At 41.8% G+C, this 288,358-nt stretch overlaps 2 protein-coding genes and 1 long non-coding RNA gene across 7 annotated transcripts in view; all 3 read left to right on the top strand.

The window, feature by feature from the left end:
* Positions 1-5,937, top strand: part of LOC109026562 (uncharacterized) — a 20,285-nt gene extending 14,348 nt beyond the window's left edge. The window contains exons 2-3 of the long non-coding RNA XR_002005573.3: positions 5,332-5,385; positions 5,722-5,937. This is a non-coding gene — a long non-coding RNA (uncharacterized lncRNA). The remainder of the gene's footprint in view (positions 1-5,331; positions 5,386-5,721) is intronic.
* An 85,338-nt stretch (positions 5,938-91,275) lies between these two features.
* On the top strand, positions 91,276-231,315 carry FAT1 (FAT atypical cadherin 1). Of its 5 annotated transcripts, none has more exons than XM_055385839.2 (29): positions 91,276-92,064; positions 108,660-111,942; positions 155,964-156,278; positions 180,057-180,118; positions 182,923-183,252; positions 183,602-183,812; positions 186,039-186,178; positions 191,272-191,547; positions 191,670-191,880; positions 197,196-201,263; positions 201,774-201,970; positions 204,714-204,867; positions 205,706-205,939; positions 207,295-207,684; positions 209,144-209,358; positions 209,838-209,975; positions 212,884-213,027; positions 214,519-214,716; positions 215,116-215,917; positions 216,063-216,194; positions 217,669-217,826; positions 218,732-219,194; positions 220,967-221,120; positions 221,300-221,410; positions 221,923-222,554; positions 223,269-223,406; positions 226,343-226,389; positions 228,712-228,747; positions 229,894-231,315. In XM_055385839.2, exons 2-29 carry the CDS (start codon positions 108,678-108,680, stop codon positions 229,969-229,971), a joined length of 13,299 nt encoding a protein of 4,432 aa, XP_055241814.2. In that variant the 5' UTR covers positions 91,276-92,064; positions 108,660-108,677; the 3' UTR covers positions 229,972-231,315. The 5 variants fall into 5 exon arrangements, with proteins under 5 accessions (XP_055241814.2, XP_030865941.3, XP_030865942.3 ...); XM_031010081.3 differs by having other exon boundaries at positions 226,343-226,402; XM_055385838.2 differs by lacking the exon at positions 91,276-92,064 and adding an exon at positions 94,618-94,786 and having other exon boundaries at positions 226,343-226,402.
* A 32,318-nt stretch (positions 231,316-263,633) lies between these two features.
* MTNR1A (melatonin receptor 1A) lies at positions 263,634-285,547 on the top strand. Its single transcript, XM_004040725.4, has 2 exons — positions 263,634-264,025; positions 283,880-285,547. Exons 1-2 carry the CDS (start codon positions 263,836-263,838, stop codon positions 284,746-284,748), a joined length of 1,059 nt encoding a protein of 352 aa, XP_004040773.1. The 5' UTR covers positions 263,634-263,835; the 3' UTR covers positions 284,749-285,547.
* The last annotated feature ends 2,811 nt before the right edge of the window (positions 285,548-288,358 follow it).

The raw sequence follows: 288,358 nt of genomic DNA, 5'->3' as shown, positions 1-288,358 counted from the left end.
ATGTATAAAGAATTCTCAAAAAACAGTAAGAAAGCAAACAGTAACAAACTGGCCAAAAAGTTTCAACAGACATTTCACCAAAGAAGATGCACAAATGACAAATAAGCACATGAATAAAAACTTAACATTTTTAGGCCGGGCGCGGTGGCTCACGCCTGTAATCCCAGCACTTAGGGAGGCCGAGGCGGGCGGATCACGAGGTCAGGAGATCGAGACCATCCTGGCTAACACGGTGAAACCCCGTCTCTACTAAAAATACAAAAAATTAGCCGGGCGTGGTGGCGGGCGCCTGTAGTCCCAGAGACTCGGAAGGCTGAGGCAGGAGAATGGCGTGAACCCAGGAGGCAGAGCTTGCAGTGAACCGAGATTGTGCCACTGCACTCCAGCCTGGGCGACAGAGCGAGATTCTGTCTCAAAAAAAAAAAAAACAAAAACACAAAACTTAACATTATTAGTAATTAGCAAAGTACAATTAAACACAGTGAGGCACTGCTATACACTCACTTAAACTGATAAAATTTAAAACACTGACCATACTAAATGATGGTGAATATGCAGAAAAATTAAAACTCATACATGACTGCTGGAAATGCAAAACGGTACAACTCCTTTGGAAAACATTTTTACAGTTTCTTAAAAAGTTAAACATATGTATGCTATATGATCCAGCCACTCCTCTCCTAGATATTTACCCAAGAGAAAAAAAGCGTATGTTCTTACAGAGACTTGTACATGTTCATGGCACCTTTATTTTTATTTATTTTTATTTTTTTATTTTTTAAGAGTCAAGGTTTTGCTCTGTTGCCCAGGCTGGAGTGCAGTGGTGCAATCAAAGTTCACTACAGCTTGACCTCTTAGGCTTCAGCAATCCTTCGGCCTCAGCCCCCCAGATAGCTAGGACTACAGGCACACACCACCACGCTCAGCTAATGTTTAATACCTCAAAAAGTGGAATCAATGGATTAAGTGGATCAATGGATTAAAAGTCGTGGGGGGAGGAGAGTGACTAAAAAGAGACAAAACTTTTTACATGGGTAATGGATATGGTCAAGAGTGTTTTGAGTCTATATATATATATATAGATATATATACACATGTGCATGTGTATATCATAATGTATCAAATAGTACATTTTAAATATGTACAATTTAGTATAATATGTGTACTTATAGAAGGTATACCTCAATAAAGCTGCTCTAAAAAATAATATATGAAAATCTACATCACAAAAATGAATTTCACTTGGAGCTGAGCCAATTGTAATATAAATTAATTTCTTTTTTTTTTTGAGATAGAGTCTCACTCTGTCACCCAGGCTGGAGTGTAGTGGCCTGATCTCAGCTCACTGCAACTTCCACCTCCTGGGTTCAAGTGATTATCCTGCTTCAACCTTCCAAGTAGCTGGGATTACAGGTGTGCACCACCACACCTGGCTAATTTTTGTTTTTAGTAGGGACAGGGTTTAACCATGTTAGCCAGGTTGGTCTCAAACTCCTTACCTCAAGTGATCTGCCCACTTCGGCCTCCCAAAGTGCTGGGATTACAGGCATGAGACACTGTGCCTGGCCAAACTAATATTTATTGAGCTTGTTGTTTTCCAGGCAGTTTTACATACCTTATCACAATTAATCATCATAAAACATCACATGAGATAGATACTACTGTCTTCATCTGATAGAGAAGAAAACAAGGTTCAGAGTGTTTTAGTAACTTCCTTAGTGTCACACAGCTGTGTAGTAGCAGTTTGATTTTGAACACAAAAGTCAATGCATACTCTCTCAATACACTTTGCCTCACCAACAACCTCTCTTTAATAAAAACTTTTTTTTTTTTCTGTAGAGATGGGAGTCTCGCTGTGTTACCCAAGCTGATGTTGAACTCCTGGCCTCAAGCGATCCACCCACTTCAGCCTCCCAAAGTACTGGTATTAGAGGCATGAGCCACTGTGCCTGGCCAAAAACTATTAATAAATATATTAACTTACTACACATCCTAAAATGTGTAAGACTCTCAACTGATAGAAGACAAGCTTAAATTCCAACACTTATAATTCAAACCTACCTCTTAGAAATATTTATTATGATATAAAGGTCTACATGTAGCAAAATGTTAGAAATTTGCTAATAATTACAGCTATTTAGAAAGAGCTTTCTTATGAGGCAATAAGTTTGTTTCCTTCCCCTATAAGATAGTAAGTATTAAAACACAACTGGATATCCATATGCAAAAGAATGAATTTGGACTCTCACCTCATGTCATATATAAAAATTACCTCAAAATGTACAAAACTGAAATGTTAGAGCTAAAACTATAAAACACTTACCCTGAGGGTAAATCTTCATGACCTTAGGTTTAGTAATGGATTCTTAGATATGACACCGACTTCAGCCTACTTTATAGAAATATTTATCACAATTTAAAGTTCCTACTTGTAGGCTGGCACAGTGGCTCACACCTGTAATCCCCTATTTGGGAGGCCAAGGCAGGCGGATCACTTGAGGTCAGGAGTTCGAGACCAGCCTGGCCAGCACAGCGAAACCTCGTTTCTACAACAATACAAACATGGTGAGGGCGAGACCCCCATCTCTACAAAAAATAAATACAAAAATTAGCCAGGCATGGTGGCACACACCTATAGTCCCAGCTACTCAGGAGGCTGAGGCAGGAGAATCGCTGACCCCAGGAGACAGAAGTTGCAGTGAGCTGAGATCACGCCACTGCACTCCAGCCTGAAAATAATAATAATAATAATAAAGTTCCTACTTGTAGCAAGATATTAGAATGAAATTTGCCAATATTTACATCTATTTAGAAACAGAATGGCTGTCTCATGAGGCTATACATGAGTATAAGATATGTTTCCCATAGGAACTGGTAAACAAATCAGAATTTTACACTATATTCCATAATGTTTGGTTTGCTGGAGGCTTCGATCTAGAGGATTGATACCACCTCTTTCCACTCCTCCTTTCTCCCTTCCAATCTGCCACATCAGTTGTAGGAAAACAAACTACTGAAATTTTCAGCCAAGTGAGTAGTTGCTTCCAAATTGTCATAAGTTTGCAAACCACCCTATGTGTTGGCACACTATTTTAAAGAAATGAAAGTTTCTAAGAATTTAATTAGCCTTGCCATATTGTCTAGCCTTATGGATCTCCAAACATGTCATTAGCTGAGGAGTCTACAAAGGAACAAAAAGTGTTTTGTTTCTCTGTTTCACAAAGAAAAAAGAAAACAGAACATGAAAACAAAAGCTTTAGTTTCCACTCTCTACAGTTTCTTATTTAAGTATATACAAAATCAAAGACAGTTTCTTTTGAATTCAATTCTATTATTAGAATCTCTGTCCAGGTATCAACAATATTTTACACACATTATCACAACCAACTGGAATCCAAGGGTTCTGAGGTCTGGCAGAACCTGGACAGAGGTCTGAACCCTAGATAACATGCTATAAGGATGTCTCAGCAACTCACAGGTTAAATAAATAAAAAATGTCTAACAGGATCATCAACTTCTTTAACTTTTGGTTTATTCTAAAGTGTTGTCTTTTAATCCTGACAATGTCACTGGACATAGCTATTAGTGGCTTAATCGTGTTGAGGTCTACTGCTATAACCTCAATGTCACTTAAAATACCACATTAATCATAATAAATACTAGACGCATTTATGTTCAACAAACATGTGAGTGCACAAACAAGTTAGTATGTTTCATGGTACACACAGAAACAGAGCTAGAGTTACATAGGTATAGTTCTGGAAATACAGATGGATTCCGATATAAATATGAATACAGCTACCAGTACAAATGCTAATTTTACAGACTCTACAGATAAAGGTCAGGATTTACATATGTTTCTGAACTTGGAAGAAAATGTAAAGATCTCAAAGTTAACTTTTCACCAAATGTAAGAATTCCCTTTCTTTTCAGTATTCCTAACTTTGGCTTGAACCCTTCCAATGTCAGAGCTTGTGTTTTTTTTTGTTTTGTTTTGTTGGTTTTGTTTTGTTTTTGTTTTTGAGACAGTATCTCACTCTGTTGCCCAGGCTGGAGTGCAGTGGGTGATCTCAGCTCACTGAAACCTCCACCTCCTGAGCTCAAGTGATCCTCCCACCTCAGCCTCCCTAGTAGCTCAAAGCACAGGTGTGCATCACCATGCCGGACTAATTTTTGTATTTTTTGTAGAGATGGGGTCTCACCATGTTGGCCAGGCTGGTCTTGAGCTCCTTGGCTCAAGCTGTCCTCCTGAGTCAACCTCCTACAGTGCTGGGACTGGAGGCGTAAGCCACTGCACCCAGTGAGAGTTTGTACTATTTCAAAACCACTTGTTCCTTTTTAGGACAATCAAAATTTATAGAAAGTTAATCATTATAGTTAGGTTGAAATGTGCTTCACATTTTTACCCACTGGCCTTAGATCAATCAACTGAAGCTAAAATGTCTGTTCTTTTATGGGTGAAGGAAGGAAGAGGCAGTCTAGTGGAAAGAAAAGTATAAAAAAAGAGCATGCCGTGCTGTAAACTAACCATGGGTAAATTAACTATTAATAGGTGGTGAACTAATTTGAGAAGGTGCTTCCAGAGGATAATGACAAGAAGGGCATGTTTCATTAAGCTGGACATGCCACTTTCTGGGCTCAGGATCTCATGTATAAAATAAAATGACAAACCGGGCGTGGTGGCATGAACTGGGGTTCTAGCTCCTCAAGAGAAGACAGGTGGGAGGATAGCTTGAGGCCAGGAGGACAAGGTTACAGTGAGCTATGAGTGTACCATTACAATCCAGCCTGGGTGACAAAGTGAGACCCTCAATCTCAAAAACATAAAAAATAAAATGATTTAACTTGTCAAGGGCCATAAGCTCAAATGCTTTCAAGAGGCAGAGAGGAAAATCAATGAACAAAAGATAAGAGGAAGTACTGGGGACTGTCAAACTGAGGAGCTCCTGCACCCCTAAAGACATTCCCAGTCAGCTTAAAACTCATCCCACTGAGAACCCAAACACACACAGCCACACCATCTGGCTCTCAGGTTGCCACTTTTCTCCCTTGGATTAGACAAGTTTTCAACCTGTCAGGCTTCTTCTACCTGTGACATCTACAAGTTTATGGCTAACTGACCCCTTACCATGTTGGTCTTCTCTGAGCATCCCGCTGTTTGCAGTTTACCTGCACTTTGGCTTCCATTCTGAAATGTGATGAAATGTGTGCGTTATCCCTCATTTTGCCTTCATGCACTTCACCCTCCTAGCTCTCTTCTTATGGTGTGCTGTTCCCATCCTGTAGCAATTTCATTCTCATGATATAAAAAACAGAACCTGTTTTTTACAGGAATATCTGCTTGTTCTGACAAGGATTCTCAAGAGGACTCCACTTAATTCAAAGGTACAGGCTAAAATGATGATATTCCAGGCATGCTTCATGAAAGTAAAGCAGGGTGAATATTTGGGGGCAGAGATATGGCTTTCAGTGTCCTGTAGGCCCCATCATGCATGTGGCATTCCAGGTTTTTATGTTGTTGTTTTACTGGTATCACTGATATGGATAGAGACAGGGAAATACTGGGTAGAAGAGGGCAGTTCTCTGACAAAGGCCCCACCCTCAAGCCTGGAGACCCACAGCCCTAAATGGAGATAGGCATTCCTGTTTTTGTGCCCAAAAAGTTGTCTGTTGGCCCACCACGCCCCGCTATCCTGTACCCATATAAATCCCAAACCCCAGGCTTCAGAAGCAAAGGAGGAGAAGAGGAGGCAAGCAGATGAACAGTGCAGCAGAGAAAAAGAGAAGAGAAGGAATGTCTGAACGACAAGAGGAATTCAGCTGGGGGGCAGTCAGAGAGGAATTCAGCTGCTGGACAGCCAAACTCCAGGGGAAGATCACCTTCCCACTCCATCCCCCTTTCAGCTCCCCATCCATCCCACTGAGAGCCACCTCCACCACTCAATAAAACCCCTACATTCATCCTTCAAGTTCATGTGTGGTCTGATTCTTCTGGGATGCTGGACAAGAGCTTGGGATATAGAAAGCCATCACACAGGCCCTCTGCCTTTGCAGAAGGGCAGTGGGGGCACTGAGCTGGTTAACACTTAAGCCATCTGCGGAAGACAGAGCTAAAAGAGCATTGTAACACTGGGGTCTGGGGTCACAAGCACACAGCCCTAGAGACTACCATGGGGCTGCAGCCCGAAGTGCTCACCCTGGCTCCTGTACCTGGCCGTCTGTGTGCTCCCTCTCCCACAAGGGGTTTGAGCTCATGGTGGTCGAATAGAGAGCAGCACCCCTGTCATCCACCCTGTGCGGGTGGGGGGAGGGCAGGGAACTTTCCTGTTTCATCACACTCAAAAACAAGATGTATAAAATTATCATTGGTCTCAAGTCTGTGATTGATATGTATATATCTGCCCATGTGTTTTTGACTATGTCTATATTTATTTGTTAAAAGTAGATGTGGTACACAACAAATGTATAGAATCTTTATTTGTTAATTAAGAAGCTGAAAAAAATTGCAGTGTGGTATGCAGCAAATAACCAACTGGACATTAGAAAATTAGATGACACAAGGTCTTCCTCTACCTCTTGGCAGATTGACCTTTCATACAAGATTTAATTACTTGGACCCTAGTTTCCTAATTTATAAACAAGAAGGATTGATACACATCTTGCTTAGTTCATAGAATTGCTGTGAGAATACAAATTGAGATGTCATATTTACTTTCTAAAATATAAAGGATTATATAATGCAACATATCAATAACACTTAATTTACTTGGTCTTCACTTCTGAGAGGATGTGGTAGGTTATGAGAGGCCAATGCTTCTGCTGCAAAAGCAGAAAAAAAAATTTTTAAATAATATTTTTATAAAGATGTCAGAGAGCTATGGAAACAACAAAGAGTAAACCAACTAAAATTCCTGAGATGAAGAACTGTTTTGAGGAGATCTGCTGATAGTCATTTTTGTTCCCTAAGGGTATTTGCTGATTCTAGTCTCAGGCTTAGTATAGGGTATGGCCCAATCAGAGATCATTATCTTGGAAAAGAAAAGCCACCAAAGCATTTAGCAGTTGTATAGAGCCAGAGGACAAATCGGAAAACTGGAAGGGAGGAGCCAGAAACACACTACTGTTTTACCTCCTGGGACGTTTGTTGAATGTTGAGGTTGCGCAGGAGGCTGTAAAGCTAAGCCTATTGTCCTCAGAGGCAGAATGGATCTCCTGCAGTTTCATAGTGTTTAAGAAACACTCATGCCAGGGGAGAGAACTGCCTCAAGGGCATGATTAGTCTCTCTTGAGATTTTTGCCATTTCTTGAAGTTTCATGGGAAAGGTGGCCTGAGAGCTGGGCTGGGAACTTTCAAAGTACAGATCTGGATCTCTTGCAGTCTTTTTGGACTAAAAAGAAGAACAACTAACAAATTCCACTCAAAATACCATGAGGACCATATTTGAAGAAGAGCAGCAAGTAAGATATAGACTGAATTCTACTAACACTGCAACCCAGTCCCAACCCAATTCAATCTGTGATTGAATTGAATTTATAATCCTCTTACTCTATTTCTATCTGCCTGCACAAGGGCAGAAGATAAAGTCATCTGGAACTTCTGTAATTATTTTCTTCACGATATGGAGCATAAAATCAAAAATTACTAGGCATATGAGAACCAAGAAAATATGACCGATAATCAAGAAGAAAAAATAAGACAATTGATGCAGCCCCACAGATTATTTCAATATTGGAGTTGGCAAATACTTTTATAATAACTATGATATATATATTTTTAAAGGTAGAGATGTACACAACAGAAGTGCATAGATATATTCACCAAAAAACATGTACACTAATATCTATAGTAGCACTACTCATAATCATTAAAACTAAAAACTACCCAAGAAATAGAAGAATGAATAGAAAAATTGTGATATAGTCACACAATAAAATACATACAGCAATGAAACTTAACAATAGAAAACTACTCATAGTAACACAGATGGATCTAATAAACGTAATGTCAAGAGAAAGAATCCAGACACAAAATAATACATTTTCTGTAAATCAATTCATATAAGGTAACAAAGTCAAAATTAATCTATAATTTAGAAATAAAGATAGTGGCTACTACAGGGATGAGGAGAAAAGAAATACGAGCAGAGATCCTCAGATGCTGGTAATATATTATGTTTCTTGATGTAGGGACTGGATACTACAGAGAAAATTGTAAAATTCATCAAGCTGTATACATTTAGAATATGTGCACTTTTAAAATGAAATTCAATAGTTTTTAAAAATAAATAAATAAATATATGTGTTAAATCCTACAAAAATTCCCAAACTAAATATAGTCGTATGGCACATAAGGACTTTCAGCCAAGATGGACCACATATATGATGATGGTCTCATAAGATTATAACAGAGCTGAAAACTTCCTATTGCCTAGTGAGGTGAGGCAAAGCATTATTCATGTATTTGTGGTGATGTTGGTGTCAACAAACCTACTGTGTTCCCAGTTGTATAAAATTCTAGCCCATACAATTATTATATAGTACATAACACTAGATAGTAATAATAAATGACTATGTCACTGGCTTATGGGTTTACCAAAAAAACTTAACTGTGAAACAACCTCAGGCAGGCCCTTCAGGAGGTATCCAAGAAGGCACTGTTGTCATGGGAGCTGATAGCTCCATGCGTGTTATCGCCCCTGAAGCCCTCCCAGTGGGACAAGATCTGGAGGTGGAAGGCAGTGATATTCATGATCCTGACCCCATGCAGGCCTAGGCTAATGTGTGTGTTTGTGTCTTAGTTTTTAAACAAATAATTTAAAAAGTAAAAATAAAAATAGAAAATTTTAAACAGTCAAAAGCTTATCAAATAAGGATATAAAGAAAAAATACTTTCGTACAGCTGTACAGTGTATTTGTGTTTTAAGCTAAGTGTTCTTAAAAGTGTTTTAAGTGTTATCAAAAGGTTTCTTAAAAATAAAAGTGTATAAAGTTTAACAAGCTGCAGTAAGCTAAGGTTAATTTATTATTGAAGAAAGAAACTGTTTTATAATTTAGTGCAGCCTAAGTGTACAGCGTTCATAAAGTCCACAGTGGTGCGTAGTCATGTCTGAGGCCTTCACCTCCATACACCACCTACGCACTGACTCACCCAGAGCCACTTCCAGTCCTGCAAGCTCCACTCGTGGTAAGCTCCCCATACAGATGTACAACTTTTTCTTTTATAATGTATTTTTACGGTATCTTTTCTACATTTGTTTAGATATACAAATACAAACTGTTGTATTACAATTGCCTAGAGTGTAGAGTCACCTGCTGTGCAGGTGTATAGTCTAGGAGCAACAGGCTGTACCACATGGCCCAGGTGTGGAGGAGGCTGTGCCGTCTAGGTCTGTATAAGTGCACTCCATGCTGTTCACACAACGGCAAAATTGCTTGATGCTGCATTTCTCAGAACATATCTCTGCTGTTAGGTGATGCCTGACTGTATATGTAAGTATGTAGACACAGCCTAATTACCCAGAGAATTGACTTATTACCTAAGTATTCTGTGGAAAAATTTCATCTGGAACAACTTTCCAAAGGCAACATCAGAGGTTTTAATCTACCAAAGCCAGCCATTTTTTCAAACCACAATGTCCCGCCTCCCTTCTAGTTCTTCATTATTTGATAAAAATCTCCCATGATTCTTCCTTTTCCAAAAATGTTTTCTCGTGCCAAGGCATTCCTTGTTGTGCAGTAAGACACTCCTTTAAAACTGTTAAAATTTTACAGGAAATTCTAGCTCATGGCCACATTTGTTTCAGAATGTCTAGAAGGTAAACGGCAACACAGAGATGAATTTTTCTCCAAAGTACTTGAACTTCATCATTTTGCCTGGCACTGTAATCCTCAACTAATAGCCTCTAACTGAAAATCATCCATTCGTAACACCGTGAAAGGATTCTGTTACCCCAGTTGCAGCTGGCTTGATCTGGATCTGCAAGAACTTGTTGACACTATGTCAGAAATTCCTCCTATCAGGGATATCTAACTCTTTAGGGGGGCAGCACTTACACGTATTCACTTATTTCAGGTGAACAATATAGTTAAACCTGAAATGCTCACACACTTCAGCAATTTTCAAAGATTATTTATATATACATATGTGTGTGTATGTATACACATATATTTAGACAGTCATGTACATATTCTACTAAAACATTCATTCCAAAAAAACATGAGTGGTAGCTTTCCCGTAAATACTACCACGTGCTTGTTTTTTCATAAAACACTCAATGCATTTGAAAAAGCTGCACTGTATCTTTAATTAAAAATATTAACAGACATGCTTCCACAAAAAAAGATACATGAGAATATTCTCAGACTTAATGTGTATATGAGCTGTTTTTCATTACACTGCTTTAAAAGTCATATTTCTTAGGTCGGTAATATTTTAAGGTAAAACAACATGTAAGTAAATGTAAGGGTGACTAGCTGCAGCACGTATTGTAGAATCTGTATTCTATTAGCAGGGTCATTGCCAGGTTCCTTTGTGATTAAAACTACTGGCCCATCTCTTTTTGTTCCAAAGCTGAGGAAGATAATTTACTAGGTCATAAATGTAAAGGTCATCAGATCTAAGACCGTACAAATGAGCAAAGGCAGCCAGAAATTCCCTCAAAACAAGCATGGCTGTGATGAGATCACAAGCACACAAGCAAGAGAAAGTGCTGGGGCCATGTTACATATTTACAGTTTCATCATTAAATGAAAATGCTGTTTTACATCCAAATGCAGTTTTGTGCTGAAGTAGTGTAAAGAACATCTCTGTGAATACGTAAACATAATTAACAAACACACCGTTGTCCATCACTCAGTAACCTGTGTCGCTTGTTTTTTCCATAACAAAAACTGTAGCTTAGGAACTGAAAGTCCAAATCATAGTTCTTTGCTGTAGCTGCTATAGGGATAAGTCTGTGGCAAAATACATTCCTTAATCTGTCTCCCATTAGCAGGCTTATTAGCAGATTTTACAAACTGCAGTTATAAGCTTGTTCTCCAATTCCTTTTCTTCCTTCTGTATATGAAAGTATCATTTATCAATGTCGTCCATCTTCAAGTTTTCAAACATCAAGCTTAAAAGTCAAGCCTCATTTGAAAGAAAAGATACACATTGTAAAATCTTTCCTTATGTTTCAAAAGTATAATTTTCTTTGGAGCCAGAACAAAATGCCTATGGACTGTAGAGGCATTTTCAACACTTGATACTTCATAGAAATGGGGAAAATGCAAACTGCAAGAGTTAGGTAATTTGTTGAATGTTTGCAAACTGTCTTTGCAACATTAGAAAAACAATGTGGACAACCTTCCAGAAAATGTCCTTTGGAAACAAGTGTAAGCTTAAAAAACATATTTTTGCTACCTGGCAAAGAAAACAATAGCTTTGCCCTAATAAGTGCAGTTCCATATAAATCTCTCAGTTTCAATTAGTCACAACTGATCACAACTTACAATGTATTATCCTAGTACATCCACTACTGAGTCTGGATTATATTTCCCTACAAACTTAAAAATACAATAAAAAGTGGCCTTGATTTAGATTCTGCCTGATTCATGGAATGACAAAAACTAACCTTGAAAAATTTAACACAAATTTTAGATACGTAATTTTTTAAATATGAGGCTGAAACAAATAGTATTTTTCCCTTTTGGAACACATTCATTTGGGTTTAAATTTTTTTTTTTTTTTTTAAGACAGAGTTTTACTCTTTCCCCCAGGCTGGAGTGCAGTGGTGGGATCTCGGCTGACTGCAACCTCTGCCTCCCGGGTTCAAGCGATTCTCCTGCCTCAGCCTCCTGAGTAGCTGGGTTTACAGGCACACGCCACCACACCTGGCTAATTTTTATATTTTTAGTAGGGACAGGGTTTCACCATGTTGGCTAGGCTGGTCTCAAACTCCTGACCTCAGGTGATCCATCTGCCTCGGCCTCCCAAAGTGCTGGGATCAGGCCAGCCTAAATGTTATATCTTAAAATGTATTTTTAAATCCTTGAGATTGTGGAATTATCTTTGTAAGACATAATTATTTTATACAACTGAATAACCAGTGTTATAAGAAAAGTTCATTGTAAACAAGTGTAAGATATATTGACATTTATTTTTAATTTCAGACAATGGAACAATTTATACAACATCTTCAAAGTGAGTTGTCAACTTCAAATGAATTGTGAGATTTTGCTGTTGTTGTTGTTTGAAGCGACAAGAATACAAAGTTCATGTTTAATGTCACAGTTAATGATTGATTTCTAGCCTTGACAAATAAATTCTTTTCTTCTTACTCTCTTTTCTCTGGTGTCTCTTCAACTTTGAAGTGGCTCCTTTATAAAACCAAGTGAAAATGTACGAGGCTCCCTGCAAGCACTAAGCCTCTTCTGGAAGATTTCTTTTGTTTTACATAGGACAATCCATTCTTATCCCTCATTAATTCTAATAAACTAAGGCAGGTGATTGGCCTTCTCAACGGTCTTGCTTTAAAAATATAACAAAACCTGTGTCCACACATACCAAATCAAGTGGAGAATTAAGCTACCTTCAGTTAAACTTAACTAATAGGGGCTGCCAACCTCAATTATTTAGAGAAAAAAAATACTTTCTCCAATAGACGATAAGATTTGTCTTAAATTACCCGGATTGGGGGTCAGCAAACTGTGACTCATAGGCTGCAACTGGCCCACTGTCTGTTTTAATAAAGTTTTATTGGAACACATCCTTGCTCATTCATTTGCATATTGTCTAAGGCTGCCGTCCTGATACAATAGCACAGTTGAGTAGCTTTGACAGACCAAATTGCCTGCAAAGCTTCAAATGTTTACTTTCTAGACTTTTACAGAAAGTTTGCCAATTCCTGATTCTGATAAATGTCTCATTTCTTCACTTCATATTTTGCATCCACAAAAGTAGCCAAAAGCATGGAAAAAAACCCATTGGGCAGCTTAAACTAAACATGTGTTTTGTTGAATTTCTGTGAGTCTTTATTTTAAAGAAGATGTGGATTATATTTTAATATAAGTCCTGATCAAAATGTTTTACCTCCACATCTTCTTTATATCAAAATAAGTCCTGATCAAAATGATTAATGAAGGTATATCTACCTATTTGACTCTGGTTTTGCTACAGCCTCAAAGGGCACATGAAAACACTCTCCCTGAAAACGGTATCTTGCTCTGTTAGAAGTATTTGTTGCTTTGATATGTGTGTTTTTTCTTTAATTGCTGCAGGGATTTGAACTGCAGGTGAATCAAAATTTAAAATTCTGAGCATTTTGCAAACTTGTCATTATGCATGCTACAGGCAAGTTAGTGGATTTAGTTATGCCAATGATTGCGAAGATACATTATTGCTGCATTATAATGCATAAACAGGTTTTATGTTCTTCTGCATATTAGAAACTCAAATTTATGGAGTCACAGAGCTGTTATCATCATCCAGTTTTTAAATAAGGTAGCAATTGGTGATTTATATTACACATAAAGAAGTTTCCTTGTCAAAGTGCTTGCAGATTCTTGGCATATTATCTGGATAAATGATATGAGCCTTTGATGTGGTCATTAGGAATTATTTGCATTCACGGTTTTTTAAAAAGTGTTTTTGTTGTTTTAAATCTCAGGTAACACCTATTCCTTCTGAACAAATTTTGGTTGTTGAGATTATCCACTTGAATAGTTTTTACATCAAAACCTTTAAAAATCGTAATATGTACAAGAAGATCTAAGGATTGTGCAGCAACTGCATTAACTCTACAGCAAGACAGCACACCAGAGGTTGTGTTTAATTAGGTTTCCTAATTAAAGAACACAATTCACCTAGGAAGAAATCTTGCCAAAAAAAAATGAACTTGGATTTGATCTTATCCCTATATACAATTTTCAGAAAATACAGACGGCAAAGGAACAAGGTAAATGGCTTGATGGGACTGCAACTCCCTGTCTCCAGATTGATGGAAACTTTACAGGGTAACCATCCAGTTTCCTAACCAAGTAAATTTCAAGGGGAAAAGGGAAGTAAAGTAGAATCTATAGATTAATAAAGACGAAGAAAGCAGGCACTTACAGTGTGTATACCTTATTTGGGTCTAGACTCAAACAAACAAAAATATATTCATGACGTTTAAGAGAATTAGAAATGTGAGGCTTGGCTAGATATACAATGAAAAAATTATTGTTAATCTTTAAATGCCATAAAAGTATTGTTGTTAGCATAAAGATATTGTTGTGGTTGTGTTGAGTTTTTTTTTAAGAATTTTCATCTTTAGGGACACAGCTAAAATTTTGAGGATGAAATGATAATGGATGCTTAGGATTTACTTCAAAATAATAATAATATAAATACTAAAATAAAAAATAATAAGGGAAGGAGTAAGGGAGGGTAAAATGAAACTAGATTGTAATGAAATAATAAATGTTGACACTGGAGGATGGGCACATTAAGGTTTATTATGCTGTATCCACTTTTGTATATATCTTAAATTTCCATAATAAAGAGTTAATATATATATAAGGGATATAATATAAAATAAGATGTTTATTATTATTTTTGCCAATTATTGGTAATAAAAGTAATAGCTATAAGTAATTTATTTAAATATAGAATTCCAGTATTAGCTTAAAGAAAAAAATTCACTGTCTGATTAGCAGTAATCAATAGATTTTTTTTTAGAAATCTAAGCAGTTTCATTTAATAAAGTTTGAGAAGTGTAGGATCGATGGTTATTTGTTCACTTCCAGTATGACTTTGTATTTTGTCTTTAAAACTTAAAATCCTTTACACAATCCTACATAAATTTTATTCAAATAACACTTTCTCTGGGTCTTCTGTGTGAAGGGCAGGTTCGCTTGAGTTCCAGTGGACCAAGCTCCACGTCTTTCTTCTCCATTTCTTCCCCGGGAAGGGGAGAGTGTCTCTGCCCAGGGTTTATGCAGAAACCACCACAGAGAACACACACAACTCTGTGCTCCACTTCATACACTTGCATTCTATTTTCAAATCTAATAAACTATTATCCCCACTCGTCTTGTAGGCTGCTTGTTAAAACTTACCTACTATGCAAGCTCACCCTGCCTCCCCTGAGAAGGGTTTCTGTGAATGTTCTTTCTTATAGTCACAAGGTGAAATGAATCTGTCATGAACAAACACACACACCAACAACAAAAATGTTGACATTGATAATTCAGCTCGTGTCCAATAAAGTCAATGAAAGAGAAAGATATTTTCATTATTTCAGAAAAAAAATGTATTATGACAGATTTGACATATGCAAAACAGTAAGGAAGGCTTTTTACCATGCTCCAAAACTTAATTAACAAGGATATAGTTATCATGCCTTCTTTTTCCCATTTTTTTCCCTCTTGTGAACATAACTTTTGGACCTCTCTATTAATCCTCTTGGCCGTAATTTTCATGGTTTAAGGTCTAAATGTTTTTCTAGAAAGCATCCATCCAAGTTAATACAAATGTAAAGCTACAGTCTTCTGTGTCAGGACAACAAGCAGGTGAGTGACCATCTGCTTCCTTTGGTCACCTCCAACATCCACGGGGGCCCAGATCTCCCTTAGCTCTAGCCTGAACTTTTGAAGCGTCTGCCCAAGTAGGTCTTCCCACCTCTGGAATCTCTCAGCCCTAAACCATCATCCATGGCGCTGCTGGAGGGGTGATGCTCTTCCTGTTCAAAACCTGTCATTGGCTTCCATCACTCTGTTGGGACAACTGAGTTCCTCTTCAAAGACTCAACGTCCTGGTCATAAGTTGTAAACAATCCTACCCCCTCTTCTGTTAAGCCTAACCGTTTCTTCTTTGTCTTCCCCCCCCCCCCGCCACCCCCCTTTAAAACCCAAGTTTTAAAACCTGTTGGGAAAATTTAAACTTAAGTCAATTGGGATCAGCTTAGATTGTGCTGTCCAACCCCAGCCAATAGGGGAAGGACACAGAAACAGGAACTGTGTTAGGGTTAAAAACCCCTTCCTTCCTTTGTTCGGTGTGCTCTTGGAATTGTAACAGGTGCAGGCAACACCCTTCTGCAGAAGTAAAGGTGCCTTGCTGAGGAGGAATTTTCTGTCAAAGTGAGGATTTCTTTTGGCTACACCGAGCACTTGTTTCCAACAAATTACAATTGTACCTCTGCCCGTAGTCATTCAGTCTCTGCCCTCACCAACTTCCCTCTGGACCCTCCTGGCTGCTTCTAGCCTCTCTCCCACCACCCCCGCTCCCAGCATGCCTTGCTGGTTCTTACCTCTGCAGAGAGGCTTTGCCTTATAAACACGTGCTAATGCCTTAATACCTAGCTCAGAAACTACATCCTCTTGTCTAGAAAATCTTTACTGTGATCCACACACTATCATATCCTATGCTGCTGATGTATCACGTTATATGGCAAATCATTGGTTAGATGTCAGCCTACTATTTCAGGAGCTCCTTAATTCCACAGCGGTATTTACCTTGATACCTGTAGCCCCAGTCTAGTGTGGGGTACACAGCAAACCTTCAACAAGTGTTTATTGAATGAATAACTGAATAATTCAACGTTATAGTTTAGTAAATCCCTGGCAAATACCTTCTGTAATGGTCTGATCAATGATTTAATAAAACTATTTGGCATTCTGTGTAAGATACTATGTCAGGCACTGTGGTAGGATACAAAACTGAACAAGGTGTGGCAAAATACTTGTGCTTTGGGAGAGAAGATAACTAATATGCACAGGTCACTGCACTCAAAGTATAAAGGATAAAGCCCTATAGGTCCCATAAAAAATGGAAGCAGGCCAGGCACAGTGGCTTACCCCTGTAATCCCAGCACTTTGGGAGGCCGAGGCGGGAGGATCACAAGGTCAGGAGATCAAGACCATCCTGGCTAACACAGTGAAACCCCATTTCTACTAAAAATAGAAAAAAAAATAGCTGGGCATGGTGGTGGGCGCCTGTAGTCCCAGCTACTCAGGAGGCAGAGGCAGGAGAATCGCTTGAATCCTGGAGGTGGAGGTTGCAGTGAGCCAAGATCGCGCCACTGCACTCAAGCCTGGCCGACAGAGTGAGACTCCGTCTCAAAAAAAAAAAAAAAAAAGAAAAAAGTAAGCAAATTTTTCTGCAAATTAGCAGAGGAATAGAGAAGGTTTCAGGAAGGAGGTGTGAAACTTTTTAGTGAGATGCAAAATACTTCATCCAACAAGTTGTCCAAAAGCTGTTAAATGATGTTCATATTTTTGAATGAACACTCCTTTTTCTATCCTTTTTCACTCCTTTTTACTATCCTTTTATCTAATGTTCAAAAACGCCTTTCTTATAGCTGAGAACATGAAACTGAAGAAATGCTAAAGATATGATAGTCCAACAACCTTATTTATTTAATTTATTTTTCGAAACAGGGTCTTGCTCTGTCGCTCAGGCTGGGGTGCAGTGGTGTGATCTTGGCTCACTGCAACCTCCGCCTCCTGGGTTCAAGTGATTCTACTGCCTCAGCCACCCGAGTAGCTGGAATTATAGATGCCTGCCACCAAGCCTGGCTAATTTTTGTATTTTTAATAGAGATGGGGTTTTGTCATGTTGTCCAGGCTGGTCTCAAACTCCTGACCTCAGGTAATCCGCCCACCTCGGCCTCCCAAAGTGCTGGGATTACAGGTGTGAGCCACTGCACCCAGTCTCAACTGCCTTATTTTATGAAGAAAGAGCAGAATTAGAGCTCAGATCTTCTTTCTCTAATTCTATAACTCCAGAATGATATTCTACCTCTGATTTTAAGAATTAACTCAATATGTTGCTTTTTGATTTGTGGTAACTCCAGACACTGACCCTAAAGACACTTCTGTCCTAAACTGTGGATAGAAAAGAAAATTGAAAGAGAAAATTTTCCTTGAATCCAGGACTACATCGTATTATTATAAGTTTACTTCAAAATGTACTATTCATACAGCTGCCTTTTAAATGTTAATTACCGAAAAAAAATTAAGGTGAATATCAAACTAATATTATTTAACTCTGACAATAAAGTAACTTCAAAATTGTTTGAAATATGGATAACATATCATGTTTTATTTGTTTCTCTATGGACTTTTAAACATGGCAAATTATATGTATAGAAAATACAGAAATGACAGAAAATAATGTATCATTTTAAATAATACAACTCTGTATAGGGTTTTCATTGGTAAATGAGATTGATAGAAACAGAATTCATTCAGTCATTCAAAGATATTATTTTGTGCCTTCTATGTATAAGGCACAGTGATGTATAAACAAAATAATCTGTTAGTGCTTTTAGTATCTATGTGAAAATTGAGATTAGATAACTCCCTTCTGCCTGTTATAGTTAGGAATAACATTTTATACTTGGAAATAACATTGTTTACTCAGACTTCATAAATTCATTCTAATTTGTACATACCAAAAAGAGTCCTCTTCCAACACTAGCATTTGGCAAAATTATGCATGTTATTGTTTCATTGTGCATTGCACTGAACAGCGAGGTGGAGAAAAGATCTAACACCGTCACCATGGAGTGTCTGAGATGGAAAATCCCCACCTCTTTCTGCAGATAGTTACATTTACCAAGTAATCTTCTACTGAAAACCAAAGAGAAAAAAAATCCCTAATTCAACATAACCACAAGTCGGAAGTAAACTTTGTGGTGAAATTCTTCAACTTGGTTTTATTCAGATAATCACTTAAAAATTGAAAGAAGGTGTTCAAAACTTATTTTAAGTTTTGAGTCATATTCAGGCTCAAGCAAAAGCATCTGTAAAGCACACATTGACATGAGAACCACAAGATAAAACAAATCTGATAGCCTCTTTCCTCAGAGTTTGACCCAAGGGGTGACTATCTGCAGAGTAAATGTGAAAGTACTAAAGCCGTGATGTGTTACCATGTGGAGGGGTAAATGCTGGATACAAGATAACAGTGAAGTGAAAACTTGAGAGGTGGTGACTTGCACCAATCTGCTGTGAAAAATCATCCGTCACATCCTTGAAAATATTTCTAGTGTCTGTTGCCAAGTATGTCCTCTCCCAAGGAAATCTGGAAGTAAATATGACAACAGTTACAGGTTTTGTCTATAGCTATGGTTGCCAGACTTTGAATTTCATAGATCAATAAGAATTTAAATATAAATTTGGGGATTAATGTACAGTTGCCAACCTTTAAAGCTTGTGGTCAGGTAAGAACATTTTGAAAAGAAAAAAATCATTTTAGCAATGATTTTTTTTTTAGAAAAGGATGTTCTAGCCATAAAATAGTGAAAACAGTACAATACCAGAATAAAGAACAATCTTTCAACTTGAAAAAAACTTAAATTCCACAGTATTATCCTAACTTTCCTTATTTCAAGACAGACTGAAGTCTTCAACTCATTAAGTGGTTAGGAGCTACTGAAGGAAGGGAGAGAAGAGAAAAAGATTCAAGGAAAACTTCGTTGAGCAAAAACTGAGCAAAGACTATGTTACTCTGGAACAAACATTTCCTGAAATTAGGAATTGGTTTACTTACAGTGGCTCCTCATTGGTACAAGAATAGCTATAGGGAAACCAACTCACTGGGTCTAATGAGATCCTCACTCCTACCTTAAAGTTCTAAACTCCTGAGGGTATGATAGTGTTTATTTTAACATGTTGTTCAGTTTCTCGGCAGATAATAAAACCGGAACTAAGATATGTGGGGCTTACTAATGCTGTAGCTTTCTTTATAGAGTTCCCAAGAAAGACTTTCAAAATGTCCTTTCTAAGATATATTCAAGAAGAAAACTGCTGCTGCTGCATAATACTTGATTCCAGACCACCCATAATCTTGCTCTCAGGTGAACCCAAGTCTGCCCAGTTGGCATTCTAGCAGCACCTATCATGCCAGGTCCTAGGACGCGCCAGGTCCTAGGCACTGGCAATATCAAGTTGACCTGCAAGTGACTAAAAGCAGATATGCGCAATGAAGTAATAGAGGCTGACAGTGATTTATTTAAAGCCTGATTATGAATATTCCTTAAGAATACTGCATAATAGTTTAGAAATATATTTTTGGAATTGAAATCCAAAATCACCTTAATCTCCAAGCCATATTAGGTAACTATAACAACAGCAACAATTGTTACCCTATATAGAAAGCAACATGCTGGCCGGGCGTGGTGGCTCACGCCTGTAATCCCAGCATTTTGGGAGGCTGAGGTGGGTGGATCCCTTGAGGCCAGAAGTTCAAGACCAGCCTGGCCAACATGCTGAAACCTCCTCTCTACTAAAAATACAAATACTAGCCAAAGGTAGTGGCAGGTGCCTGTAGTCCCAGCTGCTCAAGAGGCTGAGGAACGAGAATCACTTGAACCCGGGAGGTGGAGGTTGCAGTGAGCTGAGATCGCGCCACTGCACTCCAGCCTGGGTGACACAGTGAGTCCCTGTCTCTCAAAAAAAAAAAAAAAAAAGAAAGAAAGAAAAGAAAGGAAAAAAGAGAAATCAGCCAAAAGAAAAAAAAATAAGTTGAAAAACATTTTGAATATATAAATAAGACACCTCTTGCGCTAATCTAGATTTTGAAAGCTTTTCTCTCTCATGAGACCAGTATTTGGCAATGCACAGGATTAGGAGAGAACTTATGTAGTACAATCTGTATGGAGCCTTTCAAGATACCAAGTTGAGGACAATGAAGACACCTTGAACAGCCACAAATGATGCGGCCACAGTAACACTAAAAACAAGAGAAAATCATACGCTGTATTGTTAGTAAGTTGTAGACACATAACTTAGTAAATAAAGCTTACATTTTGGACAGCAACCATAGTATAAATGTTAAGAGATCTTCCCTCACATCAGTGCACTTTGGAGTTAACAATACTGGCTATGACATTCCATATATAGTATGAACGTCTCAAGAACACAACGACAGCAATGGTACCATTTAACTTAGCACTCTTTTTGTCCTTCACACATCCTCTGTTAAGAAGTAAATTATTGTGCTAAAGAAAAGAGTTCGTGATATTAAATTAACAGATATAAGCTAAGCACTTCAGCTGGAAACGCCACCTTTGGAGTTATATCTTTTATAAATTCGTATTGGAAGTTCTGAAAACATCAGTTTTAACCTTGTACAGGAACCCACAACACAAGAATCATGAAGTGTGTGGAGACAGAAAGGAGCCATAAGCCAAAGAAGGGAAAATATGTGGAATTGCGAGGGTGAAAACCATAAATCTTAGCTACATTAGTTCAATTTCCATAGTAAATCAACTTTTGATTTTTTTATACTCTATATACTTTTCTACCATTATTAAAACAATAAATAACATCCAAGAAAAGAAGTAAAACTTATTCCTTAAAAAATCCAATTTTATTAAAAGAAAATAAAATCTTATTTTGGAATACAGCAATTATTTGGCTTATGTGAACATACAGTGTTGGATGCGTAATGCTAATAATTCACCTAACCCCTAAAGGAGAAGTTAGTTGTTTTATAAGAGTAGTTCATGTCCCATTGATCTTCCCTTATTTTTTCAGAGACACATCATCATGCAAATCTGGACTCACATTTTTGAACCTAAGCTTCTTCACCCAGATAATTATGACAACAGTCCTCACCTCCAAGGATTGATCTGTGAGTTAAATGAAATAATGTACATGAATGCTTATCGCCTTCAGCATTTAAAAATATTAATAGTAGTAGCAGCAGTAGCAAGAGTTCTAATGTGAAAGTACATGAATGAGAAAGAGGGGAGCACCTGAATTAAATTCTTCATGACATTAGGCATGATAATCCGATTCATCAATCTCACAAATAGTATGCTGCTGCCCATGGGGTCAAATAGTCCGTGCAGACAGACATTCTGGAATCTTTCTTCATTAGGAATGTCTTTGCTAATAGGATAGAAATAATTGAAGTCTGTTGACCAAAGGCTCTTGTCCTGGTTCTTCCTGGCTCTGCCATTATTTCTCTTTTTTTTTTTTTTTTTTGAGACACAGTCTTCCTCTGTTGCCCAGGCTGGAGTGCAGTGGTATGATCTCGGCTCACTGCAACCTCCGCCTCCTGGGTTCAAGTGATTCTCCTACCTCAGCCTCCCAAGCAGCTGGGACTACAGGCACATGCCACCACACCCAGCTAATTTTTGTATTTTAGTAGAGAGGGGGTTTCACCATATTGGCCAGGCTGGTCTCGAACTCCTAACCTTGTGATCCATCTGCCTTGGCCTCCAAAAGTGCTGGGATTGCAGGCATGAGCCACTGCACCTGGCCGCCATTATTTCTTTAATTTTCATTTTTCTAGTCTTCCAACGTTGCCCAATCTCTCTTTTCGTTGATAATTGCTACTGTTTTTTTAATGTATTACCACCCTCACAGCAGTTAGAGTCTCACAAACTCAAAAGTAATTTTCCTTTCTCCCTGTCATGAAATGATCAATTCACAAGTTGATCTTATAGCTTAATTTTCTAGAGGGAAATATTTTCCTCTCCATTTCAAGTTATGGAGTCCAGGACACACTACCCTGAAACATGGCAGCTTTAGCATTTGAGGAAACAGCAGAAACAAGAAGGTCTCTCTGACCTTCTCCCACTCTCCTCCCCTGATGCAGGCCATAAATGAATTCTCATGAGAGACATACTCTCCTATACACAGAGGAAAGTGATGTTCCTATCTCTGAGGACAGAGAAGGATCTGAACAAACAGGCCTTGCTAAGTTTTCCCAGTTTGCTGCCATTAGAGCACACCTCTTATGCAATCAAACTTCTGCATGAAGCCCACTGTTCATCAAACCTCAACATAAAAACATACATTTTCCTGTTTCTTTGGGTCTTCATTCTGAAATCTTCTGTGTCACATAAAACTTATATTGAATAAATGTGTATGCTTTTCTCTTGCTAATCTGCCTTTTATTATAGGTGCCTCAGCCCTGAACCTAATGATGGGTGAGAAAAGATATTCCTGCTTCTACCCTACACAACTCTAAGGGGACAGCACACTGAAACCCTCCCAAACTGTCAAGAATATCTGAAAAAGTCAATCATTTTTGCTTTGCACATATTTGATATTAGCATAGCATGAACCCCAAGTTGAGCCTGCATTAAGTTAAGCTTAGGATTCGACATGGGCCCATACCTAAGACCTAGGGAAAGGAACTGCAACGGAACAACGTCCGAAACCCAAGGCTGCTTATTACAATCTCGTTCAGAACAAAAGTGCAACCAGGCCGAGCGCGGTGGCTCACGCCTGTAATCCCACCACTTTGGGAGGCTGAGGCTGGTGGATCACGACGTCAGGAGTTCAAGACCAGCCTGGCCAACATGGTGAAACCCTGTCTCTACTAAAAATACAAAAAGTAGCCGAGTGTGGTGGCGCATGCCTGTAATCCCAGCTACTCAGGAGGCTGAGGCAGGAGAATCGCTTGAACCCAGGACGCGGAGGTTGCAGTGAGCCGAGATCATGCCACTGCACTCCAGCCTGAGTGACAGAGCAAGACTCTGTCTCAAAAAAACAAAATAAAATAAAAAAATAAAAGCGCGACCAGACAGCACTGCTTTCTCATTTCTGCAAGAGTGTAGTTCAAGTCAAGGTCCGAATTGTGATGCCCTAGACTGCCGAAGATTGTTGGACCAACAACTGCCGGGAAGCCCAGGGGAGGCCTGGTAGGCAGGCAGAGGCCCATGAGGAAAAGCTCTCAGCCAGTGCCACTCAGCAGAGCCCTCTGCATGGAATTAATCACAACAAAGAGAAAGAAGGACCCAGAAGAAAAATCCAAACACCTCATGGAGTCTCCCTGAAGAGCAGCCCCCAAAGGAAAATCCAAACACCTCATGGAGTCTCCCCAAAGAGCATCCCCCAAAGGAATCGAAAAGAATTGGAGCTGGTTGGGATTTCCATAGCGTGTGCCAGGGAGACGGTAAATCATTACTTTGATTCTGCTATAGTAGCTTTGTTTTTACCTCCAGGCAGCTGTGAAAGAGGTAAATATGGAATACATTAACATATTATTTCAGAAAATTGTAGCCATTTGGCTCAGCTTGCTTTTTTTTTTTCTTTGAGACAAAGTCTCACTCTGTCACCCAGGCTACAGTGCGGAGGTGCCATCATAATTCACTGCAGCTTCAAACTCCCAGCCTCAAGGAACCCTCAAGTCTTAGCTTCCAGAGTAGCTGGGACTACAGGCACATGCCACTACTGCTGGCTAATTTTTAAATTTTTTGTACAGACAGGGTCCTGCTATGTTGCCTAGGCTGGTCTTGAACTCCTGGCCTCAAGCAATCCTCCTGCCTTGGCTTCTCAGTGTTGGGATTACAGGCATGAGCCACAGTGACCAGCCAGGCTCAGCTCTTTAAAACCATTTCCTCATCCTTCATAATAAGCCATAGTTTGGACATAGGGACTTCTCTGGTTATGCCAAAGAATATTTCACAATCCAACCAAAAAACCAAGTTAAAGGATTAGAACACAGTTCTCTATTCTTTCAAATTACCATTTTTGTGTACATTATCAAACCAGCCAGTTGTCAAGAACTTGGACACTAAAATAAAATGCATCTGTTCAAACATCAGCGAAAGCTCTTATAGCTGTACAACCCTGAAAAAATTCTTTAATTTCTGGCGTCTCACTGTCCTCATTTGTAAAGTGAAGCTAATAATTTTAGCTACCTTATGGTTGTGTTGTAAGGATGAAAAGGGTTAATGCATTTAAAGCACTTAGACCAATGCCAGGCACCTACTTAAGCTTAGCTCGGTAAAAGTTAGCTAATAATGAAATACACATTCATTCTGTGGTAAGAGACCAGCAGGATTTGCTTTCTGGTCATAACCCTGCTGACCAAAACAGGATCTGGTCCAGAGAGGAGAAACTGAAGAAATCAGCAGAAACCAACAGATGGCAGAGAGGCTGATCCCTGGCTGCCCTCATTGCTTAGTTGCATAAGACATTTCCACCAGCGCCATCACAGTTTACAAATGCCATGGCAACAAACCAGAAGTTACCATCCCTTCCAGGGCCACCACCAAGAAGTTACCATCCCTTTCCTGGAACATCCTAAATAACCCACTCCTCAATTTGCATTAACCTGCCCCTGAGTTTGCACAGAATTGAAGTGTGTAAAAGTGAGTGTAAATATAGCTGCCAACAGCCCATATGTTGCCGACTCTGGGCCCACTGCCTATGAGTTAGCCCTGCTCCACTAGGAGCAGTACCAGTCAATAAAAGATTGCTAACACTGCTGGCATGTCCTTGAATTCTTTCCTGAGCAAAGCCAAGAACCCTCCTGAGCTAAGCCCCTATTTTGGGGCATCAATTCCACGAGTACTTGTGGAGTGCATGTATATGATGAACACTTTTGCACACTGGAGATATGGGAGCGAACAAACTATACAAGATGATCTTCCTCAAGGAGCTTATATTCTAAATATTCTTTAAGTGGATCAATTGCTCAATACCCCAGTGTACCATAGTTAAATACTTCCATACAATCAGGTATTCAGAGTTCATAGCTTCCCATTGTTACAAATAGCATTAGTAACAATCAAAATGTTTGCCTAGATTTTGAATTTTTTTAGAATGGACATTCAGAAATTGAACTATTGGGTCAAAAGTTTCCGACATTATTTTAAGGAATATATACCTGGTCTTTAAAATAATTCAGTTAGCATCTATCTGTAAAATATAAACATGTAAATGTATATCAAAATGTAGTGAAATAAAGTTTACTGAAAATATTGTTAGTTCATTTTGGAAATTAGATAAAATTATGATTCCTGACACTCTAATTTCTGACCATGTAGAGAATAAATTTAGTCTTTGGTAAAGTATACCTAAGACCTAAGCTAAGCTAATATAGTTCGTTACACTGTCCTCAACCTCAAAGAATAGCTTTGCGCAGCAAAATCTTCTCTGGAGGGTAGATTTTATGTAAAAGTGATGTACTGTGATTGGAGGAAATTGTGTGAATTTCCAATATTCAGATATACGTAAAAGCTTCAAGAAATAATATGTTTCTTGGACACAGTGAGGGGAACAACACACACTGGGGCCAGTTGGAGAGTGGGGAACTAGGGGAGAGAGAACATTAGGACAAATAGCTAACGCATGAGGGGCTTAAAACCTAGATGACGGGTTGTAGGTGCAGCAAACCACCATGGCACACGTATACCTATGTAACAAATCTACACGCTCTGCACTTCTAAAGTAAAATTTAAAAAAAGAAGAAATAATGTGTTTCAAAGCATGAATGACCCATATTAAAAAAAATTTCAGTGTCCTACTTAACCACAGACAACTTAGATTGTGGAATACCACACATTCACAGGTCAGAAAAAAAGAAATTGAACCATGTAGAAATTGAATCACGCCTGTAATTCTAGCACTTTGGGAGGCCAAGGCAGGGAGATCACAAGGTCAGGAGATCGAGACCATCCTGGCTAACATGGTGAAACCCCGTCTCTACTAAAAATACCAAAAAAAAAAAAAAAGAAAAAAGAAAAAAAGAAAAAATTAGCTTGGGGTGGTGGCGGGTGCCTATAGTCTCAGCTACTTGGGTGGCTGAGGCAGGAGAATGGTGTGAACCCGGGAGGCGGAGCTTGCAGCAAGCCGAGATGGCGCCACTACACTCCAGCCTGGGGGACAGAGCAAGACTCCGTCTCAAAAAAGAAAAATAAAAAAAAGAAAAGAAAAGTAACATCCAAAGTTGGTTAAGGTGTGGGGAAACAGGAATTCTCATATGCTTCTGGTGAGTGTACCAATTAGCACAACCTTTCAAAAGGCAGCTACTGATTAGCAACAAGGGTTTGGCATCAGGAAGGCCTGAGTCCCACTTCTGGTTTTCTTACTTACTGGTTATATGACCTTCGTCAATATTTTAAGTCCTTTAAGCCCCTTTATCTTTATTATTATGATTATTTATTAATTTTTGTAGAGACCAGGTCTCGCTGCCCAGGTTAGTCTCAAACTCCTGGGCTCAAGCAGCCCTCCTGCCTTGGCCTCCAAAAGTCCTGGGATTCCAGGCATGAGCCACCATGCCCAACGAAGCCTTATTTTCTAATCATCTTTATAATGGGTATGATGATAACACTCAACTGAAATGCTGTCATCAAGACGGACACAGAGCTCAGTGCACTGTAAGCATTCCTAAGTTTGCTTTTATTATGATCATGATTAAATATTCTGGTTTGCCAATACAAACAAAAGCCTTTAAATTAAACATTAGCTTTTGCCCCAGAAATTCCACTTTTAGGAATTCAGCCTGAAGAAATAATTAAGGACACCCACAATGATTTAACTGCCAGAACATTGTGGAATTCCAGAATCATAATTCTGAACATTGGCTGTGTGTGTTCAGTCCTGGAGCTGGAGCCAGAAGGTACGATGAGACACTGTAGTGACTAGGTCTTACCTGCTGTTCACAGCCTTTCTCTGATTCTAAGTAGAATGAAGAACATTAAATTTCGATTATGAGATTTTTATTTTTTTGATGACTTCATGATTTTGATTATGAGAATGATACTATCTGGAATAGCAGACTTGAAATTTAGGAGAAAAACATTTAAAAATAATCTTCTATTTGAAAGTTTTATTGACGCTTTAAGTTTGGGTTTTTTCCTCATCTCCAGTGAAGAAATGCTTTTAACTGACAATAATTAATAACAAGATTAGCCCTAGAAGAGTGTATACTTTGTATAATTTCCTAAACCCCATGTTAAAAATCCACTGGTTTGTTTGTTAAACATGCAGATCCATGTTTTCATCCCAGGCCAGCTAAATCAGAATCCTGGACAGGGGCTTGGAAATCTGTCCTGTTTCAAAGCACCCAGAGCTTAACCTCCAGGCTATAGTTTCAGTTCCAGTCCCTGGGAGATGAGGAGCACCAGTCCATCAAGGAGAGCAGTCCAGATCTTCTCAGGGGGTTGGAAGGTTCAAGGCTGTGGACAGTCATGGCATTATTTGAAAAGAGAAATATAGAAATGAATTATTTATAAAGGAAAATAGAAATAGATTTTTTATTGCACTGTTCTTGCTTTCAAGGATCTATTAGATGACTTGAAATAGTGTCACTTACGCCTGCATCTGTTTCTGCACATGGATGTTTACAGGATTCTAGCAGTGGGTCTTTCTTAAACAGTTTCATCGACAAAGAATGTTCATATAAGCATTTCATTCTTTGAGGGGCACTTTCTTGTAAACTCTTATATCCCTTACAAAAATCCAGCAGCTGTCCAGCCTAGCTCTGGCAAAGGGTTTCATTTTTCTCTCTCCACTCTCTTCACTGGCGTAAGCCTTAAATTTATTGTCACAGATGAATGTAATTGAAACATTGGCTTTCAAAAGGCAAATACGGTCCACTCCATGGCAACCATTCTGTAGAGCTGAGGAATCTCTTCCGCATTCTTTCTACATTGTGAATTGTTTCTCTTTTAGGTTGTTTAAGATTACAAAAAAACAAAGAGTTTAATAATTCGTTTTAGCTTTTACATCACTTTCTCAAGCAAGTCAACTTCAAAAAAAAGTCAGAGTAGCCTGTTAGTAACCCAAACTGTCTGATCATAGACCTGTTAACAGAAGGTGGACCTTAGAGACCTGTAAAAAGAAGGCGGACCTTTGCTTTGGGGCCTTCCATAGACAATGCCTGGAAAATCAGGTGTTTAAAGATGACAGTTCAAGAAAGCTCCCGATGGAAGGCAGAGAAAGAGGTAGTAGTTCCAGCAAATATGAAATTTCTTAATTGAACAAAGGTGTAATATGTGCATGGAGGCAACTCATACATGTTAGATATATGTGTTTTTATTTGTCTATACAGTATGATATGAAAACATATTAATCTATATAATTATTCTGCATATATGTTAAAAAGAGTTTACATTAATGACAAAACAATTTTACTTTCAACGAAGTTTTGCTTTTCTTCTATATTCTAATATCCAAAATCCAAGGCTAATATGTAAAATCTGAAAGCATGCATTTTTTTAATTCATCTTGGTCAACCTGGCACCAACTATCCCAGCCACCCTACCTCATCTCCTGTTTTCCCCAGTCACACCCACCCACCTACACACAAATTGCCCATATGTAAGCAGGTAAAATCTTCTGATGCAATTCTCATTAACTGTAATTCCCTCTCTCCCCTTTCAGCTGTCATATCCAGATCTTAACCTGAGATTCCTCAGCTTTACAAAGGGCATTACGTTTCTGCCCAGTGCCTCCCTCTGTCTCTCACAGTCCAGGCATCCTTGGAGCAGGAGGCCAGCCTCCTAGCCTGGAAGAGTGAGAAGTTCCAGCCAGGGTTCAAAGGAGTAGTAAAACTCCAGGAGAATGTTCTCTGAAGTGTGCATCTGGGGATCTTGGGACAGAGAGATGGCCTGTGGGAGGAAAAGATGAGGAGAGCTAAAGTGGGGAAGCAAGGAGGGGACAGAGCAAAGGGATGGCTGTAAAATGTAGCCACAGCTGGCCATGTGTGCCAAGAGCCTGGCATTAAGCCCCTCAGGCCTGCATGCAGACCACAACCTCTTTAGGCAAATGGGGAGGCTGGGAAGGGACATTTCTTATATGTTCTTACCCAATGCCTTGAGCATTCTTTGAAAGGTAAATTGTTTTCAAAGGCCCCATTGTCCCAATAACCTACTGTTCTCATTTACAAATTTAAAATAAAATAAATATTGGTGTTCCATTATTAAAGAAATTTAAGAAATATTTTTTAACCTGCAAAATTACACTTTGGCATAAGCACATTTTCTATAAAGAGTAAATAACATGGCCAGGTGCAGTGGCTCATGCCTGTAATCCCAGCAATTTGGGAGGCCGAGGCGGGCAGATCACCTGAGGTCGGGAGTTCGAGACCACCCTGGCCAACATGGTGAAACCCCATTTCTACTAAAAATACAAAAGATAGCCATGGGTGGTGGTGGGTGCCTGTAATCCCAGCTACTCGGGAGGCTGAGGCAGGAGAATCACTTGAACCCGGGAGGCGGAGGTTACAGTGAGCCAAGATCGTGTCATTGCTCTCCAGCCTGGGCAACAGAGTGAGACTCCATCTCCAAAAGAAAAAAAAAAGTAAATAACTGTAAATATTGCCTGTCTTAGTTTACTCGAGAGGAATCTCTGTAGCTAACTATTAAATAGGAGCTGCACTAGGGGCAGGGATATCAGGGGAGGTGAAGAAACAGAAAGGACAAGCCAAAGGCGGATGGCACAATTCACTCCAGCAGTTCACAGTCTCAGCAAGGGCCTGCCTGTCTCCTTAGTGATGGAAATGGAAGATAGGCAGAGGCACTTTTGGTATTGAAGATTCTGTATGGCTGGGAACAAAGTGCCTTGACCTGCATTCTGCCTGACATTACCTAGGCGGGGCCAACTCCTCTGCCCTGCTGGGCCAGTACCACCTGCTGTTCCGTGAGATCTGCAACATGCGCACACTCCTTCACATGCAACAAGACACTATTACATGATTCATCTGGAAACTCTATCTCACATCTCTGTCCTCTTTTTGGAGCTGTCTTTTCAACATCTCTCTTCTCCTCCAGCCACCTGAGTATTTTCTCCGTTCAAAATCCAGGAGATCTGTTTTGTGCTTCTCACTCTATCCACTCTCCAGAGACAATCTCATCCATTCCCATAGCTTCACTGATGAACTTTACATCCAAAACATCCTCCCCCAAGTCTTCCTCTTGGAGTTGTCTTGATTTCCAGGCCCTAATGCCCAGCTGTGCACTGGATGACTGCTCTGCGATACCCAGCAGACCCCTCAAACACGATGTCAATAATGGAACTCATCATTGTCCACCCTCGCCAAAGGCTGAGTCCCCCATCTCAGCAAAATGCTATTACCATTGCACTGGGAATTCACCCTGGGCCTTTCATTTCTATTCACCGGACTCATGTTTCTCCTACACACACATCTAAACAATCACTTGGTCCTGTCATTCTGAAGAATTCTACAGTTCCCTATCCCACTGTTTCAAGCCCAGTCCACACTAACATCATCTCTTGCCTCTGTGGAAGCTTCTAACTACTGTTTCTATATTATCTTCTGCCCTTGTTAGCCTCCACCCAAAAGATCCAGAACGTTCTTTCTGAAAAAGGCAAAACTCAGGTCGGGTGCAGTGGCTCATGACTGTAATCCCAGCACTTTGGGAAGCCAAGGCAGGTGGATCAGCTGCGGTCAGGAGTTCGAGACCAGCCTGGCCAACATGATGAAACCCCATCTCTACTAAAAATACAGAAATTAGCCGGACTTGGTGGTGCGTGCCTGCAGTGTCAGCTACTCAGTAGGCTGAGGCAGGAGAATTGCTTGAACCCAGGAGGCGGAGGTTACAGTGAACCGAGATTGCACCACTGTACTCCAGCCTAGGTGACAGAGCAAGACTCTGTCTCAAAAAAAAAAAAAAAAAAAAAAAGCAAAACTCAGCAAGCCAATTCCCCTCTATAGTATGTCAACACTTTCTAGTTATTCACGGGTTCAAATACAAAAGTCTTAATATTGCATGAAAGAAAGGCTTTGCCTAGCTTTAGCTGAACGTTGCTATTCTCTCTACCAGCATCATTTTCATTTTTCTTTATTGTTTTTAAGTACCAAGCTCCAACTCACCTCAGTGTTTACTTCTATTCCAGATTGTTCTCTCAGCTTAAACCTAACTTCACCTCAACCTTTGCTTTGGCCTGGCTATTTTTTCTTAGCATTGGTAATAATATCATTTTTAAGAAGTAAACAAGAAAACAGAGCTGTGGTTTGAATGTCTGTGCCCCTCCACGTTTCATATTTTGGCACCGAATCCTCAATGCAACAGTATGAAGAGGTGGGGCCTTTAGGAGTGATTAGGCCATGAGGTCTCCACTCTCCTGGGTGGGATCAGTGCCTTCAAAAGAGCTGGAGGGAAACAGGTAGCCCTTTCTGCCCTTCCACTTTTTGCCACACGCACAGAGTTTGTCTTCTCCAGAGGACACAGCAGCAAGGCACCATCTTGAAAGCAGAGAAAGCAGCCTTCAGAAGACACCAAATGCTGGCACCTTGAGCCAACACTTCCCTTCCTCAGAACCTGAGAACATCAATTTCTGCTTTTTAAGAATTACCCAGTCTCAGGTGTTTTGTTAGAGCAACCTGAACAGACTAAAACAACAAATAAACAATAAATGACTCAAATAAAAAGTGAGCAAAAGACCTTAATAGACATTTCTCAAAATAAGACATACAAATGGTCAGCAGGTATGTAAAAAGGTGCCCAACATCACAAATCATCAGGGAAATGCAAATCAAAACCACGAGTTATCACCCCATACCTGTCAGAATGCCAGTGATTATTAATAAAAAAGATAAGTGGGCTGAGGCGTGGTGGCTCATGCCTGTAATCCCAGCACTTTTGGGAGGTTGAGGCAGGCAGAGGTCAGGAGTTCGAGACCAGCCTGACCAACATGGTGAAACCTCATCTCTACTAAAACTACAAAATTAGCTGGGCGTGGTGGCAGGTGCCTGTAGTCCCAGCTACTTAGGAAGCTGAGGTAGCAGAATCACTTAAACCTGGGAGGTGGAGGTTGCAGTGAGCCAAGATTGTGCCATTGTACTCCAGCCTGGGCAACAAGAGTGAAACTCTGTCTCAAAAATAAATAAATAGATAATTGTTGGTGAGGATGTAGAGAAAAGAGAATCCTTGTATTCTGTTCGCATGAATATAAATTAGTAAGTCATTATGGAAAACAGTATGGAAGTCGTTAAGAAATTAAAAATAGAGCTACCATATGATCCGGCCATCCCACTTCTGGAGATATGTTCAAAGGAAATGAGATCAGTGTGCTGAAGAGATAGCTGCACTCCCATGCTCATTGCTGAGTTTCTCATAATAGACAAGATACGGAATTCCAAGACACTGAGGAATCAACGTCAGCATCCATCACTGGATGAAAACATTTTTAAAACGCGGTAAAATCAATACATAGAAACAGAGAAGAACGGTGGTTCCCAGGGACTGGGAAGTGGGGGAAATGGGGAGATGTAGATCAAAGAGTGTGAAGCTGCAGTTAAATAGGAAGAACGTCCCTAGAGCTCTCATGAGGACTTCAGTTAATAATGTCGAATTGTATACTAGAAATTTGCAACAACAGTAATTTTAGATATTCTAACCACACACAAAAGGGAAAGGTAACTACGTGAGATGGTGGTTATTTTAATTTACTTGAGTGAAGTAATCACATCACTATGTGTATGTATATCAAAACATATTGTACACCTTAAATATACACAATAAAAAATGTGGTATGTGTACATGCAATGGGATAGTATTCAGCTTTAACAAAAAGAGAAAAGAAATTCTGTTATTTGCAGCAATATGGATGGACCTGGAGGATACCGTGCTAAGTAAAAGGAGCCAGGCATGAAAAGACAAACACCACATGCTCTCCCTTACCTGTGTAATCTTAGAAAAGTTGAACTCATAGAAGCAGAGAGTAGAATGGTGTTTACCAGGAACTGGGGAAGCAGCGTGGGGTGTAGGTGAGGGGGATACGGCGAGATGCTGGTCAACGAGAACAAAGGTTCAGTTAGACAGTAGGAATGAGCTCTGGAGATCTGCACAACACGGTGATCATAGTTAATAATCATGTATTGTATTCCGGCAGCTGCTAAGAGAGTAGATTTAAATGTTCTCACTACACACAAAAAAGATAAGTATATGAAGTGATGGATATGTTAATTAGCTTCATTTAATCATTTCACAGCCTATACATAGATCAAAACATCCCATTGTGCACTGTAAATATATGCAATTTTTATTTGTCAAATATATCTTAATAGAGCTGGAAGAAGGAAGAAAATCTGCCTTCCCCAGTTTTCAGTCGAGTTCCATCGCTTTGGCAGACACGGCTAGTTTCCTATGCCAAATTCACTCTCCCCATCTTTCATAATCACAGAATCTAGATTTTGTTCAGGGTAGCAATGTGCTCACCTTCTGTGTTGGGGTGATTATGTGACCCACTTCTGGCCAATAACAGGTCATTGGAAGTCTTCCAGTGGGGCTTACCAAAAAGATTTTTTTTTTTTTTTTGAGATGGAGTCTCGCTCTGTCGCCCAGGCTGGAGGGCAGTGGCAGCATCTCAGCTCACTGCAACCTCCGCCTCCCCGGTTCAAGTGATTCTCCTGCCTCAGCCTCCCGAGTAGCTGGAACTACATGCACGTGCCACCATGCCAGGCTAATTTTTTGTATTTTTAGTAGAGATGGGGTTTCACCATGTTAGCCAGGATGGTCTTCATCTCCTGACCTCGTGATCCACCCCCTTGGCCTCCCAAAGTGCTGGGATTACAGGCATGAGCCACCGTGCCCAGCCCCAAAAAGATTTTTTAAAGAGAGAGATTGAGTTGGCCTGTGTCTACAGCCCTTCGTCTTTGGCATGTTTTCTCCTCCTCTCCCTTCTGTCTGAGCTCATGAGTGATGTCTGGATGTAAGGGAATACATGACAATTTAGGCCCATGATGACACTCACATTGTGATGGTGGAGGAGGAAGGTAAAAGGAACTCAGGTCCTTGATATATCAGGGGAAACCTCTTACTGTTAAAAGCTTACTGCCTTGTTCATTACCACATGCCTGCTACGGTGCTTGATGCAAAGTAGAAACAATAACTATGGAATGAATGAAGGAATGCAAGGGAAAGGAAGGTATGCAGTCCGTAGTAGCACTGAGTATGAGCTTCCTCTAAGGCCAAGTTTCTTCATTCCTTTTAAAGGTTTAAAGGTTCTGTGGATATATAAATATAAATATTAGGATATGAGTATCTAATATTCTCTCATTGGTCATTCATCTGATTTGAAAGCCTGAAACTTTGGTTAAAAATGCAGGCATTATATGGACAGATAAACATGTTACATTAATATTAATGCTCAAATTAGCCTATCTGGTTACCTATTTATAATTTGCTTACCAGTAACTTGGAGGAATAGGGCCAGGACCCGAGACAAATGTTCATGGGGAAAAGGAAGCAAATTGGAGAGAATGGGAAGGGGATGTCAAAATATAGTCTGGAATATGATGAAGCGTTCCTGTAGCAGTATCTGTGTTGGCAATAAACAGTGATGCTTCCTTAGTTCACACAGGACAGCTCTCTAAGAATCTCTGGGTATAACTGTAATCTCCTTTACATTGGAAACATTTGCAATACCAGTACAGCCACCAGAGGAGTGGTATCGTTTTTACTAACTGAAATACAATTTTATAACTACATTGAGAACTGCTACAGGACAGGGATTCAGGGCTGTGGCTGAAGTATTGGTAGAAATGGAAATGTTCTTTTTGTTGCAATTGTCAGTCTCAGATCCCACTCATGGGAATAACAGCGAACTGTGAACTGATTGCCTGTAGCCACTTCTCATGTTGTTATAGTTAATGCACACAGCAGTAAGTATCCTATCTCAGGCTGCTATAATGAAGTGTTATAGACTGGGTAGCTTGTAAACCACAGAAACTTATATCCCACATTTCGGGAAGCTGGAAGTCAGAGTGTCAGTGTGGTCCGGTTCTGGGGAAAGCCAGCTTCTTCGTCCATAGATGGCTGTCTTCTTGCTGTGTCCTCAGTTGGTGGAAAAGGGACCAGGGCGCTCCCCAGGCTCTCTATTGTAAGGGCACTAATCCATTCATGAGGGCTCCACCCTTGTGACCTAATCACCTCCCAAAGACCCCATCTTCTAATACCATCATATTAGGTATTAGGGTGATTTCAACATATGAATTTGTGGGGGGCATAAACTTTCAATCCATAACAGTAAGTAAAAGGAAAAAATGTAAAAAAGAATAAAATAGTATCTTCTGAGGGATGTTACTTAGTCATAATTGTTACTTTAAGAGAAGAAAGGACCCGAATTCATTATCAAGGAGTTTATCCTTAGTTCCTAAAAAGAGAAACTGGTGAACTCCTTTAAAACATATGCCACTGAAAATGTAGATAAGTAATAGGAAACAGAATACAAAGAGAAAAGAAACAGGTGCTGAGAGTTTTCTAGTCCTTTGATGCTAAGCCTACATTTTTAAACATTAAATGACATTAAAAATAAATAATATTTTGATCCAATGACTATAAAATACCAATATAGTGAAAAGCAGAAGTTGACAGGTGACACACTATCACATTACGTGTCTACAAGAGCCAAAGTAAATAAAATATAGATTAATTGGGATTATGATTTTTTGAAAGTACTTCTGTTTAGCTTTAATAAATAAGTCCTGTATTCACATAATGTTTAAAATATTGTTTCTTTTTTATTTATTTATTTTTTAATGAGAGGAATTTCACTAATGTTCCTCATTTCCTGAATAGCTACAGCAGCTATCTCACCATGTCAAACACTGTGGCCCATGACTCAAAAAAGACTTGGGGAAACATAAACGTCTTGTTAACAATTGAAGCACTGTTAGTAGGGAAAGGGGCAGGCTTAGACAAGACAAGCTAGGTAAGGCATTTATCTTCTCTTTTGGAGGAAAATAAACAATTTGGATTGGTTGGAGAAAAAGATTGAAGATGTATTGAAAGACAAATAAAAAATGTGATAAACACTGGCCCTCTTTACGGAAAGACAAACTTTACATCTTCATAGGAAAAAAATGCAGCTCAAAATCCAGCCCCAGCAAGCCAAGGTAGCTGTCAAAGATTGCAGAGAAGCAAACTCTCAGAAAACACTTTCTTGTGCTTTGTCCCTGATGGTTGAAGGGAGTGAGTAAAAAGCCCTGGAGCCTGGCTAGCAGATGTGTGGCCACACTCTCATCACAAGAAATACAAGAGAAGAAAGAGTCTTTCTGAAAGTTGATGGCAAATGATATTTCTATCTTAGCAGCCTAAATATGCATAGTTTATATGGGCTTCAAAGGGGGATCTCTACAGCTAGAGATAATACTGATTGAGGTATTCACGATACGGCAATGGACAGATTGCCTTCATATGCGCTGTACTGTCTGAGGTCCAGTGTGTAAGATTTATCTAGATGGGCACCATATTTTGAAAAGACTAATTCAGGATATGGGAAGCTTAAGCTTGCCTTCATTTGCACTGCAATGTCCTAGGTCCAATATAAGATTATCTGGATGAGCACAATATTTTGGAAAGAGTAGTTCAGGAAATATCACCACCTAAGAAAGGCATGTATTTTTTAGCAGAAACTGCAGTGAGAGACAGATGATGCATACATTGCAAGCTTCTAATTCTAGCAAAGGAGTACAGGTCCTACCATGGCCACTCTGAGTAGCCACCTCAGACAAGCATGACATGCATAGCCAGCCCCTGGAGGGAGTTTCCCAGATGAAGGAGCTCTGCCTTTGGAAACGTACTGTTTTCTCCAATTCCTTGAACTCTTCCCCAGGTCTATATTGGGCAAAAGGAAGGGGATCCAGGATCTCCATATGGAATGCTAGGCCTCATCTCCACTTGCCTCCCCAGGGATAAACTTTCTCTTCTGTCAGAGGCATGGTACAGAAACTTAAGGAAAATAAGGCAGGGCAGCAGTCCTCGGGGGGAGGGTGGCTGAAGCAGTTTTCACCTCTCTTCATCATCTTCCTCAAGGAGAACCACAAGCAATAAAAAGATTAGGTCATCAGGTATTAGATTGGGCATGAATCTTAAACAATAGTACAAAGTACAGCAGAACCATCATAATTATTAGGCTCCTCCATAAGGCACTTCCTGGTTCCTTGAGCCACAGTTGGCCAATCCCTAGTAATTGCCACCTCAGGACTTTATGTCTACTTTTATTGAAACACTTAATGAGTTGAAGTAAAATCATTTATTACATGTCTGTCTCTTTCCTCCGGTGGCCTGTTAAATGTTGGGTCCTTCATGGCACATCGGATGTCTTCTAGATCATTATTTCATCCTAATCTATCCCCCTTGCCCCCAAACCTACACATGCCTAACATTTGTCTGGCACTTACAAGGCAGTAGTAAAACAGTCATTTGTTGAACAAATAAATTAATGACTTGCAATCTGAGCCAACACATTATTAAAGCAAAGTTTCCTGGCCAGGCGCAGTGGCTCACACCTGTAATCCCTGCACTTTGGGAGGCCAAGGTGGGCAGATCACCTGAGGTTCAAGACCAACCTGGCCAACATGATGAAACCCCATCTCTCCTAAAAACACAAAAATTAGCCAGGCGCAGTGGTGCTTGCCTGTAATCCCAGCTACTTGGAAGGCTGAGGCAGGAGAATCACTTGAACCCAGGAGCAGAGTTTGCAGTGAGCCCAGATTATGCCATTGCACTCCAGCTTGGGCAACAGAGTGAGACCTGTCTCAAAAAAAGAGAAAAGTTTCCATATAGAAGATCAAGAATGACCTAACACATTTTTGTCCCCGAGAATTGTATCAACTTCAAAGTTAGAAAATAAAGGAACTTGTATTAAAAACATATGGAATATTTGTATATATGTGTGCATTTTCTTCCCAATACATTATTTTGAGTCTAAATATTCCAATAGAATTCTTCTAAACAAAATTCCATATTTCTGTTTGTGAAATAATTTTGTATTGAATACTTCATGCATTAGTCCATTTTCACACTGCTACAAAGATACTACCTGAGATTACATAATTTATAAAGAAAAGAGGTTTCATTGACTCACAGTTCCACATGGCTGGGGAGGTCTCAGGAAGCTTACAATTATGGCAGAAGGAGAAGCAGGTACATCTTACATGGTGGCAGACAAGAAACCATGAAAGGAAGGGGGAAGAGCCTCTCATAAAACCATCAGATCTTGTGAGAACTCACTAGCACGAGAACAGCATGTGGGAAACTGCACCCATGAGCCAATCACATTCTTCCCTCAACGCGTGAAGATGACAGGTCCCTCCCTCAACATGTGGGGACTACAATTCGAGATGAGATTTGGGTTAGAACACAAAGCCAAACCATATCATTCTGCCCCTGGCTCCTCCCAAATCTTATATCTTTTCACATTTCAAAACCAATCACGCCTTCCCAACAGTCCCCCAAGTCTTAACCCATTTCAGCATTAACTCAAAAGTCCAAGTCCAAAGTCTGATCTGAGATAGGCAAGTCCCTTCCACCTATGAGCCTGTAGAATCAAAAGCAAGTTACTTACTTCCTAGATATAATAGGGGCACAGGCACTGGGTAAATGCGCCCGTTCCAAATTGGGGAAACTAACCAAAATGAAAGGGCTACTGGTCCCACTCAAGTCTGAAATCCAGTGGGGAAGTCATTAAATCTTCAAGCTCCGAAATGATCTCCTTTGACTCTATGTCTCACATCCAGGTCATGCTGATGCAAGAGGTGGACTCCCACAGTCTTCGGGAGCTCAGACCCTGTGGCTTTGCAGGGTACACGTGGAAGCTGCCAAGGCTTGGGGCTTGCACTTGACCAGCTCAATATACTGCAAAATGCGTATGTAATGGGAAGCCCAAAGAGCGAGCAAATGCCGAATCTCAGATCCAGGATGCAATGAGCGCAGTTAGAGAGCAAACAAAAAACAAGTAAAAATACAACATAAAAGGAAGATCCTCCAACAAGCCCAAACAGGGAAAGAAGGGGGCCCAGGTGGGTTCGCCTCCAGGGAAGTAGGTGCCTGAGTGTTTGTCTGTTACTTGCTTGTAACTTGGGAGAATTGTTTTCAGCGTCCTTCAAAGAAACAGCCACTGCTCACCTCCGCCCTCCCAAAAGTAAGGTAGACTCGCACCGCTGGGGACTCGGGCCTAGAGAAACATGTCAGAAAGGTGGTGTTACTCAGAGGAGAAGGCCGAATCTAAGCTCAGGGGAAGGGGCTGGGGAGGAGACTAGGGGACCCTGGACTCCATGTGCCAGGCCAGGTGGGGGCGATCTGCCTATTCTAGCAGTTTATGGAAAAGTGAACTCACAAACAGGCCACAGACCTCCCTCCTACCAACTCCCTTCTAGGTGGATTTCAGAGTCTGGTGTTCTCATTACTTCCTCTAACCTCCTTTCATTTTAGTTTTAACAACTTTGTCAACACTTTACAAGTCTGTTACAAAGGTTTCCTTTAGAACTGCTGAGGAAGAGAAACAACCGTCTCCCTGCTCCCGACTTGCTGTGGTTTTGGTGCTACTTTGAAAGGCAAAGCAGAGAACGACGGAGGGGAATGATGGAGGGGCTTCCTGATAGCAGCAAGTCACAGCAGAGATTCCAGAAAATTCCAAGCCTGCTATTGAAAAGCAGATGAAAGCTCATGGGTAGAGGTGCCCTGCCCAGGGAGCACATGGGGCTTCTAGAATCAACAGTCCTTGTGCGCAGGAAAGAGAGTCTGCAGATGTCTCCTTCCGCTGGGCAGGCATGTGCCTGTCGGGATGAAAGACGGGGTGGGGCAAGAGGGGAGGGAGAATCCTGCCATTGGAGAGACTTTGATGTCAATCAGCAGTTACTCATCTAGCCTGAGTTACAAATGTTAAATATGGTTCATGTTGCTAGACAAAAAAGTAGCCAAATAAAAATTCAAGTTTCTTGTAATAATATACACTCATTCGGACAAAAATACTTTGTTTTTCATTTGGGGAGATACAGATCTATAAACTATTTTGTTTGAAAAAAACCCTATTAGTAAAACAATTATAGATAAAGCACTCACTCTTTGATAAGATGGTTTCAGCATTTAATTTTGAAGCCCCTCAGCAGAGATCAGAACGCCTTCTTTCTTCTAGCTTGTCTAACTCTTATTCACCCCAAGAGAATGCTAATGACTGTATTTTTATATGTCAATTTGCCTCCTGCTGAAGATTGTCTTCTAATCCTCTTTAAAAATTCTCTTGTTCTAATAAACTTCCAGAGGAATTAATTGTCTGAACAGAGGTGTTCTTGTTTTGATTTATACAAATCACTGTGCAATATCAACAAATGCTTGCCTGATGATTTCACTTGCACAAATTTGCCTGGAAATAATGAATACCATCCACCTAAGCTTCCAAAGGCATTGACATGTTCTGTTGTGGCATTGCCACCTGCATTTAATCTTTGTTCTGTTTTAAAGATGAGGGAAATCATTTCTTTCTATGTATCAAATATTTTATGTACTTTAATATTTGAGAGACAGCACATTTACATCGATTTCTTTTCTTTCATTCTGTACACTAAAGTATGTAGTCATTTTGAATATTAAGAAATATAGGCCAGGTGCAGTGGCTCACGCCTGTAATTCTAGCACTTTGGGAGGCCAAGGTGGGTGGATCACCTGAGGTCAGGGGTACGAGACCAGCCTGGCCAACATGGTGAAACCCCGTCTCCACTAAAAATACAAAAAATTAGCCAGGCATGGTTGTGGATGCCTGTAATCCCAGCTACTCGGGAGGCTGTGACAGGAGAATCGCTTGAACCTGGGAGGTGGAGGTTGCAGTGAGCTGAGATCACGCCACTGCACCCCAGCCTGAGCGACAGAGTGAAACTCAGTCTCAAAATATATATATATATCCACTATTAAAAAGTAACATTCTTATAAAAAGTAAAATTTCTTATAACTCTATTTTATTACATTCATGTGCTTAGTATTACATAGGCAGGTTTTACCTTAACTTTCGGTTATCACGTTGTTTTGTTCGTGGTGGTCAGCAAATACTTATTAAGTAAGTTCTATCTACAAGTTCTTTCTGGTAATCATTATAGCAAATAAGAAAAAAATGAGCACATTATTCTTATTTCTAAGAAGCTTAAAACATATTTAGGAAAAAATATATTTGGGGTGATAATCATAATAGTGAGTATTTGTAAAGTATTTAACAATTCACCAAACTCCACCACATACCTGATCTAATATGATTCTTTGAGATTCTTCTGAACTAGAACAGGTATCACTACCTCCATTTTATAAAGGAGGAAATGAAGACTCAGCAGGTAAAATAACCTGCTCACTTAATGGTAGAGCCCAGATTAGAGCCAGTAATTGCAGTATTAGATTTCAACTACTGTTGTTTCTATTGCACCAAATAACATTTAACTCAGAAAGCATTGAAGGGTGATATGAGAGTGATTCAGACAATTTGCTGTAGTGTTTACCAGGGTGATGTTTCATCTGATGAAAGAGGTAGCATGAAGATGGAGTAAGAATTCGTCCTGTGGAGGCAAGGGCAATAACATTCCAGGAAATAGAATCACATAAAGAAAGGCATGCAGGAGGGAAAGGACAGGACATACTTGAGAAAGACGAGGGGATCAAATTTGGCTGGATTATGCCATATCTTGTGCAAAAGAGGGCTAAAAGGCATTTTGAAATGACAATGCAAAGGGCCTTTGAAATCAGGCAAAAGTGTCTTCACTTTACTAAGTTAATAGGGAGCTTCTGGAGATTATTTGGTTGGGAAAATAATAAACTAAGTTTCAGACAATAGGAAAATTACTATGACAGTGGTTTATGAATGAGTTTGAAGAAAGAATGATGTAGAAATGAGAGGAATATGGCAAAAGCCCAGGAAAAATAAGAATGAAGACCTGCCTGGAAGTGTTAGTGGGAGAAAGGTAAACACAGGAATGGATAGGAGGATTATTTCAAAAGTAGAAGCAAAAAGACAAAAGGACCGCAGACATAGCACATAGTTAACTGTTGAGAAGGAAAATAGGGAGACTTGTTAAAATTTATTCTAAAATTTCAAGCCTGGGTGTGAGGAAAACAATGGTAGCATCAACAGAAATGTGGAAGAGTCTGTTCTACAGATATGTGGAGTAAGAAGTGGTTTGGGTGAGAAGAACGCAATTTCCATTTTGGGGATGGTGAGCTTGAGTTATTGGTAGGGTATTCATATAAATATATAACATAAATACATAATGGATGGAGTTCCACCCCCATGAGAGAATGCATAGTAGCAGACATAAGAGTCAAGGGAGGGAAGAGAAAGAGAGTTAAAAGAAGTTAAAAGACAGAATTTAGGAATTACAGAAATGTGTTGAGCCAGGCAGGAATGAAATGGAGAGATGGTCACTTCACTTGCAGGTGATTAGTCAAAGGAAGGAAGGAATAGTCAAAGAAGTAGAACAAAAGAAGAACCAAGAAGTAGAAGAAAAAGATAAGAGCCATCAGTGCTGCAGAATTCATCCAAAAGAATAACACTCAAAAAGACATGATTGGATTTATGGCTACTAAGTAAGGAAAGAAGTTTCCGTGGCCAGGCGAGGTGGCTCACACCTGTAATCCCAACACTTTGGGAGGCCGAGGCGGGGGGATCACTTGAGGTCGAGAGTTTAGGACCAGCCTGGCCAACATGGTGAAGCCCCGTCTCTATGAAAATACAAAAATTAGCCAGGCAGGATGGCATCTGCCTGTAATCCCAGCTGCTTGGGAGGCTGAGGCAGGAGAATCGCTTGAACCCAGGAGGCAGAGGTTGCAGTGAGCCAAGATAGCATCATTGCACTCCAGCCTGGGTGACAGAGCGAGACTCCTTCTCAAAAAAAAAAAAAAGAAAGAAATTTCTGTATAAGGATGGGGTTGGCAAACTAATTGTGTGAAACTGGAATGGGAGGGGTTGAATACGCTTTAAAACTTTGAGAAAGATAAGATAGGATAAGGAGGAGAAAAATAAGGAAAGTAACAAGATAAGGTGGTAGTTTGAGATGGAGGTACAACTAAATGAAGAGGCTTTAGAATACATGGGAGAGCTAAGTAGAAAAGACAAAGGAAGGGGATATGATACCCGAGACAGAGGAGGGAAAACCAATGGAGCCAGTGGCTGAGGGCATAATGTAAAGATTCTGGGTGAAAAGAATATAGAAAGAATATATTTAAAGAGAAATTTTGATGGGGAGAGAATTTAAGGCTGCTTGTACAGAACGGCCCAATTTTTATTTTTCCGCTTCTCAACACAATCTTACACTGAATAGAGATTGTGGTATGTCACCACGATCCAATTCTATAGGTAGATTTCACCTACTCCACAGAAGCAGAATAGATTGATTAGGTATTATAAATTATCGCTGAGGATCAGAAATAATTTAAAACTCCTACTTGATACAATGTAATTTCTTCAACAACGTATGAGCAAGCCAAACTGTAGCAGAGCACCCACCTAATAAAGAAAAAAGGAGCTTATTTCTCCTTCAAGTTACAGTCTGAAGTGAGCGTGGTTTGTCAGAGGTCAGTTCTACTCTACACTGTTTCGGGGACCCAGGGTGACGACAGCACCTCCATCTTTAACAATGGTTTTCAGGGTTGCTCTGGACATCATTCGTTGTCCAGCAACAAAATATCCTCTTAAGGAAGTTAAGTAGAAACAAACACATCCCCTCCATTTATATTTCTTTGGTGTGTCCAAGGGACAAGCAACAAGCTTCATTGCCAGGAGCTAAGAAAATGTAGCCCCTTGCTGCGCAATCCCTTCCCAACTAAAGTTCTACGTCTAAGGAAGAAGAAGAGAATAGACATTGGTAGTGAACAACACCACCAAAAACATCATTGCCACAGTATCTTCAAAAAGAAACTTAATTGTGGCTCGTGCTCTAGAACATTCAAAATTAAATAACAGAAGTGTTTTCACTTTTGAGGAAATCTCCAAGTTGTAAAGAAACAAGCCTGGAGAAGAGAGTGAAATGACAAGTTTATTTCTTACTGGCTGAACTGTAGATAACATTCCCCACTTTGGAAGGACAGATTAAAGCCCAATAGATCACAGATGCTTATTAATTATTTACATAAGTAACACTTACTATCCCTCGCTTGTGCGATCTGAATCTTCTCCGGGTGCAATTAATTAGAAATGAGATCAAAGCTACACACTCCTTTTGATGTCCCACTTATGTAACTTATTTCTGTCAGAAGAAAATAATCACAACGTCATGTGTCATGTGAATATATGCAAGTTCTGTCAAACATGGTTGTTCTGCGTTTCTCAGCTTTTTCTCACAAAGGACATGCCCTGTGATGTGACATCTTGTCTATTCTCACTGCATCCTTTTATGTATACAGACTTGGTGGTCTCTCTGTGTACGTCTTCTGACTTATTTTTACTTCATTGACGTCAAGTTTCTGGGCTTCGCATTGTTCACTTATTGTTCCTGGACCCTGAGTCATGTCTTAGGTAAACGGCACAGTAAAGATCATGATGGCACTGTTCGCCAATGTGCTTAAACTGTGATCCTAATGATTATTACTTACATTCACTGCCCATAACATGTCTTGGAAAGTTGATAGGAATGAGGTTACACGTTTCAAAAGCCATTTACATAGATTGGAGAACCAGTTATTTCTAATTTAAACAGTTACCAGTTAATAACCTACCAAATGTTCTGAAATGAACCAGTTGCATGTTGTCAACAAAAATGTGCTCTTTTAGTGGATGCGTATAAAATTGGTTTTTGGTCTGGCCCTGCCAGAAAATAGATATATCATTTCAGTCATGTCTGTTATGCTTTCTGGATTCCTGGCACATCCTCACCGGTCAAATGGAAATGGTAACTTCTGAACCCACCTTGTCAAGTCATTAGAAATTTTAAAAATAAAAAATAAAACTACATTAAAAGGCAAAATCAGAAGCATAATTATTTTAATTCCTCAAAATGATTTCAATTTCCTAATAGATCCAAACAGTGGCAAGAATTAACAGAAGAGTTAATAGCAAGAGATCACACCAGTAATCACTAAAAAATTTCTCATGTACTCTAAGGACTAAGAAAATCCTATTAAAGCCATTTTCCCCTTTAAGGCAGAAAAAGACCATCTCAATATTAGTAAGAAAAAAGGTTTAATCGGAAAAAGATAAATTTTCCTAAAACTATTACTAATTTTATTTTGGCCCTTTTTCATTAAAAATCCAATGTGATTTTTATGTCTTCATTAAATCAATTAAGAAAATGGTTTTAAAGTGGGCCTCTAATCTCAGAAGAGAATCTAAGGATAGCATTAGTTGATTGGGTTAGTTAGGTACAGGTTGGGTTGCTGTAAAAAGAAACCTTAAACGCAGTTTTTTAAATAAGACAGAGGTTTATTTCTCACACACATAACAGTCCAGAAGATGGGCATAGTCTACCCTGGCAAGACAGTTGAGCTTGGTAACTCATTCAGAGACTTATGTTTCTTCCATCTCGCTCTACCATTTCTTAGAGCAACAATTCTCAAGTTTTTTGGTCTCAGAATTCACACTTTAAAAAACTACTGAGGACTCCACAGAACTTTTGTTTGTATGTGTTATATCTACCAGTATTCACCTAGTCAAAATGAAAACTAAAGCATTTATTTGACTCTTTAAAATACAACATTATACTCAGTTCCTATTTCTGTCATAACTAATTACCACAACCTTGGGGGCTCAAAGCAACACAACATGATTTGCTTAGAGTTCTGGAGGTCAGGTCTCTAAAGTTGAGGCATCAGCAGGGTTGAATTCCTTCTGGAGGCTGCAGAGGAGAGTCGGTTTCCCTGCCTTTCTCAGCTTCCAGAAGCTTCCTGTATTACTTGGATTATGACCTCTTCAATCTTCAAAGCACATTCTTATCCCTCAGTCTCCAGCTCTTTCTTACTTCCCCCTTTTTTTTTTCTTTTTGCTTCTGACATTCCTGTCTCCTTCTTGTAAGGATCATGCTGATTACATTGTGGCTACTTGGATAAACCAGAATATCTTCTCCCTCAAGATCCTTAACTTTATTACATTTACAAAATCCCTTTTGCCATATGAAATAACATATTTACAGTTTCCAGCAATGAGGAAGAGGGTGTCTTTGGTGGGGAGGGCATTGCTCAGCTTACCACAAACATTAATTAAGCCATTAATGTTAACATGACTAAAACAGATGTTTATGAAAAAAAACTATATTTTCCAAAGCACAGACTATAGTAAGAAGAGTGACATTGTTTTATATTTTGCAAATGTCTTCCATGACTGGATTAATAAAAGACAGCTGAATTCTCATACTTACTTCTGTATTCAGTCCATCCTGATGTGTTATTGTGGTTAATTATATGAAAAAAATCTATCTTCCTACAGTCACATGTCTGTAAAATGGAGAAGCATTTTAGAAGACTTATCAGATAATGTAGATATGCATGGTATTTAATACCACACCAAAACTTAACAAGAGGTAGGTTTTTAAAGGTTGGTTGCAATGTATTATCTGAAACAATATTCATGAACTTCTCATATTCTGTCACAGGAAAATTGGTTTATGGTGCAACTTGAATGTGTCTTTTCCCCATGAATTGCACATACCTTCGGAATTTAGAAAATGTATTACACAATGTTTTAAAAATTCATTAATAGTAACACCAATCGCATCAGAGAAGTCTTTAAATGGAGCATTGGGAAGCTATCAAGCTCATAGCAGCAGATACAGGTTTTCCAGTTCTGATTTCCTTTTGATAGAGCTTGAATTCTATCTCTGGCAACAAACACCATCAGTTATTTTCCTTGAAGCAACAGGCTTCCATCGCTCATTTCCAAGGAAATGTCTGCCAAGTCCCCAAGTCTGAATAACCAGGATTTGTCTATCAGTTGTTTTTGCAAGTAAAATGGTGTCACAAAAAAAAAAAAAAAAAAAAGAATGGTTCAGTTCTCAGCTCGAAGAGTTGCACAAGCACTTCTCTTCCAAACAATCCCTATGCTTCATTCATATGCACGACGGTTTTATGCATACTCCTTATATGTTGACACATACTGCTTAAAGCCAGGTACTCAAAGTTCTGGGTTTCATAATATCAATCATTGTTACAGCTTCATCAAGGATATTTCTAAGTGCAACTGGCACTTTTCTTCTGTGGGTGTACAGCAGTGAAGAATTCAGGGACTACTTGGTGTCACCACCTTGACTCAAGGAATCAGCATTGCCAACATCAGCACAAAGGTCAACCCAGTGAAAAAGGCCGACAACAACTTAGTACAATTATTGAAATGGCTATGACAATTCAGACCCACTGAAACTGCCCCAGGGGTCCCTAGGGATCCAGGGGATGGCAAATTGAGAACTGCTGCCTTAGGGCATTCTCTTTGCCTACCTCATTGAATCAGTGCCACATCCATGATCCAGGTTTCAGGAAGAAAAAAGACCAGAATTGGAGGGCAAGCAATTTCTTTTTTTTTTTTTTAACATCTTTTTTTTTTTTAATTGTACTTTAAGTTTTAGGGTACATGTGCACAACGTGCAGGTTAGTTACATATGTATACATGTGCCATGTTGGTGTGCTGCACCCAGTAACTCATCATTTAACATTAGGTATATCTCCTAATGCTATCCCTGCCCCCTTCCCCCACCCCACAACAGGCCCCGGTGTGTGATGTTCCCCTTCCTGTGTCCATGTGTTCTCATTGTTCAATTCCCACCTATGAGTGAGAACACGCGGTGTTTGGTTTTTTGTCCTTGCAATAGTTTGCTGAGAATAATGGTTTCCATCTTCATCCATGTCCCTACAAAGGACATGAACTCATCATTTTTATGGCTGCATAGTATTCCATGGTGTATATGTGCCACATTTTCTTAATCCAGTCTATCATTGTTGGACATCTGGCTTGGTTCCAAGTCTTTGCTATTGTGAATAGTGCCACAATAAACATACATGTGTATGTGTCTTTATAGCTGCATGATTTATAATCTTTTGGGTATATACCCGGTAATGGGATGGCTGGGTCAAATGGTATTTCTAGTTCTAGATCCCTGAGGAATAGCCACACTGACTTCCACAATGGTTGAACTAGTTTACAGTCCCACCAACAGTGTAAAAGTATTCCTATTTCTCCACATCCTCTCCAGCACCTGCTGTTTCCTGACTTTTTAATGATCACCATTCTAACTGGTGTGAGATGGTATCTCATTGTGGTTTTGATTTGCATTTCTCTGATGACCAGTGATGATGAGCATTTTTTCATGTGTCTTTTGGCTGCATAAATGTCTTCTTTTGAATAGTGTCTGTTCATATCCTTCACCCACTTTTTGATGGGGTTGTTTGTTTGTTTTTTTTTTTTTGTAAATTTGTTTGAGTTCATTGTAGATTCTGGATATTAGCCCTTTGTCAGATGAGTAGATTGCAAAAATTTTCTCCCATTCTGTAGGCTGCCTGTTCACTCTGACGGTAGTTTCTTTTGCTGTGTAGAAGCTCTTTAGTTTAATTAGATCCCATTTGTCAATTTTGGCTTTTGTTGCCATTGCTTTTGGTGTTTTAGACATGAAGTCCTTGTCCATGCCTATGTCCTGACTGGTATTGCCTAGGTTTTCTTCTAGGGTTTTTATGGTTTTAGGTCTAACACGTAAGTCTTTAATCCATCTTGAATTAATTTTTGTATAAAGTGTAAGGAAGGGATCCAGTTTCAGCTTTCTACATATGGCTAGCCAGTTTTCCCAGCACCATTTATTAAATAGGGAATCCTTTCCCCATTGCTTGTTTTTCTCAGGTTTGTCAAAGATCAGATAGTTGTAGATATGTGGCGTTATTTCTGAGGGCTCTGTTCTGTTCCATTGGTCTATATCTCTGTTTTGGTACCAGTATCATGCTGTTTTGGTTACTGTAGCCTTGTAGTATAGTTTGAAGTCAGGTAGCGTGATGCCTCCAGCTTTGTTCTTTTGGCTTAGGATTGACTTGGCGATGCGGGCTCTTTTTTGGTTCCATATGAACTTTAAAGTAGTTTTTTCCAATTCTGTGAAGAAAGTCATTGGTAGCTTGATGGGGATGGCATTGAATCTATAAATTACCTTGGGCAGTATGGCCATTTTCACGATATTGATTCTTCCTACCCATGAGCATGGAATGTTCTTCCATTTGTTTGTATCCTCTTTTATTTCATTGAGCAGTGGTTTGTAGTTCTCCTTGAAGAGGTCCTTCACGTCCCTTGTAAACTGGATTCCTAGGTATTTTATTCTCTTTGAAGCGATTGTGAATGGGAGTTCACTCATGATTTGGCTCTGTGTTTGTCTGTTATTGGTGTATAAGAATGCTTGTGATTTTTGCACATTGATTTTGTATCCTGAGACTTTGCTGAAGTTGCCTATCAGCTTAAGGAGATTTTGGGCTGAGACGATGGGGTTTTCTAGATATACAATCATGTCATCTGCAAACAGGGACAATTTGACTTCCTCTTTTCCTAATTGAATACCCTTTATTTCCTTCTCCTGCCTGAGAGGGCAAGCAATTTCTTTCTGGAGAAGGGATAGAGCAGTTTCGCCCATTACTTCCACTCACATCCCAAGAGTAAGAACATAGTCACGTGATCAAACCTGGCTGGCGGCTGATGGGAAATGTGGCCCCAGTGAGGCCAGGCTGCCCTTTGGCTAAGCTGGATTACTGTAAACAAAGCGGAGAACAAATTTTGAGGGAACAAGAAACGTTCTGCAATATTAATCCCATCCAATAGCATCAGCTAAGTTTCTATATAATCACCTTCTTACGTATTAATTGTAGCACATGTATAGCTTTCGAAGGACCATAAGCTGGCTATGTAATTCATTTTAGGAGTCGAGTTCTGCTGAGAAACAGCCATGAAAATGCTGCAAATACGAGATTGCGAGCAGTAACATTCCTGAAGTGGAGGCCCCCTAACGCGGGGACTAGCTCTGCGCAGTGGATCTATGGGGAGTGGGGAGGAGAAAATGAGGACAGCAGATCATATTTTTCTGTAGGCGGAACCAGACTAAAATAAAAATCTGGATAATTTTAAAGAAAAAACAGGCTGGGTGCAGTGGCTCACACCTGTAATCCCAGCACTTTGGGAGGCCAAGGTGGGAGGATCACTTGAGCTCAGGAATTCGAGACCAGCCTGGGCAACATAATGAGACTGCATCTCTGTAAAAAAAAAAAAAAAAAAAAAAAATATATATATATATATATATATATATTTTAATTAGCCAGGCATAGTAGCGCGTGCCTGCTGTCCCAGCTACTGGGAAGGCTGAGGTGAGAGGATCCCTTGAGCCTGGGAGGTTGAGGCTGCAGTGAGCTGTGATTGCACCACTTGCCCTCCAGCATGGGCGACAGAGAGAGACCCTGTATCAAAAGGGAAAAGAAAATCTCAATATATTTCTATCCTATCGTCTCCCTCATTCCAGACAAGAGCCTTCACAGTAGTAGAAGGAGCATGGGCCTTTACACAAGAGAAAGTCAGAGTTTTTTCTCGGGTGCCACATTTGTAAATGGGAATAAATAAGATCCAACTGATGAATAAGATCTATCGGATCAAGTGAGATGACCTGCGTGGTGCTGTCACCACAGGCTTCTTAGCAAAAACAACAGCAAAACTCATGCGGATTGCCAGGCAAAGTGATTTTTCTGGTCAGGAACTAAAGCTAAAGTGATTGAATTGTCTCTGGTTTTCTAGTTCTAACACTACCATTTAATGATTCAAGTCTATGTACAATAAAAGTTGGCCTCTCAAATATCCCTAAACCATTAGGTGAACAATAGGAGGCTTCTCAAGGTCACAATTTTCTATACCGCAGGGTTGACTACATCCCTGACCTGTGGAATCTTAGGCATTATAGATATGTTTTGTTTTGTTTTGAGACAGAGTTTTGCTCTGTTGCCCAGGCTGGAGTGCAATGGCACAATCTTGGCTCACTGCAACCTCCACCTCCCGGGTTCAAGCAATTCTCCTGCCTCAACATCCTGAGTAGCTGGGATTACAGGTATAAGCCACCACAACGGCTAATTTTTGTATTTTTAGTCGAGACAGGGTTTCACCATGTTGGTCAGGCTGGTCTTGAACTCTTAACCTCAGGTGATCTGTCCGCCTCAGCCTCCCAAAGTGCTGGGATCACAGACGTGAGCCACCGCACTCCGCCGCATTGTAGATATGTTTTAAGAGCCTCTCCCCATCTAGGTAAATAACTCTAAGATCACATCAGCCAACCCACCCCGCCACCTCTCCCCACAGGGTAGCGGGTAAGAATCAAGGCAGTAGCCAGGTGAGAAAGGACCAGATAAGCTGGGATCCTGCTAGCTGCTCCCTAACAGGATCTGATCTCTGGGATTGTAAATGCTAGTGTTCCCAGTCACTGATTTAGCAAGGGTCTTCCTGCTCTTTCACTTCTGCTGCTAGAGAGTTGTCCTGAGGCAGCCTTCCTTAATAGCTCCTCAACCTCCTAGGCAGGCCCTTTGCCTTTGTTCCTGTCAACAGAGGAAGTATCTACCACCTGTTCAATAATTGCCAAATGCTGGGAGCCTTGGGGACAAAGATGAATTTCTTCTAGATTACGTGGTTAGTCTCTGGATTCATCAGCGAGAGCCTGAACACTTTGATTATGTAAGAGCAATGGCTTTTCATGAACGTAGGTGCAGAGGTTGAAGGCCATTTCCCATTAGGCTCCTGGCCGGTCAGGTTACAGTGCAGGGCATACAGAGAGCGCTGGTGAAGGCCTGTCATTCAGCTGCCTGCAGGGAGGACGGGACACCGGCCGCAAGCAAACCCTAGCACATTACAAGGAAGACAAAAGGCTAACCACACCACGGGGCTGCAAAAAGCAAACATGATTAGCCCGGTTCAGCCCTGACAGTCTCCAAGATGAATAAACAGGCTATGGTGTTCCCTCAATCATGTAGTGATTCATACTAATCACTAATACCAGGAAAAATACTGCTTCTGGTATATTACATTTTTTAAAATATCTGCACCAGCTACATAAAAGGTAGCTCAAAATATGTTCTTTTTCTAAAAGGAAAAGAACTGAAATTTACAAGAGAGTAGGAAACGGCCCTCTCTCCTGGCTTACATGGGGTGAGATGCAATGGAACATAAACTACATAAAAACACCAACATTTGCAGCTCCTTTTTGCAGCCCCCTCCTCGATCGATGCCTCAGGCACATCTGTCTGCATGATTGGAGATTTGAGGCGAGCCATGGCCAGATCAGCCACACCCACATTCACCAGCCACACCCACATTCACTGGCCACACCCACATTCACTGGCCGCACCCACATTCACCGGCCACATCCGCTTTCAGAAAGTTGGCAGATGCAATGACTACCACTAGCCACTGCTAAGAACCCCTCAGGAATCCAAATGTGCTGGCAACTGGGCACACTCAGGGTTGCTAAGCCCTAGGCAACAACAGGACATCAAACACGTACAACTTTATCCCCTGAGACTTTTCCCCCTTTCTTAAAAACCTTGTAGCATGCCAACAATAACCAAAGGATAGCTTATGATAGTCCACGCCACTTGCACAATAATAACATCTATTCATTATTCTGTAACTCAGCCATAAACACAAACGGATTGGAAAAGCAAAGTTTATAAGCACAGAAATGGAAAGTTAGAGCACATTAGAAAACATAAATAATTTACAAGTGATTACTGCTTATAATTTTTTTTCTGCTAAGTTTTGAGGGAGAGCCATTTCATAATAATTATGGACCTCTGGGTTGATTTCTCTTTTTCTAATAGCACCCTTTCTTCCTTTACTTGATTAAGAGAATACATCTAGGCTGTTTTAAAATGCTGCAACCAGGCATGGTGGCTCAAACCCATAATCCCAGCACTTTGGGAAACCGAGACAAGAGGATTGCTTGAACTTAGTTCTAGACCAGGCTGGGCAACATAGTGAGACCCTGTATCTACCAAAAAAAAAAAAAAAAAAGTAGCCAGACATGATGGTAGGAGGCTGAGACAGGAGGATCGTTTGAGCCCAGGAGGTCAAGGCTACAATGAGCTATGATCACACCAGTGCTCTCTAGCCTGGGCGACAGAGCAAGACCCTGTCCCAAAACAAAAAACAAAAAAATACTGTGACAAAATGAAAGACCCTCCCTCTCTGCCTGGGCTGAAAGTTTTTCAATATTTTTATTTTTACCATTACTTGTTTTAAAAAGAACACTCATTCAGATAATACCCTAAAGATAAGATTCAAAAACAATTCAGAACCTACCAAACATTGATTTGTAACCATTACCTTTGGATATTTTTCCCCCCTAAACAATTATATTCTCTGGAAATGAGAATCTAACAATTCATTTCCATTCTCCTTCTTGCAGGTGTTCATTTTTCTAATTAGGGATCAAAATGCTAATTTTGTTCAGCCCATCAACATCAAATTATCAGTACTCAGAAGCTTATTGTTTACAAATCACACAGAGAGAGTGGGACCATACCTGAAATGGAAATCACATAGTTTGTTTGTTCATTTATTTATTTATAAATTTATAAATTTATAAATTTATATATTTTATTTATTTATTTGAGACAGAGTCTCGCTCTGTCGCCCAGGCTGGGGTGCAATGGTGCAATCTCAGCTCACTACAAACTCCAGCTCCTGGGTTCAAGCCATTCTCCTGCCTCAGCCTCCCAAGTAGCTGGGATTACAGGTGCCCGACACCACACCCAGCTCATTTTTGTAATTTTAGTAGAGACAGGGTTTCACCATGTTGGCCAGGCTGGTCTCAAACTCCTGACCCCAAGTGATCCGCCGAACTCGGTCTCCCAAAGTGCTAGGATTACAGGCGTAAGCCATCGCGCCTGGCTGAAATCACACAGTTTAAATGAAATTTTAATCAAGATTAGTGATTAAGTCAATATGCAATTATTTTGGATTTCAAAACTTTCTTTTCTTTTGAAACACATTATAATCTGTAACTACCCTATGAAAATTTGTGACATAGTTGAAATAGTTAGACCTCTTGCTTCCTATAAGCAGGCTGGGAGTCAAGTTGCTCCATGCTATTATTTTTTATACTTTATTTTCTGGTCTCCCAGACTCTTTATAGGAGGTTCCACAATGTCCAGGTCCGTAGACCCTTCTACTGCTACACTCCTACTTGAAACATAGTAAGCACCCAATTAGTGCAGGTCATCACTATTATTAAAATAGTTATTAAGATTAGAACACTAACCCTATTTCATTTCTCCACGACCCAATGCTAGCAAGTTTGCTAAAGTCAAAATGTAGGCTAGCCTCTTAGTGGGTGCTACCAAGATTAGCTCTTTGTACCATATCTTATTCTTGTTAAAGTAGACCTTGTAATATTTATAATGCCCTAAACTTAAACAGTGGGAGTTTCATGTTCACCTGCAAGTAGAAGTTTTGCCTTTGCAAACATTGCGGATGTCAGGGAACAATCCAAAAGGGCAGATGCTAATAATCCACTGTGATCTTCGGGTTCTATGTGACATTTGCTAGCCCTCTGATGGCATGTCTCCAAGTGTCGCTCAGTCCATAAGAGACAAAATGTACCTCCCTTTCCTTTCCGTGTTCCACAATATATGACTCCTGCTGTTTTATATTCTCTATCTGATGACAAATATTCCCCCAGGATAATACTTGTCTCTCAGGCAGAATACAGCAAACATTTTTAATCTCTTTCTTTGACATACTCCATACACCTCATGAATAATTAAATAATGATTCACAATTGGCCAGTTTTTCTTCTTCTTCTTTTTTTTTTTTTACTTTGCAGACTTCAAAGGACTTTTGGACAGGTAGAAGGTGAGGCGAGGCTGGTGATAGATATCAACCAAAATTATCACTCAATATATGTTTTTGCTAAGGAGAAATTTGTTATTTAGCAATGATGAGTGAAAGCCAAATCTTCAGCTTCGAAGTTTGAAAGTTTTTAACGAATCCTTGTTCACTTAAATCCATAATTCTGAATTGCACCTGTATCTGCTCAATCGTCTGAGTCAAAGTCTGTGAGCCATCACCTAAATCCATACGCCTCACTAACCAAGGCTGAATTCTCCTACTGAGCAAAGTTGTGCAAGTAGAGACCAGATTAGCCAAGGTCAAAACACATAGCTTTTACAGCAGCAGTACAGTTTTCAAATGCATAAGGAAATTCAGGCAGTTCAGTTTATGATAAAATCTGTAGTTCATGCTCTTCACTAAATACTTTGTTTAATGGGTTAGCTCTTAATAGCAAAAAGCTAAGTGAAAACAATCATTAGAACAAGTCCTCAGCACATCAATTCACTTCTTATTTTAGAAATTAAGGCTGGGCATTATAGCTCATGCCTGTAATCCCAGCACTTTGGGAGGCCTATGCAGATGAATTGCTTGAGCCCAGGAGTTGGCCAGCTTGGGCAACATGGTCAAACTCTATCTCTACAAAAAAACACAAAAATTAGCTGGGCATGGTGGCGTGTGCCTGTAGTTCCAGCTACTTGGGTGGCTGAGGTGGGAGAATCACTTGAGCCCGGGAGGTCAAGGCTGCAGTGAGCCGTGACTGTACCACTGCACTCCAGCCTGGGTGACACAGTGAGAACCCAACTCAAAAAAATAAAAAATTTAAAAAGCAAATGTTAAGTGAAGTGCTAAATTGAATCAATTAAGGTGGATACTAAAACAAAGCATACTTCAGAAATGTGTTGCCAATACTTATTTAGTATTAATTATGACATGTTTGGCCTTCAATGGTTCATGCTCAGTATTTATTTTATGAGACTTTTAGATCTAATTTAATTTTCCTTGTTTTCTTGCTTTAATCCATTATTCTTAATAAAGGAAGTGTTCAGCTCCCATGAATAGGATTTAATCAACTCTCTGGCAAATCCATGCTGGCCTCAGGCCCCTGGGTCAAACTTTGGTAGGGATCCCTATGAGGACTGACATTGGCATTTGGTTGCCTAGAAACTGTTCTTGGACTCAGGCAAAGACACAACACATAATCTGGCACCTTCCTAGGCAAGTTTAAGACTGGCACAGGCTTCAGTGCGTATCTCTTATGAGTAGACTATTAGTACCATCCCTCTGGGATTGTCATGCAGATTAAATGTCATGCGGATTAAACAAATTCATCCATATAAAGTGCTTAGCACAATGCCTGCTATCTGGAAAGCCTTCAACACTGCTAGCTTTTATTTGGTTAGTGTTGTTATTGCCTCAACCTGTGAACGGACAATTAGAGAAACAAATCTCTATCTCTGTCACTTGCTGAATCTGAGGCCCTGCAAGGCATGGGTATACCCAAGGGGAATGCACTTGAATATGACGTAATATTTTACAATCGGTTTCAGGTGGAGATCTCAAAGAAAGCCTTTTCTTATAACACACAATATATGATTAGTATTATACATAGAATGTATGAATAAAGGTAGCACATATGGAGGTCACTGTGCCAAATTCAGAACAAGCTTTTCTTTACAACCAAGAAAATGTACTTCAGTGCTTGCGTTGTTTTAGTTCTGGATGAGTGTGTGGCCAAAGCTGATACAAGTTGTCGAGAAGGGAAGATGGGGAGAAAGAAACCAGATGTATAATGCAGGGAAGAAGGAACTCACATCGTTTGCAGTGGTGCCTTTTGGAATGATGATGAGACAAACCTGGGTATGTCACATTCCAGCAACATGCATTCTGCATTTTCAAAAAAACATCAATCCTAAGTTTTCATTCAATTCCATCGTCTCCTCAGAACAATTCAGTTCATCCAACCATGCATTCCAACATTTAGTAAATCTGTATTTAGTCATTTCATTAGTCAGAAGATCCCATTTTCCCACCCCTCCTCCGCTCCATCCCAGTATAAAATGCTTTCTCATACCAGCTTGCTAGCGCTTCACATGCCAGCAACAAACGGAAAAACCCTCCATTTCACAATTCCAACCTCATGCATGATACTTGAGTACCTCAGATCCCCTTTGACTTTAAAATTCAAATTAGGTTACACACCGCTGGATTCAGCGTGCACCCAGGAGCCAGCATTTAACAGCAGTGGTGAACACAGACACATGGGGGCTGTAGGGTGGTGGAATGGGGGTTGCGTGCCCTGGAGTAGGTAACGGGTAAATAAAATAACAATAATAAAGGGTAGGGACCCAGAGACTAGTTTGTAGCCTTCAAAATTGTTGAAACATCAGACCTGCACAGGAGTGTTTGTTCAATAGGAGTAAGAAGGTGTCTGTAAACAACCATTATTTTTTTATAAGGCTTCGATTTTTATAGAATCTAGAGAGTTTTATTTAGTAGTCTACTCTCTAGGGACAAACTGGATTGAAGAAGCACCAGTGTCATGAACTCCCCATGAGAAGCGTTGTGTCCAGAGAGCAGATCTTGTTGGTATTCAGTCCACAAGAATGGACGGCAACGGATTCTGAGCTCCTTTCCTTAAACTAGGCCCTCTGAGCTAACCCCACAGCCCCGTCGGCGGGTGACTAAGGGAAGGCGAGGAAGTGATTCTCTGTCCTAGCCAAGTATACGTCCAGGCTTGGAGAGGACTGGTAGGGCTTGCTGCAGCTTGTTCTAGAATCAGTAAGAACAAAAGATTTACCGAAATGTCTTTTTTCCCTCCTTCACTGCACTAAATTCCCTATTAACTAAAGCAATCTGCACGCAGCCACCCACAAACACTGGAAGCGTTTGGCAGATAGGCCCGCTTTCGTGTGGAAGCTGTGAAGAGGTTCTTTTTGTCGATATGTTTTGAAGTCCCAATTAATATCAATGCAACGCTCAATAAATATTTCCGTATTCGTCTCAATATCTTTGGACTTTCTTCATAGCTAGTTGTTTTTTTTTTTTTTTTTTTTTTTTACTCCCATAAAAATTTAATATCAGTGTGTTGGGCAAGGAAATGGATCTATGTATAAATAAGTGAAATGCAAACCATAGTTGTTTGTATGTCATTTCCTTCTAAACAGAAAATAAAAATAAATGATAGACATCTAAAACACCCTTACAGTTTAGAAGAGGATCCCCGAAGCTACAGAATCACAGATGACGCGGAGCTGAAGTGAAGGCCTCTCTGGGCGAGTCCCACCAGGGAGGATGAAGAGCAAGCGGCCCGGAAGGGCCCGAGGGCCGAGCGCAGGCTCACGGGACACAGCGCGCACCAATGATGAGCAAACTGAATCAGCGTCAGGAGGCGCCAGTGAAACTCAAATGTTTCAGCTCAACAAGACCTGTGAGGTGGTTCCTATTTCTCCAGTTTTACGTGTGAGTAAACGGGGGCTCAGGAGAAGTGATGTACCTAAAGTCACATGGCTAATAAATACCCTACTGGAGAAAAGATTTGAACTTGAGTCATACCCATTCCCCCTGATATGGTTTGGCTGTGTCCCCATTCAAATGTCAACTTGAATCGTGTCCCCCAGAATTCCCCCATATTGTGGTGAAGGACCCAGGGGGAGGTAGTTGAATCATGGGGGTGGGTCTTTCCCGCGTTATTCTCGCGAGAGTGAATACGTCTCACGAGATCTAATGGGTTTTTCAGGAGTTTCCACGTTTGCTTCCGCCTTATTTTCTTTTGCTGCTGCTGCCTGAGAAACGTCTTTCGCCTCCCACCATGATTCTGAGGCCTCCCCAGCCACGTGGAACTGTAAGTCCAATTAAACTTCTTTTTCTTCCCAGTCTCCGGTATGTCTTTATCAGCAGCTTGAAAACAAGACTAATACACCCCCACACCATGGTACCGAAGACGGGACACAGCTGCTCTACTGATTAAATTCAACTGACTTGAGGTTGCAGCTATTCCATTCATATATTCACCATCCCATTCTTGATGATGTTCCTCAAGCTTACTTAACTTGCACGTGGATGCAGAAGAAAGGTTTCTTTTGAAAGACTGTTGTAAATAAAAGAGTCTGTAGTGCTTATGTTGTTGTTTGTTGACTGACTATAAAATAGATCCTTGCTGATTTGTACATTTGATTTCCCATGGTGCAGTAACAATATGAAAGTAGGATTAAGGCCGGGCACAGTGGCTGACCCCTGTAATCCCAGCACTTTGGGAGGCCGAGGCAGGTGTATCACTTGAGGTCAGGCGTTAGAGACCAGCCTGACCAACATGGTGAAACTCCATCCCTACTAAAAATACAAAAATTAGCCAGGCGTGGTGGCACGTGCCTGTAGTCCCAGCTACTCAGGAGGCTGAGGCAGGAGAATCGCTTGAACCCGGGAGGCAAAAGTTGCAGTGATCCAAGATCATGCCACTGTGCAGCAGCCAGGGTAACAGAGTAAGACTCCGTCTCAAAAAAAAAAAAAAAAAGAAAAAGAAAAAAGTAGGATTATTATGTGTTTTTCCACACTATTGTCTTACTGTCTTTGTTCCCCTTCCTAAGTGTTCTTTTCGAATCGCACCAGGAGAGGGTTAGGATCACGGTAATAAGCCAACCCCTGGAATGTCTCCCATAACACATGAATTAAGTCAGCTGTGGCTTTTTAACACACTTCTCCCAGTGGCTCCAGGTGCAGAGCTGGGCGGGCAGGAAGGGCCCCAAAGGACCATGAGGCAGTGCAACTCCTGACCGTGCACTGAGCTTTAAGAGCCTCAGTGCCTGGATTCGAGAATTCCAACCTCGGCATTGCAGCCCTTTTTTTTTTTTTTTTTTTAAGTAGTATGCCCATCTGTTGGCCTCATGAGCAAGCAGCTGCACGAGGGCCTGAGTATCAACATTCTTAATGTCAGGGGGTTGTGAAATTTTGCATTTGTGACAAAAAGTCTTCAGGGCCGTAATTAACAGGGTAGGGAATTTCAATTCGAATACTGTAACTTCTTTAAAACTATGCCCATCTGCTGGCCTCATGTCCTCAACAGAGCTTGAGTCCTGAAAGCAACAGGAAAGGAAAATTACAAAATGTAATTGTTATTTCAATAAGTTTTGCAGAGAGGAGGGGACATGGTGGTGAAGTGGTGAGGAAAGAGGGATGGGCATGTTCGTAATTTACAAAGGAAGTAAGAGGAGCTGTTATAATTGGATTTCAATTCTGCTTTTCAAAATGTTCTCAGTAGGACCAGGCACAGTGGCTCACAACTGTAATCCCAGGACTTCGGGAGGCCAAGGCTGGAGGATTGCTTGAGGCCAGGAATGCAAGACCAGCCTGGGCAACATAGTCAGACTCTATCTCTACAAAAAAAAAAAAAAAAATTCTCAGTAGAAATTGGGCTGTAGGTTTGGAGAGTCCTGGATTAATGTCTTACAATTAGCAAAACTCATGGTCTTTGTGCTTTCCTTCTCCCCCTTGACCCCACTCCTTTCCAGCCTACCCCAAAATTTGAAAAGCAGCTTTATTTCCTTGTGTAATATAGTAATGTGAGTAAACCTCACACTGATACTTTTTGTGGCCAAAGTGGGAGAAAGTTCCAGTAAAACATTGTAAGTATCCAGTCATGTTACCTGGGTATCCTTCCAGTCATTTTTTCTGTGTCTGTATATACATCTAATTTTACCCCAAAATCGAGATCACATCAGCATCATCTACTGAGCAACTGTGGCTGGGATTAAGGATATAAAGATGGATAGGACATAATCTCTGCCCTGGAGACAAACCACATAACAGTTAAACAGATCATTCACCCCAGGGTGATAATGCTTCCTCAAGGAAGGCCCAGAGTGCCACCAATGAGAGCACTCCTGGACCCAGGATAAACAAGGCAGACAAAGCTTCCCAGAAGAGGTGTCACCTGCATGGAAGGATGAGGAGTTGATTAGATGACACAGGGTGAAGAGGGTGTTCCAGGTCAGAGGAGCAGGTCGATGGTAACAGCATATTAATAGCTGTTCAGAATTGCTGGAGCATGCACTATCCACAATAGCAAAGACTTGGAACCAACCCAAATGCCCATCAATGATAGACTGCACAAAGAAAATGTGCCACATATATACCATGGAATACTATGCAGCCATAAAAAAGATGAGTTCATATCATTTGCAGGGACATGGATGAAGCTGGAAACCATCATCCTCAGCAAACTAACACAGGGACAGAAAACCAAACACCGCATGTTCTCACTTATAAGTGGGAGTTGAACGATGAGAACACATGGACACAGGGAGGGGAAGATCACACACCAGGGCCTGTTGGAGGGTGGAGAGCTAGGGGAGGGAGAGCATTAGGAGAAATACCTAATGTAGATGACAGGTTGATGGGTGCAGCAAACCACCATGGCACATGTATACCTACGTAACAAAGCTGCACATTCTGCACATGTATCCCAGAACTTTAATTAGAAAAAAAAAAAATTGCCGGAGCATGAAATGCCAGTGTGGAGGCTCCTCCACTGAGCAGAGGCCAGGTTGTGGGGGACCTGGAAAGGCGTGCCAAGGAGTGTAGATTTTACCCCTTGGAAAACAGAAGCATTTCAATATGGTGTTGCCATTTTGATAGATGATGGTGGAAGCATGTGAGGTTTGGATTTGAGACAGAACACACTATGGAAGACCAGTCAGGAGCCTAGAATTAGTCCAGGGAACAGAAAGCAAGGAAGAGGGAAAGAAATCCAAACTATTGGTGGTTAAGTTCACTGGACTTTGTGACTATTACCCGCATGTAGGAGTTGCAGGAGAAAGAGTTACCCAGATTACCACCAAGGATGAGGTAATAATTATCTAATTCAGTTAGACAAGACAGGAAGTGAAGCTTGCCCTATGGCAGCGGAGGGAGACCAAAGCTGAGTTTAGTTCTCTGCATGTTGTGTGTAAGGTAAATATATACACAGGGCCAGTAGATCTGCAGCTTAAGTTCAGACGGGGGTTGAGGGATAGAGATACAAGGATAGAATTTATCTGCATACAAGTGAAAACCATGAGAGTAGATGGATTGAACTAAGGAGCATGTACAAAGTGAGACGAGCTGCAAGCAATGAGCTCTAGGCTTCATGCTTCAGAGGCTCCCAGGGTGTCAAGCTTTGTGGTCAATAGGTTGAAGGGTCTCTCACCAAACACCTGTGTAGTCATAAATCGAGATGTACCCACACTCCAAGTACAAGAGATAATTTATGAGTCAACCTTTCCTAAAAGGTTATTCCCAGTATGTTGACTGACTACATGAATCATTCATTTATTTGACAAATCTTTACTAAGCTCTGTAAAGCAGGCAACAGTTCAAGACCCTGTTGGTGATGGTAGGAATGTAACAGCTGTTAGAATATGGAAATATTGCTGCCCCAGAGGGTATATCACAGTGGTTCTCAACTAGGGTGATTTTACTTCCCAGGAGACATTTGAAAATATCTGGTGACATTTTTTGGTTGTCATAACTGAGGGGGAAGTGAAAATGGCAACTAGTGGGTAGAAGCCAGAGAGATTCCTAAACATCCTACATCAGGACAGCAGCCCCCAACAGCAAAGAATTATCGCTCCCCAAAATGTCAGTAGCACCACGTTTAAGAAACGCAGGAATCCAGTCACGATTATGAGGTCCCTGCCAGTGTCCCCACCCGGCTGTGGCCTCTCCCTAGGTTCCGCCCCTCCCACTTTCTCCATACAAGCCACTGACGTGTTCTTGTATGCCCCTGAGTGAGCCTGCACACTTTGTTCAGCTTTATGGCCAGTGTCTGTTCTGCTTGGTTGGTGCCTGAGCCTTATCAGTTGTTAAATGTCTTAAATATTTTATAAATATTTATAAAATATGGTCTCTCTTTTTAATGAGTTCATGAGAATCACCTAAATGATGATTTTGACTGACATTACTTTAAGAAAGATAAAACCTTCTACTAAATAATATGTATGACCAGAAAAATGAAGCTTTGATACACCTAGCTCTTTGTGAGGAGTTGGGAAAATATATATTAGTGGTACATGATACTACAAAAGAAAGAAAATAACATGATTATTGCCAACATAAAGGAAAATCTGGAAAAACTGAGAAATGTAAAAGGCAATGAGCTGGACTCAGCTAGTTTATTCAAAAGTATATTAAGGTTAAAAAATTTAAATAATACTCAAAAAGATATTTGCAATATAGCAGGTGATAATAGGAAAGAAACTTTCCCTAAACAGTTGTTGAGCCAGTAATTTTCCATCCTTACACTTTTATATAAAGTTTATTAAATGTGAGGTACTACTACTATTTGGATACATTGTACAACATTTTAAAAGCTTTAACATAAACACTCTTAAAAATAAAATACCCCAAAGAAATTGCATAGCAAAGGAAGTCTGTTTTGAATATGTTGTTTCTTTCAGAACATCTTCACATATTGACATGGTTAGTTACTAAAGATAAACATAAAATATTTATCAGCCACCTACAGTGTTGCTGTCTATTTGATGCTGCTGAGAACTGGACAACTGAATTATGCTTATTAAAATGCACTGTGAATCAGAAAAACAGTTTGGTAAAGGCTTATTTTCCTGGTCATACAACTTAAAACAGGGTGGCATGTCTTTTAGTTCTCAAAGTTCTCCATCTCATCACAGCATTTAGACCTAAATAGGCAGCATTTTTGTAAAAGTAGTTTTCCCCAAAAATTATCTTTTTAGCCAACAACCTGGACTCCTAAAAAAATGTGTGACAGCTGCCTCCAAAGTATACTTTTATTTCTTTTGTTACTTGTAAAAGCAACTATTCTTTTTAGCCAGAAGATACTATTGCAGAAACAAAAAGGAAAACAAAAACAAAACGAGTTGTTCATCTCCACATAAAATTTAAGTCAATGTTTACATGAAAATGTCTTTCAATAACTTATATAAAAAATCCATTCCAGTTTTTCTGTACAAAAAGAAAAACATACACGAATCCAATGAGATATAATCAAAGTGCTTTTAAAAGTATAAAGTAGGCGGGGCGCGGTGGCTTATGCCTGTAATCTCTGCACTTTGGGAGGCCAAGGCGGGTGGATCACCTGAAGTCAGGAGTTCAAGACCAGCCTGGCCAGCATGATGAAACCCTTTCTCTACTGAAAATACAAAAATTAGCTGGACATGGCGCCTGTAATCCCAGCTACTCGGGGGGCTGAGGCAGGAGAATCTCTTGAACCCAGGAGGTGGAGGTTGCAGTGAGTCGAGATTGCACCATTGTACTCCAGCCTGGGTGAAAAGAGCGAAACTCCGTCTCAAAAAAAAAAAAAAAAAAAAAGTATAAAGTAAAAAACTAGTATCAGTACTTTCTTTGTCACGAGGAAATTGAAAATTTAATCTTAAGAAAGCGCAGGTCTGGTTGGGCACAAGAAAAACCATGAACAACCATGTACTTTTTGCCCTTATAATTAACATCATTTATTGCCACCTGAAATCTCGCTTGCTGAAATGGCCTTAAACTTGTCTATGTTTTTTCAAAAGGAGAATATTTTCATGTTAGCTTTCATTCAATGTTTACTCACCAAGTACCTGTTAAGATTCTGTGTCATGCCCCACATACAGTTTGACATTGTGAACTTTCTCATAAATGCCAAGATACTAATTACAGAATCTACATTGTGTGTGGTCTAATAGGGCCATGGCCTTGGAAATCAGGTAGGGATCAGGCTCTGTCCTGGGGCACACAGATGGGAACTGGCTCTGATCCCATCCAGGTAGCTCTTGAACCACATTAAAGACTCAAATTCATTTGGAACAAAAAAGTCCATAGTGGTATGCTCACTAAATATTTGTTAATCAACTTGATATTTTAGAATGTATATATCTTTCTGTGTTTTATCAGACATCTCAGATTTAAGACATACTATTGATTCATTACTGCCCTTGAAATTTTAGGAGATGGACTTACATGCATACATACACGAATCCAGCTGGAAAGAATCTGTTTTGTAGAAATGTTCTTATCTGTTATAAATGGCTTGTATTGAGATGCAAAATTTTCATAACATTTAGAGAAACCAAACTTTCCTAATGTTTCAGAGTTTTAAAAGACTTCAAAATCTTTGGGCCTCAACTACTAACAAACTCTACAGCACAGTGAAAAGTCCATGGCTGGATATTTCCATGGAGAATCAAAATTGGGCCACACCTAAACTTTCATTTTTCAACATCTATTGAGAATCTCTTTGTCAGATTACCCCTTCTTCCTAATTCTCAGTTTCTGTGTCTGCCAAGTGTGAATAATAAAGTTTCTTATATCATCATGTTGTTGTTAGGTGTAAATGAAACAGTGCATGCAAAGGTGTAAATGAATAGTTCTAGGACACTCCTACTTGGTTGGTCAGGCACATCGAAGCAGCTGCTTCCAGTCCTCTAAGTCACTCCTGGCATGACCCGAGCACCTCATTTCATGCCTGAGTCTGTAGGTGTAAATGAAATACTGCGTGCAAATGAGTAAATACATTTTTATTCGTAGACAAATAGGATATTAGAGCTGGAAGAACCTCAAATATCTAGTCCTTCTTCCGTTTAGAAATGAGAAAATTAACCCCCGGAGAGAGTAACTTGAAGAAAGTCACACAGCTTATCAATGGGAGGTCTAAAATCAAAACCCGGGTCTCAGGATGTCCAGCTTGGTGCTATTTGCAAAGTATTATCCTAGGGTACAAGCTAAACTAACTTTGAAATAATAGTAAACTTTGTGCCGTAAAATACACCACAAAGTTCTACCCCCAAGCTAGCCACTCATCAAAAAGTTTCTCTTATTTTAGGCTATAATACAAGCCCTCGACAGTGACTAATTTGATTTATTTTCTGGATTCGCTACTATAGATACTTTTAAAAATGTTTTTCCACAGGCTTTCTCGTGGAAACAGAGCTAAATATGAACACTCATTAATCTTTTTCCCAAATCTGCAGAGGAATTTTAATAGATCTACAAGCTGTAACATCGAACAGGTTCTCCTGCGTCCTGAATTCCTCTGTACCATCGGCCCATCCCTGAGATTGTGAGCCCTACATAGAAATCTGGGAGTGGAAAAGCAGCTGAGAGTAGAGGGGCTGAGATTCTGGGGGAAGAGGGTTGCTGGGTGCAGAGGGTAGTACCAGCTTCTCTGCACTCAACTCTGCTTTGTTCTGAGGTCCTCTCTACCTGGGTCCCAAGGCTATTTGATTAATCAAAACCCACTGGGGAAGCTTGTTTTGTTGGCTTAAAAAGAATTTGTTCATGTATTTTAATTTTTTAACCTTTGATTATGGACATTTTCAAACATTCACAAAAGTAGACAGTACTACATAATGAATGCCATGTATTCTCACCCAACTTCAACAAACTACCAACATTTGTCCATATTTTCTCATTTATTCCTCCCCACTTTTTTGCCCACTTCTAAATTTTTAAAAGTAAATCCCAGTCATCGTATCATTTTGTCCATAAGTTCATCAGTGTGTATATCTAACAGATATAGACTTAAAAAAGGGCTGGGCGCGGTGGCTCATGCTTGTAACGCCAGCACTTTGGGAGGCCGAGGTGGGCGGATCACCTGAGGTCAGGAGTTCGAGACCAGCCTGGCCAACATGGTAAAACCCCATCTCTACTAAAAATACCAAAATTAGCCAGGTGTGGTGTGGGTGCCTGTAATCCCAGCTACTCGGGAGGCTGAGGTAGGAGAATTGCTTGAACCTGGGAGGCAGAGGTTGCAGTGACCTGAGATCGCACCACTGCACTCCAGCCTGGGCGACAGAGCGAGATTTCATCTCATAAAGAAAATAGATAATCACCATGTCATTATCACACTTGACAAAGTTAGCAATAAATCTTTAATACACGTAACATTTAATTTGTGTTGTTTTTCCAAATTTTCTTTAAAACATATTTAAAAATTGGTTTGAATCAAAATCCAAACAAGATCCTAACATTGTATTCAGTTTGTTTTCTAACTCTCCTTAAATATTTTACTTTCTCCCCTCCCCTTTCACCTACTCCCATTTTTTTCTATGCCCTTTGTTCAAAAATGGGTTATTTTGTCTTTTAGGATTTCCCTTATTCTGAGTTTGGGAGATTGTATCCTTAGTAAGTCAATTAATATGTTCCTCAATCCCTCACATTTTCTATTAACTGGTGGATCAAGATGCTTAGTTAGATTCAGGCTCAGTCTTCAGGCTTTAATACCTCATAGGAGGTAGGACATCCTATGTGCAGCTGTCTATCCCCCTTTTAGGGACAAGATTCATCAGTGGGCTCAGGTGTTGTCAGACTGCCCCACCGTTATAAGGTTTCTCTTCAACCTTTTACCTAATGTTTCAAAGAGGCTCTCATTCCTCCTCCATTTGTAAACTGGGATTCTATTACAAGGAAAGAACTTTGCTCATCCACTATCTGGTTTTCCTGAAAGAAAGTACAGGGAAGGCAAGATAGATGCCTTTTTTTCCCTTTCTAAAGTTTTATCTTCAATTCATTTTTTGGAATATCACTATTGTCTCCTGAATTTTTATTTCACATATTTGATATGTCGTAATCCACTGCATGCATTCTCTTTGCCGCTGAAATTGCCCCATTTTTGACCAACAGGAGTTCTCAAATTGGCTCTTGTGTCCTTTTGACACGACCCAAGTTTGGCAGCCTCCTTTCTTTCTGGCATGATAAGATGACCGAGTATCATGTCCTACACCGTCTGCACTCGGTGTGTGCCTCCTCGGATTGGTTTGGCCGTTGTCTTTTGCTCAGTGCTGTTGAAGACCCACCGGGAAGGCCAGCTGGCACTGACCACAGATACAGGGAGCTTCGGTTAAGAAAGCTCATTAAGTTTCATCACCCTCTTCGTGGTGGAAGCCAGTAGTTCTAGGACACTCCTACTTATCGGTCAGGCACATTGAAGCAGCTGCTTCCAGTCCTCTAATTCACTCCTGGCGTGATCCAAGCACCTCATTTCATGCCTCGGACTGTAGGCCTGTCCTCCCACCTGGAGTTTGTAGGTCATCACTAGAGCACACCTGCTCACCTGGCTGCCTACATGCTGCAGGCTGCAGCCAGGGGGGCTGTAACTTGCACCTGCACACTCGTGTGCTTGGCATACTGAGGCTCTATTAGTCAGGCTGCTCAAAGGGCCCCAGCAAGAGAAGCAGGAAGTGAGGCAAACTTTGACCAGTGGGGGAAGAGAGACAGGAAGGGGCTGGCCGATTATTTACCCTTCCTTCTTGCTAACATTGTTCCAGGACGCAATGATTTCATGTCACCTCTCAGATGATATCCCTGCTGACCTGGCAGCCAGCTGCGTTTTCTAGAAGAATTCCAGCTGGTCAGCGATATACTCTTATATATTTGCTTCCCTTCTTCTTTGCCTCTTTTTTCTTTTATCCTCATTTTTGCTTCCCTGGGGTTACACCACACACACCCACACCCACACACACACACACCCCTCAATAAAAAGTTAGCATGTAAGTTTTAAGGTTTAATGATAAATACATATTAACATTTCAATAAATAGCCACAACACATTTTCAGTTAAGAGCACACAAATACCTTCCTTAAAAACCCGTAAAATCATTATTGTTACAATAATTTCAGTTTGAAAGACATCAGCTGACAAAACAATGCTCTCCTAAGCTTTGCATTTTCATACCCAACACCTTGAACAGAAGTTATGGTGCACACTTTTGACAGAAAGCTTCCAAACCAGGGAATGCAATGCTCTTGGCACAGCTGCAAAGAAATCCTTTACATAATTCACTCTTAAATAAAACTCAGAATCCAGGGCTCAGCAGGGTAACTCTGTAACTGGTTTGCTCTCCTCTTAACAGATTCACCAAAGTTTATAGCGCGTGCACAAATCACTTTATAGATAATGTTATTATTTGATATGGCTTGGTTTGCTTTGTTTTTAGCATTGGTTATTTTTTTATACAATAAATTAATTGGACCGCAGCTGGCAGTGAGTGGCAAATCAAGAAAAGGAGGTTTGATTGTGGAAAGCAGTATGGCGATTTCTCAAAGAGCTAAAAAACAGAACTACTATTAGACCCAGCAATCCCATTACTGGGTATATACCAAAAGGAATATAAATCATTCTCCCGTAAAGATACATGCACGCAAATGTTCATTGCAGCGCTATTCACAATAGCAAAGACATGGAATCAACCTAAATGCTCACCAATAGCAGACTGGATAAAGAAAATGTGGTACACACACACCATCAAATACAACGCAGCCATAGAAAAAGAACGTGATCGTGTCCTTTGTAGCAACATAGATGGAGCTGGAGACCATTGTCCTTAAACTAACACAGGAACAGAAAACCAAATATCGTATGTTCTCACATATAAGTGGGAGCTAAATGATGAGAATATATGGACACATAGAGGGGAACAACACCCACTGGGGCCTTTTAGTGAGTGGAGGGTGGGAGGAGGGAGAGGATCAGGAAAAATAACTAATGGGTACTAGTCTTAATACCTGGATGATGAAATAATCTGTACGACAAACCCCCACGACACAAGTTTAACCACATAACAAACCTGCACGTGTACCCCTCAACCTAAAATAAAAGTTAAGGAAAAAAAAAAGGTTTGGGGGATTTTGGTTCCTTGGAATTGACAGTAACTATAGGAAGCCTTTGTAAAAATAAAGATTCTCTGCTTCATATTTGAGAAATTCAGATTTAGTAAGAGCTGAGATGGGGCCTGGACAATTGTACCTTTCTAAAGCTCTCCAGATTATTCTGTTTTACAGTTGGGTTTTAGAAGCAGTTCTCATACCCTTGTCTTCCTATTGAAGGGGAGGGAAGAAAGTGGATGAAGTTTTGAAATAATCACACCTACCTACCCCAGCTATTCTCTTTTCTTGGCTCCATTTTTTTAAAATGGAAGAAAAATTGGGCTTCATGTGTAAGCTCTCAAGTCTATTCAAGCATTTTTACAGAAATAATCAAATTTTCCATCCAATTAAGTGAATCTGCATTCAAAACAGAAGAAATCATGGGTACTGAATCCTTATTGTCACTACACAACTCAATGTCTGTGTCCGTGCTGGATATATAAGCCTAAGCTGCAGATGGTTTTAAATGCTTATTGCTATTGTTTTGTTTTTTAATCAGTGAGACTCTCAAAATCCCAGCGTCACTCATCTGCCAACACCGAAAACTGCTGGAGCTAGTAAGTTGTCACCAAAACATTACTAAAGGAAGCTACTTTGTTTAAAATATGTTTCGCTGTGCTCCAACTATACAGAACAACTCCAACTATACAGAAAAGTATACGGAATGGTACACAGTATCATCTAGTTTTGTCAAATCATCTAGTTTTGTCAAATCTTGACATCTATTCCTCTTCTTCTAAGAAACAAAACATTATAGATAAGAAGCTTTGTTACCCACTCATCAATCTCATTCTTCTCACTCCCCTTGGAGACATAACCACTTTTCTGAATATAAATATATTAGATCAGGTGTGGTGACTCACACCTATAATCCCAGCACTTTGGGAGGCCGAGGCAGGAGAATCACTTGAGGCCAGGAGTTTGAGACCATTTTGGGCAACATAGCGAGACCTCGTCTCTACAAAAAAGAAATAATAAAATAAAAAATTAGGCACAGTGTCACATGCCTGTAGTCCCAGCTACTTGGGAGGCCGAGGCAGGAGAATCATTTGAGCCCAGGAGTTCGAGGCTGCGATGGTTGCTGCACTGCGCGCCAGCCTGGGCCACAAGTAAGACCATGTCTCAAAAAAAAAAAAATATTATTCTTACATCTTAACAAGTTCACTACATATGTATCCATAAGTAATACAAAACGGTATTCGACATTTTGTAAAATTATGTTTTATTATACTGTATTTAGCCTTCTCCAGAAAGCTTTGGAATAAACATTACGTTTAATACTTACATATTTTGACACATGTGGCCTTTGTTCACTCAATATAACTACCTTTTATTCCAGCATCTGAATATCCCACAATGCATTTAGTCATCTTTTCTAATGGACATTTATGTCATTTTGAAACATCACTGTTTAAGCAGTGTTGCCGTGAACTCATATGCATTAGTCACCTGGTGCCAGAGTAATAAACAACCCTCAAGTCTCAGAGGCTTACAACGCAAAACATTTATTTCTCTCTCAATGAGATCACGGTTTGGAGATAAGTTCAACTCTAAAACTGGGGCATGAGGGACCGGATGCAGTGGCTCACACCTGGAATCTCAGCACTTTGGCAAGCTGAGGCGGGCAGATCACTTGAGGTCAGGAGTTCCAGACCAGCCTGGCCCTCATGGTGAAACCTGGTCTCTACTAAAAATACAAAAAAACTAGCTGGATATGGTGGTGGGTGCCTGTAATCCCAGCTACTCGGGAGGCTGAGGCAGAAGAATTGCTTGAACCTTGGAGGCAGAGGTTGCAGTGAACCAAGATTGTGCCATTACACTCCAGCCTGGGTGACAGAGCATGACTTCATAAAAATAAAATAAATGAAACTGGGGCATGAGGGAACAGAGAAAAGGAAAAGAAAGACAGGAAATTTCCATAGCCTAAGAATTATATAATCCCTTTCCTACTCTTCGAGCTGGACTAGAGTGTTCTTCTGGAGCTCTCTGTCCTTACTCCAGAGCTGGCCAGGGAGAGTGAAAGAAGGAAAAAAAAAAGTAAACTCACTACCAGTTAAATGCTACTTGAATTCTGATCTTCTGTGTTCTGCCTCCTACTATTTACTTTCCAGGATCCTCAAATAGCTGCTGCATGCATTCTGTCTTAGTTTTACGGCTGCTGTTCAGTGGGAGAGACATCGAGTAGAGTGTACGTGCTCCATATTATTTGGAACCAGAATCTGCTTTCTAAATTTTAAAAAGTTATCTTGTGAATTGCATTGTTGCATGGTAGATGCACCTGACAGCAATAACTTAACACACCTGAGAATGACCCTGTATGGCAGACACACCTGAATGTGTGTGTGGCGCTCTGAAGTAAGGAATCCCAAAGTGCTGAACTCGGAAATTCATTCCTTATCTATGAGGAACATCTGAGCCCCAGCGCATCCCATGGAACATGGGCTTTATGAAGGGATTGAGGCCTTTTGGGTTAAATGAGGATTGCCACATGGGGGTTGCAGGGGAAGGGTGCTAAGTGAAGGTGCTGTATAAACTACATGCTTCCTGCACGCATATACACCACACGCTTCCTGCACGCATATAAACCACACGCTTCCTGCGCGCATATAAACCACACGCTTCCTGCGCGCATATAAACCACACGCTTCCTGCGCGCATATAAACCACACGCTTCCTTCAGTGGCAGCAGTTCTCCCATCCGCCTGCCATCACTGCACTGCCCTGTATGTAAGTCCCCTTCAATCAACCCTATATTTCATTTGCTGGCTCTGGGTCTCTTCCTCGGCCTCTCAAACCTGGTGCCATCCTGTTGGAGTTAATAAGGGTCCAGCAAGACAATTATATAAGGAAAATAGTCAATATTCTATTAATAGTTTGATATTTTTTGAGGCTTGTTTTGTAGCCTACTAAACATCAATTATTGTGGGGGTTTATTTGTGCTTGTTTAGAAAACAAATGCTCATTACAATCTCTTCCTCTCATTTGCTTTTATAATAACACCACAGCTCGTTTCACTGGTGTGCTAGAACCAGCAACCACCAGCTCATCGCTGAGACTGTGGAAAACTCTCTTCCCAGCTCCGCATGCAGATGTTACGTTGATAGTCTCAGGTCAGCCGTGGTAGGAATAGCTGCACCACCGTTATGAGAGCTCTCCCTTCCGATTCCCTTCCCCTACCCCCACTCCAGAGCTGGTTGTTAAGCATTTCTCAGCACACCTTACACCTTTTCACTTCCACAAATACATCATCTTCTTCTACCTCAACCAAGTCATAAAAACTTCCCCATAATTATATGTTTAAAATGATAGTTTAGAATACTAGACTTGGTAGGACTCGAATAGTGGTATTTCGAAGCCTGGTCTCTGAACCAGCAGCATCAGCAATCCCCAGGAACTCGTGAGAAGTGCAGATTGTGAGGCCCCAATCAAGTCCTCCTAATTCTGAAAATCTGAGTGTGTGGGAAGAACCAGCAACCTGTGTTTCAACAATCCCTTGGGTGGTTCTGATGTCTGATAAAGTCCAAAAACCACAAGCACAGAAGAATAAAGAATTAACAGTAATAAACATTGTAAGATCAGTAGTAAAGTGAGAACGTATATGTGCTCCTGAATGTCCTGAAGGTGGAAAAGTGAATAGATATTTATTAAACAATGGGATTCTTTTTACACTGCAGAGGGTTACATTATAAATAAAGTATTTGCAATTGCATTAACTATGAAACATGAAGAAACTAAGAGATACTATACTACTTATTGACATCTTAATAAATAATTCTGATTGATGTGATGATAGCTGAGTGTACTACTATTAATTTATAGGAAGATTCTAGTTTGATTTATGTTTTTGTCTTATTACTACTGACCTTTGCGTGATCCCATTTTGTGACAAAGTTCTTTGGATCAGAGTACTACAATATTGGTCTCTAAATGAACACTTCTCCCGAGTTCATTTTCTGGCTGATTTGCATCCAAATGGCCCTATGTGAAACACTGATAACAGGGATAAGAAAGTTGAAAGACCCAAATCTATGGAAGAAAGCTTATTAGAGTTCAGCTTGAAGAGTTGTATTATGCCAGGAGATCAAATTTCCTATATAACAATTATCTAATCTATGCCTTTTAAAGATATAAAGAAGACTTTTAGGTTATTGCTCAAATAGAATTTGAATACGTTTTACAACAGTCAATAGGTAACAAATACATAAAGGAGGGAGAAAGTTGGAACCTATGTTGGAGTAATTGCTGTGTCTCAGACTTTATTAGGTGCTTACATATGTTCAGTCAATACGAGCCTATTAGGTAACTGTTATTATGTACATTTTTAGATAAGAAAACTGGGGCTCGGAACTGTTAAGTAACTTGTCCCAAGTCCCAAGTGGCAGTCTAACCTTGGTGTGTCTGATGGCAAAGCCCACGTTCTTGCCCTATCATTTGTATTCTTCAGCAAAACAATCTTTCCATGAAGTTTCCACGAATAATTCCCAGGTAGATGCATTAAAAAGGGAGTCTTGGCACATGAAAAATGCAATATGAACCTAGCCAAGCAAGAGTCAGATCTGAGCCTAAAATAAAACTGGAAGGTAATTTCATAAAATGCATAAAAACATTCACCATGGATTATTCGGGGTTTTTTTTTAAGTGGGTATTTCAGATTAGCTTTCTATATTTGGCTATGTAATCGTGTCCAAAAATGAATCAGTGCAGCATGCCAAGATAATGATCACAGTGACACAATTAGTTGTGGAGCTGCTGCTTAATGAACGTAGCAAGTATTCATGGCCACTCTCCTGGATCCCGCGCCTGCCTTGTTCCTTTTCCAGAAGCGTCTCGATCACAGTCACCGTGTCCCGTGTGCACAGCCTGGGCGGAGCAGCACATGGGAGGGTGGTGCTCGGTGGTCTAAGCACCGTGATGTTTACACCACTACTCTTGCTTCCTGTTGAATATTCCCATAGCTAATTGTGAAAATACTGAAGTTTGTGAAAATACTGAAGTTTTACAGAATAAACATTTGGAATATATTGCAATAGCAAACACAGATGGCCCGCATAGTGGAATTCAAAAACTTCTCATCCTTTTCAGAAGAACATTAAGCTTCAAAAAAAAAAAGGATCCTGAAGATTTTCAGAAATGGATTCACTTGACTTGGCAGACTAAAGTCTACCAAAAAGTTATCCCTCTTAATACAATCACTATATTTAAAACACACACTAAAATAAAACCACTATTCAAAAATAACTATCCAACAGGAAATATCTGGACATAAAGGGAATCGAGAATGTTCCCACAGCTAAACCTTTTCAAAACACATATACACAATCAAAAGGCATACTGGATACGTTTTTACCTAAATAGGATATCTTGTAATTAGAACATTTCCAGAAAATGGATGCCTCTTAAATATATTTATACAACCTTTATCTCAGTCTCTTAAATGTACAGCATAACCTCAACATTGCCTCTTCACAATAGAAATAAATAGACCAGAGATGACACACATACGTTCAAAAAAGAAAAACAAAAAACCAAAAAATAAACAGAGGTAGTCCAGTTATTTAGGCTTCTGCAGTCAAAGTACTCAACTCATTTCCAGAACGTTTCATTTCACATCCAAGCAATACGATATCAGAGAGCCACTGCCAAATGAAGCACAGGTAAATGCATTTTATGGCTATTTAATCAAAATGTGCTTTACTTCAGAGAGGCATTAAGAGACACGATTAAGGAGGCTTTCCAAAAAAAAAAAAAAAAATCAAGAAATGTTAAGAGTGAAGAAACAGTAACTTTTATTAAACTAAAGATTCAGCAATGAGGTTTTGATGGGCTTATCCACACAGGTGCCCTGCCCATATAGGACACATTAAATACTGACCCCGGGCCGGGTTTGGTGGCTCACAACTGTAATCCCAGCACTTTGGGAGGCCAAGGTGCAAAGGTTACTTGAGTCCAGGAGTTTGAGACCAGCCTGGGCAACATGGCAAAACCCTGCCTCTACAAAAAATACAAAAACTAGCCAGGGGTAGTGATGCATGCCTACAGTACCAGCTACTTGGGATGCTGAAGTGGGAGGATGGCTTGAGCCCAGGAGGCAGAGGTTGCAGTGAGCTGAGATCATGCCACTGCATTCCAGCCTGGATGACAGAGAGAGACCCTGTCTCAAAAATAAATGAATAAATACTGAACCCCAAGAAGGCCTTCCTTCCTGGGAGCTGATTCCAGGGGGTGGTGGCACCAGTCTTGGAATACTACGCTATCAATAATTTAGGGGGTCCTGAGAAAATAATTAAGGGGGTCCTATTTTTTCATGAGATCATTTGTAGCCATTATGTGAAATGCACAGGGCTTTAGGGAACTGTTGCTAGAGCTCTTATAACATCTCCCAAAGGTGGTGATATTATCCGCTTACACTGTAGGTTTATCATCTCTCTGCAAAGCACCGAAAGCTAGTAGGAGTACCAAAACCTCCTAAGACATCCCCTTACATGGAAAATCCTCTTGGAAGATACAAAGCGTGTCGCTCCTGACTATCACAGTTCTAGGTGTTTGGTAATAACTCATCCACAAAACAAACGTAGTGAATGCTTATCCCCTCAATAAGCTACCAAGCGATTTCCTAAACTCAAGGTACTAGACCCTGGGCTACCTTTGCTCTGTTATTGTGACTAGAGTAATTATCACAATCATTTTAGGGATTTTCCCCTCTCATTGCCAAATGTGGGGAGGGTATGGGCTGTAGAATTAGATGATGGGCCAGGCGCGGTGGCTTATGCCTGTAATCCCAGCACTTTTGGAGGCCAAGGCGAGTGGTTTACCTGAGGTCAGGAGTCGAGGGAGGTGGATTACCTGAGGTCAGGAGTTCAAGACCAGCCTGACCAACATGGCAAAACCCTGTCTCTACGAAAAATACAAAAATTAGCCAGGCATGGTGGCGCGTGCCTGTAATCTCAGCTACTCTGGAGGCTGAGGCAGGAGAAGCGCTTGAACCCGGGAGGCGGAGGTTGCAGTGAGCTGACATCGTGCCACTGCACTCCAGCCTGGGCAACAAGAATAAAACTCTGTCTCAAAAAAAAAAAAAAAAAAAAAAAGAAGAAGAATTAGATGATGATCTCATTAACACGACTCTCTTCCACAGGATCCCTCAATTCATTAATCTCCAAAAAAGTAATCTGTTTAGAAGATTGTTGAAACAGCCTTGAGTCACTTAAGATGATGGCATAATGATCCCCTGAGACTCGCCCCATATGAAATCCTTCCACAAGAAGTATGTTTTCCCTAGTCTTTAAGCTTCCCTCCTCACTTCTTCCACGTCTGCAGTATTAAATTCCATAAAGATCAGTCATCCGGCCGGGCGCGGTGGCTCACGCTTGTAATCCCAGCACTTTGGGAGGCCGAGGTGGGTGGATCACGAGGTCAGGAGATCGAGACCATCCTGGCTAACACGGTGAAACCCCGTCTCTACTAAAAAAATACAAAAAAATTAGCTGGGCGTGGTGGCGGGCGCCTGTAGTCCCAGCTACTCGGGAGGCTGAGGCAGGAGAATGGCGTGAACCCGGGAGGCGGAGCTTGCAGTGAGCCGAGATTGCGCCACTGCACTCCTGCCTGGGCCACAGAGCGAGACTTCGCCTCAAAAAAAAAAAAAAAAAAGATCAGTCATCCAACTCAGACGGTGCTACTCCTAGCATAAGATCAGAAAATGGGACAAGCACTCAGGGTTTATGTTGCTGTCTCTGGTGCCATCGCCTCACCCTCGACTCTCAATCTTGAGTGTGAGCTGCTAAACCAAAGGCAGGGATGGCAGGGCCTAATACGTTTCGCTTGCCTCTACCTTCCACCCTTCTGCAGTCTGCTAAGGGGGTCGAGCCGCTCCTATCAATGCACCTCCTGCTCTTCCTTGCTTCAGTGGGAGCCCAGATGGGAGATGCAGGGAGGGAGGCTAGTGAAGACATGGTATTTGTTCCCTGGCAAGCTACGTGGGGCTGGCTGTGTCCTTCAGTGGCACATGGCTGCTTTCTCAAGGTGGCGCAATCTGACTTTTTCTTCCTGGGTTCTAGGAACGCCTCCCTTCCCTTGTCCCTTCAGGCTGTGTTAAATGTTCAGCTGCTACTAGCATCAAGCTGCTGCCTATTCCTCCCCATTCCCCTCTGCTAATGGTTCTCACGCTGTAGCACTTATCATCAGCACCCGAAGGGCTTATTAAAGCAGGTGGCTGGCCCCAACCCCAACCTGTGGGATTCACTAGGTCTTGGGTGGGGCCCAGACATTGGCATTTCTCACAAGTCTGAGGCCACCTTTGAAAACTGCTGCTGCTTTATAGACACCTTTGTTTACAAGGAATATAGGCAGAGAGTGGATGGCAACTGCTGCCAAGAAACCACTCCCACAATTGCCAACAGCTGGTTTGAGAGAGCTAATTAATAGGCCTGCTTGTATCAGTTAGGGTCCCAGCTGGAAACAGACGGTGCGCTTCAAATAGGATAACTCCCTACAGCCAGTCAGTGAATGTGCAAACCTCTCAAGGCCCTGAGGTTTTGTACTAAAGGCCTAAGCACACAGGTAAGAAATTGAACTCTGCCCGTCTTCGCTCACTGAAAATAGCTAACACAGTCAGGTGACCAGGCGACATGGATCTGCAGGCTGGCTAAAAGGCCTGAGCAGGTATTCCAGCTGTACCCTCTGCAACTTCTGTTTTTTTCTCCAAGAGCACTTGATGGCCTTTTCCTCTTCATTGCACTAATTCATCTTTACTCAAAGCATGACTCTTGTGATTTTAAGCATCTAGAAAAGCTTTTTTGTGATGGATAAAACTTTTATCTTACCAGCTGATCTATAGCCCATTTCTCTATTACTCACGATAACAGTTCTTCTCACTTCCACACATGTGCAGAGCATTTTCCATTTCTAGGCTGGAGGTTATACCCATTCTTGCTACTCTGTTTCTTCATATACTTGTCAAAAGAGTGTTAAACTGACACACTGATAGCTTTCAGGTTACAGATGGTCTCGATGTGGCCCTGTCCAATTTTCCAGCATTCTCCTTTTATTTATTTTTATCTTATTTATTTATTTATTTATTTTTTGAAACAGAGTTTCGCTCTGTCCAGCCCAGACTGGAGTGCAGTGGAGCGATCTCAGCTCACCACAGTCTCCACCTTCCGGGTTCAAGTGATTCTCCGGCCTCAGCCTCCCAAGTAGCTGGGATTACAGACGCCCGCCACCATGTCCAGGTAATTTTTTTGTATCTTTAATAGAGACAGGGTTTCACCATGTTGGTCAGGCTGGTCTCGAATGCCTGACCTCAGGTAATCCACCTGCCTTGGCCTTCCAAATTGTTGGGATTACAAGCATGAGCCACCGCGTCCGGCCTTGTTTTGTTTTGATGTTAGATATTTTAATAGTGATAAATATTTTAAATAACATAAAATATTTTTAAGTTATGTACAAAATAAATACCAGCTACTAGAAGAAACCCATTTCCCATCTCAGGACTAGAATATACCCCCTTCCTGCGTATCTCTCCTCATCCTTTTAAAAAATGATTATGGGGCTGGGCGCACACCTGTAATCCCAGCACTTTGGGAGGCCAAGTTGGGGGATCACCTGAGGTCGGGAGTTGGAGACCAGCCTGACTAACAAGGAGAAACCCTGTCTGTAATAAAAATACAAAAAAAAAAAAAAAAGTTAGCTGGGCATGGTGGCGCATGCCTGTAATCCCAGTTACTGGGGAGGCTGAGGCAGGAGAATTGCTTGAATCTGGGAGGCAGAAGTTGCGGTGAGCCAAGATCATGCCATCGCACTCCAGCCTGGGCAACAAGAGTGAAACTCTGTCTCAAAAAAAAAAAAAAAAAAAAAAAAAAAAAAAGCAAATATGCTATCTCTTCTGTATATTTCCCTAAGCAATATATTGTTTAGTTTTGCTGGTTTGGGCACATTTTCTGCAATTTGTATTTTCCACTCCCTCATAGTTCTAAGAATTATTCATATTGTTACATGTAACAACAGCACGTTCATTTTCCCTGTGTCAAGTTCATAATGGGAATATGGTATAAATTATTCATTCATTCTGTTGCTAGATACTTGAGTGTTTTCCAGTTTTGGTTATTATCAACAATGCTGCTGTGAATTTTCTTAAAGATATTTCCTGGTGTACACGTTTTAGAGTTTATCTTGGGTCTCCTAAAACTAGTAGTAGAATTGCTAAATTATAAGATACATGCATCTTTATATTATATTACCATCTTTATAAGGTAATATCAAATTGTTTTCCAAAGTAGTTGCACCAACTTCCAGTCCTACCAGTATTGTATGAGTTCCTGTTGACCCATACCCTCACCACCTGTGATATGACATCTTGATTTTTTTGCCAGTATAGTTTTTGTAAGAGGATATTACATTTCTCTAATAGCTAGTGAAATTAATTATCTCAGCCAGTCATGGTGGCTCACACCTGTAGTCCCAGCACTTTGGGAGGCTGAGGCAGATGGGTTGCTTGAGCTGAGGAGTTTGAAACCAGCCTGGGCAACATAGTAAAAAGCCATCTCTACAAAAAATATTACAAGTAGCCAGGCGTGGTGGCATGCACGTATAGTCCCAGCTACTCAGAGGCTAAGGCGGAAGGATCACTTGACCCTGGGGAGCTGGAGGAGCTGCAAGTGAGTTGTGATTGGGCCGCTGCACTCCAGCCTGGGTGACAGGGCGAGACCCTGTCTTGAAAATCAATGATTTATTCTTACACACTATATTAGTTTCTCAGGGCTGCCATAACAAATGACCACAAGCTGGGTGGCTTAATAATAACAAAAATTTATTCTCTCACAGTTCTGGAGGCTAGAAATCCAAAATCAAGGTGTTGGCAGGGCTGTGCTTCCTCTGAAGGCTCTCAGAAGAATCCTTGCTTGCATCTCCACCTCTTGCTGGCTCCAGACGCTCCTTGGCTTGTGACTGCATACCTCAGTCTCTGCCTCTGCCTGCAGGTGGCCTTCTCCTCCATGTGTCTCTCCCTGGGATGGCTCTTCTAAGGATGCTTGTCATTGGATTTAGGACCCACCCAAATAATCCAGGATGATCTCATTTCAAGATTCTTAATTACATCCGCAGAGACCCTGTTTCCACAAAAGGATTCACAGGTTCTGGGGATTAGGACATGTCCCTATGGTAGTCACCACTCAACCCACTGCATGTACAATCCCTATTCATATTTCCTCTTTCTGAAATATAGGTTCATGATTTTTTTCCATTTTTCTATCTAATCTCTGCCTGTTTTTCTTTTCTTTTTTTTTCTTTTTTTGAGATGAAATCTCTATCGCCCAGGAAGGAGTACAGTGGCACGATCTCAGCTCACTGCAATCTCTGCCTCCCGGGTTCAAGTGATTCTCCTGCCTCAACCTCCCCAGTAGCTGGGATTACAGGCACATGCCACCACGCCCAGCTAATTTTTGCATTTTTAGTAGAGACGGGGTTTCACCATGTCATCCAGGCTAATCTCGAACTCCTGACCTCAGGTGGTCCGCAGTATTCATACAATAATATAGTATTGCTTGAATAATACAGTATTGTATGAATATTCTCCCAGTCTGTACATTTTCACATTTTAATAGAGGTTCTTAATTTTTATGTAATTGAATTTGTCAATCTTTTCTTTCATTTTAAAAACACTTTGTGTTTTACATAGTAAATCCTTCCATAGTCCCAAATACATTATTTTCTTATATTTTCTTCCAAATCATTTGACAATTGGCCTTACAGCTTTACATTTTAATTCATCAAGAAAATGTTTATGTTTATAGTGTGCAGTAAGGATGCAATTTTTCTTTTTTACGTGAGTGGAGATAACCGATGCCCCTCATCCCGCCCTGATGAATGTCTAGAGCAGCTGTGGTTACCTTGTAATAATGTGACTGCAAGCTTGAGAATAAAGGCATGACTTGACATGAGTGAGGGATGGGATGCCGTCAACACTGAAGTGACCATTAGCTTTATTACAGAGCACAACTCAACATATATCATTGTATTCCCAGCACTTTGAGAGGCTGAGGCTGGCAGATCACCTGAGGTCAGGAGTTCAAGACCAACCTGGCCAACATGGTGAAACCCCGTCTCTACTACAAATACAAAAATTAGCTGGGCGTGGTGGTGGGTGCCTGTAATCCCAGCTACTCAGGAGGCTGAGGCAGGAGAATTGCTTGAACCCAGGAAGTGGAGGTTGCAGTGAGCCAACATCACAACACTGCACTCCAGCCTCCTGGGTGACAGAGCGAGACTCTGTCTCAGAAAAAACAACAACAACAAAAGAGAATAAGCAAATCTAGATCAACCTCCCTACTCTGATAACAGCATGAAATATGTGCTATCCTATAAGCTCTAATACAATTTTGCATACACTGAAGTCTATCTCTAGTCAAGTTTAGCTATAACCACCAGTAACTTAGTGCCATTCAAGCTGTATTTTGTGTTGCATATTTGCCAGATGACATCATTGAATAAATAGAGTATGGCCAACAAGCCCTCAGGTTTGAAGTTGTTCTCATCCGCCAGGTGGATGAATCAGCAGTGCCCGGTGTGGTTAAGGAAACTGGGCACAGTTGCATTGCATGCCTCTTCAATTAATCATGCAAATTAGCCAGTTGGGTGAGACAGTCCACTGAATCCATAATTTCATGTCTGATAAATTGAACATGTACATACAAAGAGAAATCTGAGGTCTCAGAAAACCCAGTTTTACAAAACGCATAGTTCTTTTTTAAACCAGGAAGGAAATAATGGTTCAATGGAACTCAATCCATCGCTTCTGGGCCTCATAAATAACACAAGTCTTCCTTTAGAAAAGTCACAGTTGGGGAAGAAGACGTGCCCACAAGCTGTATGCGCTGTATTCTCACTGACTAGATTTTGCAAGTCATTTGTTGGCTTAGAAAGTCTCTAGACCTGCTCTGTCCAAAATGGTAGGCGTTAGCCACATACAACTGTTTAAATTTAAATGAATTAAAATGAAATAAAATTAAAACTTCAGTTCCTCACTTTGCACTTGCCACATGTCAGGTACTCAGTAGTGCCACCAGGGCAGCATAGATAGAACATTCCCATCATCACATAGAGTCTTTGGATAGAACTATTCTATACATTTTCTTCCAGGCTATGCACAGGGTTCTAACATTCGTGGTAGTCCTTAATGGTTTACCAAGTGTCTTCTCATCCTCATAACATTATTGGTAGAAAGCCAATAATATTTTATTAATAGCCAATAATAATTTATTCCAAATTTCTTTATCAATTGCTGAGTAGCAGATTCCCTCAAAACATAGCAATTTAAACAAACATTTGTTAACTCCCATCATTTCTGATGGTCAGGAGTCTGGGCGTGGTCGGCTGGGTGATGTGGCTCAGGGGCCCTCATGAGGGCACAAGTCAGGATGTCTGCTGGGGCTGCAGTCATCTGAAGGTACAGCTAGGGCTGGGGACCCACTTTCTAGCTCACTCATGTGGCTGTTAGAAGAAGCCTTCCATTCCTCATCACGTGGGCTTCTGGCTTTCCCCAGAGTGAATAACAGGAGAGACTATGAGAGCGAGAGCGAGAGCGAGAGAGAGCGAGGAGACCTCGGTGTCTTTTATAATTGCTGAGGGTTGAATGTGTCCCCCAGAGCTCAGGTGTTGAAAACATGATCCCCAAGGTGGCCGTGTTGGGAGGCGGGGCCTAGGGAGAGGTATTTGGGCATGGCGGCATCACCCTCATGAACAGATTAATGCTATTATGGAGGGAGTGGGTTCCTTATAAAAACACAAGTTCAATCTCCTCTTGTTCTTTCTCTTGCCTTCTCTCACCCTCTCACCTTCCACCATGGAATGCTGATAAAGAGAAGGCCCTTGCCAGATGCTGGGCGCTCAGTCTTGGAATTCTCAGCTTCCAAGAGCGTGAGCCAAGCAATTTCTGTTCATTGTAAATTACCCAGTCTGTGCTATTCTATTACAGCAGCACAAAATGGACTAAGACAATAACCTAATCTCAGAAGTGACATCCTGTCCTTTCTGTATTATTCTATTACACAGACCCTGGTGGATAAGAGATGGGGGAGATGACACCAAAGTGTGAGGATCAGGAGTTAGGATCCCTGAGGCTCAGCTTAGCGTCTTCGCTAATCACATTTTAGCTAATCCCCCATTGCCACTTAAGAAGCCAAGTAATTTGTGGAGTTTACACACAGCCCGTAAATGTTAGCCGCAGAACGCTCACCTCAATCCTGACTTTTAACTCCGTTTCTCTACAGCACTCCACCTTTACCCATCTAGACACCACCCCAACCCCCTTAAACAATTTGGCTTCTAAGAAATCGATGACACAGATGAATAATGTTAACCTGCAAATGTTACAGCTAAGGTTCAAAAGGTCTCAGAAGCTTGATTAATAACAAATGTCCCTCTCCTTTCACTGCTTTTTCAGGACAAAATAATCATAAGACAGTAGAAAAAAACAGAAACAGCCTGCTACTGACAAAGATTTTCTCCTGAGCCAAACTTCAGTCGGGCTCTTGCAAGCCCCCCAGGCCGTGACCTTGGTGTCTGTCCTTGTTGGACCTGCACTGACCACTTGCAGCAAGAATCCTGAGTCGTTTTAACCAGAACTCCTCTCACTCCTGATGTATCATTGTAGTTGTTTTCCATCCACAGACCCTCCCCACTTTGCTCCCTGGCTATAAATCCCCAGTTCTCCTACTTGTGTTTGGAGTTGAGCCCAGTCTCTCTCCCCACCGTAAGACCCCACTGCAGTGCCTTACAGCTGTCTCAGTAGCACTGAACACACAGCCTGCCTTTCCAGCTTCACTCTACTCTGGAACAAATGTCTAGCAGAGGGAAAAAAATCAGGGAAAGGTTGTTATTTGTTCTGGGTCTTTCATACACCTAACCACACAGGAGAGGCAATATTTCACAAATTGTTGCATAGAAAAGTATGGGGTGGGGGCAGGGGCAAACGATGTTCCTTCCTAAACATGCAAAACAACCAAACCCACTTAAAGAATCTTATCCTTAACACGGCACAGTCTTTTTTATTTTTTTTTGGTGGGGGGGACGGAGTCTCGCTCTGTCGCCCAGGCTGGAGTGCAGTGGCGCGATCCCGGCTCGCTGCAAGCTCCACCTCCCAGGTTCAAGCGATTCTCCTGCCTCAGCCTCTCGAGTAGCTGGGACTACAGGTGCAAGCCACCACGCCCAGCTAATTTTTTTTTTTTTTTTTGTATTTTTAGTAGAGACGGAGTTTCACCGTGTTAGCTAGGATGGTCTTGGTCTCCTGACCTCGTGATCCACCCACCTCGGCCTCCCAAACTGCTGGGATTACAGGCGTGAGCCACCGCACCCGGCCAATACGGCACAAGTCTTAATTTTTTTTTTTTGAATGATTCTATTTCAAATAAAGGACAAAGTGTGAACAAAGTAGGCCATATCACTAAATATAAGCTGACTTCACTTTTCGGCTCGAAATTTGATATTGACAGTTACAGGTACAAAGAAATTCAAATTCCAAATGTTCATAGATTTGCTGACGGTGTTTCCAGCTGACTATTTATCCTCTGGTAAGTATTGGATATCTGAGTTTGGTTAATATTCACTTCCGGGAGTTCCTTTACACTATTGGAAAATATACTAGAAGGTTTTGGGTACTTGAGGAAAGAGCAGTGGGAGCGGAGAAAAATCTTCTGGTTGAACAAATACAATTTCATGTTCTTATTTTGTCTGCCATTATGATAGAACAATAGTCTGCAAGACTGAATAGTTTTGCATCTGAAAACTCCTTTCTCACTGTTATGGACTGAATCTTTCTTCCATCTCCCCAATTCATGTGTTGAAGCCCTAACCCTCAATGTGACTGTATTTGGAAACAGGGCCTTTAGGAAGGCAATTAAGGTTAACTGAGGCCGTAAGGGTGGGGCCTTAATCCAATAGGACTTGTATCCTTGTAAGAGGAAGACACCAGAGCTTGCTCTCTCTGTAGGCACGGAGCAAGGCCATGTGAGGATACACAGAGAATGTGTCCACCTACAAAGCAGGAAAAGAGGCCACACCAGAAACGACACTGTGGGCACCTTGATCTTGGATTCCTAGCCCTCAGAAACATCAGAAAATACATTTCTATTACTTAAGCCACCCATTCAATGGCATTTTGTTATGGCAGCCCAAGCAGACTGGTATACTCACCATTAAGAGAAAGCTTCAAGAATCCTTCAATCTTATCATTGGAGTTAGGCCCAATTCCTGCTGACCAATGAGCTGAAGTACATCAATTTATTTTTTCTTTAAAATAATTCCTAGGATATTTTAAAAGGGATTGCTTAGCTGAAATAGATGATGTCAACTGCAAGTAATGCTAATCCCAGCACAACTCAGATTAAACAATATGGAAACCTATGCTCTCCCATTAGAAACAAAACAAAACAAACAAACAAAAAAAACACATCTTTAGTTTGCGTGGCCTACAGGGATGGTTCATTCAATGTCATCAAGGCCCTTCATCTGCCTTCCTTGGTTTAGGCCTCATCCTCACTAATCAAGATAACTATTGTAGTCCCAACCATGACGTCCTTATTTTTGTCTGCCATTATGATAGAACAATAGTCTGCAAGACTGAATCATTTTGTATCTAAAAACTTCTTTCTCAGGTAATATCTCTTGTGGTTCTTTCTTAGGAGAGAGGAATTTTTTTTCCAGAAGCCTCCAAGAAACTTCCTTTAATATCTCACTGACTACCATTGATCAACATGCCCATGACAAGAAATAGAGAACTACCCTGATGGGTTTACATAGATGATCTGTTAGAGAATGGATGCTGAGAAAATATCACCATACCTCATTAAAGTTTCTATATAAGATTAGCTTTTGTGACTAAAAAATTCTACCAGGAAAAGGGATGAGATTTAATAGTAAAGAAGTATAGATAGAGGGAATATTCCAAGGGTAAAATTACTTGTTGTCATATGTAAAACAGAAATGGAGAGAAAGGAGAATTGGAGAGAGAAAAAAACAAAACACTAGTGGTTCCAGTCCAGGAAAGAGAAAAGCAAGGTCTAAATTGAAATGCTGATCATGAAATCATGTGACATAGTCCTTGTCAGAATTCATTGAGAATCATTGGTGTGTATTTTTCTGCTGTTCAGCCTAAACAAGTTAAAAGCCAGACTATAATTTTTGAATTGAAAAGCAATGTGTCTAACAGTATGCATATATATACATGAAAATATGTAATCCAAACAAGTAATGGATGTGTTTTATGTATGTATTCCTGAACACAATCACTGATGTTCTCACTCTGATTAAAGGACCTACTTTTACACAATTATTTATCCAAACTCGTAGCTGCTACAAGAGAGCATTTTCCTGCAGCTATTATTTGATAGTTTTTTGCTCCCCTCCTAGGCCAATTCTTAAACCACAACACTGCTGACCTTTAGTGTAAAACTGTCATGGTTCCTGAAGGGTGCAAATGAGGTGCAGGCTATGAGGAGCCAGTGCACTATAGCAGGCAAGAGTGTTTGCTCTGGAGGCAGCCAGCCTTAGGGTTCAGTCTGAAAGGTGACCCAGTGTGTTATTTAATCTACCTCAAACCTCAGTTTTCATCTGTAAAATCGGGGCAGGGCATTAATTGCTAATGCTTCCCAGGATTTTGTAAGAATGACATGAGATAATGCATATAAAGAAGGTGGAACCAAGTCCGGAGCATAACTGGCAGTAAATACATGTTACTGGCCATTGGTTCTACAGAGCTTCATAGCTGAGATGGGAGTGGCAGGGTGAGACACAGTAGGTAAATTTGAGGAGACTGATATTGTAGTTACAGTTATTCTTTTTTTTTTTTTCAGATGGAGTTTCGCTCTGGTCGCCCAGGCTGGAGAGCAATGGTGCCATCTCAGCTCACTGCAACCTCTGCCTCCTGGGTTCAAGTGATTCTCCTGCCTCAGCCTCCTGAGTAGCTGGGATTATAGGCACACACCACCATGCCCAGCTAATTTTTGTGTTTTTAGTAGAGACGGGGTTTTGCCATGTTGGCCAGGCTGGTCTGGAACTCCTGACCTCAGGTGATCCACACGCCTCGGCCTCCCAAAGTGCTGGGATTACAGGTGCGAGCCACTGTGCTTGGCCACAGTTATTCTTGACTGGTATCTCTCACAACCAGTGAGGGAGATTGTGTGTGTGTGTGTGTGTCCATTTTAGAGATCTATCTTTACAGAGGAAAGTGAGATTCCCAAAATTCAGTTATAACCAAATAAATTCAAACTATATATGTCAAAGACAAGATTCAAAACAGGTCAAAACAGGTCTTCTAACCTCAAGTCTAATGCTCTTTCTACTGCATACTTCTATTGAGAAAGTAGCTTCAACAGTAAGTTGCTGGATGACTTGTTGCCTACTGTTCAAAAGGTTAAAATCCTTCAATCACTGAGCTGGGAAAGCATCACAAAAATTATATTTATCTTGCAATATCTGTTCCCAAACCACTTGGGGACGTTTATCTTATATTTGAGGGACAGAATGTCTACGGCCACCCTACTCCACTATGGGTGTGTCTTTAAAATGAAAGTATACCTTGTACCTTTTTTTTTAATGGTTAGCCATTAGTAGGTGATTTGTAATACCTCCAAATACTTTCCCAAGTGACTGGTTATGGCATCAGAAATTTCATGTTTTAAGTATAGCTTTAAGAAAGCCCTTGCTATAAGGCACTGGGAAGGGTGGAAGGATATTATTATAACATACTCATACCCATAGTTAACCAGCACTGATTCCCATCAGATTGACTAGGTGTCTAATGTTCTTTTTTTTTGAGATGGAGTCTCACTCTGTCACCAGGCTGGAGTGCAATGGTGCCATCTCAGCTCACTGCAACCTCTGCCTCCTGGGTTCAAGTGATTCTCCTGCCTCAGCCTCCCGAGTAGCTGGGATTACAGGCACCCGCCACCATGCCCAGCTAATTTTTGTATTTTTATTAGAGACGGGGTTTCACCATATTAGCCAGGCTGGTATCAAACCCTTTCCCTCAGGTGATCCACCCGCCTCAGACTCCCAAAGTGTTGGGATTACAGGCATGAGCCACCGCGCCCGGCCTAGTGTGTAATGTTCTAATGGCTCCCTCTGAGAGTACAAGCTGATTCCGGAGAAGAGCTGTATTTGAATGCAAAGGGTAAAATAATTCCAAGGTGCAGGGGAGGTGGAGAGGGCTGATATTTCCTCTCACCTCCAGGAAGGGGAGGCCACAATGGGCACACAGGCAGATGAGAAAGCAGTGAAAGCAGCAGAGAGGGTGGGATGCCAGGAGTCAGTCAAGCCTACTTACAAGTATTTGGTCCTAGGGCTATTCCAAAAAATGTCTCAGAATTGTTTCCTGCTTTAAATCTATGATTTCCCCTGGTTTTATGAGTCAGCAAAGGTGGAAAACAACTAAAAGGCCATGTTAATATTTCTTACTCACTAAACACACCTACCTCATTAAATCTTGGGTCTTACATATTTTCACCCAGCATATTGTTGGTACTTGATAACTATTTGCTGAATGAATGAACCCTTCCATGATTCTGGGTCCTCCCTTATACTTCAGAGGTGACTCGGTATTGGACACACTGAAATTTTAATGCTTGATGTAGCCTTCCATAAAATAGCAGTGTTTTTAAAGGTCTAAACCAAGGTGTCCAGCGGAACTCTGTCATGATGAAAATGTTCTTTGATCTGCTGCGATCAATACAATCGTCACTAGCCACACATGGTCACTGAAACTCGGAACGCAGCTGCTGAGACTCAGGAAGTGCCTTTTAATTTAGTTTAACTGGAAGTAGCCACAGGGGGCAAGTGGCTGCCCACTACATTAGCACAGCTCTAGAGGTTCTGTTAAAAGTTTTCTGCCCATCTCACTTTGAAAACCAGCTATTTTGACTAATATCATCAATTGTTATTCATAAGTTCCTGTCATTTGTGATTTTTATCTTTTTTAATGTAAGTAATTTGGTTTATTTATGACAACTTTAAAGTGAGTACAGCAAACCAAATGGACTTCAGCGAGAAGCCTCTCGGGGTGAATTTATTGTGAATCATTTTGAGGACTTGCAATATGTGGTCGATTTCTAATTTCAACTATTGACACAAAAGGAGAGAGCCTGTGTAGTTGAAACAGGGAAGCAGGAGAAGTCCGCTGGGCACTGACAGACTGGCCTCTCAAGCCAGCCTCCTCCCTCCTTAGGAATCTGGCACCCTCTAGCTGCCCTCGGGGTCTGCAGGAGCTGTAAAATCCCTTCCTATATCCCTCCGTGTCCTAGCTCCCTGGATCCTCTCCTCCCTTCCAAATCAAAATGTACCTTGAGGGAGAGGCTTAGGCAGGAGGATCTCTTGAGCCGAGGAGACCTGACTTGAGTCTGGAGACCTGCCTGGCAGAATCTCGAATCAGTGGTGAGGATGCTGATTTTATGGATTAAAAACTGAGACACTGCCAAGAAGTGAGGGAAGGGAGCGGGGGAGGGCAGGAAAACTAATATTGTTTAAGTACCTACTATGTGCGTGCTAGACACTTCATATGATGCTCAGTAAAAATGCTTTGCCTGCATGAATAACTGTTATCTCCCTGGCAAGTAGAGTTCAGCATGTTTTTTTTTGAATGGATAAACACATGAATACATTTTTACCACATGAAGCAGATATTAGTCCCATATCACAGATGAGGACACTGACATTTACACAAGTTATGACTTCGAGGCTAAACACACACAACATTCCAATCACCTAATCTTGTTCTCTCCTTACTGTTTAGCTCCCTGCCCAGTTTCCTCTGTGCTCAGAATTTTGCTCTTGACCTTTGTAAAAGAACGACCAGCTAAACTGATCAACATATTTATACCAACGGATGCAAATATGATAGAACCGCCCCCAGCCCCCTTTTGCAAGGATCTTGAATGTTAATGACAATCTTCTGGGGACAATGTCAACTCACAGAAATGGCTCCCTCGGAATTTCACGCTGTTCGGGGAGGTATTTTGGTACTTTAGTGGCATTAAAAATATATTCCACAGCAGATATTTTCCTGGAGGCTGGACACTTACATAAAGACGACGCATTCTTTATAAATTAAACCTCAACAGTGTTTGCATTTATCTAAATGGATATTATTTCGAGGAGGAGACAGTGATTTGTGTATTAGCCCCTATCACTAGGGATGACTTGTAAGACACATGAGGAACTGGCTCCTCCCCATCCCTTTGCCCCCTCCTCTCAGAACCTTATAAGCTTCAGAGTACGGTCAAGACAAGAGGAGCATTGGGAAAGAATTTGAAAATAAAAATACAGCTCCGTGATTTTCAACACAAAGACCACGAAGAGCATAATAAGTCGTGAAAAAAAAATTCACATCCAGAAGTTGGAGGGCCACAAAGTACAAGTCGTCCAGGCCAGTCTGCAGAGACTGTTCATGCTTCCGCCCAGCAAAAATCTGGCAATTCGTCGCGACGAATTTCAGCTGCAGAAGAGGAAGAGCATCACCTGCAGTCCGCGGCGTGGGAAACGCCGCCGGAGGGGCTCCGCGAGCCGGGGAAGTGCGCGCAGCGGGGCTCCAGGCGGCTCAGGCGCTAAGTGCGAGGAACGCCCGCGCTCGCCGGCGCCCGGGAGACGCAGCCGAAGGAGGAAGGCAGGCGTTTCACCCGCGCCACAGCTGCGGCCGGCCAGAGAGACCGCAGAGGCCGGGACCCCCGCAGCCTCCACGGCCGCTGCTGCCACTGTCGGGGTGGCGCGCCCAGCCGGAGAATCCCGTCCGCGCCCGGGGCGGGGGGCGAGGCGGGGCGCTGACGTCACCTCCCCTCCCCCACCGCCTCCAAGCGGGAGGGAGTGGGGAAAGAGGCAGCGAGTCGCCGCAGCCGCCGGCCGCAACTCCTCAACTCGGCGGCTGGCTGCCTGGGCACGTCCTGACAAACTTGGCTGCTCCCGGGCCCTCGTTCCGGCCCCGCGCACTCCCTTTTCGCCTGCGTTTGGTGCTTAAGTTTGCCCTGGTCGGAAGCCTCCGGAGATGCGGCCGCCTGGGTCCCGGCGGCACGGACGTTGGCACTCTGGTTAGGGACATGCTGAAGATCCCGGGGAGGCAAAGTTGGTACTTCAAACCCGGCTCTTAACACATATCTACACCGCGAGGGGATCACGGAGCTGCCGAGGACTTTAGAGCCCTGGGCCGAGGACTCGGCTAGACTGGTGAGTTCTTTGTTCAAATCGTGCATGCCTTTTGGCATTTAAGTTTAAACGTTAATGAAATTACGTGGGGTGTGTGGCTCTAAGCGAGTGCGGGGAAGCGTGTGCGCCCTACGGGTTCTCGGCTCCAGGAGCTGCGCATCCCTCTGGCTTTGTGCGGCTCGGCGATGAAAGATTCGTATGCATAGCTTTGGGAATTCATAGAATACATATAGAGCACTGTTAAAAAGAACTTGAGAGGCGATGCTGTTTGTGCATTATTTTGAATGTAACTTATTATAGCAATGGTGCCTAGGGAGGGCGCATCGGGGCCGCGAGATTTGCAGGGGCGCAGCGCCCTCTAGTCCGGGCACCTGGCGAGGCGCGCTCCTTGCCGGGTTCTCTGCGGAGGCGAACCTGGACCTCCCCGGCGCTCGGCGACGTGGGCGCTTGCTCACCCCAGTCTTCACTGACCACCCACCCGGGCCCATTCTTTATATGAGTTACAAAAGTCAGCTTGGGTGGACTGGATGTAGAGGCCGTGCTGGAGGAAAGCGTTTTGTTTCTGGAACCGTCTCCCCAACCCCCTCCCTAATTTCCACGAGCCTTTGGGGACAGGGTTAGGGAGGGTCGATTATTTAAAGGACAAATGTGGAACTTGAACCACATTTCTCTCTCTCATATAAAATAATTCGATTTGTGGTAGCTAATAGGCATGTCCATTTCGTTCTGTTGGCGCTTAAGGATCAGTAGAATCGTGGCAGAGTCCTAAGTCTGAAATCTCCATCCCTGGCTCTCGGCGGCTCCTCTGGCGACGAAGTGCAACTTCTTCCAGGCAGATAGATTTCTCAGGGAGCCTGGAAAATCGGGATTCCCAAACAGATGTGAAACATCTAGTAAGCCCTAGGAAGCGTTATTACTTATTAATTAATGGTAATCTTCTCCAGGAATTCTCTTGTGCCATTTAAAAAAAATCCCGTGATTTTACGTCAGGGAATGGTATCTTTGTACTTTTTTTACTGTTCTTCTTTTCCCCTTTTAGCACTACTCCCGCTCCCTCGCTCCCAGGAAACGGCTGGAGTTCCGGTGTGTTTGGGTTTTGCTGAGATTTACAATTCGGCAAGCGGCACAAGCCGGTTGGCCTTGGAGATCAGGTCACCCACTTTCGAGGTGTTCCATGTATGAAATTGACCTGTAAGCACTTGGAGCAATTATGGCCGGGGCAAACACGTCTTTGGATGATTGAGTTTGCATTTGCTGGATGTGTGAATCTGTGTGTATTCCAACTGGTGGGCAGGGAATATAGGGCTACGAATCGGCACACTCATCTTGCAGGCATTATTTTTCCTTCCCAGCCACAACCTGCTAGACACCTTTATTATTATTATTTTTTCCGGTCACCTCTAAGATGGCTTATAAGGTGACTGCGTTAACTTTGAACCCAGGAAATTCTCTTTCACACTTGACTGCCCTGCCTTTCCCCTCCCCGCCAAGCTCCCCTCACCAGTCCCAGGGAAATCGGATCTCTTTGTCTTCCCAGTGTTAAAATGCCTGAGTCCCACAAACTTTCCGAGATCAAGTCCGCCCTCTTGTCCGGGCTGCGTCCCAGCGCCTCCGGCCCTCCGGGCTTCGGCCGAGTCCGCCCTGCGCCGAGCCTGCGGCTGGAGCCCTGCCCGCGCCGGGGACGGGCTCCGCGCCCGGGACGCTCAGGCTGGGCGCCCGGCGCGGGGAGTTCTCGGAGCGGGCGTCTCGGCGCTGGGGCTTCCCCTCTGCCTAGGAACTTGCAGTTGTCGGCCTGGGGTCACGCTTTGGGGCCCCTGGGGCCGACTCCGGGGCTAGGAAGCCCGCGGGACGCCGCGACTGCCTTTTGTCCCGCAGGCCTGGGCGTCCGGGGTGTCAGCGGGGGAGGCCAGGCACCCGCGGCGGGGAGGGCCTGGGGTCTAACTCGGCAGAAAAAGGTCGCGGGGGAAGCGTTTCCATTTTCTGGGGACTCAGTGTGGATTGAAGGAGGAAGTAGATTCCGACCTAGCTGCATTCCTTTGGAGACCTGAAGGACGACTTCAGCCCACCAAACCTTCGCGGACCCAGAGCCGCGCCATTCAAATGCAGATTCAGGGACTCCCAGAAGGCTATGGAAAAGCTAAAGGGATGCCTCTGGGAAGCTTTCTCATTAGGCCCCAGCGTTTTTTGTTTGTTTTTTTTTTTTTTAGCTAAGCTAACGTTTCCCTTTCTTGGCAGGGAGCTTTCCCCAATTCCTTGCACAGCGCCTGTGGCTGGCCGTAACTAACCTCGGCACCACAAGCCTCGCCCTGCCCCTCGGAGCCGCGCTAGACCCCGCTGGGCGCCTTCTCGTCTCCCAGCACGGACCTGGCGTTCGCAGGGACTGGGGCTCTTTGGGCCCGGGCGGGACTGCGTTGCCGAACCCGCGGGCCCCGAGCCGGCAGCCGGGGAAAGTCGGCTCGAGTTTCCGCGCCCGAGAAACGAGCGCCGGCGCCGGCGGGCGGGGCCGGGGCGGAGGGATCTCCTGCGCTCGGGGAGCGAGAGGCGCCGGCGCCGGCGCCGGCGCCGAGCTGGGCGGCCGGGCGCGGGGAGAGGGCGCGGGAGCGGGAGCGGGTCGCGCGGCAGGTACCATGCGGACGCGCGAGCCCGGCGAGGCCCCCGGCAGGCCCGGTCCCTGCTCGGGGGCGCGCTGAGACGGCGGGTGAGCTCCACGAGAGCGCCGTCGCCACTTCGGGCCAACTTTGCGGTAAGTTCGCTGGGGCGCGGGCCGGCGGGCGGGGGCGAGAGCGTGCAGCGCGCTGCGGGGCGGACTCTGTGGGTGTCCGCCGGGTCCCCGGCTCGGGCTCCGGCGCTGCCGAAAACGGATGAGCGCGCGACCTCCCGGAGGGTGGAGTGACTCGGTCCTTCCCAATTGGGAAATTCAGCACTGGCTAGGGGGGGTCCCGGCGGCGGAGCGGGAAAAGGAGGCGACCGCGCGGGGCCGATCCGGAGCCATTGCTGGGGTCCGATCCTTTCTGACGCGCCGCCTTCCCTCCGGGAGCTCGCCGGGCTGCACCGGCCTCGCGGTCTCCTGGGGCATCCCGCCGTCTGCGAAAGACCCGCTCGCTGAGCGGTGCACGCGGGAGGCCTGCGCGGGGCTGCCGGGTCCCTGGGTCTCTGGGTGTTTGCGCCCTGCAGGAGCGCTGCCCGGAGGTGCAGATGCAACCGGTGGACTGCGGAGTGAAGGGCTGCGAGGCTGCATTTCGGGGCTGAACATCTGCACAATGTGCGGTTTGTCAGTGTTTTCTGTCTTCTCTGGAGGAGGAACTTCTAAGATCTTTTTAAAAGAAAGAGGTTTTGGTCCTTCATTGCCTTTAAAAAAAAAAAACTCGGTGCTTTCTTTTAGAGAGCCAGCTTTCTGCTGTGTGTTAGATTTTTTTGTTCCCGCTGATGTGAATTGCAAGGCTTTGGAAACAAGGACGCAATTGTGTGAGTTAGGAAAGTAAACTCATAAATATTTTCTATGCAGTTAAGTTTTTTTTTTTTTGTCTGAACTGTGGTTTCATTAAGTGGCTTTTGTTAAGCAATTCCCGGGTGCCTGATAGAGGCGATTTTTTTAAAGTGGATATTAACAGTGATTATTAGTATGAGAAAAGATTGAAAAGAAAATGACCTGCAGCTATTCATTTCCTTTTCAAAAGCAGATTCTTAATGCTTCATATATTCAGATACAGGTTTCGATAGTTTAAGAAGGTATCTGTGTGTGAGAACTAGGTAATGGTGATGTTTTTCACACTATTCTTAATGAGTTTGGTTGTGCTGTCCAACACATCCAGTTGTTACAGGGACGTTTGAAAAGGTGTTTCTCCAGTTAATAGTTAATTGTGATATTTGTCTTTGTCTTTTTGTCTTAGGAAGACAGCTCTGATTCCACAGTTAGAATTATTCCTTTGTATTTAAGATGTAAAAATACTTAAAGTACTATGTAATTTTTTAAAACAACAATTAGTATAAGCCTTGAGTTATGCTAAACATGGCATTTAACAAGCTCAAGGTAAGGTTTGATTTGAATGAAGTTTGCATTTGTATAACCATTTTTTGAAAAATGAACACCTTAAATGAGCCAAATTCTTTGGCACTCTGAAAAGAAGTGTGGTTGTTAGAGGACTTTATAAAATCATTTCGGGCCACCTGTATATTCACTTGTCTCTTTTGAAGTATCCCCGTTGGGTTCTCATCATGTTAGTAGATCATTTAAATCCATGGTCCGGACAGGTGCCAACAGAAAAATGTTTAAAAATTATGGCCGGGCGCAGTGCCTCACGCCTGTAAACCCAACCCTATGGGAGGTCGAGGCGGGCGGATCACCGGAGGTCGGGGGTTCGAGACCAACCTGACCAACATGGAGAAACCCCGTCTCTACTAAAAATACAACATTAGTGGAGTGTGGTGGCACATGCCTGTAATCCCAGCTACTTGGGAGGCTGAGGCAGGAGAATCGCTTCAACCCGGGAGGCGGAGGTTGTGGTAAGCCGAGATCGTGCCATTGCAATTCAGCCTGGGAAAAAAAAAGAAAAGAAAAAGAAAGAAGAGAAGAAAAATCTTTAAAAATTATGCACAAACTAATTCTGTTTTCATTCCCCTGATCATCCTCTACCTTTCCATTGCCTTTAGACTTCGCTTTGAGGTCCCTTTGAAGCAGTCGTTTCTTTGAATGTTAGAGGTGGATAGGATCTTAGAGATTATGTTTTAACACTTTACCCGCTTGCTTTCCACCCAAGTTTGGCTGATTTTACGTAGAATCAATCAGCCAAATCAAATTAGTACATTATTATTGCATTAGATTCTGTCTCAGTGGCATAATTTGTAGCCTAAAGGACCTGATTTAATAGCAGGGAGCCGTAAGGCTGGATGTGCTGTTTAATCTTTATGAGTGGGATTTGCGCTAGATAATTGTTCTTTTGACCAAATTATGTAGAAGTTGAAGCCAGACTCTATCTTTTGGTCTCACTTAATTGTTCAGTTTGCAAGTGCTTATTTATGCTTAGACACTGGAGAAGAGTTTTTGAAATAAGTGATATACATCAATTAAGGTCAGGAAGTTGCCATTTTCTCTTATATCTGAGGGGAACTTTTCATTTCAAAAATATATTCTGATGAGGAATCCGCATATTTCACTCTTTTAAGTTTTTTAAGTCATCTTTTACTGTAAGTCCCAGATTTAAATACATTGCCTGAATTCTTGCTTAATTCCAAGGGTTCATTATGTATGTGAAGATAAGTCTATAAAGTAAAAATAATAAAGTCTTCTATACACTGCTTAGGAAATATTAGTCATGATTTAATCTGTATCCTTCATAGAATATTAAGGTTAGAGCTTTGTGATAATCTGCAACACAGACACTGATCTGGCATTATCTATAGCCAATTTTTCGGCAGTGTAAGGTGGGTGGTGACCTCTTTCTGAGCTATTGGAAATGAGTCCTCTATAGAGTAGCCACCTGCAGTGTTGTTACCAGCCTCGTGGTGGTTGTGCCTGGATTTTCTGTTAATTTGAGAAGGATGGATGTTTTATTTTCCTATGTCATCCGTCTCTATATCCCCTCCTCAACACAGTCCTGCCTCCCATTTCTCTCTCTTAATGCTTTATTCATCTGTCCATTTACCAATCCAACAATAGTGGACCTCCTCTGTGTCAAACATTGGTCCAGACACAACATCTAGTGCTGAACAAATCGTGTTTCCTGCTCTCAAGCAGCTTGTAGTCTGATAAGGGAGAGGACAAGTACACAGTCTCTTATAGACCAGTGTGATAAGAGATCCATTCAGGTCAAGGTGGTCCATAGCAGCACCTCAGTAAGCTGGGGGATCTGGGGCAGGTGGATTTAGGATAATGTGAGTTCTGAGGGAAGTGTGAATCAGAGGGGAACAATTCAAGCAGAGGAAATGATGTGTGCAAAGCAAGTTATAGAAAGCATAGTGTGGCTTGTGGTGTGATGAGTGGAGAGAAATTCTGAAGACCTCACCGTACCATGTTATCTTAGGAAAAGGATTGGCTTCTTTTTTTTTGTCTAGGTAGAACATAGATAATCTTGACTATGACTTAAATAATCTTATTTAAAAAGGGAGGATTGTTTTTATGAGGCAGAGGTTAAGGAGAGAGAAAAATAAAGAAACGTTGAAGAGAAAGGTGAAAACAAATAAGCTGTATGTGAGGAGTGGAGGGCAGGAAACAAAGAAAATAGTAATGTTTGCATTATGTTTCGGAAGGGAAGAGGTCAAGATGTTACATTAGTTTAGAGCCTTCACCACTAGGTGGTGTTATTGGCTCAAGACAGCTTGGTTACTGAACTTGCTGCAAGTCTGGGAAGTTATGCCTTTTTGTTTTGAAATAAGAAGTAGTGTTGGGAAATTAGGAAATTAGTTAGAGGTTAGGTTATCAAAGGTCTTTAATGCAAGGTTAAGAATAATATACTTAGCGGGCTAAGGGGAAATACTGAATATTTTCAAACTAAAGAATAATGTCACAAAGAAGTTTGAGTAGGTTGACTGGGATTGGGTGCAGAAAGCAGGAATACCAAAAGACTGTAGGAATACTCTGCATGAACAAAATACCCATTCTAACTAGGTGGTAGCAGCAGAAATGCAAAGGGAACCATTTTGAGAAATTGAGAAAGAAATGTCAAGTCTGCATAACTTTTGAGATATGAAGGTTTGAGAGCCAGGAGGCTGTGAAGATTTTAGTCCATCCTTCAATTTCTCGAATACATGGAGTCGAAAGGATTAAGCAAGTTCCTTGAATTCACACAGTTGATTAGTGACAAAGCTGGAGCTAGGTTCCACATTTGATGTTCTCCCAACCCCTTCCTTTTTGTTTGATTTGTTAGTTTGCAAACTTGGTTGATTTGGGAAGTGGTGAGATTGGAAAATACACTGGAAGAGCTGTTATTTTGCAATGGCGAAAGGGTGAAAAGTCTATATAGTTGTCCCTTGGTCTCTAAGGGAGATTTGGGATTTTATACCCAAATCTGAGAATGCTGAAGTCCCTGATATAAAATGGGGTACTATTTATATTTTTACTGTTTTATTGTTTATTTTAAAGACGTTCTCAGCCTGAGGTTGGTTGGATCCATGGATGCAGAACTCTTCTGTAGTGAAGGCCAATCGTATAACTTAGGTTTGATGGTATTTCAGGAGGAGTGTTACAAGGTGTTTGAGAGAGGTTAGAGCTGAAATTGCAGATTTGGTTCACTGATCCTTCATGATTTGAGGCAGAGTGGATGAAATCTTTAAGGGTGGTAATAAATGCATGTGGAGGAAGAGTTGGAAGACAAGTTTGTAATGCCAGAGTTTTAGGTGAGTAAGTGTAGAGTATAAAAGAGTATGGAAGAGAATCAGGAGAATGTTGTCATTCATTTTTCATACCTGTGGATTGCCTCTTTGTTTTGGGGGACTCTGTGACCGTATGAAGGATCAGGGGTGTTGGGGAGGGGAGTGAGTGGTGTCAAAGGTGTCATGAAATCAAGCAGGATGAGGACTGAGAAAAGGTCATTGGTTTGACATTAGCTTGTGATGCGGGAACAGCTGTTCTGCCAGGGTGGACCTGCAGGATCTCTGTGGAGCAGCGTTTAGCGGAGAGGGAGTTTTAAGGAAGCCAGGGCGGTGCTGTGAAACTCCTTTTCTTGCGATCTTTGCCAGTATAAAAAAAGAGAAGAATAAGAGTGTTTGTTTGAAAGAAGCGAAGGTTTGAATGAAGTTTATTTATTTTATTGTATTTTATTGTATTTTATTTTTTTGAGACAGAGTCTGGCTCTGTCGCCCAGGGTGGAGTGCAGTGGCGCAATCTCGGCTCACTGCAACCTCCGCCTCCCGGGTTCAAGCGATTCTCCTGCTTCAGCCTCCTGAGTAGCTGGGACTACAGGTGCCCGCCACCACGCCTGGCTAATTTTTGTATTTTTAGTAGAGACGGGGTTTCACCATGTTGGCCAGGATGGCCTCAATCTCTTGACCTCATAATCTGCCCACCTCAGCCTCCCAAAGTACTGGGATTACAGGCGTGAGCCACCGTGCCTGGCCAAGCTTATTTTTTAAGTAGGAGAAGAACCTGTGTGTGTGTATGGATTCTGCACAAGGTGTCAGGAGTGGGAGGAGCTGTAGAAGAGGCAGGATTTTGTGGCATCAGAGTATCTTTATTTGCAGCTAGGGTGGGTGACATCTCTTCTGAGGTGTAAGAAGAGAGAACAGGTGAAGAGAACATTTTAAGAAGAGGAGGGAAGATGGACTTTTCTCCCTGAAGATTCCTGTTTTCTTGCTGTACATGGAACATTCACTTTCCTGGTCCGTCATTTAGTGAAGGGTTGACCGAATCTGATTATACAGGGAGCCCAATTCAACGTATAAAATAAAGTCTTACCAACTTGGGAGTGGAAGAAGTGGCCATTGTTGATTATTGGCTACTCTGCCAAGATGTCATTTAAATTACTTCTGTTTGTGGAGAAAAATACATTAGATGAGGTGATCTCCATTCACAAGAGGTCAACAGTCTATTGAGCTTCTCCTTGGGAAAAGTTTGTCCTGGAATGTGGATGAGGAGAAAGTGGTTGGAGGATAAGGAATATATAGAGAGGGGAAAGAAGAGAATAGCACAGGAATGCCTCACCCTGCCAGAAATAGACACACAGCCGCTGCCTACCTGTCCTGACTTGTCGTTCCCAGGAGCACAGAACAACTAGAACCCGTCATCTTCGTAATGCCAGCAGACATGTTTTATAGGTTCATGTAGATAAGTAGGTTTTATATAGAGGCTGTTTGAAAAATAGGACATCTGTTGATCTTTCTTAAGGGCAGGAACACTTCAGGAATCTATTTTGGATTGATTAAATCATGTACATGAAGTTTTCTGAAAAAGCCAGATTGTAGTTCCACACTGTCATTGTCAGTAAAGACCATTCTCAGGGTTAAATTGGAACCAGTTGTTGATCATGTGAAGGCAATATTTAAAGTATGTCTTGCTAGAGTTACCAGATTATTGCAGCCCCAGTCAAAGATAACAACATATAAATGGAGTTAGCAGAAGTAATTCAATGACATATACCAAGCCTAAGGCTGCTGCTCAATTTCTAGGGTCACAGCTTCCTCCGTTCATGCTGAAAATCATATGAAGATGGGTTGAAAAGAATTAGTGTACACCCAGAAAATAAACAGGATCTACTCATTAGTATTTCAGTGTAAGGATGAAAGCTTTTAAAAGTACCGACATGGCTATGATAATTGAACTAGAAAAATCGAGAGTTTTTTTTCCTGTTGTAAATTTTATCTGGAATGTCTGGAATTTTAGAAATCATTCAACATTCTTTTTAATATACAGTATTTTTAAAAAGCCATTTACGCTGGGTGCTGTGGCTCATGCCTGTAAGCCCAGCACTTTGGGAGGCTGAGGTGGGTGGATGACTTGCAGCCAGGAATTCGAGATTAGCCTGGCCAACATGGCGAAACCCTGTCTCTACTAAAATACAAAAGTTAGCTGGTCATGGTGGTGCATGCCTGTATTTCTAGCTACTCAGGAGGCTGAGGCATGAGAATCGCTTGAACCCAGAAGGCAGAGGTTGCAGTGAGCGACGATTGCACCGCTGTGCTCCAGTCTAGGTGACAGAACAAGACTGTCTCCAAAAAAAAAAAAAAAAAAAAAAACAGACAGACAAAAACTCGTTTACAATTCGTAATCTCTTGACAACTTCATGATCCCGCTTTGAAAATGTGTTTGCTGGCCAGGCACAGTGGCTCACAACTGTAATCCCAGCATTTTGGGAGGTCCAGGCAGGTCGATCAGTTGAGCTCAGGAGTTCGAGACCAGCCTGGGCAACATGGTGAAACCCCATCTCTACAAAAATACAAAAAATTAGCTGGGCATGGTGGTACGCCCAGGTACCCCGGAGGCGGAGGCGGGAGGATCACTTGAGCCTGGAAGGTTGGTGCTGCAGTGAGCTATGATGGTGCCACTGCTCTCCAGCCTGGGAGATAGAGCAAGACCCTGTCTCGGGGGGGGATAAAAGATGCTCTAAAAAAAATTTAGAGATCTCTTAAAAATACTTTAAAAATGTGACACTGAACTGAACTCGAAATTCCAAATTTTAATCATGAGTTAAATTCTACTGATGCTTTCACTATGTTGATAGAAGATGAGAGTGGAGAAGAGCACAGTGAGGGAGAACACAGAGTTCTCAACTTAATAATTTTGTGTTTTTATCATAACATGTGGAATGAAAAGTTTAATAATGTCCTGTTCCATAAAGGCTAGAATGACTATTTGTGCTTGTAAGAACTGTGACCTCTCAGTAATAAATATGCGGCGTTTAACAGAATTGGTGCATTGTGTGATGCTGTGTCTCACCTAATGTCCTGTCTCTGTGGCGTGTGAAACCCTTTCAAGACTTGAGCTTGAGGTCATCTAAATACTTGAATATATGCAGTTAGGTTTTCAGCACAGGGGCTGTGTTCTGTGTTGTGAAGAATGTGCAGTCACAGTAATTGATGGAAGCATTTTACATGAAGGTCTCCCTAATGAAGAAATATGAAGATATTAATATCTGATTTTTACTTGAAAAGTTATTTTTCTGCCGTATTTATAGATTTTCAGAGATCTATGCTAAAGATATTTAAGCTTTGGACTGGGAGCCCTTCTCCTTCAAGGCTGGACTAAGTAAACACTCTTTGTTTTGGCTTCGGAAAATGCATTTTAGAAATCCCAAATTGCAGTGAGTTTAAGTAGTGTGATCACCTTCTAAATATCAAAGTATAGCCCTTGGCTCAGATGGTCTTTGGAGTTTAATTTCCATAAGCAAAGGAGTTTAGGCGATAAGGTCCTTTTTGGATGAAATGGTGTTGGAGTCTCTCCCCCCTTCAGCTTTACTGTTTGTTTTGCATGAGAGCCACAGCCATTGTTTTGATCAGGGTGGTTTTTATAGTGAAACCTGAATTCTTGGTTCTTGGTTACATTACTGCACGGTTAACGATGTCTTCCAAAAAGTGTATTTTTTCATTTAATAATTTATTCTACTCACAGTAGCATTCTGTTAGCCAAGTTTGCAGAGTACATTCAGGTTTTTCAAAGATTTCAGTTAGGAATGTGGTCCACAAGTCTGTCCCAGCTGTATTGTGTCCCGTGAGAACTGGTGAGTAGGATGTGGAAGGTAATTGCATGTTTGGGAATCCAGTTGGGGATGAGTGGGTGGTGGGGGGGGTGCTGTGGTGGGACTGAGCACCTGGGACACCATGGGAAGAGAACAGCCGAAGCAGTCTGACGTGTTGGGCATGGTCTGTGTGTCTTAGGGGATGGAACAGTGCCAGAGCCTTCTGGTGGGGGGATGGAGGGGGAAGCAGCATGGCACATTAGCAAGTATTTTTTTTTGTTTTTGAGACAGAGTCTTGCTCTGTCACCTAGGCTGGAGTGCAGTGGTGCGATCTCAGCTCAGTGCAACCTCCGTCTCCCTTGTTCAAGCGATTCTCCTGCCTCTGCCTCCCAAGTAGCTGGGACTACAGGCGCACACCACCGCACCCAGCTAATTTTTGTATTTTTAGTGGAGACAGGGTTTCACCATGTTGGCCAGGATGGTCTTGATCTCTTGACCTCGTGATCCACCTACCTCGGCCTCCCGAAGTGCTGGGATTACAGGCGTGAGCCACCGCGCCCAGCTGGATTAGTGAGTATTTATATTATATAGAACTCCAAGTTCTAATGTTAGGCTTCAGCTGTACAAAAATCTTTATTTACACACTGTTTCTTATCACACCACTGTGCTGTGGTTCCCTTTCCTCCCTCAGTGGCCGACATCTCCCCTGTCAGGGCCTCCCATTTGGACCCTTCAAATCTTGGGGCTCTGCTCTTGGATTTTTTTTCTTCTGCCTGCTCTCTTCCTTGGTGATCTCATTCAGTTCTGTGGTTTTAAATACCATCTTTCATGTTCAGGCAACTCTCAAATTTCTATCTGCCGGCTGGAGTCTCCCACATATCTGCTGCCCACTCACAATCTTTACTTGGATAGCCTGTAGCTGTTCCCATCTTACCCTGTCCAAAACTGACCTCCCGATCTGCTCCCTGAGGCTGCTTCTCCTCCTGTCTCCCTCTCGGTTCCTGGCCCCCTTGTTCTCTACGCTCAGCAGTCTTTGGCATCTTCTCTGGTACTGCTCTCTCCTCCTTTCCCTCCCTCTCCCCACTCCAGTGCATCAGGCAACCTTGAAATAGATTCACAATCTGCCCCCCACCCCCGTTGTGCCCCAGCCCACACGCGCTCCGCCTGTGTTGTGGCTGCAGCCTCTGACTGCTCTGGTCGCCCTCCAGCTTCTGCCCTGGCTGCCCACACGTTTTTCCATTTTACTGAGACCGTGGCACTCCTCGGTTCAGAATCCGCTGGGGGACTTCTCATTTGATTCATACTAAACTCTAAAGTCCTAAAAATTCTCCTTTATCCACGAGTCCATACGGATCTTGAGAAAAAAAAAAGATTCAGGTTGGATGCAGTGGCTCACACCTGTAATCCTAGCAGTTCGGGAGGCCGAGTTGGGCGGATCGCTTGAGCCTGGGTGTTTGAGACCAGCCTGGGCAACCTGGTGAAACCCCGTCTCTATAAAAAACACAAACATGAGCCAGGCGTGCTGGTGGTTCCTGAGTATGTAAAATTCTGTCAGTCTAAATCTACAGACGCACCTATAGCCCCAGCTACTCAGGAGGCTGAGACTGGGGCCCGGAAAGCTCAAAGCTTCAGTGAGCCGTGATCGCACCACTGCACTCCAGCCTGGGTGAGAGAGCAAGACTCTGTCTAAAAAAGAAAAAAAAATTGAATAAATAAATGGAGGAAGATAGACAAATCAGTTTCTAGAAGAATTATGAATATTTTGGGTAGCGAAACTCTGTCTCTTAAGAATGGGCTACATGCAGTGACTTCCTTACCAAGAATACAGTACGGGGGGGGTGAAAGTAACCTGGCTGTGAAGAAACCTGGCAGACACTACCTCAGTCACGTGGTCAGGGGCAGCGTCAACATCGATACATCGTGTTGATTTTACCCCCTTGCTACGGTGTGGTGGAAACGACACTGTACCTCTGTGGCTTTTCTCCCCAAAACAGAACCCCAGTCTAATCAGGAGAGAAACGTCAGATTCCAGTTGAGGGACATCCTACAAAATACCTGACTAGTACTTCTGGAAACTGTCCAGATCATTAAAAGCAAGGAAAATCTGAGAAACGTACATTCCAGAGGAGCCTTAGGAGACGTGACAGCTAAATGTAAGGTGGTGTCTTGGAAGGGATTCTAGGATGGGGAGAAGGCCTTGGGTAAAATCTGAGCAAATTTGAGTGAAGTATGGACTGTAGTTGATGATGTGTCAGTACTGGTTTGTTAGTTGTATCTAGTATAATGTACTAAAGTGAGATGTTAACAGTAGGGGAAGCTCTCTTTGCAACTTTTCTGTAAATCTAAAAGCATTCTAAAATAAGGTTTATTTTTAAAAAGAACCCCCTTCATGATAGGTTCTCTCCCAGGATGTGCCCCGGCCTTACCGCTGTCCCTCAACCACTGTGCTCCAGCCACGTGGTCTCTTTCTGGCTTCCCTAATCTAGTGCTTCTCTGCGGGGTGTGACTTTCTGCCCTAGAGGGTGTTTGGCAGTGTCTCAAGATAGAGGTATTTTTAGTCATCACAGCTGGGTGATGAGGGGGATGCCACAGGCTTCATACTGGTGGGGACCAGGAATCATATTGAACACTCTACGTTGCCCCAAAGAATCTTAAGAGTTGCCCAGCATGTCACTAGTGTAAGCCCTGACCCTTTGAATTTAGGGTTCCCTCTTTTCCTTCAGGTTCCTGACCCTGGTCTCTCTTTGCCCTGCTTTAGTTTTCGCCTTAGCGCTTAATTATCAGCATCGGATATACTCTGTTTATTTGTCTGTCTGTGTCTGGCCAGGAAATGTATCTTCCATCAGGACTTGTTGGTAATTTGGTTCACTGTTGAATCCCCAGCGTCTAGAACTGCACCTGATACATAGTAGATGCTCATTAAACCTATGTAAAAGGAATTAATTAATGAAAGGGGTGAGTGGATGATAAAGACAACACATACTCATGCTAAAAAAAACCACAGTAGACAAAAATGCCACAGTAATCATTCCCTCAGCTACCTGTTTCTCTACCAGTTCTCCAGAAGTTACCACTGTTAACAGTTGCTTGTCTGCCTAGACTTTTCTGTCCATCTTAAAGTATATCCGTGGGTACATTTTATCTGCCCCCCTTCTCCTCTCTTAAATAAACATAAATAGGATCAGCTTCATTTTTCCAGTTTATATAGCTAGACATATGTCAACATACAGAGTGCTATCTTACCTTTTAATGGCTGCATGATAACTTTATACGTAGAATTAAGCAAAAATACTTCTAGTACTTGCAATAGAATCCTGGTGTAATATTTTTTTGTAAAATGGATGATGGTAAAAATGTCTCCTAAAACATAATGTGACTCCTAAAACAAAAGACACTGCTTGCTAAACATCATCCAAGTGTTTCTGGTTTTGTTTTTTTGTTTTTGAGACAGAGTCTAGCTCTGTTGCCCAGGCTGGAGTGCAGTGGCGCGATCTCGGCTCACTGCAATCTCTGCCTCCCAGGTTCAAGTGATTCTCCTGCCTCAGCCTCTGGAGTAACTGAGATTACAGGCTTGCTCCACCATATCCTGCTAATTTTTGTATTTTTAGTAGAGATGGGGTTTCACCATGTTTTGGCCAGGCTGGTCTCGAACTCCTGAGCTCAAGGGATCCGCCTGCCTTGGCCTCCCAAAGTGCTGGGATTACAGGTGTGAGCCATCGTGACCAGCCTCTTTATATGTATTTTTATTTCTAGTTTGTAAATCCTTTGGGATTGGGATCTTTGTCTTTTATTCCTTAACACCATGCAAGGTTCTGTCTAATAAGGTCCTCCATACCTGTAGGTTGAACTTTTTGTTTTGATAAAATTACAAGATTATTTTATAATATTCAAATTTCCCTGAGTATTAGAACTGTTGACTAAATGGAGATACTTAAAGAGATAGTTTTGGGAGAAAATTGTTTTCTTATTTTGTTTAAGTGATAATTGTTCTTCTGGAAGCCAAAAATCTGTCTAATTTCTGACTTTATCTGGAGAGGAGAAGGCATCATAGCTGAAGAACAAGTTAGGGTGGCCAACTGGAATGTGATTCAATATCAATTAAGCTTGAATTGCTTTAAGCACATCAGGTCTTTTTCTCCCTAAGGCAATGACTTATGGGGCAGAGTTGGCAGTAGCTAAGTTAAGATACTATAAATTAATGTTGTCGCACCAATTTCAACTGGGCTGTCAAACCCACCCTCCAGTTTGCTCTTCATTTACCTCTGGTAGCATTCACATTTTGTGAATATTAATTTGAGAGTCACTTTGCAAGATGACAGTGCTGTCCTTTGTGAAGCTGCGTTGATTTACAAGATGAATTTGTTGGCGAAGGGGAACAGTTGATCTGAAAATAACTGTCCTGCTTCCCTGGCCAGACCTCAGCCCAGTGGACTTCGCCCACCTTCCATTTGTCATTGTTAAAGGCAACGTTTTCTTCATTTCTTCAGTTTCTCTCTTTTCTCCGCCAGTCACCCAGGGACTGTCCTGCAGGGTCTGCCACCATGTATTAATAGACTGATTTGACCCTTGACGTGTGTTAGCTTAGAAGATTTAGCTTTTGTGTGTGTGTGTCATCTTCTCATGGAGGGGCCCAGGGTGACAGGTTGTTCGATGCCCTGAAGATAGGAGACATTCTGTGAACAACTGGTTGTTGACAGCAGTGGTGATAAAACATTGATATAGTTGGTAAAGTTTGCTTCACTGACTTAGAGAGGAAAAATGCTGTTTGACATCAGGCTGCTGAATTCTGGTTTTTCTTTCGTAAATCGCCTTTCTTTGGGGCTTATGTTGCTGATAAGTATTATACTTGATAAAATTATTTTAATACTTTTAAGTAGTTTTATAGAGCGAAATGAGACAATAAACCCTTACATTATGTAGGGAGTGAACTTAACCATTCTTATACAGAAATAATATAAATTCAGGATAAATTTTGAAATGAGATTACAGGCTGTTCTTATGGGGCGCCATGTTAAACCACTGCTGGTTTTTGTTTTTTTCTGAATTAGTTGTCAGAAGCTTTGCATTCTCACAATACTGTAGGGGCATTACGTTTGCCAGCTTTTGATCATTTAATTCGTTGTATGTAAGTAAATGTAAACAATGTTCATTAATTTTTAACAGTTGCTTATATTTGCCTTAACGATTTAAATACAAAAATATAACTTAGTTGTTACAGTTAGTAGCCTTTCATTTGATACTCATGAAGATTTTTGAGTCGTTTAAATATGAGAGAGAGGACCTTGTTGTTCAAAAATGAAAAGGAAGTTTTTGTTAAGCTTAGTAATTCTAGACATGTTACAAGAATGTTGATACTTATATTGGAAAACATGAAAAACATCCAAAACCGTTGCATTTATTTATATTCCATGTGTATGGAAAATATTTTTTTAATGAGAAGTTTAAAACAATATACACACTTTTGCTTGTTTTATTTCCCCAAGGTAACGATTCTGATTTCTTCTGTTTCAGATTCCCGACAGTTAAGCAATGGGGAGACATTTGGCTTTGCTCCTGCTTCTGCTCCTCCTCTTCCAACGTTTTGGAGACAGTGATGGCAGCCAACGACTTGAACAGACTCCTCTGCAGTTTACACACCTCGAGTACAACGTCACCGTGCAGGAGAACTCTGCAGCTAAGACTTACGTAGGGCATCCTGTCAAGATGGGTGTTTACATTACACATCCAGCGTGGGAAGTAAGGTACAAAATTGTTTCCGGAGACAGTGAAAACCTGTTCAAAGCTGAAGAGTACATTCTCGGAGACTTTTGCTTTCTAAGAATAAGGACCAAAGGAGGAAATACAGCTATTCTTAATAGAGAAGTGAAGGATCACTACACATTGATAGTGAAAGCACTTGAAAAAAATACTAATGTGGAGGCGCGAACAAAGGTCAGGGTGCAGGTGCTGGATACAAATGACTTGAGACCGTTATTCTCACCCACCTCATACAGCGTTTCTTTACCTGAAAACACAGCCATAAGGACCAGTATCGCAAGAGTCAGCGCCACAGATGCAGACATAGGAACCAACGGGGAATTTTACTACAGTTTTAAAGATCGAACAGATATGTTTGCTATTCACCCAACCAGCGGTGTGATAGTGTTAACTGGTAGACTTGATTACCTGGAGACCAAGCTCTATGAGATGGAAATCCTCGCTGCGGACCGTGGAATGAAGTTGTATGGGAGCAGTGGCATCAGCAGCATGGCCAAGCTAACGGTGCACATCGAACAGGCCAATGAATGTGCTCCGGTGATAACAGCAGTGACATTGTCACCGTCAGAACTGGACAGGGACCCAGCATATGCAATTGTGACAGTGGATGACTGCGATCAGGGTGCCAATGGTGACATAGCATCTTTAAGCATCGTGGCAGGTGACCTTCTCCAGCAGTTTAGAACAGTGAGGTCCTTTCCAGGGAGTAAGGAGTATAAAGTCAAAGCCATCGGTGGTGTTGATTGGGACAGTCATCCTTTCGGCTACAATCTCACACTACAGGCTAAAGATAAAGGAACTCCGCCCCAGTTCTCTTCTGTTAAAGTCATTCACGTGACTTCTCCACAGTTCAAAGCCGGGCCAGTCAAGTTTGAAAAGGATGTTTACAGAGCAGAAATAAGTGAATTTGCTCCTCCCAACACACCTGTGGTCATGGTAAAGGCCATTCCTGGTTATTCCCATTTGAGGTATGTTTTTAAAAGTACACCCGGAAAAGCTAAATTCAGTTTAAATTACAACACTGGTCTCATCTCTATTTTAGAACCAGTTAAAAGACAGCAGGCAGCCCATTTTGAACTTGAAGTAACAACAAGTGACAGAAAAGCGTCCACCAAGGTCTTGGTGAAAGTCTTAGGTGCAAATAGCAATCCCCCTGAATTTACCCAGACAGCGTACAAAGCTGCTTTTGATGAGAACGTGCCCATTGGTACTACTGTCATGAGCCTGAGTGCCGTAGACCCTGATGAGGGTGAGAATGGGTACGTGACATACAGTATCGCAAATTTAAATCATGTGCCGTTTGCAATTGACCATTTCACTGGTGCCGTGAGTACGTCAGAAAACCTGGACTACGAACTGATGCCTCGGGTTTATACTCTGAGGATTCGTGCATCAGACTGGGGCTTGCCGTACCGTCGGGAAGTCGAAGTCCTTGCTACAATTACTCTCAATAACTTAAATGACAACACACCTTTGTTTGAGAAAATAAATTGTGAAGGGACAATTCCCAGAGATCTAGGCGTGGGAGAGCAAATAACCACTGTTTCTGCTATTGATGCAGATGAACTTCAGCTGGTACAGTATCAGATTGAAGCTGGAAATGAACTGGATTTGTTTAGTTTAAACCCCAACTCTGGGGTATTGTCATTAAAGCAATCGCTAATGGACGGCTTAGGTGCAAAGGTGTCTTTCCACAGTCTGAGAATCACAGCTACAGATGGAGAAAATTTTGCCACACCATTATATATCAACATAACAGTGGCTGCCAGTCGCAAGCTGGTAAACTTGCAGTGTGAAGAGACTGGTGTTGCCAAAATGCTGGCAGAGAAGCTCCTGCAGGCAAATAAATTACACAACCAGGGAGAGGTGGAGGATATTTTCTTTGATTCTCACTCTGTCAATGCTCACATACCACAGTTTAGAAGCACTCTTCTGACTGGTATTCAGGTAAAGGAAAACCAGCCTGTGGGTTCCAGTGTAATTTTCATGAATTCCACTGACCTTGACACTGGCTTCAATGGAAAACTGGTCTATGCTATTTCTGGAGGAAATGAGGATAGTTGCTTCATGATTGATATGGAAACAGGAATGCTGAAAATTTTATCTCCTCTTGACCGTGAAACAACAGACAAATACACCCTGAATATTACCGTCTATGACCTTGGGATACCCCAGAAGGCTGCGTGGCGTCTTCTACATGTCGCGGTTGTCGATGCCAATGATAATCCACCCGAGTTTTTACAGGAGAGCTATTTTGTGGAAGTGAGTGAAGACAAGGAGGTACATAGTGAAATCATCCAGGTTGAAGCCACAGATAAAGACCTAGGGCCCAACGGACACGTGACATACTCAATTCTTACAGACACAGACACATTTTCAATTGACAGCGTGACGGGTGTTGTTAAAATCGCGCGCTCTCTGGATCGAGAGCTGCAGCACGAGCACTACTTAAAGATTGAGGCCAGGGACCAAGCCAGAGAAGAGCCTCAGCTGTCCTCCACTGTCGTTGTGAAAGTATCACTAGAAGATGTTAATGACAACCCACCTACATTTATTCCACCTAATTATCGTGTGAAAGTCCGAGAGGATCTTCCAGAAGGAACCGTCATCATGTGGTTAGAAGCCCATGATCCTGATTTAGGTCAGTCTGGTCAAGTGAGATACAGCCTTCTGGACCACGGAGAAGGAAACTTTGATGTGGATAAACTCAGTGGAGCAGTTAGGATCGTCCAGCAGTTGGACTTTGAGAAGAAGCAAGTGTATAATCTCACTGTGAGGGCCAAAGACAAGGGAAAGCCAGTTTCTCTGTCTTCTACTTGCTATGTTGAAGTTGAGGTGGTTGATGTGAATGAGAACCTGCACCCACCCGTGTTTTCCAGCTTTGTGGAAAAGGGGACAGTGAAAGAAGATGCACCTGTTGGTTCATTGGTAATGACGGTGTCGGCTCATGATGAGGACGCCGGAAGAGATGGGGAGATCCGATACTCCATTAGAGATGGCTCTGGCGTTGGTGTTTTCAAAATAGGTGAAGAGACAGGTAAATATGTTTTTATTGCTCTCGTTTGATGCCCTCTTCCATTTTTTTTTTTTTTGTTTTTAACCATCTGCCCTGTGGCAGCTTCTTCAAAATTCCCTGTTGCTCTTTGGGCTCGGTATAGAAGTGCGTGTGAATATTTTTTTGGCCCGGCTGCTGTATGTAGGTGTGTTTATTCGTAGTAAGCCATGAAGATGGAAACAAAAGGGCCTGAATGATTTAAGTGGCGTAAAGTGAGTAAAAGACCAGGGATACATTGAAATTGTTATCACTGATACTGATCTCCAAATTTGTACTCTATTATCAAAAGCATCATTATGGTTTTGTTCTGACTTTGAGAAGTCTTTCCAACTTTTTTCAGTCTGTGTATTTGCAGGCTCATACTTAGAACAACTACTGCTACCATCTGGCGTGCCATTCAGAGGTTGCACACGGGCAAAGTTACCCAGTGCAGAGATGATGTGCCAAAACTTCTCTAAGGTGCTCTTCACTTAGTACCTCGTCTTGGTTTTGGTCGAGAGGCAGAGGCAGGGTAGTGGCATGCTGAACTGAAAAGACCTGGCTTGGAATCCTGGCTCTTCTAGTTGGTAATTGGTGATCCTGGACAAGCAAATGACTTCTTAGAACTAGCTTTTTCCTCTTCTACATGGGGACACTTAGAAATACCGGAAGGTTTAAGTGAGAGTAAAGTGAAATAACACGGGAAAACTCCTGACGTGTGGTAGATTTATTCATGGTAGCAGTGCTTTGTTGTTAATACCGAAGGTTCTGAAACCGGGACCTCCAAGGCAGCAGTCCAAGCTAGAAAGTACGTGTGTTGCACTTTGTACATACCTCAGTCCTGCTGTGCAGATATTGTAGTTATATGTCAATATGTCCTGGTGGAGTGTGAGCCTTTCAGGGCAGGCTTTTAGCCCCTGCATCTTCTGTCTTTAGCACCTAGCAAAAAGTGCCTGGCACATAGAAGCTGTTCAATCAGTGTTAAAAGACTGCAGGAGTAAATGAGCGAATGTGTTGCCTCTTCATGTCCTGCCCTCTGAGAATGATAGTGGACATAGAAAAGGGGTGATCATAGCACTCATCAGCAATAGGTGGGTCTCAGTTTGTTTACTAATCTCACCCATGTGTACTTTATAAATCTGTGCATTTTAAAAGGGACCTTTTTAAAATTACCTTTAAACTTTATATATTCAGTAATACCACACACACAAAAAACCAAAAGAGTCTTCAGTCAACACCCACCCTGGGATCCATGCCATCTAATAGGTGTGTAGCACATGAAAAATGTAACTGCTGTTTAGAAATACATTATTTTGGGCTGGGTGCGATGGCTCACGCCTGTAATCGCAGCACTTTGGGAGGCGCAGGTGGGAGGATTGCTTGAGGCCAGGAGTTCAAGACCAGCCTGGGTAACAGCAAAACCTCGTTCCTACCAAAAAAAAAAAAAAAAATGCTAGGGTGGTGGTACACCTGTAGTCCCAGCTACTTGGGAGGCTGAGGTGGGAGGATGGCTTGAGTCCAGGAGGTCGAGGCTGGAGTGAGCTGTGATTGTGCTGTTGCACTCCAGCCTGGGCAACAGAGCCAGACTGTCTCAAAAAAAAAAAAGTTATTTTGGAAGTTGTAATATATTTTTTGTGCTTCTGTTAATGCAAGGAATTCTTTCTCTGTCGGTTATGTGCCACTAGCATATGGCCTATGTATTAAGTCTGCAGACTATATATCACTATCTAAAATACCCATAATTAGTTTATTTCAAGAGAAACTAGCATAATCAGCAGCATTTGATAATCCTCTGAAGAGCAGAATGTCTTTTTTATCATTTTATCTGTCCAGTATAAGTTAGAATTTTCAAATACTGTTTCAACATAGAAAAATACCCCAAATTTAACAACTGAAGCTGAGTCAAACTGTTTTTGTAAAATTTTTGAAGAACAGTTATTCCTACTTTTTTTCCTTCTCCAAAGTAGGTTTCAAAAGCCTATAAAGAACTGTTAAAAGTTAAAGTTGAGACAAAATGGAACCAAAACCTTAATTTAAATTCTCTTCGTGACTTTGTATGAACACTGCCTTTTGGGTTTTTTCTTTCAAGTGAAGAAGAGTATTTTTATTGTTGCTTTTTAAGGAATCATTTCGAAACTAGTATTTTTCACCTATACATTTAAGAGATTGGGATATTTTTACTACCAAGAAAAAAAAAAATAAGGAAACAACCAGCCAAACGAGGTGGTGTCCCAAAATAAATTTATGGTATTTTCCAGAAAGGGCAGTGCCAGACTTTTCCAGTAGTAATTTAGTGGGAGGGCGGGGAGGTGTTGGGATTGTGGGCAGTGTGATTGGTAAGTATATAAGAAACTGTGTGTAAATATTGAGATTTAAAGGTGAGAGAGAAGCTGGAAATTTGTAGGTCGTTTATTCTGTGGTCCTTGCTTTACAGAGAAAGTAAGTAGTGTACAGTAGACTTATGTTTATATGCTTTTGGAAATGAATAAAAGTGATAGAATAATATTTACACATTGGACCTCGTATTCATTACAAGATACATTTTTTGGCAGAAGAATTATCAGCCCAAGTTATTTCTTCAGAGATTCCTGGCAGGACAATTGGTATCACAGTGTAGAAACTCCTTTAGGAAAAATCAGTATATTTTTTTGGCTAAAATTAGGCATGCTAATTATTCACTTGGAGTGTGTCTTAACTAATTTCTAGGGCATGAAGGAAGTGTGGAAAGATGTGTGTCAGGTGAAGAGATGGAGGGGCAGTTGAGGAACACCTGTGGGGGCCGCCAGAGACTGCACTACAGCTCCGTGTGCCTTGACGTGCACCCGGCCCAGGCCAGGCTGGTGCTTGCTGGAACTTCACTCCCTGCACATTGCCCATGTCCGCCAGGGTCTTCTTTGCCTAACTCTGGGGCATTTAATATTGCGCTAATTAATATGAGCCTGTGCAGGAGTGCTGTGGCTCTGGGGACCAACAACCTGTCCACGTAACTGTTTGCTTCTTGTCTTTGACTTAAAGCTACTAGTGTTGGTTGAGTATTATAACCAAATTTTTGTCATATTTTACCTATTTCAACCTAGTCAAATATGTGTATCATTTATATACTTTTCGCAGAACAGAGAACCTATCCAGCAAGCTGAATGAAGTTCTATTTTAAGATCTTTCCTTTTCTTCTCTTTAAATCTGCTTAAATTGGAAACATCCTCAAAAAGTAGTTTTCTGTTTTTGTAGAAGTAGAAATTCTATGGACTACCTAAAAATCTGTCACCAAATGGACAGTCCTGTTAGCTCCGTGTTGTTAGCTCCGTGGTTTGTACATGTTCTGCAAATGGCTTTGCAGCGAGAGAAAGCGTAGTGGCAGAGTGGGGATGGCGGGCGCGGACTCTGCAGGTCTCGCGGTATCATCTGCCCTTCCTGGAGGGGCCTCTGGATGTTGGTGAACTGTTCTGACAGATCATGCCACGTGACTGCCCTTCCATGTGAGGTTTGGAAGGGGAGAGGGCCATGTGAAAAATTATTTGGAAAGTCGGTCTCGTTAGAGAGCCAGTTTCCAGAGCTCTAATTAAGATTCTCCTCCTCAGATTGCTGTCTGTAAGGTCTGCAGTGAGGATTATAAAGTAGATTTAACAAAGATGTTTAGTGGAGTAAAGATCTTTGAAGCATGTGTAATCCCACATTCAGGGTTCGGTCTGCCTGCCACACGTCTCAGCATCCAACCCCCTCTTCTACTTCAGATCCATTCTCTGTTGCTTTGTTGTAAGCCTCAACAGGTTTTCCTGTAATTAAAGCAGAATAAAATCTGGAGCATCCCTCTTGTGGGTGTGTGGAATGAATTTGGTGTAGTGTTCTTAGCTGGTGGGTACTTAGCAAGTTAATGATTACTTGAGCACCAATGAAATGCTGCCGCTTTTTGTTCATTTTTAAAACTAAGGGAATGTCTAGAAAAATGCCTGGCCAGAAGATTTTGTAGAAATTGTGAATAGAAGTTGGTGTTGAAGCAGTGTTGGGTTGAGGTCTGTTCCCTGATGTGTGTATTGCGTACAGGATGCCCTGGAATGTGTTTGACCTTCAGTCTAGAGTAGTTTGGTTCTCTTTTTGGCTGTTATGTTAGTATACAAAGCAGCCCAGGACGAGTGTTTCCCCTTCTGACTCTACTTATTTGGGGAGCCCGTGTTTTTCATTAAGATAAGAGCAGATTTCTAAACATATTACTGCTGTGTTACTTTTAGCATCCCAATCCTGGTTTCAGGATTGAAATTTACGTTTTGATGAAAAGACTGGGAATGAATTAATATGGAAGTGCAGCCGTTGTCACAACTTCAGTCAACATTCATGAAATACAGGAAGGGAAATGAGGACATTTTTCTTAAGAGAAAACGGCTGCATTCACACGATGGAGAGTGTTGGAGCACCATCCCTGTGTCACCTGTGTGGAGGTCGGCTCCTGGCCTCATCCCTGTGTCACCTGTGTGGAGGCCGGCTCCTGGCCTCATCCCTGTGTCACCTGTGTGGAGGTCGGCTCCTGGCCTCATCCCTGTGTCACCTGTGTGGAGGCCGGCTCCTGGCCTCATCCTTGTGTCACCTGTGTGGAGGCCGGCTCCTGGCCTCATCCCTGTGTCACCTGTGTGGAGGCCGGCTCCTGGCCTCATCCCTGTGTCACCTGTGTGGAGGTCGGCTCCTGGCCTCATCCCTGTGTCACCTGTGTGGAGGCCGGCTCCTGGCCTCATCCCTGTGTCACCTGTGTGGAGGTCGGCTCCTGGCCTCATCCCTGTGTCACCTGTGTGGAGGTCGGCTCCTGGCCTCATCCCTGTGTCACCTGTGTGGAGGTCGGCTCCTGGCCTCATGTCTGTGTCACCTGTGTGGAGGTCGGCTCCTGGCCTCATGTCTGTGTCACCTGTGTGGAGGTCGGCTCCTGGCCTCATCCCTGTGTCACCTGTGTGGAGGCCGGCTCCTGGCCTCATCCCTGTGTCACCTGTGTGGAGGTCGGCTCCTGGCCTCATGTCTGTGTCACCTGTGTGGAGGTCGGCTCCTGGCCTCATCCCTGTGTCATCTGTGTGGAGGCTGGCTCCTGGCCTCATGTCTGTGTCACCTGTGTGGAGGTCGGCTCCTGGCCACATCCCTGTGTCACCTGTGTGGAGGTCGGCTCCTGGCCTCATCCCTGTGTCACCTGTGTGGAGGTCGGCTCCTGGCCTCATGTCTGTGTCATCTGTGTGGAGGTCGGCTCCTGGCCTCATCCCTGTGTCACCTGTGTGGAGGCTGGCTCCTGGCCTCATCCCTGTGTCACCTGTGTGGAGGTCGGCTCCTGGCCTCATCCCTGTGTCACCTGTGTGGAGGTCGGCTCCTGGCCTCATCCCTGTGTCACCTGTGTGGAGGTCGGCTCCTGGCCTCATGTCTGTGTCATCTGTGTGGAGGTCGGCTCCTGGCCTCATCTCTGTGTCACCTGTGTGGAGGTCGGCTCCTGGCCTCATGTCTGTGTCACCTGTGTGGAGGTCGGCTCCTGGCCTCATCTCTATGTCACCTGTGTGGGGGTCGGCTCCTGGCCTCCCGGCTTAGGTGCACACAAGGTGAGTGCATTTCTACAGTGGGAACGGAAGGGAATTCTGGCCCAGGTTAACCTGATTGTTGACCTCAGTCAGGGAAAATGTTTCTGGAGCTTCTGTCTGGTTCTGCAGAACTCTGAATGTTTCAGCTATTTATTATTCATTCAAGTTAGAAACCCTTTTCCTCATATAAAGTAGGATATTTTACTTACATCCTGGGACCCCTGCTCCTGCTGCACAACCTCCTGTGACAGGAGATGGAATGTGGAGGAGGCTGATGGGCCCCGGATCCTGACTAAAGGGTCTGCAACTGGCTGAGAGTTGGGTGGCTGCTGGAAGCCTGGCCTGCTGTGGTGGGACCTGATGCCCTGTGGGAGCTGGGGCTAGAATTCCTGGCAGCAGGAACTTGATTAGAGACTGGTGGGAGGCCCGGCAGAGAGTTAAAAAATGTGCTGGTGAAAGGGCTTTTGTGTTGCTGGCTCCTCCCTGAAGTGGCAGCAGCTGCTGTCCTCTTGGCTCTTTTTGTTCTCCTCCTAGGAAAGCTTAAGAGAAAAGAAACTCATTTCCCAGCCACAGGGAGACTGGAAGTTGCGTCTTGGCAGAAATGATGTTGCCACAGTGTGTTGTTGCTGGGTTCTGGGATAAAAATCTTTTGTGTGTGTGTGATTCTGAGTCAAGCAGGGCATGGTAATAATTTCTACCAGGGGAAGGGTCCTTCTTTGAATCAGGAAGATGTTAAGGTGAAAATAGGATCTAGTTGAAATCCTAAGGAAGTTCCATTTTCTTACTAAACAAAACAGAGACTCAGCTTTTATTTAGTTATTTGTATGATGTTTACCACGTTGATGCGTTACTGACTGAACAAGTCTAGCCTGGAAAGGCTGTGGACGGGAACTCGGGGGACTGTGATTCAGGGCCGTCCCACGTTGTGGAGCAGCACGCGGTGACGCTTACGGTGCTGTGATGTAATTCTCAGAGTGTGCAGGGGCCGGTACCCGGAGGTGTGGGGTGGAAACAGCTTACGTCACACAGGCCGGCTTCGTCCTCATGCTGTCAGTGGTAATGACACTGGTGGTGAGCGTCAGTCTAGTAATAACCACGACACTGAGTGTCACAGCCGGGTACTGGGCCCGGCATTCTGTGTGTGCCAGTCCATTTAATTCTCACAACCACCGGGTGGACTCTGTTATCCCTACGTTACAGGATGAAACGTCAATGAGAGGTTAAGTAACTTGCCCAAGACTTCTTGGGTGCTAAGTGCCAGAACCGCATTTTACTCCTCTTACTCTTTCAAGAATGATCTAAGGATGCTGTAAGGGAGCCTGTTCAAAAACGACTAGTGAAGTGGGTTTCTGTGCTAAGCTGGGTTAGGCTGGGTTGCAGCCTTGAATCCTAGATTCGATGCTTGGTCCTGAAGGAGTCTTGAATGTAAGAATCTTCCAGTATTTTTACTCTGAATGACATATTGCTATTTAGCACGATTAGGAGGACAGGAGTTTGAATTCCGTCGCGGTGGCATTCAGCAAGTCAAGATCATGCCAGCGAAGGCGTGGGTGAATCCAGGTGAGAGCAGGTAGCTTCCCTTGTCTCATTGGCCATTGAAGAGATGGACAGGTGTCATACTTGTGTTTGCAGTTGTAAAAGTATGATTTCATCGGTAAAAATGCTGCCCATCTGAACTGGACAGGACGTTAATTGTTGGAAGGCTTTTCTTGTGGAAACCATGTCTGAGATGGTGGTTGGGGTCCCAGCTTTCACGCCTGCACGCCGAAGCTAACCTGATTTGTACCTCCCTCTGCATCGAGTTACATGAGGCCATCGTTCCCTTGCCTTGTCCTCCTTGGTGCCTCGGCGTCAGCAGCTGTCCTCCTGGCCATCTAGTACGGGGTGAGAAAGCCAGAGTAAGCTTACTCACCGTCCCCCTCGCCAGGGAACTGTTTTGTGTCTAAGGATGTTTAAGGATTGGGTGTTCGTAATTTGTTGAGTGACCTGTGTGTGTAGAAGTTTAATGTTCACTTAATACCTGGTCTGTTCTTTCCATATTACCTACCGTGTACAACTATGAAAATTGAAAAGATTTTAAGCTTTAGGTGTTAGTTTAAACGTTGGAGATTTTCTTACCATGTAGTTCCCATTGTTTTTACTTTTTGGATTATTTTAGTTTGTAGGGCTGGATTTGTCACGTTTTTATTTATTAGTGTGTGTTTTGTGTAGTGTTATTTTGCAGTTGCCTTTCTGGCATTTTTTTTTTTTTTTCAAACAGCAGACCATGCTGCTTATAAATAGTGCATGCTCCATACAAGACATAGTGCCACAAAGCACAATCTTTTCTGTCTTTGTTACTAGGAATAAATGGACTTGGAAAGATTGCCGTTCAAGGGCACATGCCTGTGCTTGTTGAATTGGCAGTTCTCCAGTTTCACAGCAGTGACAGTAAGTCTAGGAAACTATTCACATATATACTTCAAGGGCCAGTCTTATCAATTAACTTGCCTTGCCAGTTCCAGCAATACCGTATCTCCTTCGAATATCTGATACCACGTTGAACTCGGTCCATTGCTAGGCCTCCGAGTGGCTCAGCCTGTTGAATGGGATTCTTTAGAATGTCTTACTCATTTCATGTTGGGGAGAGTCTACTAATACAGTCTTTTTAGTTTTAAATCAATTGGTTTTTTGTTCTTTTTAATAAAAGTTACTCAGCTATTTGTGTAGTTTCTGAAGACTGCTTTCTGGTTTGTGATAATTTAACCATATTCTTATCACAGGTAAGCTTTTTCTTCTTAATCATCATCAGCATATAATTATAGTTAATGTTCCGTGAGTACTTGCCGTGTACAGGCCCTATTTTATGGTCTTTCCATAGACTGTCTCATTAGATTGTCACAATAATTAGTGAGTAAAATTACGTGGTGTTATACTCTGCTCATGGAGTTCATGTCAGTGCCAAATTATAAAAACACGACAAATGATGGAAATTATGATGCACGTCGACTTTGTGCCATTGAATTTTGAAATATTCTGTTGCATTTTTTAAGTAAAGTAGTGCGTACCAGTTGATGTAGTTTATGGTGTGATGCATTAGAAGGCATTCTGACAATACAGACATGATTCTTGAGCTGAGGTGTTCCATCTATCACAGAATCCTCCTTAACCCGTTTCACTGTCTCCCATCGCACAGGGTCCAGTCTCTCCGGGGCGGAGCCGCATTGCCCTAACAGGCCTCCCTGCTCTCCCATTTAACATCACCCGTGCTTCCCTCATTGGCTCCTGTGCAGCACTGGTGCCTCAGCCCCTGCCCTGTGCAGCCCTCTACCCCTCTGTGCCTCGCCGTTTTCTGTCTCCCTGCCTTTGGGCATACAGTGGTCAGCTCGTATTATCTCATAACTCTGCTTAATAAAGCTTTCTTGACAGCCCTCTTCGTTACATGGAGCTATTTCTTATCTTTTATGTACTTAAAAATATGACTGCAGTATTACTCTAGTGTAATTGTTTATTTACAGGCGCCTTTCCTCTAGATTGTCAGCTCTTTGTGGGCGCACCCTAAGTCTTTGAATGCTTGATGTATATAACAGGCACTCAATGCATAATGGTTAGGCTGGCCTGGTAAGCCATCGTGGGGTCTCCGGGGAAACCTTTCCTTCAAGCCAGGTAGCCTTTGCTTCTCTTCGCTGCGGGGGCACTTCCTGTGTGTTCCTCTGTTGTAGTGTATGACTCAGTGCGCGGCCTGTCTGTGACTTCATCCGTCTCCATGAACTCAAGGACACAGTCCAGCGTAATCATCTTTCTGCCCTCTTCTAAGCACAGTGGCTGATAGAGCAGTAAGTAGCCCTCATTTGTTTTGTGAGCAAATAGATTGTAACATACAGTAATTGTAGTTGTGAAGGTTGAGCGAAGCTTCTTTTCTGCCACCCTGGACACCTATTTGTAGGCTCCAAAACAGTGGTTCTTAATGGCTTTGGCATCACAGAAACTTTGAGAATCTGTGGAAAGCTGTATATTCTTTCTTCAGAGAGACTGATTTGATTCAATACCAAGGGGCTCAGTGAAGTGCCGAACCTGTGTTCATGCACTGTCCGTCTTCTTGGAATCCTGGTTTTGAGATCCTCTGTTCTGGAGGTTCCAGGGTTATCAGTCCTCACAAATTCTCATAAAGGAGGACCAGCGGGTAAGGATAATGGTGATGATGATGATGGCAGTGATGACAGTGACAGTGACAAGCATTTTTATAATGCCTTACAACCTGCAAGTATTTCTACATACATTATATGGTGCTTAATGTAATAGAGAAATAAAACCTGTATAAAAATTATAAATGAGCTAGATAAACCTTCACAATGGACAGGTCACTTTTCTATATATTTGTACATGTGCCTGAAATGATTTAGGAGAAACCGTCATTCAAGGCTGTTTCCAAGTGAAATAAGAACCTGTAGTTCTTTATATACCTGTTTCATCAGATGTTCTGTCTCCCCGTTGAGGCATACAGCACAAATAAAACGGATATAATGAACAGTGTGCATCATCCCTCGTACAACACAAATAAAATAAAATAGATAAAATGAATAGTGTGCCTCATCCCTCGGAGAGCATGGGGATCGGTTTCTGGACCGTCCGCGCACACCCACATCTGTGCGTTCTGACATCCCACGGCCGGCGCTCCACAGACGCTGCGCTTTCGCGTGCTGTGAGTACTGTATTTTTGATTTGCCTTCAGTTGAAAAGAGTTCATGTGTAAATGGGCCTGTGCAGTTCAAACTCTTGTTGTCCAGGGATCATCGGTATCTTGTTTAAGTTAAGCAGCTTTCTAGGCCAGGCTTTGGTCTTTAGTTTTGCCAGCTTACCATGGAAAACCCTTGATGCCACACCGCTAGTATTCCTTTACTTATTAAGGCAATCTGTCAGGAAACTCAGGCCTCTAATGATAAAGTTAGCTCCCTTGGCAGACAGAATTAATTAATTAATTGTTTTCTGAGACAGAGTCTCGCTTTGTTGCCAAGGCCAGAGTCGAGTTGCAGTGGCTCAATCTCTGCCTGCTGCAGTCTCCACCTCCAAGTTGAAGTGATTCTCCTGCCTCAGCCTCCCAAGTAGCTGGGATTACAGGTGTGCACCACCACACCCAGCTAATTTTTCTATTTTTACTAGAGACGAGTTTTTGCCGTGTTGGCCAGGCTGGTCTCGAACTCCTGATCTCAAGTGATCTGCCCACCTTGGCTTCCCAAAGTGTTGGAATTACAGGCGTGAGCCACTGTGCCCAGTCCAGAATTTTTATTTAAATGGACTTGCTGTATGTTCTTTGACCTCTATGGAAAATAGCCCTGCCATAAGTTCTTAGTTAAAAGAGTCTCCAAAATGCATTTGTGGGTCCTGGTTTGCTTTTAGCTTTCTATTAATTTTTTTACTTGCCTCTTTATTCTTAGGGCTGCTTGACATTAGACTGTCTCAGACGTCCGTGTTCCTCTTATCACAGTGCTTGGCACAGGGCTGGTACCGAGTAGCTGCCTGCTCAGGGGGTGTTCGTCTTTTTGTAGATCCTGTGCATGTTTGTCCCATGATCCTCTTCTTTCGATTTGTTGCCCAGCTGAAGGTGTTTACATATTTAAGTGAAAAAAGGCGGGTTTCTCATGTAAATACCAAGTTAGTTTGTTGGTTGAGGCAACAAAATGGAAATCAGTTATTTTTTAAGGATCTAAAAAATTTTAAAAAGAAGTGTTTTTTCTTAATAGTGTGGCAAGCTCATTTACAAGATGGAAACTGATTAGGAAAGTATGAACGTGAGTAATATCCATATGTGGTTTTAATTGGCAGAATGTTGATTTCAGAAAGAAGTCACACGAAGTTTCATATCTACAAAGTATCAAGTTTAGAGTTTAAGGTCAGTGATTTTTAAAATAAGTGTTCTAGGGCCTATGGCCGGGCGCTGTGGCTCCCGCCTGTAATCCCAACACTTTGGGAGGTGAAGGCGGGCGGATCATCTGAGGTCAGGAGTTCAAGATCAGCCTGGCCAACATGGTGAAACCCTGTCTCTACTAAAAATACAAAATTAGCTGGGCCTAGTGGCGCACACATGTAGTCCCAGCTGCTCCAGAGGCTGAGGCAGGAGAATTGCTTGAATCTGGGAGCTGGAGGTTGCAGTGAGTCGAGATTGTGCCACTGCCCTCCAGCCTGGGGGACAAGAGTGAAACTCCGTCTCAAAAATGTGTGTGTGTGTGTGTGTGTGTGTGTGTGTGTGTGTGTGTGTGTGTTTTATATATAATACATATTAAAAATTATTTTAGCATGTTTAAAAAATCTGCTTTTGTCATTTGACTTCCACCAGAATATAAGGCTGAAACTTGACTCTGTCCGTGTCTGTATCACTTACTTAGGAACTGACTGGCATCTAGGCATCCAGCCAATACTGGTTGAATGCGTAAAATTTAAAATTGAAATAGATTGTAACAAAATACTAAAGGGAAACGCTTATCTAAATAACTATTGTTGAGAAAGCCCTTTTAAATTTTCCTTTTTAATATAGTTAAGGCTGCTCTTCCACTTGAGACACCCTGTCTCCCATACCTTCCAAAATTACAAGAATAAGAACAACAAAGCAGTTTAGTAGCAATGCGGGTTCCTCTTTGTTTCTGCTTTGCTTACCTAGGAGCAGCCTCCTTTGTGAGATTGAGTATCTAGATTCTGAGGCTGGCCTTCCAGGTGAATATACCTGAGTTACGTGTTGTGTCCTTGGGCTGTAGAGTAGTGCTATTGCCTGTATCATCCTCTGGATTGAAAAGTATTTCTTTTGTTTTAAGTATAAAAGATGAGTATACATTGCCATTGCATATTATTCAGCAAAAACTTGAACTCTAAAAAACATTCAGATTAGTAGGATCTATTTTTGTTTGTATCATTATTGATGAATTTCTTAAAACTTAAGAAAATAGTTACTTCTAGAGATTCACAGATTATTTTTGAAACTGTTGGTTTTCTGGATTAAATTGACCTCACCCAACTATCCTTTGAAAAAGCTGTTTTGTATTTTTGTTTTGTTTTGTTTTTGTTTTGAGATGGAGTCTCGCTCTGTTGCCCAGGCTGGAGTGCAGTGGCACGATCTTGGCTCCCTGCAACCTCTGCCTCCTGGGTTCAAGTGATTCTTCTGCTTCAACCTCCTAAGTAGCTGGGATTACTGGCACCCGCCGTCATGCCTGGCTAATTTTTGTATTTTTTGTAGAGACAGGGTTTCACCATGTTGGCTAGCTGATCATGAACTCCTGACCTCAGGTGATCCGCCTTCCTCAGCCTCCCAAAATGCTGGGATTACTGGTGTGAACCACTGTACCCGGCCTGTTTTGTATTTTAAGTGTCTTGGTTACTTCTGTGGAGAGGTGCAATTTACTTAAAACCAAACCCTTTCTTTTAAAGCCTGGTTGAATAATGGGGGGAAATTTAGTGACCAGACTCTTTTAAGAAAAATAATATGTATGTAAACTAAAAGTAGTTTTCTTATTTTAGTAACTATATCTAAGTAAAAGTTTTTTAAAACTCATTTGTTCTTTGTCAACTCTTCTTGCTACTTAGGAACTCTGATTCTAAACCTTCCACTCATATAAATAGAAAATTATCAGTAGCTAGTTCAGTTAACTTCATTATTCTATTTAAAAGTAACTCTTTAGGATGATTAAAGGAAGGAAAGGAAACCGTTGTGGAAGTTGTTCACTGTGTATTTGAGTAGAAATCTGCTCATAGCAAGTTGCATTTGAGAGAGGTTGAGCGTTATGAGAAATGGGGAGATGGTGGTTAGGTTAGATGAGAGGCAGGTTGAATTTGGGAGAGGTTGAGTGTTGTGAGGAATGGGGAGATGGTGGTTGGGTTAGATGAGAGGCAGGCTGAATTTGAGAGAGGTTGAGTGTTGTGAGGAATGGGGAGATGGTGGTTGGGTTAGATGAGAGGCAGGCTGAATTTGAGAGAGGTTGAGTGTTGTGAGGAATGGGGAGATGGTGGTTAGGTTAGATGAGAGGCAGGCTGAATTTGGGAGAGGTTGAGTGTTGTGAGGAATGGGGAGATGGTGGTTGGGTTAGATGAGAGGCAGGCTGAATTTGAGAGAGGTTGAGTTTTATGAGAAATTGGAAGATGGCGGTGGGGTTGGATGAGAGGCAGGCTGAATTTGGGAGAGGTTGAGTTTTATGAGAAATTGGAAGATGGCGGTGGGGTTGGATGAGAGGCAGGCTGAATTTGGGAGAGGTTGAGTTTTATGAGAAATTGGAAGATGGCGGTGGGGTTGGATGAGAGGCAGGTTGAGTTTGGGAGAGGTTGAGTGTTGTGAGAAATTGGAAGATGGCAGTTGGGTTAGATGAGAGGCAGGTCAAGTTTGTGAGATGTTGAGTTTTGTTAGAAATAGGAAGATGGTGGTTGGATTAGTAGATGAGAGGCAGGTTGAGTTTGGGAGAGGTTGAGTGTTATAAAGAGTGGGGAAGATGGTGGTTGGGTTAGATGAGAGGCAGGTTGAGTCTGGGAGAGGTTGAATCTTGTGAGGAATGTGGAGATGGCTGTTAGGTTAGATGAAATAGATGAGAAACTCAAGTGGAATAAGTGTAGGCAAATCCAGAGCTGAACTGAAGCGTTTTATTGTCTTTGGGCCAATATTAAGTATTGTGAAGGAAATTACAGAGAATGGCATTTAGCCTTTTGTTGGGAAACAAACCATCCCAAAACCTCATAGCTGAGAACAGCCTCCACTCATTTGGGTCACTGTTCTGTGGGTGGGCGATTTGGGCTGGGCTCAGCTGGGTGTTTCCTTGGCTGTTTTCCACGGGCTGACTCATGTTTGATCAGTTGCTGTTGAGCTCGAGGGCCCTGCTCCTGGGAGGTGGCTGGGTGTTCGCTGCAGGCAGCAGCTCCTAGGCCCCATGTCTGTGATCATCCCTCAGCCTGTCCTGGACCTGTTTACATGGTGGTCTCGGGGTTCCGGGTGCTCGAGGAAAGCAGCAAATCCGCTGGGCCAAGGCTCAGAACTCCTCCACTGTCATCTCCCACGTGCTGTGACACAGTTCGTTCATCCAGCCACAGGTAGGGAGGTAGGCTAACCTTGCTGAGAGGAGCTGCCGAGTACTGTGTTCATGTTCCTTCTTCCAGAGGCACTTTTACCCAGTTGCGTTTCCCTTTGAGGGAATCCCTTCTGAATGTTAAATGTGCATTACTATATAAAGGCTTGTGAAAGTTGTGAAAATATCAATATGGTCTTAAAACTTTTCTGTCTTACATAACGATACTTTAAGTTTGTCATACTGTTCAAACATGTAATGGCATTACAGTATATCTTCAAGTTATTTTTAGCACATTTCCATTTAAACTAGAACCTAAGCAGAGATACCAGGGGGATGCTTGAAGTCTGAAGATACCAAAGCAATGCTCCTCCATCGTCTTCCTACTTCATTTTCTATCACAAAGATCTCTGAAGTTTCTGACCCCAAAGGAATTGGAGAATTCCAGTTATCATGTTTCTAAAGTGAAAGGCGGAGAGATGGAGTGTCTGGTAAAGGGCAGCAAGGGGTTCTTCACGATAGACTTTGGCCTGCAGATGTTCGTTTTTCTCATTAGCACCACTTCCTGCTAATTAATTTGTCACAAACTATCTCATTGATTTATTGCTGTCCCGTAGAGAATGGAATACTTGGGGAAATGGAATTGGAAGTCCATGGAAGACTGGGGGGCGTGGAAATAGACACTGAAATGAGGAGAGAATATAGGAGTGTTGATTTGGTATCTTTAGGTTTCATGAAGCCCTCTGACATCTCTGCTTAAGTTTCAGCTTAAATGGAAAAGTTTTAAAAATAACCTAAGTTGTATTTTAATACCACTTAGTATTTTGCTAATTTTATCTTATATTAGAGTTGTTAACGGGACATACGTGCAACAGTTAATAGGAAAGTGCTCTGTGGTAAGTTGAAATAGAAATCTTAGGATTTGAAATAGAAACGTGTAACTGTATTGACTCACTAAGCATTTTGACATTATTTGTTTGGAAATTTTGGGAGTGGATGTCTTTGAACACATTGACATATACATGGGGGGGGAAGAAAAGCAAACTTGTGGCCTTCTTTAACAGAGATTTTTAGAGAAGTAATAAGTCCCAGATGCCATTCTTCTCCTCAAAGAGATTAGAAAAAGAACCATCTAAAAATAATCATTATTATAGGTAAAAAAAAAACAGTAGCCACAGTAAAGAATACATGTTTATTGTTTATTGCTTGTAGAAAGGTTCAGTGATCATTAAATGTCAAAACGAATCGTCTTGTTTCTGTTTTTTTTAATATTTTATTTTGTTTTTATTTAGAAATGGGATCTCACTTTCTCAGGCTGGAGTATGGTGGCACAATCAGGGCTTACTGCAGCCTTGAACTCCGGGGCTCAAGCAATCCTCCCACCACAGCCTCCTGAGTAGCTGGGAGTACAGGCACATGCCACCATGCCCGGCTAATTTTTTTTACTTTTTTTTGCAGAGGTGGGGTCTTGCTATGTTGCCCAGGCTGGTCTCGAACTCCTCGGCTCAAGTGATCCATCCTACTACCTTGGCCTCCCAAAGTGCTGACATTACAGATGTGAGCCAACATGCCTGTCACTCCTGGCTCAGTGGCCTTGTTTCTAACAAAAATTTTCTCATGAAATGAGATGAAGATTCTGTAACAAGTTAGTTGACAAAGTTTGTTAGAAACCTAATGTAGAGATGGTGACTTAAAATGTGATATTCTCATAAACAGTAAGTCTTGGATATAGTATATAGAAGATCATGTTAGCTAAGAGAATAAAAGTCTTAAATTGTTTCTTTTGGTGTTAGAGATGAATCTGCACTAGAGGCACCTAATCAGCATGGTGTACTCTGTATGAGCTAAAACAAAACACAACAGTGATTCATGTCCCAGAGTAGACCATGAAACTACTTATTAGAAGTATTCCAAAGTTTAGTGTTTTTAGATACAGGTGCTCATATATGAAAGGTGAACTGATTTTTACAATTTATATTAACAAAATTGTGCAAATTCTGCCACTTTTTACCGTTACTCGTTATTTTTTAAATCAAATGAATTAGTGTAACAGGTCAAAAGCAGCACTGCCCAATAGTACTGTCTTTATATGTAACTTTATACATTTTAGTAGCCACAATAAAAAAGAACATAACAGATGAAAGTTTAATAATGTATTTTATTTAGTCCAACATATCAAAAAGCACAGTTACAGCATGTGATTAGCATAAGTATTCATGAGACCTTTAACATTCATTTTTCCTATGAAGTCTTTACATCGGTGTATATTCCACCCTTACAGCAAATTTCAGTTTCGACTAGCCCCATTTCAAATGCAAGTTTAGAGACTTATGTAGAGTTCAACTGCCTTAAAGATATTTGTGACTTTAAATTTGGATAGTGGGCTACTAGATTTTTTTTTTTTTGAGGCAGAGTCTCATTCTGTTGCCCAGGCTGGAGTGCAGTAGCGTGATCTCCGCTCACTGCAACTCCTGGGTTCAAGTGATTCTCCTACCTCAGTCTCCCAAGTAGCTGGGATTACAGGTGTGAGCCACCACACCTAGCTAAATTTTTGTGTTTTTATTAGAGACAGAGTTTTACCATGTTGGTTAGGCTGGTCACCAACTCTGGACCTCAGATGATCCGCCTGCCTCGGCCTCCAGGTGCTGGGATTACAGACGTGAGCCACCGTGCAGGCTATTAGATTTTCTTCTGTGAATGACGTACACGAAATAAGTGAACTAGAGCTACTTCTGTGATCATTCACTTTGATTAGTTATAATTTTTTTGCAAATCACCTATGCTGGAATCTTTTGGGGTTGGTGGGAATGATTTTGTTTCCGATTGTTTTTACTTCCTCAACTGTCCTAAGATTACCAGCATTCTAATGAATAGTAAACTTGAGATAACAGCTTCATGCCTGACAAGTATAATTTATCTCTGTAGTCTCAAGTGTTTGCTCTTCTTTTAAAATGTTTCTTTTTAGAGAAATACAGCTTTGAATTCTACTACACTTTTCTGTAACGCAATGCAGTAACATGTTTTTTGTTTATTTATAGCTATCCTATAGAGATAGGGAAAATGTAATTGAATAGTAACTGAGGAAGGGGCTACTAAAACCTGAGAAAAAATGATAGGAAAGTTACTCTTTCCCTTCATTTGGGTGATGGGAAAAAGTAGGTATGAGATCTTCTAATGGGCTTGTGAGTGCGGTAGTCTTTTTAAAGAGTCACATGGTGTGTTAATTTTCCTGTGGATATTAAGAGATCACAACCAACAAAGCAAGGCTCGATCGCCCAGGTGAGGTGGTGTGTGGAGTCGAATCGTGTGGCGGGTGTGCATGCCCTTGTGGGAAAGGAGGTGGAAGAGTTAAGTAGTTCTGCCTGTTGAATTAGCCTGGTGTGGGTGGGTGCCAGATACCCTGGGCTAAGGGCATTCGGTGAGGACGTTAAAAGCCTATTACGCTGGTGTTGCTGAAAATTTATTTGTTGAAGAGGCTGGTGGCCTAGATCCTGGCATGGCTTTAAAAATATTACAGTGAAGCAATTCTCGTGATGTGAAGCGAGTGTGTGAGCTCATTTTGCAGTCTTTTGACTTGGACTCTCTCTCGCTTTGGTTAATGAGTGTGGAAAAACAGCCCAGAAGTTAATTTAAAATCAGACTTTGTTTTCAATTAAAAATTGTCCATGATGGGTCATTGGATGTGAATGCAAAAAGAAAAAAAGGGTCCAGTGATAGCTTTTGTAAAATTCCGAGTAAATCATATGTCTTTTTGAGGATAAATATTTGTTATTGAAGTTCCCTCGTTTAAACAGCTTTTGGGGGGGCATAATTTGGATGTGTAGCATAATTCTAATTTGATTTGATGTACAAGATACAAATCTTCTTTATGTGAAAGTATATGACATCTCAAGGTGATATTTTTACAGAGTGATTTTCCAAAAGATTTATTTAGACCGGGTCCATCATTTCCAAGTGAAGTGAAATCTTTATTCATTAACTGTAAAGTTCCTGTGGGCTTCCACAATTGCTAACATGTGTAATTAATTCAAAACCCATGCTTTTCACACTTCTTTCTGAAAAGTAGTTGCTTTCTGTAAACTTGACCTTTCTGTTGTTTCAATGGCCTGTTTATTCTTTTCAGAGTTAAAAAGGTCATTTTCAGGTTTATGGAATTTTCCATGTAAATTTTGGGATCTGCATGCTGGGGTGATTTTCTGCTTTATATTTATTGCGATACTTTTTGTGTCCTTGGGTTTAAACGAATACAGGTTATGAAAACCTACCCTGCCACATTGTGGCTGCTGCCTTTGTATCTCACAGATACACCTGTTTCATTTGGGCTTCATCAGTTTCACGTCAAGAGTTGTGACTGAAGCTTAAGTAAATATGTTTATTTTGTGCCGGCTGCTGGCCGGAAAGTCTACTGTAGCAGCTGAAGGGTGTGTGTTTTTTTTTGGGTGGGGGTACTCTTGCTGGGTGAACCATCATTGTGACAGGTAAATGGAATTCGTCAATAAAGCTTGAATTCCGTCCCCCTTCATTTCTTCCGAGCTGTTGAATGTAGGGATTGTCTTGCTTGGAACCCTATTGATTAGGTCACAGCCTGGTCTGCAGAAAACAGAGCTGCCCAGGGGCCATCTCACTGCAGGGGATTTGCCAAAGCCCCTGTGAAAGGACCACGTGGGGTCCGCGATTACCTTATGAACAGGAGTCAGTTCAGGGAGCAGATACATATTAAGGACCTATTAACTTCTACAGGCTTCTCTTTGACTTGAGAAGCACTGGAGAGTGAAGATTCCTTCACACATAATGAAAGGAAGTTATTGCCAAAGCCACTGAGGGTGCATCTTGCCATATCTCTGTGGGTGCCTCTGTTGAGTTGCAAATTTATTTCCTGCTGGGGCATCTGCTTAGCTTTAGAAGTCCCATTTAAGGTCATGAAAAGGGAATTTGGAGATGATTACATAGTGTTGGCTTTTTTTTTTTTTTTTAAGCTTTGAGACTCCATAGCATTTGGACAGAATTAGCGAACTCCCCTCATTAAAAAAATGATCTTTATTTCCAATAAAAAGGCAGTATATAGTCATTGTAGAAGCCTGGGAAAATGTAGACTACTGGAAAATAGAAAACATGACTAAAATTTTACTACCTAGAACACTGGTGAACTTTTCCCCTAACTCATGTGTACCTGCACAAACATACCTTTCCACTGCCAGGTGCGGGATTTGTAAAAATGGTGAACATAAAACATATACTGAGCGTGTCGTTTTGTTGACTGCCTTTTGCTTTATCCAGAACATTTTCTGGTTGGTAGGTATTCTTAAAGAATGTGATTTTTAGAATATGGAGTGCCAGCACAGAGACAGACTAACAGAAGTTGAGCATCTTTATCTGAAATACTTGGGACTAGAAGTGTTTTGGATTTATTTGGATTTTGAGATATTATATGCATTATACCAGCTGACATCCCACATCCAGAAATCTGAAATCCACAATGCCCAGCGCACCATGTTGGTGCTCCAAAGTTTCAGATTTTGCAGCATTTCAGATTTTTTGATTTGGGACACTCATCCTGTTTGTATAGTAATACTCAGTTTTTGAACATGTGAGTTCCTTGTTTGTGCGTTATCTCTGTTGCCTTAGCATAAATAACAGGAAGTGAAATTGCTGGATGAAAGGTAATGAAATTTTTAAAAGCTTTTTTTGTTTGTTTTTATGAGAACTAGACATCCCATCAGCAGTTTGTGAGTGCCCATTTCTCTGCATTCTTGCTGCCACTGAATATTTGGATTTAGAAACAGAAATCAAAATGATGGCAGATTTATGAGTGAAAAATACTAATTCAGTCAGGGAACTATCATAATTGAAACAGTGATTGTTAGTTTTGTGGCTGTGGTTCTGGTTGTGTGTTTAAAAATTCTGATTTTTATAACCCAACTTTTTGGGATCATATTCTCTGATTTAACTTACCTTTTCTCGATCTTTGTCCCCAGTGCATATTGAGGCTTATTTCTTCACGTTAATTAATTGTTTAAAAAGCGTCTCTTGTATGCCAGATAAAGGCTAATGGGGGATGGACAGACTGTAAAATATGCTTTCACTCTTCATTTCATTGGCCAGATGCTACTTCGTAAAATCAGAAGTAGTTGAATTTTTCGTTTTCGCTGCTATCAGGCTTGTCAAATTAAATTAAAAAATGTAATTTTGCTGTTGAAATCAAGAATATAAGTTCTCTTTTCCTTCCCAAGTGTCCCTGTGAGTTAATTCACTCACCTGTGTCCGTAGTGTATTGTAGCAGTGTAGTGATTGGATCCAGACAGATAGACTGTTTCATGGGATCGTCTGAGAACACATTATCAAGGATGTGATACTAGGCAATAAGCAGTTCCTTGGCAGCTATTAATTCATGTTAAGAACTTGGAAAAGAGTATGAGGCGGATAAAAGGCACAGGGTTCTGTTCACAATGCAGTTGGGAAAAGAACAGCTTAAAAAAAACAGCGCTAAGCAAACCAGTTTAAAGTTGCTGACTTTAGGCAATAGATTCAATAATTAAATATTAAAATGAGATTTGTATTGAGGCAGAGGGTTGCATTTCAACAGAGCAGGCCCAGATGTTATGAGATTACTATATTGATTTAATTATGCCAAGATGCTTTCATTGAGCCCTTGGAAAAAAGAACACTCATTCAAAAATTGACACATATTTTATTCTTCATTAGCTTAGTGTTGCATACTTACATAATTCTGGTATCTCATAAAAACTGCAATATAGAGTCTGATTTACCAATAAAATGATGAATGTGGAGGAAGAATGCAGGAAAAAAATCTCTACATGTTTTCTTCAGAATGGGGGGGGGTGGGGTGAAAATTCTCAAATAATTATGGTGCACAAACTTTCTGCCTTCCTGCACCATGGGGAACTCTTCTAAAGGCAGCAGTACCAAATGAATGCATCTTTAATCATCTGGAAGTAAGAAATCCATTATTTTTCTAAACCAGACAGTAGTTGTCTGTTTTAATGGAACAGTTGGTTGATTACAGCTCTTCAGGCCTTTATTTGCTGACTGCCCATAGATATTTGAGTTCCAGCTTCCAGGATTGTCATAAGTGAGTCAGAGTCCAAGAATTTAGAGTAGGAATCTGAGGTTGATGAATTTACTTTGGTGTAATTTTGGTGTAGAGAGTTTAACTGGGGGAAGTAGATTTCCTTATACAGATTCTCACAACCGGTGTGCTTACAGCTTGCTGGCTGCTTAGAGACGGACTCATCTACAAATGCAACCTACCAGATAGAGCAAAGCTCAGGACCTGCCAGTATTCTCTTTTTTAGTAGAGAGAGCAGTGCTCACCTCAGTTGAAGGGAATACAAGTCTCTTACAGATGTCTTGACTGTCTTTTACAGTAACCAAATGTATGTTGGTTTTATAGAAATCAGAGTTATGTTTTAATTGTAGAATACCATATGTAGAAAGCATTATGCAGGTTGAAAATAACCACTGGTTAAGTGCTTTGAAAAGTTAAAGGAACCTCTCAGATGCATTCAAAGGAAAAGTTAACCAGAGTCAAAAAATACTGACTGCGTAATCCTTACCTAAGGAATATAATCAGACACACTAAAGCAACCCCAGGCCACATATGCTGGTTAGAAACTCTGCTGTGAATTTTAGAAAATCTTAGTGAAGATGTTTCATTTGAGATAGGAATTTTTAACCTTCATATATTTTATGGTGTTACTGAAAAATAGAGGAGTTTGGCTAAGTTGCTCTTATTGTGGTGGTGGTTTAATGTTCTCTACAGTTCCGTATCCTATCAGCTATTGGACGTTTTGTTTAAGGATATAGAAATGCTTCGTTACAGCTTATTCATTCATGAAATGTAAGACTTATTCTTCCTTTCCCTGTGAGAAGAGCCCTTGCCTTTCTGGAATGCTTTGTTTGATCTCAATGTAATGCCCTTGGAGTGCCCTTCCTGTCATGAAAGAAAGGTGAGGTGAATCAAAGTAACGCCAGATAAGGCAGGAATGTGTGCTCCTGGTTACTCCTGTGTCACTCTGGCTTTGAGACTGTGGCTGTATACTTTACCTTTCTTGCCCAAGGGATTAGCGAGGGCACTGGCTGACTTTCTTCCCTTTAGATAATGTTTCATGCACAAATCAGACTTGCCTGCTTCCTTCCTGAATTCATGACTTGGTTGTGGCATAAAAGGAGTTGCCGAAATAAGAAGAGATGAGCATTTCCAGTTAGTCAAAACTAAACAGAATAGCAAATGAAAACCACGCCTCCTCTGTTTAATATGTTACGCCCTATCCAGAGGTGACGGTTTTTGTTTAAATGTGTTAAATTAAAACAATTGTTACCCTGTTTGTATTACGTGTCTGAAAGTGTTTCACTGTGCTGCGTTAATACTGGTGGGGTAAAGGGAGTTTGGGGTTTTTTTTTTTTTTTCCTCTTATCCCCTAAGTTAGTGATTAACATCCAGTCATTCACTTGTGAGAGGAATGTTAGTTGCTTTAGAAAATACATGGTAATTATTTAAAGTGTCCTAAAGAAATGTGGTAGCTGTTTCATTCTGTTGAGAATGGGCCGAGCGTCAGTTCCATTTTCTGTGCATGGCAGTGTTCAGGCGGAGGCAGGTGCATAACGGGGAGAAGCACAGTTCATGGTCCTGTCTCCTACGAGAGCCAGCAGGAAATCTGCAAGAGTACCTTCACCCCCTCGCAGGTACTGTCCTGGCCCTTCTAAAGCATCCCCTTCCGAGGGTCCAGCAGGGAAGCACTCCTATAACTGTGCAGTGAGACCTTCATCTGGGATTGGATATAGTTATAATTGGAGAGGAGATTCAGTCTAGATGAGACGATTAAAAAACAAGAGAATGTAGTTTAATGACCTGAGTTGGCAGTTAAGACACTTATGTAATGAAGAATTTCTTACAGATTTAATACATTCTTAAATACAGTAAACAAGAAAAATCCTGGCTTATTTTATTCAGTAGGTAAGCATATGTTTATAGTTCTATTTAAACTGTTAATTTACTTATTCAATTATTTGGATAAGTGAATTATGTAATGCCTGTGTGTTGGCTCAGTGGATTTAATGAAGTAGCAATCTTACTGTTTTGTAGCTATTGAAAAACAGCTGAAAAACTCTGTTTTGTTAACTATTACATGCAATATTTTGTGATTAAAAAAAATTCCCTCTGAATCTTTTTGGAAGGGTCACTGAGGGAATTTAACCACTTTTACATTTTTCACAGGGATCTCTGATACCCAAAAGGATTAATAATAACTCCAGAGGGAGCAGAATGAAGCTCTCCACTCTGATGATCCTTGATGGGTCCATGACCACAGGGAGAAGTCGTGTATTGGACTAGTCTAGAATCCTAGGAGGAGGTTGTGGGGAAATGAGAGTGGGAGGGAGAAGAGTGGCAAGTGTGCCTGCTCCCCGGGCTGCACGTCAGCAGCTGCAAGTCCTGCTGTAGGTCCTGGAAGGAAAAAGGCTTTGGAGAAATCACGAGTGGCCTTTGAAAGCAAAACTTTCGGAGAATTTCACAGAGGCAAGATTTGAGAGGGTGAAAGAAGGCTTGGGTGAATGCCCTTCCATGCATTCATTCATCTGGTAGTTGACGTTTATTGACTGCCTCTAGAATGCCAGAACCTGCTCTAGGTGCCCAGGACTCCGCAGTTTGCAAGGTAGACGGTGCTGTGCCCTTCTTGGAGCCCAGGACTCCACAGTTTGCAAGGTGGATGGTGCTGTGCCCTTCTTGGAGCTATTCTTCTGGAGAGAGGAGACACGAGTCAACACGGAGACGAGGAGAAAAGCACACACAGTTTCAGCTGAGCGGTGCTGTGGAGGAAAACAGGGCATGTGTTAAGGATTTTTGCAGGGTGTGCATGGCCTCCTTAGATGGAGTGGTCACCTGAATGACAAGAACGAAGAGCCAACTATTTGAAGACAATTTTTAATCAGAGGGAATAATAGCCCTGAAACACAAGCTTGTATGGTGGAAGGTCTGGGATGAGGTAGTTAAGGTAGGTGCGTGGCCAGGACATGAGGCTGTGGTCTGTGGCTGAAGGGAATGGTAGGAATACCAGGGCAGTCAGTCCAGGGCCCCTTACACGGGAGTGACCCTGCCTTACCACAGGAGAGGACTCCGTTTTGTGGCACACGCTCTTCCTTTTTCCTGCTGCTGACTGTCCTGCTGTCCCGGAGTCCCATTACTAGGTTTTATCCCAGTCCAAGCTTTCTGCCTGGTTCCCCCTTGGGGCCCTCAGTGATGTTTGTAGTCACTGATGACATGGAGAAAAGAAGGAAAATGCTCCTCTAATCTGCCGGGCTGCTGCTTTAAGTGGCCATGTCCTGCCAGACCCAGTGTCCTCTTTGCTAACAGACTTTCTTTTGGATGTAAACCCTTGAAATAAGATTGCTGTTTTAACTACTTTAAAAACAAATCATTGAAAGTTGTTTTCTTTCAGAAGCATGTTTTTAGTTCAAAAAGTCTGTCTTCATGCATACGCGTCATGTTAGAAACATTTACAACTTTCTTTTTTTTTTTTTTTTTTGAGACAGAGTCTCGCTCTTTCACTCAGGCTGGAGTGCAGTGGTGTGATCTCAGCTCACTGCAACCTCCACCTCCCGAGTTCAAGGAATCCTCCTGCCTCAGCCTCCCGAGTAGCTGGGATTACAGGCACATGCCAGCACACCCGGCTAATTTTTGTATTTTTAGTAGAGATGGGGTTTCCCCATGTTGACCAGGCCGGTCTCGAACTCCTGACCTCAGGTGACCCACCCGCCTTAGTGTCCCAAAGTGCTAGGATTACAGGCATGAGCCACCGCACTCGGCTAACATTTACAACTTTTAGCAATTCAGAAGATAAGTAATAATATTTTGAAAGTAATCTTAGGAGGTGCCTGATTCCTAGTCCTGAATCTGGGTGGCAACCTAGGTTTTCTTCCCAGCCGTTAGGTAAGGAGATCATCCAACGTCCCTTATCGCCTCCATATGACAACTAATAATTTTATATATTTGGTGACTAAACACGAACTATTATGCTTTACTTTTATTTTGGTAATCATGATATCTTCTAGCAATGACTTCTTTTGAACTTGGTTAGTCTTTACTTATAGATTCGTAACCAGTTCTGAAAAAGTAGTTGTGACAAAATGTAACGAAAATAAGTGGGGAAAGATAGTTATGGAGGCAAAGGTGGACTCATGTTCCTTTCTGTGTCCCAGAAATTCCTAATTTGACTTTTCCTGGTTTTTATTGTCCTTTCGTATTTGAAATGAAACTTTGAAACGTTTTATAAAAGTAGCTCTTCATTTGGGGCTGGAGGGAAAGTTTGTGGCAGACCTCACTGCCACTTCAGCAGTGTTGATGCATACTGTGCACGTTAAAAATGCTTTACACTGTCAGTTGAAATAACTCATCGATGTGTCTCAGTGAACAACGTTGCTATGGATTCTGACTTTCTTCTGTGCTGCACGTATGTGTGTATTTCACTTTAAGGCACTGCTAATGCCGGTCCCTTGTCTTGATAAGGAATAGTCACCTGGGCTTTACAATAAGTGATTCTAAGTTCTATTCCGAACACCGCTTTCATCATCGTGTGATTTCTGTTAGTAGCCAGTTTCTGTCTTGAATAATAGCATCCTTGTAAATACAGAGGTTAGGGATTAAGGTGTCATACCTCTTTAAGAATCTTCCTAAATCTTGGTTTTGCTTTAGTTTCTCAAACATCAAAATAGATTCAATAGATTAAATACCTTTATTTTTATAGTAATTCTTATAACCCATATATCTCCCACTTTTAAATAAGAGGAATAATAAATATTGATATAAATAGTAAATATAGAGAGGTATAATAAATTGCCAAAGCCACACATTTATTAAAATGCTGAGTTGGGACAGTTAACAGGCATGCTGTAAGGATGGTTGATTATAAGACCAATACTTTGAAGTAACAGACTTTGAGAATAAAACCTACATTCACTCTTGTTTCTCTCTCCAATTCCGAAATAATTCAGTGATACTCTTGACCAGTGATTGGGATGTGTGCCTAGGTCAAAGTCACAGATACCATGTTAAGGTAGGGCCGATTATTTTTTAAGCTTTCTTAGGGTTTGGTTGGCAGATCATTAACTCTGAGATAGTATCATTGACTCTTGCTTTTCCTAATGTGAGTCATTTCCCTCACCAATCAGAAAAGCTAATTCCAGTCTTATGAGATTTGTGTTAATGCAAGCATGCACCTCTCTGCTAGGTGCTACTCTCGAACGTAGGCTGAGATTTCAAGAGATTTGGGTTCCAGTTATGGCTTTGATTCAAGCTCTGCAATCTAGTAACTTATGAAGTCATTTATTCCCTAGACCTTGGCTTCCTTGTCTGTAAAATTAGAGGGTTGCACTAGATGATCTTTACTGCTCTCTTTTAACTCTTGTTCTTTGCTAATTCTTTGGTTTGATTATTTAAGATAACCAAACACCATGCTTTAGAACTTATGGTGGTCTTGGAGCTTTATGAGGTAGTGTTCATGTAAGAGGTCGGCTGCCCACCACATGTGCCTTTGTAAAGGTATTTGGGAGTGTTTTTCTTCCCTTCCAGAGGGGCAGGGGAGGAGTGGTGCCTAAAGAGAGAAATGTTACAGAAATGGTCGTGTGTAATTAAAGCCTATTCACTGTTTTCACGGTGGTGTCACCAACAATGATAAACTCAGTCATAGTCAGATTTCATGGTTGTGTTATATGCTATATTACTGGAATTTGTTAGTTTTATCTTATTGAAGAACATAATAGGATGGCTTAGCCTTTGCTTCTCAACACTGGTACCCCTTTGCGTGTCTCTTTTGAACAGATTGTGTTAGTCTGTTGAGTTGTATTTCTTTTTTAAAGACAATAATTAAAGCCAGGGATATGCCAGCATTATTTCAAAATAGGCTTATCAAGGGAACATCTGTCAAATGTCTTCAGTATTAGGTTAAATTAATCGAGGCTTTAAATTTGCAGTCGTGTTGGGATATTTGGGATATTTCCCTGTTGTAATTATTTCCCTGTTGTAATTATGTAATGAAAGCATTGGAAGACACTCATGGTCTTCTATTAATGGGTACAGTTAGCAGTAAACAGGTTAGTTTACTGGGCCTGTGAATTATGGTTGATTGAGAATTTATAAAATTATGAAGTAGTTCTTTAGATGGCACGTTATAAAAAATTTTTGAGTTTCAGATTTTAACAAATAGCCTGCTACAGCAAACCAACCAATGCAGTAAAATAAGTGGGAAAAAACATACGATTGCTTCACCACGTCTTTCATAAATTGCTGAATGAAAAGGCAATCTCAATCCAAGAGTTTAGCACAAAGTCATTTTTCAAAAATCATCTTCTAAACTGTAGACTTGATAACATGCTTTTTCTTTTGAACCCGTATATCTGATACTGTCATGAGCTGGAAATATTTGAGCTTTAGGAATGGCAACAGTGTTGTAAGTACTATGCTATGTTTTTTTTTCCCATGTTGAATTTGTATTTAGGTTTTGGAAAAAGCAGACAGTTTTCTAAATAAGATGTGAGATACTTCCTGCTTATGGATAGAAAACAAACTCGGTTTCCTGAATTAGACTCTCAGAACGTGCTTCTGACACCAGATGTGTGGGGTTCCCCCCAACCCCACTTTTTTTGTTTGTTTGTTTTTGAGACAGAGTCTCATTCTGTCGCCCAGGCTGGAGTGCAGTGGTGCGATCTGGGCTCACTGCAAGCTCCGCCTCCCGGGTTCACGCCGTTCTCCTGCCTCAGCGTCCCGAGTAGCTGGGACTACAGGCTCCCGCCACCACGCCCGGGTAATTTTTTTGTATTTTTAGTGTTATTTGTTTAGTGTTAGTGTTTTTTTTTATTTTTAGTGTTTTTGTATTTCTGTGTTTGCCAGGATGGTCTCGATCTCCTGACCTCGTGATCCGCCCGCCTCGGCCTCCCATAGTGCTGGGATTACAGGCGTGAGCCACCGCGCCCAGCCCAGCCTAAATATTTTTTTAAACAAAAGGTACTTTTACTGTTCCAATCACTGAAGAAATTACAGGGCACATGTCATTCCTTTTTGTGACTGCACAGTATTCCATCGAGTATGTGTACCACATTTCCTTTATCTAGTCTATCACTGATGGGCATTTGAATTGGTTCCATGTCTTTGCTATTGTAAATAGTGCTGCAGTAAACATACATGTGCATGTGTCTTTATAGTAGAATAATTAATATTCCTTTGCGTATACACCCAGTAATGGGATTGCTGGGTCAAATTGTATTTCTGGTTCTAGATCCTTAAGGAATCGCCACACTATCTTTCCCAATGGTTGAACTAATTTACATTCCCATCAACAGTGTAAAAGCGTTCCTGTTTCTCCACAGCCTTGCCATTCCCCTATAATTTCTTATATGCAGGCCTATGTATATATATTTATGTATATAATATGTATATAAAAGTAATAATATATTAATAACATAATACATAATATCAATAATATACAATAATCGATATTAATGACAATATATGTAATATATTTACATAGCTATACATGTATAAAATAGTGATAATAGAATATATTTGTCTAATGACATTGTATAATGTTCTGTTACATTAATTTACAATAATAAATATTTATTTATTATTATCTTATAATAAATTAATACAGTAGGCCAGGCTGGCCTCCACCTCCTGGGCTCAAGGATCCTACTAGATTGGCCTCACAAAGTGCTGGGATTACCAGCATGAGCCACTGCGCCTAGCTATTTATTTATATTTTTATCTTCTCCGATACATATATTTTAGTAACCACCCTGCTACTTAATTATAACTAGTATGTTATAATGAACACTTGTGTGTTTTTGAATTTGTTTTTTCTAGTGGTTAGTTTGAATATACCCTTTTCAAATACCATCAACTGCTTGATATCCCTGTGATGTTTATTTTCATATTCTACATCTTCTGTTATCACTTTATTTTATTAATGGTTAGTATTAAAGAAGAAAATGTCACTTTAAAATGAAATGTTTATTATTACTTTGTTAAAGAACAGCTCTCTTAATGAACAACTTTGCTCTCAGAGAAAGTTAAGGACAGAGATAATATAAGAACTACTGCAGTTATTCTCTGTTTTTCATTTTTTCTTGTTTCAGTTCTGTGCTTTAATTTTTAGTAATGTAGATACATGACAGTTATTTGAGACTTGCCAATCTATTCTTATATAGTCTTTTAATGTCTCCAGCAAGATTTGTCTTCATAGTCTCTAAAGTGATGAATTAGCAGTAATCCGTTTTCCTCCTGTTTTAATTCTGTTTCAAAGTATTTTATGAGATTTGTTTCCTGTTTGCATAAAATAGTGCATATTAAATACTTCATTTGTCTGCCCTGCAGTTACCACTAAAAAATCTTGGTTAAGATTGTTCAGTTTCTGAGCATATACTGGGTATTGTAGGAGGTTTGTCGAGTTTTGATTGCTTACCTCTCAATTTTAGAATCCTGATACATACAGGTGTGCCCTCTTTTGTGATTTAAAAACATATATAAAATCAGAAATCTTCCATTATATGTTACACCGTTCTTCATTAAAAAAAAACCCTGAATTTAGAAAACAGGCGAGTTATGGGATTAATATGCATTTACAAATTGATGTTTTGCCTTAACGAAGATTCTTAGCCAGGTTTAACATCAAATCTTGCAGTGCATTTAGATTATTAGGTAGGGATGTTTGATTTAATATGAAGCGTTAGCATAAAAGGACATATCTGAAGTTTCTCGTAGGTTATCAGTGTCCGTGAACCACTTCCTGATTAGGTTAGCTTGACCTAACTTAAGTTTCTGAGTTCTTACAGGTATTGGTTTTGGCAACAAATTGGGTATTAGAAGTAGCTGAACACTGCTTGTAAATAGTTCGTCTTCAGTTTGCAATTTTTAAAGTTTAAAGATTTGAATTAAAATTTAAGAACTGCTTTGTAATTGAAATAAAATTTAATAGAAAAAGAAGTTTTAAAAAATTTGATAAAAGTGGAGGCTGGAGTAAAGGAAAATGCTACTTGGGAATGGATGGGCAGGGGGGCAGCTTATACATACAGTCCATGACCACAGGGACCAAAAAGTCAATGGGACTTTTATTTGCTTCAGTCAGCATTCAGTTCATGTAAAACACACCTTCCTTTTTGTAGAACTGAATTGCATATGATTCTTAGGGTTTATTTTGAGAGCAATAGTTGCGGTTTTCTGTATTTATACTCTGTTTACAGGTGCCTAAACAAACCTTAGAAACAGGAAAACTGGCCCTTCTACAGCAGCTATGTGCATTCTAGGACTCCAGAGACAACTGTCTCTTTGGAGAGAGTTCTGTTTATACAGTGACCAGTGTAGTGCTTGACTGTAACAGGAGGAATCTCATTCCATTCCTTCTTTAGCAAGGGAGTGCTTTAAGGAGTTTGGCATGAGGCTTAGTCATTTCAACTGACATTTTAATCATTGAATAGTGCCTTGTCTTCATGCTGGAACACACTTTGCAGTACAAGAGCTTTAGGCAGTTGTTATTCAGCCTATGAAAACCTGTAAGTCACTCTTAACTTTTAAAGGTTGCTTTTACATTTCTGAAATTCCTTAAGTTCTTATATGCTTCAGATTAACCCTTTATACACGTTGGTTTAAAACATATTTTTATATAATACATGTATATTTCTTCTAGAAACATTAGAAAATCTTAACAGGAAGAAGATAAAATTAACTCATCCGTATAACTCGCCATTTTTCTTGCATATCCTCTTCTCCATGTTTTTTTTTTTCACAAAATGAATTGACATTTATTTTTTTAAAATCACTTGATTACATGTTGCATTATAAAATTCAAGCAGGAACTCATAACTGAAGAAAGGATTTGTTTGGCCTTTGTGTAAAAGATACTTATACAATAAATGGAAAATAATTATTAAAGTACCTAGTTGTTAAAATACTATGTTTCCCTTCTCAAACAGGTGCCCTTCTTTTCCTCTCTCTCTGCTGGTCCAAGGAATTAGTTACTCTTTTATTTAAATGTCTTCTCATAGGACCCCATTTTGCTCTTCTTTTTGTTTCTTTTGCACCTTGTAGCATACCTGGCATGTGGTAGGAACTCATTCTGTGTTGAATGAATTAAAACAGGTATAAATCAATAAAGCCAGGTTCCAGATTAAGATCCAAGCCAGTACAAACAACATTAAGTCCCTTGTTGAAAAATAAGGTACAGCTTTTAAAAATTAATTGTGTGTGTGTGTGTGTGTGTGTGTGTGTGTGTGTGTGTGTGTGTTTGTTTTAGACAGGGTCTCACTCTGTCACCTGGGCTGGAGTGCAGTGGTGTGGTCATGGTTCACTGCAGCCTCGGTGATCCTCCCACCTCAGCCTGGAGCTACAGGTGTGTGCCACCATGCTTGGCAAATTTTTTGTATTTTTAGTAGAGACAGGGTTTTGCCATGTTGCCCAGCCTGGTCTAGAACTCCTGGGCTCAAGTGATCCTCCCACCTCAGCCTCCCAGAGTGCAAAGTGGAGAAATTACAGGCGTGAGCCACTACATCTGGCTGGTTTTTCTTTCTTTCTTTCTTTTTATTTATTGCCCAGGATGGAGTGCGGTGGCGCAATCTCAACTCACTGCAACCTCCGCCTCCTGGGTTCAAGCGATTCTCCTGCCTCAGCCTCCTGAGTAACTGGTACTACAGGGCACACCACCGTGCCTGAGGCTAGTTTTTTTTTTTTTTTTTATGAGATTTCTTTCCTAAAGAGGGTTTTTCCTTAAAACATTTCTGTTGATCTGTCACAAAACTTTTACAGCTGATTTACAGTTCAGAGCTCTACATCTGCCACCTACCACTCAGTTTTTTTATGGTTAATAACAGTATTCAAGACTCAGTTATGATATTCTCGTAGTTAGATTCAGTATTGTTAGTATAATGCCATATACCTACTTACACCTGGTATATTTCAGTTAATTTAGCCTATGCAGGTTTTTTGTTTTTGTTTTTGTTTTTGAGACAAGGTCTCAGTCTGTTGCCCAGGCTTGAGTACAGCAGCATGATCTCGGCTCACTGCAACCTTGACCTGCCAGGCTCAAGTGATGCCCTTGCCTCAGGCACCCAAGTAGCTGGGACTACAGGTGCCTGCCACCATTCTTGGCTAATTTTTGTATTTTTTGTAAAGACGAGGTTTTGCCATGTTGTCCAGGCTGTACTCGAACTCTTGGGCTCAAGTGATCCACCCACCTCAGCCTTCCAAAGTGTTGGGATTACAGGTGTGCACCACTGTACCTGGCCGCGTTTTAATACATAAAGAAGATATGATAAACACAGTAACTTCCTAAATAGAGAGCAGTGTTGGATTTTTTTTTAAATATCCTTTCTTCTTTTTTATCCTAAATGGGCCTGGTCACACGGAGTTCTTGAACTCTGTACAGGGATCTGTTTGGCCTTCCTTTAGTTGTTATAACTTAAGTTCCATCGCTCCTCCCACCACAGGCAAATGCTGGTCCACCTTGGTAGATGTGTTACCTGTTTTTCCACTAACAGTGATTGGTTGAGGAGAGTCAGACCTGGCCGTTGAATCACAACTCTGCATCTCATGGAGATAGTACCCTCTGGTTTTATGTGTGGACTCTGGAGCCAGTCAGCCAGGTTTGGGGTTCTGGCTTCTCTGCTACCAAAGTTGGATAACTGAGGATGACTTCCTTAACTTTTCAGGCTAAGTTGTTAGATGTAAAGCTCTAAGATGACTAACTGGTAAGGTAATCCATTAATTCATTGGTTACTTTATTACTGAGTAAGTAACTTTAGACCAGTGACTTTTGAGCCTTAAGCCTCTGCTTCTGAATATGGAAAATGGGGAGAGACCACTGGGCTAATTGTAAAGATTAAACAATATGGCGTATTAAAGCTTTTACTAAGTCTGCATCCAGTCCGTATAAGGGGAGAAGAGTAATCAACACTGAAATTGCGTATCTTCTAAAATTTAAAACAAACTTCTAGAAGCATTGCCATTGGTAGGTAAAATATATTCTCTGTATCTTAGTGCCTCCGAAGGCTGTCTTGTGGATGTAGTTTTATCCAATTAATAGGTGTCCAGATGATAAGTTTTGATACCCAAGGGTGATCCTCTTTAACAGTAGAGCTTATCCGCAAAAGCCGTCATTGACAGTATCAGTGATTCTGACAGGGAAGTCAGAACTTGGAATCGTTACTCAACAAAGTGGGACAACATGGTTTAGCAGAGCTTACCCTGGGAATGACTCTTTGCAGAGCTAAAGAAGTCCCTGGGCTTGAAACATGATGCTTAAAATCTGATTATGTACTTAATTAATACTACGTTTTAGTAAGTTTGCAAGTCAGAAAGCTTCCTCAGCTAATTTTAAAGTTATTGCAAAATTTTAATCAAAAGAATTGATAGGTATATGTTTTAATTAAAATGATTTAAATAGGCAATCTAAATAATGCAAACAGTGACAGTTGTGTTTTTGCTTTTCCTTTTGTCATTGACTTATGATCTAATTCTGGGCAATGTGATTATAGAATTTCCTAGACCTAAAGCTTTGTGTGAGTAGATACCTACATAAATACTTCCGTGTTAGTTATCGAAGCTGCCAGAATATCCATTGTCATATATCTACTCAACTTAAATGAAACAGAAATACTTAAAAGTGAAAGTACATCTAAGACATAGGCAGAAAAATAAAACAGGAAGGTTCTGTACATAAAACCTTCTGGTACTGGGCTGCAGGTATTGTTTTATTTGACTTTTATTGTATACATTTTAAATATAGATTTTTAAATCCATGGTTACAGAAATTTACAGATTAAAAAAGTTTCTGTTCACTGGATGGATTTATCTGCTGATCACCTTGTTTATTTCAGACCTTTTTTCTCTGCACGTATAATTGTGTATGTGTGTTTAAAAAATTTTTCTGAACAGCAGTAGCATCATATTTTATATACTTTTATGCGTTTATATTTTTCTCTCAATTTCTGTATCACTGACATTCTTCTGTGTAATTAATATGCATGTCTTCTTTTTTAAAGCTGTGTATGTACCATCATATAATAAGTCCATTCCTTTTCCCTCCTGATACAATGAAATTCGCTTTAGCCCAGATTTTCAAAAGTTGGGAAAACGGCATCTGGCGGCTACATTTCTGGATTGCATTCAAGTCACAACTTCTCTGGTGAAATTTGCAGGTTGTGTTCAGTTGCCCCTTAATCTTCCCTCCAATTGAAGGGCAGCCAGGGACTCCAAACATTTAGCACAATTGTCTGGAACCTGACTTTTAGGGTTGAGTCCCAGTTCCCCACTAATGAACTGTGTGACTTCTGGCAGGTTGCTTGTACTGTCTGTTTCCTTTCTGTGAAATAGGATATGATAACGTTACCTACTTCTTAGGGTTGCTGTAAGGAGTAAATGAGCTGATGTATAAGAAGTTCTTCTCTGCTATATCTTGAGTCCATGTATGCTGTTATGTTGCCATCCCTGTCAGTCATCATCAGGCCACTGAGTTTGCTCAAAATACAAATGGCTTCTCACAAAATGGCACTCATGGCACATCACTGGTTTTGAAAGATTGGGTCACGGTGGTCAGTGTCATGGCTTCAGTTAAACTGGAGAGAAAGAAATTATACATAATTTACTGTATTTTTATCTGTAAGGGAGCAGAGAGGCACCTGTACGGTACACTAGTATACTGCCTAGCAGTTTGATTGGCCCACGAGGGATGCTTCTTGGTTGACTTACTTTCTTTTACTTATTTTGACTTTCTTTTATTATCAGAAGCATAAAATATTTATAGAAGTCTCTAGCAATTAAAATTTTATTTATTAATATATGTATACACATAATAGAACATTCTATTTTTAAAAGTACTAGAACTTGTTTTTTTCCTTCTTCTGCAAAATAAACCATTAAACATTGGTCTTTACATATTCCTTATGTTTTATGATTAGCAACACCAGTGAAGTAAATAGTAATATCTTATAAACTTCAGGTGAAAGGAAAGTAAAAAATGTTGACTTTAGTTCTGAGAGCATTTCCTGTGTCATTCCCTGAGAAAGTAGACTGAATAGCCATTTTAGAATCTTAAATGCCTTCAGCCCAATAGACTCCTCCTTTTTCATTTCTTGTTCTATTTTAGTCCACAGTAGTAAATAACAAATTTGCCAAGTGATGGCAGAAGCAAGAACATTAAATGTATATTTACACACACACACGCACGCACACACGATCTACTGTATTGTTTCTAAAAGAATTCAAAGGTTTTGATTTATGAGATAATACTGCATGTCAAACTAGTATCGTTATTTTTATTTTTATTTTTTTTTTTGAGACGGAGTTTTGCTCTTGTTGCCCAGGCTGGAGTGCGATGACACGATCTTGGCTCACCGCAACCTCCACCTCCTGGGTTCAAGTGATTCTCCTACCTCAGCCTCCCAAGTAGCTGGGATTACAGGCGCCTGCTACCACGCCCAGCTCATTTTTTGTATTTTTAGTAGAGACGGGGTTTCAACATGTTGGGCAGGCTGGTCTTTAACTCCTGACCTCGGGTGATCTGCCAGCCTCGGCCTCCCAAAGTGCTGTGATTACAGGCATGAGCCACCATGCCCGGCCCAGTTATTTCAAAGAAAGGCTAAATTGCAGAAATTTTGCTTTTTATATTAAACTCGTTTTACAGCTTTTCTTTGTATATAATAGGCAAAAACAAGTAATAATTTTTTATTAATTTACAGTAAATTATATTTTGAATTAGATTGTTATTTAAATCTTTAGCCTTTAACATGTAAAGTTTCTTATACACACATTAGGCTCTCAAGGTATCATCAAGATGTGGAAATATTAACATCAGTCTAAATCTAGTATTTAATGAAAATGAGATTAAAAACAGGTAAGTTCAAAAACGTTTTTAACTGAAGGAAGGAAACAATCTACATATTATGAGCTCTCATAGACAACTTTTTAAAAAAATAAAACATTTGCAGAAAAATGGAGCAGAAAGTAGAGTGCTCACATAACTCCCTGCTCCCTGCCCCAGCTTCTCGCGTTGTTGACATCTTACATGAGTATGTAAGATGTTACAATTAAAGAATCAGTATTGGTACATTATTACTAACTGAAGTCCATAATACACGCAGATTTTCTGAGTTCTTACCTAAGGTGCCTTCTGTGGTCCAAGCTCCCACATGACATTTAGTTACGTCTCTCTGGTCTCCTCTTGCCTGTGACTGTTTCTCATCCTTTGCTTGTCTGTAATGGATATCATTTTTTTAATACCTGCTCATTAAGCACTCACTCTTGACCCGGCCTTGAACCAAACACATAACAATTCTTTGTCCTTAAAAAGTTTGCATTCTAATAGGAAGCTTACAATCTACTTTTAAAATTTAATTTTAAGGAAGAATTGATGTTTTTAGTGATTAACATTTAATATGACAACTCTGAGATGTTTAGTCTTTGCATAATTAGCAGGAAAAATTGAATAACCGTTTATAGATTAATTGCAGCAACAGAGATATTGGCTCTCTAGGGTGTTGATGGTATGTCTCTTCTTTTTCCGTGAGTATTGTTTTCATATTTGGGAAAATGCTTATTTTCAAAAGAGTTACCTTGTTTACGCTGAGGATATTGAATTGGAGAAAAGAGTTTCTAGTCTGTTGTTGCCTGTAGGGAAAATATCGTTAAAATTATATCTCACATTTAAGTTTTTCTTGTGATTGAACAAAGCAGCTTTTAATACAATTGCTGCCTTAAGCAGTTGTATGAAAAGTTGAAAAAATTAAGTATGTGACATATCAGAAAGGAGGGTAGCATTTGCAAATTTATGTTGCTGGGTTGTTGCTGATGATAAGTATTTCTGAGAGTCAGAAGTAACGAGGCTTTGTTGAAAGCCTTGGCATTAAGGCTTGACTGGGGGCCAAGGCCTGTTAAAGAAAATAGGAAAATTCTAGGAGGAAAGGTATTCTGTGGCCATGGGAATTTGAATCAGTTAAATTATTTTTGGCAGACATCGTAGCTATACCTTTATTTTTGCCTTAAAAATTACTGTGTTGCAAGAGTCCTGTTCCGCCTGTGTCAGCTGCAGGGAATGCTGGCCTTTCCTGATCAAGGACTATTCCTTAACAGCAGCAGGGGCCTAGCAGTGGCGGGGAGTAGGAGTTATTATTGGAAACTTTGATTTACTTTTGAACCGTTTATTGGAGCAACCCTATAACCTTTGAATAATCAGGCTGTGGAAAGACAACGTCAGTATCCGTTTAATTAAGTAAGTGGACGTTAATGAATCCTTCCATACAGAAATTTTGCTGTGAGCTCTATTTTCAACTCTATTGGTCAAGCTCTTTTAGAAATTACATTTTTCCCCCTTCAGTCTAGTTCTCCACTGGATGCATATTTAAAATGAGTTTCCATAGTGACATCTGGTGGTGGTTTTGAAATCCTGGAGAGTATGTTTGGAATGATAAATATTCTTACTTAATAACTCCAAATTTCCGGCTTCTTTCAGATTTTTCAGGTTATTAACAACTTCATTGTATTCTCGAGGTTGGAAAGCTAGGCTTTCATTCCTTCCGTAATGCTTCATTCAGGTAAAGCCGTGATTTCTGATGGCACTGCTGAGTGGCACACGTAACAAGCCTTTCTAAACCTGTCTCCTGTGCTCCAAATCTGCGTCATAGCATCACACAGCAGCATCACGACCGCTCTCACTGCGTGTGCACGGCAACCTCCTGACGGGAGTGGCGACAGAGTTTCCCTGTCACCCCTCTCACGGCTCTGCTGCTCCCGGCATCTGGCTGAAGGGAATCCTGTGGAAGGCCTGGGCTGCAGCCCTCCCTCCTCACAGCCTGGGCGCAGGCACCTTCTGGCCGCGTGCTGTGTTTGCTTTCAGAAAGGCAGAAGGAGGGGAGCGCAGAGGGGAGCGCAGAGGGGAGGAGATGCCGAAGAAAGGAGGGAGACCGCAGAGAAGAGTTTGGGGGTGGATATACATAGGTGCCCAAAACGGTGAGGTCGTGAATATGTGTAAATAGAAAGATACCTGTAAAAACTATAGTTTTTGTTGGTTCCTTTTGTCTCCAGGGTGAGTTTATAACCCACTATATAAAAAAGTACTTATTGAAAGTTGATAGGTAGACATTCATGGATAAAGAGAAATAGACGGGGATAGAGGTTTGAGAGTGACCATGGTTTGATTCACATCCAGTGATGACTGGATGTCTTTAGTTTTATTTTTGTTTTTCTCTGTGTTAAAGGCACTAATTAGAAGTCTTCCCAATGGAAATGTGAAAATTTGTTTCTCTCTATGGAATTGAGGTAACTGCTAAAGTTACAGAAGAAATCAATCTGTAATCTGTAAATGCCAGTTGTGGCTTTAGGAAGGACTGGTGAAAGCATGATGAAGTGTAGGAACAAGAACTGCTAATGACTTAATGAGTAAAGGCAGCTTCGGTCATACTTGGAGACAGCTGGTGTGTCACTCCCTGCAGAAACCAGGACTCCCTTAAAGAATGGTTTGGGTCGTGATGAACCCCTGATTAAGGAAGTCCTTCACTCTGGATTCTGAACTACACCTGTTTAGCTTCTTGGAGTTGGACAAATCATTTCAACGTTCTTTAAGAACAAGGGAGTTGCACTGGAGGGTTTTGAAGGCACTCCAAGTCTAATGCTTGATTTTGAGATGGCGAAGGCTAGCTCTACCCCTGGTCTTTCTTTGCACATTATCTAGACTCTCACTCAGCCATCCTGGATCTTCGTCCTGCCTCTGATTCAAGATGGGAAGCTTCGGGGTTTTCACCTAGAGATCTCGGGCTAGCGCCATAGGTCCACTTTGGAAGTTTCTGCCCAGGGTTCTTGAGGAGTGTATCATGCAACTGGGCTGACAGATTAAAAAGCGGAGAACAAAATAACTTGGCACGCTTAAGGCTTCCTTCCACCCTCTTTGTGCATGTATGAAGGTTTTCTGCAGTGCCTAGAATAGCGCCTAGGTACTGAACCCCAAAACTCTGAGCAGAGTCCTCAGATCCTCTCCCGTCTGTTGTCCCGCATGCATGAGGAAGACCCTTCTTTCCACACTGGGAAATTCCTTGTGGCCTTTCCTCATGGTTATAGCCCCACCAGGTCCCCAGCACCTTTGGTGTCCGACAGTGTTGCTGTTGATTGATGGTGGCAACAGCCCACCGCTCAGTGGAGAAGACCCTGAGGCCTGGAGTCAGACTGTCCTGCTCAGCTCCGGATCCCACCAGTTAGCTGTTGACCCTGGCCTTGTTTCCTCATCACTCCAGGGCTTAAGCAAGTTTCTTAATGGATCTAAGCTTCTCTTTCCTCATGTGTAAAGCTGGGATGAAAATCATGCGACTTCCATGTTCTTTCAATGATTTAATGCACGTAAAGCATCTAGTGATGTGATTGGTGTACATGAGGAATCTGAGGATTTTGGTTGGAGGATAAGATTCTTCGGTGTGCCCTCCTTTCCCTTTGGCAGTTGAAATTTACTTTATAGTTCTCCGTAAGTTGTATTCAGTGATTTTTTATCTTACAAAGAGGTAATAATTAAAATGCATCGAAGCAGAAGCTTATCTCAGCAATCACGATAGGCATTATAAAAGTACACAGTCATGAATTCATGAAATAGGAACATCCAGCATCTCACTCATTCATACTTACTATTTTAATTGCGAATTACACAATCTCCCATATTTGAATAGGGCCGCTTTGTTGCCTCAGTCTTAACCTTTAGTAATATCCGTAGATTACCGGGGAGTCTGACAATCCCCTCCTGATGGACATGACTGTCCCCCACCCCCTGGTTGTGCAGCTGATGGGTCGGTGGGGACCAGCAGATGCCATCTCAGAATTGCACACTGCAGTCTGGATGCTTACGGCCCGAACTAGAAATAGGGCACGACGGAAAATCATAGCTGTTTCTATCTGTAATTGCAAACCTCAGATGTGAGGGTGATATACTTCCATTTCATAATTCTTTTTTCCCTTGAGATTAGAGAAAGCTATTGTGTATGAGTGAACATTTAATACATTCCTGCTGAATACTGACATGTAGAACAGATGGATGAAATAGGAAGTTTGACTCATCTTTCCCAAATTACCACATTAAGTTTTGTTTACTCTTTTGTCATAACAGCCATAGGACTGACAAGGATATTGCTGGCGCTGAAGACGAGATTTGTGGTATCCACACTCCAGCTCTGCCATTCGCTGTGGCCCTGGGAAAGTGCCTCATTTCTCTCAATCTGCGTTTTTCATTAGTGAAATGGAGTTAATAGCATTACATATCTAGGCAGGTTGGATGTAAAGATTATATAAGATAATGCATGTAAGACACTTATCACAGGGCCTGGCATTTAGTAAACACTGAGCAAATTGTTTCTGTAATTATCACTGTTTCTAAATGCCTCTATGTCACATTTAGAGGGGCACATTTTAAAACAGTGGATGGAAGCATGAATTGTTGGAGGATTAGAACTCAAAAGAGGTAGATAAAAGCACCACGTACCTGTCTTCTTGAGATTTTCTAATAATACTTCACCTGTCAAGTGAATTTTATTGCATTTTAATGAAGTAGCAGCACACAGGAGGAGTTATGTACATTTTGTTAATGTGTAATCCTCCTGGAGAGAACATTCTGTTATTCCCTGACGTCTTTGTATCTGTGGATAGATGTGATGAATCGGAGAAACTGGGAAAGGTTATTATTTGAACCTACAGACATAAAATTTTGCTAATTTAGCGGACCAGTTGAGTGTGTGTGGATTATGCTTGGGTTAGAGAACAGGGAAGCATGTTTGAGTTCATCTTCAGTTGTCTGCTGTACGGAGGAACCAGTTAGCTCATTTTTATTTGGTTCTGAGGTTTATTTTATTTTATTTCATTTTTTTTTACTATCCTTTAAGTTCTAGGGTACATGTGCACAATGTGCAGGTTTGTTACATATGTATACATGTGCCATGTTGGTGTGCTGCACCCATTAACTCATCATTTACATTAGGTATATCTTCTAATGCTGTCCCTCCCCCCTCCCCCCACCCCACGACAGGCCCCGGTGTGTGATGTTCCCCACCCTGTGTCCATGTGTTCTCGTTGTTCAATTCCCACCTATGAGTGAGAACATGCGGTATTTGGCTTTTTGTCCTTGCGATAGTTTGCTGAGAACGATGGTTTCCAGCTTCATCCATGTCTCTACAAAGGACATGAACTCATCCTTTTTTATGGCTGCATAGTATTCCATGGTGTGTAGGTGCCACATTTTCTTAATCTGGTCTATCATTGATGGACATTTGGGTTGGTTCCAAGTCTTTGCTATTGTGAATAGTGCCGCAATAAACCAAAAGCAATGGCAACAAAAGCCAAAATTGACAAATGGGATCTAATTAAACTAAAGAGCTTCTGCACAGCAAAAGAAGCTACCATCAGAGTGAACAGGCAGCCTACAGAATGGGAGAAAATTTTTGCCATCTACTCATCTGACCAAGGGCTAATATCCAGAATCTACAAAGAACTCAAACAAATTTACAAGAAAAAAACAACCCCATCAAAAAGTGGGTGAAGGGTATCTACAGACACTTCTCAAAAGAAGACATTTATGCAGCCAACAGACACATGAAAAAATGCTCATCATCACTGGCCATCAGAGAAATGTGAATCAAAACCACAATGAGATACCATCTCACACCAGTTAGAATGGCGATCATTAAAAAGTCCGGAAACAACAGGTGCTGGAGAGGATATGGAGAAATAGGAACACTTTAACACTGTTGGTGGGAATGTAAACTAGTTCAACCGTTGTGGAAGTCAGCGTGGCGATTCCTCAGGGATCTAGAACTAGAAATACCACTTGGTTCTGAGGTTTCTTCCATGTTTCTAGAAGCAGTATTACACCCCCTTTCTGAAGGTTCAGTATGAAATAATGAAGCAATAACAAATCATTGTAATGCTTCTGAATAGCAATAAAGATTCATTTTATGATAATTTCACATTTTTTTAGCTAAGTTTTCTATTTTCAAGTTGTAAGTCCTTTTGGGAGTATTAGATATAATTACAGTTCATTCAAAAAATGAGTTTTTCTGATATTAACCTCGAATAAGTTAATATTTAATTTCGTGTGATCAAAATTACGAATTGCAACAGTGTATTTTTCTCAACCAAACGTTTCATTGCTGAGCATAGGTAAAATTGGTAATTGGTTATTTTTCTCACAGTAGTTTGCATTTAACGGGAAACTTCAGTGATTCTAGAGCTTCAGCATTTCCAGAGTCCAGCCTGTACCATGGTGTAGAAGAACACTGAAAGTATCTTTAGTCCGGAGTGATCAATCCATGAGAAAAAGTGCAGTGATATGTTTTTGGTAGACAAAGGGCGAGATTGCACCATTGAATAAAAAGGTGGGACTTGCCAAAGAGGAATGGGTATTTCTACTTCTTATCCCCAGAGGACGTAAATCCTAGCTTGAAGTTAAGTTTTGACTGGTTTCAGTGGCTGGACCAAAACATTACAGATACTCTAACCTTCTTCTTTGTAATCATATAATTTCATCTCTTGCTAGTTGACTTACTAAGAAATGTATCCTAGTTTGGGTCCCAGTTGAGGACTTTTCTGTACCAACCCTGTTTAAGATACTTAGATATTTCACTTGTGTATTTAATACATTATTGTGCTTTGTGTAAGGTGCTGTGGATACTGGTATTTAAGAATGATGTGGCCTCTGCCCTTGTGGAGTTTATAGTGTAGTTGGAGAGTTTATATTTTTATAGCATGCTGGTTGTCTTCCCATTTGTTTGAGGCGATTGAAAGAAATAAAAGGACCTCAACACTCAGGAGATCTGAGCAGCCCCTTATTGTGGACTTTGAAGGCTGCAGTTTCTTTCCTTAGCCACTGTGAGAAGGGGTGTGTGTGCAGACCTAGCTTTCTGGAGGATGCTGCTCCTGCCTTTTTCCTTAGACAGTGGCCACCACAGGGATGCAGTGTGGGGAGCTGGGGTGCTGGACTGTGGGGTCTCAGATCTGGGCCATGGCTCTGGTGGTGTCCCTGTCTTCCTGAGTAGCCTCCAGGAAAGTCAGCACATCTCTGAACCAACTATAAACTTCACCTATGGAAAAATGAAGTGTTGAGCCATTAGATGATCTCTTAGTGCTCACCTATTTTGAGACTTCAGTGAGATAGTATTTTTAAAGTGCTCCATTTAGTGCCTGACACCTGATTCTAATAACAAATACTTTTATAGCCTATATTATGTGCCAAGTGTTCTAATCATTATATGCATGTTAGTTGAATATACTATTATTATCCCTATTTTAGAAGAAAGGAAGCTGAGTCACAGAAAGGCTGGTTAACTTGCTCAAGGTTATGCACCTAGTAAGAGGCATATAAAGCCCTCAGTAAGCCGGAGTTGTTGACACTTTCTCAAGCTGGCAGTTTTGGTCGTTGACGTGCTGCTTTACGCTTTTCTTTTTTCTCTCTAGGTGTCATAGAGACGTCAGATCGACTGGACCGTGAATCGACCTCCCATTATTGGCTAACAGTCTTTGCAACCGATCAGGGTGTCGTGCCTCTTTCATCGTTTATAGAGATCTACATAGAGGTTGAGGATGTCAATGACAATGCACCACAGACATCAGAGCCTGTTTATTACCCAGAAATCATGGAAAATTCTCCTAAAGATGTATCTGTGGTCCAGATCGAGGCATTTGATCCAGATTCGAGCTCTAATGACAAGCTCATGTACAAAATTACAAGTGGAAATCCACAAGGATTCTTTTCAATACATCCTAAAACAGGTATGTGTTAATACTGCTATAGGAAATGTTTATGCTTATGCTTTTCTGTGAGGGGGAAAAGTAAGAATTAGCATTTATCTGTTACATACTTTGTTTCTTGATAAATTGTTTTCCTTTTGAATTATTCAAAATAAGCCTTTATTTTGGATAAAAATTTAGCGTAACCGGGCACAGTGGCTCATGCCTGTAATCCCAGCACTTTGGGAGGCCGAGGCGGGCAGATCACGAGGTCAGGAGATCGAGACCATCCTGGCTAACATGGTGAAACCCCATCTCTAGTAAAAGTACAAAAAATTAGCTGGGCGTGGTGGCGGGCGCCTGTAGTCCCAGCTACTCCAGAGGCTGAGGCAGGAGAATGGCATGAACCCAGGAGGCGGAGCTTGCAGTGAGCCGAGATGGTGCCACTGCACTCCAGCCTGGGTGACAGAGTGAGACTCCATCTCAAAAAAAAAAAAAAATTAGCTTCAATGTGCTTTTTAAACTTTGAGTTTGCTTTTATAAAGCTATTTTACGATTATGCTCATTAGTAGAGTTTCACTTTCAGGTTAAAAAGCAAACATTGTTATTTCAGTATTAGCTCCTAAATTAGTGATATATCTTAAACTTACAGCAAATTCTACTGCTGCTAAGAATTTGAATTGTCCTAAGTCGGCTTTTTGTAAGAATATTAAAAGAGTTTGTTTCACAGTTGGCTAGTTTTTTAATGTTTTAAGTTTTTCCTATAGAGCCGTGCTGTATCTGCAAGTGGTAAAGGATTGGGAGTAAACAGTTTTCAGATTGGAAGTGGTTACTTTCCTGAAGTGACACCCCAGGCCTTTTGCTTCTAATATTTTTTTCCATCGACGTCTGTGACTGACTTCCCTGCTTCCAAGAAGATAGCTCCATGACCTCAAAATCCTCCTCCGAAATTTTTATAAACTTCTAATCTTTGTTCCTTTACTGCACAAGTGGTAACTGCATTCACCCTCCTTGTGAAATAAAGCAAAAGTGAGCTAAGAACTAAGTACTGAGAAATTAAAGGCATTGTCAAACATAAGAGAAAAGTCAGAGGTATATAAGAATTGTGAGGATGAATTTGGAGTCCAGAATGGTATGCCTCTCTAGTGGCGGTCCCAGACCTCCAGAGAGAGAAATCTAGAAGTAAAAGCCTTGATTGACACAATGTGAGTGTGAACAAACACCCTCAAAGAGATGTTTTCCTACCCTCTTCCAAACCTCAACAATCATCATCACAGAAGACTTCTGGGAACAAGTGTGTGTTTGGGGGGCTGGCCGGGGGGCGGGGGGAAGATTTCCTGCACACCAAGCAGCGGACACCTTGGGAGTCCTCTCATTCAATTCTGACATTTTTTTACCTGGAGACAGCCTCAGATTCTGCAGGTTAAGGGCTCAGTTCCCTTCTTCCCACCAGTTGCAAGCCCAGGCCTCTGAAACTCCTGACGGACCAGCTCCAAGTGAGGGTTCCCATAACCTCATTTCAAGCTCAGGCCTCCGAAACTCCTGACCCACCAGCTCCAAGTGAGGGTTTCCATGACCTCTCTTTGGGTTCTGTTACTTTATTAGAGCGGCTCACAGAACCCAGGGAAACACTTAACATTTACCTGTTTATTACAGAGGATATTTTAAAGGATACAGATAAACAGCCAGATGAAGAGATACACAGGGGCAAAGTCTGCAAGGGTCCCACGCACAGGCATTTCTGTCCCAGTAGAGTCAGGGTGTACCACCCTCCCGGCACCTGGATGAGTTCTTGTTCACCTTCCTGTAGCCTCCACGTGTTCAGCGGCGAGAAACTCTGAACTCTGCTTTCTTGGGCCTTTTATGGAGACTTCATTGCCTAGCCATGATTGACGCACGGACAGCCGTGTCAACATGTGGTTGACAAAGGCCTGTCTCTTGAGATTGTTCTTGGCCTCTGTCTGCAGCGTTTCCACCTCCAGGATATGGAGCGGGACCCTCTCTGGAATGAGGGGCTTATGACACACAGTCAGATTGGAGTCCTGCCTTGGCAGGTGAAAGGAGAGTGGCAGGTGGCCCGGAGAGAGATTCTGTTTCCTGAGGCAAAAAGTGCCACAACATTATAACCAAAGACTAACAGGGGTTCTGGGAGTTACGAGCCAGGAACCATGGACAGAAACAAATATATACCCCTCCCCACAACACACGTATATGTCATATCTCAGGTGGCAATTCAAGACCAGAACTACCCCTATAGTAATTTGTTTGATGAATTAGACTAAGCAGTGTTTTCAATTTTCTTGTGTCTTCTGTCTCTCTTTTAGCTCAGAGTAAGTCCTCTGTGAAGAGATAGATGAGCAAGCAATAAATATCCTTTGGGATATCTGAGCACATGGCATAGGTCTGGGCATAATATATGTTTGAGGAGTAGAAGGAGAAAGAAACTGAGGAGATTAGATAGCTTAGCATTGCTGTGGGGAGCCTTGAAAACCCTTGGTTCTTCCTGGGACCCCAGAAATGATGATGTGGCTGCTATGGTGTTATGTCTTGTTGTAGAAACATGATTAATATGGCATTGCCTCTCCGTTTTAAATCTCTCTATTCTGACAACTCTAAAGAAAAGGTGTTTGCAGAGATGTCTGTGCTGTTGTCTTCAGAAGGAATAAACCCTCTCCAGGTGTCCACAGCCAGCACTCCAGCCCCGGTGGGAGCACAGGCACTCCGCTGGCAGGGCGGCAGGAGGAAATTCAGTGCAGTGCACACAGTGGCTGTCTTTCCTTATGAGTTGAAGTCAGGTAATAGTGGAGGATACCATAGTTAGTACACAGCAGTATTTGTTGTGAAGTATGTTAACAACTCTGTGGTTAGTAAAGAAGTCTCAACATTCCACAGATCACCTAAAGTCTCTGAAGATGAAGAACAGTATTTTAGCATGGAATTATTAAATAATATAGTAAATATAGCTTCATTAGATCTGTTTCTAGATGCTTCTCTTCCCCCAACTCAGCAGAAAGTTTGGGTGTGATCCTTAGGGCCTGAAGTACGCATGCCTCGTCTTCTCACAACCTTTAAAGCAGACTGTTCCCAGGTAGGTCAGTATCATGGCGGCCTGATTGTGAAGGCTGATGATAGTCCGTCCGGTAGGAAAAAGTGCTTGGGAGTCACTGACCCATCTCGCCACCTGGAGACCCTAAATCGTGTTACTTAATGATTAACGGCTGAGCAAGGAAATCACTGGGCTGGAAATCCAGAGATCCGGACCGTAGTGAGGCCTTCCCTCTGGGATCTTGGGGCGAACTGACTTCCAGGTCCTTCGATTTTGTGATTCGTGGTGTTTCTGTCCCCCGTTGAGGCTCATGTGTGTAGAGTGCAGGAGCACCCAGGGTCGTTCAGGGGACAGGTGCCACAGCCGGCTCGTGTGTGTAGAGTGCAGGAGCGCCCAGCGTCGTTCAGGGGACAGGTGCCACAGCTGGCTTGTGTGTGTAGAGTGCAGGAGCGCCCAGCGTCGTTCAGGGGACAGGTGCCACAGCCGGATTGTGTGTGTAGAGTGCAGGAGCGCCCAGGGTTGTTCAGGGGACAAGTGCCACAGCCGGCTGGTGTGTGTAGAGTACAGGAGCGCCCAGGGTTGTTCAGGGGACAGGTGCCACAGCCACTTCCTCTTGCGGGTGTTACAGTTGCTGTGTTAATGAATGTCAGACAATCAAGAATCTAGTAGACTGATAAACTTGTGCCTTTGGATAAACACATTTGCTAGAATAAAGTGGGCCCACTTGTTTCTTAGTGGGAAACATGAATTTGGGGCCCTGGTGATTATCCTAAATGTCCAGCAGCTAGAGAATACCTACAGTTATCATCATTTAAAGCATTTGTTTATGCACCAAATACAGTCATGGGAGGCTGAATGCCAGGGGTGCATTTTGAGAAACGCGTCATCAGGCGACTTTGTCATTGTATGGACAACATAGAGTGTACTTACCCAAACCTAGGTGGTCTAGCCTACTACACACCCAGGCTCTATGGGATGGTCTATTCTAGTCTATAGACCTGTATGCCGTGATCCTGTACCGAATGCTGCAGGCAGTTGTAACACATTTGTGTATCCAAACATAGCTAAATGTAGAAAAGATGCAGTAAAAATGTGGTATTAATCTTTCACAACCACAGTCGTATGTGCAGTTCGATCGTATATGCAGCCCGTGGTTAACTGACACGTCGTTATGCAGTGCGTGGCCGTGTTTATTTACCGAACTTTGAAATTTTTTTACCGAATCTTTGAAAGTTCGTCATCTACAAAAGTGAAATAACCAAGAAGAACAGGTCTGTGCAGCAGCGTGGCACAGGCTCTCACGGCTCCGGTGGCGGCGTGGCAGGGGCCCTCATGGGTCCGGTGGCGGCGTGGCACGGGCCCTCACGGGTCCGGTGGCGGCGTGGCACGGGCCCTCACGGGTTTGGTGGAGGTGTGGCACGGGCCCTCACGGCTCCGGTGGAAGTGGGAAACTGGCAGTGGGTATGTTGGGAAGACGAGCCCCTTGGAACGGGTGCTGGGCTGATTGTGAAGATGGTAACAATAGATTGATGGAGAGGAGGTAGGAGATGTTTTCATGTCGGTGGCAATTTGAAGGAATGGTGAGTTGGAGACCAAGAAATAAGTGTATGGGAGACGGCTACCCTCAGTGGAAAACCTCGAATGCCAGAATAAGGGTTAAAGAGAATATTTGTTATTTTATTTTATTTTATTTTATTTTATTTTATTTTATTTTATTTTTTTGAGACGGAGTCTCGCTCTGTCGCCCAGGCTGGAGTGCTGGAGTGCAGTGGCGCGATCTCGGCTCACTGCAAGCTCCGCCTCCCGGGTTCACGCCATTCTCCCGCCTCAGCCTCCCGAGTAGCTGGGACTACAGGCGCCCGCCACCATGCCCGGCTAATTTTTTTTTGTATTTTTTAGTAGAGACGGGGTTTCACCGTATTAGCCAGGATGGTCTCGATCTCCTGACCTCGTGATCCGCCCGCCTCGGCCTCCCAAAGTGCTGGGATTACAGGCCTGAGCCATCGTGCCCGGCCTGTTATTTTATTAATAAAAGTGACCTCTTTGAGAGTCGGTGTAAAGTGCCTTGCAACATTTTGGATAAACTTAAATGAAACGACATCACTGAAAGTCTTTCTGGAAAAGAGGGAGACATCTTCTCAATATCTTGTTCTCCTTCCCCTTTTGTCATAGTGTAACAAAATATTTTAAAAGCCACAACAAGAAAGCTTCCTAGGAATAGGTTTAGTGAGTGATCTTATGAATTTTGTGCTCTAAACAAGAAGTTTGAGTGAACCTTTTTGAATGTTTTTTCTCTTCAAGGTTTTTGTGCTTAATTATGATGCCAAGAACTGTCTGTCTGCATTTCAGACAATTCTTATTATATTGTTTACAAGTAGGGGGGCAGTGGGTTTTCATTTTTAGGAGACACAAGTGAAAGACCATATCCATTCTCTTTTTGTGATATATACACTTTTGTTGACATTGCTAATTTTTATAGCATTTTTTGTTTGACTGTGTCCATCATCAGTTACAGGGTAAATGTGCTTCTTTTAACTTAAGTTGAGCACTTGCTCAAGGTGGAAGAGAGACGGGAGCATAGGACTCAGATTGTTTGGAGCCTTGGCAGCTGCAGTGCCTGCAAACAAAAGCATCACAGCTTTGTGGTGTGTCAAGGACAGAGAAGAAAGGGAGTCCCAAACAAAAGAGACTAGTGTGAGCTTCTCATGACTCATTATTCACGAACAACCTCGGGAAATTGACACCACCCTTGCAAAGAGTCTTTTTAGTTAAAGTTATTGCTTTGAACTTGGGGGAGTTGATATGCAATTATAATTCGCATTTATTAATAATTTTGAAGTGTTACTTTTAGACATGTGCGTCCTTTAGAAGAGACCATGGTCTTACTCTCCTATCCGTATTTGATATTTTTCAAGTTTTTGCTACAAACCAAGTATTGATCTTTATTTTTAAAAAGCTTTTTTGAGGTGTAATTGACTCACAGCAAATTGCACATATTTAAAGTCTACAATTTGATAAGCTTTGACATAGCTTTTACACCTGAGAAAGCATCACCACTATCAGGCAGTGACCACACCCATCATTCCCAAAGGTCTCCTCACACTTCTCTGTATTCCCCCTCCCAACCCTCCCACCTCCATCTCTAGTCAACTGCTGGTGTGCTTTCTAGCACTAAATAATAGTTTGCATTTCCTGGAATTTTATATTAGTGAACTCACATGACATATACTCTTTTTGGTAAGGCTTCTTACACTTCGCATGTTTATTTTTAGATTCATGCATGTTTTAGCGTGTGTCAAGACTACGTTTCTTTTCATTGCTGTGTATCCTTTATGTAGATAGATTAATATTATAATTTGTTTATCCACTCACCTAGTAATAGGCATTTGTATTGCCGCCAGTTTTTGGCAGTTTGTAAATAAAGCCGCTGTGAACATTGAGTACAAGCCCTTCTGTGGACACATACTTCCATTTCTCTTGGACATCACATAGGACATGCATAGCTGTCTGGAAACTGTCTCAAGGCAGAAAGCTGCTGCGATCGTGGGTGTCCCCTCATCTGTTTCTCTCAGGGATCCTTGTCTTTCTTTGCCTGATGTCTAGTGTCCTTTCAACTGCCAGTGCATTCATTTTGTCTGCTTCTTGGTGGTTTTATGTTAAAGCATAAATCTGATCCCTTACTAGAAGTGGAAGGTCAGCTATTGCTTTTAAATCAGAAAAAGATGCCTTTTTAAGTTTAGAAGTGCCATCAATATGTATGTACTGTAAACACCTCCTTTAATCAACAGTGAATCTTCTTAACCAGGGTTTTTGTGTCTTGAAGGAGTAAAAACTGAATTTCTAGGTTTATTTTAAATTGAAACTTAGCAATATCCTGGTTATGTTTCTGGAGTTTGTGGAAATACAGATATGTATGCACGTTTTGTCCCTCCCAAATTGTGCTGTTGTGTTGTACCCAGTAGCCGGAATGGCACTACTCAGTCCTCCTTCCCCGGGTACCATTCATCATCAGTTTACCCTGCTCAGCAAGGCCGGAAGGCAGATGTGTGTTTGTGACGTGTGTTTGTGATGTATGCGCACGTGTGGGTAGCACACCTCATAAATTCTATCACTTGTTTTAAATGGGTAATGCAGTCACATGGCACAACATGCAAAAAGTACAAAAAGATACCCAGTCAAGTTTTACTTTTACCTAGTTCTCCAGACACTCCGTTCCCTTCCTTAGTATATTAACTCTATTTTCTTATTTTCTCTATCCTGAATGCTGTGGCATCTGAGCCCTCATTGACTGGGGAAGGACTGCCCCTTCCAGGACTCGGGATAGCAAATGACTGGTGTAGGACCGTGGTTTTCATACGCAAGCTGACCAGTCCAGAGTCCCACTCCACACCACCAGCTGTGTCACGCCCAAGTCATCTCAGAGCCAGTGCTAGACAACCGGGGACAGCTATGCCCCAGAGCCTTTGAAATTACTTAAACCAGCCAATCCTGAGCGTCTCACCCTTGCTTTTCTGTGAGATCCTCAGTCAAGCTTTCCCAGTTCCTTCCACCTCCAGACTGACCCTGGCACTGTCCCATATGGCCATATGGCCCAGCACAGCCTTTGCCACCTTCAGTGGGGGGTGGTATGGCCTCCTCTTGGGGAAGTACCAAACTGCCTTTTCACTAGCGGTCGTACCTGATCTGTTGCCTCACCATACCTGAATAATGAAATCTACTTAGAGGCAACTAGTGTTTGCATTTTCTTTCACTTGTATACAAGCAAGAAAGAATCTGTCGGTTTTTTCCTCATCTTTTTACACAGATAGCGTACTGTATACATGAATATGCATCTTGGGTTTTTCCGTAACAGTATTGGATGCTGTGGTTTTAAGAGCACCTTGGCCGGGTGTGGTGGCTCGTGCCTGTAATCCCAGCACTTTGGGAGGCTGAGGCTTGTGGATCACTTGAGGTCAGGAGTTCGAGACCAGCCTGGCCAACATGGCAAAACCCCACCTCTGCTAAAAACCAAAATTAGCTGGGTGTGGTGCACACCTGTAATCCCAGCTATTTGGGAGGCTGAGGCATGAGAATTGCTTGAACCTGGGAGGCAGAGTTTGCAGTGAGCCGAGATCGCTCCACTGCACTCCAACCTAGGCAACAGCGAGATTGCATCTCAAAAAAAAAAAAAATCACCTTATTGTGGTTACTGATGAATTTGCCACATTATTATAGGAATATATGTGCATATCCATGTACCTTTCACTGTCCATTTCACTGGTCTACTGATTTTACCTAATCAGTGTTTACTTTTTACCTCTTCTCATTCATCTTCCTCTTTGAGAACAAATATAGTAAGAAAGAAATTTATATATGACTAAAAATAAATTTATCAGAGAAGTTTAGTAGTTAATGGTATAGAGCATCCTCTTTGACTATATGTGTATGTTTGTGATTTCTGTGTGTCTGTATTTGCATCTTAAAAGGTTTTAGGCTCTTTGACAGCTGCTATCTGTATTTCTGTCCTCTTGAGATTTTAAATACATAATGCAATCACATAGTATACAATTCAATATGTGTATACCATAAAAACCTCATTTGATAAATAGTGAATCTTCTTAACAGAGGTTTTGTGTTTTGAGTTTGTTTCAGCTTAATGTTTCTTAGGTTTTCCTTCATCGATCCTGTAGAGTGAATGTTTTTTTTTTTTTTTTCGCGACAGCGTCTCACTCTGTTGTCCAGGCTGGAGTGCAGTGGTGCAGTCTTGGCTCACTGCAGCCTCAAACTCCTCAGCCCAAGTTCTTCCTTTCTCAGTCTCCTGAGTAGCTGGGACCACAGACATACACCACCACGACCAGCTAGTTTTTATATTTTTTGTAGAGACAGGGATTTCACCATGTTGCTCAGGCTGGTCTCCAACTTCTGAGCTCAAACAATCCTCCCATCTTGGCCTCCCAAAGTGGGATTTTTTATAGGCATGAGCCACTACTCCCAACCTATAGAGTGAAAATTTCGTGTATTTTGGAGAGTGATCATTACTCAAAATCCCGTCTCATTATTGTGGAGCACATTGCACTGTTAGAATCTTGCTGGTCCTGCTGGTCCATCAGCTGTCTCATGCCTGTTCCCTTGGAGAGCTGAGCTTGAAGGAGACAGCCCAAGGGAAACCAGCAAAGCCTAATTTACCTCTTTTTGCCACCTTCCCGTCTCATTCTCTGAAGTCTTTTTTTATACCACTCTTCCACCCGTCTACTGTGTCTTGCCATCACTTTTGGATAGGGCTGGAACAGAACTTTCGTTAGGAGTCAGAGGAACATTGACAAGTGTGTCTCATCTATTATGAGCAGCTTCCACAGACTTCATCTTTTACAAGAGCCCTGTGAGATGATGACTACAGATACCAATAGCCTGCTGTGCTCCTTATTTACATTTTCTTCATTTTACAAATAATCTTAAGACTTCACAGAGGTCAGAGCTACCATAGGTCAGGCAATGTGAATTTCCTGGCTGCCGCTTCTCAGCGCATGGTGCCACTCCCAGTCCCTGTGCCTTTGCATTTGGGTGTAAATGTGGTTGTGGAGCCAGTTTTTCTGTCTCTTATCTACTCTTTGCATTGAGGGACTCTGTTCCATATAATAGTTGCTTTTCAGGCTAATCTTATTCCTATGGTGCCATCAGACCAAAAATGGGAAACTTTTAAGTAACACTAGATTTTTAAACTTAGTTTTATGAAGCATGTACCGCAGGGGTCATCAAACTGTTTTTATAAAGGGCCACACGGGGCTTTTCGGTTTGTGGGCCATACAGTCTCTGTCACACCACTCAGCCGTGTCACTGTAGCCCAGAAGCTGCTGTAGATGATACGGAAATCAGTGAGCACAGCTGTGTTCCAGTAAAACTTTGTAAATAAAAGAAATAAATTCGATAAAATTTGAATTTTCTGCCCTTTCCATGTATCACAAAAGTTTTTTTCAACCATTTAAAAATGCAAAAGCCATTCTTCACTAGCCAGCCACACAAAAACAAGCTGCTGTGCTTTCCTGACTCCTGATGAGTGGACGTATTTACTAGTGGGACTAGTTAAACAATTTCGTTGATTGCTGATTTTTAAAATTATTTTGAAGGGATAGACTTTTATATTTCTGAAGTAAAAGTTGAATCCCTCCCGTTGCTCTAAGCAAGAGTGCTTAGAAAGGATGTTTGTATTTCGCTTCTCTTGGTTGTTAATAACAAAATTATTCTTTAAATAGAGCAATTAGACTATCAGTATCAAGGTTGAGATCTCAGATACGATTTCGCAAGTTGGTTAGTAGACTATTAGATCTCTTCTACATTGGGAAGTAATTGTTTCTCATTAGAAGATAAATTTTCCTAGATTTTGAGGTTTTCGTACTTTTTTTGTGTTGATGTGTCCTGTTAAGAAGTTTTCAGAGCTCCCAATTTCAGCTCAAACAGTTGGCTCTAAGTATACTTAGGTCTTTATCATCTCCCCCATTTTGTTTATTCTCTTATTCTGTGTTGAGATGTTATACTCAAATTACTCAGTTTCCATTTCATATGCTTTTTAGAGGACGGCGTTATACAGTGTTCTGTTTTTTATTCGCTTCTTTACATGTAAAATCCTGTATTTAGTATAGAATTATTTTATGTTTATTATAGGAAATGTGATTTGTGATTGCAGATTGGGCAGCGATGTATAGTTTATGTGTGGTAATCCCTAAAGCACGCAGTAAAGTAACAAAATGGTAGAATAGCTAGTAGGTATACTGGGTGCTCATCATGTGTTAGTCCAGTAACACTTTACAACTATTTTTTTCTGAACCAGAGTAAATGGCATTTTATTGTGGCTGGAACGAATACTGAGCAAAGTGCAATAGGAAATAGCTAAAGCTGCAAACAACTTCCAAGGGTTTCCGGTAACATTTGATAGCTGCAAAGGAAGGAAAGGACGGGCCAGTCGCATTTCAATGGCAGGAATTCATTTAAAAAAAAAATTACCTATTTGCAGTCTTTACCAAGATACGCAGATATTTTAAGGAGGAATCTGTAGATTTTTTTCCTATCTCTTTCTCATGCTCATTATTATTTTATAAAATAAGTGAAGTATATCATCCCTAAAGTTTGCAAGAAGTCAAATGTTATTCAGTACATTTCTGCCGATGTTGATGATGACAAACTTTTTCCTCCGCAAATTGGTTAACTTGAATCTTTGTGATAAATTCTGTCAGCATTTGGTTTTTCTATAGCTGCTGAATATTATTTGCTAAAATTATAGTTAAGATTTTGCATTTGGGTGCCTGAGATTAGTCTTTTTATGTCAACATGATGTTAACCTTATAAAATGGGTTGTGTACCCTATCCTCTTTTTCTGACCCTGCTATATCTGACATTTATAGGATCACTGAAGGCAATTCCCTGTAAATTGAGTTTTGCTGTCGATCTTATGTTTTAATGCCATCAAATTTCAACAAGAAACAGCTAGTGAGGTAGAATTGAAAGCAGAAGAGACATCTGAAGACTGTAGGGTACGGGGTCCCTGTATGACTCCCCGTGTGACTTTAGACTAGTCGTTTGATCCATTTTATTAGTGTTTTCTTTGGAAGTCTGAAAGTTTGAACTAAATGAGTTCTGAGCTGATTTCCAGCCTTGCCAGTCTATGAATAGAATTCCATTTTTGGCTCCATGCCTAATCCTGCCGGCACCAGTACTGCAGGGACAAACAATAGCTGCTGAGATGGCCACAGCTGCCGAAAGAGCTCGCAGCCGGCTGTAGTGAAATGTGGTCTTAGGACACCACCTAAGTAAAGACGGTGCGGTGCTGCAGAGATCTCCGAGCTCACAGTCCAGAGCTCTGAGGGGCTGGTTGCTGAGTGGTAAGTGAAGGAGAAGTTGCGTGTTTGCTCATGGCCAGCAAGGCAATCTGTGTTTTGCAGAAGCGGAGGACGTGATGCCTCCCTGCCACTGGGCTAGTCGGCTTGTCGGCTCTGCATGTTCAGTGTTGGCTCTGGTGTGTGTTTCGGGGGGATCCAGTGTTGGCTCAGGTCCTTATGGGCCAGGACCACCTTCATTCATTATTGTATCCACCACAGAACCAGGCATGATACTCATGAAAGATTTTTAAAAGCAGCCACATTTGAAGGATTTTCCCTTTCACCCATTGGAAGAGGAGGCATAGCAGTTCACACAGACAGACGCTGCCCTTGATGTAGTTTCTGTCACTCCCGCTCACTTGCGCCTTCTGTCCACCCACTGTACAGCTCTCAGGACTGCGCCGTGATCTCTAAGTCACATACACAGCTTTGTTCTGGGGCCGTTTCATTTTATTTAAGCTGGTTGGGTACAGATCCGTAGACTAGAATGTTCCATGGATGACATGTTTACAAAGGGACAGTCAGGTGCTACCTGGAGTCCCACAGTTACAGTCTGTTATTTCTGTATCTCATGGTGCTTTATTAATTTATTATTAATAATAAATTTATTTGTTGATTAATTTATGAATAATAATGAAGTATCAAATAATTTATCAATTATTAATAATAAATAATTTAATAATAGATAAATTATTTAATAGTAAATAAATTATTTAATTATTTATTTAATACTTCATTGTAAAAATCAAAATAATGACCAATTGTGTTGCCCTCTCTTTTCTGTGCAGTTGGTTGACCCTGGACCAGTGGTGTTGCCCTCTCTGTTTTCCATGCATCTGGTTGGTCCCTGTAGTTCTTTGGTAGCTTACCTAACTCAGAGCAAGCTCTCTTTCAACACTGAACCATGGACATTTAAAACAATTTTTAGGAGCCCAAGATTTGTAACACATGTCCTATAAAGTTCTAGAGCACTTTTACTTAAATCTCTGACCTCTCATATCTTCCCTATTTATGTAATTTATGTTCATTTTTCCTGGTATTAGGCCTTTTTACTGTTCTTTCTTAGCTGCTGTATAAGAGAAGCAAGAGGTATGGTTAAAATCGAAAGGACAGTTTGGGTAAACACAGGGTGAGCACAGGTAAGTTTTTCTGACTAATGATAACATCAGGCAAATTAGTTTTGTAAAAAAAATTTTGATTAACTCATTGTACCCTGAGGCCCATGTTGCTGGTGAAGTGAACTCTTGAGGACAGAGAGGCTATTTTGCTTTACTCAGAATCAAAGAGTCTGTTCTGTCTTGGTCGTTAGTTGAAACAGCTTTAGAGTTGGAACTTTTGTGTGTTACAGGCATGAAGCTAGAATGTATAATTATTCATAGAGTTACTAAGTCAATATTTAGGGAGTTTTTTTCTGTTATGGAGAGGAAAGAATATGAGAAATAATATACTCAGAACTGATGTATAATTTGTGTCATATTTTGTATGTTCATAACTGAAAACAAAAGACTTAGCTGAGTTGTGGTTCTCAGCCAGAGATGTTGAGGAAGTCCCATTCCAGAGCCGAGGCATCCTGCTCTCTCCTCCTCCTGAGGGAAAGCATGACTCCACTTGGGAATTTTGTTTCATCCCAGATCACCTTTGGAGCTGAGTTACTTGTTTAATCCTCTGCTTTTTGTCTCGTGTGTAGAGTGATAAGCCTACCAAGCCATAAAACATTTCAAGTGAAGACACTAACAAAATACAGAAGGTAATAAAAGTGGTTATCTCTGAATAATGGAATTGTTTGCCAGTGTTACCCAATTCTTTTAGAAAATATTTTTTCAGTACTTTCATTTACTATCCAAATAAAAAGGTGTATTAGTGTGTATATCCAGACTCATCAGATTGTATATGTTAAACATATGTAGTTTTTGGTATATCAGTTATACCTCAATAAAGCCATTAATTTTTTTAAAAAAGGTTTATTTCCCTAAGGCTACTTTCCATAAATTTAAACGACAGAGGTGGATTCTGTCGCGGTTCTGGAGGCCAGGAGTTTGAATTCCAGGTGCCGTGAGGGCCTGGCTCCCTCAGAAAGCGCTAAGGAAGGACCCATCCTCGCTCCTCCCAGTCTCCAGGAACCTGCTGGCTTGTGACGGCACCACTCCAGTCTCTGCGTCTGTCATCAGATGCCTTTCTTCCCTGGGTCTCTGACTCAAATCTCCTCTACCTTTCTCTTAAAAAGACTCTTGCTATTGAATTTAGGGTCCACCATAAATCCAAGGTGGTCTCATCTTGAGGTTCTCAGTTACATCTTCAGGGATGCTTATCCACATCAGTTCACACTCACAGCTTCCGGGGTTGTACGTGTCTTTTGGGCAGGAGCCACCATTCAATCCACCACAAAGGTATTTCCAAGAAGACGGAAAATATGCTGTTCAATGGAAATGTATATAGCCATTTAGATTCCTCATTTTTTTTTAATGTTGTAAAGACTACATTTCATTTAACTTATGTTCTAACAGGCTTTAATGATTTGGTCGGTAGTTGCAGACTTGTCAGGAAGATTCTGGGTGATGTTTTAGGACTTAATAAGCAGTTGAAGAACAGGTGGAATCTTCAGGTGGGCTCTCCCGGCCACTTCTTTGTTGCATTTTTTGCAATGTTAATTATGCTTCTTATGGTACTTAAGAACCATACTTGAGAAATACTGTGTATTTCTTATATGTCCATAGTCCTATTGTGTTTCTCTGTATCTCAAATAGTATTTTAAAGAAATAGATAATATGCTTTGTTCCAGAATATGTCCAGTAGTAATTATTATAATGACTGAAAACAAACTGTTAAAAAAAGAGTGAATTTTTTTCAACTTCTGTCAGCACCTGTACTGAGAAGGTCAGCATGGGATGGAATCACCGGGAAACCTTCATGAGATGGTACAGGCTGGGTCCTCATGAGTGGAGAGTGTGATTTCGTGGCTCTGGCATGGGGCGGGAAGAAGGGGGGTTTGGCATTCACACCCCATGATCCCGATGCACACCTCTGCAGGAAAAGGCTCGAGCAGTAGAGCCTTCTGAACACTTTCCTTGGTAGGAAAGTTTCTTCTGCTGACTCAGACCTTCAGGAAATTATTCCACATGCCTAGACCTCATTTCCTCATGTTTTAAGGTACAGGATTTGGGCTAGAGCATCGTGAAAGACCCTCTGGCTTTAGCAAACTTTATTTTTACAGTAAGAGGATACTTAGCACCCGTGATCCATTTCATTAAAAATTTGCTGCAACTCAAAACCATTAGAAAAAGTCGTACAGGATATGCCACTTCAATATTTCTAAGGAGTTTGAGTTTTTTATATGCGTGGCCATATATTAGTGTATATAAGGCTTAAAAAATAATTGATTTGAGATTTTCCAGCCTAAGTTTAGTTTTCAGCCATCAAATATGTCTATATTTTCACTCTGAGCTTTAAAATGTTTTAATATTTAAATTTATTTGAGTAATATGCTTATTAAAGATTAAAGATGGCCACAATAAAGTAGTGTATAAAATGAAATTCTCCTCTCTCCTCTCTTCCCTCCAGCTACCTGTTCCATTTCCCAGGAGTAGCCAGAAGTAATATGTCAGGGTTGAACGTGTCACAACTTCTGTGCACAGGAGTTTGTGTACACATTACATCTGGACACACATATGCATGTCTCATCAGCCCCTTGCCTTGCTGGTTTTTGTAGTACTCCTTGTCTAAAAGTTACCCGAGCAGTGTAAGTTTCACAGTCTGCCCATGAGTGTATTACAGGTGTTTTATTGTAATTGTCCTTAATGTTGCTGATTCTTAAGCACGCTGAATGTTCCTGGGAGCAGTCCCTGCCACAGTCAGGATTGAAGGGTAGAAATCTAACTTCCAGATCCTGGTAGTAACATCTCCTGAAGAAATTACACTGAAGACCCCTAAAACTTAAACTAGACACTTCCTTTACCACCAAATACACTACGATTACAGTTCTTAAACTTAGTATCTAGTAGAATCTATGAAAGTGTTTTGGAGAAATCATCGGGTGAAAATGGTGTGTACCTGAAGTGCATGCCTGCAGTCAAGGGTTTGTCAGAATAATGCTATGATTGATACAACATTGTGAGAAAGGGATGGAGCCCAGAGGACTCCTTCCTGCCAAAGGAGCTGGGCTTGGTGGAGAGAACATTCTAATCCTAGAGGAAAGTGAGATCACTGACTAATTTTGTTGTATAATCATTATACATATTAAATATGATTGATACATTTAGAGTTGTCTATGTGAATTAAGAGCTTGGACTCTGGAATCAGACAGACTTGGGGTCAAATCTCAGCTTTGCATTTAGCTGGCGATGATTTTACTTCTCTAAACCTCAGATATCTTAAAAATAAAGGTAGTGTGTATTGGTAGCTCCCTTCTAGGGTTGCTGTGAGTATCCAGTGAGAGTGACGCATATAAAATGCCTACCCCAGAGCTGGGTCTTGGGAAACACCTAATTAGTGGTGGCTAAAAAGCAAACCGTGAGAGGACAGTTTAATATTCACCTCTGCCTTTTACATGTGGGAGTTGTTTCCTTAAATAAATTGTATGCCTTTGAGGACAAGAGCCTTGTCTTAGGCTTTCGTATATGTCTCTCATGGTGACGTTTGGGAACAGCATTCTGAGCAGTCGAATGACAGTGCACACTGAACAAGTGGGTGACTGAGATCGTAAACATTATGACGTCACTACTGTTTATGAACATAGATTTAATTCAGTCACTTTTAGTGCTTAGGAAAAAGAAGCAAAAAGAAAACAAACTAGTAGAGTCATGATTCTCCAAGTCACAGCTAAGCGCAGAGCCTCTTGATTGGTACGTGTTCAGGTGAAGCAGTAAACCAGCAATTCTAAAGCAGGCCTCTTCGTCGCCCGCCGAGCCAAGTGGAGACTCATAGCAGAGAACGGGGAGCAGGAGCATGGCAGGGCAGTATCAGCACAGTCAAAATCTAGGAAAGTTTTACTTTTTTTTTTTTTTTTCTATGTAGGATTAAGACAGATGTCTACAAAAATTTGGATTTAGATAAATATTTTTTGCTTCAAATTTTAACCACAGAAAAGGATTTTGAATATTGCAGATGTTAAAGTTTTTAGTTTTGACAGGCAGCATTTGAAATTGGAGATGCTATAAAGGATCAGACATAATTGGTGACTATTTAAATTTAAATTATTTAAATTTAAAATTCAGTTCTGTGGTGACATTAGCTCCATTTCAAGTGCATAGTGGCCACATGTGGCCAGGTGCTACCATATTGGACAGTGCAAATTATAGAACACACAAATCATCACGGAAATTTCTGTTGGACAGTGCTTTTCTAGAACGTGTATGGCTATGGTTCATGAATTATTGTAAAATAAAAGGGCGGAAAGGCCAAAATCATTGCAGGGGGTAGAGGAAAATAATCAGAGTAAAAGGAAGGTATCGGGTGACCAGATTTTTACCTTTTTTCCTTGATCTTTTTCCCTTCCTGTGCTTATTCTCTAGTAGAGTAATTGAAAAGTGTTCCAAGTAAATTTCCTGCCGGGTGAGGTGAACATAGGGCTGCAGAGATTCCTTCCTTTAGAGCCAGGACCCTGTTTTTCAGTGTGGGGTCATCGATGACTCTTACTACAGATTACAAGTGCTTGCTCTCTTGTTGCAGTTGGACCTGAATCCTATTCAGAAATCCTATTTTTTTCCTTTTCTAGCTGCCATCTTTCATATATGTGTGTGTGTGTGTGTGTGTGTGTGTGTATATATATATATATAATATATATATATATTTTTTTTTTTGTGAGACAGTCTCACTCTGTAACCTAAGCTCAATTGCAGTGGTCCGCTCTCAGCTCACTGCAACCTCGGCTTCCCAGGTCCAAGTGAGTCTCATGCCTTAGCCTCCCAAGTAGCTGGGATTACAGGTGCACGCCACCACACCCAGTTAATTTTTGAATTTTTAGTAGAGATGGGGTTTCTCCATGTTGACCAAGCTGGTCTCGAACTCCTAGCCTCAAGTGATTCACCTGCCTTGGCCCCCCAAAGTGCTGGGATTATGCCATCTATTTTTATCCACTGTGCTGATGTTGAAATTTATTTTTTACAGAACCACAGTCTTCAGTCCGTCCCTGGTTTCTTTCACTTTTAATGTAGACTTACTAGATTTATTGAACCCCCAATTTCGATACTTTGCTAAATGACGTTGAGTAAGCAACTTAATCTCTCTAAGCCTGTAAAAATGGAGATATCTTCACATATTTACACATCGTATGCGAAGATATACACATACACATATGTGGATATATCTCAGTTTTTACAGGCTTAGAGAGATTTTTATATATATATATGTAGTGAAGTATCTATTAAAGCATAATGCCTTGGCTAACAAACTGTCAAAATTGAGTGGCTTGAAATAACTGTCATAATTTAGTTTAGGGTTCCGCTGGGCAGTTCTTCCGCTCTTGAAATAACTCATAATTTAGGGTTCTGCCGGGTGCTTCTTCCACTCTTGTGCAGGCTTGGCTGGTGGCCGGCTGGTCCTCGGTGGCCTCACTCACATGTCAGGCAATGGTGGAGCAGCACGAATGACTAGACCACGTGTCTTCTCATCCAACCAAGTCCACACTTTCCTGGAACACAGAGTTGCTGGCAAGAGCCTTCCTCCTGCTTCCTGTTTTCTGTGTGTAGCTCCTGTGCTGTGTTTTCTGTCAGTGCCCTACAATCTATCCTGTCTTATTGTTTCTCACATGTAAAGTAGTCTTTGCCAACTTCTAGCCTTCATCCTGGTTTCTTGCAAACAAGACTGTCTTATCTCCACTTTCTGAGTGGACAGTACAACACAGCTGACTGAATGCATTCATGGCTCCAGCTGTGTGGACCATGTCACATGACTGTCTTCACCTACTAGTCCTTTGATGTTCACTTTTACGTCTATCTGCTTTGCGAAGTCTACTTTATCTCTTGAATTTTGAGAAGTTTGGAGATGGTTTTGTTACTGATTTATAAGAAATGTCAAAGAGTACAATTTCATATTGAAACATTATAGCTGATCTGACATTCTCTCTGTTCTAAATGAACTCATCTCTAAATGTCTAAGTGGCGTTGAAAGGCCATGAGTGGTTTTTAATGATGTTCATCAAGTGCCATAAACTTTGTTCCTGCATTGTGCATACATTTATGGGGTGAACTGGTAACTGCTCATTGGTGAGAATATACTGTGTCTGCTGTGTCAGCCCACCTACATTTATCATAGTTTTATTATATAGAATGCAGTGTTTTTCTGGACCAAGGAAAGAAAAATTTCTAGTTTTTCTTCCTTCCTATTTTTAATTATCAGTGCTTGGCAGAAGAGGAAGATAAAACACAAAGTTACAAAAAGAAAACAGTTGCATATACGTTTTTCTGCTTTTGCCTCTTTTATCTCCTAACTTACTTTTTTGGACCTGTTAAATGATTGATGATGAATCATTCCTGGTTTTTTCGTTACAGTTTATGAAAGTCACAGTTCAGAGTTCATGGAGAGTTGAAATACTATAATACAGCAAATTACGCAGTCAGGTGTGATAGGGAGAAAAAAACGCTCATCTGAGCCTCAAGAGAACGAAATCCTGTTCCTGGCTTTGTTAATGACTTACTGGTGGCCTTGGAAAATTTTAACTTCTCTTTGGTTCAGGCAGCTCCACTTGATAATCTTAAAGGTTTCTCTCTAGTTCTGAAGTTCTGTACAGTTTCCTTTAAGTATATATCTTTCTGGGATTTGGCAAAAAATATTGCAGATGAGCACAGATGTCGAAAATGAAAGAAGTGGATATACTTACTAGGACACTTACTACCTACTAGGTTAATAACATGTAGTGGGTATATGGAGCAGTTGTACTTTAGAATTATGTTTGAAGTAGATGTTTCAAGTGGGCGGGGGTGGGGGGGGATGATGAGCGGGAGTGATGCTCACAGAGGCGTGAATGAGTGTGAACACAGAACACATTCGGTAGATTGTTTTGTATGGCCAGAGTGCAGGGGGTTCGGGTAGCATTCCCCGGGGGGTTAGGCACTCTGTGGTTGATTGCTGTAAGGTAAAGCGCACCTCGAAAAGACACCCAGAATGCCTAGTATTAAATTACATCATTAGGAAATTGTTTTCATTTTGTATGAAAATCCCACAGGAAGCCCTAATTTTACTGTAATTTTTCGCAGAGGGGGTGCATCACCTGGTGCCACCCCCATAGGACACTCATGCACGGCCTCTCTCTGGAGATGGCATTAGGGAAAAGCACTACGGCAGCCTTGCTAAGATTCTTTTTGCTAAGTGTTGTGAATTTAGAAAGAAAGTTTGTTGTTGTTGTTGTTATTTGTTTGTTTTTGTCAGTCTGAAATATCTTACGTGTTCTCCGCAGAAAAGTAAACCCACCTTGCAGGGTTTCTTGCAGGATCTTGATTTGTGAATTATGCCTCCTGTGTAGACCGGTGCCGTCCAGCAGAGCTTCCTGCCGTGGGGAGCACGTTCTGCATCTGCCTTGCTCCATGCTGTCGTCACCGGCTCCTGGGGGCTGCTGTACCCTGGAAATTTGGCTTAGTGTGATTGAGAAACTCAAGTGTAAACTTTACTGAATTTTAATTAATTTAAATTCCACTGGTCTCCGGAGGCTAGTGGTGACTGTATTTGTTAGTGGAAGTCTACATCTTCATCTTCTCTCTAGTTTACAGGTACATGTGAGACAATCTCGTCTTCGTAAAAGTAATACTTCTCCTGGTCTACTTCCTGCCTCACTTTCTGTTTTCTTCCAGGCTTCTCCAAAGTACGTCCTCCTTAAAATTGTCTGCCTTTGGCTTCTGGGACACGAAGCTTCTCTTCCAGCAGATTGCTTCCTAGGTTGAAGATCGGCCCGCTATTTTCTTTACCTTTTTTATAGGCCCACTGTTCTCTGTAGTATTATGCTCATCACTTCTGTGGGTGTGGTCTGAGTCACACCTGTCTGTATGCCCACAGCTTCTTCCCTGCACCTCGGGTCTGTGTGCCGCCAGCACCTGGCCACCCATCGCAGCACCTGGCACACCCGCAGGGTGCCGCCAGCACCTAGCCACCCATCGCAGCACCTGGCACACCCTGCCTATAAATATGTACTAATGCGTTCTCTGTTGGCTCACTTATGGGCTGTGGATTTGTATCATTTTCAGGTTTACAGTAGTTTATCTCTCTCACTCTAGCACATATTTTTAATTCTGCTCATTCATAGTTTTAAGAAATTCACATGTTCACACGTTTAAGTGTTTCTTGAGGATGACGGAGAGATAGCTATGTGAGCCAGCTATGCAAGAAAGACAGCCACTGTCCTCGTGAGTTTTCCAGTACAGAAAAGAAGACTGATTTTTAAATGAGGGGCTTTAATACTGTGGAGTAATATTACGATAGAAGAAATATTAGAACTTGGAGAATGCAGCAGCAGGAACCCACGCCAGGCCCCGCAGTGAGTTTAAAAGTTTAAACCTGCTTCAGTTTAAACTGAAGGGTGAGGCAGTGACTCAGGCTGAAGTGGAAAGAAAGGGGCTAATATTACCATTCATTGCATTGGGGTGAAATTAAAGCTCCATCTGAGTTAACGGAGGACAATTAATTTGAGGAGTATAGAACGTGCAAATAATTTCGGACCCAGGAAGGAGGTGGTCAGGCAGCCTTTTGGCTTTATGTGGATTTTTTTTTTTTTTTCTAAGACAGAGTTTTGCTCTGTCACCCAGGCTGGAGTGCTGTGGCGCAATCTCGGCTTACTGTGGCCTCCTCTTCCCAGGTTCAAGCTTTTCTTCTGCCACAGCCTCCTGAGTAGCTGGGATTACAGGCGTGTGCCACCATGTCAGCTAACTTTTTGTATTTTTAGTAGAGACAGGGTTTCGCCATGTTGGCCAGGCTGGTCTCGAACTTCTGAGCTCAGGTGATCCGCCTGCCTCAGCCTCCCAAAGTGCTGGGATTACAGGTGTGAGCCACCGCGCCCAGCCTTTTTATGTGGAATTGGTAGTATGGACACAGGTACAGCTTTCCTTAGCCTTCTTGTGTGCTCTAAGTATATCGTGAAGTGGGGAGTTGCATTTGCTCATAAGTATTTGCGCAGTGCTGTTGGTGAGTGATTAAGTGCTCTGCAGAAGAATACTATTTTCCTGGGAACGTGTCAAGCTGCTATTCCACGTGATGTTACCATCAATCACAACTTCTTGGTGGACACATTACAATAATTAGATGTGGGACTAATCAAGGGGCTCCTTGTCGTTCCTGAACTATTTACAACCACAGTTAGGAGAGGGTGGTACATTTTTGATAGGGGAAAAAAAGAGATTAACTTAAAAGGTTTTTGACTAATGAAAATTAAGCCTATGCCATATTTAAGCGTCATTTTTACACCCTTAAGCACTGTGAAGCATTTCCCTTTAGCACCTTTTAATCTATACCTATGATCTGGGAAAACCCCAGTGTGGAGGTATGATATAGCCTTCTGTTGTCCTTGTTAAAAAGAGAACACTGTTTCATTAAATTGTGAGGAAAATAATGTTGATTTAGATTCTTAGTAACTACTTAAGGAAAAAAACCTTTGAATTAAGTGAAAACACAAGCCTTTCACTTATTGCTGCAGAGAAACATTTTGAATATCCCTTAAGTGATAGTTCTGTGAAATTAGTTAAGATTATGGGAGAAAATAAATTAGATTAATAAAGTCTATTCTTAAATGTGAATTATTTAAGGTATTTCCATATGGGAAAAAAGCCGCAGCGCTGGGAGGAGAACGTTCAGCCCTGGTGATTGTCCTGCCACACAGGCTGCACCTGATTTTAAGGTCGGAGGTGCAGATCATCCTGGATGCACCTGTTCACCATCAACACAGATTGGGGACAACATTTTAGTGCTTAGGGGAATTTTGTTTGTGGTTTTGGTGAAGCATAAGAATACATTTTATAAATTGTAATTGCCTTCTAGTTCCAAAATATGCAGACAGTTGAGCAGTTATTAAAGTTCTCAAGAGAGGTCAAAACTCATAGATATTCTAGTCTGATAGGAAATTTGTTTTCTAGAATACAGAATTTGAGAATCATTAATTTTCTTTTATGGGAAATTAAATGAGCAAGATTACCTGGAAAATTACATTACTTTTTATAACAGTTCTTTATTTATGAGAGTGGATAATTCAAAGGTAATAAATTAGAGTTAACGTTTTATTTTCAATAGTCCTTATTAATATAGTTATAGAAGTTATTTCTGTCAACTCTCAGTTATCTCTTGAGCAGTTAAAGGAGATGGATGAGATTGAAATCCTGGATAACTTCATCTCACTTTTAAAAAATCTTTTCTGACAAAATGTATATTGAAACCACTAACAAATAGAAAATGTAACTGATTTGAGTTTTTCCACTTTCTTACTATTTGTCATTTATTTAATATGAGTCATTAAAGTGAGAAAGTATAAAGTATGTTGTTGTTTGTAGACAAAATAACCGTACCTGGAAATTAAATTTCTTTAGTAAGAAATTTGTTTCTTCTTTTTTTCTTGAGAAGAAATTTGCTCAGACTTTTACAAGAGTATGGTTTTGTTTTTTATTTTATTTTTGAGATGGAGTCTCACTTTGTTGCCCAGGCTGGAGAGCATTGGTATGATCTCTGCAACCTCCACCTCCCAGGTTCAAGCAATTCTCCTGCCTCAGCCTCCCAATTAGCTGGGATTACAGTCACGCGCCACCATGCCTGGCTAACTTTTTGTAGATACAGGGTTTCATCATGTTGGCCAGGCTGGCCTCCAACTCCTGACCTCAAGTAATCCACCCCCCTGGGCCTCCCAAAGTGCTGGGATTACAGGCATGAGCTACCGCACCTGGCCAAGAGTGTGATTTTAATTGCAGTATTTTGTAATTGACCTTATTTTGTGAGGATTAATGAACTGTTATCATTTTACAGGTCTCATCACAACTACGTCAAGGAAGCTAGACCGAGAACAGCAAGATGAACACATATTAGAGGTAAGTTTTTTTTTATCTTTAATACTTAAAGATTCGTAGTTATAAGTATCATGGGAAAGAACAATCTTGTTCCCATTAACCAGTATTCTTAGCTATTAATATTTTGTTGTATTAATATTATTTACTGGTTGTTAGGAAAAAGGAATATAAGGAAATTGTTAATGAATATGGCTCTTGTGCCCTTTATCCCTCAATACAATTCGCAGAATACGTGGCCACTGTCATGGGCCGGATTCAGATCTTTGTATTTTATGCTTGCGCACACACAGGGGGCAAACAGATCTATAAACAGTGTCACGTGGAATTCATTTGCATTTACATAAGTGATATTTTTCTGTATACATCTTTTTTTCCCCTTACTATTATGTTTTTGAGATATATTTATGTCGGTATTCATAGATCTGTTTCAACCTTTTTAACTAGAGGTAATTTGTTTCCAGATTCATTTTTTTGCTCTTAAACAATTGCATTATTTTTGCATTTTAAACTATGGATTGCTTAGTTTGTGCTTCTTAAATACCTCAAAAGTAAAAGTAGATTGAAGTCTCAGGTGTGCTCTTCTAGAAAGTTCTAATAAGGCTTCTCATTCTCATGGATAATTTACAATGCCTTTTAGTCCTTAGGAAACCCACAGCTTGTTATCATGTATTGGTCACCTGGTTTTTGGCTAATAGTAAATACATTGCAGAAAAAGACCGCGAGTAATTTGGAGAGGGAAGGTGGAGCGTAACATGGACATCGGGTTGATGAGATCTCTGGGCCGTGTCGTCAGGAAGCGGCCGAGAGACAGGCAGACCACAGAGAGGGGCGTAGAGACATCTCTCTGTCCCGTGTGGAAGACTGGTGTTCATTATCAGAGCCAGCCTTGGAAAAGGCCACCTGCCTTTGTTTAATTGAGTTATCAGTGGTCTTCTTCCACTCTAACAGTATAAGTGACAAAATTCTAAACTGTAACTTTTGAAAATTTCTTTTAATAGTGCTGTTTATAATGCTGCCTGCTTAATTTCATTTTATCCTTGGTCAAATTTTCTTAACGTCATCAGTAAATACTTAGTTTTTATAGTTGTGCAGTGTGTGTGTCTGTGTGTGTGTGTGTGTGTGTGTGTGTGCATTGGGAACTGGGAATACCCTCTGGAAAAGGTGGTTTCACAGCCACAGTGCTTTCCCCATTAGGAGTTGCTTCATGTATTACATCTGAGTTTTTAGTTCATAGGGTGTAAAGTTCCCTTGAATTCATTTTCTTTATGATAGAGCAAAGTTTTGAATTTTCATTCTGTCACTGCAAGGATTGACAGAAGGGGCAAATGCAGTCACTGACAAAGATAAACAGATGGGAAGATAGGAGAGCAGTAGTTACACTGACATTTTGCTCCAGTCCTTTCAAATTTCACATTAATTGCATACGTCACTCCAGAGTCCTCTTTTCTCCGTGAATATCAAAGGCTAGGTGGAAGCAGATACCAGATATGTAGCACTTTGAAAGTCATATTTGGACATGGATGGGAAATAAATTTTCCCTTCAACATACATAATTAGTGTATTTTTCAGTAGGGTCCTTTTGGGGTGGTATATTTGAGAGCCAGTGCTGGCATTGATTTGGCTGTCTTAAAGATAGTTTGTCTCCATTACATGTTGAAAGCTGTGACTAGCTACTGGTTCTTGAACCCAAAGTTAGGAACAATTTGGTGATGAATACTAAAAAACATAGTGCTTGCTTGTATTTCTCTTTCTTGTTTTCCTAAAGCTCATATGCAAACTGATGAAAAGGAAATGTTTCGAGAGTTTAAAATTAAAATAGTAATGTTTTATTTTGAAAAAGCTTAGGAAGGTAAATAATATAAAGCAACTACTTAAATACTTTTGACAAGCACCATCGGGACATAGTCATACTTTAATAAACAGGGTTTACAACTGCCAGACTTCAGTCTCCTCAACTGTTTTTAGTGGTAATTCATTGGGAAGAAGGTAGGGGTGTGGATGGGGGAGAATAAGCATTACTAATGTCGTTATATTTAATGTGCCCATTGATGTAAACGTGAACATTTGATTTAAGGGTGAAATGGTCTCTTAGGGATATAGAAACAGTCATCAGTGCAGTCCTCAAGACTCTGATATTTTTTCCTAAATAGAATATAAGAATATATGGATAGTTTACTTAAAATGAAATTTATTTTACCGAAAATCTTATTTAATGAGTTGGTCTTAAATTTAAATGTTTAGGTCCACTCCTATAAAACATCTGTAGAGGAAAACAGCCAAAATAAAATGGTGATTACTGGTATTAAAAGGTGTACTATTTATTTAACACATACTTTAAAATGACAATTTAGCATATTTTACTGATGAAGTTTAACATTTTTAACATGATATATGGAAATTTTGTTTTTAAGTATGTAGAGTGTGTTGTTTTTAAGAAGACTCTTTAAATGTGTAAAGCAGAATCTTCACGGATCTCTTCCATGGCCTAAAGGTATTAAGTTTTTGGTAGCTTAACATTTGGGTGAGGTTCACTTTCCACTTAAACTAATGCGAGAAGAGAGCCTGCATGGTCAGGAAGGCGCGCAGGGGTGCAGCTGTTTCTTTCTTAGCCATGCCTGGCCCCCTGACTCTCTCCCTGTAGAGATGGGAGGTGCTGCCTCACCTCCTTACAGCCCTGTTGTTGGAATGAAGAGCTGCTGTGTATGTGTCATCGTGCCCTGCAAAATGTAGAGCTTTACACACATGCGGAGTAGCATGAGGAAGAAGATACTCACTTTTTATATAGTATATCTTAACATGTTAATCTGTTAACTTTAAAAAAACAGGTTACTGTGACAGACAATGGTAGTCCCCCCAAATCAACCATTGCAAGAGTCATTGTGAAAATCCTTGATGAAAATGACAACAAACCTCAGTTTCTGCAAAAGTTCTACAAAATCAGACTGCCTGAGCGGGAAAAGCCAGACCGAGAAAGAAATGCCAGACGGGAGCCGCTCTATCGCGTTATAGCCACCGACAAGGATGAGGGCCCCAATGCAGAAATCTCCTACAGCATCGAAGACGGGAATGAGCATGGCAAATTTTTCATCGAACCGAAAACTGGAGTGGTTTCGTCCAAGAGGTTTTCAGCAGCTGGAGAATATGATATTCTTTCAGTGAGTTAAGATTGTAGTACTGTAATTTTTCATATGTTGTGACTATAAACCTTATTTTGTATTTTTTCTTTAGTAACTTTATTTCTGTTTTGTAAACAGCTGAAGTGTTTGTGACCTGATGGCCCCATTAGGCAATGCCGGGTAACGTTTGAGAATCAGGGTGCTTATTGTTTATGTTGAATGTGGTCATGAAATCATTGTTCTTCTATCAGGCATTCAATACACAGTGTACAAATGTGAAATGTTTGAAATTGGCTCAGTTTAAGACCAAACCAGTCTGTGCTTCATTCATTTCTGGGTTGTAACTCCTGATTTGCCGTTTTTAATCCCCTCTGCCCAAATGTTGTAGATTAAGGCAGTTGACAATGGTCGCCCTCAAAAGTCATCAACCACCAGACTCCATATTGAATGGATCTCCAAGCCCAAACCGTCCCCGGAGCCCATTTCATTTGAAGAATCATTTTTTACCTTTACTGTGATGGAAAGTGACCCCGTTGCTCACATGATTGGAGTAATATCTGTGGAGCCTCCTGGCATACCCCTTTGGTTTGACATCACTGGTAAGCATTCCCCCTCGTTTTCATTGTCCGTATGGGTTACACTGAGGAGAACCTGCATACGGTTTGATGAGTTTTGGGCACAAGTCAGGATTTAAAATTGGGAATAAGATCGACAGGTGGAGAATTTGCTTTAAACTATAATATTTTGATTGCAAAATTTTTCACAATATATAGCATATATTAAACTTGTTTAAAATAGGTGCTCTATTCTACCAAGTTATTGATATAAAAATAAAATTTTGTAAAAGTTCGTCAGAGAGTTACAGACAAAAGCCTTGAATGTTTTGGTCCAGAAGCGCAGCTTCTTACTGTTTATTTATTGATACATAACCTATGGCACATTGTTATTTTTAGTGAATATGATTGGAACATTTAAAGTAACTATGCCTGTGTGACTGTCACATGTCAATATGTAATAGGGAATAAGCTTACAAATTTTGATTCATACCAGCTTATGGTACCAGCTTATGGTACAATGTTACGATACCAGCTATGGGTTTTTAGTTTTATATTACCTCATTTTCAACAGGTAGGAGGATTCATTAGATTATTTCATCCTCCAATAAAGTTTACTTGGCTAAAGCCATTTCTTCTTATTATTTGTCATGTAGTTTAGATAAGACATTGAATGTAATACCCTATTCAACATATTTTTTAAAGTTCACATTAGAGTTTGCATCTTAGATTTTTTTTGTTATTGTTTCCTCACATTTTAGTTACAAGGGTATTTAAGAACAAGAGTCTCTGTTGCAATTCATCTCTCTGGGGGGGACTTTATGTCCATTTTTCCTCTTCTGCCCCTTAGTCATGTTACCCTGAAGCCCCCAAAAGTTGCAGCTGATGGACCCAGACCACTGGGTGTGTCAGGCCAGGCCTTACCTTGCAGCTGATGAACCCAGACCACTGGGCATGTCAGGCCAGGCCAGGCCTTACCTTTGGAACTTTCATGCTAAATGCTTTGGCTGTTTTACCAATTTGGTGATTGTGTGAAATTGATGTCATCAGCACCTGTGAAACCCTTACAGCATACTTTCAAGGGAAGGGGGAAAAGAGACTATTTTCATAGTTAACAATGCTCAAAACCATTTGTTTGCTTTCTGTTAACTTTTATCACATTTCCAGATCAACAGGCTGCTGCTGTGCAGTACCTGACCTCGCTGTGTAACCTTGCTGTGCTTGGACCTGGTTTGATTGATTGCTTTTATTCTGTGCTTGCTTTCCATGCACGCTTGCTTCTTTTTGGCTGTGCCAGGAGACACGCTTGCTAGAGAAGTTTTTTACATCTTTCAGATGACTTGTGACCCGAACTGTACAGCAGAAGGTATCTGCTGAGATCACATAATTTGCCTCAGATTATGAGATCTAAAATAAAAGCCTTGTTTTGTTTTTTTTTTTACTTTTTTATTTCCAGTGACTATCTTCCATAGCTGTTTTTTTTTTTCATAGTGTGCGCATGGTCACCCATCCCACTCGCCAGCATGTTGCCACGTAATGCTCACCTAGCTCCGTGGTTTTAGGTTTCTCTTAAGACGTCGTGTGTGTTGTTTTGTTTCTCGGTTAGATTTAGTAGTAGAATTTCATCATGACATTAAACTTCTATTTTCATCCCATTTCATTTTATATCTAGGTCAGTGGATTTGAAAAGAGAGTTTTATCAAAAATATTTGGATAATATTAGTAGGATAGAAACTTTTGTTTCATTAGGCTTTGTGTTTGTCAAAAATGAGAAAAAAAATTCTTTTCAAATAGTTTATAGTAGCCAGGACTAATTAAAGTTAACGATCGCTATTTTTTTTAGAGTTAACATTGATTTTAATAGCTATTTTATTAGGTCAATTTGCTCAAAGTATCAAAGTTTTGTTAGTAAGTAAACTTTTAAATGGCCCAGTGATGGTATCTACTGAGATACAAATTGAAGAGGAATTCAGAACCCCTGAAAAAGCAAATTGAAAGTAACTCATTGGCAATATTAGCAATGTCTTTGTTTTCAGAGTTGCTTTCTTGCTTTCTTTCAGTTAGTTGCTTCCTGGACAATTAGGGTTCACTTTGCCTTAACAAGCATTGTCTTTCTAATTGGCTACTCTTTTCTTTCAAAATGCTCCTCCTTGGAAGCTCTTTGCTAGTATATTAGAAGTTTTTTCAGTGCCATTAAGTATGAGAAAGCCACAAAATAAACTACAGAGTGTTATCCTGTGACCTGTTTTTACTTTTTTTCCCCCAATTTAGGTGGCAACTACGACAGTCACTTCGATGTGGACAAGGGAACTGGAACCATCATTGTTGCCAAACCTCTTGATGCAGAACAGAAGTCAAACTACAACCTCACAGTCGAGGCTACAGATGGAACCACCACTATCCTCACTCAGGTATGTGAATTACTAATGACGCACTTGTCAGAGGAGGATGGAGATAACGTTCTGACTTGGGGGTCCACAGGCAATATGAGCGGTGGATTCTGCCCTGTGAGGGTCTAAAATCAGAAGTTTACACACATGCACACTAAGAATTTTTATTTAGGGAAAGAAAATTAATTCCATATCCCAATTTAGGTTTTGCATATAATTAAGCAGTTTTGAGAATTTTGAGAGAAGACTTCAAAAACCAAACCAAACCAACGTTATACCATCAAAATCTTCGAATTTTATACTCATTTTAAACTATATTAACATAAAGTACATCACTGTTGAGAATGAATTGTTTAAATCATTTTCAGTAAAACTGGTTAAAGTGATTAATCTTCTAAATCACTTTTTTTGGATTCCTCCTGGCTATATAAAATAACTAATAAAATTGTTCTAATAATTCCTTTATCACCTTTATTTGTTCCTATCTGGTAATTGAGATGGCCAGATTATGGGGATTTCAAACTTAAGTGTTAAAATCCTGTAAGTGAAATTTAAATTCTGTTCTTTCTTATTACTTTTCTTTGGTTCTCAATGTGGGCCGTTTGGAGTGTACAGAAGGACTATTCCTAGATAGAAGAATCATCCTGAGGTTTCAGGAGCAAGCAGAGTGTCATTCTCATTTATTTACCAAGTATTTGTTGAACACTTGTTACATGCCAGGCACCATTCTGGAAGGTGAATAGTAGGAAACAGAAGAGGCAACAATCTTGCCCTCTTGGAGCTTACACTGGGATGGCAGAAGCTAAAGGCTTGTTTATAACCTACTGTGGCCTAAATGAAAAAGAAAGAAGTTAAATGTCAGAGAACAAGGTGCATCTGAGTTTGAAATTTTCTAGCGTTAGATTATACTGTTTTAAGTACTAAGCCAGACAGATCATCTGCTAACTCATTTAGCTGCATTAAAAGATAGAAATTATAGTCTGTGATGTCTTTTCGATTAATAAATGGGTAGATAATTTAAAGCCATTTACAAAAATATTTCTTTCTCCAAATGCTTGTGATTTTTAGTGTATATAAAATTGATACATGTATGTTGTATGCTTTTGGGGTCATTTTGAGATTGTCTTGTAAAAGTTCTAGTATGGTGTTAAAATTTCAATTTACTTGGTAGCTGTTCTCATTCTAGAGACAAGCAAAATCTATTGATTTTCTCTCTTTAAACATAAGCCCTTGTAAAATTTTAGAGCACAAAAATGAGAATAAAAACATCATAAATTGTAATAAATCTAATAGGATAATTCTGAGAGAGGGATTTAAGGGGTATAACTGTAGACCAATTCACAGAATCGACTACCCAGAAATCTAACAAAAGGAGCTTCATAAACAGTGGAGCTGTCCCTCTTTGCCAAGCATTCTCATTACTAAAGACCATACATCTATGAATAATTAACAGTGCACCTCTTTCCCAATAATTATATTTTTAATTAGTGCAGTTAAAAGTTTAGCATGAAATATCATGTGCATCAACTAAAATCCCTATAAAACCCAGGAAATGTATTCTAGTTTTCTTTCTTGGAAACACAAAATATCTTAAATTTCATTGCTTCCTTTATACTTCTGTAACTTATTTTGGGCCATTGTCATAGGCTGTAGATGCTATCCTAATCGCTGGCAGAGAAAGGCAGTCGGACTATAAGAGAACAGTGAGCCCAGGTTGACCTGTTAAGGTGTGGGACAAAGGGAATGATTTGTGTTTAGATTATTTTTCCTCTTTGGCTGAGAACCTGGAAATATGAATTTGGGTGGGGGCGGGTGGGGGGTGCAGCAGCTGCCACCTGGAGAAGAGCACAGGAATCAGCTGGACAGTGAGAGGCACCAGGATACAGCGGGGATGGATTGAAGAGCAGAGGGATCAGCTGGGCAGCAAGACACTAGGATACCGCGGGGATGGATTGAAGAGCAGAGGAGTCAGCTGGACCACCGGTGAGACACTAGGATACCGCGGGGATGCATTGAAGAGCAGAGGAGTCAGCTGGGCGGCGAGAGACTAGGATACCGCAAGAATGGGTTGAAGAGCACAGGAGTCAGCTGGGAGGTGAGACACTAGGATACTGCAGGGATGGATTGAAGAGCAGAGGGATCAGCTGGGCAGTGAGACACTAGGATACCGCGGGGATTGATTGAAGAGCACAGGAGTCAGCTGGGAGGCGAGACACTACAATACCACAGGGATGGATTGAAGAGCAGAGGAGTCACCTGGATGGTGAGACACTAGGATACCGTAGGGATTGATTGAAGAGCAGAGGGATCAGCTGGGCGGCGAGACACTAGGATACCGCGGGGATGGATTGAAGAGCAGAGGAGTCAGCTGGGCAGTGAGACACTAGGATACCGCGGGGATGGATTGAAGAGCAGAGGGGTCAGCTGGGAGGTGAGACACTAGGATACCCCGGGGATGGATTGAAGAGCAGAGGGGTCAGCTGGGAGATGAGACACTAGGATACTGCGGGGATGGATTGAAGAGCACAGGAATCAGCTGGGAGGCGAGACACTAGGATACCGCGGGGATGGATTGAAGATCAGAGGGATCAGCTGGGAGATGAGACACTAGGATACTGCGGGGATGGATTGAAGAGCAGAGGGGTCAGCTGGGAGGTGAGACACTAGGATACGGCGGGGATGGATTGGGGCTTGGAAGTAACACTCAGAAGTCAACAGAGCAGCCATTGAGTATCCAGGTCAGGGGCAGCAGATGCCGATTTGAGAAGGTTTAGGTGAGCCATTGGTGAGTCAAGCGGGCAGCCTCCAGCAGAGGTAGGCGGCAGGACAGTGGGAGAACTGCCAGTGCCCTGTGGAAACAGCTCTTCTCCGGCTTTCCTGTCCTGCGTGTGTGGCTTAGGATGCTGACCGCCGTTGATTCCAGTCACTTGGCTTTATCTTGTATCTCCAGGTAACTTACCAAATCCTGTTACCTTTTTTTTCTTTCATTCAAACAACTTTGCTTTCATATCTTCTTTCACTTTCTCTCGAGCATCAGCATCGTGGCCTCTGGAGCAGATCGCTTGGTTTGAATCCCGGCTCCACCTCTTGTACTCCTTTCCATGGGCAAATATCTGTAACTCTCTGTGTGTCCATGTTCTCATCTGCAAAGTGGGGGTGGTGATAATCGTCCTTTTGGAGGTCTTAGGAAGGTTGATGAGGTGACCTGCAGGGTGCTTGTTCTTCACGTTCTGAGAGCCTGTCACCCAGTAAGCACGCAGAAAGCCATAGTCTTGTTGCACATCAGCACTGGTTTGGGCTCTTGTCCCACCGACACTCAGTTCACCTTCCAGTCGCCATTCTTCATCCCTGCCACTCATGTTGGAAGCGAGTTTCTTCTGACCAAAAGGAGCTGTGTAGTCTTCCCACATCAGTTCTGGAGTCGAGGCTCTGCGTATTTGACTCTGCCTTCTTCTTGCTCCTTTACTGTATCACCCCTGAGTTCCAAGTCCTCTCCAGCCTCTGAAAGGCAGGATGTTCCGTCCCACTGCTTGCCTTCATGTCTTTGACGCAGCCCTTCCTCATACTTACTCACCTGCCAACCAAAAATGGACCCAAGAAAGCATTATCTCCTTCTTAAGAGCTTTCTGAATATCTCAGCCAGTCTCTGGACTCTTAAAAACTTTACATGATAATATATGAGACATGGTTAGGCTGTGCACGTGCAGAACATTGCCTGGTGAGCCTGGTAGCTCTATGAGGGCAGAGACTATTGCACGCTGATTTCACACCCAGGCAAGCATTGGGCATGGAAACGCACAATCAGTGTGTTTCAATTGAATTGCTTTGACTTCCAGTTCTTTCTACTTAATGATGGTTGAGCTTGGAGCAGGATTAAACTTCTCTGCTCAGTACCCACTACATGGGAAAAGTAATTTTTAAATTTATAGTGGAAATGAATATATAATCTAATCTATGGTAATTGCCTTTATAGCCATCCCTTCTGGATCATCATTGACCTGTAAAAGTGAGGCATCTGTTGTTTTAAAGGTTTACATAGCTTTCACATGCAGCCTTTCCATGGTTTGGTGGATGCATCTAGAATTCATACAAAATGTAATGTTACGTTTTATTTAACTAAAACATCCTTGATATCTTGGTCTTCTGTGAGAACACTGATGTAGCCCTCACGGAAGGCCTCTGTTCATGGCCTGCACCATGTAGCTGACCGCTCTGCCTGGGACCCTGGCCCCCTGTGCTGCTTGGACCAGCAGATCCCTTTGTTCCGTATGCCCCCACGAAGCGCAGTTTTCTTCTTCTTAAACTCTAAAGCATGTTTTATAATTGGCAGTGATTTCCGCTGTGCCAAATCCATAGGTCTTTTCATTATGGAAATTAATCCTCTTACTGTCAAAGTTTTGTTTGTTTCTAATTTAGCTTAGTACCAAGTTTCTTAACATTTGCTTTTTTTCCTCTAAAGGTTTTTACTTTATGTAGACATAGTTAAGAGAGTTTAGTTTTTCAATCTATTGACTAAATTGGTTTTAGGGAGTAAACGTATTTACTACATAGATGTAGGTTTATGATCACAGAAATACAGTGATTTCTAAACACATTTCTTATTTTTTCTTTTTACATATTAAAAAAACCTATGATCAGGGGCTTGGGATGTCAAAGATGAGAATGAGAAATTTGGATAGTGTAATCATCTGTCTTACCTCAGTGGGTTGGTAGTTGCAGATACAAATCTGATTTAAGAAATTAGTCTTCTATAAATCCTGGTAAATTGTTATCCGTACATGAGTGACCCACAGATACCTTCTCTGTGGAGGCATAAGAGAAGTTAAGCCCACGTAAAGACGTGGCAAGTGTGAAAATCACACATATTTTGTCCCAGAGTTAGTTATAAGAATGCAGAAAGGTCATCATTATCTTACTCATATTTAGATAAGTAATATACCAATGAGAAATGTTTTAAGAAATGTATGATTCTAGGTTTTTGTTGCCTTTCTCATATTTGTATTTTATTTTGCCACAGTATCATTTCAATATACATGACTTTCGTTCATGGTTCTTTAAGTATCAAAACATCATAATTGGAAATATTGTATGAGTCATTTTGTTATCCATTACAGGTATTCATCAAAGTAATAGACACAAATGACCATCGTCCTCAGTTTTCTACATCAAAGTATGAAGTTATTATTCCTGAAGATACAGCGCCAGAAACAGAAATTTTGCAAATCAGTGCCGTGGATCAGGATGAGAAAAACAAACTAATCTACACTCTGCAGAGCAGTAGAGATCCATTGAGTCTCAAGAAATTTCGTCTTGATCCTGCAACCGGCTCTCTCTATACTTCTGGGAAACTGGATCACGAAGCCGTTCACCAGCACACCCTCACGGTCATGGTAGGCGCTCTGCCTGCTCTCCTCCCACCATTTGGTCTTGAGGCCTTTGTGTGTTCGAGTGTGATTTTTAATTAGTTATAAGGAAAGCACCAATGGTATTGATAATGTGTCAATTCTTTTAGGTACGAGATCAAGATGTGCCTGTAAAACGCAACTTTGCAAGGATTGTGGTCAATGTCAGCGACACGAATGACCACGCCCCGTGGTTCACCGCTTCCTCCTACAAAGGGCGGGTTTATGAATCGGCAGCCGTTGGCTCAGTTGTGTTGCAGGTGACGGCTCTGGACAAGGACAAAGGGAAAAATGCTGAAGTGCTGTACTCGATCGAGTCAGGTACTTTTGGAGCATTCAGTGGCATTTTAAATTTGCAATTGTTAAAAGTCTGTTTCTACTTTTCCAAAATCAGTTCTGGGTATTGAAGCATTTCTGTGTATCTGCAAAAATGGCTTAAATTGATCTCTAGATACAATTTTACATGTTAGGAGACAGAGGAATTTTTTTTTTTTGAAACTTTTAGCCCATCAGAGAGTTTGGGGGAAGTTCTGGGGGAGTCACAATATTAGCCCAGTTCAAGGCTCTGAGAAGCCCCGTAGTAGAGGAAACTTTATTTGACCAATTCAGTATTTCTGAAATTATTTTAACCACACTTTCTTCTGTAACATTGGTTAAATTAAACACACTTAGGAAGATGCTTGCCTAGTAATTTAACGTTTCACTTTTTTTGTCAGAGAGTATTTTCTCTTGAGCAGAGCAGGAAGCTCCCTAACAGTGTTGACTCATCTCATTGTAATTGGCTGAAACCTCAGAAAGAGGTGCCGTGCCCCTCCCACCCCTTCCACATTTACCTGGATTTTTGCCACTTGCCTTTAACAGGTGAATTTCCCTCATGGAATTGGGTTGAGGACTAGACCCCAGAGCTGGGGCCTGCTGGGGTGGGGCTTGAGGCAGCAAGGGCAGAAAAAAAAACAGCTGGAGCTGTGGGCCTGGACGGTTCTGGGACCCAGAGGCCAAGAGATCCAGAGTCGGGATAACAAGGGGGACCACCAGGAAGCAGTCCTGGCATAGCAGGATGTTTTTGGTCTGTTTTCCACTGCCATTCCCTCATTCATTCATTCATTCATTCTGTGGGCTGATGAAGCTTGCTTTATGTGCCAGGTGCCATGTTGGTCCCTCACTCATTCATTCATTCATTCTGTAGGCTGATGAAGCTTGCTTTATGTGCCAGGTGCCATGTTGGTCCCTCATTCCTTCATTCATTCATTCTGTGGGCTGATGAAGCTCGCTTTATGTGCCAGGTGCCATGTTGGTCCCTCACTCATTCATTCATTCATTCTGTAGGCTGATGAAGCTCACTTTATGTGCCAGGTGCCATGTTGGTCCCTCATTCCTTCATTCATTCATTCTGTGGGCTGATGAAGCTCGCTTTATGTGCCAGGTGCCATGTTGGTCCCTCATTCATTCATTCATTCATTCTGTGGGCTGGTGAAGCTCACTTTATGTGCCAGGTGCCATGTTGGGAGTGTTCCTCCTGGGCATGGTAGGTAGGCGTTGCCATTGGGTCCACAATGCGTGTCTTGTAAAAGTTCCACCCCGATAGAAACAGGGCTCTGCTTTAGAGCATACAGTCTGTACAGTCAGAAGTCACATTGCTTTAGGATGTTCCTGCTCATGCCAGATCCTCTGAAAGTGATGAAATGTTGAGAAGACAGTTTACAGTTTTCCGTTTTCTTCAGTGCCATTGTTAGTACAAGGAATATAGTCCCTTTCAGTCTTCTTCATAATGAGTTTAGAGAATTAAAATATTCCATTTAACTTGTTTTTTTTTTTTAAGTCTGTAGCTCTACATATTTAGAAATTGTCTCTCCTAGGCATTAGAATTGGTACAGGTATAGATTAACTATAGATCATGTAATCAAAATTTGAGGAAATGGAGAGTAATTTAAAAAAACTTACTGATGTGTTCTAGGTGGTTAAACTATGTTTATTTAACATATTTGAAATTTCATTTGTTTCCCTTAAAACAACCAAATCGAGTTCATTAGCCACAAATAAGATCTCATACACTGCCTATGATTGCAGTGTTAAAATGTAGTGTAGTTAGTGCCTTGAGTAAAGATGAAGTTTTTTTCCACTGGTTGAGAAATTTGCAGTTAGAAAAACAGTGCATTCCATTTGTGCATGCCTGAGTACTTCAATAAAGTAATTCTGTCATAGACAAACTGACTGGGTTTATGTAGGAGAAAATGTTAAACTTCCCCTTAGCTTTCACATAATTGTCAACAACTGGGTGGTTAAAATATGATTGTTGGTGTCTGAGTAGAAGCATGTGCATTCTTTGAATGCTTCTAATGACTGACAGGATTAGGAATCTGGTATTTGGAGAATGGAACTCCCTCCTCCATGAATAGATAATACCAATGGCCTATTCTGGCATAGAATTAGGACTTTTAAGATGCTATTTTTATAGTTTTGGTAATATAAAAATTATGCTCAGCAGTTACTTTGTAGGAGACCACTACCATTAAAATGCAGTAGAATTTTGTGGAGGGGGTGTGTGCATGTGTTGGAGATGGAGGTGGACATCTGTTGGAATAGTACAAACTATAAAATGTTCATACAAATGCCTTTCATTTAAGTTTATTCATAATTATCTGCTTCTAATTTGTGTCAGATTACATTTAAAGTTCAAAAAGACTAGTTATAAATTCAGTATGTAACACTGCATGTTTAATTAGCAGCAATTAATTGAGTAAAAGGTTTGGTCTGATTAGGAGTATTCAGGGAAAAAGGAATTAAGAGATATTTTCAGTAACCATTGAGTTATATGCTGGAGACATGTCAGTGCCATACTCTGGTCTGTGTGTTTTCTTCTTACATCTTTTTAAAAAAGTATATTATTAGAGCACTACTTCTAAACCATTTTAATACCTGGATAGAAGACACTCCATAAATAAATATACTTATTGATTAGAATTGGTTTTCCTCCCCAAACTTAAGTTAAATATAATTGCCTTGAGAGTCAACGGAGGGTGCCACTCTGCCAGTCAGTGGGCCCCAGCTGAACATCCAGCGTGTGTCCACAGGGGAAGAAACAGACTCCCCTTCACAGTTCTGTGTAATATACTTAATAGCTTAAGAGTAAAAATTAGCCTGTTTGTCTAGATAATTGCCCTGTTCCCATACAGGGAACAATTTAAAGTTGTTTAAAAATCACTCCTATTGTAGCTAAAGTCAGTGAATAAGCCCCCAGCCTCGTACAGACCTTTTCTGCCACCTTAGGAAGTCGTTCAACAGCACCAGTGCATCTCAGTGTCTGTGAATGTACCTGTTGTTAGGCCAGGCAGGGGCACTTTCTACCACTCAGCAGCCCTCATTGTTTCTTCACATAAGCACGATGCTGCTTTCCCATCTGCAAATCTGATGATTTCTGCCTTAATCTATATGTATGTGGGATTCATGTATCCCATCACGAGCTGGGTTCCTGTTTAACCTTGTTACCAGTGACATGCTCCAAGCTGTGTTCATCAGAGTCATGATGCCCCAGATAATAAAGGATGTTTCTGAATCTTGCATGGCCGATAAAGAGCAAGGTTGTAATCCATGCTGTAAAGAAAACACAGGGCGATGAGACAGGAACAGTAAGAGTAGCGGGAGAAGACTCTTCCAGGAGAGGATGCATCAGACACTGGGGCTCTGAGATGAGTGTGCTCTCCTGATTGAGGACAAAGAGAATGCCCACTTGGCTGGAGGGCAGGGAGCAAGTTTTGCAGAAAGCAGTGTGTTCTAGCAGCACCAGCCTCCTCCACAGCAGGTAGTCTCTTCGTTCCTCCACATGAGGCCTTGCATATTTGAAGCTTCATTGGCAAGATAAGATTATCTTGTACAAAATAAGAGAGAAGTGGATATAGAAGAATGAATATAAAATATGGTAGGTCAGCTGGTGAGTACAGACATAGGGAAGTCTGAGGGGCAGGGATGAAGAGAGTCACCATGGCTGCCCCAGTCTCCTGTGTCAGGCCAGGCAGTCAGTCACAATTTTAGACAGTGAGGGTGATGTACAGGTGGGATGAGAAAAGGATCTTGGCGTTCTGACGACGGCCAAAAATGCGATCAGGAAGGACCTGGGGTCACTGACTCATAAGTACAGACAGGCCGGAAATTAGTGTCTCAAAAGCCTGGCAGAGGCAGCAGGACCCAGTTCTCGGCCAGGGTTCAGCTCAGCGTCAGGGCCTAGAGAAATCCTGGGCCTCCACCCTGTTGCAGACTGAGGCGCTGCCTTGGGGCTTGGATGCAGAGCCAGTAAGACTTAATGAAAAGCAGGCTGGATCTGGTCTCTAAAAAATGGCCGTGGATTTTTGGAACATGTGTGAAAGGAAGGAAGTGAAGACTGTAGAGGAAGTGTTTCCTGTTAATGATGTGGAGAACGAAGTGCTTGGTGAATCCCTGGTGTGCAGCTCACACTGAGCAGTTCTGGTCTGTGAAATGCCACACTCGTGGCAAACCTAGAGCAAGAATCTGAGAAAGCAGTTAAGTGGCAAGTGAGCTTTGTTTTGGGTAAGTGTAATAGTTCATTTGGGGAAAATAAATTCTGTGCTATGACAGGGATGGTGAATTCTGGGTGCTTGTTCATGAAACAGAAAAAGGATGGGCTTGTGGATGGATTAACCCTGAGAGCCTGCAACGCCACCCTGATTTATCCAAAAGGGCTGTAGAGAACTGCTTGTTTCTTTGAAGATTCAGTCGATGATACAGAATTATACAATATTCTGGAGTTGTGGTTGCAGCTAAAGATACATACAGTATAGCCTGAAAAGGTCCAAAGAAAAGGAGGTAAAACACTCTATCTTTGAGCAGCCTCTCAGCTTCAGCACTGCTGACATTTGGAACCAGATATTTTTTGTTGTGCAGGGCTGTCCTGTGTGTTGTAGGATGCTTAGCAACACCCCTGGTCTCCACCCACGAGACGCCAGGAGCACCCTCTTCCGACAAGTAGTGACAACCAAAAATGTCTGCAGGCATTACCAGATGTCTCCTAGGGAGCAGAATTGCCCCCCAGGGGAAAACCACTGACCTAGAGGATAAGTTGACCTGAAAAAGATAAGAAGGGAATGTTGTTGCAATCTTCAAAACCTGTAAAGTGGGGTGGGTTACACACATTTATCCATGGGCAATTGTCTCTTGAAGCTTGATGTCAATTTCTTACTGAATCAAAATCTTTCGTAATGAATACAAATCTTAAGAGTTTGTAAGTCATAACCGTTGAAAATACAAATGTGGTCCAGAAGTGTTTTGAGGGACTCCTGGAAAGTGACTCACTCAACTGCTTTGTGGAAGGATAGCCTTGTCTTTCCACCACACATTCCCAGTGCAGCCGAGAGAGGGAGTTTTGGCTTTGCTAAGAGCAGAGTGCTGTTTCCTCTGTTTTTTTGTTTTTCATCATTTATGGACAAAATTCTATAAAGTATACCTGGTTTTAGGTGGATAAAAATAAAACAAGTTGAAGGTTCCATTCAAACATTGACATCCCCTGAGTTTCTGCTTAATTTCAGAATATAATTTTTAAGGATACTTTGTTTCTGTTTCTCTAACTACTACTTCTACTGCCCCTTGTGTTTTTCTCTAACATGTATTTTTTCCTCTCCTTCCAGGAAATATTGGAAATTCTTTTATGATCGATCCTGTCTTGGGCTCTATTAAAACTGCCAAAGAATTAGATCGAAGTAACCAAGCGGAGTATGATTTAATGGTAAAAGCTACAGATAAGGGCAGTCCACCAATGAGTGAAATAACTTCTGTGCGTATCTTTGTCACAATTGCTGACAACGCCTCTCCGAAGTTTACATCAAAAGAATATTCTGTTGAACTTAGTGAAACTGTCAGCATTGGGAGTTTCGTTGGGATGGTTACAGCCCATAGTCAATCATCAGTGGTGTATGAAATAAAAGATGGAAATACAGGTGATGCTTTTGATATTAATCCACATTCTGGAACTATCATCACTCAGAAAGCCCTGGACTTTGAAACTTTGCCCATTTACACATTGATAATACAAGGAACTAACATGGCTGGTTTGTCCACTAATACAACGGTTCTAGTTCACCTGCAGGATGAGAATGACAACGCGCCAGTTTTTATGCAGGCAGAATATACAGGACTCATTAGTGAATCAGCCTCAATTAACAGCGTGGTCCTAACAGACAGGAATGTCCCACTGGTGATTCGAGCAGCTGATGCTGATAAAGACTCAAATGCTTTGCTTGTATATCACATTGTTGAACCATCTGTACACACATATTTTGCTATTGATTCTAGCACTGGTGCTATTCATACAGTACTAAGTCTGGACTATGAAGAAACAAGTATTTTTCACTTCACCGTCCAAGTGCATGACATGGGAACCCCACGTTTATTTGCTGAGTATGCAGCGAATGTAACAGTACATGTAATTGACATTAATGACTGCCCTCCTGTGTTTGCCAAGCCATTATATGAAGCATCTCTTTTGTTACCAACATACAAAGGAGTAAAAGTCATCACAGTAAATGCTACAGATGCTGATTCAAGTGCATTCTCACAGTTGATTTACTCCATCACCGAAGGCAACATCGGGGAGAAGTTTTCTATGGACTACAAGACTGGTGCTCTCACTGTCCAAAACACAACTCAGTTAAGAAGCCGCTACGAGCTAACCGTTAGAGCTTCCGATGGCAGATTTGCCGGCCTTACCTCTGTCAAAATTAATGTGAAAGAAAGCAAAGAAAGTCACCTAAAGTTTACCCAGGATGTCTACTCTGCGGTAGTGAAAGAGAATTCCACCGAGGCCAAAACATTAGCTGTCATTACTGCTGTTGGGAATCCAATCAATGAGCCTTTGTTTTATCACATCCTCAACCCAGATCGCAGATTTAAAATAAGCCGCACTTCAGGAGTTCTGTCAACCACTGGCACGCCCTTCGATCGTGAGCAGCAGGAGACGTTTGATGTGGTTGTAGAAGTGACAGAGGAGCATAAGCCTTCCGCAGTGGCCCACGTTGTCGTGAAGGTCATTGTAGAAGACCAAAATGATAATGCGCCGGTGTTTGTCAACCTTCCCTACTACGCTGTTGTTAAAGTGGACACTGAGGTGGGCCATGTCATTCGCTATGTCACTGCTGTAGACAGAGACAGTGGCAGAAACGGGGAAGTGCATTACTACCTCAAGGAACATCATGAACACTTTCAAATTGGACCCTTGGGTGAAATTTCACTGAAAAAGCAATTTGAGCTTGACACCTTAAATAAAGAGTATCTTGTTACAGTGGTTGCAAAAGATGGAGGGAACCCGGCCTTTTCAGCGGAAGTTATCGTTCCGATCACTGTCATGAATAAAGCCATGCCTGTGTTTGAAAAACCTTTCTACAGTGCAGAGATTGCAGAGAACATCCAGGTGCACAGCCCTGTGGTCCACGTGCAGGCTAACAGCCCGGAAGGCCTGAAAGTGTTCTACAGCATCACAGACGGAGACCCTTTCAGCCAGTTCACTATTAACTTCAATACTGGAGTTATCAATGTCATAGCTCCTCTGGACTTTGAGGCCCACCCGGCATATAAGCTGAGCATACGCGCAACTGACTCCTTGACGGGCGCTCATGCTGAAGTATTTGTGGACATCATAGTAGAGGACATCAATGATAACCCTCCTGTGTTTGCTCAGCAGTCTTATGCGGCGACCCTGTCTGAGGCATCTGTAATTGGAACATCTGTTGTTCAAGTTAGAGCCACTGATTCTGATTCAGAACCAAATAGAGGAATCTCATACCAGATGTTTGAGAATCACAGCAAGAGTCATGATCATTTTCATGTAGACAGCAGCACTGGCCTCATCTCACTACTCAGAACCCTGGATTACGAGCAGTCCCGGCAGCACACGATTTTTGTGAGGGCTGTTGATGGTGGTATGCCCCCGCTGAGCAGTGATGTGATTGTCACGGTGGACGTCACCGACCTCAATGATAATCCACCACTCTTTGAACAACAGATTTATGAAGCCAGAATTAGCGAGCACGCCCCTCATGGGCATTTCGTGACCTGTGTAAAAGCCTATGATGCAGACAGTTCAGACATAGACAAGTTGCAGTATTCCATTCTGTCTGGCAATGATCATAAACATTTTGTCATTGACAGTGCAACAGGGATTATCACCCTCTCAAACCTGCGCCGGCACGCCCTGAAGCCATTTTACAGTCTTAACCTGTCAGTGTCTGATGGAGTTTTTAGAAGTTCCACCCAGGTTCATGTAACTGTAATTGGAGGCAATTTGCACAGTCCTGCTTTTCTTCAGAACGAATATGAAGTGGAACTAGCTGAAAACGCTCCCCTGCATACCCTGGTGATGGAGGTGAAAACTACGGATGGGGATTCTGGTATTTATGGTCACGTTACTTACCATATTGTAAATGACTTTGCCAAAGACAGATTTTACATAAATGAGAGAGGACAGATATTTACTTTGGAAAAACTTGATCGAGAAACCCCAGCGGAGAAAGTGATCTCAGTCCGTTTAATGGCTAAGGATGCTGGAGGAAAAGTTGCTTTCTGCACCGTGAATGTCATCCTTACAGATGACAATGACAATGCACCACAATTTCGAGCAACCAAATACGAAGTGAATATCGGGTCCAGTGCTGCTAAAGGGACTTCAGTCATTAAAGTTCTTGCAAGTGATGCCGATGAGGGCTCCAATGCCGACATCACCTATGCCATTGAAGCAGACTCTGAAAGTGTAAAAGAGAATTTGGAAATTAACAAACTGTCCGGCGTAATCACTACAAAGGAGAGCCTCATTGGCTTGGAAAATGAATTCTTCACTTTCTTTGTTAGAGCTGTGGATAATGGGTCTCCATCAAAAGAATCTGTTGTTCCTGTCTATGTTAAAATCCTTCCACCGGAAATGCAGCTTCCAAAATTTTCAGAACCTTTCTATACCTTTACAGTGTCAGAGGACGTGCCTATTGGAACAGAAATAGATCTCATCCGAGCAGAACATAGTGGGACTGTTCTTTACAGCCTAGTCAAAGGGAATACTCCAGAAAGCAATAGGGATGAGTCCTTTGTGATTGACAGACAGAGTGGGAGACTGAAGTTGGAGAAGAGTCTTGATCATGAGACAACTAAGTGGTATCAGTTTTCCATACTGGCCAGGTGCACTCAAGATGACCATGAGATGGTGGCTTCTGTAGATGTTAGTATCCAAGTGAAAGATGCAAATGACAACAGCCCGGTCTTTGAATCTAGTCCATATGAGGCATTCATTGTTGAAAACCTGCCAGGGGGAAGTAGAGTAATTCAGATCAGGGCATCTGATGCTGACTCAGGAACCAACGGCCAAGTTATGTATAGCCTGGATCAGTCACAAAGTGTGGAAGTCATTGAATCCTTTGCCATTAACATGGAAACAGGCTGGATTACAACTTTAAAGGAACTTGACCATGAAAAGAGAGACAATTACCAGATTAAAGTGGTTGCATCAGATCATGGTGAAAAGATCCAGCTATCCTCCACAGCCATTGTGGATGTTACCGTCACCGATGTCAACGATAGTCCACCACGATTCACGGCCGAGATCTATAAAGGGACTGTGAGTGAGGATGACCCCCCAGGTGGGGTGATTGCCATCTTAAGTACCACGGATGCCGATTCCGAAGAGATCAACAGACAAGTTACATATTTCATAACAGGTAAAAAAAATTCACACCAAACGGTTTAATTAATTTAAAATGATTTTTAGAAGCATAAAGTATAAGATCTGTATTGTATGGAAATTGGGGATTTAAGGGATGATTTTAGTTAAAAATATCTAAAATAATAAGTAGAAATAACATCTGCTGAGCCTCATTTCAAGTTTGTTACCTGAGCAAAGCTACCAGTTGTTTCGTTAGACTGTTTTTGATTTTTGTGACTCATTCTTTTGAACCTTATACTTAGTGTATAATAAATATAATTAAAAGCATCTATAGTTTTAGTGCAGGCTAAATGATTATTTAGTAGTCTTAATGCTATGTTTATACATTTTAATGCTGCCCTTGTTTTTGTAAATTGGAAGGCTAATATATGCCAAATTAATTCTTTTAATACTCAATTCTTTTAAACGATAACATTATACATCTTTTGTACAGTTTATTTTTTCTGTGACTTATTTTTATCCTTTCAACAAATTTGACTATCATCTTCCTCCATTGATTTAATAGGAGGGGATCCTTTAGGACAGTTTGCTGTTGAAAATATACAGAATGAATGGAAGGTATATGTGAAGAAACCTCTAGACAGGGAAAAAAGGGACAATTACCTTCTTACTATCACGGCAACTGATGGCACCTTCTCATCAAAAGCGATAGTTGAAGTGAAAGTTCTGGATGCAAATGACAACAGTCCAGTTTGTGAAAAGGTAAGCAGCTCTTCCCTCACATTTGCGTGTTATGAATTTCAATTTCTTAATTCTTTCAATGGGACCATCATTTGGCGCTGTGGTGTAATTCACATGTGTTTTATGATCACTTACTGATTAAGCAGAGGTGTTAAATGGGGTAAGACTTGGAAAAGCTTCAGAACTATTTGCGGGAATGCTCAATAAATCAAAAGCCTCATTCTAGAAAACTAAATTACGGACAGGACTCCAGTTGCATCTAACACTGAAAATGCTCTGTAACCTTTTCTTGAGGGGATTCTGTTAATACGGGGATACAGCTGTTTTGGGGGAAGGATCTGACGGGAAACAAAGTGCCGACGTGCCGTGAGACACTGTTTTGGGGGCATCTGCTCTTCTGCACGCTGGAGAAGCTCAGAGGTGGACAGCATGCTTCCTGCATCTGCGCGGCTCACCATTCAGTGAGAACTAAAAGTAGACGTAGGAAGGGCTGCTCCCTCCAAGGTTAGATGAGGGCATGTGGCTCGAGCAGGGGTGGTCCCTGGGGCCAGAGGGTGAGAAGGGCTGCCCAGAGAAAGGGCTGGCTCAGCTTCGGGGGGCAGTAAGTGGGTCGTCAGGAGTGGGTGGGGAGGGGCCGTGGAGTGTGAGGAAGGATTGTGGGAGTAGCCACTGAGTTTGCCAGAAGTGGGGAGTCTGCATTGAGAGTCTTGGAAAAGGGTGAACTGGATTACAGTGGGCAGTGGCGGTCGTTCCAGGGGATTTGAACTTGATCCTAGAGAAAATAGGGACTTTGGAGCCTTTTATGTCGGTAAGGTAGAGATGACATGAGACGAGTTCCTTAAGCTTAGTTTGGAAGCATCGTGCCCATTATTTAGACAGGGAGGAGTGGATGCAAGGGGGCCCTGGAAAGGCAGAGGTGGGGAAGGAGTGAAAGGACCAAAGCCACCACCAAGGAAGACCGTCTGGTGTGACAGCCAGCCAGCATGCCATCGAGCCCGACTTTCTACATGAGTAGCGGGAGCGACCAAGGCCGTGGCAAAGAGGAGTCTGAGCCGGGGGCTGGTTTTAGAGGTGTTCCGTGTTGAGTTCCAATTCCAGTTTGCTAAAGTAATGAGACATACAGTTGACCATGTTTTTTAGACATTGAGAGATGGCGAGATGTTGGGTGGGTATTAGGGAAAGGTGTGGAAACTTGGCGTTGTCTCTGGATAGCTGAAAATTGACTTCATTTGAGAGGATACTAACAAAGGGAAAAAGAAGAGAGAGCTATTTCCGAAGGGAGAAGGGGGCTGAGCTAGAAGGAAGCGGAGGACACCAGGCAGTGCCACCCTGGGTTGGGGAGAAGAGGACTCTGGGGAGGCAGGGTGGCGAGTGGAGCTGGGATGTTTGGGATGCGAAACAGACCATTTGGGTCCCGTGATGCTGTGTAGGTGGCGGTCTTGGTAGCAGGACGTGGATGGATGCCTGATGGCAGATCAGAGAGTGAAGTGATGAAGAAATAGACCTGCCCAGGGAAGAAGGCCGAGAGTGACAGGGAGGAGGAATGTGCTGGGCCAGGAGAAGGCTGGGTAGAGAGGAATGTGATTGTGAAGAGGATGGAGGAGTTGGAACCCACCACAGGTTCTGTGAGTCTGAGATGCTTGTGGCTGTGGAAAGTGATAGGGCTGTTCTCAGGGAAAGACTTAAGATGGAAGAACCCTTATATTCAGTCATGAGGGGAAGGGGAACTTCTGAGGGATGAGGAGTTAATTCCAGTTCTTATTTGTACTTTATATTTTCAGAAGGGGTGCGACATTCTCTCTCTCTTACAGCAACTGTCTTTGGTTGTTTTTTAGCCCTTTGATATTATTTCAATACAATACTCTATCATCTTCAGGAGTAAGACTGGGACACTAGATCCTTTAAATTCATCCTATTATGAAATACCCTTTTTCCTGAGTCGTTTTTCATGGAGTACTTTTCCATGAGTACTTCACTGGTAGTTGAGTTCAGATTAAGAAAATCAACAGAATCTTAATATTTTTGTCTTAGGTTTTAATTTATGGCATGGATTTCTAAATAATTGGAACTGGAAACAAGTGTTCACCGTGTTTGAGCATGAGGGCAGATGTGAGGAGAGAGGGCACTAGGATCACGCAGGGCAGTAGAAGGGGCTGAAGACAGGGCACCAGGATCACGCAGGGCAGTAGAAGGGGCTGAAGACAGGGCACCAGGATCACGCAGGGCAGTAGAAGGGCCTCAGCCTTCATCAGAGTCCCTTCTGTGGCCTTCGAGAATCTTCGTTTTCTCCCATAACATGAAACTTGCTTCTCTCTCAACTGCAGTTATTTATGTTAGGAACATTTGCAAAAAATAAATTCCTGTATTTGGAAATAAGCAGATATGATATGACAGATATTTATTCTCTGCAGTTTTTAGGTAAATACGGAGCACTACTTACATTTTCGATTAGTACTTACGTTTTCTCATAAGGATTTGAATATGAAATCAGCTTAATGACATATAATAGCATTTTGTAGGTTAAACGTCAGGCCAGGCTCTTTCAGGGATGTGGAGCTGGTGGCTGCTCCACGGCTCCTCCTTGTTTCACATGTGTTTTATGTTTTATGAGAAAAATCGTTTACAAAGCTTTTGGGATTTTATCTTTAGTCATTTCCCATGTTTTCTGTGGTCAAAGATGAATGATTTCTTTTCCGTTATTCCCTTGATGTTTGTGCTGCCTGTTAATGTTTTTATGTAACGTTTTTGTTTAAACTCTTTGCAGACTTTATATTCAGACACTATTCCTGAAGACGTCCTTCCTGGAAAATTGATCATGCAGATCTCTGCTACAGATGCAGACATCCGCTCTAACGCTGAAATTACTTACACGTTATTGGGTTCAGGTGCAGAAAAATTCAAACTAAATCCAGACACAGGTAATGATGGAGTTTGGGACAAAATAAATTGTATATTCCAACAGTATCATATATGTGGGTGATTTTAGATCACACACAAAATTTGAAATTACATTTTGCCCTTTTCAAATGTATTCTGATGCTCCGAAGTTGACATCTCTTAGAAATCTTACCAGCAATTTAGTGCGTAAAATTCGAGGTGAGATTTTTTAAAAAACAGCAAGAATATCACCTAATTGAACAAAGGATTTAAAATTTAGAAGGCGTTTATACCACTTGTTTAAAAAAAAAACCCTCAGAAGTTAAAATATAACTCAAGCTTTCTGCTTTTTATCCAAATAGCATATTTTCTTGAATTGGTGACCATAAATTTATAACTTAGCATAATTTAGAATTTTCATAAACAAAATGATTTGTGGGATTTTATTTATTTTAAAATAGAGTTGTTTTCCTTTTGTATTTTGGTAAAATTGGGATCAACTAAGTTTCCTGTTAAGCCTTTTTATTTTCTTCCTAAAGAACTAATTGTGAACATGTGAATCTAATTTTTGAGTCAATTTAAACATTTTTTAAATTTTGGTAAATTTGGTAGCTGTTTCACCTGTGCAATCTTATACACAAGGTGAGAGGCCCTGGCCTCAGACCTGCAGGACTTAAAGAGCTAGCACCTGGCAGGGTTGGAGACCTGGAGCTCACTGCCTCTTGCAGCTGTTGAATCTGTCATTGATAATACTGGTCTCAAGAGGAAGGCTGTGAATACTCAGACTAAGTAATTGAAAGACAAAAGGGGAGGAAATAAGATGTACAACTGCAGGTCACGTCTTAAATTACAAGTGAGTCCATTTGTTTTTGTTTGTAGGTGAACTGAAAACGTCAACCCCCCTTGATCGTGAGGAGCAAGCTGTTTATCATCTTCTCGTCAGGGCCACAGATGGAGGAGGAAGATTCTGCCAAGCCAGTATTGTGCTCACGCTAGAAGACGTGAACGATAATGCCCCCGAATTCTCTGCCGATCCTTATGCCATCACCGTGTTTGAAAACACAGAGCCCGGAACGCTGCTGACAAGAGTGCAGGCCACGGATGCCGACGCAGGTATCTCCCGGGGATGCTCTTGCCTGACGCTGCTTACTGAGATCCTAGGAGCCTCTGTTTCAAAACACACCCCAGATTCAGCCTGTGCCACTCACTCCACCTCATGCATGTTCCATAGCCCTTCCTTGTGGAAGGAAATCTTTAGAATAATTAATTAATTTTTAATGAATATTTAAAGTTCCAAAGTTGTGCCCAGTGAACCTACTGCTGTGAGGTATCTAAAGTTCTGGTTACTGAATATTAACTGATCTTCATATCCCATTGAATTAATCAGTGATGTGTTATTTTGTAAATAAACCATTGGGGACAGAGAGCGCTTTTAGCCTCATTGCAACATAATGGAAGCAAATGCTTTATTATAGGTTTACGAACCTTTCAAAATTTTTTTAGAGAAAATTGGACTATAGAATGTATATTTGTAGCATTTGATAGCAGAGAATAACTTCTTCAGTCATACCACAGGTTGCGTATTCCTTATTTATTATAGTCGGAACTAGAAGTATTTTTGGATTTTTAGATATTTTTCAGATTGTGGAATATTTGCATTATGTACTTATCAGTTGAGTATCCCAACTCCAAAAATCTGAAATCCGAAATGCTCCAATGAGCATTTTTTTTTAAAGCATCGGTTCTGCACTCATAAAGTTAATAGATTTTGGAGCATTTCAAATTTCAGATTTTCAGTTTAGGGATACTCATGCTCTGATTCTGAGAATTTCTGAAGAATAGCAAAAATGTTGCTTTTCAGATCTTTGTCACCAAAGCTCAATGATAAACAGATTTGATTTGTAAAGGTTTGTTAGCTACTGTATTATTGGCTCCTATATGAAATAGTCTTAAGAAGCCAGATTCCCATGAAATTATATTTACATTTGTTTTAACAGAGTAAGTTGTTAATCAAAAATCAAAAGAGTTTACCTTTTAAAGGTCATAGTCATACAAATTTGCAAATAATGTATATTAGCATTTACCCTTCTAAAAAAATTTTCTACCTGTTTGTTTTTTTTAAAAAAAAAAAAAAAGTGTTGGCCGGGTGCGGTGGCTCACACCTGTGATCCTGGCACTTTGGGAGGCCAAGGCGGGTGGATCACGAGGTCAGGAGTTCAAGACCAGCCTGGCCAACATGGAGAAACCCCGTCTCTAGTAAAAATACAAAAATTACAGTGTGTCTGTAACCCCAGCCACTCGGGAGGCTGAGGCAGGAGAATTGCTTGAACCTGGGGGACAGAGGTTGCAGTGAGCCAAGATCACGCCACTGCACTCCAGCCTGGGCGACAGGGAGACTCCATCTCAAAAAAAAAAAGTGTTAAACTTTTTTATTTAAAATGTTTTGACGTGTTTTTATGTCTTCACAGGATTAAATCGGAAGATTTTATACTCACTGATTGACTCTGCTGATGGGCAGTTCTCCATTAACGAATTATCTGGAATTATTCAGTTAGAAAAACCTTTGGACAGAGAACTCCAGGCAGTATACACCCTCTCTTTGAAAGCTGTGGATCAAGGCTTGCCAAGGAGGCTGACTGCCACTGGCACTGTGGTTGTATCAGTTCTTGACATAAATGACAACCCCCCTGTGTTTGAGTACCGTGAATATGGTGCCACCGTGTCTGAGGACATTCTTGTTGGAACTGAAGTTCTTCAAGTGTATGCAGCAAGTCGGGATATTGAAGCAAATGCAGAAATCACCTACTCAATAATAAGTGGAAATGAACATGGGAAATTCAGCATAGATTCTAAAACAGGTAACCTACCATGTATCTGAGAGGAAACCCTTCATTCCACCAAAAAAACTAGATTTGCTTATCCACGTTGCCTTGTATTAAGTGACCATGTGTTGTCAGTAGATGTTCTAAAAAAGGTAAATCAAGTTTTCTTTTAGTTATTTACAGTGGGATTGAATGTTGTTTGGAAGACTTCAGATTATAGTTCTACTTAATACATTTTGGGCATGTTCATTATAAAATACAAGCAAATTAACTTAAAATAGAAAATCAAAGCAGCATGTTCTATTAGTTTAGTTGAGATGTAAGGTATAGCAAGTTAGTAAAGATAGGAATAGGGGATAGTAGAGGTCCTTATGTAATCAGACTCATGGATGGTAACTTCCCAAGTGAAATAGTAATTCCAGTCTTTTTTATTTTAGTTTCTGTAGTGGGCTTCTGATAATATATTAAGTTGACTTCGTTATCATGCTAGTTGTCTATAACAGTTGGAGTACTTTGAATCACACTTAGGGAAAGACTGCCAACAAGCTCAAAAGGCATAGGAACTGCTGACTCCTGCTGCGTGAATGCTTCATCATCTTGCTAACCTGTGGCCTAAAGTAGTCCTAAGTCTTAAAACAGTGTAGAAAGTTGCTCCATTCAAATTTATATAAGTTTATATTTATATAATTTATATAATTTATATAATTTATATAATTTATATAATTTATATAATTTATATTTATATAATTTATATAATTTATATTTATATAAATTATATAAGTTTATATTTATATAATTTATATAATTTATATAAATTTATATTTATATAATTTATATAAATTTATATTTATATAATTTATATAAATTTATATTTATATAATTTATATTTATATATTATATAAATTATATAAATTTATATTTGTATAATTTATATTTATAATAAAATTATTTTTAGGGCTCTTTAGGACTAGAATGATGTGAAAGATGTTAAAAGGAATTGTTAAAAAAGGGATTTTTAAAAATGAGAGGATGTAAATAAAGGGTTATCTAGAAGTTAAAAGGATATAAATCTCCATTTTAAAAATATGAGAAGGAAAATATTTTAAAAAGATGAGACAGAAAATGAAACTGAAAGACACAATAGAATTTTTACGTTTTTATTTTGTTGATTAAACTAGAGTGGAGTGAGCTATGGTATGGAAGGGATGATACAATCATCATGTTTATAATAAGCAGGGATGTACGTGGTGTTGACGGGGAAAGCAATTTAAATATCATGAAGAATATCATGAAAATTAAGAGAAATAAAGATCCAGGGATGGGCAGATTCATAGTTTTTAATTGTTGAATTAAGAAAATAGGAAACATACGTAAATGGTAAGTAAACTTTTGAAGTGAAAACTAAATGTACTCAAAAGCATTCATCTATTTCAGTCATAGTGGGAAAATGTGGTGGCATTGCAGAATGCTGGAAGTAATTTTGATTTCTATTCAGGGGCCGTATTTATCATTGAGAATCTGGATTATGAGAGCTCTCATGAGTATTACCTAACAGTAGAGGCCACTGATGGAGGCACGCCTTCACTGAGCGACGTTGCCTCTGTGAACATTAATGTAACAGATATCAACGATAATACCCCTGTGTTCAGCCAAGACACCTACACGACAGTCATCAGTGAAGATGCCGTTCTTGAGCAATCTGTCATCACGGTGTGTATTTTTTCCCCACTACAGTGAAAACTGTGTATCTTCTGGATCTTTGCAAAAGTTTTTAGTAAAATCAATCTAGTTTTTGTAGCGGCCTTTGTAAATATTTTGGAGATTTGAAAGTGTCTTTTGTTAGGCCAACCGATTGCTGACTTTGTTATGAATAATTGTGTTAAAACAGCTAAGCTAACCCTGTCTCTACTAAAAATACCAAAAAAAATTAGCCACACGTGGTGGCGGGCACCTGTAGTCCCAGCTACTCAGGAGGCTGAGACAGGAGAATGGTGTGAACCCAGGAGGCGGAGCTTGCAGTGAGCCGAGATTGTGCCACTGCGCTCCAGCCTGAGTGACAGAGCAAGACTCCATCTCAAAAAAAAACAACAACAAAAAGAAACAGATAAGCTATTAATATCACAAATTTTGTGTAATAGGTTTAGGCCTCTTCTTAGCTGTCTCCTAAACAGGAGTGTGGTGTGTTCTAGGTTATGGCCGATGATGCCGATGGACCTTCCAACAGCCACATCCACTACTCAATTATAGATGGCAACCAGGGAAGCTCGTTCACAATTGACCCCGTCAGGGGAGAAGTCAAAGTGACCAGACTTCTCGACCGAGAAACGGTAAGTGAAAAAGGTTGATTTACATTGTTTACAAATCACCACATCAATAACTAGAAATGCCTTGTGCTCTTGTCTGCTGGGCGTGGTGTGAGCAGGACTGACCGCCTCGAGAACTGACGGCAACATGTAAACACTCGAAAAGCAATGACACTATGAAGATCTCAATGTGAGAAATGTGTTCCATGCTAGGATGAAGTTTGGATAATAAAGCTTTGTATTCAGGAAGGAATTACTGTTGGTTCCAGTGTTCTGAGACACTTCCTAAAGCTAGAAGCTGGGTTTTAAATAATAGCAGAGGTTTGGAAAATCATAGAGGTTGAGAGAAGGGAATTTCCAGCGAGGAATTGCATGGACACAGGCATGCAGGTAGAAGCCAAGAAATATATTTAGGGGACTTTACCCAGTTGTATTGGAGTAATCATAAGAAGAAAGTAGAGCGAGATAAAATAGGAAGGTATTTTACACACAGGTTATTGGCCACATAGAAAACCAGGACCAGAGGTTTGGACCTGATGCCTCAGGCACTAGGGTATAAGCATTTGTGAGCTGAGGAAGGTCGGTTGCTCCCCTCTATCTGCAGATTCTGCATTTGTGAAGTCAACTCACCATGGATCGAAAAGTATTAGAAAAGAAAAAATGTCGGGTGTGGTGGCCTCCTCCGATAGTCTCAGCTACATGGGAGGCATAGGTGGGAGAATTCACTGAGCCCAGGAATAGAAGACCAGCCTGGGCAACATAGTGAGACCCTGCCTCCAGAAAAAGAAATAAAAACAATAAAAAATAACAATACAACAACAAAAAAAATACAACCCTGACCCGCAGTATAACAACCATTTACATTGCATTGATACTGTATTAGGTACTATAATCTAGAGATGACTTAAAGTGTTTGGGAGGATGTGTATAGGTTATATGCAAATACTACACCATTTTATATCAGGGACTTGAGCACCGGTGGATTTTTGTGTCTATGAATACCAAATGAAGAAACTATTTGCAAAGGAAAAATTAGAATCCACAAAGCTTAGATATGGCTCCGTGTAGAAAGCATTGGTGTCAGAGGCAGCCTGATTTTTTGGTCTTGCTTTGACTGGGTAGTACCATTAAAGAAAAGTTATGAGGTATAAACGTGTAAGGGATGGGAGAGGCTAATGAATGTGGTTTTCAATATGCTGGTTTTTAAAGGGAAATAGCATATTCAGCAGAATTACTCAGCCAGTATTTGGAGATTGTAGTCAGATTTAGAGACTGGAAGACCCTAAGTGTAGATACGGTACTTGCCCTTGGAGATGTTGATAGAAGTGACATGAGGGATTGAGATAAATATGAACAAATGAGGAGAGGCAGCAAGGCTGAACATCCACCCACCCACTTATCCAGTATCCATCCACCCGTTTATCCAGTCATCCATCCATTCATCCATCCACCCATGCATCTCCCCACTCACCTGCCCACCCGTTCACCTACCCATCTATCTAGTTACCTATTCACTCACCCATCTACATATCTATTCACTTCCCCATCCATCCACCCCACCCATCCATCTATCCAGTCATGTGTCCATCCACCCACCACCCATCTATCCAGTTATCCATCCATCCACCTACCCACCTGTCCATCTAGTTATCCATCTACCCATCTATGTGGTTACCCATCTGCTCACCCACCCACCCATGTATCCACTTACCCATTCATTCACCCATCTATACAGTTATTCATTCACCCATTTATCCATCCACCTATCCAGTTACCCATCTATCCATCCATCCATTCATCCATCCATTCACTCATCTGTGCAGACTTATGTCCAGGAAGGGAAGCTGAGCAGGAACTACCTCAAAGAGGTAGGCCTGTGAAGGAGAACCAAAAGAAGCCTTCGATTTGGGAATGAGAAGGACACTGGTGATGATAAAGAATGAAATTTCAGAAGAATAATGGGTGTATCTAAGATTAAAGGAATTTGGGGGGAGATAGTGATGAGATACCTCATTAAATTCTTTAATTTCTCCTTTGATGTGTGAATGTTGAGAAGAGACTTTCTAAGGATTTGGGAAGCATGCTTAGGATTGCCCCCACTGTGGGGCAGAATAAATTTAGTATCTTTGACTAAAGAACCCAGATCCTTTAATATACTTCTGTCCATTGTGAGATACCAAAGGAGCTAGCCTGTGGTATTTCCCAAGCTAACGCGCCAGCAGAATTCTTTTTCATTGGAGCGTCTTGCAGGACTAACGTTCTGTAGAACATACTCTGGGATCTAGCCAGCTTTCTGGCTTCTCCCACAACTCATTCTAGAAGACAGAGCTTTATAGGGAACTGCCCTGAAAAAGAAGCTATCTCAGTTGACTTTCTTTCTTTTGTAGGAGGTCCTGACAAGCTAATCCTGAGGGACTTAGGCAGCTGAGTATAATCCGAGTGTGAAGTTGAGGGGGAGGGTGATCTGGAGTGTCCCGAGGCGTTGGAAATGAGTCAGCACTAAGGTGCGGGAGGCAGCTCATGTCTGTCTACTTCCACTGAGAGCAAACCTGGGGCCCTAAGGAAGGCTGCTGCCATCTTAACGAAGCAACAGCATTTGAGATATGCTAACTTCTTGTCCTAATCATTTGTATTACTTTTATGTCTTAGTTTCTGTTAATAGAACTGCAAGATAAAACACTTTTACAAAACAAGTACGTATTTAAGAGGCATCAGAGAATCTAATCATTATTGGTAATTCTTGCTGTTGGGAAATGTGTGTTACTTGCATGCACTCGTTTGTAGGAGGTTAGGGCATCGCCCACAGGCAGGATGCAACAGATAGTGGCAGCTCACTGGGACCTGCCCGTCAGGACTCTCAGGAGGACACTCCTCATTGGAGCTCTGTAGGCCTTATGAAAATGAACGTGCATTCTGTCTTTTGCCTGGAAAGATTTCAGGTTACACGCTCACGGTTCAAGCTTCTGATAATGGCAGTCCACCCAGAGTCAACACGACGACCGTGAACATCGATGTGTCCGATGTCAATGACAACGCGCCCGTCTTCTCCAGGGGAAACTACAGTGTCATTATCCAGGTGGGCTTCGAGTGCCAAGGGGGTCCTGGGGTTCTTTGAAATGAGCTTTTCCATTGGCCTCTGTTGCTTTTCTTTCTTATCCAAAGGTTTCTTTCTAGAAAAATGGGAAACATAGAATTCAAGAAGTTGCTATCAATATTAAAAGATGAGCATTTTAAAGATAAAGCCAAGCTTTTATCTCTTTTCTTCCCGTGCTTTGATTTTTGAGATATTCTTACTGTTCTAGGATTCCTAAGAGCTTATTGCTTAATCAGACCTGCTGCCACTGGTGCTTTTCCTCTGCCCTCTCCTCCCCCTCTTGACCTTCCTCTTCCCTCCTGCTCTTCTTCTAGCCCCCAATCCTTCCTTCTCGCTCCATCTTCTACTCCACTTTCTTCACCCCACTCTTCTTCCTCCCTACTCCTCCTCCCTCCACCTCTTCTCCATTCCTCCTCCTTCTCTTCCTCCTCCCCACTCCTCCCTCCTCCCCACTCCTCCCTCCTCCCCACTCCTCCTCCCCATTCCTCCCCCCCTCCACCTCTTCTCCATTCCTCCTCCCCACTCCTCTCCCCACTCCTCCTCCTCCCTCCACCTCTTCTCCACTCCTCCTCTTCCTCCTCCCCACTCTACCTCTTCCCCACTCCACCTCCTCCCCCAACCTCCTCCCTACTCCACTTCCTCCCCATTTCACTGTCTCCACTCTTTCTCCTCCTCCCTCCACCTCGTCGCCACTCCTCCTCATCACCCCTCCTCCTCACTACTCCTCCTCCTCCCCCTTCTCACTTTTCCTCCTCTTGTCAACCTCTTCTCTTTCTCCTCCCCACTCCTCCTCTTCCTTCCTCTCTTCCTCTTTTTTTTTTTTTTTTTCTGAGATGGAGTTACACTCATTGCCCAGGCTAGAGTGCAATGGCACGATCTCAGCTCACTGCACCCTCCACCTCCTGGCTTCAAACAGTTCTCCTGCCTCAGCCCCAAGTGCTGAGATTACAGGCGCCTGCCACCACGCCCGGGTAATTTTTGTATTTTTAGTAGAGACGGGGTTTCACCACGTTGGCCAGGCTGGTCTTGAACTCCTGACCTCAGGTGATCCGCCTGCCTCAGCCTCCCAAAGTGCTGGGATTACAGGCATGAGCCACCACGCCTGGCTTCGTCTCTTCCTTTTCTCCTCCAGTCCTCTTCTTCTCCTACACTCCTACTCCTCTCTGCTCTTCCTCCTGTCCCCCACTCCTCCTCGTTTCTGCTTCCCCTCCTCCCTCTTCCTCCTCACACGTCCTTTCTTACCATGTTTCCTTCGTCAGCCTCCTTTTTCTTCCCTTTTTGCTACACCCCTTCTCCTTTCCCTCCTCCTCACCACCACACTCCCGTCTCCGCCTCTCTTCTCTTCCTTTCGGATAGAGCAGTAAGGCTTTGTTTTGTATGTGTTTTATATTATAGAAAACTCATGTGTCTGTCCCGTATAGATTTGGCTGTGTTCCAGGATTTTTGTTTAATTTTGTTTCTAATCTTGTGCAGGAAAATAAGCCAGTGGGCTTCAGCGTGCTGCAGCTGGTAGTAACAGATGAGGATTCTTCCCATAACGGTCCACCCTTCTTCTTTACTATTGTAACTGGAAATGATGAGAAGGCTTTTGAAGTTAACCCGCAAGGAGTCCTCCTGACTTCATCTGCCATCAAGAGGAAGGAGAAAGATCATTACTTACTGCAGGTGAAGGTATGAATGGCTTTCTTTGTGGTTTGGTTGTGGATTCATAGAGAAGAGCTGCTTGGCGTGGTTCCCCTCTTCTATTTGAACAGCTTACATTTCATACAAAAACAAACTTTCATAGAATTGCTGTCTTTGTTTTTTGCCATACCTTCCATTTTTATCCCGCTGTGTTTGAAGGAGCTCATTGTTTATTCTGTCATAGTCATTGACAGAGCTGGGTTTCCGTGTGAATTAGTGAAGTGCTATAAAGAAATTTGTCCTTTTCTTTGATACGTTTCTTGTGTGGAGAAAGGGGTATCTACCAGTTAGTAATTTTTTGGGAACTTGAGTAATACAAATGTTTTTATTGAAGAAGTTGTAAACAGTGCCATAGACAAAGGTGATTTTATTTTTCTTTTCTTGTAGGTGGCAGATAATGGAAAGCCTCAGTTGTCATCTTTGACATACATTGACATTAGGGTCATTGAGGAGAGCATCTATCCGCCTGCGATTTTGCCCCTGGAGATTTTCATCACCGCTTCTGGAGAAGAATACTCAGGTGGCGTCATTGGGAAGATCCATGCCACAGACCAGGACGTGTATGATACTCTAACCTACAGTCTCGACCCTCAGATGGACAACCTGTTCTCTGTTTCCAGCACAGGGGGCAAGCTGATAGCACACAAAAAGCTAGACATAGGGCAATACCTTCTCAATGTCAGCGTAACAGATGGGAAGTTCACGACGGTGGCCGACATCACAGTGCATATCAGACAAGTCACACAGGAGATGTTGAACCACACCATCGCGATCCGCTTTGCCAACCTCACTCCGGAAGAATTCGTTGGTGACTACTGGCGCAACTTCCAGCGAGCTTTACGGAACATCCTGGGTGTGAGGAGGAACGACATACAGATTGTTAGTTTGCAGTCCTCTGAACCTCACCCACATCTGGACGTCTTACTTTTTGTAGAGAAACCAGGTAGTGCTCAGATCACAACAAAACAACTTCTGCACAAGATTAACTCTTCCGTCACTGACCTTGAGGAAATCATTGGAGTTAGGATACTGAATGTATTCCAGAAACTCTGCGCGGGACTGGACTGCCCCTGGAAGTTCTGCGATGAAAAGGTGTCTGTGGATGAAAGTGTGATGTCAACACACAGCACAGCCAGACTGAGTTTTGTGACTCCCCGCCACCACAGGGCAGCGGTGTGTCTCTGCAAAGGTACTGCACATGAGTGTATGAAAGTCGGTGTCACAGATGGTTTCAGACGGCCTTTTGAAGCCTTTGATGGCTATACATGAAAGGTGATGATGTTCTTGAAATGTCTGTTAATTATCTTTTCCCTTTCTCCCCTCTTTGAATGAAGAGGGAAGGTGCCCACCTGTCCACCATGGCTGTGAAGATAACCCGTGCCCTGAGGGATCAGAATGTGTGTCTGATCCCCGGGAGGAGAAACACACCTGTGTCTGTCCCGGCGGCAGGTTTGGTCAGTGCCCAGGTGAGAGTTGAATGGTTGGGTATACTTTTATTTTTAAAAATCAGTTTCATTGTTTCTTACCATTTTCTTCTTTATTGGAGCCTAAAAATATTGCAAAGTATGTTTATTGTAAGAAGACAGATGTGGAGATGAATAAAGAATGACAGTAGTAAGTTTTGCTTCCTCTTGTTACAGCACACCCCTTGGTTCATAGTTGGTGTCCCTCCTCCTGTGTCTTCAATGATTATATAGACATACAGCTAACAACGCAGCGCCATTATGTAGCAGTTTAATTTTCCTGGAAACTCAAGAGTGATCATATCTCACACAGTTCTCTCCCTGTTGCCTTTTCCCTCCACTTAGCAGTATGGTAAAGAGCACCTTTTGTATGGTTCCGAGCCAGTACCTGTAAACCTGATTCTTTTTGATAGCTGGATAATATTTTCTAGCATGGCTGTACTTATTCAACATTGTTCTTATGTGTAAAGATTCGAGTTGTTCTCTTTCTTTCAGATAAAGAAATCTTTATACATGTATCTTTACATACTGATGCATTCATTTCTATACAGTGTATAGATTATAAAACTAGAATTTGCTATCTCAAACATCAATGACATTTTAAATTTTTTTGTATCACTATATTACTTTTCCAAAAAGTTGTATTAATTTTTATTTCTTCCAGTTATGTATGAAGGTTTCACTCTCCATTCTCTTGACATCATTGAACATTTTCGATTATAAAACGAATTCCCCACGATCTATTTGATGGGTGTGAAGTGATATCTAATTATTATTTCAATTTGCATTTCTCTGGCTACTTTAAAAGTTTTCATCTCATTTGTTCATTTCCTATCAGTATTGCCTCTGCTGTGGCCTCTACCTGTTCATGTTGTTTGATGGTCTGGGTTATTTGTTTCTTAGTATCAATGTGTAGAGTTACTTGTGTATTAGGAGTGATAACATTCACAATGTTGCAGTTACTTCTGTCTTTATATCATTTATATTGATGTTATCTTTTGATTTGTTAAGTATGCCTCTTGTCATTTTGAAATTCAATTGTTATTTAGTCAGTTCTACATAATTTTATGTAACAGTTGCCATCTGTGGAGATTGATGACATTTGCATCTTCTTTGGGGAATGGGGATTGTTTTATTTTGCTTGAGAAGGTTTCTTAAATCACCTTGAGGCTATGTATAACTTTTCTGAAATTTTCTTCTAATAATTTTATGCTGAACATTTTTATATTTAATCTTTCATTACTTTAGAATTCATTTCTCTGTGATGTGGTCATCAAATTTATTCTTTCCAAACAGAGAGCCAGTCATGCTGGGCTTTTCATTAAGCAAATAGATGTTTTCCCACAGAATTGGATAGTAAAATGTTATCATCTTAAATAAAACCCTAAATCAGTCTCAGGGGGTACAGGGGAGTCATACTTTAAAAAATATGCTTAAACTTGGTTCTGGTTTATTTTTTCCTCTGTGTGATTCACAGGGAGTTCATCTATGACGCTGACTGGAAACAGCTACGTGAAATACCGTCTGACGGAAAATGAAAACAAATTAGAGATGAAACTGACCATGAGGCTCAGAACATATTCCACGCATGCGGTTGTCATGTACGCTCGAGGAACTGACTATAGCATCTTGGAGGTATGTTTCTTCACAGCGTTGCATCTTAGTGGAAGACTTTCAAACCATAAGTTTCATATTATATTCAGATTGTTAATTTGCACAGATAATAAAGTAAGTGAAATGGTTGAATTCCACATTTGCACATTGATGCCTGTACAAGTTTTAGACTTTGTGGGATGACGAGCTCTTTTTGCTCTGCCGTGACAGAGATTTAGGTCCATGTGACAGTTAACATTCAAACTCTAGGTGATGCCCCATTTTAATAATGTTGGCTGGGTGTGGTGGCTCACGCCTGTAATCCCAGCACTTTGGGAAGCTGAGGCGGGTGGATCACTTGAGGTCAGGAATTTGAGACCAGCCTGGCCAGCATGGCAAAACCTGCTCTCTACTAAAAATACAAAAAATTAGCCAGACTTGGTGGCGGACGCCTGTAATTCCAGCTACTCGGAAGGCTGAGGCACGAGAATCACTTGAACAGGGGAGGCAGAGGTTGCCGTGAGTTGAGATCACGCCACTGCACTCCAGCCTGGGCGACAAGAGCAAAACTCTGTCTCAAAAAACAAAAACTGTTATAGTTTATAGAGACATCCTACATGTGTTTCAAGTGTTATGTATCTTGCCCACCTTTTTTAAAAACATTATTCAGTTTTGACTTTTGATATTACCTAATGCTTATGTGTTCAGTTAATAGTTAATTATTCGCTTCCATGATGCTTTGTGGATGTGCATTATAACCTGATATTCCTGAAAGACGCATTTTAATGATTTATACAGTGGACAAATGAATCTGTGCTCTGTAGTACTTAAATGCAAGGCCTAACTTCTACCCTCACTCCCTAAGCCCTCTCCTGTAGATTTGTGATCAGGTGCTCTCATTGAAGGTTCTATGAGAGTAATGTGAACAGTCATTGCTTTTATCCTAGATTCATCATGGAAGGCTGCAGTACAAGTTTGACTGTGGAAGTGGCCCTGGAATTGTCTCTGTTCAGAGCATTCAGGTCAATGATGGGCAGTGGCACGCAGTGGCCCTGGAAGTGAATGGAAACTATGCTCGCTTGGTTCTAGACCAAGTTCATACTGCATCGGGCACAGCCCCAGGGACTCTGAAAACCCTGAACCTGGATAACTATGTGTTTTTTGGTGGCCACATCCGTCAGCAGGGAACAAGGCATGGAAGAAGTCCTCAAGTTGGTAATGGTTTCAGGGGTTGTATGGACTCCATTTATTTGAATGGGCAGGAGCTCCCTTTAAACAGCAAACCCAGAAGCTATGCACACATCGAAGAGTCGGTGGATGTGTCTCCAGGCTGCTTGCTGACGGCCACGGAAGACTGCGCCAGCAACCCTTGCCAGAATGGAGGCGTTTGCAATCCGTCGCCTGCTGGAGGTGGGCTCCGTAATGTTGCCATCTTTAAAATGCTGCACGTGTGTACATTTAAGGGGAAGCTCCCCAGGTATTTTTTTATTTTTTTCTCTTTTGATTCAGATAATTTTGTCAGACACTGCAGTCAGTGTTGGAAGCAAGCAGCATCCCTCATACGGGGGCAGAGCTGGGTCTACTGCCCTTCTGGTGCCCAGGCTGCAGGTGCCGCGGCTCCCACTGCTGAGTGCCTGCAGTGCCCTCCCAGTGCCCGAGCAGGAGGCACCTCAAGTGACTCAGAACTCTTCTTTAACTCCATAGTCATCGGCCTAGGGGAATTTAGAATTCATACCACTTAGCCCTTCTTTGTTATTTGTATCACCTTTTATCTAATGGCTCAGTGTAGAGGGCCTGCTAGATTCTTGCTGCCAATAATAGTTGGGAATATGATTTTCCAGAAGGCCCTGAATCCCTCCTGAAGTGTTGCCATATCTGTCTGTCTTGAAGCCCTGGCCTAGTGGGGTACTCTCTGTCTTTTGCACCCTGGACTCCTGTTAGGCCCACTTACCAATAATAGGGTGCAGTTAGGAAAATGACAGTTGTCATGCCAAATAGAGCTTGGTATAATGAACAGAGCAAAAATAATACTGTCATTAAGTGGGATTTCCAAAGCTTTGGTTTTCTGCTGTTCTCTCAGGGAAGTATATTTGCATTCTGTGTGCGTAGAGTGGGCCAGGCCATCCCCACAGAAACACTCTCGTTTATCCTGTGCTCATATCAGTTACACGTCCAAACCAGGTTAGCAAGGAGGCCGTCCTCATTTTGTCACTTAGGGATGAGGCTGAGAGAGGTGCTTTCCTGACATGTACTCCCATGGTCCCGAAGCAGGAGTAAAGGAGGATGGCAGCCGTGCCCTGGCTCCTAAAGGCCCTGGCCCAGGGCACCACAGTTCTTCATCCTGAGAAAAACCCACAGCCACGCCAGCTTTGGAGGGGCGGGGAAGCACTGTGCTGCGGTGTGCCCTCAAGGCAGGCAGTTAGAAGGTCTGCCACACCACCTGTCACTTGACAAAGTGGAGTCGACATTCTTCGTACTGCTTTGAACAGATGTGATGATCTCCTTTCTTAAATCTTTACATGTTTGAGAGGCTGAGGCAGGAGGATCGCTTGAGGCTAGAAGTGAGGCAGCCTGGGCGTTACAGGGAAACCCCATCTCTACAAAAACTTAAAAAATCAGCCAGGCGTGTGGCATGCCTCTAGTTCCAGCTACTCAGGAGGCTGAGGTGGGAGGATCCCTGAGCCTGGGAGTTTGAGGATGCAATGAGCTGAGATTGCGCCACTGCACTCCAGCCTAGGTGGCAGAGCAAGACCCTGTCTCAAAAAATAAAAATATTGAAAGGTAATTTATAGTCTTCAAAGTGCTTTTCACATTCATTATTTTCTCATTTAATCCTTAAATGCTTGTGAATTGCAAATAAATTGAGATGTTAAGTGGTGCTGTCTACGTACATGGTCACTCAGGTAAAGAACTGTATTTTCCTCCTCTATATGTGTGACCTAATGATCTTAATGCAGATTATGATGAACTGAAGCTAACTGAGTTCTCTCTTCAATTCTGGGTGTTTTGGTTATACCAGCAGTGGAAGGCTTGTTGATGTAGCCAACTTTTTTCCCAGAGAGAGTGAGAATTTTACGAGCTTTTACAGACCTTGGAGAATAAAGATAAAAAGCAATATAATTAAGACCAGGTTTCTGAGTCATTGAGTGATAGGACTTTTTTGTTCCTTTTTGCCGATTTAGGTTATTACTGCAAATGCAGTGCCTTGTACATAGGGACCCACTGTGAGATAAGCGTCAATCCGTGTTCCTCCAACCCATGCCTCTATGGGGGCACGTGTGTTGTCGACAACGGAGGCTTTGTTTGCCAGTGTAGAGGATTATATACTGGTCAGAGGTATGTGTATTTTTCTTAACTTTCATAATCAATTGTAGTATAAAATTCTTAAACATATAATGGTACATGTAAAAAGTCTCCACGTTAATTTGCTAATGTGTTCTGTTTTGCTTTCTGTTTTGCTGTATTTATTTGCAATAGGATCGTGAGGTTTATGTCTGTTTCTCCTTACTCTTCAGGTGTCAGCTTAGTCCATACTGCAAAGATGAACCCTGTAAGAATGGCGGAACATGCTTTGACAGTTTGGATGGTGCCGTTTGTCAGTGTGATTCGGGTTTTAGGGGAGAAAGGTAAATGGTTTCTTTCAAAATTTAGATTCATACCTTTTCATAGCGTAATATTGACTGGCAGATGCAACAGACCTTCAGTGATTTGAACTACATTATGTCAGATTTTGATAATCCTCATATTGACCCCTTATATAATTTATAATCTTTTCACTCTTTAAAATGAATTATCAAGCAGATGAATATAGTATATATAATACTTGAAAAAAACTAATGTTTAGCCAATGGGGTTGATGTAATAGTCTGTTGATCCTAGGAAAATGGCCATTAATATTGGCTTGATATGTTTCCTTCCCAAATATACATCAAAAGCATGCGATCACATGATTGGTTTCTCCACAGAAGGTCTTTTCTCGTGGTTGTCGACGTTACATTTTTTTAGTTGTCTTTTATCTGGGTTTGATCTTCACATAGCTCATCAAGGAGGGATGAGTCTTCAAGTCTCTAAGGATTGAGCCTGACATACACTGGCGTATGCTACATAGGTCTCTCCTCATTCCTGACTTTCTTGGCAGGTGTCAGAGTGATATCGACGAGTGCTCTGGAAACCCCTGCCTGCACGGGGCCCTCTGTGAGAACACGCATGGCTCCTATCACTGCAACTGCAGCCACGAGTACCGGGGACGTCACTGCGAGGATGCTGCGCCCAACCAGTATGTGTCCACGCCGTGGAACATTGGGTTGGCAGAAGGAATTGGAATCGTTGTGTTTATTGCAGGGATATTTTTACTGGTGGTGGTGTTTGTTCTCTGCCGTAAGATGATTACTCGGAAAAAGAAGCATCAGGCTGAACCTGAAGACAAGCACCTGGGACCCGCTACGGCTTTCTTGCAAAGACCATATTTTGATTCCAAGCTAAATAAGAACATTTACTCAGACATACCACCCCAGGTGCCTGTCCGGCCTATTTCCTACACCCCGAGTATTCCAAGTGACTCAAGAAACAATCTGGACCGAAATTCCTTCGAAGGATCTGCTATCCCAGAGCATCCCGAATTCAGCACTTTTAACCCCGAGTCTGTGCACGGGCACCGAAAAGCAGTGGCGGTCTGCAGCGTGGCGCCAAACCTGCCTCCCCCACCCCCTTCAAACTCCCCTTCTGACAGCGACTCCATCCAGAAGCCTAGCTGGGACTTTGACTATGACAGTAAGAGCCACTTTTTCATCTCACTAAAATGTCACTTGAGATAAACAGTGAGGTTACAAGTTCTGTCCAGTCAAAATGTGTGTACTCTTCATTAGAGACAAGTATGCTCAGACTGAAATCGGTATGATGATTTGAAACTTTTTTGGATGTCCCGATTGCTGGCTTAGCATTGTGGCTTTGATGTTATTTTAATTAAGAAATTGAATCTAGTCATGTTTAGTTAATATTCTGGAGAGATCATTTCATTTTATAATTGATAAAAGGTTCTCATCTATAATTTTTTGAGTTTATTAATATGTCAAAAAAATAATCGGAAGCATTTTCATGCTAGGATTTTTAAAAATATGACCTGGCGAAATGGAAATATTTGTATTAGTGACCTAACATATATTTGATGCTTTTTTCTTTTAAAGCTGCACATACTATTTTAAAACAAAATTTTCGCAGCCTTTACTGTCTAATGATACCCATAGGCCATGCTTATGGGCGATTTCTACTCTGAATAATCTCTAAGATGATGTGGAGGTCTTTCTGTGCAGGGTGTTTTTTATTTCTTCGTTTGAGTTTGCAAGGTGTTTCTGTTTTTCTTTCAGTCATTCATTTATTCAGTAAATCTCAGGCCATCATTGGGTAATGCATGGTGTGTCTCAGGATTCAGCGGTGAACAAAACCGTCTTGGCCCATATACTTACTGTTTGTCATCCTTCCTTTTAGCAAAAGTGGTGGATCTCGATCCCTGTCTTTCCAAGAAGCCTCTAGAGGAAAAACCTTCCCAGCCATACAGTGCCCGGGAAAGCCTGTCTGAAGTGCAGTCCCTGAGCTCCTTCCAGTCCGAATCGTGCGATGACAATGGTGAGGCAGCAGTGTGCTGCAACACTGCGCTTTGCTTGCTTGTTGTGTTATTGTGTTATCTCACAATGTAGACGCACTAGCTACCCTTAAAGCCTCACCGTATTTTCATTTTTCTTGGACCACTTTTAAACAATACCATACATACTTGCATGAATGTCTGCTGGGGAAAATAGCCAAACTGTTCTTAATGAATAGGTGTTTGAACTTGTCAGTAATAGAGAAGAACATATTCATTGAAGGATCTGATCGACTAATCTTATATTGGCTTTTTTTCACAACAGTTAATATCACCCCAGTTTTGTGGGTTTGTCAGAAATCTTCCTCGCAACTTTCTTAACCATGCAGCACGCACACGAACACACTCTCTTACACACACACCCCCTCTAAGAAGAGATGTGATAGTCTGAAATGTTCGATTTCAGTAGCACCTTTGTTATTACAAGGTTTTATTTGTCTCCTCCCCCAACCCCACTGTGGCCCCAGCTCCCATTTGGATCAGAGCGTACTGCCAGAGCACAGTTTAAGAGATTGCTAGTAAGTTTGATTATATTTCTAATGAAGAAAGTTTGACAGTGGGATCTTTGCCACCAGTTATGTTGATCTGCTTTCCCTATAGGGTAAATTGCATTGATAACTAGCTTGGCCATATTAACACATACCAGTAGAGAAAATCGTCAATATTCAGTAACACAATGTAGTTTTTAGTGGAAATTTTTGAATCTCAGAATTAGTAAGTTTAATGATAATTTTTTTATTGTATAAACATGTAATATGTTTATTATTAAACATATTAATATGTTATACATTTCAAATATTTTATTGGTGGAAAAAGGTAACCCCACTAATAATTATTCAATCCAGAGTAATATAGTCCATAATACATCATATAGGCCATAAATCCATATAGTTATTATCTATTGCAGTCATTTTTCAAACTAAAGATAGCTATAAGTATGTGCTATCATTTCTGATATCAAGTATGTGTATATATATATATATATATACACATACTTTCAAGTATATATATATATACACACTCTATTCCTAATCAACACAGGTATATTTTGATACCGTATATATGGTATCAAAATATACGTGTGTTGATTAGGAATAGGGTGTATGGACATAGCTTTGCTTGTTAAACCAACAAGATAGAATTATGTCTTTTATCAATTTTAATTCTAAGAAGTTCCTGTTTCCAGTTTATGTAACAATTTATATCTTGGCCCCTAAATGCTCTTTATAAATACATTTCAGAATTTTATCAGCATTTTCTTTCTAGTTCTTGTTGTTGAAACATCAGTCTTCTTAATAATAGTCCCAGGTGGCCGGGCGCAGTGGCTCACGCCTGTAATCCCAGCACTTTGGGAGGCCAAGGCGGGCGGATCACAAGGTTGGGAGATCGAGACCGTCCTGGCAGTGAAACCTCGTCTCTACCAAAAATATAAAAAAAATTAGCCGGGCGTGGTGGTGGGCACCTGTACTCCCAGCTACTGGGGAGGCTGAGGCAGGAGAATGACGTGAGCCCGGGAGTTGTAGCTTGCAGTGAGCTGAGATCACGCCACTGCACTCCAGCCTGGGCGACAGAGCGAGACTCTGTCTCAAAAAAAAAAAAAAAATAGTCCCAAGTGCTTTCAATAAGTTATGGTCAAATTAGTTATGAAAACTAGCTTCCAGATAGTACAATGCAGAGAAAAAACATATATACAGGAGTGTTTTTATTTTACTCATTACCATAATGTAATTATCAGTTGTAAACTGAAAGTCTGCTGAGAGTCTGTTCCTGCGTCGTATTCCCAGTTTTCCAGGGCCATTACAGATTACCACAGACTTTGTGGCCTAAAACAATGTAGGCTTGTGTTGCTGTCATTCTGTAGCTTAGAAGCCCGACCCCTGTGTCTCACAGGGCTTAAGTCATGTGATCAACAGGGCTGCATTCCCTTCTGCAGCTCGAGGGAAGAACCTGTTTTCCTTCCTTTCCTGGTTTTCAGAGGCTGCCCACATTCTTTGGCTCTTGGTTTCTTCCATCTCAGAGACAGCAACACAGTGTTTCATTGACCACCCTTCTGTCAGCAGAGCTCCCCCCAGCCGTAACTGGGAACGCCTCTGTGCAGAAAAGTTACCCTTATGATTACATTGGGCCCACCCAGGTAATCCAGGGAAATCCCTCATCTCAGTTTCCTTACCTGAACCGCGTCAACAAAGTCCCTTTTGCCATGTATAGTGACATATTCACAGGCTCCTGGGATTAAGACGTGGACTATTTGAGGGCCAGCCTTCTGCCTACCACATGCGTACATATTTACCTTGGCATAGTTATTTTAAAACAATCTGATACACAAATGAAAAGGGAATTTACACAGGAAACAGACGGACAGAGTCTCCTATACTGGTACATTAGCTCACCAGCGATTAGTCCATCTGCAAACAGACAAGAAATTTGCAGGGAAAGCAATCAGAACAGGGACAAAAACATTCTTGTTTTAGATTGCATATGTTTCTCCTTCAGTTTCTTTTTTTGGGGGGACAATGTGTGAGTGATTAAGCAGCCGGAAGAGTGGCGAACCACAGATTGTCGTATTGGAATGTGGAGTCTTGCCTGTAAGATGTTAAAATAAGAATCGTTTTGGCCTGGCATGATGCATAATTGTAATTGTGAAAAAATTTAAAGCTAAAAGTTTTTTTGTTCAAATTCCAATAAAATATGTTTACATTATTCCTTTGATTAATAATAACAAATATATAGCTCGATTAAAAAAGTCTCTGAGACACACAGCTAACAGTGAGGAGACCACGCATCATTATGTGGTTGTATTAAAGCACTCATCGGTTGGAATCTGAGGTAGAAATGGTATAATACAAAACTTTATTTCATGCACTGTTTTCTAACTAACTGAAGATGTTCCTAATTGACTGCTTTTGTACCTTTTTGCAAGCTTCCATAGTGACCGTAATGCACCTTGTCAATGCTGTGGTTGACACGGTGAGCACAGAAGGTACAGTTGTAAGTGCTCGTGCTTGTGTCTGTGTCTTGCAGCAGCCATGTCGTAGAGCTCGGCCGCATTGCTATTGCAATGGTAGGAAAAAACAGTTTGTGGTTTTGAGGGGGTTGAGTCCTTTTATTTTATGCAGGTGTGTATATACGTAATATGAGTGCTTTGCAAAAAATATCTCAATGTATGTTATGTCTTTGTTCCTTTTTACCATTCATAGTGATTTACACAGACATCAGAAGTAACCATGAGATCTGGAGAGCTTATCTGTAGGTGGTGCAATAAAGAAAAAGTTCAGAAGTAATTTTACCTAAAATTTTTTTGAAACAAAAATTCTTCTTCGTATGTACAGGAATAAGACTTGAATAACGTAAAGCTTTCATAATTAACCTGTAACTGACTCTTCACTTTTGGTTTTTCCATGAGTATGATCAAAGAAAAGGATGTAGAGCATGGTAAAAGAATATTTTCATATTTGGTTTAGTGAAAATTATTTAATGTGAAGCTTTATCTGCTCAGAGTTGTAAGAAAGGACATTGAGCACCTTCCCAAAATTATTTTAAATTAAAATAGCCCTTTATTAGTGCACTGAAATTCATCACATGGGGAAGACACAGGCTAGTACTTTTCAAACTGTAATGTGAATCAGATCATCTGGAGGGCTGTTAAAAGCCCAATTGCTGGTTCTCAGCACTAGCATTTCTGATCCAACAGGTCTGGGCTGGGACTTTAGAATTTGCATTTTTCACCAGTTCCCAGGTAGCTCTGATGGTACCAGTCTAGAGATCCCACTCGAGAACTGCTTACAGCGGCCATCGAGTACACAGACGTCATCATAGAGCTCGGGGGATCCCTTGTGCTAGGACATGACGCTGTCAAGGTTCAGGAGGAGGGAGGATAGCTCTGGGCCCCATTTGCTATCAGGCAGAAGAGGCTTAGATACTCCAGTGTTCATCGTTATAGTTACTGAGGACGCCTACACTTCTTTTCCTAAGAAGTACCATGTTTTCACTTGGCAAATCAGAAACGTACCTGTATTTTGTCTAGTGAAGTTTCAGTGTTAAACTGATGACCTTCAGCATTTTAAATATTATTGAAGTTTATAGAAGCAGAATTTCAACAGTTCCTTCATTGCAGTCTCCTTCATTGACAAATATTTTTTGGCATATCCAAGAAGTGCACATGGAATTTAAAGTTGAAAGCTATTACTAGTGCCTACGTAACAAAAGTTGTTGATCTTTTTTTGTTTAAAGGAATTGCTGCTTTTGTTACTAGACTTAAAAATGATTCTGTAGATACATGTTACCTAAATGCCGGCGTATTCATGTTTTAGAGACACCACAGTCTTTTAAAATTATTGAAATTTCTAGAAGTGAACTATCAATCAAATATTTGTCCCAAATTATAACACTGTTGAATGCATAGAAAGCCTTGTTTAAAAAATCACGGATGTGACCGTTTTTCTGCTGTGATGTCTACTTTCACAGTTATTGATAGTTTCTAACAGTGCTTAACCTGCATGATCCTGTTTAATCCTCATAACAACTCTAAGGGATTTTCACCCCATTTCAAAGAGAGAACCTGAGGGTTAGCCAGGGCCTGGGCAGGCGTCTCATGGCCCTAACTGATAGTGGGATTTACATGCGTTTGGTTACACTTCCTGCTGGGCTTCTGTGTATAGATGCGGGGCCCTGGCAGGGCAAGTGTAATTACAGACATGGGGGTAAGTGTAGCCGTGGTCTCTTTAGGGAATGGCTCACAGTGTCAATATTAAAGCATATTCAAAATACATACAGTTTGGAGAGATCTTCAGCTTGTACATCTGTCTTTAAGTATCTAAGTTTGCCTATGAATTCCTCTGAATTTAATGTCCTTTGAAGTTTCAGTGTGCTATAAAGTGTGTGCATTATGTAGCTGTAGATGTATTTGGATTATCACCTATGTAATCTGATCAGTTTACATTTTATTAGAGCCTGTTTGTTTTATTTTCATTATTCCTAAGGAAATTCTGTGTTTTCAGGCTGTGATTGTCAGAAACAAGGAAAAGAAAGTAATATTTGAGTTTTCTGGCCAAATTTCTGGTTCCTCATTCCGCAGTCTTTTTCCTCCAGTTCCATATTCCATTTTATTTGTGGTACATACATTTCTCAGCCATTTGGAATTGTCATAGATACTGGCGTAAGGACATGCTGTATGGCTGATTGGGCCTTTGTAAGCAGTTTTCATTGTTCTGTGTACTTACCTTTATTGCCTTTTCAGCCGTCTGTTTTAATTACAAATGTTTTCTTTTTTTTCTACTCTGCCACCAAAAGAATCTTTGGCTGCTCCTGACCTCAGCAAACCAAGAGGTGACTTATGCATGCCAGTTATTCATTGATACTCACTAAAAACAATGGGTCAAGCCTTGCCCCAGTGCTGACTGACTACGCTGGGTCGCCCAGTGTTTGCAGCAGTAACTAAGTACACGGCTGCATGTGTGTGCGCATTGCATTCGAAGCACGGATTGCCTAACCTTCTCCCGCCTCTCCAAGGATTTTTTAAATCCTAAGGAGGAAAAAAAAAAACTATTCCAAAATTGGAAGTTTTTTTTTAAAATAGTGGTGCTTTATATAGTCTAAAAGGATCACAGTCCTTTTGGAAGTAACACAGATTGATTGTTACAGTGTATCAGAGGCTGTGTTATAATCTTGCAACGCTTGTTCAATTGTATTTTGCTTGAATTGGCATGCTTTGATACATACCTATATTAAGTTAATTTGTTGTCTGAGGGTTAATGAAAAATAGTAATTTTAATATTAAACTTGCTACATTATTATGAAGGAAGCTTATTTTCTAAACTTTAGCATGTTAAAGGTTACTTTTATTACTTTAGAAAGTTGCATTGGCTGGGCCTGATGGCTCACGCCTGTAATCCCAGCACTTCGGGAAGCTGAATTGGCAAGATTGTTTGTGGCCAGGAGTTTAAGACCAGCCTGGGCAACATAGTGAGACCCTGTCTCTATAAAAAATAGAAATGCAAAATTTTTTTAAGTTGCATTAATCAGTATTTTTTTAATGAGAAGTAGTGCAGATCAAGTGACACTGGATATTTCACTAATGTCCTAAGACTGGATCAGTACTCTTCTTCCTACAGAGCAGTGGGTTCTACAGAAGAAAAGTCAGAAGGATAGTTAGAATCATTTGTAGAAAAATGAATATAATTTAGATGCTAGCATCCCATTTCTCTTAGGACTCCTTTTGTTTCCTTGAATGTTAGTTGCGTACATAAAACTGTAAGTCCACATTTTAGAACTAGAGCCTAGTTCATAGGGGTCTTTAAACTGGAGTAGTTTGGGGGATGTCTTCAAAGCAAAGACGAGGAATTTCCAGTGGTGAACTTTGAATGAAGGCATAAATGCGGTTGCATCTTTGTGTCTTTGATACACTGAGCTCTCTTTCCATGGCACAAAAGCTTAGGAGAAAACACACTGACATCTGTTTTCTTTTCCACCAAGGGTATCACTGGGATACATCAGATTGGATGCCAAGCGTTCCTCTGCCGGACATACAAGAGTTCCCCAACTATGAGGTGATTGATGAGCAGACACCCCTGTACTCAGCAGATCCAAACGCCATCGATACGGACTATTACCCTGGAGGCTACGACATCGAAAGTGATTTTCCTCCACCCCCAGAAGACTTCCCGGCAGCTGATGAGCTACCACCGTTACCGCCCGAATTCAGCGATCAGTTTGAATCCATCCACCCTCCTAGAGACATGCCTGCCGCGGGTAGCTTGGGTTCTTCATCAAGAAACCGGCAGAGGTTCAACTTGAATCAGTATTTGCCCAATTTTTATCCCCTCGATATGTCTGAACCTCAGACAAAAGGCACTGGTGAGAATAGTACTTGTAGAGAATCCCATGCCCCTTACCCGCCAGGGTATCAAAGACACTTCGAGGCGCCCGCTGTCGAGAGCATGCCCATGTCTGTGTACGCCTCCACGGCCTCCTGCTCCGACGTGTCGGCCTGCTGCGAAGTGGAGTCCGAGGTCATGATGAGTGACTATGAGAGCGGGGACGACGGCCACTTCGAAGAGGTGACGATCCCGCCCCTGGATTCCCAGCAGCACACAGAAGTCTGACTCTCAACTCCCCCCAAAGTGCCTGACTTTAGTGAACCTAGAGATGATACGAGTAATCCGCGTTGTTCTTTGCAGCAGTGCTTCCAAGCTTTTTTTGGTGAGCCGAATGGGCATGGCTGCGCTGGATCCTGCGCCTCTGGACGTGCTAGCCATTTCCAGTGTCCCAACTACTGTCAACGTGAGGTTTTCATCGGCTGTGCCATTTCCCAACGTCTTTTGGGATTTACATCTGTCTGTGTTAAAATAATCAAACAAAAAATCAGTCCTGTGTTGTCAGCATGATTCATGTATTTATATAGATTTGATTATTTTAATTTTCCTCTTTTTTGTAAATTTTATGTACAGATTTGATTTTTCATAGTTTTAGCTAGATTTCCAAGATATTTTGTGCATTTGTTTCAACTGAATTTTGGTGGTGTTAGTGCCATTATCTAGCACCCTGATTTTTTTTTTTTTTACTATAACCAGGGTTTCACTCTGTCTTTTTCCACTGAAGTGTGACATTTTGTTAGTACATTTCAGTGTAGTCATTCATTTCTAGCTGTACATAGGATGAAGGAGAGATCAGATACATGAACATGTCTTACATGGGTTGCTGTATTTAGAATTATAAACATTTTTCATTATTGGAAAGTGTAACGGGGACCTTCTGCATACCTGTTTAGAACCAAAACCACCATGACACAGTTTTTATAGTGTCTGTATATTTGTGATGCAATGGTCTTGTAAAGGTTTTTAATGAAAACTACCATTAGCCAGTCTTTCTTACTGACAATAAATTATTAATAAAATACTTGAGCTTTATGCCTCTTTTTCCTTCCCATTGATACTCCTGTTCAGGATTCAGTGGCTGAGATAGAAGAATGGATGAATGGAAGGGTGGATATTGATGTATTTGCTTTTAGTGGACAAGGCGTAAATGTGAAAATCCTCTCTACCCTGACTAAAAGCCAGGCTGTCCAAGCGGAGCTAGCCACCAGGTGGCAGTATATAGCTACTTGATACGGCTCAAAACTATAGCCACAAAAGTAAAAGCATAACTTTTTAATATTTTTAAACCAAACCAAGAAAATTTTATACATTTTTAATTAGTATGAATTTATTGGTTGTAATTTTAATGCTTACATGTTTTTCGCCTTTGTCAATGTTTTATATCAAAAACAGTCTCTGTGAAGCATTATACCTTTCTGTTGTCAACTTACAGTACTGTATGATTTAATGTGAGATCCAGAAGCTATTTTTTATATATTTTTATACAGTCAAAATCCATCCCTACTTCCAACACATTTATTGAGCACTTACTATGTGCCACTATGATACGAATGACAAACAATTAAGCTTTCTTTGGAGAAACATGTTTTCCCTTTAAGTAAATGCCTTTTTATCAAATAATATAAATACATAGTTTAAAAACATCAAAGAGAGCTAAAATATATATAATAAAACAGCAGTCCCGTGCAACCTGCTGTACCCAGTTACAACTCCTTAAGCTGTTTTTCTCATTCTTCCTTTCATATTTTCAAATGTATATATTATTCTTTCTTGAGTCACTAAATTTAGAAATTGCCTGTTGACTCCCTATGATGTTGGAGGAAGACCATGGAACCTAATAGACCTCCACTGATCTTGTTTTCCTACCATTAGTTATAATTTTTGGATTAATCCATAGCAGCGTTTCCATTATTTTGATTATGTAAGTATTCACTGCTGTGCCAAGCAGTATATGATGTTTATTTTCATTTACTTAGCAACTTTTTTTTAACAATTGTCTTTTTATTTTACTCATTTTTTAAACTTGTGACTATTCATGTATTCAGAAAACATTTTCCCTCAATAATACTATATTATTTTGCCTGAACAGACAGACAAAAGTCCTCCGTCATCTTGGAATTTACATTTGGTGGGGACAGGTGGTAGGAGGAGATGATCAGGAGATACATGGTAGTGTTTAGATAGTGAGTGCTGAGGAGAGAGATTGTGATTGAGGAAGGAATGTGTGAGATTGTGATGGGAAGGGACAGGGAAGGGGTTGTGATGGGAAGGGACATTCTGAGAAGACAGGAGGCCTCAGTGGCAAGCGGCATTTGAGTCCAACCTTGAAGTTGATGAGGAAGAATACCACATGGTTTCTCTGGGGACTGTTCCAGGCAGACAGATTAGCTGCTACTGTAAAGGGAGGAGTGTGAGAACGCCCAAGAAAAACACAAGTGCAGCCTGTCATGTACATGGTCACAGCAGGAAGTCTGTCCGCTCCTTTTTTTCCCTTGGACATTCTCCTCAGGGAACCCCTCGGCTTGGTGGCTCAGACTCCCATTTTTTTGTTCTCTTCGGCATCTGTAGTTGTTGTTCTGGAATATTCTCCTTACCATGGACTCTGTAATTTTCTCTTGGCCTAACTCTTGTTTTGATAGAGCATATCCTGTTATTGTCTGAGAAAGAGTTGCATGGGAAGTAATTTTTTGTGACTGTGTTTCTGAAAGTGTCTTTATTCTACTCTTGATTGGGTGTAGGTTTCTGGTTTGGAGGTAAATTACATTCAGGATCTTGAAGTCATGGAACCCACTGTCTTCCAGCTTCAGATGTTAACATTGAAAAGTCCAGTGTCGTTCCTAGTCCAGTTCATTATTCGTGGCCTAATATTACTCTCACAAATCTTTGGGGACATTCTTCTGGGGACATGCTACTTCTCTACAACATTGTGAGATTCCCTGCTGATGTGTCTTGGCGTGGGCCTTTTCTAGGGATTGCTACTCCGTTTTTAATGAAAATCCACGTTGTGGGGACTGTTCTTGTGTTATTTCTTTGATTATTTCTTCCCTTCTGCTTTCTCAGTTCTTCGTTTAATTCTCAAAGGAGGTGATCTCAGTTCTCTTGTCAAGACTCATAACTATAGGTTGCTTGACTTGCTAAATTCTCTCATTTTTTGATTGAACTCCTATTGTCCATCTTTGTCTTATTCCCCTTCTGGGATTCATTCCACTTTTATCATCTGTTCCTTCTGTTCCCAGTTTTATTTCTGCTGTCATTTTTAATGTTTAAGAGACTGGTCTGGTCCTGACTGTCCCTTTTCTATATTACACAGGCATTTGTTCCTGTTTCGAAGCTCCCTAGTATCTCATTTTTGCTAAATGTATTTTAGAATAAGTCCTTCCATTTTGCCTGGTTTTCCCCTGGACGGCTTTTAAATATTCCTTTCAGGAGGGCTTGCTCCACTTTCACCTTGCAGGCTTTCCTCTTGCTTGACTTGAGCCTAATGAGGCACCCAAGCTGACAGAAAGCCATGACTGTGCTCCTTAGCTCCTGGACTTCTCTGTGACATTGTGGGCCAGCTTGCTAGTTCTGGGTTACGAGAACATTCCTGCTTCTTTCTCTTTGTCTATTTCATCATCGAGGCGGCTCAGGATAGAGCTGGGAATCTGCATTCTAACAGCTTGAACACCGTTCAGGACAGCATCCCTGCCATTCACCCCATTCTTCATTACCTTCCATGTGTGACAAAGGGGCCTGTTCCCATGGCCTCCAGGCTCTGCTGCCCAATCCTTGCATCTGCTGTAGCATGGTTTACAGTTAACAACGCCTCTTAAAAGCATTGAAAATGGAATTGCTTTTTAACTTTTTCCCCCATTTCCTGTTTCAGATTCATTTTCCTTTTTTAAAATAATGTTTTATTTACTTAAACAGTTATTGTTTGATTGATTTTCAGGAGAAGAAGGGGCAGAATGTAGCCCTCCGCCATCTGAACCTGGAAGCCCGGAATGTGCTCACACCACCGGTTTCCAGTGTTTGGAAGAACATTGGGGTATCAGTGTTCTATTGCTCCACAGCACATGGCCGTACATTTAGTGGCTTAAAATTACCCCCATTTATTACTTCTCATTGCATAGATCAAAACCCCCGGGCATGGCATGGCCAGGTTTTCTGCTCAGCTTCTCACAGGCTGGAATCAAGCTGTCAGCTAGGCTGTGGTTTCATCTGAGGCTGGGGATCTCACGAGGCTCTTGGTAGAATTCAGTCCCTTGCACTTGTAGAACTGGTCTCATTTTCTTGCTAACTGTAGGACAGAGGTTTCCTGTTTCTTGCTGGCTGTCCCCACTTTTTTTTTTTTTTTTTTTTGAGATGGAGTCTGGCTCTGTCGCCCAGGCTGGAGTGCAGTGGCACAATCTTGGCTCACTGCAACCTCTGCCTCCCGGGTTCAAGCCGTTCTCCTGCCTCAGCCTCCCAAGTACCTGGGATTACAGGCATGCGACACCGTGCCCAGCTAATTTTTGTATTTTTAGTAGAGATGAGGTTTCACCATGTTGCTCAGGCTGGTATTGACCTCCTGACCTCAGATAATCCACCTGCCTCAGCCTCCCAAAGTGCTGGGATTACAGGTGTGAGCCACCGCGCCCAGCCCGTCCCCACTTTCTTGACAGCTTCTCTTGAGTCAGGTCCTAGCTCCTTAGCCCTCTCACATGTAGCTACGTCTTCACCTGCTTCCTGATCTCAGGAAGGGCCTGATCCCTTTTTAAAGGCTCATGTGATTTGGTCAGGTGCTCACTCAGGACATCAAGTCTCGCTTTGAGTAACTAAAAGTCAGCTGGTTAGTAACCTAGCCATGGGAATTCCCATCACATTCACAAGTCCCATTCACCTTCGGGGGGGAATTAAACCATGTACCCAAGGACAGGGATGGGTTCTTTGAGGCCATCTTAAACTTCTACCTACCAAAACTGGCACTATTCGTTAGTTCTTGGTTTTATTTATTTATTTATTTATTTTTGAGACGGAGTTTTGCTCTTGTTGCCCAGGCTAGAGTGCAATGGCATGACCTTGGCTCACCACAACCTCCGCCTCCCGGATTCAAGCGATTCTCCTGCCTCAGCCTCCCGAGTAGCTGGGATTACAGGCATGTACTGCCACGCCCGGCTAATTTTGTACTTTTAGTAGAGACAGGGTTTCTCCATATTGGTCAGGCTGGTCTTGAACTCCTGACCTCAGGTGATCCACCTGCTTCGGCCTCCCAAAGTGCTGGGATTACAGGCATGAGCCACCACGCCTGGCCGGTTCTTGTTCTTTTTCTAAGGGATAATTCCCTTATTTAGCAGAATCATTTTTAAGAAGTTTAAGGTTTTAAAATGCCTAAACATAAATATTATAAAAGATGTAAATATCTTTAATCCCTTGGGGGAAATGGGGAAATGTTGGTTAAAGGTTACAAACTTTCAATTACAAGAGGAACGAGTTCTGATGTCCCTGGGTTTCACCTGGATTCTATGAGACACGCACACACTAGATTTCAAAACCACTTACTATTTGTCACAATCTTTATTTGGTACCCTTGGAAATTATGGTTCAGCTTAAAGGAAGAGATATACAGAAAAAAGGCTAGTAAATATTTAAACTTTTAAATTGCTGTTTTTCTTAATTCTACCTCTAAAATTTAGGGGTTTTTTTGTTTTTGTTTTTGTCTGTCTGATGCGAAGAATCAATTGAAGTGATTGTGCTTATCACGTTCATTTTTATTCTACAGTGTGTGGAGCCATCCTACTCAACCTGCTGAAAAGTGAGGTAGACTTTCCCAGTGCCCAGGAACAGCAAATGTTTTTCCAGAAGCTGTATTAGCCTCTGGGGGCCACTTTTTATTGGGGGAGCCCACCCCCAATATTTCAACATAGGTTCTTTCTATTTTCCGTAAGTGTCGGCTGGCTAAGAAATAAAGAGAGACAGTACAAAGAGAGGAATTTTATAGCTGGGCCACCAGGGGTGACATCACATATTGGTAGGACCGTGATGCCCCCCTGAGTCTCAGACCAGCAAGTTTTTATTAAGGGTTTCAAAAGGGGAGGGGGCGTAAAACAGGGAGTAGGTACAAAGATCACATGCTTCAAAGGGCAAAAAGCAGAACTACTAATAAGGGTCTAACAAAGATCACATGCTCCTGAGGGAACAGGACAAAGGGCAAAAGCAGAACCACTGATAAGGGTCTGTGTTCAGCGGTGCCTGTATGTCTTGATAAATAAACAACAGAAAACAGGGTTCAAGAGCAGAGAACTGGTCTGACCACAAATTTACCAGAGTGTAGTTTTCCCAACCCTAGTAAGCCTGAGGGTACGTCAGGAGACCAGGGCGCATCTCAGTCCTTATCTCAACCTCATAAGACAGACATTCCCAGAGCGGCCATTTATAGACCTCCCTCCAGGAATGCATTCCTTTCCCAGGGTACTAATATTAATATTCCTTGCTAGGAAAAGAATTTAGCGATATCTTCCCTACTTGCACGTCCATTGATAGGCTCTCTGCAAGAAGAAAAATAGGGCTCTTTTTGCCTGACCCCGCAGGCAGTCAGACTTTATGGTTATCTTCCCTTGTTCCCTAAAAATCGCTGTTATTCTGTTCTTTTTCAAGGTGCACTGATTTCATATTGTTCAAACACACGTTTTACAATCAATTTATATAGTTAACACAATTATCACAGTGGTCCTGAGGTGACGTATATGCTCAGCTTATGAAGATAACAGGATTAAGAGATTAAAGGCAGGCATAAGAAATTATAAAACTAGTATTTGGGAACTGATAAACGTCCATGAAATCTTCACAATTTATGTTTCTCTGCCGTGGCTCCAGCTGGTCCCTCTGTTCAGGGTCCCTGACTTCCCGCAACAACTTTTAATGCACAGAAGCATTAAAAGTGGATGCTACCTCAGTCTGAATCACTTTTGCAAAGAAACTAAGCATTAGCCTAGGAAATAAGGGACTCATTCTAAAAAGATAGCGATTGAAGAAGGCTGCGCCCATGTACACATTGCTAATGTGGGTGACATGAACTCAAAAGCTTCAGTTTACCTCTTTTAATGAAAGCACTGGAATAAGCTCTTGAAAAGCAGGGCTTTGAGTTGCCAAATGAACTGTCATAGAATTTCACCTACTTTAATGCTGGTATTAATTGATAACTCAAAATCGGGGCTGGGCATGGTGGCTCATGCCTGTAATCCCAGCACTTTGGGAGGCCAAGATGAAACGATCACTTGTGGCTGGGAGTTCAAGACTGCCTGGGCAATGCAGTGAGACCCCATCTCTAGTAGAACTTTAAAAATTAAATTTTAAAAAATAGCTGTAATCCTCAGACATATAGGAATCAGGGCTAGCTATTATTTTAAAAAAAATAGGGTATCAACAGGGATTAGGAGAAACTGAACATCTGGATTCTTTGATACCTAAGAGTGTAGGGAACTTGGCAAATAAACCAAGCTATGAAATGCCACCTCCCAGGAGCTGCCACAAGCTTACAGGTTAGCTTTAGGATGTTTCAAGTGCAACACCAAGATGCAATCTGAAGTCCTTAGTTTCGAGATGGGGTGGGGAAAAATTAGTCTCACCATCCCCTGCTAAAAAGAGAAGGAAGGATATTGTTGGAACTGAGGTGACAGGAGTGGAGGAGGGTTGGGGGAGGACAGTTGGGGACATGATGGCAGGGCTGCAGGAAGGAGGGAGGTGGCATCCACTCTGCACAGGGCTCAGCCAATGTGAGCAAATGAAAGGCCATTAAAACTGCATCACAGGAATGCATGGCTGCTTGCTAAAGTCAGTGGCAAGTTAAGCCGAGAATGTTGCAGACAGAGAATGCATTCTCATGTCATCTACTTGGGTGCATTCAGTGGGAAGGCTTGTTGGCATGTTCATTCCTGCATGCATCTAGCAGGTGTTCGCTGAACCTTCACCCTGGGCCACACTCCCTTCCCTGACCTCTCTCTTCCTGGTGTCTTCAAATAATCCGGGGATAAATCTCTTATTAAGCAGAATTGGTTTTTTTTTTAAGTTTAGAGTTCTAAAATGTCTAAATATAAGCATTATAAGAGATTTAAATCTCTAACCTGTTGAGGTAATGGGGCAATGTTGGTTAAAGGATAAGATGAGCAGGTTCTAATGTACAGCATAACGATTATAGTTAGTAATAATGCATACTTGACATTTACCGAGAGAGTAAATCATAAGTGTGTTCCCCAAGGAAAAAAGATAATTATGGGAGGGGATGGATATGCTAATTAGACAGATTATGTAATCATTTCACAATGTATATGCATATCAAATCATCACATTGTACACCTTAAATACATACAATTTTCATTTATCCATCATACCTTAATATTAAGTTGGGGAAAAATAAGCTCCCCAGAGTTAAACTCCCCAATGAGGGGGAAAACCCCAGCTTCCTTCCACTGCTTTGTAGCATTTCTGCTTCCAGGAGATGATACGAAACTACCTCAAAAAGGCACATGGATTTCAGACAGTCCCCTTCATATCTCAGGATTTCATTCCTGGTTCTTCACAGTTTCTTTCTGTTCAAATCACTAGACACCACTGGAACAGGTGCATCTTCTCTTCATTTTGTCAGTCATCTGCACTAGAAGGAAGTCCTTCACGGTGTTGTATATATTTTAATTTTTTAAAAAAGGACATCCGTACTGTATTCCTAACCATGTAAGTTACAGGTATAGAAAGTAGAAATGAAATGATTAGACACATTTTCTTAAGATTTCTGGGATACAAGCAATCCTACATTTTAAAACTGCCATCGAATACATTATCACGTTTTTATTTTTATGTTTTATATTTAAGTTGAAAAAAGTAAACTATTTTGAAAAAATACAGGATTATAATCATATCACCCAGAAACACTATTTTGCATGCAATAATCTGATTTTATTTTCTGAGTGCGGTTTACAAAATCCGTATCTTGTATCAAATTTTGTGCCCTGCTTTTCTCACCTTAAAGTATGTGTCCTTTTCAGAAAAATTCCATTTTAAAGAGCTGTATACTATTTCATAGCATGAATTTACTATAACTTATTTACCTATTTTATTTTGCTACTTTGAAGATTTTTTTAATTTTTTCACAACAATGACATCTTTGTATATTCATTTTTGTTCCTCTTCCAGACAGATTTATAGATGTGTGGATTATTTGTTTTCAAAGTATTACCTATAAGATAACAAAATTCTAGAACTGCAGCACTGGAACTCTGATAGGATTGTGTTCAGATTTCCTTAACACCGATGTAGTCCTCTGCCGTTACTTCCATGCCAATGTTTTCCCCACCTCTTCCATGTCATGGCATATGTAGAAAACTTTTTTATGGCATCGTGGATGACATAAAGGCCCTAGGCTGCTCTAAACCAGAGATTTCAGAGTGGTATGCTTACAGTGAGCTCCTCCCAACCGCCCAGCCCAGAGGGCTGGAGCACCAGGCTCTGTGCACGGAAGCTCTGCTATAGACAGCTCTGGATAATCCTGCCTCCCTGTCTCTTCCTGTGAATTTCTTTTTCTTTCTTTCTGAGATGGCATCTCACTCTGTCCCCCATGCTGGAGTGCAATGGCACAATCTCAGCTCACTGCAACTTCCACCTCTTGGGTTCAAGTGATTCTCTTGCCTCAGACTCCCAAGTAGCTGGGATTACAGGCATGCACCACTACACCCAGCTAATTTTGTATTTTTAGTAGAGACAGGGTTTCACCATGTTGGCCAGGCTGGTCTCGAACTCCTGACCTCAGGTGATCCACCCACCTCGGCCTCCCAAAGTGCTGTGATTACAGGCGTGAGCCACTGTGCCTGGCCTTTTTTTTTTTTTTTTTTTTTTTTTGAGGCAGAGTCTCGCTCTGTCACCCAGGCTGGAGTGCAGTGGTGCAATCTCAGCTCACTGCAACCTCCGCCTCCCGGGTTCAAGCGATTCTCGTGTCTCAGTCTCCGAGTAGCTGGGATTACAGATGCCTGCCACCACGCCTGGCTAATTTTTATATTTTTAGTAGAAACCGGGTTTCACTATGTTGACCAGGTGGGTCTTGAACTCCTGACCTTGGGTGATTCGCCTGCCTCGGCCTCACAAAGTGTTGAGATTACAGGTGTGAGCCACTGCGCCCAGGCCTGTGAATTTTTTCCATGAAAAACAAAGTCTAAACCAGAATGGAATCGTCTTTGTGAAATTTGCTCTAATATGGATTCAATTTTCAGTGACTGGGGTAAATGTAAGGCTTAGGTTTGCTGTCCATCAGGCCCACTGGAAAACCCTCCCGCCCCCCACGCGCCACCTCCCGTCCTCTTCTGGTTGATGGGCTCCCCTGTCGCCGCAATCCCCACTTTGACTCAAGTCCACTGCATTGGGTCAGTAGCTTTCTGAAGGTCAACGCGGCTGCTCTTTCTCTTTGGCCGACTGGCGTTCCCTATACGTTCTGACGGCTCTTCGTGAAAGTCATTAGGCTCCATTTCAATTAGTGCACCGGTGGGGGGAGAACTGTTTGTCAGAATCTAATTTCCTCGCTAGCAGTTTACTGCCTCTACCGCAAACAGAACGAGCCACTTGAATAGAATGGCAAGTACTTTTTTTTCCCCAAGCAAATCTCTGCTCGTGTGAACACTTAGGCAATTACTGCACTTGTCACTGTGCGGGTAAAGTGTGGGTGTGTAGGAGCTGCCTTTTCCAGTGATGCCAGACTTGCGGAGAAAGAGCGTGTGTGACACATTTGAATGAAAATGTCATCACACCAAGTATATCCTGTAGGGAGCTAACAGTGCAGGTCTCTACAGAAGAGATGTTAAATATGAGCTCAGGCCTGGCTCAGTGGCTCATGCCTGTAATCCCAGCACTTTGGGAGGCCAAGGCGGGCGGATCACCTGAGGTTGGGAGTTCAAGACCAGCCTGGCCAACATGGGGAAACCCCGTGTCTACCAAAAATACAAAAATTAGCTGGGCGTGATGACGCATGCCTGAAATCCCAACTACTTGGGAGGCTGAGGCAGGAGAATCACTTGAACCTGGGAGGCAGAGGTTGTAGTGAGCCAAGATAGTGCCTCTACCCTCCAGCCTGGGTTACAGAGTAAGACTCTGTCTCAAAACAAACAAACAAAAAAGATAAATATGAGCTCAGATTCCTAAATTCCAAGCATTATCCAGTTATCTCAAGGGATAAAATAAAATTCTCAAAATGTCTAATGACTATCACTTTGCTTCGTTTTTTTGTTTGTTTCTTTGTTTTGAGACAGAGTCTCACTCTGTCACCCAGGCTGGAGTGCAGTGGCGTGATCTCGGCTCAGTGCAGCCTCTGCCTCCCGGATTCAAGCAATTCTCCTGTCTCCTCCCTAGTAGCTGGGACTACAGGCACGCACCGCCATGCCCGGCTAATTTTTTGTATTTTTTTTTTTTTTTTTAGTAGAGACAGGGTTTCACCATCTTGGACAGGATGGTCTTGATCTCCTGACCTCGTGATCCACCTGCCTCAGCCTCCCAAAGTGCTGGGATTACAGGCGTGAGCCACCGCGCCCGGCCACTTTGCTTTGTTTTAATGTTCATGAGCTCTACCTAAGTTTCAGCATAAGGGGAGAATATGGAGAGAGGAACAAGGGCTGGCCCCGGAGGCTGCGTGGGCTCTTCCTGCCTGTCAGCCTTGGAAGCACAGTTCCATGTCTTTGTCAAGTTCGAAATGTTAGCCCACCTGCCAAGTAGGATTATAAACGCATTTTTAAATGATGCTCTTGTTTTGTGATTGGTGTTCTTAAAATTTTAATTTGAAATGAGTATTTTTCTCTTCTTTTGAAAGAAGAGAAAGTATACTTTCAAAAATTATAGCTATTTAAGGTATACGTGATGTTTATTTACATATACACACAAACAGTAGAAGTTTACTTCAGTCAAGCAAATGACATGTGCACCGTTTCACATAGTTACCCTTTTTGGTGTGTGTGATGAAAGTACCTAAATTCTACTCTCTTACTAAATTTCCAGCATACATGATGATTTGGATGTGTGTCCCCACCAAACCTCACATTAAATTGTACACTTCATTGTTGGAGGTGGGGCCTGGTGGGTCATTGGACCGTGGGGGTGGAGTTCTCGTGACTGCGTTAGCACCATCCGCCCCACACCCCACCCCCGGGTACTGTACAGTGAGTTCTCTCAACATCTGGCTGTTTAAGTGTGTGTAGCACTTCCCCCCCTCTCTGTATTCCTCCTGCTCCAGCCGTGTGAGAAGCCTGCTCCCCCTTCCCCTTCCACCATGACTGGAAGCTTCCTGAGGCCTCCCAAGAAGCAGAAGCTGCCATCTTCCTGTACAGCCGGCAGAACCATAAACCTGTTAAACCTCTTTTCTTTATCAATCACCCAGTGCGAGGTTTCTTTAGAGCAATGCAAAAACTGACTGATACACATGACAATATTATTCACTGCAGTCTTAGCATTCTTCACATCTCCAGGCTTATTCATCCTACATAGTGGACGCTTTCTACACTTCAACCTCCATCTCCTCAATTCCCGCCACCACCCCCACCTCACTACCCCAACACCCCACCCAGTGGTCCCTGGTAGCCACGGTTCTGCTCTTGGCTTCTGTATGTTTGACTTGTTGTTTGTTTAAATTTCACATAGAAGAGGGATGATGCAGTGTCTTTCTTTCTGTGTCTGGCTTATTTTGCTTATTTTGCAAAATGTCCTCAGGTTAATTATAAATTATAAATCACAGAATCTCCTTTTGTATAGCTGAAAAAAGTATTCTAGTGTGTACACATACCACAGTTTCTTTATCCATTCATCCATCAATGGCCCCATGGGTTGTTTACATATCTTGGCTCTTAGGAATCATGCTGTGATAAACAGGGGTACCGATATTTTTATGAGGTGGTGATGTCATTTTGCAAAGAGGGATTGCTGGGTAGGGGCCGCATACTGTTTTCCTTAATGGCTGCACCAATCTACAGTCTCACCAGCAGCAAACCAGGGTTCCCCTTTCTACACACCCTCACCGACATTTGTGATCTCTTTTTTATCATAGCCATTCTAACAAGGGCTCATGTGGTTGTAATTTGCATTTCCTTCATGATTAGTGCTGTTGAGTACCTTTATCATATACCCATTGGCTGTTTTTATTTCTTCTTTGGAGAAATGTCTATTTAGGTTCTTTGCCTTTTTTTTTTTTTTTTTTTTGAGATGGAGTCTCGCTGTTGTCGGCAGGGGCTGGAGTGCAGTGGTGCGATCTCGGCTCACTGCAACCCCCACCTCCCGGGTTCCAGCAATTCTCCCACCTCAGCCTCCTGAGTAGCTGAGATTACAGGCATCCACCACCTCACCTGGCTAATTTTTGTATTTTTAGTAGACACAGGGTTTCACCATTTTGGCCAGGCTGGGCTCGAACTCCTGACCTCATGTGATCCACCCCCACCACCTTGGCCTCCCATAGTGCTGGGATTACAGGTGTGAGGCACCGCACCTGGCCCTTTGCCCATTTTTAATTGGGTTATTTGGTATTTTGCTACTGAATTGTATGAGTTCCTTATATTTTTCAGATATTAACCCCTTATCCAATATGTGGTTTGCAAATATATCCTCCCAATCTGTTCGCTGGGTTTTCATTTTGTTGGTTATTTTCTTTGCTGTGCAGAAGCTTTTCAGTTTGATGTAGCCCTACTTACTTAAATATTTTCTCTTTTATTGCCTGTGCTTTTGGTGAGATATCCAAAAAATCCTTGCCAAGTTCAATCTCAAGAAGCTTTCTAGCTATGTTTTCTTCCAGGAGTTTTATGATTTCAGGTCTTACATTTAGGTCCTTAATCCATTTTGAGTTGATTTCGTATATGGTGTAAGATAAGGATGCATTTTCATTCTTTTGCATGTGGATATCCAGTTTTGCCAATACCATTTATTGAAGAGACTATCTTTTTTCCATTGTGTCTTCTTGATTGCTTAAGTATACTTTAAAATAGATACTTTAAATTAGTATGCACAAAAGAAAATGTTATTCATAAGCCTTATTAAAAAAATTGTTCTAATTAAATAAACAATGATCAAGATGCAGAAACTTCTCCAACTAAAAGCTCTTATTGGATAGAAATGGTTTTTAATAATAATTTCTTAAAAATGCTGAGTTTTAACTTCTAGTGGGGAATTTCACAAAATTTAAAAATACACAGAGGTCCTTGAAAACAGGTCATACATACCATGTGCTTGGAGCTGTTACCGCTCACACTGAACGCAGGGCGGGCTCTGTGCTTTTTACCAAAATATCAGCGAACTCTGCTGAGTCTGTACACAGGCTCTGTTCAGTAAGCTTTAGCTGCAGTTCATCCTTGGGCTCTGGTGGCTGAGCCCACACCAAGTCCCTCTGCTGCACCTGGTGGGGTTCCAGTTTCACCGCTGAGTGACTGTGACCACACCTATGGCTGGGTAGCTGCACAGTCTCTGGGTTTGATTTATTTAATGGATCAAAGTTCAGTCCATTCTCTCTGTTGGTCAGAGTTTTGCATTTTAAAACCACATACCCTCAGGGTGCACTTTCAAACTCCCAGGCCTTTGGGCACCAGTGGCAGGCAGGGACGGCTGGCTTCAGAGCACACATCTAAGTTCAAAATTATTGAACTCTGCAGTCTTTTTTTTTTGAGACAGAGTCTTGCTCTGTCTTCAGGCTGGAGTGCAGTGGCGCGATCTCGGCTCAATGTGACCTCCACCTCCCGGGTTCAAGCAATTCTCCTGCCTCAGCCTCCTGAGTAGCTGGGACTACAGACATGCACCACCACGCCCGGCTAATTTTTTTTTTTTTTTTTTTTTTAGTAGAGACGGGGTTTCACCATGTTGATCAGGATGGTCTCGATCATCTGGACCTCGTGATCCACCCGCCTTGGCCACGCAAAGTGCTAGGATTCCAGGCGTGAGCCACTGCGCCCGGCCCGCAGTGATTTCTTAGCTGGAGGATGTTGAACCAACTGCTTACCTTCTACTTAACTTAGTTTCCGCAGCTGAAAGGAGTATGACTGATACCTCACAGGAGTTTTGTGAGGAATCAATACTAACAATCTCATTGGGAGCTGTTCTCTCTCTGTTTTTTGTGGGTTTTTTTTGTTTTTTTGTTTGTTTGTTTGTTTTGTTTTGTTTTTTGAGACAGAGTCTCGCTGTGTCGCCCAGGCTGAAGTGCAATGGTGGGATCTTGGCTTACTGCAACCTCCACCTCCTGGGTTCAAGCAATTCTCCTGCCTCAGCCTCCCGAGTAGCTGGAATTACAGGCGCCCACCACCACTACCACGCCCGGCTAATTTTTTGTATTTCTTTCCTTTCTTTCTTTTTTTTTTTCAAAAAAAGAGAGACGGGGTCTCACTCTGCAGAGCAGGCTGGAGTGCAGTGGTGCGATCACGGCTCACTGCAGCCTCAAACTCCAGGCCTCAAGCAATCCTCTCACCTCAGCCTGCCAAAGAGTAGCTGGGACTACAGGCATGCACCACCATGCCCAGCTAATTTTTTTAAGTTTTTCTGTAGAGACAGAGGTCTCGCTCTCTTCCTGAGGCTGGTCTCAAACTCCTGCCCTGAAGTGATCCTCCCACCTATGCTTTCCAAAGTGAGCACACTTTGGGAATACAGGCGTGAGCCACTGTGCCTGGCCGTAAGAGAAGTGTTCTTATTGAATGCTCATTACATACTAAGCATTCTACAATTACTAACTTCATCCATCCAGCAACCCTCCTCAATATCCCCATTTCCCAGATCAGGAAATCGAGGCACAGAGAGGATAAGACTTTTTTGAAGGTCACACCAGAGGTCAGTGTTGACACTGAAACTCAAAGCCCTGGCTCTGGCCTCAAAGCCTGTCCCCTCGGGCCTCCTCCCCGGACGGTCCCTTGTGGAGTGAGCCAAAGGGCACAGAGGTAGAGCCCCTCACACCGGGGCTTTTGGCACAAAGTAGATGGGCAATAAATGTTTTATTGTTTTGTTACTGTTTCCCCCCAACCCATCCCAATCTTCAAACATGCATTTCAATAGTTAAATATTATTAAAGTGCGTCCTAAGAACATTAGTTTTGTAAGTGCCCTTTGAGAATACGCCGCACGTCAGCATTTTCTAAATGGCTAGTTTAGGTCATTTGAGGAATCATTCGCTAGTCCGGAGGAGCCCTGGCGTCGAATGCTTGTTATTTTCACCCATTCGGTGCGTCCAACACTGGAGACTAGACAGGGTGTGGGGTGCGATGAAGGCTCAGGGTGCTGTTCACAAATGACTGTTTGCAAGTGACTCTTGCTGTTCATTTATTCAAATATTCTTTCTGAGTATGTGAAGCATTCTGTTTGCCATTAGCGAAGAAGGAACCAGGTCGTCCCTGCTCCTTTTATTTTTTTTGAGTTGGAGTCTCGCTCTGTTGCCCAGGCTGGGGTGCAGTGGCACGATCTCAGCTCACTGCAAACCCCTGCCTCCCGGGTGCAAGCAATTCTCTGCCTCAGCCTCCTGAGTAGCTGGGATTACAGGCGTCCACCACCACGCCCGGCTAATTTTTTTTTTTTTTCTGTATTTTTAGTAGAGACGGGGCTTCACTATCTTGGCCAAGCTGGTCTTGAACTCCTGACCTCGTGATCCACCTGCCTCGGCCTCCCAAGTGCTGGGATTACAGGCCTGAGCCACCGCACCTGGCCTGTCCCTGCTCTTTATGAGGACTAAGGTAAAGATGTACAGGGTCAAACTCACCACTTCCTAGGGTAACAGTGAAAAGGAGGCTGGGCATGACCAATTCCATTTTGCTCCTCACACGCCCCACCCCGCCCCGCCCCGCCCCACCCCACAGTGATACCATTTAGGTTAACTGCTTTTGCTGATCCCTGCACATAGGCCAAGCTCACTATGGGAGAAACTGAGTGTACAGTTTAACTTTAAGGCAAGGATGATAGCAGTCCCTTCCCCTAACTAACCCACGCAGAGATAAGGAGGGCTACACAAGTAGCAATGTTATGTTAAGGATTTACAGGTGCACTGTGGCCTGACCAGGGACAAAGAGGCTTCACAATCCCCTTGGACCCTTGCTAGTGTCCAGATGTCTGTGGTCATCGGTCACCTCTTGACCTCCACTCCCTCCCTCTTCTCTCTTGCCCTAACATAAAAGGAGCCTGAAAATTTGCATTCCCTCCAGATGGTTCTTTAGGACACTAATCTGTAGACTTCTCGGTTTGCTGGCTCTTCCAAATAAAGTTGCCTTCTGTGCCTCAGTACCTTGCCTTCCAACTTACTGGCTGTCATGCAGACAGCAGTGCCACAGCCTGGACTCGACTCCACTAGCCCATGCCCTCATTTTCTCACCAGCTTCATTTCACAAAATAAAAATCTCTCTCCCTGCCTGGCGTGGTGGCTCACGCCTGTACTCCCAGCACTTTGGGAGGCCGAGGCGGGTGGATCACAACGTGAGGAAATTGAGACCATCCTGACTGACACGGTGAAACCCCGTCTCTACTAAAAATACAAAAAATTAGTTGGGCATGGTGGCACGGGCCTGTAGTCCAGCTACTTGAGAAGCTGAGGCAGGAGAATCACTTGAACCCAGGAGGTGGAGGTTGCAGTGAGCCAAGATCGTGCCACTATGCTCTAGCCTGGGTGACAAAGCCAGATTCCGTCTCAAAACAAAACAAAACAACAACAACCACAACAAATCGCACTCTCCTCTTGGCTCAAAGCACTGGTGCTGCTGAGGCTCACGCACTCTTCCTCCCTCTGCGTCTTGTCTCTTCCATTCATTCTTTCATTCACCCAGTTCAGTTTACTTGGTGGGTTGCATTGATAAGGTATTAGTTTAGTCTGTGCCCTTTGTTATGCCCTGTGCACATAAAAGTGAACAAAACTTGCTTAGTAGCAGTCATGGCCTTTAACTGAGAAAGAATCGTTTGCTATGGTCAGGGAGTTATGTGCTGTGAAGCAACAGGTTTAATAAAAACTGAACTGTGGTGTTTATGGCTTTTTTCTCCCAACTCCTAAACAGCCCTCACATATGTAACTGCTGAAGTAACAATTGCATGTTTGGAGTAGCAGAGAGTAAATCAAAACCGGAAAGTTTTCCTAATCACTTACGAATTTCCTATATGTTAACTCGAAATGAAAGCAGCATGATGCTCATTCAGCCCTGCATTGCTGCAGAACCTCAGGCGGGACAGTAATTGGGGGCAACAGGAATATTTGTAAGTAATTTGCAGTTCCAGATAGAGTAACAGACACAACGTCTGCTCTCATGGATTGCTGATGCTCTCATGCCTACGCAGAAAGGAAATATGAACATAGAGCGAAACCACTCCTCCTTCAGTCAACATGTATAATAGAGGCGAGGTTGATGGGCTTGGAATGTTAACGCGTCGTCGGAGAGGCGGACAGGGAAGTGATTTTCCGTGGGAACTCTGCCGGTAGCGCTGTGCAGGCATCTGTAGCTTGTGCTGAATTTGCATGTGCCGAGCTCCAGACAATGAGTCTCCTTCCCCAGCACAGACACACACATCGCGATTCAGTTGCTTCTCTGTGTGGGAAACCCCCTAATCCACACACCCGCGCTTCCTGGGTCACTAACGTTCAGACGGACTGAAATTTCCCAGAAGTGCCCAGTTTATACCTGATATGAAATCGCTCACAGAAGGCAGCGTGGGGCCCTAATACAAGCTGTGGACCGACGTCCCTCACTAGGGGTTGAAGATGAGGCCTGAGCCTCTGGGGTTGAACTCGCGGCTCACAGTCAGAGTTACTCTGCGGAGGACGCAGCTGCTCTAACCTTTGACAAGTCTCTGCTGCTTTGACGCAGGGAAATCCCTGATGGCTCTGGGCTGCGGGGGTTCGCTTGTGTGCTGTGTGCACTGCACTTTATCATTTGAGAGAGTGAGCAACCCACACATTTGACTGTGGCACCTTCTCCCTAGATTACAGGAAAAAAAAGTGTCTTGATGTATTTAACTCTTGTGTTCAGTAATGTCTTTGAGGAGCAGCAAATCCATTTGTAAAGAAATTAATGAGCCCATTTTCCACCTCTACTTGAAAAGCAGATCCCTATCTACTGGTGACAGTGACAGATGAGCTCCTTCTCCTCCTGGGACCAGCTTATTCCTTTCCCTGCACTTAAAAAAAATTTTTTTTTGTAAAGGTGGGGTCTTGCTATGTTGCCCAGAGTGGTCTTAAACTCAGGCTCAAGCAATCCTCCCGCCTCAGCCTCCTGAGTAGCTAGGAGGACCACCACACCCAGCTAATTTTTAAATTTTTTGTAGAGACAAGGGCCTTGCAGTCAGGGTGGCCTCAAACTCCGAGGCTCAAGTGATCCTCCCACCTTGGCCTTCCAAAGTATTGGGTTTACAAGCATGAGTCATCGTGCCCAACCTCCCTGCACCTTTGATGATGGCGTACTTCTCTGTTTGAAATAGCACCCACATCCATTTTTTTCTGCCTATCCAAAAGTTTATATATTCTTACAGTTTAGGAAAAACTTTCCTCAATTTTTTTTTCAGTTTTAAGTACCTATCCAGTTCATCTTTGCTATCAGAAATATGATTATAATACAAACTTTGAAACTTGATAATAAGTTCACTGGCATTCTATTCTATGTGCTCAAATTGCCTCCCCAAAATCACCAAAAGGCATAAATAGACCCTGCGGTGCCTTCAACTGCCACTATTCTTGAGCGGTGAGTAGGAGAGACTTTGAATCAGAAGGCCGGTCCTAGGACCTTCTCACCAAACCAGCCCTAACTTGCCAATTCCTATTCCAGGCAGTCTTTTTTTCACACAAGAATTATGGGCACCTGTATTTCATAACCACCATCATAGTGCACATAGTAGGCGTGGTACCCAGCTGCTTTGGGCATGTATTTTTATGTATGTCAGTGGGAAAACTTGAATTATTTCTAAGTCACTTTTTTCTGCAGGCAGTGTTTTACCTGGGTTAGTATGAAATGAAACCTTATGAATAACATTAACTATTATTAAAAGATTATTTGTTTTATGGTATATTTAGGTCTTGAAATTAGGGTACATGTATATTTAGTGAAAATATATGTACTTTAAATAAAATTGAAATTCTCATGTTGTTTTATGTCTTCCAGAGGACTTAATGTAGTTCTCTCTTTATAGCAGGCAAGGAAATAAAATCCATATTAGCTCACTTTGTAATGGAACAAAAAAATTCTTTGGGCCGGGCGCGGTGGCTCACGCCTGTAATCCCAGCACTTTAGGAGGCCAAGGCAGGTGGATCACCTGAGGTCAGGGAGTTCGAGACCAGCCTGGCCAACATGGTGAAACCCTGTCTCTCCTAAAAATACAAAAATTTGTCAGGTGTGGTGGCACGTGCCTGTAATTCCAGCTACTTAGGAGTCTGAGGCACGAGAATGGCTTGAACCTGGGAGGCAGAAGTTGCAGTGAGCTGAGATCACGCCACTGCACTTCAACCTGGGTGACAGAGCAAGACTTTATCTCAAAAAAATACAAAAAACAAACAATAAAAAAATTCTTTGAGTGAAAAATGCATGTTCTCCTTCCTGCTATTGACTGGAGATATAAACATGCGGAAAGTGTCTCCAGACTTGAGAGTGACAAACACATTAAAAATCCATGTGCCTGTCAAATAGTATCTTTTTCTGATAAATTAGAAGTTTCCAAATATGATGAAAGACATAATTTCATGAATATTTTGTTATTTTATAGCCACCAGCCAATAATGGATTCATGTATTCTCTCATTTTATTCAACAAGTACTTGTTGGCCAGGCATGGTGGCTCACACCTGTAATCCCAGCATTTTGGGAGGCCAAGGCAGGAGGATTGCTAGAGCCCAGGAGTTTGAAATCAGCCTGGGCAACATAGGTAGACCCATCGCTACATAAAATTTAAAAATTAGTCAGGCATGCTGGTGTTCGGCTGTGGTCCCAGCTACTTGAGAGGCTGAGGTGAGAGGATCTCTTGAGCCCAAGAGATTGAAGCTGCAGTGAGCCATGATTGCACCACTGCCCTCAAACCTGGGCAACAGAGAGAGACCCTGACTCAAAAACACAAAAAATAAAACCAAATAATTGTTGGTGTAGGCTGTATGCCAGCTGCTGTGTTAAGTACAGGGGATGCGACCGTTTACAAGCCCCAGCCCCTGCCTGATTGCTGCAGGAATCCAACAAGAAAACACAGGTATGGTATGGCACGTGGTGAGTGCTAGGATAAAGGACATATAGAGAACTGCAGGGGCACAAAGGAGGGAAACGTAACCAAGACTTGGAAGATGACCTCACACATCAGTTATCCCAGGGGGTAACTGGGGATGGGAAGGGTGTTTCCGGCAGAAGGAACACATATGGGGAAGCTGGGAGGAAGGAGGGAATATGAGGTTTGAGGAACTGGAGAATGTTCACAGGGTTGGAGGGTAGAGCAGGTTCCCTGGGGGAGGGAGAGGATGGGCGGGAGGGATGAGGGTGGCAAGGCTGGGTTATGGAAGGCCTCGGAAAACCCGTGGAATTCGGCTAGAATCCCACCCAGGAGTGATGGGCGTGCATTGACGAGTTTTATGCATGCATGTGGCTATGCATTTATCTATTTATTTTTATATAAGGGAATATTGTAGTTAGATTTATAATTTTAGAAAAGATTCTTGGCTTTTGGATATATTGAAGGGGAGGAAGATGGGAGCCGGAGGGATTGATTAGGAGGCTGTGATACAAATTTCTGCAAAACATGATGGTGGCCCCAACTTGGTTAGGAGCCCTAGGGATGGAGATGAAGCAATGGATTTGAAGCTATTTAAGAGCTAGAATAAACAGATTTGTTCTATTTGGTACAAGAGGTAGAGAAGATTGCAAGACCTAACTTTCACACTAAACATACCTCTGCAAACACACACACATGCACAGACACACATGCAAACGCACACATGCACAGACACACACACACACAGACACACACGCACAGACACACACGCATCCACCCAAGGAGCTCCTTGTGTAATTTAGAAAGTGTTGCCTACACCTCCACTCACATCCCTTCCTATCTTCCCGAGTGATCATTCATGCTGTGATATCAAGGAATTTGCTAACGGCAATTTTTTATCTTCCAAATAAATGCACAAACTAATTAGCATTCTACAGGTTAAATGATAGATCCTTGCTTAGAGTTAAAAAGAAAAAGTGGTTGTAGACCTGAATCACATAAAGTTTGAATTTTAGCAACTGCTGCTTAGCGTGATGCTCTAATTGCAGAGCGAGCGGAGGAATAATGCTGTGTCATTGCATAGTGAAATTTCCAACCCAAATCCTAAACAGGAAAGTCAATATTTTAGAGGAATGCCAGCAGTCTAATTTAGCTTCTTCATATATTTTTAAAATAAGTGTTATTGTGAATAAGGTATACAGCATGAGGTTATGACATTCATATACACAGTTAAATGGTTACGATAGGGAAGCAAATGAACAGATCCATTATCTCCCACTGGTACCCACGTTTCGTGCATGGCAAGAGCAGCTAGAATCACTCGGCAGAAATCCTGCGTATGACTCAGCATTGTTAACTGTAGTCCTCCTGTTGTACATTAGACCTCTAGGCTTGCTCATCCTATATACCTGCCACTTTTTCGTTCATCCCACAAATCTGATTCTTTGACCTACATCTCCCATTTCCTCCTCCTACCCTGCCCCCGGCAACCACTGTTTTATTCCCTATCTCTGTATATTTGACTTTTTTTTTAAGATTCCATATATGAGATCATATAATATTTTTCTATCTGTGTTTGGTTTATTCACTTAGGATGAATCCTCCAGGTCCATCCACATTGTGGCAAATGGCAGGATCTCCTCCTTCTTTAAGGCTGAATAGCATTCATACCTCTATCAACATCTATGTCACAGTTTCTTCACCCATTTGTCTGTTGGTCACACTTATTTTGCTTCCCTATCTTGGCTGTTGGGAATAATACAGTGATAAACATGCGTGTGCAGATATCTTTAGGAGTTGGTGATTTTATTTCCTTTGGGTATAGACCCAGAAGAGGGATTGCTGGGTCAAGGAGTAGTTCTATGTTTAATTTCTTTAGAAACCTCCACATCGTTTTCCACGATGGCTGGACCAGTCTATATTCCCACCAATGGTGTACAAGGGTTTTCTTTTCTCCACACTCTTACTGGCACTTGTTAACTCTTATCTTTTTGATGACAGCCATTCTAATGGCTGTGAGGTGGTATGGATAACTTAATAGCTTCATATATTATTAATTTTACACTTTGGGACACACACTCTCTAAATGAACATCAGGAATGTACTAATAAAATGAGTAGATTATGGCCGTCACGGTGGCTCACACCTGTAATCCCAGCACTTTGGGAGGCTGAGGTGAGCAGATCACTTGAGCCCAGGAGTTTGAGCCTAGCCCAGGCAAGATGGCAAAGCCCTATCTCTGCAAAAAATACACAAATTAGCTGGGGATGGTGATGCATACGTGTACCCTCAGGTACTTGGGAGGCTGAGGCAGGAGGATCACTTGAGCCCAGGAGGTTGAGGCTGCAGTGAGCTGTGATTACACGACCACACTTCAGCCTGAGTGACAGAGCAAGACCCTGTCTCAAAAATAGAAAAGAAAAGAAAAAAAAAATGTAGACCGGGCACAGTGGCGTACGCCTGTAATCCTAGCACTTTGGGAGGCAGAGGTGGGCGGATTGCCTGAGGTCAGGAGTTCAAGACCATCCTGGCCAACATGGTGAAACCCCATCTCTACTAAAAATACGAAAATTAGCCAGGCATGGTGGTGGGCGCCTGTAATCTCAGCTACTCAGGAGGCTGAGGCAGGAGAATCGCTTGAACCCAGGAGGCAGAGGTTGCTGTGAGCTGAGATCACACCACTGCATTCCAGCCTGGGTGGTGAGAAACTCCGTCTCAATAAAAAAGAAAAGTAAAGTAAAAATAAATTAATAGATTTACTATCAATATTTAGAGATAGAGAAACTATATAAAGATAGCAACAAGAGACAGTATGACCTTCAAACCTTCGAAGTTTATGATTAAAAACAGGTACTTACAGCTACTTGCGAGGCTGAGGCAGGAAAATCGCTTGAGCCTGGGAGTCCGAGGCTGCAGTGAGTTGTGATCCCACCACTGCACTCCAGCCTAGGCGATAGAGTGAGACCCTGTCTCTAAAAAAATAAAAAATTAAAAGTACTTAAACAGTAGGGTAGTGAGATTTTAGTAAGTTAGGAAATATTTACGATTATAGAGTTTCGTAATAAGTTTTTAAAATGTTAATCCTGTTTCTAGCAAACGTTGGATTTTATAGACTGCAAATTCTCATCCTATAACATTGTCGGAAGTACTGGGATAAGGAATGCACACCTGCATGCACAAGAAAGTAAGAACATTTTGGCCCGGCGTGGTGGCTCACGCCTGTAATCCCAGCACTTTGGGAGGCCGAGGTGGGCGGATCACGAGGTCAGGAGATCGAGACCATCCTGGCTAACACGGTGAAACCCCATCTCTACTAAAAATGCAAAAAATTAGCCGGGCGCGGTGGTGGGCGCCTGTAGTCCCAGCTACTCGGGAGGCTGAGGCAGGAGAATGGCGCGAACCCGGGAGGTGGAGCTTGCAGTGAGCCGAGATCGCGCCACCGCACTCCAGCCTGGGCGACAGAGCGAGACTCCATCTCAAAAAATAAAATAAAATAAAAAGAACATTTTCCAGGAGCCTAAAACAAAGAATAAATTGAAATACGAGAGCTGAGCCTGTGATAAGCCTGAGGAGCTTGTCCCTCAAAGGAAGCAAGGGACCTGAGTTTTAGTGCCCGTGTGCAACTAGGGGGTGAGTCAGTCCACGCTGATGCAGACAGCTGGAACCAAGTCCTCGCCCTCTGCCGCGTTCCCAAGGCCAGCATCCTCAAATAGCCACACACAGTGAAAAAATGGACCTGGTGAGGGGGGCTTGGTTAGGGGGGAAATCTGCCTAGCCAAGAAAATTTGCTTGTTTCAGTTTTGAACGGAGGTAAATAAAAAACTCAGAAACGTCTTCTCTGAATTTCTGAGTGGCAAGAGTTCCACATTTATTTTATTTGCATGCTGAGGAACCTTCAACCCAAGACATTTACATAAAAATAATCCCTGCTAGGTGTTAGTATGGAGTGTTTTGTAGAAGCAGCACATAAATAAAAGACAAAATGTACACCTAGAGGCTTGTGAAACAATAGGACACTAAAGAATAAGAAAAAAAATCTTGCAAGTAACAAGAGGGAAAACTGGATCACCTTTGAAGCCATGACAATTAGACTGTGAGCTGATTTTCCATAGAGCAATAGAATCCCTGAGGGAGTAATCCAATAATATTCTCTAAGTGCTGAGAAAATAGTAACTGTCAACTCAGAATTCTTTTCTTTTCTTTTTTTCTTTTTTTTTTTTTTTTGAGATGGAGTCTCGTTCTGTTGCTCAGGCTGGGGCACAGTGGGAAGGTCTTGGTTTACTGCAACCTCCGCCTCCAGGGTTCAAGCAATTCTCCTGCCTCAGCCTCCCCAGTACCTGGGATTACAGGCACCCACCATCACGCCCAGCTAATTTTTGTATTTTTAGTAGAGAGGGGGTTTCACCATGTTGGCCAGGCTGGTCTCGAACTCCGGACCTCAAGTGATCTGCCCACCTCAGCCTCCCAAAGTGCTGGTATTACAGGCATGAGCCGCCACGCCCAGCAATTTAGAATTCTATACTCAGCTAAGCTGTCATTCAAAAACATGGGTGAAATCAATATGTATTCATTCACATAGAAATTTTTTAAAGAGTTTATTATCAATAGATGCACTGTGATGATACTTTAGGTAAAAGGAAAAGTGAAATGTACAGAAAAACAGTGAATTAAGAAGAAAAACATGAAGGATGAGGAGGAGGGAAACACAATAAAGGGATCAATAAAAAGCCCAAAATTAAATGTTAGAAATAAGTTTCAGTACCTTAGTAGTCACAAAAAATGTAAAGGAGCTAAAGTCTCTAGTTAAAAGATATTCAGATAAAGTAGAGATAAAGAAGCTGTATGCTATTTACATGAAACTCACCCAAAACATTAGAGACAGACATTTGGGAATAAAAAGTAGGAAGGAGAGATAATCAGACAAATATAAAGCAAAAGGAAGAGGCCGGGCGTGGTGACTCATGCCTGTAATCCCAGCACTTTGGGAGGCCGAGGTGGGCAGATCACCTGAGGTCAGGGGTTCGAGACCAGCCTGGCTAACATGGTGAAACCCCCTCTCTACTAAAAATACAAAAATTAGCCAGGCGTGGTGGCAGGAGCTTGTAATCCCAGCTACTCAGAAGGCTGAGGCAGGAGAATCCTTGAACCCAAGAGGCGGAGTTTGCAGTGAGCCGAGGTGGCGCCACTGTACTCCAGCTTGGGCAACAAGAGCAAAACTCTGTCTCAAAAAAAAAAAAAAAAAAAAAGAGGAAGACTGATGCAGCTACATTTATGCCTCTGACAAAATAGACTGTAAGACAAAAAGTCTTATTACAAATAAAGAGGGATGCTACAAAATGATATGTTTAAAATCACCGGAAGACATAATAATTCTAAATTTATTTTTACTCCATAACATTGTCTTATGTGAAACAAACACCAAAAGAATTACAAGAAAATTAAGAATCTACATTCAAAATTGACATTTTAACTCATTATTTTGAACATGTCAAATTAATTTATGTGTTATGCAATATCAATCAAAATTCCAAATGGGGGTTTTATGAAACTTGACAGGCTGAATTTAAAAAGAAGTTATTTGGAAGTGCAAAGAACCAAGAATAATAGGTATTACACATCAGGCCAAGGGGATAGGAAACCTGGGCTGAAGCATAAACAGGGTTGTTCCAGGTTAGCCAACCATTACCAACTCCCTGGGAAGCAGAACATTTTGGTGAAATAATTAACTCATGCTCTTATAGATTCCTTACAGTGACAAAATGATCTCTAATTAATTACAGATAATAATGTACTTCCTAGATCATGTTCTTCGGGGATGTTAAATATGATCTCTTGTCTTACAGTTTTGGCTGCAAATTTAAAAACCAAGAAAAATCCAACAGACTCTCCATTATTTTTACCTCCTAAAGCAAATTTTAAAGGCTACTTCTGTATGACGTCTTAACACTCGTTCTGCCAGCATCAGCCCCTCAGCCACCGTGGGCACAAACATGGAGAGGGAGGGAGAGAGAGAGAGAGATTGCATCCTGCACAGTTGGACATGCGGCATTTTCATTATCGTTCCATGATTACTATCATTATCATTTCAATAACAGAATATTATCAAGATATTTTCTAATTTCTGTTGCATTTATTCTCTGACACAACAATTATTTAGAAGTGTGTTGTTTAATTTCCAAATGGTTTGGATTTTTCTGGTTATCACATATTTATTATTTCTAATTTAATTCCACGTAGTCAGAGACTATATTCTCTATTATAATTTCTTTCTTTTCTTTTCTTTTCTTTTCTTTTTTCTTCAGACAGGTTGTCACTCTGTCACCCAGGCTGGAGTGCAGTGGTGCAATCCTAGCTCACACAGCCTCAACCTCCTGGGCTCAAGCAATCCTCCCTCAACCTCCTGAGTACCCAGGACTACAGGTGCAAAACACACTGCCTGGCTAATTTTTAAATTTTTTTGTAGAGACGGGGATGGGTCTCCCTATGTTGCCCAGGCTAATCTTGAACCCCTGGGCTCAAGCAATCCTCCCACCTTGGCCTCTCAAGGTGTTGGAATTACAGATATGATCCACCGTGTCTAGCCTGATTTCCATTGAAAATTTTTTATTTTTATTTTTTGTAGAGACAGGGTCTCACTACGTCATGTTGCCCAGGCTGCTCTTAAACTCCTAGCCTCAAGCAATCCTCTAACATTGGCCTCCCAAAGTGCTGGGCTTTCGGGCATGAACCAACATATCTGGCCCATTTAAAAATTTTTATTGAGGCATTTTTTTATAGCCTGGCATAAGTTTCTTCCTGGTAAATATTCCGTGTACAATTGAAAAGTCACGCTTGTTGATAGCATTGCTCAGATCTTCTATGTCTACTGACTTTTTGTCTACTTTTCTATCATTGCTAGGGCAGGGATGTTATAATTTCCATTTATGATTGTGAAATTGTCTATTTCTACCTTATATTCTGGCCATCTTTGCTTTATGTATTTGAAAGCTATGTTATTGAGTACACACAATTTTTAAAATTATTGTTGTTTCCTGTTGAATTGACCCTTTCATTGTTATGATGTGTCTCTCTTAATCTCTGGTAATACATTTTGATTTAAAATCTATTTTACATCAAGATCCATTTTAAATCTGATATTGATATAGCCACTCTGGCCTTTTTGTGCTTACTGTTTGCTTTATGTGTCTTTCGTATGGTTGGAATTTGTGTCGCTGCCCAAATTTCCTGTCGAACTGTAATCCCCAGTGTTGGAAGTGGTCTTGGATGGAGGTCATTGGATCATGGAGGTGGATTTCTCCCTTTGGTTTTGTTATTGTGATAGAGTTGTCACAAGATCTGGTTGTTTATAAGTGTGTAGCACCTCCCTCCTCTCTCTCCTCCTCTTGCTCTGGCCATGTAAGATATTCCTGCTTCCTTTCGCTTTCCACCCTGATTGTAAGTCTCCCAAGACTTCCCTAGAAGTCGAGCAGAAGCAGCCATGCCTCCTGTACAGCCTGTGAAACCGTGAGCCAATTCAACCTCTTTTCCTTATAAATTACTCACTCTTGGGTATTTCATCCACCATGGGATTACACAACGAGAAGGCTTTCGCAAGGTGCAGCCCCTTGATCTTGGATTGCCCAGCCTCCAGAGCTGTAAGAAATACATTCCTTTTCTTTGTAAATTATCCAGTCTGTGGTCTTCTGTTATAGCAACACAATGAGGGGTAAGACCAATGGCAAAAGGGACTTTCAGATATAATTAAGGCTATGGACTTTCAGATAGAAAAATTAGCCTGGGTTGTCTAGTTGGGCCCAATCTAAATCCACATGCCCTTAAAATAGAGACCTTTCTCCAGCTAACAGCAGGGGAGATGAAGCAGAAGATAAAGTTAGAGAAATTTGAAGTGTGAGTGGGACTCTGCCCACCATTGTTGGCTTCAAAGATGAGAGTAGGGACCATGAGTCAAGGAATGCAGCCAACCTCTAGAAGCTGAGAATGACCTCAACCTTACAACCATATGAAACTGGATTCTGCCAGCAACTTGAATGAGCTCAGAAGTGGATTTACCCTGAGAACCTCCAGAAAGAAACAGCTCTACTTCTTTGTGGTTTTATCCTCATAAGACCCTAAGCAGAGGGCTCAGCTGAGCCACTTTGTACCTGGACTTCTGGTCTGTTTAACTGTGACATAATACATGGATGTTGTTTTAAGTCTCCCAATTAATTTAATTAAGGTAATTTCTTATGACAGTAATAGAAAATTAGCACAGTTTCTGATGAGAAATCAGCCATTAGTTGGATTAATTGCTAACCAGTACGTAATATGTAACTTGACTTTAATTGCTTTTTATCTTTGGCTTTTAGCAGTTTGACTATGCTGTGCCTTAGTATGCTTGTTTTTGTTTATTCTGCTTAGTATTCATTTTGCATGTACAAATGTATGTCTTTCCTAAAATTCAGGAAAATTTCAATCATGATGTCTTCTAATATTTTTTCTGCACCATTTTATTTCTACAGCTAGTATTCTAATTAATATAATCTGTAAGAATTGTAAGCTTTGTTCATTTTAAAATATATCTTTTCTCTGTGTTGGACAATTTCTGTTGGTTTATCTTTAAGTATATTTACTCTGTCATGTCCATTTGGCTAGTAAGTCCATTGAGTAAAGAATTAATTTCAGAAATTGTATTTTTCAGTTCTAGAATTTCCCCTTTGTTCTTTTTTACTGTTTTTATTTCTTTCATGGGAGTTCCTATTTCTTTGCTGAGATTGTTAGTTACAACATTTGGCTCATTTAGGGACTGGATTTGATTGATCTTATTGTATCTTAAAGAATGTGTTTAGATAGATGATAGATAGGTAGATAGATAGATAGATAGACAGACAGACAATGTTTTCATATGTTAAATAATTTTGAATGTACCATGGACATACGAATCTTACACTGTGGGTATCCTAGATGCTATTATTTTTCTCTGTTGAGTTTTCTTTGTCTCAGTAGGCAGTGTTCTTGGCTAGGCTGGAACTGGAACTGTTTTCTTGTGTGGCAGCTCCAGCCTCAGTTCAGACCTTTTGCTCCGGTTGCTTCCTTTGGGTCTATTCCTCACGTGCTGGGTTCAGGGATGCTGGCAGTCAGAGTCTGGGCATTCCCTCTCTGGGTCTTTGTTTTCCAGGATTTCACCATCATTTTCAGTGCTCATGGTTTCCCAGCTTCACCTTTCTCATTCCCCAGGGAAGAAAGATCATGAATGTTGTTACGTGCACCCCACCATTATGTATGCCACCCCTTTTGGGGGAGAGTTAGCCATCTATGCCTTTGTATTTCATCTGTTGATTTCACAAATTTGTGTATCAAAACCCCAAGTATAGGAGTTTTACCTGTGACAAACAATGCAGGGAGAAATAACTGTGTGTCCTGACACATGTGGACACTGTTCAATTGTTTTCTATTAGTAAAACGACTAGCACCATCTATGCAGTTTGAAGACGTCCATATCTGGTGCACAGGAATGCTTTTTCTCCACGTGTTTCAAACCACACTTGGTACTACCAATATAATGTTTTCTAAAGTGATCGCTGGAATGGAAGCTTTCTCTTTTTTTTAACTTTTTTCCTAAAAGAGGTTACACATACATTTTTAGTTTTTGTCTAATTATGACCTTCAAATATATTTCTATTTTTTTCCTTAGCTCTTTATATAATTGTCTTAGTCTGTTTTCCATCACTATTAAAGAATACTGCAATATCTGGGACTGGATAATTTTTTTTTTTTTTTTTTTTCTGAAGCAGAGTCTCTCTCTGTCGCCCAGGCTGGAGTGGTAATTTTTTAACAACCCACTCTCACTGTAACTAATCCAGTCCCAGGAGAGCAAGAACTGACTCATGCCTGCAGAATTAACCCAGTCAGACAGAGTGCCATAACCCTCTTGACCTGATCGCCTCTTGAAGGCCCTGCCTTCCCCTGGGGACCAAATTTTCCACACGTAAATTCTGGGGACATACTGAAACCATAACAATAATGAAGACCATTAATGCTTCGTCTCTTAGATATGTCACAAATCATTTCCCCAGTTTCTCTAGCTTTCACTTGTGTGTGGTATTTTTTGAATATAGGACTTTTAACTTTTCCGTAGTCAAATCTGTCACGACCGAGAAACACTATCACTTAGTAACGAGGCTCCTTGCTTGGCAGTCATAGAGACCTGAGTTCCAATCCTGCCTCTACTTATTACCAGCTGTGTGACTTTGGTACATTGCTTAACCTCTCAGCACCAGAGGTTTCTCGTCCATAAAGTGGTCGCAGCAGTGCCAGACCTTCTGGAATTGTTAACACATTGTGCAAACAATGGTTGTAAGATACCGATGCCAGAGATGGGAAGTGACACACGCTGTCCATGGCAGCTGCTACCTGTTCTATGGTTAGGATTATTTCCTGCCTATCTTTTTTCCAGGCTTACAGAGTGCTTCTCCACCTCAAGTGATATGTATATTTACCTACATTTTCTTTAAATGCATTTTTGTTTTTGTGATCTATCCCAGCCCTACTGATTTGAACTGTTGACTTTATAAAATCTTTATTTTATATGCTTTTTCAAATTGTTTATGAACTCAATACTGTTTTAGTTTAGTTTTTTTTTTTTTTTTTTTTTTGAAACGGAGTCTCATTCTTTTTGGCCCAGGTTGGAGGGCAGTGGCGTGATCTCAGCTCACTACAACCTCTGCCTCCCGGGTTCAAGCGATTCTCCTGCCTCAGGCTCCTGAGATTACAGGCACCCACCACAATACTTGGCTAATTTTTGTATTTTTAGTAGAGACGAGGTTTCACCATGTTGGCCAGGCCAGCCTCAAACTCCTGACCTCAGGTGATCCACCTGCCTCAGCCTCCCAAAGTGCTGGGATTACAGGTGTGAGCCACCGCGCCTGGCCTTTTTTTTTTTTTTTTTTTTGACAAGATTTTGCTCTGTCACCAGGCTGGAGTGCACTGGTGCACTCATAGCTCACCGAGCCTCAAACTTCTGAGCTAAACAGATGCTCCCATTTTGGCTTCCCAAAGTGCTACGATTACAGGCGTGAGCAGCCGTGCCTGGCATACTTATTGTAATTTTTTTTTTTTTTTTTTTTTGAGACAGAGTCTTGCTCTGTCGGCCAGACTGGAGTGCAGTGGCACAATCTCGGCTCACTGCAATCTCCGCCTCCCGGGCTCAAGCGATTCTCCTGCCTCAGCCTCCCGAATAGCTGGGATTATAGGCCTGTGCCACCATGCCCGGCTAATTTTTGTATTTTTAGTAGAGACGGGGTTTCACCATGTTGGCTAGGCTGGTCTTGAACTCCTGACCTCAGGTAATCCGCCCACCTCGGCCTCCCAAAGTGCTGGGATTGCAGGCGTGAGCCACCGCGCCTGTAATCCCAGGCGCCACTTACTTGTAATTTTTAATGAACATTTTGATACTGGTAGGTCATACTTCTCTCCTATTCATCTTATTCAAATCCTTTTCCTACACTTTCTTTTTACTCTTTCAAAGAAACTTTAGGTTATTTGATATTTTTCTTGGTCTGGCATAAAGTATATGAGGAAAATGAAAATTTCAGGCTTCGAAGCTAGGAACACTGTATGTCTCTCCGTTTATTTAAATTTCCTTTCATGGTTTTCATAAAGTTTTTTCCTCACTGCACACAACGGGTTAGGCCATTTCCTAGCACTTTTACATTGCTGCCATGTGTCCGATCCATCTAAGTGTGCTTTCTTTCTCATTTTTACTGGTACTTACAGAAGTACATACATTTTTATCATCTGCAAATATTGATTTTTACTTTTTTCTTTGAAAATGTCATTTCATTATCGGAAACATCTAGCACCATCTTAAGCGGTGCAATACACAACGGAAGACAGTCCTTGGTTTTTTCACATTTTACTAATTATGAGGCTAACAGGTGAGATAGTATTTTATTCCCATTTTGCAGATAAGGAAGATAAGGGCGGTGGGGCACACAGCTGGTGAACTCGCCCCAATCCCATTTCGCATTTGAGCCCAGGCAGCCTGGCCCTGCTGGGTGAAAAGTCCCATCCCAGAGAAGAAACACAGTGAACGGCCCCGCCGTGCGCCCACGAGGAGAGGCCTCTGGGACACCGCCCCCAGGGCGCGGCGGCGGGGCCCGGCTTCCCGCACCGGGGCGCTGTCGGCCCGTGGTGCGGGGTTCGAGCTGCGGGCGGGGAGTCCAAGTGGGCTCGCGGCGGACACCAGGTGTCACCTGGCCGTGGCGTCCGGCGCGGCGTGGGCGTCCGGGGGCGCGGCGTGGAGGAGCGCGCGGGATGGGGCGTGGGCGCGGGGAGCGCCGGGCGGAGCCTTAACAAGTGGCCGGGCGGGCGGACGAGGCGGGCGATGGCCCCGCGGCCGGGACGCGCACAGGGACCATGCAGGGCAACGGCAGCGCGCTGCCCAACGCCTCGCAGCCCGTGCCCGGCGGGGACGGCGCGCGGCCGCAGCCCTCGTGGCTGGCGTCCGCCCTGGCCTGCGTCCTCATCTTCACCATCGTGGTGGACATCCTGGGCAACCTCCTGGTCATCCTGTCGGTGTATCGGAACAAGAAGCTCAGGAACGCAGGTAGGGCCCGCGCCGCCTCCCCTGGGCCAGCGCTCCGGACGCAGCGCCTCTCCGCGGGCAGCCAGCCTTCCCCAAGCACTTGGTTCTTTTTCCTAAACGCTGCGGACTTGGAGTTATTTTTCTTGCTAGAGAGGACTCTTCTCCAGCCTGCCCATTGAAAGTGCCTTTTCATAAGACGCGGAGTCACAGCCCCTAAGAGGTGGGACACTCCACCAGAGTCGGGTTCTCTTTCCTGTGGGGACACCCCCGTCTGGTTGTCCTGTCTGAGGTTTATTAGATTGAGAAGCATCAGGTCCAGGCTGCAGAAAGTTCCTCAAGCAGCCTCTGCAACGAACTGATCAATTGCTTGGTCTTAACATGTGATTTAGTTTTCCCAACATTGTTAAAATATGGAAACATAGAAGCTGGCAAAATGATGGAGCAGCCGCCGTGGTTTTGCTGTTCGGGAGTAGTCTGCAGTTAAGAGCCTACAGTGGAAAGAGAGGCTCCCAAACGTGCTGTGTCCGGCAGGCCGCGGCTGCTCCAAGTAAACGAGTTGACACTTTAAAAACGGAAGTTGTTGTGTTAGAGTAGGCAGGTAGCCAGGCGTGAGCAGGAAAGAGTACACTTACGTATAATATGCAACTACAGATAATTGTGTGCTTGAGTTAACTTGCTTTTTCCTCCGAGCAATGCATTGAACTGGCTTGTTCTGGTGGGAACCTGTGGACAGTTTGTTCTTAGGATGCTGGACGTTCAGACCTCTGAGTGATGATTAGATGCTTGGTTCTCTGAAGAAACTAGTTTTTTATTTGGAGGCACTTTTGGGAGAAGGGGTGGGGAAGGAAACGTGCACTTAACATGTCTGCCAAGATCAATATTTTCGTTTTAACCAGGTGGTTAAGAAAAGCTCTAATTTTGCTTAGCTCCTTTTGGGGAGGCTCACCCCTGCCCTGCCTCCCCCACCCGCCCCCAGTAATGCTTTTACAGTTTGTAGTCTGAGAATTAGTTAAAGCACTTAGTAATATGAATTGAGTTTGAGTCAGTAAATTGAATAAGCTCACTTCGTAGGTGATTGATATAAACTGGAGGAATTCTGACTTCGAGAAGAGGCTCTTTCCTTCCTAGCAATAAAAACGACTTTCTCTGGACCAAACAGGTTGTGAGCACTGGGTTAATTGAATCCTAGTGCAGCCTTGTGTGGCGCCGTTGTTAACTCACCTTACAGAGGAGAAACTGGGGCTGCAGATTGTTCCCAGGGACTGTAAGTGTGAGCGGGGTTGAATTCCCAGAGCTGGCCTCCAGAGCTCGCCCTGCTTCCTTGCTGTCAACACCTGCAGCATTTGGGAAGTTTGAATCCTGCAGAACCTTTAAAAAGTGTTCACGCTGGGCGCGATGGCTCACGCCTGTAATCCCAGCACTTTGGGAGGCCGAGGTGGGTGGATCGCCTGAGGTCAGGAGTTCGAGACCAGCTGGCTAACATGGTGAAACCCCGTCTCTACTAAAAATTAGCTGGATGTGGTGGCCCACAGCTGTAATCCCAACTACTTGGAAGCCTGAGGCAGGAGAATCGCTTGAACCCGGGAGGCGGAAGTTGCAGTGAACAGAGATCGTGCCATTGCACTCTAGCCTGGGCAACAAGAGTGAAACTCCATCTCAAAAAAATAAAATAAAATAAAAAGTAAAAAATGATCACGCCTGAACAATTTTACTTCTTGTGTTTTCTGAAGAAGAACTTAAGAACTTAAGAACTCCTTACACACACTTTGTATTTTATTTGCTAAGGCATGCTCTTAAGAGGATATTCCTGTAGCTGCCTGGGAGACCGTTAGTGAGCTTTAATCCGCACAGCTTTAGAAGTTTCATATTTTTATAATAGGGATTTTTTGTTTATATGTGCAGTTCAAGCCATTTGAGGATTTCTGGAATGGATGGTAATTTGAAACAGTGATAAGGATAGCTGATTCAAATATAAGTTTTGGTATGCTTATTAAAAGTTTTGATGATTTTCAGACCTCTCATTTCAGCTAAATTAATTTTGTTGGCTTTAAGGATGAATGTTGGGAAGAAGAGAATGGAAGAAATGAGAATGTGAAGGCATCTAGGCTTTGAACCATCACTTTCCTTTGGAAAGCTGGTATAATTGTGGTGATTTATGCCACCTTGCTCTCCTCAAGGGACTGTGTTGACATTTGACTTCCCAGGGAATAAATTAAAAATGGCTAACAACCTGCATGGCGGGACACTGGACAGCCACAGCCGACGCAGGCTGCAGACAACCACTGGTATCTGTGGTGCCAACAGAATATTCGCTCTACTCTTGTCCACAATTTGATAATAGAAGTGAAGCTACCATATCATATCTTCTGAGTAAATTTGATAGCATAAGGGACGATTCCCGCAATGGAACGCTAGGATTAGATCCTTGCTGTGCACCTTCTGATTTCAGAAATCAGTGAAGCTAAATACCAAACTTCATTTTCCACATTCGTTGAATTGCAGGTAATACCCAACCGCTTAGCCTCATAAGAGTGTTGCAATGACTGTAGTGAAGTGGCGCATATGAGAATACTTTGAAAAGGATAAAACACGTAATACTGTGTTGGCTTGTTTGTTTTCTGGGTACACCCAACAAAGGCATGCTCTGTTTGCTGGAAATCATTGCGCTATAGACCTATGATTCATGCACTTTTCTATATGTACATTATACTTAAATAAAACTTATTTTACAAAATATCAGGCAAGAATACAATACTATCTTGCCTATTCAAAATTCAATTATCTGGCAATCTAACTGAGGTAGAGTACAGCCAATAAATGGAAATTAGCAAAAATGACAGGCTCTCACCTACAGCGGATTTGTTCTAACTTAGAGTGCCACAAAACTGTGGTGCTGGTGTCTAGGTGCCTGTAGATTATGAGCAGGAAATAAGGAGGAAGATTGACACATTTAAAGAAATAGCACATAATAGCAAGCAGTGTGGGTTGAAATAGACTCATTAAATGCAGATCTGAGAAACAGAACAAGCACAACCTTTTGTGCTTACATTGTGAAGATGTAAATAGCCCTGCTCACCATTCACGGCTCCTGAAAGCAGCACAGTGCAGTAACATATGTATTATCATCACCTGATTCATCAGCGAGAGATGTCATCATGAGTGGTGTGTTCTACTTAAGAAGACAGGGATATAATACATTTTAGAAAGATACCTGTGAAAGGCAGTTTATTATTATTATTATTTAATCTGTGTGCACAGTAGGGTAAACTTGTCAGTATATGTTTTAAAAAATCGTTTCCCAGAATGGCTCTATGGCTGGATGGCTGACACTGTGTTAAGCCTCTCTTGCACTTGTTTCTTTCAGGTCTCTATAGAATGTTATATTTATTCATTCTGCATTACCACTCAGAGAGGATGCATAGAGTATGGAGTGAATGTGGACTTTGGGCCTCAGAGATCTGGTTCAAATCTTGGATGTACCACGGCTGTTTTAAGATGCCACTTATCTTACAGGGATACTAGAAAGATAAACTTAGATTCTGCCTATCAGTCCACTTACCTACCCACCCACCCACCTATACATCCAACCACCCATTCATCCATCCACCCACCCATCGTCCGTCCATCCATCCATCTATCCATCCATCCACCTACCTACCCACCTATCTATCATTATGAGGTACAAATAATGGTATTATGATGTTAATACTAGTATGCATCTGGTGATTAGTTCTTTTTAGATTGTTTTTATTTTTTAAGTGTATGTTTTAAAAAAAAAACCAAGTAGACAATATGAACTGGAAAACAGTGAAATCAGCCAGAAATGGAAGGTTTAGAATCTAATTCCCATTTGTGACATTATGCAAAATACACAAAATCTCCATTGTCTGAGTTTTCCCTTTTGTAACAACCACTATCTCTCTGCAGCAAGAAGGCCTGAGATTTAAAGACTGATTATTTTGATATTCAGCTGTTCTCTAATTTTAAGTGAATCAGCTCTGGAAGCTACAGTAGCTTCCTTGGGCAAGCAGGCTACCATTCAAAAATCTACGACGTAACTTGTACTGTACAGACTTGGAAAATGATTTCAAGCTAACCCCACTTCATGCGATCTCCAAGCCGAGAGGTTTCTTGTTGGCGCTGCTGTCGTTTCCCTCCTGTTGCTTTCCACAATATTTGAAATTACTGATTCAAGGCAATTTTTTACTTTAGAGACATTTTATTGATTTTCCCCCTTGTATTCTTAGCTGTTGTTCAGATTTCTATGACTTTCTATCCTGGTTTGTATAGTGCATTGTTACGAACCCTAAGTTTTTACAAATATGTCAAAGTAATCCCCAGAATCCCCTGTAAATGTTATGACAGTAGTTTCAGACTCTCAAATACATGATTGAATTTGTCTGATCTTTCGTTCCTCCAGCTATTCATTTTGTAAGAAAGTATTTCTGGCAGGAATTTTCAGTGTTAAATTAATCACAGATAAGATAGAGCTTACTTTTGCTTGCTTTCAGCATCATTTTTCTCTTGGCAATTTTGGGAGTTAACCTAGGATAAAATAGTCCTAGATTAGACCTCCTTCTATTAATATTTACTGCCATTTGATGGTTCTGTTTTAAAAAGCATCTACACTGAAAACTATCATGCCTTGGAAGTCACTTTAAATCTCCACAGAGTCTTTGGAGCTCATTCTGCCCATTCTTCCTTAGCACCTTTTAAAAATAATCACCAGAATAACTGAAATGAATGGTAAGATCTTTACAAGGTGCCTTAAGCTTTCCCTTTTTCCTACATATTTGTAAGTTGCCTCGCTGACAGAAATACCCTTTCTTCTAAAAAGGAAACTCACATACTCCTTTAGAGTTTTCTAGTACCAAAAAGGCAATTAGTGGATTGTTGTTAAAGAAGCGTTTTTATGAACGCACAGAACTCTGCACGGTATCATTGGTGCCATCTCTGCCTCTTCATGACGATGATCAGCAGCCTCACTTCTGCCCCTCTCAAATAATCAAGGTGACCAGGAACCTGAGAGCTGTATGTGCTATCTCTGTGATTTTTAGTGCAATTAAATAATGCTGCAGATAAGAAATAAACTGCTGGATTCTGTGGATGAAGTGCTCAAACACTTGTCTTTCTACAGAGCTGTATACACTTTCGGCAATGCCATTGAAGGAATCCGTCTCAGAAGAAGAGACGGGAGAGAAAATGCATTTGCATGGTGCTGAATACTATGCAGCTTAATGGAGGTGAATTTGAGTCGTTAGGCGCATGGTTTAAAAGCGTGCTCACTTGCTTTGATACCGAGTAGTTTTGGTGCTTATTGAACTGAACATTTCCCTGGATAAATACTTACTGCATTCCTAGAGTATAAGGCAGAATGTAAATGGTTGGTAAATTTTTGAGGGTTCGTCACAATTCAAGGTCCTGCGCTAAGCGTGGGTCAAACGCGGCTCCGACTTGCAAAGAGATTACTTTCTATCGAGGCACTTTAGAAATGTGTGTTCTTTTTATTTTCAAACAAAGAGAAGACTTGGAGTACAAAAGTATGAAAATAGGAGCATATTTATATAGCAGAAAACTTTTTCAAGAGAAATGCGAAAGTGGGTTGGTAGATGGTAGCTGGAGCTTAAAGCAATCATGAGAATTTTTTAAAGTTGTTATCTTACGAGGAGAGAACAATGTAACAACTGGGAGATGTGAAAACTAGTTCACATGTGAAATAGCAGCAGACTGAGACAGAATCAGTGAGAGAATTTCAAAGAAACTGATCAGTGGTAGAGACACGGCATAACTATTAGTGAAGAACACACTGGCTTCAGGTCTTTCGAAGAAACGCCTGCTGGAGAACTAGCCTGCTAACTTACATTTATACTTGTTTTCTCACATAGTTATTAAGTGGTGGATTATAAAAATGTGTAATCAGTAATTAGTATTTCCTCTTTGATGATTTTCTGAACATATTTAGGAATATAAAACTCTTATGATCTTGGAAGGGATAATGTGCTTTCATCCTTCCTGCATTCATTCCCTCCTTCTTTATTTAAATACTTGCTGGATGCCTCCTATGTCCATCTATAGGAGCTCAGTACACGACTTTGTTTCAAGAGAAAATTCTGGTTCACTTATTTTTATTTTAAGATGTGGTTTAAATTGCAATTTTTACTTTTAAGAATTTTTGCCAGTTAGTTTTCATTCCATTTTTTCCTTTTATTATTTACTTATCTTTTTAGCTCCTTTCGTTGTTCCCTCTGAATTTGGAATACTTCCAACTGTTCTCATTTGTGTATATGTCTGTGTAGGTATCATATAGTCTTTTACCATGTACTTTTTTTAAAAGATTGTTTTACATGTATATATCTATAGATAGATAGATAGATAGATAGATAGATAGATAGATAGATAGATAGATAGATTAAGCATTCCTTATCTATGGAAGATTAGTGCTATTATAGGTCATTTTTTTTTTGTGATACGTCCCTCTGAAGCACATGGCCTCTGGAACCAGATGCCTGGAGTAAAACCCTGGCTCTGCCATCCCATGCGTGTGACATAGGGCAAGTGACCTAATTTGCTCAGTTTCCTCACTTGTTAATTTGGGACAGTACTAATATTGTAAGGACTAAATGGCTTGCTGTATACTTAAAGTGCATTATGAATTAAATATAACATTCCCAGCAGCAGAATAAATTCCTTTTGTTAGTTAGTGTTCTTGGTGTAGAGTTCTGATGTGTAAACATATTTTTATTTTTAAGGCAGAATGCAATATTTCACACTTACAGGTCTTTAAATACTCTGTAAGTACATAAAAATAGAGTCAAAGTTTTAACTTTTAAAAAGTTACTTTTATGAGAATATTATTTTATACTTTTGTAGTGTTAACATATTTTCCTCTCATTGATTTAACTTTCTTATATAAATAGGGTTCTATTATGATTATGCCATTTTTAATAAAACTCTCTTTTGGATTTAGCAATTTAGAGTTATTATTTAGTGCAGTTAATCTGTTTATTTAAGATGGGGTTTTCACTGAGTCCTTCAAGGTTCGGAAAGTGCCTAAGGGAAAAAAGACTCCTACCCTAAAGAGAGTTCATATAGTTTTTTTTTGATTGCCTGTTAATGTCGCTGAAGGATTATGATTTTGTTTTTGTTAAAGTTTCATCCTAAATTCTCTAAGATGAATAAAGGTACAGTATCAGTAATTCATCTTCCATTTAAGGGTGAAAGGCTGAACCAGTCAGGCTGTACTGTGGAAGTTTTACAAGTTACAAATGCCTCACTAAACCACCCTTCTCAGAAGACAGTCACTGGGCATAGAAAATGAGCAGGATTATTTGCAGGATGTTACACCTTTAACACTGACTGAAATCCAGATGGGAACAAGCAGGAATGCATATGATTTCTTAAAGACACCTCAGGTGCCTTTGGTCTCTTGTATTGTATATACAGTGTATATGCAATACAGTGTACAATGTAAAGTGTACAGTGTACAATACCGTGTATAATAGAAAGCAGTGCCAAGGTCTACTAGTTTTCTCTACAGCAGCAGTCAACAGTCAAGTTAGAGACCAGATGGGGAACTAGAGACAGAGTGAGATAGAGAGAGAGAGGGGTGAGCCAGGAGGACACGTGGAATCCAGGAGGCAACGGAGCCCTGAGGTGCTCAGATGGAACAGGGTGTTCAAACAACAGCGAGTACCGTGAACAAGGTGTGGGAGGGTGGTGTGTCCCAGGAACAGGGTGTGAGGACAGTGTGTCCCAGGAACAGGGTATGAGGTGGATGACGTGTCTCATGAACGGGTTTTGAGGAGGTCGGTGTGTCCTTTAAACGGGGTGTGAGGTGTATGACCTGTCCCATGAACAGGTGTGGTGTGGATGGTGTGTTGTATGAACAGGGAGCGAGGCAGACGGTGTGTTGTATGAACAGGTGTGGTGTGGGTGGTGTGTTGTATGAACAGGGAGCGAGGCGGATGGTGTGCTGTATGAACAGGTGTGGTGTGGATGGTGTGTTGTATGAACAGGTGTGGTGTGGATGGTGTGTTGTATGAACAGGTGTGGTGTGGATGGTGTGTTGCATGAACAGGTGTGGTGTGGATGGTGTGCTGTATGAACAGGGTGCCAGGTGAGCAGAGTGTCTCATGAACAGGTGTGGTGTGGATGGCATGTCCCGTTAATGGGGTGTGGTGTGGGTGGCGTGTCACATGAAGAGGATGTTATAGTGTGGAGAGTTTAAGGAGTTAAAGGCTGGGAGAAGGAGTCACCAAGAATGTCGCTGAAAACTGCAGGGCTATTGAAGCCTGGGCATTGCGGGGTGGTGAGCTGTCATGTGTGCTGTGGAGAGCCGTGTGTGGAAGGGGGAGGGGAGCAATGAGGCTGACGGCAGGAGGGGCGGCGGATGAGAGGAGGCTCATGGGCTATGGAGAGACCCCTGTTCCATTGCAGGGATCAGGGAGGATCCTCCCTAGCCAGGACTGTGTGCCAGGGAGGAACCTTCCGTGAAGCAAGACGTGTGGTTTCCATCACAGGGGAACAGAAATAAGGCATGAGTGAATAATCCTGCAAAGGAAGATGGGCCACACGCCCTCAAATCCTCGCCACGGCCCTAAGCAGCTTGATTTATTCCACATTAAGAGACTGAGGCTGTGGGAAGCTGTGACTTACCTGAGGTCACGTTAGCAAGTGGCATGGCTGGGATCTGACTCCGGCTTTTGTTTCTACACTCATGGTGCACACTGCCTCTAGTAATCTGAAAAGACACTTTTCTAAGGTATAGTCTCTTTACATTTAAGAATCTAAAACATGGACTGTGTGCTTTGATGCCTCGAAGTAAAGCCCTTCCCTTTCCCTTGTACTGCCAGAGAATATTCCCTACACACCTGCGGTAGCTCAGCTTTCTCTTATCATACAGGTAACATGTATGCACGTGCAATTTTAAAAAATACAAACCAAGTTTACAAATAGTTCTTTATTACTGGTCTTCGTGATCCTTAAGCTCAGGCACACTCAGTTCCTTTTAGTCTTCGTGAACAGTACTATTCAGGGGGCCTCTAATCTTGCTTTCCACATGGTTAAAGTCCAGGCTGAAATGAAAGAAGGAGTGAATATTGACCTGCTGGGAAAAACCAACATCTTAGTGGATAGGAGCAGAAGAGCAAGTAATTTCTGCTTTTCTGAGGGAGTAGTTCAGAGGCCAAAGGGTGCATTAATTCAATCAGCAAATTATTTCCAAGCACCTAATATGTGCCAGGCTCTGTGCTCACCGTGAGAATGTGAAGGTTCATGTCCACAGTGAGGACCTGAGTCTCAGAGGGAGACAGACTGCTGTGCAAATGTGTGTGTTTTCATGTTGCCTTAATATTGGAAGCAGATGCACACGTAGTGAGGTTGGAAGCATGGAAGAGCAGTGCCGGTGGGCAGCTACAGCCTGTAACTCCTACCCAGTATGGTTGGCTCGTGTCTGTAAGACACCATAGTAAGTAGCTCCTTTTTTTCTATCTAGAAGCCAGTGACCTCTTTAGGAAACCACCCAACCTCATCATAGAGCTGAAGGTCTATTTCAGGTTTGCTAGAAACAGAACCTGAGACAGAGGCTTGGTACTCCTGCTTTGCTGCGGGAGCACTCTCAGGGGGAGCTTGTAAGAAAGAGAGGAGAGCAGATCAGGGCAGGGGAAAGGGTCAGGGAGGGATGGGGTCTCAGGGAAAGCTGAGACTTGGCCTCATCCATAAGTTGGGGCCTCTGGGCATAAATCCAGCGGAGTTGCCCTTACTTGAGGCAAAGGGACTGGTCGTTTGTACCCCATTCAGTGGCTCTGTGATCAGTGAAGGCAGTCTCTGGGGAAGGATCCAGTCCTTGCTAAATGAAGGCGCCCAGAACTCACAGACACTTTGGGGAGAAATGCGCCAGCAGCGTCTACGACAACACCTGTGAAAGACAGAGGATGAGCAGAAGCCGCCTGGAGCCCAGGCTTGCTGTGGTAATGGGCCCTGCTAACCCACACGCAGAAGGAAATAAAGTGTCCGCAGGGTTAATCATTGCACAGATTTGGAGATTATCAAATGAGGAAAAAGATGGCTAGAGCTGTAGAAACAAGTTTTTCAGAAATACACATTTTCATTGTTCATGAAAACTTCAGACACAGGGTCCACACTTTGCACAGTGTCAGATAGGTTGATAGATTTCTGTGTAATTCACAAAAAAGCAAAGTGATGCAGAAGTATTCATTCAAATGCAAATCAGCCTGAGGATTGCAGTGTGGGATTTCTAAAAAAGAGCAGAAATGACTGATCAAAGGTAAGAGTCTGGCCCAGGATAGGAAGTTCCTGTAGATTTATTAGTTAAGACTTTTACTAGTTAATAATGGCATATCTAGCATAAAAAAGCGTTACACAAATGGCTGCTGCAGGCCGGGCATGGTGGCTCACGCCTGTAATCCCAGTACTTTGGGAGGCCGAGGTGGGTGGATCATGAGGTCAAGAGATCGAGACTATCCTGGCCAATATGGTGAAATCCCGTCTCAACTAAAAATACAAAAATTAGCTGGGCGTGGTGGCATGCACCTGTAGTCCTAGCTACTCAGGAGGCTGAGCCAGGAGAATTGCTTGAACCCAGTGGGGGTGGGGGACGGCAGAGGTTGCAGGGAGCCAAGATCACACCACTGCATTCCAGCCTGGTGACAGAGCCAGACTCCATCTCAAGAAGAAAAAATGAAAAAAAAGCTGCTGCTTCATTTCCACCTTCCAAATCTTATACAAAATTCTTTTGTGGGTGAGGCTATCCTATAATTATGCAGAAAACAGAATTCTAGGGAGCATAGTTCCAATTTAGCTAAGTTGACACAATACTAATTCAACACAGTCCACCGCTTGGCAACTTGGGTTCTAGCTATATCTTTTAACCATATTTAACTTCGAAATAAAGGAAACATCAAAATTATGCTTCCATCTAACAAAGCAACTATCCCTTGTAAAATTGAAGATACGTTAACCCTCTTTGTAAAAGAAAATACAGTCTCTTTATGCAACTTTACATCATTTTTATTATTCTAGTTGAGTCACATTCCCCATTTGATATCCTATAACTTAAATTCTGAGATACAAGGTTCACTATTAACACATCTTATATGAGATGGTAGGGGAATAGCAGAGGGAAAGAGACACAAAGTTATTACTATATTCACAAATTGTTCATGGTAAAGCAAGCAGGAAATACTCATAATTATTTTAGCCCTCACTTCTGCAGTTGGCCAGGTGGCCATAGTGGGTATTTGGAACTACCATTCCCTCCTCATTTCCTCTGCCCTCTGGCTCTTTGCATGTTCTGATGGCTGAAGCCTTCATTCCTAACACTCTGGGACACTGGCATTCCTGCCTGTATTGGGTTATTTTGGTTTCCCATTGGCTTCAATCCCAGGGCATGGGAGTACTGAGACAGGCTGGGGATTTCTGGCATGCCAGATCTATACTTCCTTGCTCTTACTGTGCAATCATAACCCAGTTTCCCCTTGATGATCAGGACTAAACATGTTAAGCACAGTAACCCCCCTCCTTGTCTATGGATTCACTATAATGAGGAGCCCCAAATAGCAGGTGGCACTCTCAACCTCCAGTTTTCTGGTTTTCTTTTCTTTGAGACAGGATCTTGCTCTGTCGCCTGAGCTGGAGTTCAGTGGTGCCATCATGGCTCCCTGCAGCCTTGAACTCTTGGGCTCAAGTGATTCTCCCACCTTAGCCTCCCGAGTAACTGGGAATACAGACATGCACCTGCACGCCTGGCTAATTTATTTTTTGTAGAGATGGAGTTTCACCATGTTGCTCAGGCAGGTCTTGAACCCCTGGGCTCAAGTGATCCACTCACTCCAGCCTCCCAAAGTGCCAGGATCTGTGCCTAGCCTCAATTTCCAGTTTAATGAAACCAAAGGGGTGTCTCCTGGTGGAAGCATTGCTCCCTTGGGAACTAAGACTTTAGACCAACTGAACCTAAAGTTTCACAGAAAGGAAGCAAACATTTTGCTAGGGTATCACCAGGGTAATATGGAGGATGAGCTGCCATTTTCACCCTTGATTTTCTGATCCATGAATCCTGGCCATGGGATGAACAACATTCTATGTTAATCACTGACTTAGAGCAGGTGCCACATGATAGGGATCTGTACCCTAGGCTCACCCACCTGGTGCTGAAACTGAACCTTCAAAAACCATTCCACCAACATATCAGGTCAGCTGTTTTGAGATGGGAAACCTGGTAAGGGCAGTGAATTCCCAAGACATGGCCCCATTGCTATACTTCATTTGCTGTCAGAGGAATTCCTTAGTCAAAAGCAACGCCATGAGGAATACCATCATGGTGGAGAAGGCATCCTGTACGTCCGTGGGTGTTAGGTTGCTGGAAGATTTAAGGGCCTGAAAAGATAGGAAAGGCACATCCATATTCAGAGTATGCCTCTGTTCCAGCCAGAACAAACCACTGCTCCCTTTGATGATGGAAGTGGTATGTAATCCACCTACCAGCAGTGTGTGGCTGATTTTCCCAGGGAATGGTGCTCCGCTGGTGTTATCTCCACTCTTGGCAGGCTGGACATTCAGCAGTGCAGCAGTGGCTGCATCCAGATCAGTTTTCATGAGGAGTAATCTGTTGCTGAGCTCATGAATAACTTCTATCCTTGCTGCCATGACAACTTTGTGAGCCCATTGGTCAAGGACTGGTGGCCAAAGACAGATTAACTGATATACACAGGTTGCATCATCAAGACACAAATATCTTCACGCCAAGTGTCCATTCTGAGAGGTCTGTGTGCTACGTCTTCCCCAGAGCCCCGTAACCGGTTTTCTAATTATGTTTCTTCCAAATCGTTGCCCATCTAGCTCAGTGGTCCCTAACCTTCTTGGCACCAGGGACTGGTTTCATGGAAGACGATTTTTCCACAGGACAGGGTGGGGGAATGGTTTCGGGATGAAACTGTCCCACCTCAAATCATCAGGCATTACTTAGATTCTCATAAGGAGGGTGCAGCCTAGATCCCTCACATGGAGTTCACGATAGGGTTTGCACTCCTATGAGAATGTGATACCACAGCTGAGCTGACAGGAGGGGGAGCTTAGGTGGTAATGCTTGCTCATATGCCGCTCACCTCCTGCTGTGCAGCCTGGATCCTAACAGGTCACGGACCCAGTCTGTGGCTAATGGTCAGCTAGAGCAGTGGCTAATGGTCAGCTAGATCAGTGGCTAATGGTCAGCTAGATCAGGCGTCTCCAACCTGATTGAGCTGACCATTAGCCACTGCCCATGAATCTAGCTGACCATTAGCTACTGTCCCCATCAGGTTGGGGACCCCTGATCTAGCTGACCATTAGCCACTGCCCATTAATCAGTGCAGATCTAAACCTGTGGCCCTCTCTCCTTCCAGGAAAAATGAACAACCAGTTTGAAGCATTGCTCAAAGTTCTGTTTCCTGGGAGGGTCTTCCTCCATGCTTGTTTTTCAGGGCTGTACTGAATTGGGTCTGTAGTGCTGCAACCATCCAATTTCAGGTAGTGTCAGTAGGTCATGAAAAGCCATGTGGACACCAGGCAAGAAGGTTTTTTTCTTTCTTATTCAGCTGCTCAGGGGCACGTCCTCATGAGGCCATAGGAGCATGCTGAGGGAATGGAGGCAGGGTGGTGGGAACGCGGGCTGTGGCCTCTGAGCCACTTGCTCTTGCATCTTCCCTGTGCCTTCAGGAGCTGCTGGAGCCAGATCTTGGATGTGCGGCTTCTGTTTGATGCTGTGATGGGCAACTTTGTGATTTGGTGATTTGGTGGGTCAGTCAGCACCTGGTCCTTCAGACAGACAGCACCTGGTCCTTCAGACAGCTTTCAGATCACATGGTCACTTGGGAGTCCATGTTCGAGCATTCAGACTCTACCAAGGCCAAGTAGGAAGTAAAAAACGGTATCTGCAAAGGAGAGCACAGATTTGCTGCAAAGTACTAAGGGTCTGTGTTATGAGTCATCTGAATGTGCCTGCTAAGGCCTCTTTACAGCCTCCCTATTACATGCAGTGGTCCCTCCATATCCATGGGTTCCACATCTGGGGATTCAACCAATCATGGATTGAAAATACAATATTTGAGGGATGTGGAACTCAAAGATATAGAGGGCCAACTTCACATATTCACACTTTCTGTAGGGCCAACTGTGGGACTTGAGCATTGATGTGGTTTGGCTGTGTCCCCACCCAAATCTCATTTTGAATTACCATGTGTTGTCAGGGACCTGGCGGGAGGTAATTGAATCATGGGGACAGGTCCTTCCCATGCTGTTCTCAAGATAGTGAATAAGCCTCACAAGATCTGATGGTTCTATAAGGGGAAGTTTCCCTTCACAAGCTCTCTCTTTGCCTGCTGCCATCCATGTAAGATGTGACTTGCTCCTCTTTGCCTTCCACCATGATTGTGAGGCTTCCCCAGCCACGTGGAACTGTAAGTCCATTAAGCCTCTTTCTTTTGTAATTGCCCAGTCTTGAGTATGTCTTTATCAGCAGCATGAGAATGGACTAATACAAGCATCCATGAATTTGGGTGTCTATGGAGATCCTGGAGTCAGTCCCTGCTGATACCAAGGGATGACCTTATAAACAATTCAAGCCCCATTGGTGTCTTAGTCTGTTCCTGCTGCTATAACAATATAGACTGGGAAGTTGTAAATAACTGAAATGTGTTTCTCACAGTTCTGGAGGCTGGGAAGCCCAAAATCAAGGCACTGGCAGATTTGGAGTCTGGTGAGGGCTGCTCTCTGCTTCCAGGATGGTGCCTTCTTGCTGTGTCTTCTGGAGCAGATGAATGCTGAGTCCTCATATGGTGGAGGGATGAACAACTCCCTAGCACCTCTTTTATAAAGGCACTAATCTCATCTGTAAGGGCTCCACCCCATGATTTAATCACTTCCTAAAGGCCCCACCTCTCAATACTATCACATTGGCGATTAAGTGTCAACACATAAATTTTGGGGGAGACACATTTAGACCATAGCCATTGGATCAGATGGATCAGGTGGCTGAGCAGCCTTCAGGGCCTTGTTCTGGGCTCCAGTCAACACTGACAGGTTTTTGAGTCACTCAGGAAATGGGTTGGTTTAGTACGTCCAACCCTTTGTATGGTTGGTATATTTTGTTTTTCGTCTTAGTGGTTGGAGGGTGATGCAATGACATTGTTTTCACCTTGGAAGGTGAATACAGGTGGTCTTTTTTTTTTTTTTTTTTATGGAGTCTTGCTCTGTTGCCAGGCTGGAGTGCAATGGCATGATCTCAGCTCACTGCAACCTTCGTCTCCTGGGTTCAAGTGATTCTCCTGCCTCAGCCTCCCCAGTAGCTGGGACTACAGGTGCGCACCACCACACCCAGCTAATTTTTGTATTTTTAGTAGAGATGGGGTTTCACCGTGTTGGCCAGGATGGTCTTGATCTCATGACCTCGTGATTCCCCGCCTCACCCTCCCAAAGTGCTGGGATTACAGGCATGAGCCACCACACCCAGCCCAGGTGGTCTTTTAGGGAATTCTTTTGCCCCTGCAGGCCGTGACTACCAGTGTCCCTTAACTACTGGAAATAGGGTTTCTAAAACTTTAAATCTAGTCCTATTACAGAATCAACTGCAGGTAACCCAAAACCAATACAGAGAAACCGTCCTGAAGGTTCTCCTTGGTCCACTTCCAGAACCAAATTCTGTATCAGTCTGGGTTCAATCAATCCAAGAAGCAAAATTGCTAGAGCAGTTGTGTGAGCTGATTAAATAGCGTATTTGAGGTTTTCGCTTCTGTGTCTGGTGCTGCTGTCTAAAGTCCACGGAGTTAAGAAGGAAAGCTGGATGTTAGAAGGAGACGCAGGGGAAGCTAGAACCTGGGAGGAGGGACTGGAGCTCTGGAAGATGGTCGAAGCTCAAGCCAGGAGGAGGTGAGCAGGAGCTGGAGAAGCTGTGAGGACACTGCAGCCACCCACCCCCTGCAGGGCAGCAGATGAGACTCGGAGTGTCGAGCTTGTGGTGGTGTCTGGCACTTGACAGACATTCTGAGGGCAGAGAGCAAGCTACTGCTGCACTTCCGCCTTCAAAATCTCACGCAATTGCCTCTTGTGGGCAACACTAACCCGGAGCGGTGCAAGGAAAAGTCTTTTCAGCTTCACGAAGTTGACACAATATAAACCCACTGTGCATCGATTAACCCTCGGCCAGGTACTGTTCAAGGCGGAGGGAGAAGATGTCTAAGACAGGCAGTGTCCTCACCGAGGTGATAGCTGGGGCTGTGGGAGATGGGGAGAAGTAGAGACATAATCGCGATAAACAGAAAAGCAACGTCGTGTTGCTGTGTCATTCCCAGAAGGGACTCACGGGACTAATTCTGAGGAAGGTACTCCCAGCAAGCTGACATTTTAGTTGTCTGTTACCTTATTTTATTCATATCTGTGCCATATTTCACTTCCAATTTAAGGTTTTATTCCTGGAAACAAATATTGACTGTGCATTTTATAGTTGGTGCCTTTAATCACCATGAGGCTGCTCGCTGTTCGTCTTGTTGCCAGCATACTGACTTAGGTGTTTTCTTCCCCCATCTTCTCTTTAGAATGTTCTAGTTCAAATACGCTTCTTTAGAATTGTGCCTGGAGAGGCTGTAAGCCAGGACGTAGCCACAGGGCCCAGTTTCTGAGTCTCGTATCTGTAGGAGCACAGGAGCTTTCTCAGGGAAATAACATTGAGCAACACTCACCAGTTCATAGCATTGGTATAATCCTGACTCTTTCACTAAGTAGTTGTATGACTTCATCCAATTTAACTCTATATTTTTGTTTTCTCATCTTTAAAAAGTAGGAATTATCCAGGGAGATCATTAACCCATCTCTCAGTTTTAACACCCTATGATTCTATGATTCTGCCACAGTAAGGATTGGAACTATATTCAACAGAGAAGAAATTCTTACCCATGAACAGACATTATTTTACATTTCAGAATGCATTATTAAGCTTGTTGCATACAGTCCTGGATATCTGTAAAAATGGGTAGATTGTCCATATGTCTGGAGTTACATAGATTTGAGAATGGAATAGATGAACTTATAATGTGTATAATTATAATTAGATGATTTAATGACTCTTATCTGGTGAAGTTCATAAAAGAAAAAAGGAAATTCCCTTTTTCCTTCTCCCCCCAGACACCACACACACCCCATGCACACATGAACACCGGTGCTAAAGCTTTATGTGAGCTGCCTGACAGCGGCACCTGTGGGGAGTCTGTGGCTTAATTAATTTTCACCAAGATTTGTAAAATGGGATTAATTCAAAGAATTAATGATCTAATTAATGTAATTGCTTGAATTGTAATGCAACATAATTACTATAAAATAAATGAAGCAGGGTATTCGAGCCATGAAAGAAATTTATGACATCATTTGTGATTTCATTTTTAAGCTCTTTTAAAAATAAATCCATATTAGGCCAGTTTGTCATCATGACACTCTGGGTACAAATGCGCTGTTACAATGACAGTTTAATTTGGAACAGAATTTCACATATTATAGGTACTTTTAAAGCATTAAACATTTTGAGCTAATAATTTAAAATACGCCTCTTAGGAATTTCAATGTTTCAATGCTAATTGAAAGTGATCTGTGGGAAAATAAATTTGCCTTTGTAACTTTAATTTGGATGAAAACAACCAATTTTTAAAGAATTTGCTTTTATGACAATTTATCTGAAATTCCTAAATAAATGGCACAAATTTTACCTTTCTTTCATCTTGACTGCTATGGGCTGTCTCATTTCAAATATTGGGAAGTGACAGTTTAATGAACTCATTGCGTGTATGAGCAAAAGTCACTGTATTTATTGGGTGTGGTCTAGGACGCAAATATGAGGAAATGTACTCACGAGGGCCACCCTCTGGAGACGCAGGGAAGCCTGGCCTACAGGTCAATAGAATAGAAGGTGAAATCTTCCGTCCCTCCACCTGGGGCTCCCTCCGTCCCTGTCTAGCGCACCCCTTTCCTCACTGCTTCTGGTTCTGTGCGTGCTCTGGTGCTGCTGCTTACTCTAGTGTAATTTTCTTTTTCTTTTTTTTCTTTTTTTTTTTTGATACGGAGTTTTGCTCTTGTCGCCCGGGCTGGAGTGCAATGGCGCAATCTCTGCTCACTGCAACCTCTGCCTCCCAGGTTCAAGCAATTCTTCTGGCTCAGCCTCCCAAGTAGTTGGGATTACAGGTGCCCACCACCACGCCCGGCGAATTTTTGTATTTTTAGTAGAGACGGGGTGTCACCATGTTGGCCAGGCTGGTCCTGAACTCCTGACTTCAGGTGATCCACCCACCTTGGCCTCCCAAAGTGCTGGGATTACAGGCGTGAGCCACTGCCCAGCCACTCTAGTGTAATCTTTTTGGCTTTTCCTGTCTCTCAATTCCTGTTTCCCCCTGCACCAAATATATGCATTTAATATGTAAACTGAATTGAATTTATTATAATTTAATCTGAGTAAAAAGCAGTATAAAGTGGTTTAAGACCCTTCAAAGGAGGAAGCTCTTACCACTAGGTGGGCAAATGAGCAAAGGCTTCTGGCATTTCTATTTGAGATAGACTTGGGAGAACGGGCAGGATTTAGAAAGTTGATGTGAGGAGCCATTGGAGGCAAAAGGAATAGTAAGAAACAGAGGCAGAAGAGCCGCAAAAGAAAAAAACCATATTTGCAGAACATCTCATAATATTTGACTAATGTAGCTGGGAGCAAGGCTCACACCTGCCATCCCAGCACTTCGGGAGGCCGAGGCAAGTGGATGGCTGGAGCCCAGGAGTTCGAGAGCAGCCTGGACAAAATGGCAAAACCCCGTCTCTACAAAAATACAAAAACCAGCTGGGTGTGGTGGTGTGCACCTGTGGTCCCCGCTACTTGGGAGGCTGAGGTAGGAGGATTGCTTGAGCCCTGCAGGCGGAGGTTGCAGTGAGCCAAGATCGGACCATTGCACTCCAGACTGGGTGACAGAACAAGACTCTGTCTCAAAAAAATAAAAATAAAAAAGTGACTAGAGTTTTTTTTTTCTGTAATTAAATATGTGTTGTTATATTAATTGAGAAAATTAACAGACTATTTAGGGTTTAAGTTTTGTAACGTAAGTTCTTTATAAGATCTAAGAGAATTTCTGCATTTTCCTTTGGTTCAAGGTGAGGGAGTCGTAGAATAAGAACATTTCTATGGTGTAAGACACGGTACATGGTGCTCACCACAGATAGTCTCATCTTGTGCTCACCACAGCCCTAAGAGGAAGCTGCTCATTATCCCATCATCCAGGGGAGGAAGCAGGTGCTTGGGGAGATCAAGTAACTTGCCCCAGTTGGACAGTTAGTAAGGAGTGAAGCCATGTTCTCATCCAGACGGCTGACGACAGATCCCTCTTGCCCTTAACTCCCCCTCTATGGGATCAGCAAGAACAGAAGCTAGAGGCCCCCTGAGAGCTGCTGAAGGACTACAGAGGGAATGAAGACTTGAACTTAAGGAAGTTGTGGCTGGCTTGACATCATATGAGATTTCTCAGGTGATGTAGAAGGCTCCAGAACAACAGATGGTGTGCAAGCATTCTGATCTCAGGACTTTTTAAGAGATGAGAAACTGAACGGTTTGAAAGACAGCAGTTTTGAACGTGGAACAGGCCCTGTTCTGGGGAGGTGGGAATGTGTGAACAGCGGATTCCATGTGTCAGGAGCGGCAGTGGACTGGCGTCCTGTGAAACGGCCTCCACTTCATTTGCAGTGCAGCCGCAGCTGTGACGTCAGGTCATCGGAGCTGCAGAAGCAGCTCCTTCTTTAACAATTGTAACAGAAATCCCACTGTGAACTGGTATTCACTGTATTTTCTAAACGATTCTCTTTCAGGAAACATCTTTGTGGTGAGCTTAGCCGTGGCAGACCTGGTGGTGGCCATTTATCCGTACCCGTTGGTGCTGATGTCGATATTTAACAATGGGTGGAATCTGGGCTATCTGCACTGCCAAGTCAGTGGGTTCCTGATGGGCCTGAGCGTCATCGGCTCCATATTCAACATCACCGGCATCGCCATCAACCGCTACTGCTACATCTGCCACAGTCTCAAGTACGACAAACTGTACAGCAGCAAGAACTCCCTCTGCTACGTGCTCCTCATATGGCTCCTGACGCTGGCGGCCGTCCTGCCCAACCTCCGTGCAGGGACTCTCCAGTACGACCCGAGGATCTACTCGTGCACCTTCGCCCAGTCCGTCAGCTCCGCCTACACCATCGCCGTGGTGGTTTTCCACTTCCTCGTCCCCATGATCATAGTCATCTTCTGTTACCTGAGAATATGGATCCTGGTTCTCCAGGTCAGACAGAGGGTGAAACCTGACCGCAAACCCAAACTGAAACCACAGGACTTCAGGAATTTTGTCACCATGTTTGTGGTTTTTGTCCTTTTTGCCATTTGCTGGGCTCCTCTGAACTTCATTGGCCTGGCCGTGGCCTCTGACCCCGCCAGCATGGTGCCTAGGATCCCAGAGTGGCTGTTTGTTGCCAGTTACTACATGGCGTATTTCAACAGCTGCCTCAATGCCATTATATACGGGCTACTGAACCAAAATTTCAGGAAGGAATACAGGAGAATTATAGTCTCGCTCTGTACAGCCAGGATGTTCTTTGTGGACAGCTCTAACGACGTGGCCGATAGGGTTAAATGCAAACCGTCTCCACTGATGACCAACAATAATGTAGTAAAGGTGGACTCGGTTTAAAAAAGCACCACGTTCCGGGTGAGATGCACGCGCTGCGCAAGGCCTCGCTCTTGACAGATGTCTGGAAAAGCGGAGTGGTGGAGGAAACTTCCAACTTTTACCTGGCTGCTGCCATAGTTTCTGAGCTAATGTGCTGTCAGCGTTATAAACCCCTCCAATTCTACTAGTCAAGAGAAGTACAGAATGTATGGAGAGTTACATGTTAACTGAGGAATGCGGTTCAGGGCTGGGGTGAGAGTAAGCTGCTGAATGCATTCAGGGGAAGGAGTGTGTAAACTTTTATTGTAAATGAGTGCCACAAAAGGGGTAATTGCATTCTTCTTCACTTTTTGAAGATTTCTAGCATAAAAATGAATAGAGAATTTTATTTATAAATGAGCAAATGGAACAATTTTTTTTCTGTAAATGGAACAAACAATGAAAGTGGGGTGAGTGCCTCTTATTACGGAGGGAAAGGCTGAACATAAATCAGTTAATGGCTCATCAACAATCACAACCACAACCAACACCACAAACCTTTCAGTTGGCAGAGTTAGCACTGGATAGCTATACTCGTGGTCATAAATGTTTGCTGCTCTATATTACAAGTTGTGCACGCAACCAGATAAAGAACTAAATTATAGGCCGGGCACAGTTGCTCACACCTGTAATCTCAGCACTTTGGGAGGTTGAGGCGGGCAGATAACTGAGCTCAGGAGTTTGAGACCACCCTGGGCAACATGATGAAATCCCATCTCTAACAAAATACAAAAAATTAGCTGCGCATGGTGGCACACGCCTGTAATCCCAGCTACTCAGGAGACTGAGTTAGGAGAATCCCTTGAGCCCGAAAGGCAGAGGTTGTGGTGAGCCGAGATTGCGCCAGTACACTCCAACTTAGGCTACAGAATGAGACTCTGCCTCAAAAAAAAAAAAAAAAAAAAAAAAACCATTTGACCCAGCCATCCCGTTACTGGGTATATACCCAAAGGATTATAAATCATGCTGCTATAAAGACACATGCACACGTATGTTTATTGCGGCACTATTCACAATAGCAAAGAGTTGGAACCAACCCAAATGTCCAACAACGATAGACTGGATTAAGAAACGGTGGCACATATACACCATGGAATCCTATGCAGCCATAAAAAATGATGAGTTCATGTCCTTTGTAGGGACATGGATGAAACTGGAAACCATCATTCTCAGCAAACTATTCCAAGGACAAAAAACCAAACACTGCATGTTCTCACTCATAGCTGGGAATTGAACAATGAGAACACTTGGACACAGGAAGGGGAACATCACACACCGGGGCCTGTTGTGGGGTGGGGGGAGGGGGGAGGGATAGCATTAGGAGATATACCTAATGCTAAATGACGAGTTAATGGGTGCAGCACACCAACATGGCACATGTATACATGTGTAACAAACCTGCACGTTGTGCAGATGTACCCTAGAACTTAAAGTACAATAATAATAATAATAAAAAAGAACTAAATTATATTACAGAGCTCTTATTCAGGTGTCAATTACCCTGGGATTTTAAAGCAGAAGTTATGTATAAAAGTTTATTTAACTTTATTAGACATTTGGCTTATTATTATTGTGTCACTGAGCAGCTCTTTTGAATTGATCTCTGTTAATTCATTAATTTGTTGAATGAGCTCAGTTAAAAATGACAAAGGATCAAGTTGCTGTAGACTGTTTGATACGGTGCTGAATGTGTTCTAGATGGACACTTCAGTTGTGCAAGTAAATAACTGAAACCAGATAGCCTTTCTTTTATAGATACTGCAAAACAATATTCTTCAATAATTCATTTTAGAATTTCACTGCCCTAATAGTACTGAAAGTCTGAGAGAGAAAATATGCATCACAAAACTATGATTTCATAAACTTTAGCAGGAGTTTACCCCAAATTGTTATTTGAGACTACTGCGAGGTATGTCGTATCAAGTGTTTTGCTACAGATGATAACCATGTTTTCTTGTATTTTAAAAGTCTGTAGCAAAGTGTCACATACTAGAATAAATTGCTGATTTGCAACTATATACGTAAGACAAAAAGTTATCTGGATATATTTGCTAATGATTCTTTTCATTAAGCATATTTGGAAAACACCAAATTATGTTTGTCATTGTTGGTGTATGTGTGTGTGTGTAAATTGTCTCCAAAACTTTACCCAAGTCATTTATGTGTAAAAGTTCTGAGTTCTTATCAAAATCACATTTAAATAGTAAAGATAATATTTAGGCCAGTGTTCCAAATTTCAGATAACCGAAACTTAAAAAATCAACCATGCTCAACTGAGCGCTTTTTGCAGTTTAATTTACACTCTTTTCTTGATGCTTGGTATGAATTACTATGTTGCTAAGTGTACACAGTATGATTCCTTTGTTCTTTATGGAATTTTATGTCTTTATTTCTGTATTGTACTATATTTGAATTGTATGTCGGCAAACATAGTGAATAGAAAACTGTGCCCTTTAAAAAATTGCAAAGAGTAGCTCACCTGAAAATCAAGTATGTAACTTTCAAATATTGAAATGATTTTCCACTACCATCAGATAGTTAGAATATTGCCAATGAAACAGCTACTCATAAAGATCAAAGTAAAATACCCAGGTTTCCCCTACCAGAATCCCTGTGTAGAAGTCTCATAATCATTCGAGGTGTTTTCTCCGGTTCCTCACTCTGATATCAATAAGTAGAGCGTCCTTATCTCTGTGTTTTTTTCCTCTTGAAAAACTCAGATATGTAATCAGTTGTGCTTGATATTTTCAGTGTACAAACTATTTTGTAGTCTGTTTGGAAGATGAACTCTTTCAAGACCATTAGCTTAGGACTTACCAAATGACTGTTGCATAGTGCTAATGGGCACCTGGGTAGTGTCGTGTAGCATCACTGGACACGTGCTCCTTAGTCAAGAAAGCACACTTTTTCTTTTTTTTTTTTTGAAACAGAGTCTTGCTCTGTCACCAGGCTGGAGTGCAGTGGCACAATCTTGGCTGACTGCAATCTCTGCCTTCTGGGTTCAAGCAATTCTCCTGCCTCAGCCTCCCGAGTAGCTGGGGCTACAGGTGTGTGCCACCATGCCCAGCTAATTTTTTTTTGTATTTTTAGTAGAGATGGTGTTTTACCATGTTGGCCAGGATGGTCTCGATCTCTTGACCTCGTGATCTATCCACCTCGGCCTCCCAAAGTGCTGAGATTACAGGCATGAGCCACCACGCCGCCCAGGAAGCAGACTTTTTCATGAAATCTACTAAGCTGTGTTAATGAGCTATCAACCTGTATTGAGGTAAGTATCTGCAGTCTATCAGAATCACTTGTTTCCAGTGTAAAGAATCTTTGCCAGTCTCCCCTCTGCCTATGGAAATACTAGTGGTGATGTGAGGGTTGACATAAAAGAGAGAACGATATTTTCTGTGGCATATTTGCAAATGCTAGGATTATTTGCATGTGTCTATAGCTGGGATTTCACTGTCTAGGCTGAAGGCTTTGTGAGGCCAAAAATAGTACCTGTGTTATAACAGGGAAAAATGCCCCTTTTTAAAAGCACTCAGTGGGATCTGAGACTCTGGTTAGGCAAAGTCTATACAAGGCCATTTGACGTGGAATAAGG

This window comes from Gorilla gorilla, chromosome 3 (assembly GCF_029281585.2).
Source record: "Gorilla gorilla gorilla isolate KB3781 chromosome 3, NHGRI_mGorGor1-v2.1_pri, whole genome shotgun sequence".
Lineage (NCBI taxonomy): Eukaryota > Metazoa > Chordata > Mammalia > Primates > Hominidae > Gorilla > Gorilla gorilla.
Note: the sequence above shows the minus strand (reverse complement) of the source record. Positions and strands in the feature narration are given on the sequence as shown.

Bases quoted from the DNA above. Each gene is read 5' to 3' on its own strand.
- MTNR1A (XM_004040725.4), top strand. From the start codon at position 263,836: ATGCAGGGCAACGGCAGCGCGCTGCCCAACGCCTCGCAGCCCGTGCCC. The intron at 264,026-283,879 runs GTAGGGCCCGCG...ATTCTCTTTCAG, and splicing joins CAAGAAGCTCAGGAACGCAG to GAAACATCTTTGTGGTGAGC.
- FAT1 (XM_031010081.3), top strand. From the start codon at position 108,678: ATGGGGAGACATTTGGCTTTGCTCCTGCTTCTGCTCCTCCTCTTCCAA. The intron at 111,943-155,963 runs GTAAATATGTTT...TTTTCTCTCTAG, and splicing joins CAAAATAGGTGAAGAGACAG to GTGTCATAGAGACGTCAGAT. The intron at 204,868-205,705 runs GTAATGATGGAG...TTTTGTTTGTAG, and splicing joins CAAACTAAATCCAGACACAG to GTGAACTGAAAACGTCAACC.